This window comes from Phyllopteryx taeniolatus, chromosome 15 (genome assembly GCF_024500385.1).
Source record: "Phyllopteryx taeniolatus isolate TA_2022b chromosome 15, UOR_Ptae_1.2, whole genome shotgun sequence".
Taxonomy (NCBI): Eukaryota; Metazoa; Chordata; class Actinopteri; order Syngnathiformes; family Syngnathidae; genus Phyllopteryx; species Phyllopteryx taeniolatus.
In genome coordinates, this window is record NC_084516.1 from 2972626 (window position 1) to 3222895 (window position 250270).

At 41.4% G+C, this 250270-nt stretch overlaps 13 protein-coding genes and 1 long non-coding RNA gene across 58 annotated transcripts; 6 read left to right on the forward strand and 8 right to left on the reverse strand.

Annotated features, from left to right (window-relative positions):
- Positions 1-6509: 6509 nt before the first annotated feature.
- On the reverse strand, positions 6510-8260 carry foxd1 (forkhead box D1). Its single transcript, XM_061747438.1, has one exon. The coding sequence runs from the start codon at positions 7950-7952 to the stop codon at positions 7005-7007; it is 948 nt and encodes a 315-aa protein (XP_061603422.1). The 5' UTR covers positions 7953-8260; the 3' UTR covers positions 6510-7004.
- A 5115-nt stretch (positions 8261-13375) lies between these two features.
- On the forward strand, positions 13376-20267 carry btf3 (basic transcription factor 3). The gene is made up of 7 exons (XM_061800190.1): positions 13376-13514; positions 16030-16098; positions 16453-16566; positions 16638-16839; positions 17911-17967; positions 18507-18593; positions 19899-20267. Exons 2-6 carry the CDS (start codon positions 16030-16032, stop codon positions 18551-18553), a joined length of 489 nt encoding a protein of 162 aa, XP_061656174.1. The 5' UTR covers positions 13376-13514; the 3' UTR covers positions 18554-18593; positions 19899-20267.
- ankra2 (ankyrin repeat, family A (RFXANK-like), 2) lies at positions 18858-24242 on the reverse strand. The gene is made up of 8 exons (XM_061800189.1): positions 23672-24242; positions 22214-22372; positions 22056-22121; positions 21858-21955; positions 21648-21773; positions 20698-20764; positions 20321-20401; positions 18858-20037 (listed from the first exon to the last, which is right to left on the reverse strand). Exons 1-8 carry the CDS (start codon positions 23985-23987, stop codon positions 19982-19984), a joined length of 969 nt encoding a protein of 322 aa, XP_061656173.1. The 5' UTR covers positions 23988-24242; the 3' UTR covers positions 18858-19981.
- Positions 24243-25017: 775 nt separating this feature from the next.
- Positions 25018-29732, forward strand: tor1 (torsin family 1). 2 transcript variants are annotated; one of them, XM_061747144.1, is made up of 5 exons: positions 25018-25327; positions 26672-26937; positions 27750-27925; positions 28577-28704; positions 29008-29732. In XM_061747144.1, exons 1-5 carry the CDS (start codon positions 25129-25131, stop codon positions 29250-29252), a joined length of 1014 nt encoding a protein of 337 aa, XP_061603128.1. In that variant the 5' UTR covers positions 25018-25128; the 3' UTR covers positions 29253-29732. The 2 variants fall into 2 exon arrangements, with proteins under 2 accessions (XP_061603128.1, XP_061603129.1); XM_061747145.1 differs by lacking the exon at positions 25018-25327 and adding an exon at positions 25454-25764.
- Position 29733: 1 nt separating this feature from the next.
- On the reverse strand, positions 29734-34552 carry nsa2 (NSA2 ribosome biogenesis homolog (S. cerevisiae)). Its single transcript, XM_061747146.1, has 6 exons — positions 34393-34552; positions 32650-32837; positions 31505-31655; positions 31253-31432; positions 30330-30522; positions 29734-29940 (listed from the first exon to the last, which is right to left on the reverse strand). Exons 1-6 carry the CDS (start codon positions 34393-34395, stop codon positions 29873-29875), a joined length of 783 nt encoding a protein of 260 aa, XP_061603130.1. The 5' UTR covers positions 34396-34552; the 3' UTR covers positions 29734-29872.
- Positions 34553-34781: 229 nt separating this feature from the next.
- Positions 34782-42028, forward strand: gfm2 (GTP dependent ribosome recycling factor mitochondrial 2). Of its 4 annotated transcripts, none has more exons than XM_061800154.1 (20): positions 34782-34977; positions 35051-35132; positions 35274-35319; positions 35569-35666; positions 35749-35874; positions 36341-36474; positions 36573-36661; positions 36802-36862; positions 37398-37580; positions 37969-38049; positions 38655-38803; positions 39252-39392; positions 39523-39622; positions 39698-39860; positions 39933-40009; positions 40370-40508; positions 40586-40768; positions 41109-41224; positions 41304-41486; positions 41671-42028. In XM_061800154.1, the coding sequence occupies exons 1-20, from the start codon at positions 34969-34971 to the stop codon at positions 41797-41799; spliced, it is 2289 nt and encodes a 762-aa protein (XP_061656138.1). In that variant the 5' UTR covers positions 34782-34968; the 3' UTR covers positions 41800-42028. The 4 variants fall into 4 exon arrangements, with proteins under 4 accessions (XP_061656138.1, XP_061656140.1, XP_061656139.1 ...); XM_061800156.1 differs by having other exon boundaries at positions 40586-40720; XM_061800155.1 differs by having other exon boundaries at positions 36386-36474.
- A 7-nt stretch (positions 42029-42035) lies between these two features.
- On the reverse strand, positions 42036-49761 carry hexb (hexosaminidase B (beta polypeptide)). Of its 5 annotated transcripts, none has more exons than XM_061800159.1 (14): positions 49398-49760; positions 48253-48392; positions 47917-47982; positions 47610-47656; positions 47368-47478; positions 47187-47288; positions 46803-46935; positions 45872-46052; positions 45704-45790; positions 45561-45633; positions 43157-43337; positions 42578-42668; positions 42318-42422; positions 42036-42244 (listed from the first exon to the last, which is right to left on the reverse strand). In XM_061800159.1, exons 1-14 carry the CDS (start codon positions 49655-49657, stop codon positions 42181-42183), a joined length of 1641 nt encoding a protein of 546 aa, XP_061656143.1. In that variant the 5' UTR covers positions 49658-49760; the 3' UTR covers positions 42036-42180. The 5 variants fall into 5 exon arrangements, 4 of the variants coding, with proteins under 4 accessions (XP_061656143.1, XP_061656144.1, XP_061656145.1 ...); XM_061800160.1 differs by lacking the exon at positions 43157-43337 and adding an exon at positions 44088-44265 and having other exon boundaries at positions 49398-49759; XM_061800161.1 differs by lacking the exon at positions 42036-42244 and having other exon boundaries at positions 42338-42478; positions 49398-49761.
- A 776-nt stretch (positions 49762-50537) lies between these two features.
- On the forward strand, positions 50538-60488 carry enc1 (ectodermal-neural cortex 1). Of its 3 annotated transcripts, none has more exons than XM_061800337.1 (3): positions 50538-50815; positions 54227-56035; positions 58191-60488. In XM_061800337.1, exon 2 carries the CDS (start codon positions 54233-54235, stop codon positions 56006-56008), a length of 1776 nt encoding a protein of 591 aa, XP_061656321.1. In that variant the 5' UTR covers positions 50538-50815; positions 54227-54232; the 3' UTR covers positions 56009-56035; positions 58191-60488. The 3 variants fall into 3 exon arrangements, with proteins under 3 accessions (XP_061656321.1, XP_061656319.1, XP_061656320.1); XM_061800335.1 differs by lacking the exon at positions 50538-50815 and adding an exon at positions 50844-53242; XM_061800336.1 differs by lacking the exon at positions 50538-50815 and adding an exon at positions 50844-53199.
- An 11985-nt stretch (positions 60489-72473) lies between these two features.
- LOC133490360 (uncharacterized) lies at positions 72474-82524 on the reverse strand. The gene is made up of 3 exons (XR_009792177.1): positions 82370-82524; positions 82127-82235; positions 72474-73000 (listed from the first exon to the last, which is right to left on the reverse strand). It is a non-coding gene; the product is annotated as an uncharacterized LOC133490360 (long non-coding RNA).
- Positions 82525-89989: 7465 nt separating this feature from the next.
- On the reverse strand, positions 89990-114257 carry arhgef28a (Rho guanine nucleotide exchange factor (GEF) 28a). Of its 7 annotated transcripts, XM_061747237.1 has the most exons (33): positions 114107-114257; positions 114000-114030; positions 112604-112668; positions 110614-110658; positions 110418-110472; positions 109042-109094; positions 108898-108961; positions 106952-107180; positions 106173-106332; positions 105986-106085; positions 105144-105230; positions 104711-104747; positions 103592-103681; positions 102839-102965; positions 102400-102535; positions 102272-102327; positions 102137-102197; positions 101856-101949; positions 101668-101771; positions 101309-101431; positions 100959-101209; positions 100316-100441; positions 99940-100057; positions 99612-99860; positions 99440-99516; positions 99182-99360; positions 98373-98464; positions 98087-98257; positions 97125-97360; positions 96671-96718; positions 95053-95511; positions 92292-92526; positions 90009-90400 (listed from the first exon to the last, which is right to left on the reverse strand). In XM_061747237.1, exons 3-33 carry the CDS (start codon positions 112634-112636, stop codon positions 90246-90248), a joined length of 4050 nt encoding a protein of 1349 aa, XP_061603221.1. In that variant the 5' UTR covers positions 112637-112668; positions 114000-114030; positions 114107-114257; the 3' UTR covers positions 90009-90245. The 7 variants fall into 7 exon arrangements, with proteins under 7 accessions (XP_061603225.1, XP_061603220.1, XP_061603223.1 ...); XM_061747236.1 differs by lacking the exon at positions 114000-114030 and having other exon boundaries at positions 89991-90400; XM_061747238.1 differs by lacking the exon at positions 114000-114030 and having other exon boundaries at positions 97173-97360.
- Positions 114258-115047: 790 nt separating this feature from the next.
- Positions 115048-126747, reverse strand: LOC133490281 (transcription factor 7-like 1-C). 4 transcript variants are annotated; one of them, XM_061800167.1, is made up of 9 exons: positions 125919-126747; positions 118752-119151; positions 117998-118078; positions 117630-117691; positions 117466-117552; positions 117243-117390; positions 116062-116193; positions 115932-115983; positions 115048-115475 (listed from the first exon to the last, which is right to left on the reverse strand). In XM_061800167.1, exons 2-9 carry the CDS (start codon positions 119109-119111, stop codon positions 115171-115173), a joined length of 1227 nt encoding a protein of 408 aa, XP_061656151.1. In that variant the 5' UTR covers positions 119112-119151; positions 125919-126747; the 3' UTR covers positions 115048-115170. The 4 variants fall into 4 exon arrangements, with proteins under 4 accessions (XP_061656151.1, XP_061656153.1, XP_061656152.1 ...); XM_061800169.1 differs by lacking the exon at positions 125919-126747 and adding an exon at positions 119942-120089 and having other exon boundaries at positions 118752-118964; XM_061800168.1 differs by lacking the exon at positions 125919-126747 and adding an exon at positions 119942-120089 and having other exon boundaries at positions 115048-115466.
- An 8542-nt stretch (positions 126748-135289) lies between these two features.
- On the forward strand, positions 135290-146862 carry egfl7 (EGF-like-domain, multiple 7). The gene is made up of 9 exons (XM_061799602.1): positions 135290-135495; positions 138282-138502; positions 139027-139179; positions 142197-142309; positions 143280-143375; positions 143901-144059; positions 145270-145349; positions 145426-145582; positions 146634-146862. The coding sequence occupies exons 2-9, from the start codon at positions 138405-138407 to the stop codon at positions 146651-146653; spliced, it is 876 nt and encodes a 291-aa protein (XP_061655586.1). The 5' UTR covers positions 135290-135495; positions 138282-138404; the 3' UTR covers positions 146654-146862.
- A 379-nt stretch (positions 146863-147241) lies between these two features.
- Positions 147242-158984, reverse strand: agpat2 (1-acylglycerol-3-phosphate O-acyltransferase 2 (lysophosphatidic acid acyltransferase, beta)). Of its 4 annotated transcripts, XM_061799598.1 has the most exons (6): positions 158521-158984; positions 155411-155544; positions 154728-154903; positions 154540-154635; positions 150520-150592; positions 147242-150444 (listed from the first exon to the last, which is right to left on the reverse strand). In XM_061799598.1, the coding sequence occupies exons 1-6, from the start codon at positions 158709-158711 to the stop codon at positions 150290-150292; spliced, it is 825 nt and encodes a 274-aa protein (XP_061655582.1). In that variant the 5' UTR covers positions 158712-158984; the 3' UTR covers positions 147242-150289. The 4 variants fall into 4 exon arrangements, with proteins under 4 accessions (XP_061655582.1, XP_061655584.1, XP_061655581.1 ...); XM_061799600.1 differs by lacking the exon at positions 154540-154635; XM_061799597.1 differs by having other exon boundaries at positions 147242-150592.
- A 2756-nt stretch (positions 158985-161740) lies between these two features.
- LOC133489997 (formin-binding protein 1) lies at positions 161741-223645 on the forward strand. 23 transcript variants are annotated; one of them, XM_061799410.1, is made up of 19 exons: positions 168242-168298; positions 171291-171488; positions 180124-180239; positions 185008-185064; positions 185143-185290; positions 190221-190283; positions 192471-192575; positions 198269-198397; positions 198673-198819; positions 200676-200870; positions 202074-202262; positions 210938-210952; positions 211199-211234; positions 213962-214071; positions 214274-214406; positions 214752-214872; positions 214950-215129; positions 216540-216698; positions 219177-223645. In XM_061799410.1, exons 1-19 carry the CDS (start codon positions 168257-168259, stop codon positions 219182-219184), a joined length of 2151 nt encoding a protein of 716 aa, XP_061655394.1. In that variant the 5' UTR covers positions 168242-168256; the 3' UTR covers positions 219185-223645. The 23 variants fall into 23 exon arrangements, with proteins under 23 accessions (XP_061655397.1, XP_061655410.1, XP_061655394.1 ...); XM_061799413.1 differs by lacking the exons at positions 168242-168298; positions 219177-223645 and adding an exon at positions 161741-162037 and having other exon boundaries at positions 216540-217131; XM_061799409.1 differs by lacking the exon at positions 219177-223645 and having other exon boundaries at positions 214752-214873; positions 214963-215129; positions 216540-217131.
- Positions 223646-250270: the final 26625 nt, after the last annotated feature.

Here is a 250270-nt window from a genome sequence, read left to right on the forward strand (position 1 = left end):
TTCTACCTAACTCACTATCTCGTTAGCTCGCTGACAAACTGCGATCAAAACCACCTTGTGTATTGAGCTATCTAGCCAACAAACTAAAACCACTCACCTTGTGTGAGTGAGCTCACAAACTAGCTAGCTAACTGTTATTGCGTTAACTAATGATCAAGTTAACTAACTAGCTACCTAGCTGAATTCGATCAACACCTCTCACCTAGTGCTATTGAGCTAACTACCTAGCTAACTTACTAGCTAACCAACTAGCTGCTGCAATTAAAACCTAACCTCTCATATTACGCTAGCTAGGTGTGTCTGTGTGTGTGCGTCGTGTGACGTGTTCAGTCAAAGCAAACACAGTGACATGGGATATGAAAATACTTCAAGTAACTTGTACAGTCATTAAATTGATTAGTATCGCTAAATGTAAATTGTCAAGCGTAAATGCAGGCGAAGCTGTGGTGCGCTAGTCAGCGGGGACTTTCCCAGTGGCCGGTGTCCATTTTGCGTTTATTGTTTTAAGCTAAGTGGGAGTTTGTAATGAAGGTGGCGCTAACAAATGCCTGTTATTTTATCATGGCGTTTGTGCACCAGCCTGATGGATAAGCTACAGTGCAGGCGTGTTTTTACATGAGGAGCGTGCCAAACAAAACACGTGCTGCATGGTGGTGACTAGGAAAAAAAAAGAGAAGAAAAAAAGGGGGGGGAAATGCAGCAACATAATTCTGCGGCCGATCCGGCCAGAAGGATCTGCGAGTTCATGGTGGGGTGAGACGGCCAAGATGGAGGACAAATAACAACACATCTGAAAGGTGCTAAAATAACCATGCGCAACGTGTTGCCGAGAAGTGGCGCTGGTGACCCTTGTCTTCTTCTTTGGTAAACTAATTAACCAATTAATTAACTAACAGTGAACAAAACAAAAAAACTCTCCAATTCCAATATTGAACTGACTAGCTACTGTAACTAGCTAACAGGGATCAGAATGTAACGTATCCCCTCGTATTATTGACCTAACTGGCTAGCAAGCTAACTAAGGAACTGCCTAACCTATTTTACTGACTGATTGACTAACTAACTTACTAACAGTGTACAAACCAACAACTTCGATTGCAATATCAGTGAACAAAACAACTTCTCACTTGTTCTATTGAGCTAACTAACTAACTGTTATCAAAGTATAAGATCTCACATTGCACTACTGAGCTAACTAGCAAGCTATCTAACGCACTAATTAACTGGCCTGATGGCTCCCTAACAAACAAATTAACTGTGAACAGAATAGAAGTTCACCACTTGCCGTATTGTGGTAACAAATGAGCTAATAAACTGACTAGCTCCCATAGCATTTTTGAGCTAACTGCCTAGCAAGCTAACTTAAAATTACCTAACTAGCTTGATGACTGACTGACTATAAGAGCAAACAAAATACACCTTCTCAACTAACTAACTAACTAACTAACTAACTAACTAGCTAACTAGCTAGCTAACAACGATCCAAAAAGAACTTTTCGAATTATGTCAGTGAGCTAACGAGTGAGCTAATTAGCTAACACGGGTATCAAAACAATGTCTCCCATTGCCCTATTGAGCTAACAGGATAGCTAGCTAGCTAACTAAAAACTAACTAACTAATATTGAAAAAGACAATCACTTTGCTGTGACTCAAGTTGATCATGGAAATACAAGCGTGTAGGGAAAAAAAGGACACACAGAAGGAAGGGTGGAATGAAAGAGAAGAAAGGTAGAAAAAGACAAGAAAACAAAGGACAGAAAGTGGAAAAAAAGGAGTGAAGAAAGAAGGGAGGAAATGGGAAGAAATGTATGAAACTACTTGCGGGATCCTTTAATGATAATCACGTTACATTCAAACTTGAGTGTGAAAAACATCTGTTGACAGTATTTATTTTTCTTTCAAAAATCTGCTCTTCACTGTCTTTTTTCTTTTTCTATCGTTTTGTACTTTTTCTTCTTTTTTCTACTTTTGGCAATTTTTTCTTTTTTCTTTCTACTTCTGATTTTTTCTCCTCTTCTTTTCTACTTTTGTGCTCTTTTCTACTTCCTCTTGTCTTAAATGCTTTTCTTTTTCTTATGTATGTTTTGTTATTACTATTACATTTGAATGTATGAATTTTCAAAGTCATGTTTTTTTTAACCTTTTAATTAATGTGTTACATTGAGAAAGTGGCTTATTATTAATCTGAATTTTAACTGACTGTTTCACAGTTTAAAGTTTCGATGTTGTAAAAGAAATACAATTGAATCATTCGGATTCAATACAATTACTACAATATACAACATATACAAAATGTAATTTTTAGCAATAATGCGTTTTTATATTGCTAATATGTTTACAATTGTTAGGATTACAGTAAAAAGCAAATAAGGCAAGTTTTACAAAAGATGAACGAGCAGGCCTTGGGTTGTCTTCAGCTCTTCAAGTGTCGCGCGTTCTCCCCTCACCTCGTGAACTTTGAACCCGGCGGTTTCAAATCCTCACCGAGCGTCAGTCGTGCTCACAGCCACGTGAGCCAGTAACAAAAAAAGCAACCCGGACAATTTTTAAGGACATTTTTTTAAAGGCTCAAAGGCGCTCTTTTTGGGTGTAAAACCTAAAATAAATTATTAGGAGTCATGTGAATTATAATTAATTAATTATTAGTGCTAAATTCCCTGACCACTTCATTAAGTACACTGATTCAATAAGAATATTTCATTGTTTTAGACTCTTTTTTTATATATATTTCAAGCCATACATCACACTTAATATGACTGAATATTACTAATAGTTATAATGCTATACTGTTAAATGTACATTTTTAAATGAATATATGCATTATGATGTAATATATACAAATGCCTAACTTTATTTACTTTCTTTTGATTACATGTCCATGGCTATTATTTTATTTCTATGCAGTACATATTATTTTATATTTTAAAAATGAATTCTTATCATTAATATTTCAAACATTTTTTATTTACGAGTCTGAAAAGGAATGGGAAAGCCTGCATGAGACAGGTGCAGGTGTACCTAATCTTGTGGCCCACCTGTGGTGCGTTTATGAGCATCCATAATGTGGGTCATTACACTTTCATGCACTATCGAGTACTTGTGATTTGCGTGTGTGTGTGTTTTTTGGGGGGGGCGGAGGTTGTTTGATTATGAATGAGTTTGTTCACATGATTTAAAGCCTTCATAATACCGTATTTCCTCAAATAATGCCTGTGACACAAATGGACACCGAAAAGGAAGTAATAAGGCCCCAAAATAAATGTAATCCGATTTTTTGAAATACCTACAACACAACAGGAGGATTTTAAAATAAATCTATCATCTATTGATGGTGTAGGTTATCGGTCACCCCCCTGGTGCGCGGCCAATAATCCGGGAAAAAAAATCTGGTCAAATTTCGATCAGCAACTATGCTGTTAGAATAACGATATACTGAAATAATGACAATTGTGTCTCAATTATCAATCGGTCAATTCACTTCCTGTTTGATTTCAGGCATGCGTCCTTGAGACTTTTTCATGATGGACACGCCCACCCAATTTCGTGCCAATCAGGGAAACTGGTGTCGCGGCTAATTTAATGAATTTGCGTGAATGGCCAAAGTGACCCTAAAATAGCTTCTTCAAAGCAAAATGGCTGACTTCCTGTTTGATTTCAGACATGGGTCCTTGAGACTTTTTCACGATGGACACGCCCACCCAATTTCATGTGGATCGCTGAAACTTGTGTCGGGGTGCTAAACCTTTGAATTCGTGTGAATGGTCAAATTTAGGCCAGACAAAATGGTTGACTTCCTGTTCAATTCCGGGCACCTTTTCCATGCATCACGTTACGATAGATGTGTGCGCCCAATTTTGTGTCGATCAGTGAAACTTGTCTCGGGGGCTAATTTCTGCGAATGTTTGTGAACGGCCAAATTCCAGAGCTCTGGACGAATTCCGACGAGTTCATTTGCCCAATCAGAAGCAGGCGCACACAACAGCCGGGCGACGCTAAATTGCTTTTTTCTAAATGATTAAATGCAACTGCATTGTAGTTATAGTTAAATACAACTAAACTGTACCTGACAAATGCACTGTATTAGTTGATTAGTTGATAGAATCTGATGATTCTGATTCTGATTCTGTATTAGTTGTTCAAAAAAACATTGAAGCCACTGTAACATGGTGTGCAGTTTGAACATTTAATTCAGTGATTCTTTGACGTACAACTAGAGGGAGCCCATGTGCCCTTCGTCTGCGTCCCCAACGTCCAAGATGTTCATGGGAACAATATTAAACCCACAAATTAGTCATTTGTACACACATTGTGGCCACAAATTCAAATTTCGTGTGCAAGTTGTATTGATTTTCTTTTCTTTTTTCTTTTTCTTTTTCATGTCATGTCTTAGGGCTCCAAAAAAAAAGTTCGCCGCGACTTAAAAACAAAATGTTGACGAAGGCCTCATGCAAAGGTGATTTGCATCTGAAGCGTTTCGTTCTTTATCACGTTCTTCACTCTCATAGATGTAAAACGATATGAAGACCCAGACGTTATGTGGGGAAATTTTTCAAAAATCAATAATGGCCACAATTTACAGTACCTCAAAGTGTGTACAAAATGCATATTTATGGCCACGAAAAACTAATTTGTGGCCATGAATTTGGGAAAATGTGCACATGAAATGCAAACTAATAATATGAAAATCATTCCTGCACAGTTGGGTAAGCAAATTCTCCAGAAATTCACCAAAACAGGAATGTGCCACCAGAAATCATTATGTGCTGGGAAAATTATCCAATTTCATTTCTTTGGTCAGAAAATTATTATTTAGTTAGTTAGCCTCATAGCATGATTACCTCAGTCATTTTAAACCTAATATTACCCAATCAATAAAGCATACCAATGTACTTTTTATATAGATTTTGGGTTTTGCCTTGTTTCCTGTAAATGGTCAAATATAAATTTAGCCAACTATGCCATTAGCGTAACACATTTTTTTTTTTAAATTGTCTATCCATGCCAGCGACCGGCAGAGCACTGAAATGAGATGAAATGTGTAACCCACGTTTTGTGAAATTTTTGTTTGGTGGTGTGCCATTCATTTTTATTTTTTTTTTATGTAAAACATGTGCCTTGGCGCGTTTCCATATTGCAGATTCTAGCCAAAGTGCAAATTGTTCAATGGAATAATATTAAACCCGCAAATGAGTATTTTGTGCGCACGTTATACCTCATTCGTGGCAGGAAATTAGCATATTGCGGTCATCAAAATATGAAATTGTTTTCCACAACATACTCATTTGTGGGCATGAAATCAGTGTCACGTGCACAAGAATTAGCACAAAATGCTAATTTGTGTTCCACTGATTTTGTGACCACAAATTAGCAGAAATTTTGAATTTTGGGGCCACAAAATACACATTTTATAATGTGTCGCAACTATTCCATGGCCACAAAATACTGACTTGTGGCTGCAAAGGAGCACTTTGTGTGCACGTTCCACCTATTTTGTGCCCGTGAAGTCAAATAAAGTGCTGCTGCTGTTGTTGTTGTTGTTTGGAGGCGCGGGGGCTTCCTGTTTTGTTTGTCAACACACTGTGACCTCCTTCTCTCCCCACCCCCACGTTGCGTGTTACATCATCACGCAATGGCTGTCCTCTCGTGGCCCAGTGAACTAGCTGCGAGCGATGCACCGATTTAGCTGCTATACACAACTGCTACACACACACGCACGCGCGCACGCGCGCGCGCGCAGTGGATGGCAGTCACGGAAGCAGCAGACAACAAACTAATTATGTTCAAATGCGTGTGGGAGTGGGGGGGGGGGTGTATTATTTTTACAGTGCATATAAGTGTAAACAATATTTATTTTAAACTTGTGTGTGTGTGTGTGTTTAATCGTGCAGATGTTTCTAAAATGAGGGCACGCCGGCAAGTATCGCGTGAGTGTGGGTGCACCTTGTTGTCGTGAGCGTGACAAGGGGTCACGCGCCCCCCGCACACACACACACACACACACACACACACACTTGTGCGCATGCCCTGCAAAGTATGACATTCATGCACAAAATAGAAATCTATTTAAAAAAAACACAAAAAAAAACATCCATCACAGTAAATGGCTGATAATGCTTTTAAGGTTATTAAGGTTGTAAACATTGTGCAGAAGGGTTTGGCCGCCATCGCGTTTGTTTGTTTGCACGCCACGCAAGTGATGTATATTTTAATTACAAAGCTATATAAAATACATTTTTCAAAGACCCAGTATAACTTCCGCTTTTTTAGGGACATGTGTGACATTTGAAATATATTAAATGTGACATACACTTATATTTTTGTTTGTATTCTTTTGAAGTCATTAAAACAACAAAGCACCTGGTGGCTCAATTTTTTTTTGCATATGAGTGTCTATTGATTATTAAATGGAAAAAAATTGATATCTCCATGTATTTTCTTTTTTTTCCCAAAAAAGAATTTATTCTCCTTGTAAAAACAAGCTGTGTAAAAATATCACACTTCATTTACATTTCGTCGTAGCCAAAAATGTACATTTATTATTTTTACTGAAATAAACACACACTGCATGTTATAAACGTATGACTTTTTTTTAAACGCTTTGTGTTTTTATTACAAAGTTTAAAATCAAAAATCTGTTCAAATTGGCCAAACTATTAATAATAAAAACAAATGCGTTTGACACATTAATACATTATTATTATTATTATTATTATTATTTAAGAAAACAACGTGATCATTTATAGCAATTCGTCCTGAGATTGTGGCTGGAGGAGACAAGGTCCAAACATCCTGATTTTCAAACTCTCAAAAAAAAAAGAGAGAGGAAAAAAAAAAGAAATATGAACATTAAATATCGTCTCAACCCGCGTGAAGGCGCACTCCAAACGGTCCACGCGCGCGCTGCAACAAACATTAAAAAAATAATATACTCCTACCTTTGACTGAGGGGCCGTTTATTTGTTCGCGAGTTTTGTGTTTGTTTGTTTGTTTGTTTGAGTGTGCTTTAACAGCCGCCGGCGGTGAAGTTCTCCAGCGGGTGCAGCGCCAGCGAGGCGGCCATCACCGGCACCACCGCCGGGGAAGTCCTGGACGGGCTAGGCGAGCCTCCGCCGATGATGCTCTCGATGGAGAAGGGCGAGCGGTGGGCGGGCGAGCCGGGCTTGTGCTCGCCGGCCGGCGAGCCCTGCGCAGCGGCGCCGAGCTGCGGGTAGAAGCGGCCCCGGGGGCGCTCCGCGGAGGACAGGAGGGAGGCGGCGGGGAGGACGGTGCCTCCGTGCCGGGCGGACTGCTGGTGCTGCTGCTGCTGCTGCTGCTGGAAGGCCAACAGGGCCGAGTGCGTGTGGTACGACTGCAGCTGGAGGCCGTACCCCCCGCAGCCGTAGCCCCCGTAGCCGTAGGCGGCAGCCGGCAGGAAGCCGCCGTGCTCCCGCAGCAAGTCCTGCGTCTGCTGCCGCTTGAAGCGCTTCCTCCGCCGCAGGAAGCTTCCGTTGTCGAACATGTCCGCCGACTCCGGGTCCAGCGTCCAGTAGTTGCCCTTGCCCGGGTTGCCGGGCTCCCGCGGGATCTTGACGAAGCAGTCGTTGAGCGACAAGTTGTGGCGGATGGAGTTCTGCCAGGCCGGGAACTTCTCGCGGTAGTACGGGAAGCGGTTGCTGATGAAGTCGCAGATCTCGCTGAGGGTGAGCCGCTTCTTGGGGCTCTGCAGGATGGCCATGGTGATTAAGGCGATGTACGAGTAAGGCGGCTTCACCAGCGGGTTCTTGCCAGCCGCCGAGCCGGCGACGGCGGCGGCGGCGGCGGCGGAGGCGGCGTCCGACGGATGCAGGGGCTGAGGCTGCGGCGTCGGAGGAGAGCCGCGGCCGTGCTCCCCCTCCTCCCCCTCGCCCACCACGTCGATGTCGGTCTCTTCCGAGAGGACGGAGGCATCCGACATCTCGGAGCTCAGAGTCATGGCTCTCCTCTCACGCCCGGCCGCGTCCACCGAGGCCAGATGAGGACGCGCCGCCGCGCCCCCCTCCCTCGACGACGACGACGAGGAGGAGGAGGAGGAGGAGGAAGGGGGGAGCAAGAGGCGGAGGAGGAGAAGGAGGTCGCAAGTGCGAGACCAGGGCCACTCTTTTCTCCCGCTATGTCCATATGCTTCGTGGCGGGTCGGCGTCCCGTTCCGTGCCGGGCCGGGCCGTTCAGCGAAGCCGCTAAAATGCCACGCGAGGGCCCGAAGTGAATCAGCGAGGGGGGGCACCGACCGGCGCTAGTTATACGGGTGCGCCGGTCACGTGACCTGCACACGTCACACGGGCCCACCAAAAGAAAGTCGACACTTTTTCTTCATTCACTTTTGAGAAATTCACGAGAAAATAGTCCATTTAGTGGTTTAGCAAAAGTGTTTATTTTTCAAAAATGAAAAAAAGAGGCAAACGCATCACAAAAAAAGTTATCATGACTTCATAAAACAAATGTCAAATCAGTTTGACTCGGTTCAAAATACAAAAGCCTCTTTTTTAATTAGATTATTTTTCCAATATTCCACTGACTTTAACATGTCATCGAAAACAATTCAAGATTAAAAAAACACTCAAGTAATTAAGGTCGTGTATTCCTGGTAAAAAATAAAAATAAAAAAAAAACCAACAACAACAAAAAAATTCATTAATAAGAATAAATATACATGAAAACAAAAGCAACAACGAAGTCGTCAATTCAATGGTTACAATGATCAAATCTTTTTTTTTTTTTTAAACTGGAAAATCTTTTTTTTACCAAAAGGCATGTAAATTTAAACGTTACCGTACCTCTGGCAAAAAAAAGTTAAATCACATGAAACCTCAACAATATAAACATTTAAAAAGATTGGTAAAAAATATATAAAAACAAAAGGCAATTTTTTTATTAGGCGTGTGTGTGCGTGTGTGTGTGTGTGTGTCGTGTCCGTCACAAACAACTTAAAACTTTAAAAATATAATTACAAACAACTACAAATCCTAAAAAAAATAAAAGCTAATTCAATGAAAAATAAACAACACAAAACATACAAGTAGCAAGAAATAACATTACATTCATTCATACATAAAAAGAACAAAAAAGTCTTCACTTTTTTTTAAAAAAGAACATTTTAAAAAAGTGAAATTACACGAAAAATACATTAAAAAATACGCTCAACTCAACTTTATTTATAGTGCACTTTCAAAAATAAAATACTGTGCATGAAGATCAAACGTAAAACAATGATAACAAAAGAATAAAAAATAATACAAAAAATATTTTTTAAATAAAAAAAGTACTTCTTTAAAATCATAAAACAACATATAAACACTACTTCAGCGCCGCCACTGTGTCTTGACAACACAAAAATAACCTCCACGAAAAAATACATGTAAAAAAAAATATATATATATATGTATATAAAAAAAATACACAAAAAGTCAAGTGAATCCTCCAAACATTGAAATGATTCCCTCAATTGAAATCAATGCCTGCAACAAATTCAATGCAAATGTGCAAATGTGCGCTCGCCGGCCGTTGCGTGATCCGCTAGTTATCTCCATTATCCGCCAGCCGTTTGTAATGGGAAAGAGTCAGCTGTTAACTCGCATCAGTCACGGGTCACGCAGAGCATGCAAGCCCCCCCCCCCCCCCTCCCACAACCCACCCCCCAACTCCCACCACCGCGCCACACAACGGCAGCGAAGCGCGTGAAACAACAACAACAGCAGCAGCAGCAACATTTCTATGAATAACTTTTAAATGTCAGCAGCAAAAAAAAAAAAACAACAACAACAACAAAAAAACATTACAGTCAGCTTTTTTTTAAATTGTATTTATGTATTTATTGCAGCCCCGGAGATTGTCAAGAGGATCGAAAGAGCAAAGTGGCCTGTTAAAAAATAATACAACAATACATATAATTCGTCTGGTTAAGACATCAATACATTTGGCTTTAGGGAATTTGTTTTTACAAACAAAACTTACATTAAAAAAACAACAACAACAACAACAACTTCGCCTTATGATTGTTTTCATTATTTCATATCAATATTTTCAATGTTTATTCGCTGATTTTTGGCCAGGAAAAAAAAAAAAAGTTAACTCGAAAGTCATTTTGGGTGACTCGTGCAGATGTTGTCTTTAGTCCAGCGCCATCTACAGGTGCTTGTAGAGCACATTTACACTTTTGAAACTCTTGACGAAAAGTCACCAAATTGCATTCGAAAGTCGTTTTCCTTAAGCAAAGCACACTGAATCCAACTCTAAATAGAGAAGAGTTAGATAGATGCAATATATTTTAAGCAGAGAGGAGTAAATATTTGCATTTGGGTTTACCACTAAAGGATGTCATTTATTGACATTGAGCGTTCTTACAAACTATTCAAATGCCAATGAATAACAACAATAATAAATAAATGGATATACAATAAAGGTTTTATCTCTATTGTCGAGAAAAGTTGTTTTTTTTAAGTTGAAAATAGTTTCTTGGGGGGGAGAATATATATTTTTTAGGGTTTTTTGGGTAGGGGAGTATATATTTTGTTTAAAAAAACTTTACACTTTCGAGGGAAAAAAAAGTTGCATCTCATTTTAGGGGGAAAGTCATAGATTTAAGTGTGTGTTTTCATGGAAACAAAAATATCTGAAAAATAATTTACATTTTCTTACATATCCGTTTTATGCAAAAAAAAAAACAAAAAAAAACAATTACCGATTCATTTAAAATACACGCTCAACACGTTTCTTATACAATTACCACAACGAGCGTAACAATGCAAATACACCAAATACTCACAGTGTTCATGTTGCGTTTCTCGTTTTTCATATTTTTGCGCACTTTTGTACGTTTTAATACAGCACAATCATGTCTAAATGAAATGAACCCTGAGCTTTAACACAAATAATTCCGCCACCGTTACAGACAAGAAACACAAGCTGTAAATTGTTGTTGTTTTTTTCTCCAGTTGTTGCATAGTAACATTTTTTTTAGCGTTTAAAGCAGAAAAAAAGGGGGGGGGGGGGGAATACTGCCATAAAGCTTGATGGCCATGTGATCTATAGTGTGTATCGCGTGCGGGCACACACACACGCACGTTGCTGTGCGTGCAGGTGATTGGAAAGCATGAAAAAAAAATACACAGAACAATACATGCACGTTTGTCATACTTTATAGTGATTGTATAGACACTTTAAAAAAAATTGTTTTGTTGTGTCAGGAGGTCACGAGAAGGCACGCTCAGTTAACGCCGTACTTACAGTTCTACATTAGGATTGTTTTATGTTTATGGCCCGCCCCTGTTTTTCATACAAATACGGCTGGGGATAAAACTGCTAAGAAAGGGCACCTTTGTATTGAAATACAGTATGTCACTGCAGGGTAGTATTTGTATATATATATATATATATATATATATTACGACAGATTTCCGTTTTTAACTGTTTTATGAAAAACGCTGTTTTAAGTGAACCAACGTAGCCCGAGACAAGGCCAATCAATTGTTCAACAAAGTAGTAACTGGTGACTATAACTTAACATTCATTACTTTTTTAATCGCAGCATGAATGTCAGAGAGACAAAAAATACTAAATATAAATGTGCAAATTCAGATATTGCCCAGTAATATCACTTGAACTAAAACAGTATTAAATAAATAAAATGGATTCAGGCAAATTCAGCCAGAAGAAATGGTCTCAAATCACTGAGTCACTTTAAAAACGTGTGTGGGCAGGGCTGCTGAACCTTGGTTTGGAGGTCATGTGACTGCCCGGCTCCGTTTGATTGGTCAAATAGAGTCCAACGTCGTCAGTGCTTACGTTGGATTGGTCGAACAGAGTCATGTGGCACAAGTCTCTAACAAATGACAATATATACTAATGTAACAGAGTAAAGGTAGCGTTTCTTAAAAAAATAAAAATAAATAAAATAAACCTCAAGTGAAAGTAAAAAGTATGTTGCATTCAAACTACTCTGGCAAGTACAATTTATCCCAAAAGTTACTTTGCTAAATGTAACAGAATAAATGTAGCACGTTGGTTTCCACCTTTGGAAATACAGGTTTAGCACTGTCTTCAGAGTGGACGTACAGTGTAATCCATGGGGATATGACCTCAGAGTATTGTAATCTCACTTGCGGAGTCCCACAGGGATATGTACTTGGCCCTCTATTGAATAGTATGTATGCTGCCACTTATACGAGAATATGACATTATCTTTAACTGTTATGCCCACGATACCTAACTTCCATCCAACCATTTTCCGAGCCGCTTATCCTCACAAGGTCCGGTGGTAGTGAGTTCCAAGCAAGGCTGAAGGCTGTGTCCCTGATGGAGGACAGTTGGGCAGAAGGGACAGTGGGGTGGATGGAGGATGAAGATCTGAGAGAGCAGGAGGGATATGGCAACGTGAAGGAGGTCAGCAAGATATGGGGGGGGGGGGGGTGAGGTTATTGATGGCAGATCAGTATTTTATATTGGATGCGATATTGCACAGGGAGCTAGTGGAGAGGCGTGTCAGTAAAATAATACAGGCGGAAGAGTGCTGGAAAAGCGGTAGTTTTTGAAGCAGCTGTAGTTTTCTTATGACTTGACAGTTAGGTGATAATGAAGAGGGGGCCCAGAATAGAACCCTGGGGGACACCAGAAGAAATGGGGGACGGATGGGATTTGAATGACTTCACCTCAGGTACGAACTGGACCACTGGAGAGCTGTGTGTGTCTAATGCCAATGTGGTGCAGTGTGTTCAGGAGGATGATGTGGGAAATGCCATCAAAAGCTGCAGTCAGATCAATGAGGATGAGGATGGTGAGTAAGCCAGAGTGCGCTGCCAGGAGCTTTGCTTCTTAACCTTGAGGAAACACAGATGTTGCTTATTGGCCCTGTTGCACTCTGAGTTTTGATAAAAGTATATTTACCCAAAGTGACTCGGGGAAAAAAAAAATAATAATCCTCCCAGCTCGGCTGAATGGTGAGGGACCGTGAAAGCACCTGTAGGAACTTTAAATGTCTACAATGTCTTCTTTTTTTTAACACAAGATGTCGCCACAGAGCCACCAAAGAAGACAATATTCAATGTTTAGGTTTCGTTCGTGTTTACCACATTTGTATAAATAAATGATATGGGTTTAACTTTTGTCCGAAGACACAAGCCGTAATGAAAACAACATTTAAGAAAGTTCAGATTCAAACAATAATGTCATGCTCGTTCGCGTAGCATACACAGGAAGTCCGCTAACCTGTTTTCCGGGGTTGGTCATGTGATGCTCCCTTTCGCGCAAATTTAGCATTAGGTGGCCACAAATTCGAATTTTGTGCGCTTCTTATAACTGTATTGTGACCAGATTTTGTAAATGTTTCCCTTGATGTGATGTCTGTGGCTCCATATGTACCTGCGAAATTAAATTCAGGGTAAAATATAGCAATGTAATCAACGCGCTCATACACTAAACGTCCCCTTTTTACGTACGTCACTTCCGCCTTCCTTTCTGGGGTCCATCTTGCTTCCCGCATGTGTTTGCTGTTAGTTTACAGGTGAGTGCGGGGCTTTTTCACGACTTCTTTCGCCGCGCCGAGTGTTAACACAACGTCTCCTCCTCTGTCCGGATATGTGGAATGCGGCTCGAGAGCGGACGGAGAGTTTGTAGCCGCCTGTTGCGCGTCGCTCGGCGGGGCGGCTGTAAGCTAACATGCTATCTAACGTTAGCCGGCGAGTTTTGGCCTCCAAAACTCAGCCACACCTTTTTATTTAAAATGATCAACCTTAGCATGTCGGACCCTGAAGTTTACCTCCCGACTTTAGTAATTTATCAATTCACACAAACTGTTGTGAATTAGTCTTTTTTTGTTGCTTCTAGTGGTGCCTCGTTAGCTTCCAAGCTAAGGTGAAAGTTGCTGTTCTTAAAGCTAACGTTCTCGTATCAATAAAGTTGTCATTTGAATTTGGCACGAAAGTTGGTGTTGATAAAGTTGTAAATGTTAGACTGACTTGGCTAATCTTAAAATAACTCGTTTGTTTCCTTTATGTCTCGGTTGATATGAATGAAACACGAACTCGCACTCTCAATCAGCTCGGCAGTCATGAAAAATAGTTTTGAGAAAATTTTAATCGGTACTTTTTTAAGGTGTATATTTTTTTGTACAAGGTATGTTTTCTAGAAAATAGTTGATATAAAAGTTTGAGAATTTTTTTTCTAGCAAAAAGGTATTCTACAAAAACAGAAAATTTGTAATTTCATGCATGAGAATAAAGTTGTCTATTTTCAAGAAATGTTTTTTTTTATGAAAAGCGGTTTAAAAAAAGTGGTATATTGAGGTAAAAACAAGTTGTATGTTTTTGAGAAAAACATTTTCTAATTTAAATGTGTATGTATCTAGGAGAGGTGGCTGTGGAGTTTTTGACCAGCTTGTTCAATAGAATTCTAGTGCGTGAGAAGATGCCTGAGGAATGGAGGAAAAGTGTACTGGTGCCCATTTTTAAGAACAAAGGTGATGTGCAGAGCTGTGGCAACTATAGAGGAATAAAGTTGATGAGCCACACAATGAAGTTATGGGAAAGAGTAGTGGAGGCTAGACTCAGGACAGAAGTGAGTATTTGCGAGCAACAGTATGGTTTCATGCCTAGAAAGAGTACCACAGATGCATTATTTGCCTTGAGGATGTTGATGGAAAAGTACAGAGAAGGTCAGAAGGAGCTACATTGTGTCTTTGTAGATCTAGAGAAAGCCTATGACAGAGTACCCAGAGAGGAACTGTGGTACTGCATGCGGAAGTCTGGAGTGGCAGAGAAGTATGTTAGAATAATACAGGACATGTACGAGGGCAGCAGAACAGCGGTGAGGTGTGCTGTCGGTGTGACAGAAGAATTTAAGGTGGACGTGGGACTGCATCAGGGATCAGCCCTGAGCCCCTTCCTTTTTGCAGTGGTGATGGATAGGCTGACAGATGAGGTTAGACTGGAATCCCCGTGGACCATGATGTTTGCAGATGACATTGTGATCTGCAGTGAAAGCAGGGAGCAGCTGGAGGAACAGTTAGAAAGATGGAGGCATGCACTGGAAAGAAGAGGAATGAAGATTAGCCGAAGTAAAACAGAATATATGTGCATGAATGAGAGGGGTGGTGGGGGAAGAATGAGGCTACAGGGAGAAGAGATGGCAAGGGTAGAGGACTTTAAATACTTGGGGTCAACCGTCCAGAGCAATGGTGAGTGTGGTCAGGAAGTGAAGAAACGGGTCCAAGCAGGTTGGAACGGGTGGAGGAAGGTGTCAGGTGTGTTATGTGACAGAAGAGTCTCTGCTAGGATGAAGGGCAAAGTTTATAAAACAGTGGTGAGGCCAGCCATGATGTATGGATTAGAGACAGTGGCACTGAAGAGAAAACAGGAAGCAGAGCTGGAGGTGGCGGAAATGAAGATGTTGAGGTTCGCTCTCGGAGTGACCAGGTTGGATAAAATTAGAAATGAGCTCATCAGAGGGACAGCCAAGGTTCGATGTTTTGGAGACAAAGTTAGAGAGAGCAGACTTCAATGGTTTGGACACGTCCAGAGGAGAGAGAGTGAGTATATTGGTAGAAGGATGATGACGATGGAGCTGCCAGGCAAGAGAGCTAGAGGAAGACCAAAGAGAAGGTTGATGGATGTCGTGAGGGAAGACATGATGGCAGTTGGTGTTCGAGAGGAGGATGCAGGAGATAGGCTCTCATGGAAAGGATGACGCGCTGTGGCGACCCCTAACGGGACAAGCCGAAAGGAAAAGAAGAAGAAATGTGTATGTTTTCAGTGCTAAAAAGTTGTTTTCAAGAAGGTTGTTTGATACAAAAAAATGTTTTCTAAAAAAGGGTGTATTTTCTAGAAGAAGCTGTATCTTTTATAGGAAAAAAGTATTTAAAAAAACAAAACAAAACTGAGCATTATTCATCACCATTTTGACAGTGTAGCACATGTTGGCATTGTCTGTTAATATGACCTAAAGACAAATGTGTGGTTGGGTTATTAAACTCTCCCGCTGCCAACTGCTGTGTTAACTAATTTGTTGTGTTCCCCCCGCAGATGAAAGAAACAATAATGAATCAAGAGAAATTAGCTAAACTGCAGGCGCAGGTCCGCATCGGAGGAAAGGTAAGTGACACAAAAGAAACACAGTTGTTTAAATGCCAGGTTTATGTGATATGATAAAATGCCAGGCAAAGCCTACTGGAACCTCTTAAGCTTATTTGGGGTTAACCAGATGCACTTCACATGATGGTAGGTGTGTGCCGACTCCCATTTCACCAGTTTGAATGTGATTGGTGAATCGTCAACACGGCCAGGTCCTAGTTAGGAGGGTGTGCACAATTTTTTTCCACTTGAGCTGTACAGGTCACATAAATGGCGGAAACTTTTTTGAAATGTTGACAAAAAGCTGGTATTTGAACAGGGGTGTGCAGACTTTTCCTACCCGCTGTACGTGTGCAATGTCTGCGTTGTTTTTAGGGCAGCGCTCGGCGAAAGAAGAAGGTGGTGCACCGGACGGCCACGGCGGACGACAAGAAGCTGCAGTTCTCCTTGAAGAAACTCGGCGTCAACAACATCTCCGGCATCGAGGAGGTACGAGCCCTGCCTGACCCTTGACCCCAGAGCGAGCGACCGACTGACTTATGGTGTTTTGGCTCGGGCAGGTGAACATGTTCACCAACCAGGGCACGGTGATCCACTTCAACAACCCCAAAGTGCAGGCGTCGCTGGCCGCCAACACCTTCACGGTGACGGGCCACGCCGAGACCAAGCAGCTCACAGAGATGCTGCCCGGCATCCTCAACCAGCTCGGCGCCGACAGCCTCACCAGCCTCAGGAGGCTCGCCGAGGCCTTGCCCAGACAAGGTGCACCGGGTCAAGCGGGAGCCTTTTGATCCCGTGACACATTCTGAGCTGTTTTCGGATAAGTTGAGGAAATATTAAGAGACTTTGGAGGAAAAGGTCACATTTTCAAACATGTATATTTTATTTAGGTTAAGGTGTCTTTTTTTTTTTTTTTTCCCAAAAGAAAATATTTTTTTTTCGGGTGAAAAAGCACTGGGCCGGCACGATGGATGACTGGTTACCCCATCTGCCTCACAGTTCTGGGGACCGGGGTTCAAATCCCGGCCCCGCCTGTGTGGAGGTTGCATGTTCTCCCCCTGCCTGCGTGGGTTTTCTCCCACATCCCATAAACATGCATGCTAGGTTGATTGAAGACTCTAAATTGCCCGTAGGTGTGACTGTGAGTGCCAATGGTTGTTTATTTCTATGTGCCCTGCGATTGGCTGGCGACCGGTTTAGGGTGTACCCCGCCTCTCGCCCGAAGATAGCTGGGAGAGGCTCCAGCAGCCCGCGACCCGCGTGCCAACCGGTAAAGACAATGGATGGATGGAAAAAACAGAAAAAGGCGGTGTTTTTAATGTCATTTTCGAGGAAGATGTCTAAGCGTGTATTTATAAGTCAAAGACATTTTTGAGATGTTTTGAGAGGGAAAAGTTCATTTTTGAGAATTCTATATATGAGAAAAAAAGTAGTATATTATCAAGAGAAAAAAATTCCAATTAAAAACGCACATCGAGAAGTCATTTTTGTAGGAAACAGTTAAACATTTCTAAGGGGGGTGGTTTTCAACCACTGAGGCATTTTGTGTGCCCCGCCCCAAGCTGTGAGTATTTAGAGGCTAAAGTATATTTTCGAGGAAAAAAAATCAGATTTTCAACAAAAAAGGGCATATTCCATTGACAGCATGCAACGTTCCTAAGCTGCAAACTGTTTTCTGCGATGATAAAATATTTATCAATACTAAAAATCCATAACATTATTTGCTGTGTTTTTTTAAGTTCAATGGTTTGAAAGACTAACTGATTGAAAGAGGAAAGAGAAACACTAATATTTTGAATAAATACTAAATGGAAACTTGTTCTTTTTCTGCAGCCACAGACGGCAAAGCGCCCATCGCCACCGTAGAAGATGATGACGACGAAGTACCAGGTCAGTTCCAGTGATGATTAATGGCGTTTTTTTTAATATATATATATATATATGATGACTTCAAGTAACCTCTGCCCAAAACATGTCCGGCACTTGTTCAGAACTTCTCACCAGCAGTTCCACTCCAGTCCTTTGGGTGCCACTAATGTGTGTGGGGGAAAATATTGTTGTGTGTTTGACAAATTGCCTCGCTTCTTCACATTAGAAAGTTTGTTTAAAAACAGCCCAGTTTCTTGAGGAAAAATATTTTTCAATTACAAAGGTAATATTAGATTTCTTTAGTTGTTTTTTGGGGAAAAAATATGCATATTTGATTAGTCATTTTGGAGGCAAAAATATGCTTTTTTGTTGTTTTTTTGTTGTTTTTTTCCTTAAAGATTTGTATATATTTGAGAGAAATGTACATTTTTGAGGGAAAGAAAATAGAATAAAAGCTTAGTCTTTTAAAAAATATTTTTGGGGAAAAAATATTATTTTATTTTAGTTCTAGGTGTTTTTCCTGACTTCACCGCTTTTTATTTTTCTTGGTGTGCTTTCAGATCTGGTGGAGAACTTTGACGAGGCTTCCAAGGATGAAGCAAACTAGAGGACCAAGTGGGGACCGATACGTCCGAGTCACAATGATTGTGTGTAAGATATTTTTCCTCCGCGTTATTGTTCATACGTGGCCTCCTTAAAAAAAGTGTCTCTGCAATAATTTAAAAAAAAAAAAAAAGTGTAGCTGCTGTCAATCATGTTCAACTTTTCTTTTTGATTTTTTTAACAACCATGCAGACTTACAGTAAATGAGCTTTTTTACATTTGTTTGTTCTTGCAATGATGTGCAGTACTGTTGTTTAGAGTGGAAGAATAAAAGAAAGATGGAGTGGAAATGAAAACATCACAAAAGCAACCTTGTGGACTTGCACACGTTTATGAACAAACTATTTTGGCTTGGAAACCACATTCAAATCAACACAAATATTAAATAAGATGAGCACAATAAATACAAGGGGAGGGACGTCATCCCTCAAATGTGCACATGCCAGGTAACGAAATAAAAAAATTGAATTTTTATTTTATTACATTTTACATATTTGTAAACAAAATTTTATAAAACAATTATTTTGTAATTAGCTGGAATTGAAAGTATTTTTTAATTCTCAATCGTTTTGAGGAAAACTAAAGTTTTATATTTTAGGCATGTTCGATACCACTACAAGTATTCACTCTTGAGTACTCACTGATACTGAGTACGGATGCCACTACTACATTAAATTTCCATTAACACAATGACAGATTTTTTTTCTTTCTTTCTGATGCGTCAAACTGCCAGTGTAGCGCCAACTACTGTTGAGGAGGAGTTCTTGTCAGATTTTTTTTGGTGCCCACAGTATCGGCAGCCTTCACGACTATGACACTATTTTCAGAAGAAAAAAGTATTTCCTGGGGGAAAAACACTGGATTAAAACATCTTTTCGAGCAAAAAGTTACATTGGCAGAATAAAAATGTGAAAATTTCAAGGCAAAACGATGGATATTTTTGGGAAATAAAGACGAGTCAAATAAGTAGAAAAAGGAGGGACTTCATGCCTACTAAAAAGATCATTGTAATTTTATTTTTAACTACAAATTTACTTGATTTGTATTTTTTTATAAATCAAAATGTAACATTGTTCCAATTTAAATTCACATTTAAATGAGTATAATTTAAAAAAACTAATTGTGACAAACTCAATCATAAATTAAAATGTAAGTTTCTTTTTCAATTAAATAAAAAAAATTACAACTGAATGTACAAGAAATACAATAACATTTAAATTAGAATTAAATAAAACATTTAAAATGAGTAATACATCAAAAGACAAATAAATAACACGGTGACGATTGCTGGTGAGGGGTTTACCTGCACTCACAGGAAATGTTTTTTTCCCTTCCTTTTTCTTTAACAGCAAAAAATACAAATGTGCTAAAATGACATGCAAGCAGCACAAGCGAACCAAATGCAGCATGTTGGTGGACATCCATGATGACATCACTCTCGGATGCCCATCAGCAACCTCAGCAGGTGCGCTTCCATCACCTGTTGAACTGCGCGTACACACACACAGAATATAGCTGCCCTGAAATATTCTATTTTTTTTTTTAAAGAACTTTTTGAACAGATAAAAAAATTCAACAACACCGGTAGTTATAACGAAACAAAAAACAAATAGAAGGCAGCAGTAAATTTTGCCCTTTGATAGCAATGTACGTGTTCAATAGGAGTAGGAAGTACAAAAATAAATAAAATTATTTGTTGGGTCCAACCCCAAACCCGAGTTTTGACTTTTTCTTTGTCTTTTTGCCGACGATGGCCAAACGGCGTACGTACCGTTGCGATGTCCCATGGCCACGGCCATGTCCATGGCGTTGAAACCAGAGTCGGACTCCACGGTGGGATCGGCGCCGCTTTCTGCAAATTCACAATTCAAAACCATAATTACTGTAATTTGTCATGTATAATGCGCATTTTTTACCCTAAAAAATGGTCAATAGTGCGCATTTTATAAATGTATGCCGCCATCTAGAGGTTATGAAAAAGCTGTACACTTTCATTCCACTATGCCACCGCCCCCAATCTTTAATTGACGTCTCCATGAAATGACATCGAGGGGCTCATTTCTGCAAACATTTGTCGCTCAAGGATCGAGGAGGTTGCACATAAAGAAATGAGATTCAGCCAGCCTGTGTGTGTGTGTGTGTGCTCACCTAGCAGGAGCTCCACGCAGCGAATGTGATTGCCGTGGACGGCGTAAAGCAGTGGGGCTCCTCCGTTCTGAAAGCAGTAACATGAGCCTCAGGAACTTCCTCAAATAGCACCTTTGAGTTCTTTGTCTTTGTGTGTTTATTTTATTTTTTTACATTTTGTTTGCGTTTTTTGTGTTAGTGTTTTTGTCTCTCAATTTTGTTGTTAATTTTTTTAACCTAAATTTTAATCTATTTAAATGTTTAATTTGATTTGTTAATTTCATCAGAAAAAGTACATTTTATTTTAATTACATGTGTGATTAAAATTTGAATTTAACACAAATAAAACTCAACACTACCGCAATACAACAACAAAAAAACATTAACAGAGAAAACATGAACTTAAAAACAACCTTTTTTTGGTCAAATGAAATAAATGTACATTTTTGTTTTAAGTACATTTTAATTTTAAATACAAATGTCAATTGAAATTCTATTCAATGATTAGCATTTGAAATTAAAATTGTAATTACATTTTATATTTTGTCTTAAAATAAAATACCTTTTTATTCGTACTGTAAAATGTATTGTAAACTGTAGTTTAAAATTTAATGTAAGCGTAAATAGTGTAAATTAAAGTAATACTTTAATTAAATGAAGTAAAAAAGAATTACAATGAAAATACAACCATTTTTTAATGATTAAATTAACCTATTAATCATAAATATAAACATTTGTTAAATTACAATAATTGATTACAAATGTAATTACAATAACAATAAAAATTTTATTAACATTAAAATGTAAGAAAATTATAAATTAAGTACAAAAAAAACAAAACTAATTTTTCCCTTTTGAAAAAATGGACTGAAGTGAAAAGTGTTTGTCGTCTTTTCTCTGTGTGAATGTTTTTCTGTTGCTGTGTTAGCGTTGTGTTCATTGTGCAGCTGTGTGTGTTGTGCGCGACCGACCCAGTCGTACTCGTTGACGTCGACGCCGCAGTCGATGAGCATCTTGACGATGTCCGTGTAGCCTTTGCTGCACGCCAGCGACAAGGCGCTCTCTCGTCCTTTGGCCAGCAGGTTGGGATCGGCGCCCTGCGCACACACAACCGCGCATCGTCATCATCACCATTATTATTATTGCATCCCTATCTGATCATTGGTATGATATTTTCTTACATTCTGGAGCAGAAACTCCACCACGGCAATCTGCCCGTGGGCCGCCGCCCACATGAGGGGAGTGAAGCCTTCCTCGTCCTGCACGTTGATTACCGTCTCTTTAAGAAAACAAACGCGACACACGTGACAAGAAGACGTTATCAGATATTTTTGGAACAGACGGACGACTTTTCCAGACCGCACGGAGTGCGTGCGCACCTTGTTCTATTCTGCTGGCCAGAAAGACCATTTCCCCTTGAGCTGCCAGCTGATGGATGGATAAAGCTGTCAAGACAAATCCAAAGAAGCACTGCTCGTTACTATTGCAAACCGGAGGTTACGTAGTGCGGCGGCTTTGCGTTTTTGAGCGCTCGTACAGTGCACGAGGAGCGGCGTGGAGGAGACCTCGTTGCCGCGGTGCTTGTTGGTGAGGGTGGTGGACTGCTTGATGGGCGAGAAGTGCTTGGTGGTGGACGGCGTGTACACGTGACGCACCTGGATGCCCGCCGACGGAGACGTCTGGATGTTGCACTCCGCTGAAAACGCAACACGCACGCAATGCACACAGCAACACAACAATTGATGATGATAGCAGCTCAGTGTGTAAAATAAAAAAATGATTAAAAACTATGCATGGTAAATATTTCTTTAAAATGTATTTTATCTAGGACTCCAAGTTACGATTATTTTAATAATTGATTCAGCTGTCCCCCCCCCCCCCCCGATTAATCGATTAATTGGATTTAAAAAAATATATATATATTTCAAGGTCCATCACTTTATTTAAAAATAGGACATTATTTCATGTTGACAGTGCAGAAAATGGACTAATTATGGACCGTGGTCCGTAACATCTGTCAGAAAATCGGCAAAAATGTTCATCGTTCTTTTCCAAAGTGGATTTTTGCCAAAGGTCTTATTTTGATTCAACACAAACGATAATCAGCTTGCTTTCATGGAGGACTACAGAAATCGGGGAATGTTTCCTGATGAGAGGCTGAAATTCTGAGGATTGACAATTTCACATTAAACGTCTCGAAACAAGTCACCGATTCTCAAAATAGTTGTCAATGAATCATTAATTGCACCTACAACTCAATCTATTTCTTTACGTAAATAACAGTTTTTCTTCAATCACATTTCTAGCAGCAGCAATTAATTTTTTAAAAATCTCTTATTTCATACAGCTATGATTGATGGAGAAATAAATTTTATTATTTTATATGTATAATTGCATATATATATACTGTAAATACATATCTGTCAATTATTTTATATCATACACAGAATGTAAGACAATTATTAAAAATACATTTTCAAAAGACTTATGGATTACAATTTGTTCAATATTTTTTTACATTCTGTTTATACAAATTTATGTTAAATACACAAAATGTTGACAAAAACAAAAAAATGATTACATACATTACTGTTACTTTTACAATGTTTAATTTGTGTGTACATTTATTTACATCAACTCCATTGTTTATCTCAAACTCAAGGTTTATAGATGAACTGTTAAAATCAAGGAAATATAATTTAGTTATGCAGTGAAGACAAATGACAATGATAATGTAAAATTACATGACGTAAACATTTTTTATCTTTAAACATTTGTTATTGTATTTTCTTATTTGCTTTGTAGCTTTGCAATTCTAAATCATTTACACAAAATGTCAACAAAATACAATAACGAAAATTGGTTGTACATTTTCCAATTATTTTTCACGTTGTGTATACGATATACACAAATATATTGTTGTTGTTTTTTTTTTACATTTTGTCTACAGTGTACTTAATGTTGTAATGTCTACGCATGTATGTTAAGTGTTAACCTTTGAAAAGCACGGAGGCGACCTCCAGGTCGGAGTTGACCTGGTCTTGGATGTTCTTGCTGTCCTCCTCGTTGAGCGACTTGACGAACCGGGAGCAAACGTTCATGTCGAAGCGGTTGGGCAGGATGAACTTGATGCCCATGGCCACGTTGGGGTTGCCCGCCTCGTCGGCGCCGCTCGCCGGCATCCCCTGCTCTGTTTTGATGGCGCCCAGGTGGGGCAAGACGCCGCCGCCGCCGCCGACGGCCAGGCCCTCCATGTCGTCGGACATGCAACCGGGGGTCCCCGCGGACCCCGAGCCGGACACGATGTCCATTTCTCGGTCACCGACTCCAGATAGCGCCGTTGTCAACACAGACGATAAACACAACAAAAGCTATGTCATATCGTCTCTAAATAAACAACTCGACGGTCCGGTTGGTGACTGAGCTGTAAAATAATGCCAGAAAAATAGGAAACATATAAAACTGATGTTAAAAGCACTTTAAAAAATCAAATATGTCCGACGAGTTTCAAGACGAAATACCGCTATATTATTGACGACCCCATTTTGTTTATTGGACTTCTTCGTTTGCCAACAACGTTCACGCGTGAAAGAGCGCCCTCCACCGACCGAGAGGATGAACTACAGGACAAATGCTCTTTTCAAGGAAAGTTTTTTTTTAAATGAGATTCATTACTGTTTAAACATGTTTGAAAATATTAGAAAATATACATCTTTTTGATTTAATATAAAATGCACTGATAACTTCTCAATGTACATATTACATTTAATACAGTACATTACTGTGGCTTAATTAAACTATTAATTACTTACATATAGTCTGTACCAGGGTGTTTAAACGTTTTACACGATGTATCACCTAAAATATATATATATACTTAGCTCTAAGTACCACCATCATGGACAACAATAAAACACAGTAGAAAGGTATTTTTAATACTACTGTAAGCCACTGCAATGAATAAATGTTTTAAAGTCGCTTTACAGTTTGATATTTATTTCAGTGATACTGTCACGTACCACTAGAGGGAGACTTCATTTAGTGAATATTGCAGTATATTTTGAACTGTAGTTCAATTGTATTGAACTTTTAAGTACAATACATTCGAATTTAATATTGCATTCAAAATTATACACATTACACACATAATTCAAAACATTTTTAAAACGGAAGCCAGACAATCAGTAACATGTTAAACTCTCAAACCAAAAAAAGCAGTTTATTTATGTTCTTCATTTAATGTTTTGGCTCCTCCTGTGTACTATTTTGGTGTCTGTTTTGTGTTTGTTTGTTTGTAAATTGAATATGTTCAATAAAGGTTTGTGTGAGGGAAAAAAGGCCAGACTTCCGGTGCGGGCGAATGTCGTCGATTGTGCGTAACTATTCTAAACCGCGGCAGGGTTTTGGACGAAGAAGAAGCAGCAGAAGAAGAAGTCAGCGGATTCCAGCGTGATGAGGGGCCGCGTCGTGCTGTCGGTGCCGCCGCTGCTGCTGCTGTGCTCGGCCAGCTCGGCGGCCATTGAGCCCATCAGCACCAGCATTGCGGTGGGCATGGCGGCCGCTTTGACGGGATTCTTAGCCAGCTACCAGAATATTTTTTACTACTTCCACGAGTGCTGCCGGCCCGAGTGGATCGCCTTCAACAGAACAGGTGACACCAACACATATATTTATCTCGTTTTAATGTATAAAGTGTGTATAATGTCCTTACACTTGACCAACAAGTTAACTTTGCAAACATTTTTTTTAACGTGGATGAGCCTTGGATTGTTGTTTTGTCGCGAGTTGATGACGTACACGGAAGTGTCTCGCTGGAAAGCGAAAAGCTACTTTCCCTCCCTTCCTGTTTCGTTTTACCTTATGTTCGTTTTTGGAGCACACAAAGTGTTGAAATTCGGCGTTCGACGATGAAAGCCACCCGCGTATGTTTGTGGCTGCACGCTTTCTCCACCGTCGTTGTCCTGGTCGGCGCCTTTGACCCCATTACGACTTCAGTGGTGATCGGCATTGGCGCCGCGTTGAGTCGATCCATTTATAACTATTTACACGAAAGCTGCGACCAAAAATGGGTCGCCTTCAACTCCACAGGTGAGACGCACCTTTGCTATTATTATCGTGATTATCTTTTGCAATCAACATCAGGATACACAAACACAGCAAGTGTCGTCCGGGCGAGATAAGGCAAAAATACAATACACAAAGGGCACACATGACATACAACACAGACAAAAAAAAACAGTAACACGAAAAACGAAAAACAAAAACGCAAAATGAACACAAAAACATTTTAAAAAACCCAAAAACTACAGAAGCATATACAACACTAATACAGAAAAAAGTGTAGCACACAAATACTACGCTAGGAAAATGATAAAAAAGACAACACACACAAAACATGAAACACTCACACACACAAAAAAAGCAACAAAAACGGCGTTAAAAGTCCCATAACCAAACAGGCACGAAAAACGCAATATGCACTAACACCAAAAACACAAACAAACATACACATAACACACGAATCACAAACACAAAACAAAGTCACTAACACTACAACAAAACAAAGCACTGACTCAAAAACAATACTTACAAACGCAATATAAAAAGTGGACCAAATCTAAACTTAAATTACTAACACACACAAATACAATACTGTACTAAAAATAAAACACTAACACAAAAACATAAAGCAAGAACATAAACGTGCACACAAGTGGCGAAAATTGGCATGTGCGACCACACAGGGTGTCACACTAGGGAAGTGGCATGCCAAACACGCCCCTCCCGCCCCGTTGATATTTACCAAGTATTAAAATGTTATTTAAATGTGGCGCCCACTTAGAATTTGGAGCGGCAGTGAACGATAACAATTTTTCGCAAGCACCCCCTGATCTGTTCGAAATGCTTTGACGTCATCTCTGTGCGAGTCTTCTTGGCGGTGGGGTTGTTAATTCTCGTGCATATTGGCGTGGACTAATCAGCGTGGTGCGGGCAGGTCTGGAGGAGGACCTCGGCAACAAGCTGTTCGGGCAGCACTTGGCGTCGCACATCATCGCCAAGGCGGTGAGCGGCTTCATGAACAACGCCAACCCCAAGAAGCCGCTGGTGCTGTCCCTGCACGGCTGGACCGGCACGGGCAAGAACTTTGCCAGCGTGCTCATCGCGGAGAACATCTACAAGAAGGGCATGGACAGCAATTTTGTCCACGTCTTCACCGCCGAGCTCCACTTTCCGCACGCCGGACAGATGGACACCTACAAGGTACGAAGTGACGATGTGGCCGACGTTCTGAGTTGGCTTGCAAAATGTGGGGATTTTCGGAACTTGGAAACCATAGCGTAATTACGGTTTAGCGTAGCATCATTACGATTTAGCATTGTGCAATTGTAGCATTGCATAATTGTAACATTGCATTATTACGATTTAGCATTGTGCTATTGTAGCATTGCATAATTACGATTTAGCATTGTGCAATTGTAGTACTGCATAATTATGGTTTAGCATAACATAATTACAATTTAGCATTCCTTAATTATGACTTAATTTTTAAAATGGACTTTTCCTATTTTTTTTGTAACTTGCGGAAACGCCGCCGAGTGAGTGAAGTGGGGGGAAATAAAGAGCAATGTAGTTCTTGTAATGCTCGCTCACGTGTGGGCAAGGAGCGCTCTCGTTGCATGGACTTGGATGGATGTTTATATTTAGTCCTTTGTGTTAAGTTACACTCAATACTTGAAATATTTCCAAGTTGGAATACAGCGTTCAAGGACAGAGCCCTGCTGAGAATAAAAAAAATCCGCTAGTAATTAACGCCCCAGTAAAAAGGTGTGTAATCGCCATTAGATGGCAGCAAATGAAGCTCCTCAACTCACTTCAACCTAGTTTTTGGGCACACAAGATGCCACAAAACAAATACTTGTATTAGACAGGGCTTTGCCCTTGAGGACAAAAAAAAAAAAGTGAATATCTCGAAAATGTTCATCTTCAATTTCCATCGAAACGTATCAGAAACTTTCTCGATATTCACCTGGAATCTTCCACCCCTGGTTCTGAGGTCGTTGTTGTCGTCGCAGACTCAACTGCAGCAGTGGATCAAAGGCAACGTGAGCGCCTGCGCTCACTCCATGTTCATCTTTGACGAAATGGACAAGATGCACCCGGGCCTGATTGACAGCATCAAGCCCTACCTGGACTACTACGACAAGGTGGACGGCGTCTCCTACCGAAAAGCCATCTTTATCTTTCTCAGGTCAGAAAATTGCTACCACAAAAGCTGTCTTAGGGCCACCCTCAAAAGAAAGGGGGGAACAAATCTGATTCTTTAAGAAAAATCATGCAATATTGTAGGAATTTTGTACCACTGAAGAAATACTTTTTAAAAAAGACAATTTTCTTTCAAGCATTTTGGTAGTATCAAATACATTTTACTGGGTGGAAAAAGAGGTAAAAATAGGGGTAATTTTACAAATGAAATGTAAACCACGGAGAGAGAAAAAAATGAAAGTATTGTGAGAAATAAAAAAAATATTCTATTGGGTAAATAAAATAAAAAAAAAAGTCCTAATTTTACAAGAAAAAAATGTAACGAGTGAAAATTATAAAGAAATCAAAAATTCAATTGAGTAGTTGAGATTATTTCAGAGACAAACATTGCAAATGTGGTTGAAAGTAAAGATTGGAACATTTTAATATATTGTAGTTAAATAAGGTTACTAAAAATTGAGCATTGGGAAAATGTTCCTTGAAAGAATATCATGAGAACTATGTGTAACATTTCGTAAATGCACATTTTCAACTGAAAATTATTGTATTGGTAACATTATTTAGCGATATTTTTCTTGTTTATTTTAAAGCCTCAACTGCGTGACCATTGTCGTAACTCGTCCGTTTGTTGCCACAGCAACGCCGGCGGCGAGAGCATCGTGCAGACGGCCTTAGATTTCTGGAACGCGGGCAGAAGTCGAGAGGAGATCGAGCTCAAGGACGTGGAGACGTCGCTCGCTCTGTCCGTCTTCAACAACAAGAGAAGTGAGTTGACAAAAAAATATTTTTGGACGATTTTCGACAGCGCTATGGTTGAGTTCTTGAAGTTAATAGTTTGGATTTTCTGCATATTTGTTTTACAAACGTGGAAGCCAAACGGAACCTGCAGTCTTTTTTTCCACTCACGTGTCCTTTTTCCTCATTGATAAACCTTTTTGAAACAGTTTCCACGTAATTCACTTAATGTTCAGAAAAGTAAAAACTATTTTGTCTTTTCAAAAGTTTTTTTTTTTTTTTTTTTTACTCTTGTAAAACTTGTGTTCTCTTGACCATGTTCCCGTGTCGCAGGCGGCCTGTGGCACACGAGCCTGATCGACAAGAACCTGGTGGACTTCTTTGTTCCCTTCCTGCCTCTGGAGTACAAGCACGTGGTTCAGTGCGCCAAGGCCGCCATGAGCGCTCAAGGCCTGGAGCCCGACGCCGTCGTGGCCGACAAGGTGGCGCGAGAACTGCTTTACTTCCCCAAATCCGAACGAGTCTTCTCCGTCAAGGGCTGCAAGACCATCGACAGCAAGTGGGAGTACTACGCATAGCGGCGGGACGGACGGCGCGTTTTTTAACATAACTGCAAACACTGAACAAAAACTGAAGTGCTGTCGGCCACACTGAACTTTAAAAATAAGTTTTTTCCTTTCATTTGAAAAGGGAATCTTGTTTTTTTTTCCATTACCATGTGATTTTTTTAAAACATGCTTTCTTTTAGCAACACATGCCTTAATTTGTCATAATTAGCATATTTCCAATTAACAAATGGACACAAGTTAATTATGTACCTACTGCCATCTAGTGGAAGAGCACTTAATTGTTCTGGCTGGCACCCTCAGGACAGTCATGCTAACCACTAGGACTCTGTACCGCCCATGTCATCAACACTAATTGTTGCTCGAGATGTTTCTTAAATCTCAATCCCAGAGTTGGTTTTCTGTACTTTGGTGCTGCTGTTTTGGTTAGCTACGAAGTGCAAATGACATCGTGACCATCATACAATATAAACCACGAGATGTTCCTCTTAACTTGTATTCACGTGTGTGTTTCAACATCAACTTTATTGGTATCAAAATGTTGACAGTTTAGACAAACAGCCCCCCCCCCCCAAGTCCTCACGTGCAGCACGTCCTGACCGGGCAGTCTAGTTTTTTAGGAATAAAGTGTCTTAAACCAGCAGGACCCCGTTGATGCAGCCGTCGTTCTCGGGGTTGTTCGTCACCTGTGCGTATTTACCTGAGAGGGGGAAAACATTTCAATTAGATAATGATTTGACTTGACCTTTTGGAGCAGTTATTAATGTTTGTGGTTCAAATACGGTCGCAATCGGACAAGTTTGTCCTTGAAGGAAATGTGGAAATGGCTGAAATGACCTTAAAAAGGCAGACTTGTCTTTTCACGCAAGATTTCTTGAGACTTTTGATGTGGGACTACTCTGATAGACGTTTTTACCACATTTCATGCTGGTAAGTGGAAAAGGCCTGATCTAGAAGGGGAGTTTAAAAAAAACAGACAAAAACTCTAGGACGAAAGCAGTCTTTGAAGGACCACTGGAAATGAGCCCGAAACGGCAGACCCGCGCTATTGAAGTCGCAAGAAGTGCGTCGATTGCCGTCGGCCCTTACCCCACACGACTTTGCCTCCCTGCGTGACCAGGCCCAGCTCGCTGACGTTGACCTCCAGCACGGTGCCCTTGGTGATGACGCCCAGCGAGGTGTAGAGCGGCGACGACGGGTTCTTCTTCACGCCCAGGATGGGAAGGCAGAAGGTGGCCTTCAGCTCGGGGTGCGTCACGTGCGCCTTCTTGAAGCGCAGGCCCTGGACGAACAAATTGGTAAAGGTCGCAGCCAGGGGTGGGACGAAGGCACATAATATGCAAAGGTCGCGGGTCAAATTTGCAGCACTCTATATGTCTATGTTAGCCACTTGGCACTCATAGTAAGAAGACATGTTTCATTGACCTACCGGTACGTTTCGTTTAATCGGTTACTGATTGCGCAATCCATTTTTTATGATTATTTTGGGGGGGATTATTCATCAGCGAGAGACTTCTGGCTTGGGCACAGTCACATGACGGCACGCAAACGAGAAGAGCTGCCACACGCCGTCGTGCGTCTGCCCAAAAAACATCCTCATTTCAGCCTACAAGAACTCCGCTTCCAAACCGAGGAAACACAGCTCGCGCTTTTCCGTGCTATCTCCGCCCGCTGAGCCGATTTGCTGTTTCACAATGCAGTGAAGACAAAAAAAGCTAATTGAAGATCATTTCTCGGGGCTGAATTAGCACTAATTTCTTATTTTATAAAGACTAGATTGATTATTGTTGGGCAACACCTGTGCTCTCACGTGACAAAACAAATCGTAAGTTACTCAGCACTTGAGTCGTTTTTACACTGAAAGTAACGATTTGGACGACTACTTTTTGGGTAAACGGACTGCACTTCTATAGCGCTCACTTGAGTCATATTATTCAAAAGTAACAGTACGCTTAGTCGAGTCCAATTGTTGGCGGCCGGAGTCGAGTTTTGCGCCGCGAGCGCGGGCTCACCATAGGTCTGATGAAGCGCTCGTATTTGGGGGGTTTCCGCGTGAAGCCGTCGCCCACGAAGCAAACTTTGGTCACCAGCCTCTTCCAGGCCTTCTTCTGCCGCTTGCCGGTCCGGATGACTTTCAGAACCTCCGTCTCGCCCTGGGCTCGCACCTTGGGCAGCGGCACCTCCCATTTGCCCTGAAGGACGAGTTCAAGGTCAAAAGTGTAGAAAACCAGCCGGGGGGGGGGGGCAACGGGAGCGGGACTCACCGCCTTCTCTTTGCGCTTCTGCTTGATCATGTTGGAGAGAACTTTGGCACGGGTCTGACCCTCGCGGTCCAGCAGGTAGGCGGGCACGGCGCCCTTGGGGGTCTTCTCGTCGTCCTTCTGCCTGGTCTTCCTCTGCTCGTGCATTTTGATGCTGCGCACACATTTTACGTATATTACTCAACGTATGACATTTGAACTGAATACACGACAATTACCTAACATCATTATACATACATTACAAATTAATAACAGCTATACCTTTCTGGTATCTTGGGAAAAAATTTGTGTAAAAAAGTCTTGTATGTTTTTGTATATTTTGGAGGGGAAAAAAGCTGTCATTTAATGAGAATATTATCATAAAATCATTTTTTTAAAAGAATATTTTTAAAAAAGTAATCTTTCAAGAGTATTTATAAAAACACATTGGTAATTAATTTTGTTTTTTTTTGGGGGGGGGGGGAATACATTTGCATATTTTTGTGGAAAAAAAATAAAGTTGCAATCTTATGAGAAAATAAGTACTACTGCTACTCACAAATTCACGTCCGCAATTTTTTTCTGAACCGATCCTCTGCTATTCGCAAAAAAAAAACAAATTTTTGCTGTTTTTGTCCTCAGGCCAAAGCCATGTCTAATACAAAAGTATTGTTTGTCTTATCTATAGGCAATTATAAAGCATTTTGGACTAAAAGAAAGTAGAATATTTTCAACCAAAACCTGTATTTGACCAAAAATTTTGTTTTGAATAAAAACATAACAGTATATTTTCAATTAAAAATTAATATACTGTACTTTTGACTAAAAATATTTATATATATATATATTTGATAATAGTTTTATTTTTGACAAAAAAAAGGTACATATGCTATACTTTAAAATGCCTATTTATGCTTGGTAATTTTTAGTCAAAATCTGACCGTGACCAAAACAAAAAAATAATAATGACATTTAACTGATGATCATGTACGGAAGTGATAAAGATAACACTGGGGGCCTTTTTTTTCAACAACAGCTAAAAAGCCGCCCAATGACAGCAGAGCGTAGCGGCGCGCGAGGGGCGGTCTTAAACAGAACCCCTCGTCAGGAGTAATAGGTGCCGACCGCGAAGAGGCCGACGTTGGAATCGCCGGCGGCGCGCCACTCACGTCTTCTTCATCTGGATCTTCTCGGCGTGCCGTTGCTTGTGGTAGAGTTTGGCCTTGAGGCCGATCGTCTTGCGGGCCTTGTGCGAGCGGCTGTGGGCCTCGCGGCTCTCCCGCTTGCGCTTCCTCTCGTGGTAGTCCAGGCGGTAGCCGTGCCGCTTGCGGTGCAGCTCGATGTGCTCGTTCTGGGGCTGCGCCGCATCGGCGACAAACAAACACAAAAAGTCAACAACATGACTGGACGGCAGCAGAAATTGGACACTTATGTAGTATCATACATTGGAGGGAAACGGTTTTGTGTTAAGAGAAATAAAAAGTCACAAGCTGATGAGGATAAACTGGAGTTTGAAGATTCCTCCCCAAAAAATCTTTTTGCCACTACCGCTAATCATAAGAGAAAAAAAAGATGAGAATAAAATTGATTAGTTGAGAGAATTGAAATTATATTTAAAGAAATGGAGTTTTACATTTTCAAGTATATTTTAGAGGGGGGAATTACCTATTTAAGACAAAAGTTTTATATTTGAGATTTTTTAAAGTGATATTTTTAAGAAAAAAAAACAAAAATGATTTGAATATTTTGGATGTTTTGTATTGTGAGAAAAAAATAATTGAGAACATTGTATAACATCCACAAGTAAAGTTGCATATTTTGTTTTGCATTTTTAAAAAAAAACAATCTACGAGCATAAAAACTATTTTAGGAGAATAAAGTCAGGTATATGAAGAAAAAAGACATTCATTTAAAAACATTCTTCAGAAAAAACCCCACCCCCCCGACTCCAGCACCCGCCCCCCCGCAGGAAAACAAGGAACGCTCCCCCTCAACTAAAAATGCGCACTTCCCCTATACACTCAAGCCTTTCCCGTATCACCAACATCCCGCGCCACCCGAAACCAACAAATTAAAAGTGACCCAAACCTCCCCCAGAGATTGAAGCCAAAACACAATGATAGAACGAAACTCCAAAGTTCGCATCAACATTTTACCTCATAACTAACGATCACGGAACAATAAACCGGGCACAAAAATTATGTCCTATTTAATTGTGCGGGGGCAACATTAGCACGATGGTCGGGCGGAGTTAATATGATGCCCCCCGAACCAGTAACGCCCGAAGACAACACATCCGCCCCCCCGAAGATAATACATACAAAACCCCTCCCCTAGAAAAGTTATGACCCCCTGCATAACATCACATAGTACCCCCCTAACCATAAAATTCCCCAAACTCGCACTAGATGCCCCTCCCCGCCACACTAAAATCACGCCCCCACCCAAAACGACCGCCACTGACCCAAACGTAAAACCGCTGCCCAGATACCAATTCCAAGGCGCGTACAACTCCCCCCCCCACCCCCCACCAACCAGACAAAACATTGAATCTTTACAGACTGGAAAATGTAACAACACACAAAAAAAACCAAATGTCTTTCTGTAAATCATCAGCTGACATTAATTAATGAACATTATCGCTTAAAAATTGACAGGCGGTAAATTGAATGTTGCTAGTATGCAAATTTAGCACAGTCAACGCAGTCAGTTTGCATGAACAGCACTTATTCGAATAAACAACTAGTTCTAATGAGCCTTAGACGCTCATATGAGCAGAAAACGTCATTTTCCACGATGTGTACACAACTTCAGCTTGAGGCAGCCACATGGAGGCTAGCTAGCTTTAGCATCGGGTGCCACCTACAATATTAAACGTCGCAATATGGGGCCCAACATATTTATCTACTCACCATGTTGCGTTGCGAGTGTTACGATGTTCAGATGAAGTTGTTGCTGGTGTAATAAAAAATTGCTCAGACGTCGACAATTTGATGTTTGTTTTCTCGAGGCTCGGCTTGTTTAGATGTTGATTAGCTCGAGCCGAGTTGTAGAGGAAATACGTCAGAGTAGCTTTCGGTATTATCCGGCTGTTCAATGTGAGCGTCGTTATAGTTCCGTGTAATGTATACATTCAAATACACGGATAACATTGTTATTAACAAAAATACATTACTATTTGTGACATAATAAATTTAAAATATTTTTGTATGATTTAACAAATAAAAATGAAGACTTTCTGCGTAGTAAATATTTATTAAGGAAGCAAATACAACGTGTCCGTTTCGAGGGGGATGTATTTTGGAGCAGTACCCAATAGAAATTTGACTTTTGATAATCTGGAATGGTCCGTTTAGTGTTAATGTTTTTAATTTTCGACCAGAATACATCATTAAAATATCAGTCCAGGTTTAAATAATCCTTCTTGTGAAGAATGACAAGGCGGTCAAACGGATAATATTACGCGGGCGTCATTGGCAATTTAAAGGATGATTTGGGTAAATTTATGAACCGTGCTCTCAATTCTAAATACGTGTGTTATTGTCGTGAGATGTTCACTGTCCTTTGCAGGAAAAGTATTTCTTGGTACTGCGGTGCTGCAGATGGAGCGCGAGTAGGTTTCTCAAGAGGAATTACAGCTTTCTTCCTGGTGGTAAATTATTTTATAGAGTCTAGGCATTTTCATGTATTCATTAATATTAAGAATACACTTAAACAAGTAAAAAAAATAAAAATAACCTGGCTGTTGATATGTATGAATGGATGACCCCATCTAATGACCACACTTTTATAGATGACGTGAAATCTCTGCGGTCTGTGATCAGCCCGGATGTGTCCAAGTAAGTGGCTGAGTAATTTTACTCCACTGTTGTTGTCTCCCTTCTTTTTAACTTATTTTTACACTTGCATGACCACTGAAAACACAGGCAAAGTAGTTTTATTTTATTTTAGTGGTCTCACACAGTGGTTGGCTTATATACGACCATAAGAAAAAAAATTTGTTGTTGTATTTTAGTTTAGTTATTAGTTAGTTGCATAACTTTTTTTTGCCTTTTTTCTATTTGTATGACTTCCGAAATGTGTCATAGGATCCGCAACATCGGCATCATGGCCCACATCGACGCGGGAAAGACGACGACCACGGAGAGGATGCTTTACTACGCCGGCTACATCAGAGCGCTGGGAGGTGAGTGCGCGGATGGGAGGAAATAAACATGGCGTCAAGTCGCTATTTTTTGTTGTGGTTGTTTTTGGCAATGTCCTCCCAGACGTGGACGACGGCGACACGGTGACGGACTTCATGGCTCAAGAGCGGGAGCGCGGGATCACCATCCAGTCGGCGGCGGTGACCTTTGACTGGAAGGGTCACAGGATCAACCTGATAGACACGCCGGGTACGCAAAAAATATCGCTTTTCAAATGGGACCCACATTTTCCAATTGTCGTAAAAAAGTCTTGACTCGCTTTTTTAGGGCATCAGGAACAATAAAGAAAATATGGTATAAATAATAGCTTTGAAAACATAGTGGTTATAAAAAGTCTACACACCCCTGTTCAAATGCAGGTTTTTTGTGATGTTTAAAAAAAATAAATAAAAAATGAGATGAAATAAATAATTCCAAAACTTTTCCCACCACTATCGTGCAGTACAACTTGGATGACTCCATTGAAAAAAGGGTAAATAAAAAGAAAAAGCTTACAGTAGATAATGAAGTTGCAAAAGTGTGCACACCCTTTTATTACGGGGTGTGGCTGTGTTCAGAATAAACCAGTCACATTTAATCTCATGTTAAATGATTGTCATATTTTGTAATTTTCATCTAATATTGTGTACTTTTCCCCCTAATATTTTTTCCACAGCACTTGTGTATTTTGTTTCACAATATGCATCCACAAATATACCAGGTCACGTGGACTTTACTCTGGAGGTGGAAAGGGCTCTTCGGGTTCTGGACGGGGCCGTCGCCGTGTTCGATGCGTCTGCCGGCGTCGAGGTTTTCATACTTTCGGCTAAGAAACATATTTAAAAAAAAAAAAAAAAAAAAAAAAAAGAAGAAGAACTGTTTTAATCTGCTCAATGTGGCTCCATTAGGCTCAGACTGTGACCGTGTGGAGGCAGGCGGCGAAGCATCACATCCCGTGCGTTTGCTTCCTGAACAAGATGGACAAGCCCGCAGCCGAGTAACGGAACAATCCACTGAAACATTTTTTTTAAAACGGATTGAAATATATATATATATATATATATATATATATATATATATATATATATATATATGAATGGATTTGTAGAAAGAAAAAAAAAATTTTTTTTCTTTCAGCCTCAATTTCTCCTTGGAGAGCATCAGGCAGAAGCTGAAAGCCAATCCGGTCCTCCTTCAGGTAGGTAACATTTATGCAAAAATGTTTAAATTAAAAAATTAACGTTTTTTCAAACGTTACCAACATTTCTATAAAAAAAGTACCAACATTTCTATAAAAAGGGTAACCCCCCATAAAATCTGAATATTTTCCATATGGTTACATCTGCGCCATGCTCCTTGCAAGTGTTTTCATTTTCATTTGCGCGTTTGGCTGCATGTTCCTTCCGTTCAATAAACGACCGAAAGCGCATCAGTGAATGTGGCTCTCGTTACCCCCCCCCACACACACACTTCACTCGAGCAGCAGATTAATCTGAAGCACGCTCATACCCTAAATTTTGGCTAGCAACACAAAGTAAAAATAAATAAATAAATCTAATCTTAATTACACTCACCAAATGGAATCACCACTTTTTAAAATTTTTTTTTTTTAGAAAAAAACAAGGCCTCTACTTGAGGTGTGGATGAAGCAGCTAATATTTCATTGAAGTGTGGAGGTCACAATTTGAGGAAATGCAGTATTGTACAGCTGATTCAGCTCTCCTGCTTTGTAGATTCCTGTCGGCAGAGGCAGGAACTTCTCCGGTGTGATCGACCTGTTGACCAATCAGAGGCTGACGTGGAAGCCGACGGACGACGGGCGCGCTTTTGAAACCAGACGCCTTAGCGAGTCCCAGCAGGAGGAAGCGGCACTCCTGCGGGAAGTCCGGCAGGCCAGAATGGCTTTAATTGAGCAGGTGATGCCAGATAGCGGCAAAGCCCAGGCTAATGGGAAAGTAGTCATTGGTGTCAAGGAAGTATGTTGAGTGGTACATCTAGACTGGATGAAGATGTTTGTATTTCGGAGTTTAGCCTGGGTTGGTAGCAAAAGTTACAGAGAGTCTTCGCCACGTGTGTTTTTGCTGGTGCATTTTTCTTCAATCGAATAACCCGTAAGTCATTTATTTTTAAGGCTAATGTAAATTGAGTTAAAAATTCTATTCAAAGGTTTTGGGATCATAGTTTTTTTATATATTTACTTTCAACTATGAATACAGCCAATTATAAACATTTCGACTGAGTGGATTACAGTCAAGTACTGTATTCATCCTTACTTGAACGTAAATGTTCTATTCCCACTTTCAGGTTGCAGATCTGGATGATGAGTTTGCCGAACTGCTGCTGAGCGACTTCAGTGACAATTTTGACGCTGTCCCTTACATTAAAGTGAGTTGTGCGGCCATAATGTGATTTAGCCTTGTCCATCAGTGTAGTATATATTGGTTTAAATCGTATAACGATTGGACAAAACCTGTGCGACTCGTTCGTCTTTGAAGGATCCCTCGAAATATCCAATGACGCTAAAATGGTCGCATTGAAGCAAAACGGCAGACTTTCTGTGTTTTCGGGCATTGCTCATTGAGACATTTTTGTAGGTCTACTAGTAGAGATGTCGCTCAAATGTCATGTTGTTAAATGAAACTGGTTTAATGGGCTTCTGACTAATTAGTGTCAAAATGGCCAGCATGACCCTTAAATGGCCGCTTTTAACTAAAATGGCAGACCTCCTGTGTCTTTCCAGTAATGTCTCTTTGAGACTTGTTTTGTTTGGAGATGATAGACGTGTCTACCAAATTTCACGCCGCGATGTGGAAATCACTTTGCGGGCTGAAATTTCAAACTGTTAACATTAGGGTTTCGACTTTTATGGCGAGTTGTCAAACTTTTGCCCATGCTCGACGCAAAGTCAAACGTGCTTCAGGGACTCCATTTTCCAAATGTCCCAGAGAGCGCTATCGTCGCAGGCCTACTAAACAAGGTTTTGTCCTCAGCTCCGAGAGGCGGTGCGGCGGCTCACTCTGGCCCGTAAAGGCGTCCCGGTGCTCTGCGGAAGCTCTTTACGCAACAAAGGCGTTCAACCGCTCCTGGACGCCATCACCGCCTTCCTGCCGGCCCCCGACGAAAGGCCCCACGACCTGGTGTGAGTGAAATATGCTCCCTCCTCGACTTGACTTGGACTAACTGCAATACTTTTGCCACAATAACTTGGGACTTGCTTGAAACTTAAAGATTACAACTGGACTTCCTTATGACTTGCTCATATCGCTGATGTCAGGCAGAATCCTCGCATATCCAAAAACATCACGTTTCAGAAAGAAATAACAAAAAACGGCATGTTTGTTGATCCATTAACACATTCACTGCCATTGACGGCTTTAGAAGTCAAATATCCATGTGAACTGGGAAGGCTGGCAGTGATTAACATTGCATCGTTTTCAAGCCATTTTCAATACTTTAGATTGATCAATAATTTGTAAAAATTAACAGACCCACGAGGGGACTGACCAATAGTACCAATTTGTGGAAAAATATAAAATGGACCAAATTTGGAGATATGGGAGTTACTCCCACTTCTGGGCTCCGTACAGGCGCTGGTACAAGGACGACTTGTGCGCTCTGGCCTTCAAGGTTCTCCACGACAAGCAGCGCGGCCCGCTGGTTTTCCTTCGGATCTACTCGGGAACGCTGAGAGCGCAGACGGCGATGCACAACATCAACAGGAACAGCACGTACGTCCCGATTAGCGCTGCTGTAAAAATAATCGCACGCAAAAAAAAAAACACACTCAAGTACAGATACCTGAAAAATCAATGTAAGTACAGTCACAAAGTATTTGTACTTTGTTACATTCCTCTTCAGCGAAAGGTTGAGCAGACTGCTGGTGCCTTTTGCCGACCAACACGTGCAAATCCCCTCGATGACGGCGGGAAACATCGCCCTCACTGTCGGACTCAAGCAGGTGAACTTCGCCTCGTCCTTGTCACGTCCTTCCTTCAATGTGGCGCACACGAACGCATTCTCTCCTCTCTCTAAGACGGTAACTGGCGACACCATCGTCTCCTCCAAAGCGTCGGCCGCCGCCGCCGCCCGCCGAGCGCAGACCGACGGCCGGACCGGCGCGGTCCTCTCCGGGGTGGAGGTCCCCGACCCAGTCTTCTTCTGCACCATCGAGCCCCCCACCATGGCCAAACAGGCCGGTGAGTTTGCCAGTGAGGCTTCTCCCGCCATTACTCGCTATTCGCCGCAATGTGTTTTTGTTTCCCACCTAGATCTTGAGAATGCGCTGAACAATCTCCAGAGAGAAGACCCCAGTCTGAAAGTCCGGATTGACCCGGATTCCGGACAGGTATGACCGCATCAGCCACGATTCCATCGCTTTCGCACTGCCAGTCAAACCTAACCTTTACTCGCATGAAACACTACACACATTTCTTAGACCCAGGACATGGGTCTAAGATTTAATACCTTAATATCTAGAAGTTGATCCACTAATGTTCTGTCTTCCGACAAAGTATCAGAGGTTGGAAGTAGGCTGTGTGAACGTTTATGGTGGAAACTCACTTCTCAGGTCCCGTTTTGTCGAAAGCAACTGTTGCCATCTGTCACATACGCACCTCCGAAGCACCGCTTTTCTAGAGACTCAAGACTAACCCTAACCCTGTGTGAAAGGCACTGCCAACTGAACCTTCCGCTGTGCCATCCTCAGACTATTTTGTGCGGCATGGGAGAGCTGCACATCGAGATCATCCACGATCGAATCCGGAGGGAGTACGGCATCGAGACCCACCTGGGCCCGCTGCAAGTGGCGTACCGGGAGACCGTCCTCCACCGGGCCGCCGCCGTCGGTACGTCGATTTGACCGCCCCTGAAATTCGGACCCGGTTGCTTTGCTGCCACGGCCTCTGTGTTGCTTGTGACGCAGACACACTGGACCGCGCAGTGGGCGAGAGACGACACGTGGTGACGGTGGAGCTGGCCGTCCGACCCGACCGCGACCACGCCGACGGGTCCCGTCGACTGACGTTCGCGGAGGAAGCCGCCGGGACCTTGTCGGAAGGTATGAGGGAGGCGGTGGAGAACGGAGTGCACAGCTCTTACCTCCAAGGTGAGCACAGTCTTTGAAGTAGGGCGAGGAGATTTTATTAATTTGAGTTTGTCAGGACAATTGAGACCAAAGTTGACTTGCAAATATTGTATTAGTGAGAAAGCTGGTACGGTGGGAGGGGGGTATTACCTCGGTAATACGACCTACTATTGGTACTACTACTTACACACAGTTGACACATTGACAGACAGTGTGAAAGTGTTTCTTGTACCTGTACAGATGCCATCTTGCCTCAGATACTACCGCCGATGTTGGGAGATTTCATTCCGTACCTTTACGTGCATTGACTGCCAGCGTGGAACAGTATTAGTGTTCTGCATTCTTGTCTTGACTTCTCCAGGTCCATTGCTGGGCTCCCCTCTGCAGGGCGTGTCCACACTGATCCAACGGGTCAACATGGAAGCGGGAACTTCTCCGGCCATGGTTTCCGCCTGCGCGTCTCGTTGCGTGCTGAAGGTTCGGGTCTTGCCGCGGCGCTTTTCAAAGGGCGTCTTTTCCCGACGCAAATCTACAGCTGTGTGCCCATCCTGTGAAGGCTCTGAGGCTGGCCGGAGGGCAGGTTCTGGAGCCCGTCATGTCCATGGAGGTGACGGTGGAGGAGCAACACCTGGGCGCCGTGCTGGGCGACCTGGCGCAGAGGCGAGGCACGGTCCGGGACATCCGCAGTCGGCAGGACGACAAGGTGCTGCTGGCCAGCGTGCCCTTGGCGGAGACCAGGGTGAGTCCCAAGATCTGCGTGTCGCTCCGTCAACTGGTAGATTACGGCCAGGGACCAAATGTCGTAGACGAGTAATTCTCTTCGTTTTTTCAACCATTCATGTTTTTTTTTTTCTCCCTATCCTCAGCTATTCGTTGAATTACTCACAGATTTTTGGTTTTGTGCTCTTTCTAAACCACGCAAGGACTATTCCACAGTCCTGCGAACATTGACCTCGGGGAAGGCCACCTTCTCCTTGGAGCTCGACACGTACGAGGCCATGAGCGCGCACGAGCAGAACACGCTGCTGAAGCGAATGGCCGGCTTGCTGTGATTGGCTGCTGATTTGGACCGAAGGCGTGGCTACAAGGACCTTCTATGACTCTGGACTTGAGTCAGGGTTTCCATGCGAGAGGAAGCCGAAGCACCCGCAGAAAACCCACGCGAGCATCAACTCCACACAGGAGGCCGGATTTGAACCCACGACCTCCAAACTGTGAGGCAGACGTGCTAACCGCTCACTTGAAGTGCTTTTAATGATCGTAATAAAAAAAAGAACAGTATACCGAGTCAATTTGTCAGCATTTATATTTAGTCTTACAAAAATTACAAAAGAGTGCATTGATCAGAGAGCGCGTGTGCGTATTCAAAAATAAAAAGGTGCGACGCCACACATGATTCCTCAATTTCTCCCTCCGCGTCTTCCTCTTCCTCCTCAGATTCCCTTGTACTCGTGGGGACAGTAGCTGGAGAACAATGGCTCGGCGGGGATCCCGCGCCTGCCGCCGAGGGGGGGAGGGAATCCTTAATTCAGTTTTCTCCAAGTGGAAAAACGGAAGCGTGGGCACTCACTCGACCATGCGGCAGCGGTGCGAGGACAGCCTGTCGTACGCGTCGTTGACGTCCGTCACGTTCTTGGCGCTCCACAGCCGCTCGGCAACGGCGCTGGCGCGAGGCCTGGTCATAATCATACGACAATTCCATTGGTGACAATGCCGCCGTTCAAGCAAAACCTGACAGATGAGTAATTACATCACAGCAGTGGAGGTAATGGTTGGAGTGGTTCATTTCGATACAGACAAAGAGATTTTTTCCAAATGGGAACTTCGTACCAGAGTCGCGGCGTGAGGTTGGTGGCGTCCACGTACTCCCCCCACAGGCAGGCTTCTCCGCCGATCACCAGCTTCTTCTGCTCCTCGGTTCCTATTTAGGAAAAGCAGAGAGGATTTAACTACGCTGACATTTATTAGTACTTTTTTTCCCACCCCCCCGGTTTCTTTCAACAGGCTTACACTTTGCACAGGAGCGGTTTTAACGTTTCGTATGCGAGTCAAGGTTTTGGATAGCTCATAATAAATCTGCTTTTGCTTCAATATGTGACAATCGTTCCAAAAGACGACTTACGTAGACAAAGTATATGAAATCAGTATATAATATACCTTCGGTTGTAGCAGGCACTAAAATGAGCAAGCAACAAGACTGACCTTTTGATGTTTTCCATGACTGCATATAAATTTGACTTCACTTGACTTGTTTGCTGAATTAGTTGTTTTTTCTTGTTTTCCAAAATAACATTCAAATATGACTTTGGCAAATATGCTATTAGGCTAACGAAATGTTAAAGCATCTTGAGGAGGGATGGATTGGGTTTGCGCCTTTTTAGAGGTTTGGCTGTATTTTGGGACACAAACCCTGGAAGTCCTGCGGGTCTGCGGCGTAATGGTCCCGCCAGTCCTGGCCGTAGGCGATACGGTTCAGGTACCAGGGGGTGGACAGCAGGGTCCGGTAACCCGCCGCCGTGACGTTGGCCATCTCATTCTGGTATTGCTGCTGGGTGCCTTTCCACACGTGGATGAGTGTGTCTGCCTTCAGCTACACAACACACACAAGACAAGCGGCCATGTCATCGAGCAGGGTGTCCAAAGTCTGGCCAGTGGGCCATTTGCAGCCAGCCACAAAATTGTTTTACGGCCCTCGGCTCATACGAAAAAGAACATTTTGAAGCGCTTAAATGTGGGTGTCGCAACCTTAGCTACCTGTGGGCAGTATAATACAGACATTCGGGTATACATGGAGAAGGGCACAACTTTTCAGTAAGATAGAATAATATTAGTCATTTCTTGGAGAAGGGAAAGAATATATGCTTGTGAGAAGTTGCATTGTCTGTCTACATGCGCTGCTCCATCGCTTGTGTTCAAATAGCCATAGCTTAAAGGATTATACCACCGCGGCACAGATGCTATTCTTTATTTTTGCATTGTTTGTTAGCATCAAGCTAAGTGGACTTTCCTAAGGCATATCTACCGGTGCATTTCAATCAATTCGAATACTGTAAGAGAGTTCTTTGCATTCCAGCACTCCAATTCTCAAAGTGAAACTCATAAATCATACAGATTCATTCAACACAAGAAAATACTTTTCAGGACGCCAATTCCAATCTCATTTTCATTTTTAAATCTTTTTGACTGCTTCTTATGTAGCATTCCAATTTCCGGCAAAGGTTTGGACACCCCTGCGACAAAGCTTAAACGGCCTCGTCTTCCTTAACATCCCCGTCACGCCTGTGCACTTTTAAGATGAAGCCTGTTGAAGAAGCCTGACGCCGCCAAAGCTCGGACTGACCGTTGAATTTGAGCGGTTCCACCTTGTAGTACTTCAGCCAGTCTTGGGTGTAGCTAATATAATCGAGGTACCAGGGCGACGAAAGGATGGCGGTGAATCCGGCCGCCGTCACGTTGTGCAATTCTTCGCCGTAGTCGGCGCCGCCCATCCACACGTGCACCACCGTCTCCGGCTTGAGCTGCAACGTGTCAAGCTTAGTGGCGCCACTTGTACCTCGCTACACTAACAGGAAGCTTTATTATTAGGTACAGCTCGACTGTATCGCGTGAAACGATACGAACTACTCATAAACTGCTGGAATAATAACCACTGACTGTTTAGTGCTCAAAGTTCCCAAGCCAAAGACTGAACTTGGTAACACGGCTTTCAGTTTTTTTTTTTTTTTTTTTTTTTGCTACATACTCCTGGAATGCTTTACAGTAGTGGTTCTCAAACATTTTACCAAGTACCACCTCAAAAAAGTACATTATACCATCATGACCAACATTTAAAAACAGTGGCGTAGCCTAACTTCATTATAAACATGTCAGTCATTTGATTTCTAAAAAGTATATTTATATTATTGTAATACACTTTAACATTGCACCGTATGACCATTACCACTGTGCTTAAATATAGGCGTACTTAAACTGTACTTAAATAATGATTCAATTAAAATGTATGCGAGTCAAATAAAAATAGTATCTCAATAAATGTTTGAACATAAACAGTTGTAACAGATGAAATGCAAGTGTATAGTACTTTAAAGTGAAATATAACTGAACTGTACTTTAAAAAAAAGAAAAGAAAGTTTGAACATTTAATGCAGTGATTCCTTGCTTACCACTGGAGGGAGCCCTTGTACCATTTTGAGAATCACATCACTACAACTCAAACTCAACACAATTGTTACCAGGTAACATTTCAATGATATGTTCCAAAACAAAAAACAAAATCTGTTTTTAATAATGTTTGTTCTGTAGTTGTTTCCATTTCTGTATTACGTCTTCGAGAATTAATTCAAAATTAAGGGTTGCCCTCAATGATCCCTTTGAGATTTAAATAAAGGTGCGATATTAAATAAAAAAAGGTTTCTTTTGAAGGCTTGATTGATTTTGTATAACAGTCCACCAGATGGTGCTAAGTAAGCCTTTCTCTGTTGCCTGCGAGGGTGCTTCTCTACCGAAACGCTAAGCGAGTGACGCTATTGATGTTGGTTATGGGTGCGTCCAGAAAACAAAGTGTGTGTGTGTGTGTGTGTGTGCAAAGAACTACTTCACCCTGACATAGTAGCAGTAGTGTTAGCCACGATAGACTTTCATGAGACAGGAGCTCTCAAAACGCTGAGTTTCGAGTTTGTGCTCTAATTCTTAATTCTTGGGCTAGTTTGACAAACGTAAGTCGCGGACATGTTATTTAGACCCGTGGGAACCCTTTTAAATTGCGAAAAGCAACGCAAAATATGCCTCGTTTGAGTCTCAATCCTTCATTTACCTTCACACCATTGTCGAAGACCTCCTGCCAGATGACGCAACCCTTCTTGGTGGAGGCCACGATATCCAAAAGTCTACATCAAATAAGAGGCATTGATATTTATTGTCAGCGATTCAGCCTGGTGTCACATTTTCCATCCCCACCTTTGGATATATAAGGACTCCAGCTCGCTGTAGTTTTTCCCGAAGCCTTGCTGCTCCATGAACCTCTGGATGTCAGGGTTGGACTTCCTGAAAAGCCGAGAAGACGGCAAGTCAAGTGTGTCGCAGGAGTCGTTCGCGTATGCGCGGGGGGTGACGGGTTGCTCGCACCAGCAGGTGAAGTCCACCTCGTCGCCCCCCAGGTGAACGTAGTCATCGGGGAAGACGGCGGCGACCTCCTGGAAGAGGCGCCTCATGAAGTCGTAGGTGGTGTTGATAATTGGGTTGACCGGGCCGAAGCTGCCCGACGGTTCGGAGCCGGCGAAGCACGGCGTTAGAAGATCTGCCTGTCCTAGGGAGAGGTGCCATTGTTAACGCTGCCGTACTTGAGTCTATAGACTAGCGTTTCATAACCTTTATTACACTACAGCGTTGCAGAACAGCTACAATAAATCAATTGAGCAACTATTTAATGAGATGCAGTTAACAAATACATTTGAATTAACCAATTTTATGAAGTCAAATTTATTTATATAGTGTCAATTTACAAAAGACGCTATCTTAAGCCATGAGAGAACAATGGGCAGAACAATAGCTGACACTTGCGTAAAAGACGACTGGTAAAAGTACTGATTCAAAATTCAAATCCAGGTCAAGAACCAAACTCCTCATACATTATATATCATCATCACTGTTGGGCAGAAACCTTGTATGTCCAAATTTGGTCAATTTATATTTTTTCACAAATTCATACTACTGGCCTGTGCCTGTCATCTCTCATTTTCACCCATTATTAACCAATTTAAAGTGTTGCAAATAACTCGAGAGGCCAAATGTATTAACGCTCTTGTGTTGTAAAACTCACGCTTCTTGCCTCACTCTGCGCAGAGGGGATTGAAAGTCCGGATGCTTTTTAGACAATAAAAAGGTGAAAAGGATAAGACAAGAACCATTTGAGTAAAACTCTTATTCAAATTTCTATTCAGTCTAGTCATCCTGGTCCCCATGCCCACAAATAGCTGGGGTTCACTATATTTGTGGACCGGAGACTTTTCTAACGACCACTTGACGATGAGGACGGTGGCTGGCGACGGACACAAACCTTTGCCCCAGGACTGCGTGTGGCCCGGCGTGTCAAACTCGGGGATGACGCGGATGCCCCGCAGTCGAGCAAACTCGATAATCATCTTCACGTCGGACGGCGTGTACACATGCGTGTACGGGTGGTACGCCCCCTGTAGGGGAAGTCGTGAAAAGACATCATTCGCGTGTCGCAAAGCCACACACCCTCGAAATGCAGACTTGCCCATCACAGCTTGTTAAACGAAATGACAATTTTGAGGCGTCGTTACCATTTGCGACGCTGACAAGACTTAGCTCATTAACCAAAATGATAAAAAGGTCTACTACGAATGTGAGGCCTCGTTACTATCCGTGGCGCTGAGCTAACGTGGCTAGCTACGGTAAGCCTAATAAGACCGCCGACCTTCTGGCTGAGGTCCGGGAACGTTCGGCTCAGGTACGGGAAGGACGGATCGTCAACGATGTGCCAGTGGAAGACGTTGAACTTGTTCATTGCCATTGTTTCCTGGAGTCAACAAAATATTTTGGAAAAAGTTAACAGATTAGATTGTTACTGTTTTTTTTTTTTTCCGTTTTTTGCATACCAGATTGTCCAGAATGACTTTGACGGGTAGAAAGTGTCGCGAGGTGTCCAGCAAGACGCCTCGGTGTGCAAACCGGGGGAAGTCGCTGATTTCGGTAAAGTTGACACTTTTCTGGGAAGATGAACGCAAAGGTGAAACACACAAAATTAATTGGGAAGAATTAACAAATGAAAGAATGAACGACACACACATTGTGAACGTTCATTCAAGAATTAATTTTCAGCCTAACAAAGTCCACTTACTGCTCCGAATTGATCTTCGTACACCAACTGACTAAATGTTTCCAGACCTTAAAACAGACAAAAGCAATCTTGACTGAAACAAAAATGACAAGTTTGCAAAACATTTTTCATTTTCTTTTTTTTTTTTATTTCAACCGTTTTAACGCAAATCTTTTTTTTTTTGTTACGAAATCTTAGCCTCCTCATTCCTCTTTTTGAATTATGAAATAGAGCTTCAGCAACTTTGAGTGATTCACGAGGCACACACACGTTGCAGAGATTGATAGAGAGAAAACATAATAATAAAATAAAGGAAATAGCAGCGCACCATGCAAGGCGCCCCAGACTTTCGGCGCCTTCAGGATTGCGTAGGGCTGAATCACCAACAGTTCATCTGAAGACACAAACATGATTTATGAGTGGCGTCATCTCGTGATATGATGTGTAAGCAAGCACTTTGAATACGTTTATGGTACACTAAAGCTATTAGAAGAAGAAATGGCGACCAGTGACAGATCACAGAACAGGAAATGGATCCTATTCCGACGTAGACCCGCGGCAAAAACGACTGTCCTGTCCTGGCTGCTCAGTACAATACAGCTTCATATAGCAGCTGCACACCAGCGAAATAAAGCGAGCGCAGGTTAGCGACCGGCGAACTTACATGACTCGTCGGACGTCACGCTGGGATATCGGTCACATTCCGAGTCCGGGTCTGTGATCAACACCGCCAGCCCCAACAGTTCTGGTGAGTATTTCCGTGGCCATTTTGTTTTGACCTCGCCAAAAATGTACTTGTAGTACCTGGAAAGGAAGACACCCCGAAAAAATGATTATGCGTCACCCACAGTGATGCCGGATACTTTGTAACACGTTACGTCAATAAGCAGGACACTTGGTACGCGTACTTAGCAGATGCATTAGTGGGCTGTACTTGTAAGTTTGGACTTTGTCCTTACTTATCATTGACTTGAATCCTCCTTATTGTATTGTGATGCGACTGCCAAGTTTTTTGCTGTGCTTGTATTTTGTGCATTTGTTCAGTATCCAGTTCCCTTAATGGAGAGCCATTAAGGGAGTCTATCGACAGTAGTTGTTAAGTTTGTAATTGTACTGTGTTCTATCCTGCATACTTTGTTGCTTTTTGTAGCCACTGGAATGTTATGAAGTAAATTGTGCTCCGCCTTCTGGCCAGCGAGTATTTTCTGGTTAACTAAAGGTTTTGATTGATTTTTTTTTTTTTAGGTTGTTATATGTCTTTGTTATCTTTGTGTATATTTTGGGGTACCGAGTTTTGTGCCAGGTTGTGTAAATGTGTGGCGCTGGTTGACATTAAAATTGCTTAAATCGTTATGTTTGCCAGTGTTGGGAAGTACCAAAGCAAAAATACTTTGTTGTAAATTGAGTAAATACCTGAAAAATCAACTTTTTAAATGTTTGTATTTCGTTATTGGATTTTTTTCAAGGTATCTTCTCCAAATTGTACTTTGAAGTACAGGAAGATTATTCATAGTTCGATAATGTACTTTTATAGATTTTTTCCCCTGGTATCGTCTCCATTTAAAACAAAGTATTTGTACTTTGTTACTTGCCACGGCTGGCAACATAAAAAAAATAATAATAACAATAAATTTAAAATTTTAAATACAATGAAAAAAAATAATAAAAATACAATAAAATTAAAATTTAAATAATATAAAAATTAAAATAACAAAAATGGATTTAAATTAAAAAAATAAATTCTAATTAAAAATGTAATTAAAATTTAAAAAAATGAAAATAAAATTTCAAGAATTCTACCAATGTCACCTCCTGTAGGCGTTCTGTAACAGGCTGCAGCTCGGCCCCAACGACGACGTTTTGCCGTCGAAGATTTGAAAGCTGGCGGCGGCTAACGTGAACGTCAGGTCCGAAGCGTCCACTCGCTGGGGAAGCGGCCACAAAGAGCCCCATTTGGAGGGCTGTCGGCTCCTGGCGAGCTCCTCGTCGAGCGAGGCGTCGTGCCGGAGCCCCCCGCAGGAGGACGAGACCACCAGTAGGACGAAAACGTTGACGGGAGAAAACATCATCCGCCGAAAGGACCGAAAAAGAGTCACGAGACCCCGACGTCGAGCGGAGGCCCGGCAACGTCCAATGCGGGGAGCCAAGATGACACAGCGGAAGTAAATTTGCCGAGGCGGAAGTCATATTTTAAAGGGATCGCAGTTTCTCTGCCGGCTCGTCAAGAATGACAACATGTCGTGTTGCTTCTCTTTTTTAGTGCTCGCGAAGAAACAAATAAACGTATTTTGGAGTGTCTCGCTTCATTTCAGTGACGTTGTTATGTGTTTCACGCTCTGAAATCAATCACATCGGCCACTGGGTGTCAATGTTGCCACATGTATTTTTTTTCCTTCTTCCAAGAAATGCAACAGTGACAAAAGCCGTCTTCCCAGCCAAATGCACGTTTTACATGACAAAAACCACATGACACACTACCAAACAAAAAGTATATACAGTGGCATCTTGACTTACGAGTTTCATTAAGTCATTCCATGACCAACCTTGTAACTCAATTCACACGTATATCAATTCAATTTTGCCCATTGAAAATAACTGAAATGGCATTAATCCGTCCCAGCTCAGACAATATCTATGCCAGACCAAAAGTCAATGTTCTGGCCCTAATATATATTTAAAAAATAAATAAAAAGTCCATGACAGACCAAAAGAAGCACTGAAGTTTTGAATGTTGGATTTGCTCCCATGGCAAGTGGAACGACATTATTTTCTTTCAGAGGTAAACATTAGTGTGTGTGTGTGTGTATTAAAACGACCGCACGTTTTGTTTTTTTGCATGCCAACACCCCTCCCCCTCCTCCCTCCCACTCCCACCTGATTGGCCCCCACGGGCTATCCAAACCCCGCCCCCCGCCGCAACCACGCCCAATCAGCCCAAAGCATCGAGGCGAAGCAAGAGCGAGCTCAGTCAGTCAAGTCTCCGCCGGAGAACAAGAGACGAAACCACGCGAGCACACCGGCGTCCTCCTCAACATCACCGACATCCCGGACGTCCGAGTCACGTCGCGGGGGTCTGGACCCAGATCTGGATCGGTGGGACCGGGTTAGGAACCGAGGGGAGGCGAGCACGGCGGCTGCATCGTGGCTCTCTCATCGTGGCTCTCTCACCGCGGGAATGTCCGAGGGATTCCACGGGCGAGGTTGAACTCCTGCTTTGCCCCGAAGAGGTAAACGAGACTCTAATTTTTTTGATTCATTTTATTTTATTTTTTTAATTATTACATTTCTACTACTCTCCATATAGTATTATTAGCATCACCTGACAGATAGCGAGCAACGATATTTACACTCTGCATCATCATTATACAGTATGCAAAGCAACAGGAACAAAAGAGCAACCACGAGTAGGAATTCATCAAATATTTAGTCACGTAATAAGACGCAGAAATGATTAATATGGGCATTTGTTTACATTGTTACAAAGTTGGAAAGACAGATATTACTAAAATTATACATTCAACTGAGTAGATATATTCAGACACAAGGCCCTATTAGAAATGATCATGATTGTGATAATATTTTATTTATTCTTTATCTGCGTGTATGTGTGCTAAATTCATAACTTTATAGCTGGCAGGAGCCTTTAAAATGGTGCAAAAGGTTGCATTCCTCCCAAAATATCGAATCATATCAGCGAATAAATAGGAATAGTGTTCAAAGTTTAATATCTAATAGATTTACTGTCTTTAATGGCTAAATAATAGCCATTCAATTCATAACAAGTCACTTCAAATCTGGCCATAGTGTCAATACATATATATATGATATTATATATACAAATATATGTTATGGAATTGAGGGAAAATGTTATCGGTCGTTATTTTTTAGCCCAAACATGTACATGTGTGCATTGTAATGAAGTTAACAAAGTAATCCAGATCTGATCCAGGTTGAGTATTTAGTGACAGTGTAAACACAACACAGTCACATCTCTTTTCAGCCATTGAGGTCTCTGTGAAGTAAATTGAAACCATCATTTCAATATAATCCCTCGATAGCCACAAATTTACCTATTTGTGTTTTTTATTCTGTGGAACATATCTCCAATTGTTTGCCCCAAAAAAAAAAAAACCTCACCCTCTTGTTTTTGTATTCTTTCTGGAACAAAAGCCCTGTCTAAATAGGAAAATAGCACAGTAATTGGCTATAAAGAAGTATGTTGACATGATACATCTTGAATGAGGGACAAGCTCTGGTTGTCGGGGAGGAGCCAGTTTTAGCCTGGGTTGTAAGTGGTAAGTTCCGAAGAGTCTTCACTGGCATTTTCCCTGGCATTTTTTTTAATGTATCAAATTATCTGGAAGCCATTTAATTTGAAGCGTAATGTGAGGTGTCGTCCATGTTTTTTCCCCCAAGAAAATAAAATGGCGACATCAGGTGTCACCGGTGAGTAAATGAAGTTTTCGGCGGGCGCATGTGCAAGGACAGCTGGCGGGAGAAGCTAAATTAGATCCAGAGGAGGTTTGATGCTGATCAATGGTCGCCGCCGCGTCCGCTCTTTTTTCCTTTTTGTCTCTTCCAAGTGGACCCATCCGATCCCCATGTTTACTTGTGAATAAAACGCCACCCTCCCCCGCTCCCCTTTACATTCCCGTCCCTCTTCCTGAGTCCGTGATTGTGGACACCTGGCAATGATTTCAAGTTTGCATTCAGCCGGGCCTCAGACGGCGACCAGAGGCTTCCTCACTGGGGCTCCCCCGATGTTGTTTGTTGGCATTTGTGGATTATTATTAGCGTTCGATAATCATTCCAAACACAAAATGCTCATCTACTCGCATGTATTCGGCCGTATACTTCAAAAAGTCACCGGCTGCGCATTTAAAAAAAAAAAAAAAAAAAAAAGACTTGGGTGGACTGAATGCTTGTGGATTGTTAGGATGAGCTCATGGCACCATTAGTCATGTTTGGCGATGACAAAACAAGCCACGATTGAGCTGATAATTGACAGAAAAACCACCCTGCCTATTACTTGGAACGTTATTTTCACTCCAAAAAAAAAGAAAGATCTGCTAGCTGAGAGCGTGGGAATGACTGTTAGCCGCAGATTGTTTTTTTTTTTCATAAAAAAAACAAAAAAGCAGGAAATGATTTCCACCACTGAAGAGCAATTACAGCTGTTTGAACGTATTCATTAATCCTTAAGAACGCCGCTTATATTAATCAAAAGCACTGAATTCAGATTTGATCCAGATTGAGCAACAGTGTAAATGCAACATATAAACCCGCTTTTCATGTGCTCTGTTCCGGCATCCTTTCAGCTCTTAAGATGTTTATCAAGACAAGACGGCACAGTGGATGAGTAGTTAGCACGTCGACCTTAACAGTTCCGCGGGTTTCGGGGGTGGACTCGCAACTCCGGCCAAAGCTTGTTAGCTTCATTGATTCTAAATTGTCCACAGGTGTGAATGTGAGCGCTCACGCTCGTTTGTCTCGACGTGCCCTGCAAGCAGTCCAATAAAACTAGGACGAGCGCGATAGAAAATGCATGAATGGATGTTGAGCAAGCCTTGGTGGAGGTCTGCGCTCCGCGAGACTGTAACACGATGATGAAGTGTGTATTTACCAGGAAGCGTTTTTCTAATTGAATGAGTTAGGTGAGAAATTGGTGCAGTGTGTGTGTGTGTGTGTGTGTGTGGTTTTCGTCTTAGCAGAACCAGAGGCCACGAGGTGACGCGTCACCACCTTTGTCGTCGCTGGAATGCGACCGGTCCTGTCAGGTTGAGGTTTTTGCACTTTGTGAAATATTTCCTCTTGAGCGTGGATGCTTGCGGTGACATCTTCATCTGGAACATAAACGTCGTCGAGTGTCATGCGTGCGGAACAACAACATTTGTTACGTCCAAATTGTTATTTGCGACTTGACTTGTTGTTCATTTACAGTTTTTTTTTTGGGCCAAGACAAATTCATAGAAATGATTACTGTTAAACGTAACAGCCAACATTGGAGTACATTTCAACGATCGAGGAAAAATAACCATCAGTTATGTCAGTGACGAGGATGTAGTGTTTTAGGACCACAGTTGGTGGTCTATTCACAGTTTAAGTTATTGTTAGAGGTAGTTATAAAAAAAATTTCGGGGGTGTCAATTACTCGTTTTTACACTATTTGCAGCAAGGCTCGGTCTCTAACCGCCGCAAATAGTGGTGGACAATTCTTTGCATCCTGTCTCCACATGCTTGTTGCCATCAAAGCGCTTGTTAGCACCCGGCAAAGCTAAACACTAACCAGCTGCTGTGTGAACTTTTACTACACGCATACCTGGAATGCCAGCAAGTGAGAAAACCACTCAGGGGTCGAGCCTAATAGTTGACTGCCATCTGGAATCCCAGGCATCTCCTTCATGCGCGTCTACCTCGTCGTCACCTCGAATTGTTTTGATGCTTCGAATTCTCGGGAGACGACGCCGTCCTTGCCATTTTCTGAGAAACGTTCACGCGTGACTGTGGCCTTCAGGGTTTTGAGGCCAATGATGCAAGTGAGCCAAGGCGGGCTAACAACCTTTTTGGATAATAATCATCATTTTTAAGTAGACTATCATCAGATTCCCCCCCCCCCCCCCCATTGTTTTTATTTACAGGATTCAATGAAAATGTCCGTGTGCGTCCACGAGAACCGGAAGTCCCGGGCCAGCACCGGCTCCATGAACATCTACCTGTTCCACAAGTCATCGTATGCCGACAGCGTCCTCATGCACCTCAACTCCTTGCGGCAGCAGCGTCTGTTCACCGACGTGCTCCTCCACGCCGGCAGCCGCTCCTTCCCGTGCCACCGCGCCGTGCTGGCCGCCTGCAGCCGCTACTTCGAGGCCATGTTCAGCGGCGGGCTGCGCGAGAGCCAGGCCAGCGAGGTGGACTTCCGCGACTCGGTCCACCCGGAGGTGCTGGAGCTGCTGCTGGACTACGCGTACACATCACGGGTGGTTATCAACGAGGACAACGCAGAGTCGCTGCTGGAGGCCGGCGACATGCTGGAGTTCCAGGACATCCGTGATGCCTGCGCAGAATTCCTGGAGAGGAACCTTCACCCGTCCAACTGCCTGGGCATGCTGCTGCTCTCCGACGCCCACCATTGCACCAAGCTGTCAGAGCTCTCCTGGAGCATGTGCCTCAGCAACTTCCCTGCCATTTGCAAGACTGAAGACTTCCTCCAGCTGCCCAAAGACATGGTGGTGCAGCTTTTGTCCCACGAGGAGCTGGAGACCGAGGATGAGAGGCTGGTGTACGAGGCCGCCCTGAACTGGATCAACTATGACCTGGAGAGGCGCCACCGCGACCTCCCCCAGCTCCTCGGGACGGTCCGCCTGGCCCTACTGCCTGCCATCTTTCTGATGGAGAACGTCTCCACCGAGGAGCTGATCAACGCCCAGGCCGGGAGCAAGGAGCTGGTAGACGAGGCCATCCGGTGTAAGCTGAGGATCCTGCAGAACGACGGGGTGGTCAACAGCCAGTGCGCCAGGCCCCGGAAGACCAGCCACGCCCTCTTCCTCCTCGGGGGCCAGACCTTCATGTGTGACAAGTTGTACCTGGTGGACCAGAAGGCCAAGGAGATCATTCCCAAAGCGGACATTCCCAGCCCGAGGAAGGAATTCAGCGCCTGCGCCATCGGCTGCAAGGTGTACATAACGGGGGGACGGGGATCGGAGAATGGCGTTTCCAAAGACGTGTGGGTCTACGACACGGTCCACGAGGAATGGTCCAAAGCGGCGCCCATGCTCATCGCCAGGTTCGGCCACGGCTCGGCCGAACTCAAGCACTGCCTGTACGTGGTCGGCGGTCACACGGCGGCGACCGGCTGCCTCCCCGCCTCGCCTTCGGTGTCGCTGAAACAAGTGGAGCAGTTTGACCCGGCGGCCAACAAGTGGACCATGGTGGCGCCCCTGAGGGAGGGAGTGAGCAACGCGGCGGTGGTCAGCGTCAAGCTCAAGCTCTTCGCCTTCGGGGGGACCGGCGTCACCCACGACAAGCTGCCCAAGGTGCAGTGCTACGACCCCCAGGAGAACCGCTGGACCGTGCCGGCGTCGTGCCCGCAGCCGTGGCGCTACACAGCTGCCGCCGTCCTGGGCAACCAGATCTTCGTCATGGGCGGCGACACCGAGTTCTCGGCGTGCTCGGCGTACAAGTTCAACAGCGAGAGCTACCAGTGGACTAAAGTGGGCGACGTGACGGCCAAGCGCATGAGCTGCCAGGCGGTGGCCTCTGGGAACAAACTGTACGTGGTGGGCGGCTACTTTGGCACGCAGCGCTGCAAAACCTTAGACTGCTACGACCCCACGCTGGATGCGTGGAACAGCATCACCACAGTGCCGTATTCCCTCATCCCCACCGCCTTCGTCAGCACCTGGAAGCATCTGCCCGCCTGAAGACCTCCACTGGCCTCATTCTGTCAGGTACGTCCGGAGCTGGAAAAGGTTCTCACACTTAAGAATACTAGAAAACCTCTTTAATTAACTTGCATAGTGCTTTTACCAAAAGGGGGGAAAAAAAGACTTGCCATGAATCATTCTTAAAATGTAGCTATCAACGTCAATCAATGAATTCTCTTCAATAAAATCAGTGAAAACTAAGTACCAATGAACACAATATCAGTTCCAGGATTAGGAACGACACTAAAGCATGCAACATCTTTTTATACGCACAAAGAAAACTTCTTTCTTGTGCTTGTCAAGGGAGCTAATCTAAAATGGAAGACATCAGATCCGTTTCTTCTTTCTGTAGCTTTGGTCCATCATAATCTTGGTCTTGAGCTTCAGGTCTGTCTTGGACACGACTCGTCTTTTAGTTTCCCTGCTTTGTGTCCGGAAGCTCCTCTTTCCAAAGTCTACAACTAGATTCTCCTCCTGAGCCCTCGAGCAAAATGTTATGTGACGCAGCCTTAAAAGGTTTGCTAATGAAGCTTTCTGACGCGCAGCTTTACTGATTATTCAGATGAATTTCACCGACGTGACCAAAAGCCACACAGTGGTGTCCAGTGCAAAGTTTGAAAACGTTAGCCCTCGACAGCAGTTCCACCAATGGACAGAAAACTGTGTCCGTGTCTATTATAACAGGACACGCCAAAACGCCTGAAATTGACCAAGAAATCAGCCATTTTGGTTTGAAGCAGCTATTTCGTGTGAATTCCGGGACTCATACATTTTATTCTTGTAGTGCTTTGGATTTGAAGTTGATCGTGTGCGGAACGCAGGCACTTAAGAACTCTTGAACGCTGGCTTCTTCCCCTCTAATTGTGCTTCTGCCCCCTTGTGTACGGGAATGCGGTGGGATACCATGTGGTACCGCCACGCATTACACAAATTCTTTGCGTGGGAATTAGAGCGGAGTATTGTGGGAATATTGAGCATGTCGATCCTCAAGACCTTTGAATTCGGGCCGGCTCTTTTTTTTTTTTTTTTTTTTTATTCTTGGGACTCTTTTTCCAGGTTCTTTGGACGCATAAAGGAATGTCGGAGTGGCTCTTAAGGCAGGCGAGTGGCGGGGGGTCCTGGGAGGAGGGGGTTGACCGAGGCTTTTGCATGCGTTGGTTAAGTGACTGCGGGGACGTGCCAGAGGACAGCGAGAGTAATTGACGTAGAATAGGATACTTTTATTGCTCCTGTGGGGGAGGTTAGTGCTAGCCGGTTGGCCAATTAGACGGGGGGGCTTTGGTGGCCGCACGCTAGCAGGCCGCTACGGATGCGGTGCAAAAGTGTGTGGGAATAGCCGTAATGGGGGGTGCGTGAATTGTAGGGAGTAGAAGTAAAAAGTCATCAGAAAAATAAATACTCAAGCAGATAGAGACTGAACCGTGTCGCTTTAGCCTGCGTTTTCTCGCTGACCCCCTCCTCAACCGCGATGATGACGATGAGCGGGCTCGACGCGGGAGGCGCTCCGGTGGCCGACGGCCGCCCCGGGCCCGTCGCCCACACATGGCTGCCGGCTCTTGACGAGAAGGCGTGGGCGAGCATCCGTCGCGTACGTCCACGTCGGATCAAGCCTGGGAAGCGGCTAATAGCGCGGGATTACTCTCCGGCTCGAAACGGCTTTAATCCTGCCACTTATTTAAACCTCAGCTGGCCTTTTGTGTGCCCGACGGTTCAGGCTGACAGCTCGCCGGGTGAAGGCGAGTTGCGAGGCGCTGGAGAAGGAAGGAAAAGGCTGACTGAGGAAAGATTGTAATGAAAGTCTTTCAACCCCGAGGGAAGCGTAACGTCCGAACATCCGCCAACGATCCCGTTTAGACTTTATGGAGCTTCATCTCGCTGGCCTGACCAAGCCAGATGAAGCTCGTTAAAGGTTCTCCCGGCTGGCATGATGGGATGCTAAAATCGAAACATTTGACTGCAGTCTCGACTGAGTGACTTTCTTGACCGCTGTTTCAAAACAGTCTCACAAAATGAATCTAATACTCAAATGATGATGTGTGGCGCTGGGCACATTCTGGACTAGTATTAGCGGCTTGCTACATCAAAATGGGGGGGGGGGGACAGGACCACCCCTCCAAAACAGGTTGATTTCAGATTTCAACATAACATACTGAAAAAACGTATTTCTTTTCTCTTCCAGATTTGGTTTTTTTTTCTTTTCTTTTTTCATCCATTGGACTCCCGACTGTGACGAGGCGCTCCAAGAGAAGACATCCGAGACGGATGCTCCACTAAAAACAAACAATCAAAAAAAAGAACCAAATGGGCCAGAGTGGCGCTTTCGACTGCATTTTGATGTTTTTTTTGTTTAGTTTTTTTTCCCCCTGGACGACAGCGGAGGCTCGCATGCGTTTGGACTGAATGCGCACAAAGCTCTTCATCCGCTAATAAGCTCCTTCCTTTGACCCCTAACCCCACTTATGATGACGTGTGGAGAGCTGAGGGTGGAACTTTTTTTGTTGGGAGGGGGGGCGGGTGGCCAGCTGCCTTGTTTTGGGAACGCCGCTTTCTGTCGCCGATGCTGCTTTTTAACCCTGCGGGTGCTGACTGGACGCGACTGGCGTGAGTTCCTCATATCTGCTCAGCTCGTCCTTTCGTTTAAGTTAATTTCTACTTGTGTTTTTTTTTTTTTGTTAACCTGTTGTTGCTGTGCACCTGAAGAGTTTAATAGACTCTCTCTGTGGTTATTTGTATTGTAATGGATATTTATTGGAGGTTTGACAAGGGACGCAGCAAAAACAACCAACACAATACGACGGTAATAACGTAATCGGACAGGACGGGACAGGACGGGACAGGACGGGGTCGTCAGCCAGGCAGCGCTAACCGCTGTGGCATCGCAGTGCCAAAAGCGCTGCAAAACATTTGATTGCAAAAGAGAGGACAGTCCACTAAGTGAACATAATCATAAGGGCTGTGCTCAGCAATGAGAGCGGCCCGCACACCGAGCGACTAGATATCTACGGCGATGTTATTTCATGCAATTTATTTCTCCTCTGCGTGCGGGAGGGTGGGCACCTGGTCACGCCGTGGGTTGTGCAGTCTTAACGAGGAGGAAGCTCAGATTTCCCACAGCGTGAGGCCGCGAAGGCCGCTGGGTGGGGTGGGGGTTGTGATGTCGAGCCAAAAGAATTCCGACGCAGCGCCGCGAAACCTGCTTTAAATCAGCCGTCGCGCACGCCTCCGCCAACGCCCCCGCAGCTCCTCCTCAAGGCCCCCGGAAAAGTGCAACAATTAGCCGCAGATGAGGCGAGCGCGTCACGTGATGACCCGCGGTGACTAACGGCGAGCGACGCCAAGAACGCTACGATCCTCGCAGCTGTCTGCGGGACGAATGGGCGGGGGTTTCCTGGTTAACTGTGCGGTCGTGCCCCTGCTCACGTTTCAAAACAAACGCGATACAGTTGTGTTCGGAAAGCTTCAAATCCTTACATTTGTTTTTTTTTTTTTAAATATTCCAGCCTGTGGAAATATGTCTTTACGTGAAAGCAAACAAAAGTTGGGCACCGCTGAAAGAATTTCAATGACATCATCGATTCATCGACTTGGACTGGACTTTCAACATTACAGCAGACTGTCGGACATCGGACATCTGTTTTATACGTCACGCGTCTAATTTGCGGACGTCAGCGGCCATTATGTTGCGGTATTATTCCACCTTGCTAGGTTCCGTGTGCGAAAGGCACAACAAAATATATAGCAGCGTCTACGTCACGTACTGCTTAAACTGAAGAAATTGAAGAACCGCTCCGCAGCTGTGTTGCATTAACACTCGGCACTCACTTCTCCCGCCCTGTTAAGTAAAAAAAAAAAAAAAAACGATCATTCGAATATTTGCCATTTAAAGTGAAAAACAGTAACGGCTTCGCATCTGTGTTGCATGAGCCCCCTTCCAACGCTCCGGCGAAAGAGTTTCGGACGTCGCATCGGATGGCATTGTCGCGCCCGTCAGGTGCCGCTGCGGCGGTAGCAATCGCTTTCAACGCAAAGTTGGTTGCCCTGGCCAGCATTTATTCATTTCGAAAAATATAAAAATGTGATGACAGTAACACCTTCCTTTTTCCTCTGCATTTCATCTCGAGTAGTTTCACTGTGTTTTAGTCAGATTAAGAAGTTTGGCATCTAAGAAAGGGCTTTTTTTTTTTTTTTCTTTTTTCTTGGGATCACGGTGTTGGTTGCTATGATGAACATTTTGAGCTCCAACAACACTGCTTTTATCCTGATAAATATTTATGCGCGTATGTTCCTAAAGACCCAAAAAATAATAATAAATTCAAGAACTGAGTCCACGTGTTGCTAATTGAGATTTGGTTTGTTGTCATTTATGTCATGACTCATTCAATTTCTATGGCATTATTTTGTACATTTTTTTTTTTTTTTCCACAATGTGAAATCCATGGCTGAATAAACACGTTTTTTTCCTCTTGGCTGTAAAGAACTTGTGTGTGTGTGTGTGTGTTTTTTAAGGTGCTATATCACTGCGAAATGTGCCTCGGGTTTTGCTTCTCGCGAGAAGCGCCGCATACTTTCCCTTTCTCTCCCGAGTCACCTTGGCAACCATTATCTGCAAAGTGTGGGGGCTGGAGGAGAACACGAAATGTTAAAAAGCACCCTTCCTTCCTCCTCCTCTCACTTCCCTCCTTTCTCGCACTTTTTTTTGGAAAATATATGTATCTAAGTCACTATCACGCGCACACAAAAAAAATTGTCCATTTCCCCGTGTGTGTTTACATTCCTCGTCGTGACACCGGTCTGAGAAACACCAGTGTGACTGGATCCCGACCCCCCGTGAACCCATAAAAGGTGGGCGGAGGTCCGTTGAGGGTCAGGGAGGGCGCTAAAGAAATAAACAATCTCAGTGCCGAGATGTTGCAACGAGCCACTGAAATGATCTTTTCTCCGGTGTGTGTGTGTGGCCTGCAAACAAAGGCTGACTTTGAGAGTGAAATGTGGGGGCGCTGTGTGTGGGAGGCCCCCCCCACTTTCAGCCCCCCTCCCCGAGAGCCGTCACATTAATCACAGCAGGAAGTTGAATTTCCTGTCCGGCAGGAAGCTGGACCGCTGCCCTCCAACACGTACGCGGGTCCTTTGGGTGCTGTTAGCTGCACACTTGCAGGAATCTTTCAAACGGCCGCTTTAAACCGCGATGGAAGACTTCCTGCGCCTTTTGAGGAATGGCATCTTGAAACTTTTTGGGAGGTTTGTTCACACGTTGCTCAGTGACACTGGCTCTGGGGGCTGAATTTTTCAAAATTTACGGGGACAACTTTTTTTTTTTTTTTTTTTTTTTTAAAGGAAATGGTCAAAATTGACCCGAAAATGGCCGCTTCAAACCAAAATGGCAGACATTTTCAGATATGCCTTCTTGGTCTACTTATGAAACACCAATTCTTAATGAAACTGAATTTTAAAAAAATATTCTGGGGACAAGTTGGCTTTTCAGGGGAAATGTCCAAAATGACGGCCAAATGGCTACTTCAAAGCAAAATGGCTGCGTTCTAGTGTTTTCCGGGCATAGCTTCTAGAAACGATTTTGGCGGTCTACTCGTGTTAGGCACGTCTACCAAATTTTGTGCGCCGAAGGTCAACTGGTCTTTTCCTAGCATAGTTCATCGGCCTTGTATAGCCAGTTCAGATCAGAAATCAAATGATAAATAGGAAAAGAAAATGTCTTCGGAAATGGTCAAAACGAGCCTAAAATGTCCGTTTCAAACGACAATTTTCTATTGATGATCACGTGTGCTGTCCGAGCGTTGTCATCTTTGTGAAGGCAGACTTTTTTTTCGTCGTCGCGGCGCCTGCCGAACGATACGCAGATGTTATCTTTAAAACAAACAAGCTGCTCAACTGAAAAAAAAAAAACAATACACACATTTGCCTCAAATATTTGTCAGGCAAAGATGACAATGACATGGAATTATCTCCCTATTCTTCTAACATTATGACTTTGTTGTGACTTCCTTGTCACAATATTTTTCTGAAAAACATGAAAATTGTCATAATGTTGCAAATTTTCCCTGTAATGTTTTGATAACATACTTTTTTTTGTATGTATTTTTTTCTTTTGAAAATTAAAAACATCTTGAAAATATCCAATGTTTTCTCTCCCGATAATGTAAAATAAAATTCTTAAACTTTTTTTCTCTGGAATAACCTTTCTTCAAAAAATTTTTGGGGATGACATTTTTTTATAAAATAAACAATATACATAATATATATAAATATATATTTTTCAGTAGAATATAGACTTTTTAAATATACCATACAACTTTTTTTTGAAAATACACTTTTTTTCTCTTTTTCTTCTAATAAATATAGGCTTTTCCCCTCTACAACAGGAATTTCTTTCTTGAAAATAGCCAATCTTTTCCTAAGAAAACATCTGACTTTCCTTCTTAAAAAAACCAAAATAAATATGTTAGCACATCCGCCTCGCAGTTCTGAGGACTTGGGTTCAAATCCCGGCCCCGCCTGTGTGGGGTTTGCATGTTCTATGCTTTATATATATATATAAATAAAATATGAAACAGAAATATGGAACTTTTTTTCCTATAAAGTTTATGAATTTTTTTCCTGACATGTAACTTTTTCGCAAAAATATTACAATGAAAAATGAGTACTTTTATTATTATTATTTTTTTTAATCTGAAAATATATATAAAATTATTTTCTCAAAAATTCTAAATTTTCTTTTTCTAAAACATGCAACTTAAAAAAACAAAGAAAAATAAAACGTTTTTTTTCTCGATGTATTTATTTCCTTGAAAATAGATGCTTTTTCAGAAAAAAAGTTTGAAAAATTCTGAAAATATATGACTTTGTTTCATTGTGGCCCGACCACAGCTTTGTATTCTTAAGCTTGTGAGCGCAGTGGGAGAAGAAATAAATGTGTTCCCGTTTTTGAAAATGCCTTCAGGTGACGCGGGAGCGCCGCATAATAAGCCCCACAGTAAGAATATTAGCGGGGTTGCTTTCCCGAGGTCAAAAAGATTACAGAGGAGGAGGGGAGGAGGGAGGTTAAGATAATGACACGGGCCGCAGCCAACAAGAAGAAATTCAAGCTATTGTACTCGAAGGCCTCCGCAATGAGCTGGCATCCATTTTTTGTCAGCTAATGAACATGTGCTCCTCGTGACCGCATAAAAATGCCCCCCAAAAATGTTCTCTAAAGATATACAACTCCCCCCCCCCCCCCCCCCACACACAAAAAAATCTTAAAAAATTCCCCCAAAGACTTTTGAACACGTGCGACTTTCTTGAAATTAGGCCGGTATCCGATACCTGGTATCGGTACTCGCTCATCCCTAGTGTTGTCCCATGAAAAGATATAAAATATTGGGCAACCAGTCAAAGTGTACAAACTTGTTGGAGACGCTACATGCAATTTCATCGCTTATCTTCGAAGCATACTTTGCTCTATGAAAGTGGAAAACATCTGCGGGAACGACAGCAGAGTCGAAGCAAAATTTGACATGTTGGTGTGGGTGGGTTGCTAATGAAGCTAGCGTGTGATTAAGTCCCACTGGCTTCTCATCGCGCTCTGGGTGGTTCCAAACGTTTGCGCAGCGCGTCGGCGAGCCAGCGTTTAAGTGCTTGCGGCGAACTGAGAGTGCGACTGTGGCCGTTCGCATGTGTGTTTATATAAATGTGTGCGTGTGTGTGTGTGGTCCACGCGAACGCGGACACTCATCACAACGTTTCATCTGGTTTCACGCTCGCCGGCACGCCGATGTGGAGCACATGTGCCAGTCCACACTTCCTTTTGTTTGATTAATCGGAGAACGTTTAAGAGGAACCCCCCCAGGGGGTGTAACGCAAAAAAATGTTCATGAAAATGTCTAACTTTTTCTTTGAAACGAAACTTTTTTTTTCTGAAAAAATAGTTTTTTGTTTTTAAATATGATTTTTTTTCGAAAACTATTGTACTTCTTTTCTGAAAAATGTAAGCTTGTTACATGACTTGTTCTCATAAATGTATAAGATTTTTTTTCCCTCTAAAATTTGCATTTTTTTTTCTCCACTCCAAAAACTTCATACCTTTATTCTAAAAAATGTCACGTATTTCTTAAAAAAATGCAACATTTATGTCTGGATTTTTCTCTAAAAAATACATAACTTTAAAAATAGACAACTTTTTATAAAAGGTAATGTGGCATTTTTTTCATAAATATGCAATTTCGTTTGGCCCAAAAGAGAAAAAAAAAATTGTTCTAAACATGCATCCTTTTTTCCCCCCGATTTTTGTTTCTTCTCATAACTGTACTATATTTTCAATATACAACTTTTCTTTCATGAAAATATGCAGTTTATTTCCTTGAAAATCTACTTTATTTATTCTAAAAAAAAAATCTTTTTTTTCTTTTTTCCCCTTGAGATTACACAACTTTCTCCCTGGAAATTATATAACTTTTTTCAAAATGTAACTTTTTTCGGGAAAAGCAAAAATTTTTGGGGTCAAAAATGTAAGACCTTTATTGTTTACAAAACCTTTTTGCGTGTGTGAGATGAATACAAAAGAGGTTTAGGGGGACCCCCGCTCCCTCCCTGTCCGGGGGGTGCTAATGTAATTCAAGCTCCCATCAGGTGGTCTGGGGGGGGGGGGGGGGAGCCAATGAGGGGTGCAGATAACAACCTGGCATCGGGGGGCTACTGAGGGGGTGCGCTGAAATCCCATCCAGCTGTTAGACATCCTGCATTTCTCTGCTAATTACAAACCCAAAGCCTTCCCGGTTGTCCGCAAGACCCCCCCGAGTCCATCGCCCCACCTCCACTTGCCCGCTACCCGCCACCGCAGGCGGCGGTCGGGCTCCGAGCGGTCACGGTTCGCGCTCCTTCATGGAGTCAGCTGCCTGACGTCAGCGCGCAAGTATCCATCACTTGCTTTTTTTCGCCTCTCGAAAATGTATAACTTTTCTTTGGAATTGCGTGACTTTTTTTCTTTAAAAAAAAAATAAAAATAATAATAATAATAAAAAAAATGTAAATCTCAAAATATATATTTTTTTGTTCTAAAATAATAATAATAATTATAAGAAATGCTTGAAAATTTACTATCTCCAGTCGCCCCGAAAATACTTCTTCCCTAAAAAGTATCCACCTTATTCCCCCTGAAATATACTTTTTGGGGGGTAAAAATATGAACATTTATTTCCTGTAAAATTTACAACCTTTCCTTTAAAAAAAAAAAAAAAAAAAAAAAAAAGCTTCCTCAAGGTGCCACTTGTTGTGTAATCCAACTTCTTCTTTCTTGAACTGTGCAACTTATTTCTTGAAAACATACAACTTTTATTGTATACATACTGCTTTTTGACATCATGGCCAGGGGACTACAGATGAAAACTAGCCTTCTGGCTAATTCTGGCTTTTTTAACCATGTGTACTTCATGTGTTTTATGAAATTGCATTGTCCCCTTTCAAAAATAAACTGATAAACTAAAATTATTCAGCAAAAAAATATGACTTTTTTTTCCCCCCATCAAAAATGTCTGACTTTTTGGGGGGAAATATGCAATTTTTGTTTTCAAAAAATATGACTCTCTTTCCTCCATACAACACAAATACATATACAATAAAATAAAAAATTTCCTTCAAAATTTCCTAAGATAATTCTAAAAAAAAAAAGTTAGTTACCCTCAAAATATACAATTGTTAATTTTTTCCCCCATGAAATAAACATTTTTCCTCTAAGATCTATGACTTTTGTTGAAAATTTAATGAAAAAAATATCTTTTTTTTGGCCGAAATTCAGACATTTGGAATTTTTTTATTTTTTTTTACTTTTCCTTGGAAAATGTAAAATTTCTTTTCCTAAAAAATATGCTATTTTCTACCTTGGAATTGTACCACTTCTTCAAAGTATTTTCATTTCCTCTAAAATATGACATTTACAAAATGTATATTTTTTCCAATTCAAAATAGATGAATGAAAAATAACTTTTTTTCTTAAAACAATTACAACTTTTTCATGATTTTTTTTAAAAACACTTCTCAAAAATATATATTTTTTTATTAATTAAAATGTTTTTTTTCCACTCTAAAACTCAATACCTTTATTCTCAAAATTCTTGAACTATACAACATTCATGAAAATATGCAACTTTTTTTCTGAAGTCAGTTTTTCTAAAAAAAAAAATGAGATGCTTGAAAATAAGCACCTTTTTTTCCCCCTTAAAAATGAACGACAAGCCCCCCCCCCCCCCCCCCCCCCCTCTTCCCCATTCCCACCTCCGCGCACCCCCGTCTCATCACGGCAGGCGGCGGTCGGGCTTGAAGCGGTCGCGGCTCACGCCTTACGTCAGCCCAGAAACATCCGTTACAGATGTGTTTCCATTTCAGCATTTCTGTTTGGACGCGCCGTCGCCCCGACTTGTTTACACACGCGACCTTTTATCTGACAGCTGAGGTCGGTCTGCAGCTGAGTCACAAGAACATCCGTCCGGGGGGGGGGAACACTTCTGGAGGAGGAGAAGAGGCTAGCTATGGACAAGACAAACCTGTCTTGGGAGTCGGGGGTCGTAATGGCAACCTTAATACCTTTCAAGGTGGGCTAGACCTTCAAATAGTCAGGAATTACTGCAAATATACTATTAAATAAATATACTGGTTTTTTTTTTTTAAGTCAAAATGTATGACTTTTTTTCTTTAAAAATGTAGCATTTTTTTCCCTGAAAATTACGTGACCACTAAAAGGTTCAATCTATGAAAAAGGCATCTGGTCAAGGCAGTCTCGAGTTCAACTGGAACCTTATCAGCCAGACTTTTAGTGCATCCAGTGGAAGGCCAAAATCCTCCTGAAATGACCGCCTCAAAGCAAAATGGCCGACTTCCTGTTTCTTTTCGCATCAGGCTTCTTGAGACTTTTTTGTGAGTCTACTCATGATAGACGCGTCTACCAAATATTATGTCACGAAATGAAACAGGCTTGGGGGGCTGATTTTTCAAAGACGACTGATTAGAATGGCGACGTATCAAACTTTACCGCCACGCTCTGCCCACACACCATGAAGAAAACTCCAATCGTTCCCAAATTGGTGTGGTCCATCCGTCGCGTATATGTGGTTCAAATTTCATGCCAAATATCGTGTTGCGCATTGAAACTGGCTTTGGGGGTTGGGTTTTTAAAGAATATAAGAATTTCGTATCGTAAGGCGACTCATCAAACTACTCAAAATGGCGATTCATTTGGCCTTAGAATAACCAGTAGGAAACAAAGGAAGCAATTTGAAGAGGAGGATGACTGAAGGTCATAAAATGATGTTTGGACGGTAAAGGTCACGGTTGACGTGCAATGGTCGTCATCTCATCTTTGAAAAGTTCAACTCAAGAATGAAAGAAGACAAAGCGAGCATTCATGCTGCTTCTGTTCATCACAAGGCAGAATTTGAGGGTTTGGGCTTTGGTTGCTTACATGAAAGGAGGATTATTAAAAATATTTCTCAGAAATAAATAAATAAATTCTCCATTCTATATTAGACTAGCGATGGAAAAGGAAACCTGTCAAGGCAGTTCGGAGTTGAAATGGCAACCATACAGCTTTTCAGGGTGGATTAAGCCTTCAAGAATGACTGCTAATAAAATGTGTAAATAACATTTGCAATTTGACATTTGTCTTGTAAATATACAACTATTTAAAAACCTAAATATACTGCTTTTTTCTGAAAAAAATCTTTTAAAAAGTCTTATTATACACAGAATATTCCCAAAATGATGCAAAAATAACATTAAATTACCCAACTTACCATCGAAAGTCAAATGTTTTTATTTTTTAGGAAAGGTTGCTGAAAATCGTTTTCTAAATTATACAAAAACCTTCTCGAATTGGTTTAGCAAAATAGAGTTTTTCATCAAAACGATAAGCCTTTTTTCTCAAAAACACATTTTTTCTTATTATTTCCTCAATGATATCAGGTATCATTTGTATTATTTCATCCCCTCACCCAATGACAATCGATGACGGAATCGGAATTGTTAAATTCTTCTCAGTTCCCATCCCTACTCGTAAGTCGGTGTGACTAAATTACATACACATTCGCGACTTTCCTTCCAATAATTACAAGGCGCAATTTAATGGATTGTGTTGTCTTTGGTCGTCACATGAAAAGAGGATTGTGTGTTTCGAGACCTGACACACCTGAGCCATCTTTAAACGACGCACCCCGCTGAAAAGCCATTAAAAGGGCAGAAATTGCGGGGCGAGTACATTCACGCGGCGCTGATTAAAAGAGCCTCGCTAGGCCGTTTCAAAGGGAACATAAACAAAGTTACGAGGCAGCCAAACCCTGTAAACGTTTATTACACGCACCTCGCCGAGCTGCGTTTCATCCCGCCGCCTGGGGGATAAGCACGCCGTCGCGCGCTGGCCTTAAAAGTCCCCCCGAGCGCTGCCTAAGTGAGCGCTAATGGCCCCCGAACATCCACATAAAAATGCCGGAGCGCTTCCAAAATGGGGCTGAGGCCGCGTCGGGAGTTGTGCCGTCGACAACCAGATCAGCGATGGCAAATTGCAAGGAGAAAATACGACGAGAGATGGGAAAATAAGACAAATAGTGTGGAAAAAAAAAAAACATTTACATTTTTTTTTAAGTCCAAATATATTAGACAAAAATATTACCGAAAATGTTTTTTTTTTTCAATTAAATCATAAAACAAAATATGCTGTCCAGTTGATCTAAAGCCTACACACCCCGATTCAAATGTCAGGTTTTTGTGGATAAAAAAAAGAGACCAAGATCATTTATTTCATAACTTTTTCCACTGTTAACGTGATGTCTAACCTATAAAACTCAATTGAAAAAAAGTATTTCAGTCAAAATAAGTGAGATAATGTGGTTGCACAAGTGTGCACACCCTCTTGTAACTGGGGACGTGTCTTGTGTTCAGAATTAACCACATTTCAAAACACACCTGCCACCTTTTAAAGGGCCTCTGATTGACCCCAAATAAAGTTCAGATGTTCTAGTATGCTTTTCCTGAAATTGGTTTTGCAAATAATCTGCCATAAGACTTATTTCCCTTTTCTTCGCTTGTTCCATTGTTCCCTTTGCTCTGGTTGCAGCAGGGAAATCTCAACACCAAACTTCTACTGACCGGATTAGCCACAGCCCACTGTTGTTATTACAATTATTCTATATTTATATATCTTTGCTAAATGTTTGGACAGTAATTATAATAGGCCTTATTGGCCTACTCTTCAATCGATGTCATTTTTAATCTCTGCTAATCCTTCTTTGTGTCTGCAGAAATGACTCGCTGGCTCAATCTAGGTCAATCCATGCAGCGCACACACACACACACACAAATGTGTGTGCGTGTGTGACATTGGAATAGCGAGTTAAAAGCGTCGGAGGAGGATGGAGCAGAGGTGGCGGCTGTATTGGACAAACACTTCATGGGGACTTTAATTGGAGATTAGCAGGCAGATTAACGTGCGTCTGCTGGGAGGTGATCTAAGATCCTAAAATACACCCAGAAATCTGTTTACACTTTGGGGGAAGAGAGAGAGAGAAAAAAAAAAAAAAAAAAAGATCAATTTGAGAGAAGGCTGAGGAGAGCTTATTTGCATTTAGTGTCTGTTTATTCCCGAAGGGTTAAAATAAAGAACAAAGAACGGAATCAGCCAGGGAGAGTTTTAAATGAGGATTTGAGTGCACTTTTAAAGTCCTGAGTAGTGATATTTATTTGAGTTCACACAGGGCGGGTGGGGAAAGGAAAATTAAGAGAATAGTCAACGCTGCAAGAAAAAAACATGGAACATCTGTTACAAGCTTCGGTCTTAAGTAGAAAAAAATGCAGTTAATCGTGATTGATTTGGAACTAAATGAATCTCAATTAATTGCGATTTACAGAAAATGTTGCGATTCATCTGGTTTTTTTCTAATCTATTGACTAAATATTACAAATATATAATGAGAAAAAGTCAACATGTTTAAAAAAGTATGTAATATTACATACTGTGTATACATTTTTAAAAAATTTCAGTCAAAATTACGAGGGGAAAAAAGTACGTTACAGGAAAAAAGTTGTTTTACATACAGTATGTGTAAACAAAGTTTAACGGGAAAAACATGAGGAAAAAAAGTCATTTTCTGCACCAAGACTGTCTACAGAAAAAGTCTACACACCCCTGTTCAAAAAATGAAGCCATGATAAATCATTTCAAAACATTTTCCACCATTAACGTGACTTACAACCTGTACAAACGCAATCAAAATTTAAATTGAAATAAATAATTCATGAGTGGAATTAATAATAACTGAGATAATGTGGTTGCACAAGTGTGCACACCCTCTTATAAATGGGGATGCGGCTGTGTTCAGAATGAACTAATCACATTTAAACCTCTTTTAAATGGGAATCAGCACACACCTACCACCTTGAAAATCCCTCTGATTAACCCCAAATAAAATTCTGCTGTTCTAGTAGGCTTTCTATCAAAAGCCCGAAGATGGTTAGGGGAAATGTATCAGAATAAAAGTGCACATTGTATCAGCAACAAAGTATGTGTACTCCATGACATTACGGGAGCACTCGTTTGCTTGTCTGGCTGTCAACGCCTTTCCACGGCGAGCGGTCCAGCTCGTACGCGGCCTGGACAACACGCTAACCGCTGAAACGGAACGACGGGAACGGGCGGACCACCCGCTTCGACCCAATTTTCAACTTTCAACTCTGCGTGACTCTTGCTTCCATCTATCAGATCACATGCAGGGAGGACAACTAAGACCCCCCCCCTCCCGCCCAGCACTCCCCTCGTCTTCCTCCCTCGTGAGTGATCATCATCTCGGGTCCATTCCCCGCCTTTGGAAGTGACTCATCTAATGACCCGAGAACATGGAAATTGATCTAAGGACCCGGCAGAGGCCAAGGAAGCTGACAAGCTAATGAGCTTAGCGAGAAGCTAATGTCGCCAGTCTACGTCATCGCTCAAAAAATAAAAAATAAAAAAGTAAATTCAAGTCCCGTGTTGATATAAAGCTGCTGGATGCCAGCTCCTCCCAGGAAGGGAAAACAGGAAGTCATGTAGTATGCACACGCGTTACTAGTGAATACGGATCATTTTCATATAATTCCATTCATAACGCTGAAGACACTAATTGACATTTTTTGAATGCCGCCTTAGTTCTAGATGTGTAAATGCCTCCCATGCTGAAACAGTCATGCTTGAAGAACTACTCTATTTTCAAAAAGGCCATCAAAGACAATCAAGCGATAATTACACTCATTTCATGTCAGTCCAGAGCAAATGTAATCTGAACAATAGCATTTCTTCAACTTATGTAAAAGATGTGCAATTGTTCTGACACGGTCACAAATTCATACAAACAACACCATCTATGATTGATCCAATTACATCCAAACGACACAAACGCTTCTTAATCGCCACGACGCCAACGTATATTCTTCTCACGCTCCGAGAATTAGACCGAGCTTAATGTTGCCGCAAGCGTTGAAGCGGCTCGACCGTTTGTGCGCAAACGCGCGCGCACGTTCAACGCACGGCTTTTAATGCGCTTCAGGCCGCCTGCAAGTGCAGCAGATGCCAACGGAAGTGCACAGGTTAAGGTTTAACCTCTTGGCTCGTTAAATCAGTGGCGTCGTGACGGCCTGACCCCGCGCTCAAAACCGGCAGCGCCACATTCCCACGCTGGAAACGAGCCCGCTTGCCATGCAGGGGGGCGCCTCGTGTGCCCCCGAGCCAACATTTTGCCAGTAATGAGATTTCCGCCGCATTCCCCCGAGCTGCACGCGTTCGCACGCTCACAATTGGAAAGAAGAAAAACTTTTAGTAAGAAGATGAAGTAGTTTGCTTTCTGAAGAACTCTCTCAGAGGTGACAAGGAATTGAAAGTAAAAATTACAAAAATCATTTTGTACTTTTTAACTCGTACTTAAAGAGTCAAATTAGTGCTTATTTTTCTAGGGATACACTGATTTTTTTTCGGACAGAGTATGACAACAAGTACCGGTGCTTCTATTTGAGTACTGGCCCACACCGTGAACCGATTATTGATAATGCCGTTATGTCTTGCAACTGTGATGAAAATGTGGGTTTTTTAATAAAAAGTTCTGCAATAACAAAAGTTTTATGAACATGGTCAAATGTAACACTTTTTTAGTGTAACAACTTGTCATTACTGACATTTTTACATCCAACTGCATTTACGTCGCACAGTCTTAAATAAGAGATAAAGAAGATATACAAACAAGTAGCAGTGCAGATGTCATGTTACCTCAACTACAAAATAAAGCCAAAGAAACAAAAGATTACTTCTTGAGAGTAACAAAAGTCTAAAAAAAAAAAATCTACATGGAAATGTAAGGTTGGTGAAGTGGTATCAGTGTAGTAGTATCGGAGCATTTTTACGAATACAGAGGTACCGCATCGGCACCAATACCGGACATTTTGTCCTCTACAGTAAGTCCAGAGTGTGAATACTTTTGCAACCTCTGAGCATCAATAATCAGAAGAAGTTGATTATTCCGAGAACTTTCTTCCTCTTTCTCTCTCCAAGGCCTTCGGGATGAGTCATCCCGGGCCGTCTGTTGCGGAGAAGTGCATTATGGGACGGCGTGACTCACGCGGGCTCCGTGGGCAGCGTCATTGTCATTCGCGACAGGTTGAATAAATAAATGCAGATTTAAAACAAACCCCCCAAAAGAAACAAACAAAAAAAAAAAAGTCGAGCTCATCAGTTGAGCGCAGGCTCGGAGAGACAAATTATCGGCTGGAACGCTGAATCCCGAGACGCGTTCGTGCGTGAAAGGCTCGTCCGTCACAAAGACGACGACAGGCAAGAAATAAATAAATAAATAAATAAATAAGAGAAATCAATAATGCCACAAAATGGGTCCAGGTATTTATGAAGAGATGAATGGGGATATTATTCATCCTAAATCAAGATAACTTGGCTTTCACTTCTCATGCCCGCCTCGTCCGAGTTGGAAATTTGCACTGGGAAAAAAAAATTATATAAATGAGAATACAATGATACAGATTTCCAAACTCAATTTTACAAGCCATAACACAAGATATACTCTTTTCACATAATGTATACCACAGATGTCAAACTGGCGGCGGGGGGGCTAGATCCGGCCCTCCACATCATTTTACGTGGCCCGTGAAAGAAAATCAAAATCGCTAATTGCTTTCTGATGCAATACTATTGAGATATTTGCAAGCAATTTTTTTTTGTTACCAATCCCCCTTTGAAAAGAAATGTAATAGTTGAAAAACATGTTTTAATAGGCTTCTGATTTCAAAACTGGTTATTCATGCAGTATCGCTGCAGTCAGCGTGCAGTAACAATGAATATTTAAACCCCGAACTGAAGGTCCAGTATACGCCTCTCACAATTCATAGTGCAGTGTACTTCTCTTAAACTCCATAACACAACGTATACTGTTACCACGCGCCCTAACGATGTATACGTTTCTAAACCCATAACTAAATTCCTACTCTTCTTACACTCCATAACAATGTTTACTCTTCTCATTTTATGTATGTATTTTTTTTTAACCTTTCTGTATCCTCTCGTTGAATTCCAAAACACAATGTTTACGCTTCTCACACGGCGTATGCTTTTCTGGCACTCAATATCACACTTAATTTTTTTTGAGCAACAAAACTGAATTGCAGTGCGGACCAATGGCGCCGTCGCCATCCCGCATTTCCTTCAGCATTCCTTGCTTTTTGCTTTTTTTTGTCCGCGTCAACAAAAGGGATGGAATGTGGCGAGGGTCGCACTCACGCACCAGCGCGGGCCTTTTGTTCCTTCATTAGGTTACGTTCGCCCCTTTGTCTAGCCCATCCACCACGCGGGCTAAAAGTGTTTCTGGCGTTCGCCGGAAAATTTGAATTATTCACCGTTACCGGAGGAGTCCCGACGTTAATATTTCATCGGTTGACATCTGACGTTTGTCCGACGTCGCTCGTCTGTCTAATGCTGACCTTTATTGAGCCGAGGCACATATTTAAAATATTTCACGTCAGAAAAATCTAACGGCGCGTAACATAAATGCCACAAAAAGTATACATGCTGGAAATAATGTCGCTCTTGTTTCAATTTACTCGCAGATTGACTTAGTGTGGAATGGGGGCCTATTTAGTGGAAGACAAAACTTGATGGCAAAAGGTTAGTTGTACCTTCTGCCATCTAGTGGCAGAGTATTTAATTGTTCTGTCAGTCACTATACGTCGCTGGCTTAGATAGATGAACAAAGATACACCATTGGTAGTCAATACATAATCATTTTTCAACCAATTAAGTGTTCTAATGCAGGGGGGGGACAAACTTTTGTGCCACATTTGATTTTTTTTTAAATGGACAGCTGGGCCAGGTCATTTGGAGATGAGATTTGAAAAAAATAAATAAATAAAAATTAAAAAATGCTAAACTGTCTATGTAAAATATTTAATAAACATGTAATTTTAATATTAAAATAATAGTCCGTCTCAGTTTTAAGTATATTATTTACAAGTAATTTAATTAGAATTCACAAAACATTTAACAAATACATTGAAATATTAGTTAAATAAATTGTACTTTTACATTTAACACGCTCAGTTTGATTTACAGTAAATCAGTCTGTTTTTAATTGGAAGAATTATTTAAAAATTAGAGAATACATTCTAATGTATTGAATTTAAATATAATTTATCATCAAATTAAATTAAACTATAAAATAATAGTAGTTATATAAATTGAAATATGAGTATAAGCAACAATTTTAATTTACATTTTATTATTTGCAATAAATCAATTAACTTTTTTTTTACATTAAATAAATTTAAAATAATATATTTGAACTAATCAATTTTAAGACAAAAATATCAGTGTCCTGTAACTCTTGAAATTGCAAATATTTGCGCCCACTTTTGCCCATCCATGGGCTAATGGGTGACAGGGTGACAGAGAAATGCACTTTAGCATCAGCGTGGCTACTTTTTCAATGTAAACAAAGCTGCAGGATGTTAAATAATTCGCGGCGTTTGTGGGTGCATCTGTGTTTGGACGGCGAAGAGCAAAGACAAAATATTAATAATACAAAGTAAACACGGCCCGTGGAGTATCAGGTGACGCGCGCATCCCGTTTCACCCTAGCGTGTGCGCTCCATGCTTAACGCGTTTTCATTCTCCACGAGCGGGAGGAATTGTCAACAAACGTCCCTTTTCATAAACCTGCTACCTCGCTGGATAAAATAATGTTCAAACATCTTTGAACAGGCCCTTCCCTCCATTCCAACGTTTATTATAATTGAGCGCATTATCCTCAAGGGGCACGTGTGAGCACAAGTTGGCGTCATTTTTATTGAATGTCCTACTTTGAGCCTGCACGTACACGAAAGAGCGTTGAAGAACAACGTCAGGTGCTAATCAGCTAAGGAATGAGGTCAAATTCTTCCCGACGCGATGTACGTTAAGATGTTTTGAATGCACCACTGTATAGCACAAGAAAATGGGGAAAAACAGAAGCGCTGTGAATACTTTTAAGAAGTCTTGAATGCATAGTACAGGCTATTAAAAACGAAGTACATTATTCCTGCAATATATATATTTTTTGCACCGGTGTACCTGAGCGTACTACGCATTAGGAAGCGCTCTCGGCACGCTGCGCACGTCAGCTGCGTGGACTTAAAAAGTATTAGCGCTTGGAGTTTCCCGAGGGCACAGATGGGAGGATTCCAAGCAGCGCTAACTACAGGTGTGATAGCAGCACGGAATGTGAGCAGCGTGTGAGAAGATGAACAAGGAGATGAAGAAGAACGTTTGACAGACTTCTCAATGGAGCGAAAAGAAGCCGACATGTCACGTCAGAAGATCCCTACTGATTATTAATAATGGCCGAGATCTGTTCATCACATCTTCAACTGATCCCTTCTTAACGTCCACGTATTTATTATTTTTGGCCCATGGACAACGGAGGAATTACAGATTAAAAACTCATTCACTGCTAGCCTTCCCAGTTAACATTGATATTTGACTTCTAAAGCCGTCAATGGCAGTGAATGTGTTAACATTTTGGTTCCATTTCAATGTACTTTGAAATTGTTTTATGCTGTATTCTATCAAAAAAACAAAATTAAATCATGACTAAGTCTCTGAACATTTAGCTTTTCATCTTCATTTCTTAGTTGTATATCTATTTTAATTTCTATATATATTTAGCAATATTTTTAAATAAATTAAATATTGATTTATTTAACATTTATATTTATGTGCAGAGAGTCCGCTAACTGAATAATAAAACTTCTTTACAAAAGACATTTACTGAATTTATTTTAATTATTTTATAATTTAATTTAGTATTTTTATTGTATTGTATTTTTGGGGAAATGTTTTAAATCATTTTCGGTTTTATTTTAAATGACTGTATTTTAGTAGGTGTTTGCTATTTTTATTTTTGTCTGGAATTGTATTTTTAAATATATATTTGTATTTTTTATTCTAAACGTTTTTGTATTTTTAGATTGTATTCATATTTTATTTTGTAATGTAATTGTAATTTAGTAGGTATTTATTCCAATGTTTTATTTTTAATTAGTTTGTATTTTTTTCCCCACATTTTATTTTTATATCTTGAAATGAACTTGTATTTTAAATTCTTCATTTTTTGGTGTCTTTGATTTAACAGGGAAATGTTTGTACGAATTAACAGCAACTTTTGTTTAATTCAACGATGTTTGAAGTCACCTGAACGCTCATATACTTTAACATCCATTGTGTGTGTAATTCTTATGCGCAGTTCTTGCTCTTTTTATTTATTTTTTTTCCTCCCGCCCCCATTCTTGCACTTGATCACGCTCCCCACGGTGCCTTCACTGCGCAGGAATTTCCGCCTTCCAAACTTTAAAGGCAGCTCAGGCGCAGCGGTGACTGCTGTGCTGGGAATTCTGCTTTCACTTGTCTTTCACACCTCTCAGCCAACATTCATTGATTGAGTGACAAAGACGAGGAGGAAGAAGCGCGGCAGCTATTTTCCCAGCACGTCTGCCAAAAATAATCTCTCGCACCGATGCGTGACCGCCGTTATTAGCATTCCATTGCCAAAAAGAAGCTTGACTTTTAACTCCCACGGGACGAGTTGCCGGCAGAAAAAAACAAAAAAAAAAAACAAAAAAAAACAATCATTCTCAAAACACAAAGAAGAGGAAAATGTCAAATCAAAATCAAAACCTACTACTTACACTACAATAACGCAATGTGGAACGCGAGGGCGGGCGAACTGCTGAACCCAAATGGCTAAACCCCGAAACCCTAACCCTCAAACCTAACAACCACCCTTAACTGCTAAACCCCTAACTCTAACCCTATACCCAAACCTAAACCTAGCAACTAACTCCTAACACCTCAGTGCATCGGAGACAATTTAGTGTTTAGAAAACTCGGAGATGATTTTGAGCCTCTGGTGAACCTAATGGGGCGAGTTTTTTCAAATAGTGAAGACGATTTAGAGCCTTCAAGCTTTTCAGTTTTTGTAAAATTCTGAGCCGATGTTGAGTCTTTTGTTAACTCAACCAACGTTTTTATTCATAATGAAGACCATTAAGAACCTTCAAAATTAAGATTAGTCGGAATGTCGAGCCTTCCACGGTACCCAACGTACGATTCAGAGACAATTTTGTAACGAGTTTTTTGTAAAGATTTTGAGCCTTCAAAATTGAATGCATGACTTGGTAAATACTGAAGACGATTAAAGGCCAAATGTATTTTTGTAGACATCGCAGCCGATTTTGGTCCTTTGTTGAACCTAACGTACGAGTTTTCGTTAACACAAATTGTTTCATTTTGGAGCCATTGTATTTTTGATGACAAAAAAAAAAAAACATGAAATCTTTGTGGCTTTAAGCAAATTGTACAACTGTAAACACAACTAATAATAACAAATCTGTATCATGTTGTATTGTAAGGGGCTCCAGAAAGCCGCTTTGAGACGAGCGCTTCCCGGGTTAATGAAGACTCCCCGGGTTGCTGCGCTGGGCCAGCCATTAATCAACTTTAATTGAACGACACCTCGGCCGAATAACGCCGCCATTGTGCACGGCGGGATTGCTGCCCTTGGCAGGTTAGCACCTGAAACACGGGCGAGGTCAGAGGTGACGTGGAACGTGGGGGCGGGGGGGGAAAGATTACACACTGGGCCTTGACCCACACGTAAATCAACGTGTATGTGTATGTGACGTGTATGTGGTGATGCTGTCAGTGGGACGTAACTCAGCAACGGGGGGGCCGAAAGCGAGCAGCAATAAAATGCATTTGTTTAATAGCGACATGCCCACATCAGCGTATCCCATAAATGTCCACACATGCAATTAAAGCAGCCACTGTCGTTATTTAGTCATGTGAGGAAAGGGGTGGGGGGTTTGTGTGTGTGTGGGGGGGGGGTCCCATGGACCCACCCGTGGGGTGACTCAAAATGTGCCGCTTCTTCCGTGTGGACTTCTTATTTGTGACAGCAGAGCGGGAAAAAAACAAACAAACATAGCAACAATTACTTGGGTTGAACGGGAAATCATCTCTCCACGGCTGAGACTGTTATTATTTGGATTTTTTAATTTTTATTCAGAATGAATTTGTATTTTCTGTAGATATCAGAATTTGGTATTCTAAATTACTTTGTATTTCTAGTAGATATTGCTTTTTTTTTTTTTTTTTTTTAATTTGAACTTAATATGCATTTTTATGACGTGTATTTGTATTTTTGTATTGTGAATTAATTTGGGTTTTTGGTAGATATTTATTCATTTATATTATACATTTATATTTTTATGTATTATTTAGTTTTTGACATGTATTTTTTGTAAGCATTTGTATTTCCTTCTATTAAATGAAATTAGATTTTTCTTAGATATAATTTGTAATATATATATATATATATATATATACACACACACACACACACACACAATTAAGAATCGATCTTGAGCCTTTTGTGAATCTAATGTATGTTTTTATAAATAGTGAAGACAGTTTAGAGCCTTCAAAGTTGACAATTTTTTCACGAACAGTGAAGACAATTTTGAGTCTTCGACAAACACGTTTTCGTAGACATCAGTCGATTTTGGGGCTTTAGTGAACCCAACGTACACGTTTTTATTGACACCAAAGAGTATAGAGTGGTAACATGTGATTACAATTCCTTGTTGATCCCTTGCAAAGCGCGAGTGGAGGCCGTTTCGCCAGCCGAGTGAACCGTTTCTCAAGTAACAAGCAAGCCGGTAGGACGAACGGCTGCATCACTGCCGCAAGTCGGTCCGTTCAGAAAGGCCAGCAGACATGTCCAATCGATGGCAGATTATAACCGTCCGGGAGACTGACTCCCTGGTTGCCACGGTAACAAAGGAGGAAGCAGTCACAAGGTGTTGAAGGGTAAACAAATCAGAGGGTCGGGGTGGGTAAAAACGCCCGGGGGATCTTGTGGTTCATTTCCCGTTTGGACCCCGATCATGTTAGCCCACTGTTGCCACGGCAACACAGGTCCCCCCCACTACCCGCGTGCGTCACGCTCTTTGACGTCGTACAGACTTTTTGATTCGATTGTTTGGAACTTGCACGACTATTCGCTTCTCCGTTAGGTGTTGACGGTGCGTTCGGTGCCTGTGATAGCGCAGGAGAAATGTTTGGGTGCTGCAGAGCTCCCACACGCGCTTCCCCTGACCGCACTTCTTCCGGTGAGTCACGGTGAGTCACCGGCGCGGCTGGATGAAGATGACGACGAGCGCACAGCCATTCCGCCGTACTGGCCGACAAACGAGTCGTCGTTTTGACGTTGAGGCGAGGATGAGACAAAGATGAGGATGCGTTGCACTTTCAATATATGCTAACAAATACGGTGACGTCTAAACCATCATACACAAACTCCTTGTGTTCATCTGTGAACAGCTAATTTCAAGCTCTGGTGAGACTTCAATAATCAATCAATATCAATAAGTAATTAGTAATTAGTTAACCAAACTAACTAAATACCTAACTAACTAACCACATCAACAGACTGACAGACAGATTAACCGAACGACTCATCAAGTCACTAGCTAACCAAACTGAATGGCAGTCAACTGAAAAGCCATTCAACCAACCGACAAAATCAACCATGCCATTTAACTAACTAAATCAACAGACTAACCCACTAACTAACCACCCAATTCACTATCCCTAACTTACAAATCAAAATCAACCACCTAACTAACCAACCAGATGACAAGGCAAACCAGTCAAATAAGTAATCAAATAAGATGACTAAACAACTGATGGGCCATTTAACTCAAAAACTAATTAACCAATCAATAAAGTAAACTAACAACCCAAACCAACTGACTGACCAATCAACTTATTAAACAACCAATCGAGTCACTAGCTAACTAAATGACTGACCCGCTATTTGCAACCAAATCACTAACATACCAACTAACCAACCAGTCAACCAACCAACAAAAACCAACCACGCCAACCAGCTACACAAATCAACCACCGATTAACCAATTTACTAACCAACTGAAAAACTGAACACTAGTCAAACAACTAGCCAACCCACAAGGCAAACAATTGAGTTAATTAACCAAACCAACTGACTGTCCATTTAAATTATAAGCTAACCAACTAACCAATTAACTACCAACTAACCAACCATTTTCCCAACCAATAAAGTCAACAAAACAACCAAACAAATGACTAACATAGATCTAACCAAGTCATTAACCAACTAGTGGAATAACCAAATGACAAGCCAAACATCCACCAACCAACCAACCGCCCCCCCACCCCAAAAAAAAAAAAAAAAAAAAAAAAAAAAAAAATCAGCCAAAATCAACCAACCAATTGACTAACTAACCAGCTGACAAACCAACCAACGGACCAACCAATTTAATAACCAAATGGCTGACAAAACAACTAACTGAATGACCAGACAACCAACAATTATGTAACTAACCAAACCAATTAACTAAATGCCAACATAACCATTTGACAAACGAGCCACCAAACCACCACTAATTAACCCAGTAACTAGTGTAAGTACAAGCTCTGTCCTGGGGGAACTAATAATGTACTCGCAGTTGCTGCGTTGCAATCCAAAGCAAATATTTCATAAGTCTTCTTCCTCTTGGTTGGTGTCAAATCGCTTGCGGGCCTTTTTTCTTTCTTGCCTCCCGCGGTGCTTCTTTGCCTCCCTCCCTCCCTCTTTCTTCTTCTTCTTCTTCTTCTTCTTCTTCTTCTCCTCCTCTCCCTGCCTGCGTCCCTGCTTTAATTCCAACAAGTTGATGTCGAGCGTGTCAAACATCTCCCGGAGGTGTCAAATTATGAGCAAGGCGGCGAGGAGGGAGCCTCCGCCAAGGAACGGGAGCACGCCGCGTGCTCCAAACACCTTTCCAAGCAAAATGTCAATACAATCAAACGTCTAGTCACACGCCCTCCGCTTTGATGTCCGCCAACTGCGCGTGCCTGGGAGGCAAGTCTCTTCACATCGAGACGCTCCAGTCTTCTTCTTACTTACAGTTTTGTTGTTTTAGCCAAATTGGATTGAGCTGTAGAAAGGTGAGGATGCCTAACACCTGCACTGTGCCAGCGGTTTTGAAACTTTTTACACACAAGTACCAAAAAAACAAAAATAATTTCCCCAACTCCAAATTTAACTTCTGATTATGAGGAGTTTCATGAGTCGTCATAACAACGATTCGATTCGTATCGCGATTCGTGTGTTTTTCTGATTCGATTCGATATTGGTTGAATCTAGAACGATACGATCCGAAACGATTCAGTGGCTTGCAATCGATTCGGTAACTTTTAAGCCAAAAATCCAACCGGTGTGACAGTGAAATAAATACCCAGCACACTGGACAGCGGAGGTGAAATCTCCTACGTTCCTTTTGTTTCTTGTCAAATTAATGACGGATACAATACAATAAACTACAATTAATGGCAAATGCATTCACACTTTGAATAAAGTGCAAGTAACATTTTTTTTCGGGTTGGATTAACAGTCGGCTTACCTGCTACCTCTGTTGTTGTTTTTCAAAATAGAAAGAATACAAATGACTGACTGTGATGGAACACAAAATACGAGTTTTAAACATATTTCTTACTACCCAGTGGTGGTTACGTTGTTTGTGACGTCCAACTCTCAGTTGTGTTATGCTGCAAAATGTCCGTGATGGAATTTCGTAGCTTGTGTTCACCAACCTTTTAGCTGTCGTGCTGTCATGAGGGACAAAAAAAATAATAATAATAAATGCTTGAAATGAAATGTCTCAGCAATTCATGTTCGGCCTCGCTTACTTCTTGGAATTGTACGTCAACAATTTAGCGGCTTCTCATATTACTTGTATTACCTGACTTGTAGCAAATACATTTTTTTGGGGTGTTCGTCACGTTTCCTCCTCGATCGTTTTTGGATTACTGAAAAACCAAAACACGTCCCTATTTCTCATTTTAAGCGTCGCAGGAATGTTCCACGAGTTGACTTTGGCGCTCTGCTCCATGCTGATTATTTCTAGTACTGCGCATGCGCAACTCCCAGGCGCCCCTGCGCACTTTGCAGGGGATGATGGGAGATGTGGTTTACTTCTCCGAGCGGCCCACTCAATAGTGCCAGAAGAAAACTACAGTTGATACTCCCATGATCCCCTGCGACGTCAAAGGAAGGAAAACCTAATCGAGTTTATAGTCTTGGTCATTAAAAGTGCTAAAACATGTCAAGTCTGCCGTGCTTAAATCCAGTGCGTTATTTCTTAGTAGAGATACAATAGTTTACTTTTTAAAACGATTTAACTACCCGCGGACAGATTGATCCAATTGGATCGTCGGAATGTAAACGATACATTGATATAATTAAAAAATCGGTACACCCCTATTTAGTTTAGAAACCTTTTTTTTATGCAATTGAAAAAACTTTTTTTATTAACATTTCTGAAAGAATTAAAAAATATATTTGTATTAACTTCTTTTTTAACATTTGAATATGATGATTTTTATAAATGTTTTTCAACAATAAAATTAAAAAAAAACATTAAATTATGTATTTTAAAGGATATTTGAGCAATATTTGTATCTATTAAAAAACATTTTATGAACACTTTAAAAACAGCAACAGCATACATGAACAATTACAACAACAACAACAAAAAGCTATTGAAAAAAAATTTGAAAAACAATTTTAAAAAGACTTTTAAAACAGTTTAACAAGAGGTGTTGCATTAGGAGCTGTGCCAGTGCGTTCTCGTCTTGTTGATGCAAAACGCGTTTGGGTGGAAAAAGTCGGGATGAGGTGTCAAGGCCGTCAACGTCTGGAACATTCCTGCAGGGTGTGTGTGTGTGTGTTCCATGTTCTTCTTGTGTTGTTGTGTGATGTGTTCCATGTTCTTCTTGTGTGACGAGTCGACAGCGAAGGTGCGAAGAACCCAAAGAAATTCCCAAGGTCATGTTCCTGACCCTTGTTGTGTTTTGGTAAAAAAAAAAATAAACAAACGATAAATTAACAGATTGGCGTAATGTTTGCGCAGCGTCGGCGGGGACGGTAAGCGCCAGCTCCCGAGCTCCGGGAATTCGAAACCCCGGTGTGATATTTGTGAAGGCGGTGAGGGAAGAAGCAATTTCCCGTAAACAAGAGTTGACACTTGCCCCCCCGCGTCCAAGCTGACCTTGGTTCGCACCGGCACACGACAACCATATTTCACTGCCGGGTCACGCTCGCCATGTCCTTTGTGTTTTCTTCTTCGGTTATAAACATTGGAACAAATATTTGTAGATATTTGTGACTTTTTTTTAAATATATATTAAAAATATATAAATCTATTTATTTTCTAAAAATGATACATATTTATCTTATATTATTATAAATATTTTCAGCAATGGTCTTGATGAACAGCTTTATAACGGTTTTTAAAAACATTAAAACATTTAAGAAAATACCATTTTAAAAACACTTATTAAAATGTTTTTCAAGTTTTAAGAAACATTTTCAAAGCCCTGGCAAAGATAAAAGTAGTGCCTTGGCTTCATCTTGTGGCATCAATAGACAATTATAAACCTTTCCGGGATGGTTGGGGGTTCATTTAATATAAGCGCTAAGCCCCGATGATGATAAAAGTAGTGCTTTGGTGTCATCTTGTTCCATCTATAAGCAATTATGACCCTTTTGGGAGTTGGGTCAATTTATATAAAAGTAGTGCTTTGGTGAATTGTTTCAGATTGCTTTTTTTATTTTTCAGTTTTCAATTTTTTTCTTTCCCAATCACTTGATTGATTGATTGATTGATTAGAGAGTAACCATGACTGGTTGTGTTTATTCTCTAATGGAAGTCATTTATTGGCGAGAGGCGTTTGGATTCGTGATGGATGATACTGTTCGCAGGCCCCTTTTATGTCGCCTTGGTGGGGGAATTTATCATTATTGGTGACACCCCCCCCCCCCCCCCCCCCCCCCCCCCCCTTTCGTACGCCAAGGTGGTTTCACCTACTGTGTGTGTGTATAATGAAGTACTTAGTGAAGCAGACTACAAGGTCACACGATAAGCTGCAAGAGCAACAACAGTAGTGGTTAACAAAAAAAAAACCACACACACACACACACAAACAGTAGGAAATCCCACAAAATAAATCAGGCGCTAGAGAATTACATTTCAGAACAAACAAACAATACCCACAAAAAGTTAAAATCGTTCCAAAGATATAAAGTAAAATTCTGAACATGCAAGAGGAAATTTTGGTTGTAATACGTCTCCAGCATAACTCTTTTGCATGAAATCCTAACATATTTTGCATTTGACGTGGGAAAACTTCACACAATTTAGTAGGAAGTCCTACAAAAAAGTGAAGTGAAATACATGGCAATCAATGTTGACGCAGCGTCATGCAGTGATTCAATCGTAAAAAAAAAAAAAATGACATGCACTGAAAATGGACTATTGGAATGAAATCCGACATAAATTCACTTCAAAGACAAAAAAGGTCAACATCCCACACTAGCAAAATTTTGCAGGAAATCCAACAAAAAATGTATTTTGAAGACTTGGAAAGGGTCAACATCTTGCAAAAACATTTTGTAGTAAATCACCTTAGTGCAGGGCATTTTTGTGTGTGTGCAGATCACGCAAAAAATTGTGCCGTGGGGCTAAAATGAGTCACTCACAACTACAGCGGGCTGTCAAGTTTAGTGCAATAGTGGTCTAAAAGTACAAACATCCAGAAAATCTTATCAATAGTTCATGAAAGATAGTTAACATTCACATACACAAACATGGGCGGGACTGAGGGCAACTGGTTAGCACATCTGCCTCACAGTTCTCTGAGGACTCTGGTTCAAATCCGGCCTCGTCTGCATGGGTTTCCTCTCACTTAATAACAACAACAACAACAACAACGGGGTTAGCCCACTCTAGTTCTCAGCGACTAACAACAAAAATGGAGTTGGCCCATTTTAGCTCTCAGCGACTACATTACGGATTGTGCAGTAGGGTTGAAGTTAGGCTATCAAAAGCACTGACCTTTGCCACCCGTTTCATGTCTGGCGTGCAGGCGGCCGTGACCATTAATGCACGCTGCAGCGTCTCATCCGGGAAACGACTGGCTCGTCATCCCGCGTGAGGTAAGCCTAGCGTGGCTTTCCTGCTCCCGCCGGAACAATCGTGAGTGTGTGTGTGTCGATAATGGAAAGGAAACGATGTCATCACTCCGAGCGGGAACACACACACGAGCTTACTTCACCTGATAATACGCCTCAGCTTCTCAGCTTCATGTTTAGTTTTTTTTTCTTGAAGGAATAAAGGGAGGGATTCATCTATATGGTATATAATTTTTTTAAAATCTTCTTTAAAAATAATTTTGGGAGATAATGCATTTGGTCTTACATTGTTTTTTGATATTTTAATAATATCTTTGATCATCTTTTAAAAATGTTTTGTTTTTCATTATATTTTTTAAAGATTGTTTGAAATTAAATGTTTTTGACATAGGATGTAGTCAAGTTTTTTGTTATTTTAAAAATATTTTTGAAGGAAATAATCGATATGGTTTTGTTTTTTAAAACTTTAAAAAAAGATGTTTTATGTTTTTAAAATGTTTTTGATGTTTTTTTCCATTGTATGTTTTTTTGTGATTTTTGAATTGTTTATATTTGTATTGCTCTTTTTAAAAAAATAATTTTGGGGGTTTAGGTTTTATGTCTTCTGATGAGTCTCATATTTTTTCCGTGTTTTTTTTTTACATATATTTTTTTATTCTTTTTGAGGATTGTTCATGTTTTTAATTATGTTTTTGATTAATATTTTTTGCATGACATTTTTGATGAGTCTGTGGATTAATATTTATCATGTTTTTTGACAATTTTGGGGATATGCATTTATATTTTTTCTGGATTACTTATTTGGTGATTTTTATATCATGTTTTTTTGACGATTTAAAAAAAAAACTAGGATTTATGGATTACTTGTTTTATTTAAAAAAGTTTGTATTTTTTAAATTATTTTTCAGATTTTTTTTATTTGGATGATTTGACTTTATATTTGAATTATGTTTTATAATTATTTTTTTCATTATGTCTAATGATTTAAAAAAAATGATTTGTTAGCTATTACAAGTGTTTAATTATGTATTTTTTTATGCTTCCTGAATTATATTTTTGTTGATTTCTGAAATATCTTTTATTTAGTTTTAGATTGCTGTATACTGAATACTGCATACTGAATACTGTTTACTTTTAGGATGATTACATAAGCTACCAATCCAAAAGTGTAGTATTTGAAAATAGCATTTGCGAATAGTGTTGCCGCGGTTGTGAGTTCACAACTAAATTGGCCGTCAAAGCTGCCAATGAGCGGTCGCCGCTGTCCAAAGGTCGCCCGTCTTCCCGCTGTAATACAAAATCAGGACGAGGAGGGGGAGCAGTCACGTGTTCGTGTGACCTTTTCCGCGACCTCCCGAGGGAAGGCCGAATCCCGTCCGCGTTTGGCGAGGAGCGTTCGAGTCACGCCTGCAAAATTCTAAATGTGGCACGTGAAAACTTGACACCGAGACACATCCTCATTAAAGTCGTGCTGATGGAGAGTTTAACGAGATAATAGTTAGCCTCGTCAACGCATAGTCACTACGCTTCACGTTACTCGGGCAATATTAGCATTTTGGATTTTACAGTGGGAAGATGAGTGAACAACAAGATTCAACTGTCAAGTCACAACAACACAAATGCTATTCTTAAATGATATTTGTGTACCCAACCGCGATCATCATTAAAAATAAATAAATAAACGTATCTGAAAACAAAGCATCCAAAAATTAAAAAAAGTCAAAAACAAGAAAATAATCACAAAAGCAAAATAAATAAAAATAACCTATAAAAAAAGATCAAAATCTATTTAAAAAATGTTGAAATATGAAATACAAAACTAATTTAATTTTAAAAAAATCAAAGAAAACATCACACAAGCAAATTTAAAAAGATAATAAAAAAATTCCCCCAAATCATGAAAAACTATTAAAGATTTATCAAAATCTTATTTTAAAAAAACATATCCAAAATAACCATCACCAAGACAAAATGTAAAAAGATTTTTAAAAATCATTAAATAAAATATAACCAAAACAGAAATGATCAAAAAACAATTCTCCCAAAACAATGAAGCTATTAAAAATGTATTTAATAAAAAAATAAATACAAATCCAATTAAAAAAAAACATCACCCCAAAAACATAATAGACATAGCTAGGCTTGACGCTGTTGATGTTGCGCAACTTCAGTAACTTTCTGTAACTAGCAGAAGAAAGTCTCACAAAGCCGCAACGTCATCGAAAATCCTCCAAAATATAAAAACATCATCGAAGTTGTCGCCCTGCGGTTGTAAGCGTCACCACTGAGTATACTGCGAGTCTTCGGAATTCCACCCCGGAGAAATATACAGCAGACAGTATGTGCCGTATATTGTCGTGGCTCGCCATAAAAGCCTTATTACGGCCGTTATTCACATTTATTCGGCCACAGAAGTCACACACTCAGCAAAATAACACACTTTCCTCTCCACGGTTTCACACTTACAAGCTATCGGCCATCTTGGACAGAAACACACAAGACGCAAAATTATCAACTTTTTATCGGCCGATGTGTAACTAGCTTTATTCTCGGAATATCACGCTGTTTATTCATATATATATATTATTACATTAATACATATTCTTAAAAAAGGCTTTCCGTTCTATAAAACATGACTATTCATGCAGGGACGGTAGATTAACAGTGTGTAGTAAAGGTCTACACACCCCTGTTCAAATGCCAGATTTTTGATATAAAAAAATGAGACAAAAATGATTCATTTCTAAACTTTTTCCACTATTAATGTGACCTATAAACTCCACAAGTTAATTGAATAAATAAATAAATAATAAAATCATGAGGGGTAGTCAAAATAAGCAAGGGAGGTAATGTGGTTGCACAAGTGTGCACACCCTCTTATAACTGGGGATGTGCCTGTGTTCAGAATGAACCAATCACATTCCATTTTATGTTAAATGGGAATCTGCAGACTCTTGCCGTCATTCAGAGCGGCTCTAATTTACCCTAAATGATCTTCTGCTGTTCTAGTAGGCTTTTCCTTACATTTGAACAGGGGTGTGTGGCTGTGCTCGGAACCAACCAACAAAAGTTCTGATATTCTAGGATTTTTAAATTTATTGCGGGTAATTGAGTTGAACGGGTTATGATTCACATTAATGGTCGAAAAAGCTTTGAAATTCTTTCTCTCATTTGAATTTGAACAGAGGTGTGTGGACTTTTTACATCCACTATATTGACCTTTTTTAAAATGATACGTCCTATGTCAACTTATTTTGTGAACCCCCAAGGGATGGCTAGTGGACCCCGAACCACAACAATAGAACCACTGGTCTACTGTATATAATATGTGAGTAAATCCAAGCATAGTCGGAAACAAATCAGAGGTCAAAGATGGTAAAAGTGGGCCAGAGTGGGGACATTGGCGACTGAAACTCGCCGTAAAACGGCCGCTCGCCGGAGTCTTCAAAATTGATGAGGTGATGAAATGAGATTCCGTGTGGGCCTTCGGAAGAAGAAGAAGCGGTTCGGTTAATCTGATTTTTAACGGCGGCAGAGGCGATAAATGTGATGGATGGAGAGCGCGGTGAGGGCGGGACTATTTTAGTTTGATTACAGTAATCCCCGAAGAGTCAAAGGTTCCCCAGCTATTCGTTGAAAATGAGTCCTGGTGCCGAGTAACAATGTTGAAGTGAGTTGAGGAGTTCCATGTGGTGCTTTGCCACCATCTTGTGGCCTCTTGGTTCCAAGGAACTATGGTGAAGTGAGATGAGGTGCTCCACGTCGAGCTTTGGCCAAAGATTGTGGTATCTTGATTGTGGTATCTTGATGCCAGGGAACTGAGGAGCTTCGTGTAGTGGTTTTGCACCTTCTTGGTGATAAGGAACTATGCTGAAGACAGTTGAGGAGCTCCATGTAGTGCTTTGGTGCGTTGTGGCATCTTGTTGCCAAGGCACTATGTTAAAGTGAGTTGAAGAGCTTCATGGTGTTTTCCCACCATTTTGTAGCATGTAGGCAACTATAAACCTTTTTTAGTTGCTTCACAATAATAAAAAAAAACTATGAACCTTTTTAGCATTATTTTGACACCTGTAATTGTCACGTCGAGTTGGGAGGCGTTGATTGTTCCGCCGCGGATGCGCTTATTTGCCGGACAGGAAGTCATTGGTATGCGCGCACCTGCTGCTCCTCTACCTGTCACCGTTGGCAACGGCACGTCCGCCGTGCATGGCACCGGACTGAAAATGTCTCTGTCGTCCCACAGGAGTCATGCGTCGTTGTTGGGAGGCCATTTTAGCAGCAGCGTGGACAACGGCCACATTTGAGTTTTGTTGAGTTAATTAAGTCAATTAAGCAATTATTTGAAACTATTTGTAAAAGTGAATGTGTTTATTTAAATGTTTTTGTTTTATTTTATTGTTTGCAATAACAACTAAAAGGCATTTACTATTTTTATTATTTATTATAATTATTTTTTTTTTAGTATTTTATTTACAATAAATTAACCAATTATTTCATGAGCTATTTGAAAATGAATAAATACATTGAAATTAAACAATTTTTTTTGGGGGGGGGGGATGATGAAAATAATGTAACAAATTTTACAGGACTCATGATAATGTAAATGATGCCACACATAAGTAAGCACATTTAAACACGATCTCTGTTCAGAGGTACACAACCGTTTCCTCTCGGACCTCCTCGTCGCCGCCCGTCTCCATGGAAACCGGCCACCCAAGGTCAGGGGTTAGCAATGGCGGCGGGTACGACTTGCCGCCATCACTCGCCGATGACGGCCAGGCCTCGCCCGTGTGGCGCTGATCTGAGGTGCAAACGACAAAAGGCATTCTGAATAACTGTACAGTATAATCATAAGAATAACCAGGATGCAGCACAATAATAACAACAGGGATGCATTATGATAATACAACTAAATAATAACAACAACCAGGATGCAGCACAATCAAGGTAATTTGGGTCCCAGAGTGTGCAAACGTGCTTTGGTTGATTTCCAGCAGCTCTCCAAATTCCTCCTGGGGATCAATAACACTCTTTTAAGGACTTTTGGAGGTGGCTGTGTGTGTACGTTGAGTGTGTGTGTGTGTGTGTGTGTATGTATAGGGCCAGGTGCGCTGTCATTGTAACAGATGGCGTGAACTATAAATTGCCTGATTGTGTCCCTGAAGGGGAATGAGAGTGTGTGCGCGCGCGCGTTTACCGAATGACATTAAGTGTACATTAGAGAAGTGGCGTGAGAGTGAAAGATGAGACGTCAGCGTCGAGCCACCGTGCCTTTAAGACTCGCTCGTCTGGAGCAACTTCCTACGTTGTTGCTATGGCGACCCCTCCCTCCCAAATTGAACCGTTTACAAAACTGGCAGACCAGCCAGGACCAATGTCATTTTAGCACTAGCATCAGCGCAACTCCGAAAGCCACGGCGACCCTTGTCAAATGGGACGGTTGCCGTGTCATACCACATGTCGTCACGCCACATCACGTAACGTCATGTTGCGGCGTATTACATCGCGTCACATCAAATTATATCGTGGCAAGTCACCCTCCATTACATCACGAAACATCAAATCACGTTCCATTACGTCCTGTCACATCAAATTATATCACGGCAAATTACGCCGAGTCATGTTACATTACGTCATGCTACGTCGCGCCACGCTACATTGTTAACATTATGTCACAATTGTTATTATATCACATTACATCAAATTACGTTTCGCCACACCACATGACTTAGTAGTGTCGTTCGCCATTGCGTCACGCTGCGCAACTTTACACTGTCACACATCACATTAAGTCACGTTACGACAAATTACATCATGTCACATCAAATAACCTCATATTACACTACATTACGTCACGTCAAATTACGCTACGCTGCGTCACAACACAGGATCTTAGCTCAAATGACTTCGCAGCGAATTGCATTATGTCACGGCAAATTACGTGACATCGCATCACGCTACATCATGTTACACGTCACATGAAATCACAAAACGTCATTATGCGCCGAATCATGCTCGGTCACATTCTGTTCATGACTTCATCCATCCATCCATTCTCTTAACCGCTTAGCCTCATGTCGCATCAAATTACGGCACGCCGAATCACAATAGGTCACATTCCGTTACTTCCTGTTGCATCAAACTACGTCATATCATGTCACATATGGAGATTCATTTTCCAGTAACGTCGTCTCTACTCTCTCGACAATGTTGTTGTTGTCGTGTGCATCCATGTTTCTTTTCATGTCAATCTCTTCATAATTGTCCTTATCACTGTTTTAAACTCCCCTTTCACTTGACATGCATTTTGATAGATGCCAAACATTGTTTAATACCATTCGGGAAAAAATGCATTCGAAGGCACGATGTAACGACTTGTGCATAGATCAATGTCGCGCAATCAATCCAAGCTGCTCCGACCCTCACCGGTCCATAGAGAAGCCATTGATTGTCACGTCCTATTTGTGGAGGGGGTGGGCTGCCGCGGGGGCGTTTGTCTTTGTCAGGCGACACTGATTAACTGGAAGGACAGATCAGACGTCAGCCTTGAGAACATTACGTGTGTATACCGCTTTGTTGACCTTCTCACAGTTTGTCATTTGTGCCCGATGGCAAAGACGAGAGAACACTTCTGATGATTCCCCACGTAGCCGTGGTCAGCTTGACTCGAACACGAAAACACGCCCACTTACCAAACAAAGCGCCCGCCGTCGTCCAGCGCCGTCCGTACGCGTCGGGACTGAGGGTGGAGGTGTCGGGGGCGACTGATGTTCTGCTGTTGGACATGGCCAGCAGCGTGTTGAGGCAACTGTGCGCGCTGCCGTCGCTTCCTTTGCGCTTGTTGTTGTTGCAGATTGTGACGAGGCCTCCGCCGGGCGACGACGACGACCCGGTCGCAAACACGTCGTCGTTTCCCACACTTGAGTTCTGGGACGGGATCGAGGAAAGGTCAAAGGACAAAAGCCAGAGGGCAGAAAATCACAGCTAAAATCCGCATCACATCAAATGCTAATTACACTACTAAGTTTTTGTTAATGTGCTTTTGTCTTCTGACTGGCTAAGAAAAGGACATTGCGGCTGCAATTTCTACAGAAAGGCGGCAGCCGGTGTTTTGGCTCCCTGCGCCCGTACAACTTGTCACACTGACATGACTCGCAGCCAATTAGAGCAGGCCTGAGAGTTCACCCCGTGACCTGTGGCCTCAGGCTCCGCAAGCTGCTTGTCAACTCCAGTGTTGCCTCGCCACTCAAAAGACCTCAATAAGTAAATGGGAAAAACAGAAACAAAGCAGGTGAGCCTTCATCCAGTCTGTGTGGGCCCGAGGTGGCGACGAAATTAGTTCAATTGTTTTGACACGTTAAAAATGCAGCTGGCGCTAGTAGCTTAGCTCACGGGTGCGCAAAGTATGGGCCCTGCGGGTCCTCTAATGTTTGTTGCTTTAATTTAACAGTTTTTTCCCCCCCTACAATTGGTTGATTAAAATGCTTTTAATAATGTTTTAATTAGTTCATCCAATTAAATCATTGGTTAATCAAATATACATAACATGAACATACGAATGAAGTGAAAATCGCACACATACATGAGACATTTTCTTTTATATTTACATTATTAGTAACTGTAGGCTACCTATAATTAGACTAACCGTTAGAAAGTTTGGAGTCACTCAGACAATTTCACGTTTTCCATAAAAACACATTGTATTTTTTATTTTATTTTTTTTAAGAGAAGCAATTAATGTCTAGACTGCATTTCTGATTAAAGTGCTTTTCTTTAAAAAATAAAGAAATTTCTAAGTGACCCCCAAACTTTTGAATGGTAGTATATATGCAGTAAATGTATAGAAGAAGTCTACATACCACTTCAAAGTTAAAAGAATTATGAACAGTTCCAAGTAACATTCAGTGCGAGCACAAAACCTTTCGCCTTCTGCTAGAAAGCTTAAAAATAAAAAATAAAAGTTAGAAAGAAAGCCTACTAGAACAACTGAACATAGCCACAACCCAGTTATAAGAGGGTGTGCACATTTATGCAACCACATTATCTCAGTTGTTGAGTTTTACGTCCCCTCTCGAAAATATCTAAAAACAAATGAAATCAGTTAGACAGGACATAGATTACTTTAATGATGGAAAAAGTTTTGAAATTATTTATCCTGGTCTCATTTTTTATATTACAAAAAAACAAGCATTTGAACAGGGGTGTGTAGACTTTTTATAGCTTTATAGATTTTCAAAAAACATAGAAATTTCTTAGTGACCTGAAAGTTAATGGTTGTGTATACTATAATTTAAAATGAATGAAAATGTTATAAACTATTCGGCACGTTTTTGTTTTTTTTTACCTCATCTATGAATAAGCTGGCCCATGTGCCCGTGTTAAAAATCTAACGTGGCCCTTGACCACAAACCTTTGCCCACCGCCAGCCTAGCTTAAAGCCCCACAGGGAAACAGTGCACCCTTTTATCGCAAATTTTTTTTTTCCCTCCGACACAGAGGCAATCATCGAGGAACCGGCCATTTTAATTATTGCAGCGGGGCTTTTTATTTGCTGCACTTTAATTACCATCCATCACCGAGATGTTTATTGGCGCGCGGCGCTGGGGAGAAATGGCGCTGAAATGGCGCTCATTATCGCAGCTCGTACATCACGAGCGGCGTGCGGAAGGCGCCGCCGCCGCGTGTGTGCCGGACCATTCCGGAGCAGCTCCATTAAACCTCAGTGCTTCTCAAACTGGGCTAAGTGGTTGCCTTTCGTCGGGCTTCGTTCTTCCCGTACAATGTGAAAATTATTCCTCTCATGGTGTCTGTTCCTTAGCAGGTATTAAAGTTGCTAGTCACGTAAAAAAAAAAGAAAAACGATTAGTCGTTATGTTGGGAACACAAAACTAAAATCTAAGAGGAAATACCTCAACTCAAGGCAAAATATGCTTGATTATGAAATGTATTTTAAAGCGTTAGGCTCCAGCACGCCTGCGACCCTAGTGAGGAGAAGCGGCTCAGAAAATGGATGGATGGATGGATTTTAAAGCGTGCAGATGGCTAAAGGCGTGTTTTGCGCGTCGAACTTGGCTTGCTGTGACGAACCAATCGGAGGACGTCGTCGGCCAGCTTGCCGTGAGTTTGAAATCCGATTGGTTAAACAGTCCCATTGCTATTAATAAATGTAGTTGAAGTTGCATTGGCCAACATTCTTGATTCTGAAGGCTGTGGGGCAGAGTAGATTGACAGAGCAACACAGGGAGGCTGAAATCTGATTGGACAAAAAATACAAAATAAATCTCGCATTCATATAAAGGAAGCAGTGCATCCAAGAGAATCGCTACGAAACGAAGAGAATAGACCTTTGGGAGTAAATGATGACAATTTCGTGGAACAAATCAAGTAACGCAACCAACCACGCCCTAACGCAACTAGCGAAAACCGCACGTGATTGACGTTAGCCGCGCCCACCTTCTGCCCGTCCAGCGGGATGATGCCGTCGGGCAGGCTCCTCTGCCGGCCGTGCCTCCACGTGTGGAGAACCTTCCGGTGCTTCTCCAGACGCTCTCGCTCCCTCTCCATGCTCCTCTGGCCCTGCCGGAGCCTCTCCAGATTGTTCCGGTACTCCTCCTGCTGCCGCTCCAGCTCCTCGCGCTCGCGCCGCAGCTCCTCGGCCAGCAGAAGGCACCGGCGCTCCCGCTCGTCCACGCCGCTCTCCTTCTCGCCCAGCCGGATCTCCCGAGCCTGGCGCTCCCTCTCCCAGCACTCCCGGTTCCTCCCCGCGTCGTCCTTGCACTTCTCCAGGTGGCGCCGCGCGACTCGTCGGTCGCCGGCGCCGCGGGCGCTCGGCGGGCGCTGGGGCGGGAGCCCGGCTTCGCGGAGGAGGAACCTCTGCAGCTCGTAGCAGCTGTCCTGGATGGTCACCGCGGCCTGAAGCGCGGACAGACGAGCGCATTTGGAATGTGACGGCTCACCTGAGGTGCGCGGGTGAACGCGGGCAGGATGCGGAAGCTTTGAATACGCAAATGAGCTCAAAGAGGGCCTGTGCGCAGGTGTGCTCAAACCGGGGGTGTCCAAACTTTTTCCTCCGACGACAGATAATAGAAAAATGGAAGGATAATAGGGCCACTTTGAAATTCTAGTAGTAGTAAAGAAAACATCCAGTGTAATGTTGTTGAATGTTCAAAATAAAACCGTTTGCGCATCATGATTTCATGCTTTAATTCAATGGATTTTGTGGCTCCTCCGTGTGAACACGCGTTGGCCACCAGGGGGCAGTATAAGACAGACAAACACACGAAGTCACAACTAAGTGACTCAGTAAACTGCTGTAATATTAACCAATTTTTTTTGCAAACAATAAAGAATATATGCATACGAGTACTGTTATATTGTCTCTTTACATGTGTTTCTGCGTTGTTTTTGTTTAAATAGTCGCTGCTTTAAGGGTTATAACTACTCCAACATCAATGCTGGTTTTCATGATCCTTGGCGTTTTGCATAGCGTCTGAGCTTTTTCAAGCTCGTGGACTTCCATAAGGTAAAGTTATGTGGTTTGGTTAATTCAGCAACTGTGTAATTATCTTTGTTTCACGTTAACTTTTACCTTTTTGCTCGCTAATCAAGACAAAGACGGAAAAAAAAAAAAAAAAAATCATATGAGCAATACTTGGTATCTCAAAAAATGTGTAGGTCAGATAGCTCATAAGTTGAGGAGTGTATGTAGCACTTTAATGCATGAAAAGTGCTGCATAAATGAAATTTGAATTTTAAAATTGATTGATCAGGCGTCCTCAGTTTGTAACACTACCACCGACTTCCGACATTTTCAAGCTACACATGGTCATTATGGCTTTAAAACGGGGTTAGCATACATAAGATAGACAGACTACGGCACATTCTGGCCAACGTACAAATTTGGATTACGCCATTATTCATATAAGGATTGTATTGATTTATACGGGATGAAAATGTCATTTTCAGTTGTTTTCAAAAGGGAACTTTTTTTTTTTTGACGCTAGGAACAATATGTATTTTTGTGTGTGTAGCTTTTGAGGTGAATGAAATGACGAGACCTGACAAAACTCACCTGCAGACTGTAGAGCAGCTGCGTGAGGCTCTGCACACTGCGAGCAATCTGCCAAAAGATAAAACAACACAACTTTAGGTTGAACAAAGAAGTGAAGTTCCATCCGTGAGACATGTGCGCCCCCTGGAGGCTCCATAGTGTTCTACTGCCATGTTGTGTCCCAGTGAGGGCCACGCTCCAAGCCCACTTTCTGAATCTGCCCCAACTACATTTTTACAGCAATTTAAACAATACAAATTTCTTGAACGTTTTTCCAAGCTGCCGTAGAACGCGTCATGAAGAGATGAATATAAATGTCCGAGGGGTTCACGGGCTTCTATGTGTCATAAAGTAAAAAGTCATCTGTGCGGCTGCTGTGACTCACTTTCTTGTCGCTTGTGAGAAACCGTCAATCAGAGCGCCGCTAAGACGAATACAGTATTGTTACGTACAGTATGTTGCGCAAGAAACAAACCCATCTTCTCCTCTGTATTTGTATCTTTATGGGTGCTTTGCTGCGTACGTTGAAGTCATCACTTTGCAGGTGAGTCGGTGATGGAAACTGAACGGTCTCGTGGTCCGCGGGTGAAGCCGCCTCTCTGTCGGGCGGCTGTTCCGGAGGGGTGACGGGACTTCCGGCGAACGCAGAGTCTCCGCCCGAGTCCGGGCTGCGTCCGGATCTGGACTCCAGCGTGTGCTTCAGGTTCTCGGCTGGCGGTGGCACAATAAAACACGGAGCAAGAAAAATCAAGAAAACAAACAAAAAACGGGGCTTACAAAAGTACTTACGTCATGTTTTGTGGTTACGAATGGCACGCGACAAACTGGTTTGTGAAGCGGCATCAGAATACGTGGCACACTCAAGTTACCGCTGTACTTCCATTGTATTGTTACATATTTACGTACCTTATTATGTTGTAGGTAATATAATGAAAAACAATAAGATGGAAAAAACAACATTGGGTCCACAAAAACAAAATGTACATCCATCCATCCATTTTGTGAGCGAATTTTTTTTTTTTTTTAAATAAGACAAAAATATTAGGACATTTTTTCAGATGCGATTCCTTCCTCAGTTTATGTTGGTAGCCACAGGAAAAACAAAAAACAATAAACAAAAGAAAAACCATAAAAAAAAAAAAAAAAGAAAGAATGAAAACGTAAATACAGAAAAATACCAGGAAACAAAATACAAATATTAGACCAAAAATATAAAATATGAGCAAAGTAAAATGTATGAAAATAAAATATTTAGTCCCAAAAAACAAATACAGGAGGTCTTCGCTTAATAAGGTACTAACAAACATTGTTTTGGGTTTCCGAACAGCGCGCAAAGAACTAGCTTTAGCAGTGGCGTCGGAATATGTCAAAAGCACGACTGATAAAACGAAACTGGAGGGAAAGAAAGTGTAATGATTCATTTGCACAACAGCGAACCTTCTCGCAGCGCGGCGGCCAGCAGCACGCTGGCCCGCGGCAGCTCGTCCGTGCGCGGCAGCACGAGCAGCCGCGGCTCGCCGGGCGCCGCGCCCGCCGAGAGCGCCGCGTACGTCCGCAGCTTGTCCTCCAGGCCGGAGCAGATCTGCTGGTCCCGGCTTGTCAGACTCTCTGGCGGAATACGGAAATACATCGATTCATTCATCAAGACTTGACTGTTGATTGTCCATGTCATTTTGTTGCCCGGGAAACATTTTATTCAAACGTTCAGCACCCAAAGTCATACCTTGCAATTTCTGGACCTTTTGAAAGCGAGCCTCGGCGACACGCTTCTCCTCTTCTGACTCGCTCGAGTATTCCTCCTCTTCTTTGGGACAGCTGAGGGGGAAAAAACACACACACACACAATGAGTACACATTCCCCCCCCCCAAAAAAGCACGAGCGCTGGTCGATAGTTCAATAGTACCATAATATTTAATAGCTCCATAGTCCAAACAACTACATGAGAAAAAGAGCGTGAGGGAGGTGGAGGGGGTGCACCGTTACTCTTTTATCACAGATACTATCGATAAAAGGTTTGGGATCACTCAAATGAAATGTCCTTATCTTTTTTAAGAATAGCACTGTGTTTTTTTTTTCTCAATGAAAATACCTCAAATGAATTGAAATACAATCTAGCGGTAAAAAAAACAACAAGGACATTTCTAAGTGAACAGTCATGTGTTTTTGCGAAAATTAAATTGTCAGTTATGTTGTTAAATTGCTGACCATTTAAAATTCATTAGAGGATTTAACAAAAGAGTCCCTTTTTCCAAGAGGAAGCACTTCTTTTCACAGTATTTCTATTACTTCTGTGGAAGTCGAGGCTGGGGAAAAAAAGGTTTCTGGGGGGGGGGGGGGGGGAAAAACAAAACAAAAAAAAAACTTGTAAAAGCTTTGTTGGGTATTAGGAAAAATATAGCAAATCCCAGAAGAGAGAAAAAAAAAATCTGTCAGTGAAGGGGAAAAATAACGGATTAAAATAGGAAATGAGATTTTTGGGAGGAAAATTGGAGATTTTATTTTAAGGCGCCCAATCCGCATTTCGAGCAAACCTCTCCACGGCCTGGTGAACAATCCTCATCCAGGCGTCGCGTTCCTCTTTGGACGCGGCGCGGACCTCGTACATCTCGGGCCCGCTGGCCGAGGCGCTGATCAGGAACATGCCGCGCTCCTCGTTGGCCACCTCGCGTACGATCAGCTTCTGCAGCGCGATGACGGGAGGCTTGTGGTCCTGCGGGCATATCCCCGGGTCAAGCGTCAGCAGGAAGCCGACGCTTGACAACATTCGGGCAGCTACGGCGTGGACGTACCACAGCGGCGAAGGTGTACTTCTGGTCCTTCTCTTGCAGGAAGACCAGGGAGTCGGTGAGCAGGAGAGCCAGGACGTCTGTCCGGGGTTCAATAACGTCATCAACAGAAGTTCCCAAAACAAACCAGGTGAGAGTAAAAGGGTTGGGAATTTTTTTCCCCCCCCGGCCAAACCTTTGAGTCTCCCGGTGGCCGTCTTCCACAGGAGGGCGCCCTGGTGCTTGAGCGTCTGGCCCATCATGTCCTGCTTGCGTAGGGTGCGCCCGTTCTTGAGCTTGGCCGTGCTGCGGCTCTCCGTGCGGCTCCACACGTCCCGCAGCTGCCGCCGCCGCTCGTACTCGCTCACCCGCAGCTCCACGGCGGCGATCAGCTGGCGCATGCGCGCCAGCGTCGCCGACAGGTCGGCGTGTTCCGCTGTGCCCTCTGCGACGCGACAGAAACTCCTAGTTCGTCAGCTGGCGCTACAGCGGTGACACCCGGCGGAGGCAGACGGAGGACGGACCTTGCGTGTACTGCAGGATCCGCTCCAACAGGACGGGATACTTGGTGATCCTTTGGGTGACCAGCAGGATGCATTCTGGGATCTCCCGTCGTCGCACCAGAGAGTTACCTCCTTGTTGCTTTCATGCAAAATTTCACAACCGAATTAATTACACTCATTGGTGGTTTTTGTGCTTTTTCTCTAATTCAGCAGCCAATGGTATCGAGGGAGTACAGCACGAGTGCTCGATGGTAGTAGGAAACTTCACCGCAAGCAGGCGCTCGGCAGATAGTGATCAATTACTAAAACCGCACAACTAACTATAAGTAAGATGGAGAGTGCCAACTGGATGCTGATCATTGCGTGTAGAGTTCACAAAGTGCGAACGAGGACGTACCTTGACAAAGTTGTGAAACCGCTTGTTGTTCTGCAGGAGCTCCTTGAACAAGCCGACCGCTTCGCTGTGCCGGCTGCAGAATTCCCCATAGACGCGCCGCATCTTCTCGCCGCTCTCGTCTGAAAACTGACACGGGAGGGACACCCGGCGGTCACGTTTCTTCGGTGCATTTCAACGCAATCGATCGTTTACAGTCACCATTTCATCAATTCCACCGAAATGTATAACTGACTTCTTTTGAGAAGCCAAATGTGAAGGTGGTCTGTTTGTGTTGAGTAATCTCCCTCCAGGCTGTTATGAACACTCATTTATGTAACATGGGTTGATGATTGCGTACATGTGACTTTGGTGTTATTCCAATCTCGACGAGTGACGATCCAGTGCTTGAAGCAGCGCCTCTGGCGGTCATCCGGGATTCGTAGTTAATTCCGCAACTTTCCTTTTATGCTCAGCCATCAAACGCGCAATGACGAAATTCAGTTATTTGACCACTTAGCACCGTTCATCTGTCTAGTATATGTGGCGCAAATTTGAGAGCAAGAACATTTGTATGGGTCTACTCATAATAAACCAGCCTAGCAAATATCATTTATCATTCATTTAAAGTGACTCTGGAGGCTGAATTACAAAAGTTCCAGCTCGCCTGGTGCAGCAGCACATCTCCGACGCGCTGCATGAGGTAGTTCTTGTGTTCACGCGGCTGCGCCGAGTTGTGCCGTCGATCCTTCAAGGCGGCGAAGAAAGCGCGGTGGAGCGTTAGCAGCTGGTCCAGACAGGGGAAGAGGCGCTCCAGTGCCTTGCCGTCCAGCTGCACTTCTTCCCGCAAGCCTCGGCGGAACACCGCCGCCATGATGTGCAGCGTCTGGAGGTGGTGAAGCTCCGTCTGCATCAGCTCTGCGTTTTAACCAGAGGTGGGGGGGGAATTAGTCACATGACTTGACTCGAGTAAGACTTGAGTCGCTATGTTCGGGACTTGGAACTCCCTGGGCTGACCGTAGATGACGTCCTGCCTCTTGACAGCGCGCTTGTCCTGCTTCTTGCAGAAGTTGTGCTCCACCGTCAAACTCCACGACTCCGCCTCGTAATCGGCGGCGTCGGCAGCGAGGTCGCTGTAGTCTGTCGAGAGAGGATTCAAAGTATGCCATTTTAACGTAAATTCAACCATTTATGTAAAATAGTTCACTTTAGAACGGCTAATTTAATGCAACAAATACAGAAGGATAATAATGTAACTACTACGTAGGTGAGCCGGATTAAAGAACCGCTCATGCTTTGCCCACCCCTGTGCTGGATGCTAACAAGCTAGTCGCTAATTTGCTATCACTCCCACATGAGTGGTGACTGGGCCGTACCTTCCCCTGGGGTCCAATCATTGCAGGACGTGGTCTGGAGCTCCTCAGATCGACAGCTCGGCTTCGCGGTGTCCATCTCCGACTCTGAGCTCTCGCTGAGACCACTATAACGAATGTCACACCATCGCTCTCAAATTTGACACGGTATGGATTCATACTTCAGGGACTCGGAGAGGGGGTCTCGTTACCCGTCGTTTCCAGCAAGAGAACCGGAGGGCGCCGGATCTTTGGAGCCCAACGGTGGCATCGCGCATTGAGGAGGACTCTCTCTTATGGTGAAATCTGAATGGAAATAGCGTTAACCCGTTACAGCAACCCCCCAAAAAACAAGTTAAAGTCGAGTCTTTGGTAAGTTTTAGGCAAGCCAGTCCCAAGTCCAGGAATTGGCAATTTAACTCTGGCTTGAGTCAAGTGATGTGACTCGAGTCCCCCCACCTCTGCTAATTGCACGTCAAAGTCTCTGACTCACTCTGCGGGAGAGATGCCGTCCTGCTCTTCACCGTAATAACCGCATTCTTCTCCTGGAGCTCCTGCAGCCACACAAAACAAGGACACTGCTAAGAGTTCGCGGCGCTCACTACCTGAGGAGTAGCGCGGCGCTCACCTTAAAACACGGTGGGATCGACTCCTTGCAGGCTTTATGGACTGTGGCAGTGCAGGCTGAGAGGCAGAAGATATCGTTAAATAAAGTAGGGATACCGATGAGAGGAATGTCCTGGGAGGGAGGCCTACCAGCGCAATGCAGAAGGTCTTTTCCGAACACTGGCTTGTCGCACACCACGCACGTGGTGGGAGATACACAGGTGTTGGCGAAAAAGTGCCGCGCCGTGGTTCGTCTGTCCTTGCTCTCTTGGTCCTTCCCTTTGGTCTAAAAATAACACAAGATAGCGAAAGATAAAAGATGAAGTCTGAATAGAATTCTTACTCTCGTAACCAGCAGGACTCTTTTCCTTATCTTGTCTTTATTTGTAGACAAAACGACACTAACTGAGAATGGAAAGTAGAGGTGCTGCGTGGTGGTTTTAGATTGCTAAAGTTAATGCTAACTGCGAATGTAAAAGAGATGCGCTGTGGTCTTGTTTGCTGGCTAATCTGGTTTTTAATGTAAAATAGAGGAGCTCTGTGATCGTGCTAGCTGGCAAAGGTAATGCTAAAGGCGCACGGGGGCTACCTTGGTCTTGTTGCGCGTATTGGACATCTTGCTCTTGAGGAAACTGAAGGTGCGAATGACTTTGTACTTGTCCGAATCGGCCTTGGTCGGGATGTTGGACACGTTCCTGTCCTGTTCCTCTTCAATCCTGTCCACCGACAAACGTCGGCGCTTAGCTTCATTTTAGCACGAACAAACAAATCCACAGACAAAACCCTACGCTCGTGTTAGTTGTGATGGTCTTCCTGAAATGAAGGTCAGTCTTCAAACCAAAGCATTAGTCCAGTGTTTCCCTACCTTTACTGAGCCAAGGCACATATTTAGAAAAATATCCCAAAAGAAAAAAATGCCACAAAAAGCATAGTCGTACCCCCACACGTTTGCGGTTCACTAACTGCAAATTCACTTATTTTGATGATTTCGGGGGGGGGGGGACACTTGTCCTCTTTTATTCGTTGCAAGAGCATTTCATTGTTCTGCTTGGCACTATATGTCACTGACAGAGAGAGACGAACAGAGATGTATTGTTTGAAGTAAATGAATAGTCATTTTTGGACCAATTACGTGAAAACGGATAATTTCTCACAGCACACCTGGTGCTCTCTTATGTGCCGTGGCACAGTGGTCAGGCATCACTGGGCTAAATAAATGAACGACACTTTAATAAAGCTTTATGCTGTGAAAGTGAATGGAGATTAGTGTTAGGAACACACAGACACACACAAAAAAAAGTTAGTTTCTTCTTTTTGTGCTGCGTTTCAGGCTCGGACATACTCTTTGAGGAACTCAGATAGGGTGAGATGTCGCAGGGATTCCACTGGCGCCGCACCGCCCTCGTTACCGTCGTGACGGGAGCGAAACTCCCTGCGAACAACACCACACGTACACACTTCACATATGATTCTCAGCGTCAAAACCGCCCGTTGGGGGGGGGGGGGGAATCGAGATCTGCTGACGTGCAATGTGAGAGACAAAAGGAGGAAGGAGCAAAGAAAATTTGCTCCAAAAACCGCATCCACCTCTGCAGTTTAACCATGTTAACCAATAAGAAGCCAGAAGAGAGGCATTTGTAGAAAAGGGAGTTTTCCAGCTGAAATAAGAAGAACAAGACATGCAGATGAGTAGTTTGACTTTAGTTTTATTATGCAGTGGTTTTTTTACTCTAAAAAAAACCTCCCCCTTCCAAAAAACATAAACAATTACAGTTTTCCTGGAGAAGAACAAATCATGTCTGGCATCTTTTGATGGCGAGTAGTTTTACTTTATTTTATTTTAAATCTTCACCCCACAAATGAACTGGCTATTAGCTTACAAGCTTAGTTTAAAAAATAGATTTGCTTGCCTCGAAATTATGTGACTGTGTCAGGCATCTCCATAGGGTGAGTGGTTTTACTTTATATTAGTAAAAAAAAAAAAAAAAAAAAAAAAAAAAAAAAAAAGTCAATTTTAAAGTCGTTTTCTTGTGTAAAAAAATAAATAAATAAATAATAAAAAATTGTTTATATATATATATATATATATATATATATATTTTGTCCAAATTGGGTGTCTGTGTCAGCTGTCTTCCAACAGTGTGTGATTTTTTGTTTTGTTTTAAATCGTTACTTAGCATGGAATTTTACCCAAATAAAGTCAGTTTTCAGCAACCTCAAAGGCAGTTATCGAGTATAAAAATGATCATGTTTGTCACTCCATTATGTGTCTGTGTCAGGTGAGTACTTTTAAGTGCTCTCAGTTTTATTTAGTTCAATTATACAATAGCTATATTCTTTCAACACTTGAAAATGAAAATCTTCACCCTGCTGGTGAGTGTCATTGTTTTGGAGGTCAGTGCGAGTGACGTGTTGTGACACCGGTGTGACATTAATATCATAATCATAAATAAAATATTACCTCTTCTCATGGGACTGTGACTCTGAGGCTCTTTGCTCTGTGGATACACAACCCCCCCCCCAAAAAAAATGATTTCTCACTAATAAATGAAGAAGTAATGCAAGTTTGGCAAAGACGGCGGCCAGCTCATAAGCAGGCCCTCAAAGCTGTGATTTATAATCACGTGACATTTGTTATTGCTTATTGCCATGACAACAAACATACTGTGGCACAAAGAGGAAAAGTGCGATGTTATCTGTAGAACAGGAAAATGGAGCTTATAATGCGGCATAGCAAAGCATCTGGCCACTTGATACAATACAACTAAGCAAAACAAACAAAAAACAATTTATTCCATTTAACATGCACACTTAATTTGACCAAGCAGATGCTAACGTGCTAACATCATGTAGCGGTTTTCTACAGGCTGGGCCTGGTGTAGTCCTCTACTTACTAGCCGGGTGTAGCAGGGAGAGAGATATAGACAGAGAGAGCGCCTGAAGGAGAGATCGGCTATGGCTGCCGCCGTGGGGCGGGGCATCTACAGGACACAAGCAAACGGGTCGCACACTCTCATAAACTTCTATACAGCTCGACTATACTACATTTCATGTTCTATACATCTCAAATCTTCCATATTTACATCATATTCAATGTATATACACCTTTGATGTACCTTTTTACATTATATTTAAAACTCATTCACTGCCAGCCCTCCCAGTTAACACAGATATTTGACTTCTAAAGCCGTCAATGGCAGTGAATGTGTTTTAATGAATGGACCAATAATTTTTATATTACAAATTGTATTATAAATTACAATATTTACATCATACTTGATGTATACACCTCTAATGTACCAGATTTACAAAATAATGTTTTATACACCGCAAATGTACCATATCTACAACACACTTGTGGTAATGTTCTCCACACCTGTACAGTAATGTATCATATTTAATTTATGCACCTCCAATGTACCATATTTACATTGTATGTGTACACACCTCTGATGTATCATATTTACGTCATATTTAATGCATGTAACGCTAATGTTTGATATTTACATATTAAACGTAGTCACCTCTAATGTGTCATATTTACGTCACATTTAATGTATCCACCTCTAATGTAACATATTTACATCATATTTAATGTTCTACACACCTCTCATGCACTAGTTACACCTCTAATGTACCATATATATTTACATCCTATTTTATGACTGTACCCCAATTGTAGTATATTTTTATATTTAATGGTCTATGCACTTCAAATTTAACAAATTTAACTGACCTGGGCTGCTGGCATCCCGGCCGAAGCGAGGAGGACGTGATGGGATTTTGGCGGACGAGTAGGAATAGGAGCGCAATCGCATTGCCGACTCACTCAGCTTCTACATAGTGACAGCAACAAAATCAGACTCTGAAATTGTCACTTAGTGACTAAAAATACTTTTTTTTTTTTTTCTCTTAATTTATACATTGGGGACAGGTTCACACGCCGAGGAGGTGGAGAGGCTGCGAGCGCAAGGCGGGCCGGTGTCACTGTTTCTCTCGACGGTGGACGAGGGCGGCGACGACAGGATCCTCGACTCCACCTCGTCATCCTCGCTGTCCACCTCCAGAGACACGTGGCTGGGACTGTGTTTTCCAAATAACCCAGATAAAGCTGATTCCATTGAACACAGGTATGGCTTTTTCCACTTAATCATACTACATTCTAGTGAGTATAGGAAATGGTTAACTTGTGCACACAAATTTATTATTATTTTTCAAGTAAGGTTTAAAAAAAAAGGGGTTTTATACAACATTGTATAAAGTCCAACTAAATATGTTTTTATTAAAAAACAGTGCTTTCCTTTTCGTAACAGCAAAAAATAAATAAAATCTAAATTCTAGTGAGTTCAAGAAATTAATTAAACTTGTAACGCTCCATTCACACCTGACACGGATTGAACCATTCACGTGACGTGATTACATAAAGTCAAATAAAAGAGCAGTGAGCTACATTCAAATCTTGCTAGCAGTTTGAAAACTGCATGCGTTACCTTTAAGTTAAAAAAAACAACCAACTTTTTAAAGTGACCTATGCGCCTCGAATGTACCACATTTACATCATATTTAATATATGCAATGCTAATCGCATCATATCGAATGTCCATACACCTTCATGTATATCATCATATTTAATGTTCTATACACCTCTACAAACATGACACATTAGCACAGGGACACACAGCCAGAGTACACACGAACATACCTGAGGCTGCAGGTGTACAAGGGAGGGTCCGTGGCGTGGGCGTCGGGCACCAACATGGCCGCAGGGGGCCCTTCCAAAGGCGGCGGCGGCGGTGCGTCCGCGGCGGCCAGTAGATGGTCCGAAAAGGTTCCGTCAGTATCAGTGCTGACACTCGTCACGCCACTGATGATGTGCCCAATCTGCACTGCTGTGTGCTGCGTAAAGTGCTCACCTCTGGACTGCATGTGTACTGTAAAAAAAAAAAAAAAAACTAGTAGAATCTGTAGATTAGTATGTGATTAACTTCAGAAAGAGGAAGGTTTTGACCCAAGGGAACACAAACACCCCAAATATGAAGCCTCAGCTAGCAGCTAATCAGCTTAGCATGCGATATACAATGGAAGCAAGGTTTTGACTCAAGGTAGCCCGGCACTCATTCATATAATTATTCAACTAGCATCTACTTAGCTTAGCATGCGATGAACAATGGAAAAAATTATGGGTTTCGACACAAGGGAACACATCCGCCTGCAATATGAAGCCTGTTAGCCTGTTAGCTTAGCGCGTCATAAAGAAATAAAATACGTGACCAAATGGATGTCGTTCTGACAGAAGGAAGAAAAGGAGCACAGTAGACTCTGAGCTTTCTTGATGAGATTTTCCATGCACATTCATCCAGGATTTCAATATCTAGGAAGGCCGAGGCTGCTTTTTATTGAGAGGAAATCCTGGGCATCGTCGAGGCATTTCCTCTTTCTCGTGCTTGCATTTGGTGAAATTCTGTCCCTGAATGCGGAGTCACATGTTTCGGGTTGACAGGTGGTGGGGGGCGGCGGAGACAAAAACAACACACTTAACGTTGCACTGAGACACTCCGAGGAACAGACGAGAAAGGCTTTGACCAAAGGTAACTCGGCCACACGCCTCAACAAGCAGCCATTTAGCTTAGCATGTCACACGCACTGGAAACGGTGAGATTTTGGCCCAAGGTAACAGCAAACATGAAGCCTCAACATGCAGCCAGTTCGTTTAGGCTATAATAAACACAGAAAACTGCTGGGTTACGTCCCAGGGTAACGCAACCACACTAAATATGGCACCTCAACTCGCAGCCTGCTACATAATTAGCACGTCAAGAGGGGCAGAGTTGACACTGACCAAGGCAACGGCTTAAACATCCCTCCATCCTCCCTCCAAATGTGGACAAGTGCCTTTGAAAAGGACTTCACGTCAACTAAAATGTCCAATTTTTGTGAGCCAGCAATATGACAGCTTGTAAAACGTATGCCCCCGCGCCCCCCCTCGTCTTTTTCAGGTGGGTAAGAGAGTAGAACGGGCCATTCCCACCGTGGGGAACAAGTTGGACGCCATTCCTATACAGATTCCAGCCAAAGAGAGATGCGCACAGCTACCTCGGGGTAGATTTTCAAAAATATTTGATTTCAAATATGATGTCTACCCTACTATTGTATCTACTATCTACCGCTTTCCGATTTGCAAAGCAACAAGAGAGAGCGACGGGCCTTGATTCAAGGGAACACAAACTACATTTTCATTCAAGATTTTGAACCATAGTTACAACAAGGTCTCTAATTATCAATTGTCAGCTAGCTTAGCTGTTGGCTTAGCAAGCCATAAACACAAAAAAAATTGCTTGATCCATCCATGCTAAATAAAAACAATACAGTAAATAGCTATGCTGCGTCTCAAGGTAGGACAACCGCGCTAAATATGAAGCCACAGCCAGCAACCAATTAGCAAGACATGCTAAACAATTTTACTACAACAAACATGAATCAAAAACATCTGACTGAGCTTAAGTGACGATCAGTTAATAAAGAATTACTAAAATAGCATTTTGCCAACCCAAAAAAGATGGACTTATTTTGGAGCCCTGCCCCTCAGTTTGGGAACCCTATTCATTGTGCAGTCATCCTTTAAAGTCGTGAAGAAGAACATAAAGTTACCGCATGAAGAAGATGGAATGCCTTCTTCATCATCCACAGAGAGGAAAAGCTGTTCTTTAAAAATCTTACAGAAACAAACAAAAAAAAATCACTTCAGGAAGTTTTGTTAAATTGTGGATTTAAAACAACAAGAAGAAATTCAACCTTTGAAGCTTCCGCCAGCCTGTTGTCTTCTACTCGCAGCTCCTCGCTAACGCCTATGCAAAATAAATAAATAAATAAATAGTTTACCTGAGAGCAGACACACCCTCTTTCTCCTCCCACTGTCTTCCGCAGAGGATGCAGTGCAATGGCCGCGGGAAAAGAAACAAGACCCCCCCCCAACACCACCACCAGTCAGAGAGCAATGGATGTTTACAGGGCTCCAGACGGGCTGAATGTCAATACCGAGGCACACTTCCTGCTCGGGCTTTACTGGTCAATACCACCATCCGCCATCACCACGGTAACGATTAATAAAAGAACAAAAAAAGCAACAAAAAAAAAAAAGGTACAGGTTGTGGGAGACATGCCACACTCGTTGTTTGGACGTAGAGTTGACTTTATTGCCATTTATTGGCTTTACTGTCATTTACGATGACCCAGATTTAAAGTTGTATGACATCACACAAGGAATTTTTTTTTCCCCCTCAGTGTTATATTTATATTTATAAGTAGCAATTTTCAACAAGGGAGTTTGTATTTTTCAGGAATTTTTTTTTTTTTTTAGAAAAAAAGTGGTATATTTAGAGGGAAATTTTCATTTATATAATAAAAAGTCCTAATATTTCAAGTTTAAACTACAGTCATATTTTTTTTCTATCTTCTGGATTGATTTGAGAAAAAACGTTTTGTTCATTTTTTTTTTTAAAGAAAAAAAAGGAGTCACATTTTTCAGGTTTAACTGTATTCCTGGGGCAAAAACATCCTAATATTACAAAAACAAAGTCTTTAAGAAAAAACGTGTTGTGGGGCATTTCTTTTTGAAAAAGGTTGCATTATTTGAAATCTGATTTGTTTAGAAAAAAAAATGTACATGTAATATCTGAGAAATCTGTTTTTCATTTTTGGAGAAAAGGGTAGTATCATCTGGAGTTATACTTTTTTTTAAAGATTTTTTTCACACACACGCCAAAAGTATTTTTTACACTTGTGTTACCACTACAAATTTTAAAGAATCAGATACCGCAGACACATTACAGCTTTATTGTGAGAGTTTAGATTAAGGTTTTCTGTTTTATTCTATTATACAGTTTCCATTTGGATCACAGTTAAGAATGTCTAAAGGTTTTATGATCGCCTCTTTTGACCATTATTCCCATTATTTCCTGTGGGAACAAATTGTTTCCATATCCACACTAATCCTGGAGTGGATGTACTGTTCTGCGGCTTTGTGCGTGTGTTTGTTGCTGTGTGATGCCTTGTTTTGTTGAGGATGTGTTGCAAATGAGGGAACAAACACGAGAGAGCACGTAACCAAGAACGTTAAGTAAACACACTTTCGAGAGCAACTTGACGACGAGCCCCAATTAACTCCTCACCTTTTTCAGGAGGAACGTGTTCAGCGTTGACTCCCTCGGCTCTCAACAACTGGATCTGGAACATAATGTCGATATAAAAGGACCACTCGAATCAATAAAAATTTTTATATTTATATATATATATATATATATATATATATATAGATATATATATATATATATATTATATATAGAAAACATTATCGCCTCTTTTGACCATGTTGAGGACATCCCGGTCTCCCAGTGCGTCCCGCAGGGGTCCCTGGAACACAAACAACGGTGTTTAGAGACACGCAGAACATGACACCAACCTTAAAATCCACAACGTAAGACTGGATCTAGCGTCTACTGAGCGCTGTTGGCCGGAGCTGATAGGATCGGAGTCATGCGGCACTGTTATTTGTGGTCAGCACTAGTGTCACGGTTATCAATGTTGTTTTGACGCTGAACAGAAAGATAAGATCCAGGCCTTTCTTAGTCCTGAGCACTGCATTCACTCTTTAGGTTTTGCTTGATAAAATTCACTTCATTTGATTCAAAACGTGCCTGGAACTTCTGTCTTGTGCCAGGTCTCTCTTGAAAAAGTGGTTTTTAATTTCAATGAAACCAACCTGGTTGAATAAAGGTTACAAAAAAAAAATAAATACAGGGAGATATTGTCGCTGTATAACGAAAAGGATGTATTTTTGCTGGTCTTACTGTATAATCTTATTATCCTTCTTGCTTCTAGTCTTACTATGGTTTTACTAGAGTCCTACAACTGATCTTACAATACAGTCTTACAACCGGTCGTACCGTGGTCTTGCTACCACTCTTAGTACCAGTCTTGCCATGGTGTTATTACCAGCAGGTCTTAAGAGTTATTTTTATAGTTTTTCTTTAAAACAAAAATGTGTTGTTTTTATGTTTGGATAAAAAAGAAACACCTGCAAAATTTTGAGTTAAATGCTTTTGAATTTTTTCCACCGGAACCTAAATGGAAACAATAAACCTCGACAATGAAAAAAAATGTCTGCCCATTTGTAATATACATCCATCTCCATCAAGCACACATGACAAACAAACAAACGCAATCTTTAACCCTAACTGGATCATCGCTGCCCTGGGGAAGGTCAGTCTGGCAATCTCTGGCTTTATGGCACTACAAAACCTGATCCTGTAACAATGAAATATTCAGCAGCTTATGCTTGGATCGCATGCGTCCCATATGGTCAGTGTCACGTTGGACAGCCTGTGTGAATAATAAAGGTTTGACACTTGTAGCCTCGCTCAGATAGGACACAATGCCCGTCGTCTGACAGCACGGTGACTCTAGCACCTTCGCGTGTGTTTGTCTGTTCAGCAGGCGAACAAAACAAGCGCGCACGTGCTGCCTACGGTCGCCGGGGAAACGGCAAATCGGCGGCTCTCGGGCCGCCCGTCATCCCCCGGGAGCTACGCATGCGGTGATGTCAGCGTAGGGGGGGGTGGGGGGGGGCAGCAAAGAAACAAAAACATCTCAGATAACAGACGCTTCTCTTTGACAGGTCTCTCTCAGATTTTACCATCAGTCTTATTTTGGTCTTCTTACGGGTCTTACTTTGATCGTACGATGGTGTCCTTCCAAGGTGCTCTTACAACCAGTCTTAGGTCTTGTTCCAGGGTTTACAATGGGGTTTTACTGCGATTCATACAATTACAACCCGTCTTACTATAGTCTTTTTCCGGTTGTACTTCCAGTCTTCCTATGGTCTTTTTACAGTGGTCTTACTGCCCATCTATACTCATATTTCGTGCGTGCGTGTCAGCCGGTAACGCAAATTGCAAATTGCCTCCCTCGGGACGAGAACTTTCTGGTTTGGGTTTCGCTAGCAACGAGTGGCATCAAGTGTGAACGCATTTGACATTTTTCAGTATTTGCCATAACGGTTGGTTACTGTTTGCTTATTTTTTTCCCCCCATACTTAATTTTACCGGACACCTTTACAAGATACAAAAGGAATTTAGGGAATTTCACCTCCACTGTCCAGTATCCAGGAATTTATTTCACTGTCACACTGGTTGAAATTTTGGCTAAAAAGTTACCGAATCCATTTCCAAACACTGAATCGTTTGAGATCGTATCGTTCTACATGAACCAATCTCATCCTTGAATCGAATCGGCAATCACAAATCATGATATGAATCGAACCTTACTAATATGCTTAGGAAAGGAGTGCGGTACTTACATGTAAAGGCACCTTGTTTCTGGTCGCCTCCATTTTAACCCGGAAGGAGGGAGAGAGGATTATGACTAAAATGAAAACAAAAGATCACTTCAAATGTGTTCCATTGAAGAGGAAGTTGATAGTGTCATGACACATTACATACACTGAAGCCCCATGACACTTTTCTTCTAAAGATACACCAGCGTGTCATCGAGGGATCATCGTCACAGCTGGGACTTTTTTTTTTTTCTTCCTGTAATTAGACTTCCCTCTATAATGACACCATGCTTCTCGTGTGTTGTACGTGGGCTTGGATTACAGGAAGTGAGACCTCACAGTGCAGTTCCAATGCATGCATGTTCCACCATGTTATGGCTCCAAGGATCACGCAAACTGGTTCTTGTGACTGAATGTTCAACATCAGGGTTCTTTATGTGTTGATTTGTGAGTTTTCTTGACATTTTCTTTATTTTTAGGTGATTGCTTCAATATTAATAAAATATTTACGGATACGCAAAACCCTCACCAAGGCCTTAAATACGAGGTGCGAGTCGTTGTGGTTTGCTGAATGTTGGTTTTCTCTCAACAACGACGATTATTTGCTAGGTGAGCGGCGGAGATGCTAACACTCTCCGATTTTTCCCAGATGGAAAGTAGCACAAATTTCGACAATATTAACATCTAATTGATCTTTCGGGTTTCACAATAACATTGTGCCATTTTTTCCCCTATACTGTATCATCATGAATTTCGTTACCATGAGAGTTCCTAAAAAATAATATTGCTATTTAATCCTGAAGTCACCTCGCATTTTGGGGAAATTGTCACTAACTCGTGTCACAAGGACTAATTTAACTAGCTAGCTAACAAACAAACAATGAGCTAAAACTATTAGCAAACTACAACTAGATAACTTACATAGCTAAATAACTTTTGGCATGATATCTGTGTTAAAGAGGCTACTCAATTACACTCGTGTTGAAAAATGCAAACAAAAAATTAACTAGTGAGCTTTAAAAAATAAAAAGATTTCTTTTTTTTTTTTAAAGTAACTCCTAGCTCACTAAGCTCCATAATGAACAAGACAGCAAAATGACTTTTTTTTGCAGGTTATCTGTGTGAAAAAGGTTACGCCATTACAACTGCGTTAGCAAACAAAAAAATGGAAAATGTATCTTCATATTCATATATTGGCAGCTGTCTTATTGTTGGTTTAACTAACTAACTAGTTTAACTAGCATGAGTTTAACTAACAAAATTGTAAATTCATTTCAACGTAAATGCAAATATCAGGCGACACCACTTCAAACACAACTATAAATTACACGTATGATACAAATGAACATGTGAAGTAACAAAAGCTGCTGTGATAGTAGACAAACAGTAAGTGGACGCTTTCAAAACAAAACCACTTTACCTTTTTACAACGATGTACATGAAGGCACCGGCTGTCCAAGCAGCGAACACAACCAAAGTAAAAAACGAGTACTTAAACGCACCACGACCATCTTTGTGAATCATTACCTGCTGTCGCTGGCGCTCGCGTGGTTGGCCACTTGTATCCCACTTTCTTGGAAGGTTTTTTTTTTTTTTGGTCTGTTTTAAACGACGAGTCTCTCTCGGCTGTATCCGCGTCGTCAGCTCGTTTTTGCAGGTGAGAGGAGAGCGGCTCCTCCTCTTCCTCCACTCCGTTATGTAAACAGAATTTGGCCGCTAGATGGCGCCTTCTAATCATAATAATCATCATCATCATCATGTGATGTCAAAAATACAACACAGCACCTGTACCTAATGAAAATGCTAAAAAAATGTATGCATTTAAAAATGCATGACAACCAATGGCAATAGGCCCAAATAAGTTAATATTAAGTCAACATTAACATTAGGGGGGGGGGGGGGGGAGAATACATTGTGGCCACAATATAGATATTACATGCACACAAAATGCAAATTGAAAAAAAAAGTATTTTGTGGCCATAATACACTAATTTTGGCTGCAAAATTGGTGGATTGAGATTTAAAGTTTCTAATATTGCACTTTCACGATGGAAATGGTGAAAATCGACAAATAATTGCAACCGGCCCCTAAAAGGGTTATTATAATTGCCGATAGAGGATTACGGCAAAGCAAGTTTTGCCGAATGAAACTCATCAACTCACTTCAACAGAGTTCCTTGCTTGGTGCCAAGGAACTCTGCCACTAAATGGCAGCAAAACCACTACTTTTATCCAAATGAAGCACCGTAATTCCCTTCAACATGGTTTCTTGGAACCGAGACGCCACAAGATAGCAGTACTCTTGTCAAAATGAAGCTCTACCATTAACTTCAACGTACTTCCTTGGTACCAAGATTAACCAAATTAATACTTTTATTGCCTTGGCAACAGCAAATAAGGGAGGATAGGTTTCCCCAAAAAAATGCCCCCCCCCCCAAAAGAAGTTAATAAATCCAAATGAACCAAAATAAGTGCAAATTGTCTTTTAATGAAATGAGTGAGAAAGAGTAAAAAAAATCATTAACATTTTTATACACTATTTACATACAATACATTACACAAAAGTAAAAGCGCTGACTGTGTGTTTGTGCCTAACAGCATCCGAGCAGGTGTAGCAGCCGAGCATCCATGCCCTCGATGTCGGACTCTTCGCCCGAGTCGGGACACTTGTTGGCATCGGACGCGGCGGAACACGGCGCGGCGGCGCAAGACGCGCCAGCGCACAATGCGGAGGTACACGGCTCGTCGGGGGAGTCGACGCCCTCGGCGGTGATGACGGCTTCCAGCCACGAGGAGAGAGACGAGGACGAGGAGGCAAAGGAGGACGAGTAGGTGGAGGCGGGCGCATCGTCGGCGGTGTTCCAGCCGTCGGCGTTGTGACGCGGCGCTGCGGAAACTGCATGTCAGGAAGTACAGAAATTGCATGTCAATGCTGAAGACCTCATGCTGTGGAATTAATTGAATTGTTGAAATGTAAACTTCGACTTGACTTTCATCACATTATAGTCCGCTGGGAAAAAAAATCTAAAATTCTAAGACGCCCTGAATGAGCTGCACGATTCGAAGTTGGACTGGTTTGAATCGGTCGAGAAATGGGAAAGTTGGCAGGGGTTGATCTGATTAGTCGACTTGACTACACCGCATCGAAGTTTAACGCTTTAAGTTGACTAATAACTCGTCTCGTGTTTTTCGCATCTAGTTCTCCAATTGGCCAATTTACAGTTGCCCGTCTGCTGCCGTCACCAGACGATAGCGCTCTGTAGTGCAGCGTAATATCCGGTGGATGAGATTAGCTGTTAGCTGTTATTCATAGAATAAGACATCATTTACATCCGGCTACAAACTATCTTACTTGCATGTCTGGCGGCTGAGGCGTTGCTTCGCCGCCTCTTCTTCTTGGGGCCCTGCACACACAAAAAACATCTAAGACATTGGAGACACCGGGCCGGTCGTCGCGTTGATTGACGCGAACATGGACGCACGGTGTTGTTGTTGCTGGCGTTGTTGCCGTTGCTGCTGCTGGAGCCGTCGGAGGACATTTGCTCGTGCACCATCTTCTCCATGTAGGCCTGCTCGTAGTATTTAGCCTGCTGCTCCTTGCTCATTGACGTCCACTGCAAACCCAACACTGAAATTAATTTCACCCTGCTGAGTGCAATCACAGTTGCATGTCAAGTAGGCCTGTCACGATAATTACTATATCGCCTTATCGTTGAATAAATAAAATCGACACGAGTTTTTCTGGGCTCGATACCTTGTGATTGTTTTGGTGAGCCTGGGCGCGGCTCACTCGGTGAGCCGACGGCGGGTTGGGGGGGGGGGGCTGTGTCAGTAGCCGCTAGTGTGCTGGTGGAACGCCGGCGGAGCGGTCTTGGCTCCGTCCAACACACCACAGCTTTGCTCCATGTGCAGCGCGTAGCACACAACAAAGACACTTAAGGGAAAGTTAACTGTTTATTGTGTTCGCTAGCCCGCGATCTAACGAGCTAGCGAGCTAAGGAGACCAGCAGCTCGCAACACCGTAGCGACATCGTTTAAAACGTCAGCGCCGCGCTCCGATTTGTTGTGTATGTTACTGGAAAGTTAACTGTTTATTAGGCATAACCTCAGCGGCGCTCGTTATGCTGCCAGTAGTTGACTAAAGCGAACGTATTTGATTGACAGGTGAAGGGCTCGTCTCCAGCCTTCAGCGGACCAATCACACAGTCCTGCAGCTCGAGGGCATAAAAACAACAACAATATTTTCATTTGTCATGATGGTTTTTGGGAAAATATATCGTCCTAAAAAATTTTTTATCGTGACAGGCCTATCAGAAATGTGGCAATATTAGTTGTTTTTTGCAGAGGATAAAGAATATACGCCTGTGAGTATTATATTGCGAGCATGTTGAAGCCTCTTTTTTTGAGGAATTGTTCATTGTGAAGTGAGATGCGTTCACTGGCACCATGCAGTGCTCGTATCGCCAATGTTTGCTCACAAGTCAAAGCAAAAAAAATCGACTGAATGAGAGCTCGTATCTTGAAAAACGTCTTATGTTGGGAACCCGTCTGTATCTCAAGGCACCACTGAATATGGCCAACTACAGGAGCCGCAAAAAAAGTATGACAAATAAACCCGAATTAATCGATGAAATCGGTTAATCGCCCGGCCCTACAGACTCACCAGCTGAGCTAGCAGCTTGTTGACAGCCACGCTGTCCTTGTGCTGGCTCTTAAACTCCGGGCGCCGTTCCCTCAGGAAGCACATAAAGGCGTTCGGCGGCTTCTTGACGCCAGCTGACTTGCGTCGCCGCTTGCACTTTCTTTTACGGCTAAGGGACCAAAAAGCATGCGTCAAATGTACACAAAGTGTCTTATTGGGATGGGGGGTGGGGGTGGGGTCTTACCCAGAGGAGCAGGTGGATGTGGCGGGAGGAAGAGGAGGAGGCGTGGCCTGAGAGGTGTCCACTGCCGCGTACAACACTTCCCCGTTCCTATGATGCAAATAGGAAGTGAACATCTCGTAGCGGTGGTGTAAGTGTGTGTGTGCGTTTGTGTGCGTGCAACTCACAACATCCCGACAGCGTGCAGCGTGGTGCCTTCGGGCAGCGGCACCACCGGCAGACTTTTTTTCTGGAGACACAAAAAAGTTGCAGCGGTGTCACAAGTCCACTAGATGTCAGCAGCATGAGCCATTTTAAAGCACTCGTGTAGACTTATTCATGCTGCTACTCTTTTTTTCCCCTAAATTTCAAACAGTTCTTCCGTCTGTCTCTTCATAACATGGGCTGTTGTCAAAATACCCCAAGGATCAATAATTATAACTGTTGTTAATAGTCATATTTTGATTAAGGTTAGATAAGATTGACTTTTAACTTGTCATTTTTCTGATGGTTGGAGATGTACATCGTGTTTGCGTGTACGCGTGCGCGTGTGTACCGGCTGCTGTGGAGCAGTTGGGAAGCTAAAAGACGGCTGGCTGTGGACGACCTGTTGCTGTGGCATCTGGCACGGCAAGTACTGCGGGGAGAGAGAAAGTGTGCATTAATTCGTAATACCAAACGCTAACACGCAATTCGCTCTCAGACCAAATACAAAATACAGTGGATGCGTGGAGATCCAAATTCCATTTTTGGGACCATTAAAGTCATGCAAAAACATCCAAGGCCAAACACATCTTAATGCGTGGTGACACTTGAGCGCAACTTTAAATGTGTTTTACTTTTACTTTGGCTTTTTCTGTATGGGATGTCACCAAAATAGGAGGGAAATGGGACGACGATGATAGAAATGGTTGCAATAAGGAGCACATCTGCTGTCCTGGCAGTTCAGTACTATATAATTCAGCAGGATATCCACAATAATAAGACAAATGCCCATTTTGGACAAGTCGGTTTTTGCAAAATAGCCACACGTCTCTGTCTAGGCTAGTGTTTCCCCACCTTTAATGAGCCAAGGCACATATTTTAAATTTGAAAAATCTCACGGTACATATAGGATGAAAATGTGATGATGATGTAAAACCTTGGAATAGATTACTTCTGAACCCTGTAACAGATTATGAAAAATGAGCCTAAATTCAAACAGCGTGTCTAAGACCTGGATGGTTTGGATCATTTCTGCAGCAGGTGGTCACAAGTGATAAATCCTATTTCTTGGTGTTTTTGTTCACGAGACCTTTGCATCAACTTACCTGGAGACGGAAAGGAGCCCCCGCCTGGCGGCTGAGGTGAATGGGGTGCACGAGGTACGGGTTGAACTGCGGCCCGTACCTCATACTGGGAAGCGGCACTAACTGGGCGTGCGGGACGAACGGCAACCGCTGCGGCAAGCGGGCCAGCTGCGGGTGGCCGTCGAACGAAATCCCGGCGTAGGCGTGAGACGCAGGGGCGTTCGAGGGCGGGTGCTGGTTGGGAGGATGAGTAGAAGGAGTAGGAAGAGAGTTGGTGGGGTCACACATGATGTTGGAGCACAACTCCTGCAGCGTGTCGGCAACATCCTGCCACTCGAGCTCGCCTACGATCTGCTCAAACTCTTCCCTGAGCTTCTCCATCAACGCCCTGGTTTTAGCTGTCCCTAATTCTGTCTTCTTGCTGTTACATACATACAAATTCGAGATAGATAGATAGGTAGATAGATAGATAGATAGATAGATAGATAGATAGATAGATAGATAGATAGATAGAAAGACAGACTTTATTAATCCACAAGGGAAATTCACTAATAACTAATAATAACATGAACATAAATAAGTAAAGCGAAGCAAAGCACATTTATTTATATAGCGAATTTCCTATACAAGGTAACTCAATGTGCTTCATCCCTGTTGTGGATGCAACTACTCGTGTGCGTAATGACAATAGAGAGAGAGAGAGAGGGGGAAAAACTTTCTACAGATTACCTTCGTGGCTGTGTTCTTTCATTTTACAGGGACTTTATGGCGGAGTATCGACTCCATTGAAATTGTTGGAAAACGAAAGCTTGACGTCACATAGGCGAGACACCGGGCGGTAGGTTAAACATGCAAATGCGTCGACTTTGTTTAACAATCACCGCCAGGGAAATGAAGGGGTGAAAATGCTCCAAACGGGAGGCATCGGACATTTTGACATTCACCGCCATTTTGCGAACGGAATAAAAAAAAGAGCCGTTAACCGTCTCCCAGATGAAGATTTTAACTCTTAACTATTAACCGTTTCTCTCCTAGAGTACATACACGCTTTTGTAATATATTTTTTAAAAAAATGAATTGTTAAAACTTCTGGGGAAAGAAGTGACATATTTAGACGAAGTGTTCAGCTAGCAGTTAGCTAAAACACGTTATACTTGCGGTATATACGGTTGTTTTATTTTTGAAATTTTGTTTTATAGATAGCAGCTTACCAGTTGGTCCGCTAACGTTTGGGTGTTTATTAGTCGGTTTGACGTGTTGTCAGTGCTTCAAAACTTGGCCACTCGCCGCAGATATTTGGAGAGTTTGGAGCAAACTGGTTGGAGTTGTCGCTCGATGGACGATCGGGGCCCCTCTTCACCCCCGAAGCCGGTTGCCATGGTAACCGAGGCTGCGTCACCACCTCACGTGAGCCATCACAAGTACACTAAGTAATAATGTGCTTGCTGATATGTATATTTTTCAAGTACATTAAAATTGTAATGTTAAGATTTTTTTTTTTAGAAAGTCTGTTTCTTTTTCACCAGAAATTTTCGGAACCGTTAAACAAAAATGAATGGAAGGCACATAATTTTGCGGAAAATCTTCTATTACCGCTCAATCTCATGATTAAACGAAAGGTATCATTGAAAAATTTTAAAGGTACAATAAAACGCTGTTTGTCATATATGTTAAAATTATCTATAGGAACTGGCAGTAGAATACTATCAAAATGATATTTTGTAAAATCAGCTCTCTCTGGTCCCAGCTAATTAAATTTTAATTATTATATCAAAACTTGGCACGGTGGGACAAGAAAAGCCAATCAGAGAGTGTGGTGACTGAAAAGTCTGTCAATCATTTGCACACGCCCACGTCGCACGCAGTCCTTCCTTTGCTGAAAACGGCTTTTCTGCCTTCCTTCCCTCACTACACTGTTTCAGAATCCACTTTCTTTGTTTTTGACTCAAATTATTTGCCATTAATCACGGTACCTGTGAAAAAAGCAACAAGTTAATTGAAAAAGTGTATACATTCTTTTGTCTCACCCTGTGTATTAAATAAACACTGTAATCCGGTATATATATATATATTTTTTTTTTTAATTCTAAAAGGCATTAAATGCAAAGCTGTTTTTCATATGGAGCAAGTTTAAGACCACACTCCCTTTTTTCAAGAACGCTGCATGACATAATGATCTACAATGGTAATAAAACTATACTGCTATTAGTAATGATAATCATAGTGATAAATGCACATCTGGGAAAATGTACTTTCAATTCACGAGGACAGGGTTTAGTAGTTTTTACACATTGTGAGTTTTTGATTTATTCTTCATAAAGTGTCCTGGGCGTGATTTATTTAGTCAACATCAGAGAGGAGAGGCATCTATTACATGTAACACATGTTAGGTGGGAGGTTGTCATATGTACGAGCTCATTTTTATCCTAATCAATGGCTTATGTTATTTACTATTTTTACCTTTAAAAGAAAATCCAAACAGTATTTCCTCATGGTAGAGGACATTATTTGAAAAAAAAAAAAAAAATTGGAAATGCGGTAAAATAAATAATACATATGACAGTACAATAAAGCCAGCTGTTTTTATTTGCTGAGGGGGAACGGAAGCCTCTATTTGGAGTGAGGACATTATTTGTCCCAATTGAAAAATTGAGGCATGGCATCTATTATAGCGGAGATCACTATTTGAGGAAATGCAGCAAGAAATATACAGTGTATATATGTATATGAAGATACTAGTGTATTACAACGGAAAGTAATCACAGCTGGTAGTACGACCTGGTAATTTATTCCGGTGGAGAAAAAAAAAAAAAATGAGATGTTGATTTGGGGTGCGGTGCTGAATTTTCCCAAGCAGGCAATGCATACAGGATAGCATCATTTGTAATGTACTTTGAAGTTATTGATGTACGATACGGACCATATGCGTGACCTTCACCAAGTTTTGGATGTATGTTCGAGAGGAGGCCATTATTTGAGGAAATATGGCGACTAAACGGCGGCATGGTGGCCGACTGGTTAGAGCGTCAGCCTCACAGTTCTGAGGTGCGGGGTTCAATCCCCGTCCCCGCCTGTGTGGAGTTTGCATGTTCTCCCCGTGCCTGCGTGGGTTTTCTCCGGGCACTCCGGTTTCCTCCCACATCCCAAAAACATGCATTAATTGGAGACTCTAAATTGCCCGTAGGCATGACTGTGAGTGCGAATGGTTGTTAGTTTCTATGTGCCCTGCGATTGGCTGGCAACCAGTTCAGGGTGTACCCCGCCTCCTGCCCGATGACAGCTGGGATAGGCTCCAGCACGCCCGCGACCCTAGTGAGGAGAAGCGGCTCAGAAAATGGATGGATGGATGGCGACTAAACTGACCTGCGCCACATGCGGGGTTGACTCACGTGACTTTGTTGTTGTTGTTTTAAAATGAGCTTAGCCGAAAAGAAAAAATGAACTTCGCTTTGACATCTAAGTCAGGATTGTTGGGAGCCATGGGGGCTTGCCTCCATTTTTATGTTCCCCCCCATACACAAAGCAGGCTGAGCACAAAAGCACACTTGATGCTTTCCAAATGTTTCCTACGACTCAGCGGGAGTTTTGGCGGCCTTTAAGGACGTCAAACCCAAAACAGGCGGAAGATTGATCATGACATTTCCAAAGCTAATTCTGCAGATTTTTTTTTAATCCTCGTTTGGCGACTCCGAATTGTTTAGTTGAGCGCAGTTCTACTTCAACTCATATTTATTTATTTATTGCATTTTTATTTTTTTTATTTTAGTTTTTATTTACAATATGCATTGTGCCAGGTTGTGGAGTGCTCAGAAAGAAAGTGCCTATAAAATGACAACAACAACAAAAAATAAATTTTTATTTAATATTGTGTACATGCAGAAATGAAATAAAAACATTCACATGATAAAAATAGTAGCTGATAGATAAAAGTAGATACAATATATAAATAAAAATGTAGTTATTGTTATTATATGCACGTGCAGATGAATAAAAAAAGGTACAAGGTACAAATAAAAATATAGTAGTTATTATTTGTACAGACTACGGGCACACAATTTCATTAAAAAATAATAAAACAATAAATGAAACTAAAAATAGTCATTGTTATCTGTACATGCAAACAGATAATAACACTTGTATTTAAAAAATAAAATGCTAAATCAATAAAAATACAAAAATATACAGTATTTACACAATCCATGCAGACAGCTAGAATAAAATAAAATAAATGAAACATATAACAATATACAAAACAGAACGTCATTATTATCATTATTATTATTTTATGTAAATGCAGGGAGATAAAACTACTAAAAATAAAAAGCTACAAAGTACATAAAAGTAGTTATATGTATGTGCACTACGGAAATAATTAAAAAAAATAAAATAAAAAAATAATGACAATAAAAATAGTCATTGTTATCGGTACATGCAGACGATAATAATAATTACATAAAAAAATAAAATGCAAAATTGATGAAATTGCAAATAAAAAAATGTTACTTATATCTGCACGCAGACAGATAAGATAAAATGAATGAAATACACATTAAAAGGTAAGAACTACACAATCCCAAAGTAAGACATTAGAGAGAGAGAAAAAATAAATAAATAATAATAATTAAAAAAAAAATATATATATATATATATATATATATATATATATATATATATATATATGTGTAATATAGATACAAAATATCAGCATTATATTATTCTTATTATTTTAAGTGTGGACGAATCCAAGTTAAAATAATTTTTGAAAAAATATCATTGGCACACTACCGACATTTTTTTCAATTCTGAGATAAACTATCCCAAGCATGCGCTCCAAGCCAACTAGTTGCTAGTCAGCTGCTAGCTGGTTAGCAGGATTTTTTCCCCCTGAGACTTCGGAGAACATTTTCTCGTAGGGCTTTTGTTCTTTCTTCCCACAGAAAGCGAGCGAAAGCTTACGCAAGCTTTGCTGCCGCCGCCGCTCCTCAAGAGTCTCCACACACTCCGTGCTCGTCGAGTGCGAGAAGAAACAAGAAAAAAAAAAAAATAATAATCATCCAATAAAATGACAGCTGTAGATGTTGGATAGTTGATTGAGCACAAATATTTTCCTGGTTACGGTTGACTTTCATTCTGCCGTCCGCGTCTGCTTGGGAAGGTTTTTTTTTTTCTTCTCATTTTCCCTTTCAGCGGTGACAGAGCGGGAGAGGCCACTCGGGGAAAAAAAAAAAAAGGGGTCAAGGAGGTCAGACAGAGCCGATCCGTGTGAAAGGCAACCCGCGAGAAAATGCGACGGCGGGAGCACGAAGCCCACGGCATCGGAGGAAGTGTCAGATGGCGGCTGTGTTGCGTCTGCTCATCGAAATGCGGACTTCCGCATCAGATCATGGTGGCAGTATTATCCCGCTTTACTGGTTTCTCTGTGAAAGCCACTGGACTCTTCTTATATGGCTCTGATGCAACAATTTTTCAGGAATGTCTTTGTAAATGACGATCAAAGTGCGTGATGTGGTGTCACTGTCTGAGCATACCACTTTGCTGGGTCCTGCGTGAAAGCCACTGGCCTTCACTTAAATATGAAATTTTGTGGGACGTCCGCGTGAACAAGGCTAAAAGTGATCAAGGGATTCCACTTGGTCTGTGTGAAACTGCACATGGCTGTGGTATTATTCAGTTTTTCTGGGTTATGTGTGAAAGGCATTGGACTCTACTGAGGTATGTGGCTCTGATGGTAAAATCTTGTGGGACGTCTTGGTGAACAAGGCTAAAAGTCATTGTGTGATGCCGTGTTGCTGTATAAAACCTCAAACGGTTGCTGTAATATTACATTTTGCTGGGTTTTGTGTGAAAGGCACTGATGGAAATTCTTTTATGGCTCTGACGCGACAATTCAACATCAGTGCGAATGAGGCTAGAGGTGAATGTAGGATTCCGTGTGAAATGGCATGGTAAAATCCTACTTTTCCGGGTTCTGTGTGAAAGGCACTGGACGACTTGTATGGCTCTCAATTTTGCGTGAAAGAGGCTAAAAATGAATGGGGGCTGTCGTGTTGCTTCACACAGTTGCAGTAATATTGCACTTTGCTGAGTTCAGTGTGAAGGTTTTGTAAGTTCTAAAGATGCATTATCACTGAATGGTGATATTAAGTCGTCTAAGCCTGCTCCAAACAAACACAATTGGGCTTCTTTTGCAGGTTTGTCATACCACTGTTCATCAATAGGGGGCGCTGACACCTTTGCTGTCGTATCGGGATGAATGTGACCTGCAGGGATAAAACCTAACAATTTTTGGTTGTTTACTTTTACAATCCCCATTCACTTTTTTTTCTCTTCTTTTTCATGTTAGGCTAATTTAGATAGATAGATAGATAGATAGATAGATCTAATATAAAATTATTTAAGATAATACCACATAAATAAAAAGAAATAAAAGTTTTGAAATTAAATAGTTGTCAAAAATAAAAAATAAATAACTGATAGCACAAATGGCCTGTTAAAAATATATAAAATAAAATTAAAATTAAATAAAATCCAAGTTGAAAGAGTCGAAAAAAAGCAGACTTGAGAAGCAAAGCAAAGCAAGTTTGTTTATATAGTGCATTTCATACACAATGTAAGTCAATGTGCATTTAAAAACAAAGGGGGAAAAAATCATACAGTAAAAGAAAGATCATGAGAAGAGAGAAGACAAATTTCTCTTTTTAAAAAATAAATAAAATACAAATAGAAAATTCAACAGTTCTAAAAACTGATTAAAAAGAAGAAAGTTTAAAGAAGAAAAACTAAATTACAGCACTTAACTTCAACAAATATAAGGTTCTAGGACCGTACTGTAGCTTGTTTTTAGAGTAATACAATATTTTAAGAAAATCCATCCATTTTCTGTACCGCTTATCGTCACTTGGGTTGTGGACTTTTAAGAAAATATTTTTATTAATAAAAAAATAAATAATCATTTTGATCATAAAAAATCCCACAAGGAACCAATCTACATCAAGACGCACTATTATAAGTGTTGTGAAATGGCTGCTGGAGGATTAAGGATGGAACAAAGCCTCACGTTTGATCACACTGCATTAACACAACTTAATAACAACCAGCAGACAGAACGTTATGATACATAATAGCAACTAATAAACACAAGTCACGGATATAGATATTTATGAGAAAACGTTTGAAAGTCGAGCTTACAGTGAAAACCACAAAGGTTCTGGAGGGGGGCTTCGTTGATTCACTCATTCGTCACCACGGTGAAGGCCTCACTCGGTCACTCCCCGGCCGGCCCAGGCGCCCGCTCGGTGGGAGCCGATCGGTCACGCGGAGCGACGACCGAGCTCCGGCTGACCGCGGCCGGCCAAAGAAACGTTATTAATAGCTCGCATTATTGCTACGTGCCCCGCGAATATTTGCTTTTATGACTTACAGTTGGCGGTCACGTGAGCCTCGACTGTAACGCTATTGTTTACTTTTAGTAGGAGCAGAAAAAGAGTTTATGCGTTGCTGTTCTCTGTGCGCTAAGTAGCAGTTAGTTACATCAACATTGATGCTAATTCCCATTCGCCTGTCTATGTTGTTTCACATTATATGCTAGCATTTTCCTAATGACATGGTCTGGTCAAACATTTTGGTGTTTCAAAAGTTCCGTGGTGAATTTCCCGGCATTGTAAGTTCACGGAACTTGGAACCAAAATTGGTTCCCGGTATCTTTGCCCCAGAGAGATAAAAGGAAAGCGAGAGGTGTCTGAAGCCATCTTGCCAGTGTGGGAATGCTTTTCATTCAGCCTCATTCAGCCTCCCCCTCTCGTGCACTTTCACCCCTGATCCCCCACCATCTACACACACACACACGCACACACACGCATGCACACAGATAACAGACAAGGGCTCGCAAACATCGCAGACGTCTGACAGAGCAAAATGCTGATAAGGGGTCGTGTTCAAACATGTTCACACACACATATACCAGCCCCCCATCAGTGTGCAGGTGCTTTGATGTGTCCTGCCGGGTCATATGACCCAATCTGATTTGGGAAGAGGAGTAGTGGGGTCATTTTTAAACCCGATAACTTGGTGAGCATGGACTGACAGGCTCGCCGGGAAGATGAATTGAAAGGGGGTGGGGGGGTATCCTCACCTTTGCAAAGTTCTAACGGTTGGGGAAGGAGGGAGTGGAGGGGGGTCCTCGCTACAGATGACACAAATGACAAAGAATTGTGTATTTCAAAAAAAAAAAAGGTATATCAACTCGATGCAGTCAAATTTTGGGTTCTACTACTAATACTATTACTGCTACTACTGCTACTAGCGGTACCAATACTACTATGAATAATAATCATAATAATATAATCATCTGTTGTGGTGCCTTGAGTTTCAGTTGTTCCGTAACCACACTTATATTTTAAAACACTTAAATCTCAGATCATATTTCGCCATTTAAATGAATGCAGATGCCATTAATTTGTTCTAGCGCCCCCCCCAAAAAAAAAAATGTAAATAAGAAAAATAGCCCTCCACAATATCAGAATGAGAATGAGAATGAGAATGAGAATGAGAATGAGAATCAGAATCAGAATCAGAACTAGAATTAGAATTGGAATTAGAATTAGAATTAGAAATAGAATCTGAATCTGAATCTGAATCTGAATTATAATTAGAATTAGAATTAGAATTAGAATCAGAAATAGAATCTGAATCTGAATCTGAATCTGAATCTGAATCTGAATCTGAATCTGAATTAGAATTAGAATCAGAATTAGAATTAGAATTGGAATTAGAATGAGAATAGTTAAAACTTTAAGCAACGGACATCCGAACACATGTGGTGCAGCAACACACATAGACAGACAATATAACAACACTCACAGGCATATATTCTTTATCCTCCTCGAAAAACGACTAATATTACTACTGCAGCTTACTGAGTCACTTAGTTGTGAAAGTCTTTTTCACAATATCCTGCCCCCTGTTGGCCAGAAGAAGCCCAATGTCAATGGGAGCAGGAAATCATCACGCAAAAACTGTTAAAAGTTTGCATTTAATTTAATGATGTTATAACTGTAATGATAAAAAAAAATGCCCCCCCCAAATCACATCATCTGTACGCCGTGTATTTTTATGAGTAATGAATGTGAAATAAGATCGAAGCGGTTTGTAGTACATTTCCAATCTTAACGATTAATACAGGCATTTAATGAACGTTATTAAGAGGGGGAGGCATCAGTCGCTTGCATGGCAGCAGAGCTCGGTCGCTATCCCCCCCCCCCCCCCCCGCCGAAATCTTTGCCCGGCCAATCCGAGCCCTCGTGGAGGCCCCGTCGTCTCTCCTGACACCGAGCGACCGCTTGTGTTATTGTTGCAGGGAAACAGCCGGCCAGCGGAAGTTCTGCTCTCGGAGATTGAAGTCGGTAGCTAAATGACCTTTCCTGTCCCCCGCCAACCCCATTCCTCTTCCCGCACCTCCTTAACTTAATTAGCATTAATGTTTTCATTATTATTATTATTATTAGATTGAACTAGCTACACTTTTGCTCTTAGTTCCGTGAAACAATCACGTGACTTGTTGTACTTTACAGTCCATAAGGAGTAAACAATAACCTATACTGTTTCTGAATTAATTCCATAAATAAATGCAAAAAATAAGTTTGAGTCTCTTTTTATCCTATATTATTTATAGATTTTGATTAATTAATATTACTTTATTTTATCATCCTTTTATTGTAGTATATTGTTTTCTGTTGTTGGGTGTGAATAAGATAAAACGATGAATTAAAATATATCATATAACGATTAAAACTTACAATGTATTCACATCCAACTACAAACACATAACAAACATTAATGTGAAAGGAATAATAATAATCATCATCATAATAATGAAATTTATAAAAAAAATTAGATCTACTCATACACACACATAAGAATAATACAAATGAAATGAATAAATGCAAATACAAGTTGATTTAATTCTTTGTCATTTACATTTCACATATATTGTTCTTTTATAATTGATATTGTCTTTCGTGTTAGTTATAAAGATTTATATCATACATTAATATATATTATATGCTTTTTATTCTTATCTTATTTTGAGTTTTAAATGTGTTTGTTTACACCCAACAGTAAAAAAAAAACAACAACATTTACACACTAATAATATGATTGCATAAAAATAAGATCAATGATAAAATAAAAATATTGAATCAAACATTTTGTAATATATATATAGTATGTATATACAGATATTTATATATAAAATATATACATAAATAAACAAATTAAATAAATAAACAACATGACACACCTCATTAGGTGGAGTCATTAGATGGTCTGAAATTTGACCTTATTTAGGCACATGAGAATCAAAAATATTACAAACAAATCTTAGTATGACGCAATGACTGACAGGTGTCAGTCAAGATTCTATTATCTTTGGGAAGGTCCACAATTTTTGTGTGTACCTAATAAGGTGGCCGGCAAGTGAGATTTTCCTTCAGGTCGTCCACCATCTTGGCCTGTTTAATGGTCACCAGGCAAAGTGGTCTGTTTCCATTTAAAGTCGCAAATCTCAGCGAGGGAGGGGCCGAGGGGTGTGAGGGGGTCGCGGAGGGTCCGGTCTGCAGGATCCAGATAAATCCAGAGGGGAGTGGGCAGGAAGTGCTCTCACATCACTTCCTGTCTTTGTTTCTGCCGCTATTTTCAAGGCTCGGAATGTCGCTCCTGTGGCGCGGGAGGGGTGAAGGAATTCAAAACAAGTTCATTAAGTTGCAGGAGAACCATGAGACGTAGACAAAAAAAAAATCTCCTTCGCTTTCCATTTGAGTGCCCGAGCGTCGCCCAGCTCGGGCCGCGCCCTGTTCGCATCCTGTGGCGGACCGCCGCGCTCCCACCCGCCACCTCCGGTATCATCGTTAACATACATCAGAGGTGGGAAGAAGTCACATATGTGCGAGTGGCAAGTCTCAAGATGTGGCCGAACGCAACTGAACTGTGGCGCACTGTGCATGGTCGTGTGTTAAAAAGCCAATCCTGTTGGCATCGTAACAGGTCACCCGGGAGGTGTGTCACCCTCCGGTCCACTAGGGGGCAATGTGTTATCAAGCAGAGCGTCCAATGGAGAGGCTTCGTTTAATAATGCTATCACTTACTTTACTGATCTAAAAACAAAACCGTACGGTGTTAGAAATGCTAACAGTTAGCCACCTACGGTAACACCAGGTTGAGATTTCTTTGTAGACGGAATCCATCGAAAAATGGAACCTGCAGGAATTTCTGGCAAGTGCTGGATGTGTCCGACGCATGACAACAATATCCTATATTCTTCATATGTCTGGGCTATGGCATGTTTGGTTTTTCGAACCTCAGGGGTCTTGTAGTTCCCTGGTAAGTATTGGTTGTTTCAAATACGTGACAACAATCTCCCATTGATGAATGACCCGGCCCATGTGTCTGTTTTAAAAAATCAAATGTGGCCCTGGAGCACAAAAGCTTTCCCAACCCTAATTTTGTGCTTTACATTATGTCGGAAGCTCGAGTTTCACTGAAATATTTCTTCCAAAATTGAAAAAACTCAGCATAATGATCTCTGACGTCCCCGCCGAGTTGCTTCCCGTATTTGATCAGAATCAGAATGACATGCTAACAGAGCTATTCAAAACATTTAGCGTTTAGCCGTCCGGAAAAGCTGTCGAGCTGTCAGCAAACGTTGGCGAGGCTCCAACCGAGTTCTACAAAGATTGAATCCCTTAGGACACTGCAGCGAGAGAGAGAGAGAGAGAGAGAGAGAGAGAGAGAGAGAAAGAAAACATACATGAAGTCTCTCAAAATCATATTGGAAATGTTTTAAAATCAATGTTTTGAGACTTTAATACTGCAAAGATTTCTGGCAAGTGCTGCCTCCTACATGTGACAACAATCTCCATGTATTCTTTATTTGTTTAGGCTGTGACGTAAAGCTAAATTATGCAAAATTTACAATGTGGAGTCCAGAGACCGCTTAGCTACAGGAATTTTGTGTAAGTACAGGCTATGTCCTGAACGTGTCTAACATATGACAACAATCTTCACATATTCTTCATTAGTCTTGAGTTATGATGTATTTACGTTTTTGGACTTCAGGGGCATTGTAGCTGCAGGAATTTCTAGCAAGTACTGGCCGTGTTCTACATGTGACGACAACCTCCTGTACTCTTTATTCTGTACATCGGGCTATTTCATAATTACATTTTCAGTCCTCAAATACCCAAAAGTTGCAGGTATTTCTGGTTATTGTATTGGTTATTTCCTACACATCACAACAATCTGCTATATTGTTTCTATGTCTAGGTTGTGAGCGTGGGCGAAATCTGTCAAAGAAACACAGTACACTACATTCCAAACATCTAGCGTTTGGCCGCCGTTTGGCCGTCTACAAAAGCTGCCAAGCTGTCAGCAAACATTGGCGAGGCTCCAGCCGAGTTGAAGAAACATCGAACTCCCCCGCGACGCGACGGGGTCTGGTTAATATTTATGAATTTGTGCCAGGAGAGAATATGAAGTCACTCTGGGACGACGCTTTCGGAGAAACATTCGGACAAATCCAAGAGGGCACGCGGGGGTTTATAAACACGGGGGGAGGCCGTTGAAGGGACATAACAACATGTACTGGCCAGCAAAATATGCGCAATATTAGTCAAGGGTCTACTGCACACAAGTTTTGAATTATCCTGTCTTTACACTAGGAAGCGCCGGGACCGCTGGGGGAAACGGGGGGAAAGGGGGTAGGGAGGGAGATTCAGGCAAGCACGCTTCGGCTGGGTCTAAATGCTGGGGAGGAGGGTGGTGGAGGGACGGGTCTCAGGCCTTGGATGGCAGGATGTCCTGTTTGGATGGAAATCCCACCAAGCAAAAAAAAAAAAAAAAACTAAACATGTGACATTGCTCGTGAGTCCAAAGATTTGATCAAACCCAGCGAGGGAAATGTGTTGCCGTAGGACCTCAAATGTGGTGAACGTGACACCTTGTTGTTACATCTTATTTAGCACGGCTCTCATTAACTGTAAAAATGCTTTCGGGCCACCATAATTCCCTTGTGTCTGCATGTAACACGCGTAATGTAAACATCAGTCTTTAGAAGCGGGGACTGGCAGTTTTTGGACCTCGGCGTGTCGGGTGCGGCATAAGACAACAATCTCCCATAAAACATCCCTACTATATTTGACAAAAACATTCCTCAAAAGGATGTGGGAAAATATTTTACAATGAGCATTCCTGGACCTCGGAGACCACCTGAGTGGAAGAGATTTTTGGCAAAAGCTGGCCTGCACGTGACAACAATCTCCCATTTCCTTTCTATGTGTTTGGGCTAAATCTGTCAAAAACAGATACAAAGTCTCCCAAAGGTATGTCGCTAAATGTTTTATGATGCCAGTTTTCTGACCTCAGAAGCATTGCACCTGCAGGAATTTCTGGTAAGACCTGGTTGGAGCCTACATTTGACAACAATCTCCCATATTTTTTTATATGTCTGGCTATGAGATATAGTCATTGTCAGACATCTGAGACCTTGCGTCTGTAGGAATTTCTAACGTGTGCTGGTTGTATCCTACATGTGACAACAATCTATATTCGTCAAATGTTTGGGATATGCAGTTTTTCAATTATATATTTTTGGACCACTGAGACCTCATAGTTTTAGGGATTGCTGTGAAGTAGTAGTTGGGTCCTACATGTGTCAACAACCTCTTATATTCTTCATACGCTGTGGCATATTTACATTTTTAGACCTCATAGCAGCAGGACTTTCTTGCAAATTCTGACCATCCATTTTCTTCAACGCTTATCCTCACGCGGGTCGCGGGCTGCTGGAGCCCATCCCAGCTATCTTCGGGCGGGAGGCGGGGTACACCCTGAACCGGTCGCCAGCCAATCGCAGGGTACATAGAAACAAACAACCATTCGCACTCACATTCACACCTACGGGCAAGTTAGAGTCTTCAATGAATGCTTGTTTTGGGGATGTGGGAGGAAACCCACCAAGTGGGAGAAAACCCACCAAGTCACAGGGAGAACATGCAAACTCCACACAGGCGGGGCCGGGATTTGAACCCCGGTCCCCAGAACTGTGAGGCAGATGTGCTAACCAGTCTTTTACTTTTACTTACTTTTTGTTGTATGAAACCGCCAATTTCTTCTGCTACCGAAGAATTTTTTTTTTATGGTTCCCAAACTATTAAGTAGTCACTGACGTAAAATTGTCGGAGACCTCATTACAGAAATTTCTGGCAAGTACTGGCTATGTTCGACATGTGACACCAATCTCCCATTTTGTTTTAAATATGACCACTGGAACTTCTACTACTGAAGATAAGTTGCTGATGTTTATGGTCCCCCGGTTTTAAGCAGTCATTGACGGCAAATTGATGGCGACCTAACTACAGGAATTTCTGGCAAGTACTGGCTATGTCTTCCACATGACAAAAATCTCCTTTTTTTCTCCTTTTAATTGTGACACCTACAAGTTTTACGACTACTAAAGAAACAATGTTTATGGTCCCCAGAACATGAGCACTTACTGAATTTAATTGGTAATTTTCTGTCACTTTGAAAGCCTGCGAAAGTGAAACATTCTCCACAAAATGGCAAATTTGTTTCTTTCCTGAACTGACCAACTCTCTCCACGCTATGAACTCTAAAGTTGTGTTTGAGAGGCGCAACGATTTGCCAGGCAGCCGCCCCGGTCCGAGGTCAGCGTCGCTCGCCCTTTACCCAAATCTGTCTGACGCAGATCCGCTTCCCGTCCGAGCGAGATTGGTATTGTTCGCACGGAGCCGGCGCACCGATCTCGCTCGCGCAGACGTTTCCTGTTTCCTGTGGAAGGGGAAGCGGCGCTGACGCTGGCCCCGCCTCCTCCGCTGATGAGCGTTTGGATTTCAAAGAATGAACGCTGCCAGAAGAGACGCCCTCTTCCCCGCACTGATTTTACATCCTACTCTGTGGTTTGCATATGCCACCTTCTACCAAGCGACTTCTCAAAATTTCTGGCTTCAGGTTAGAACATTTTCCAAGGACCCCCACCCCTCATCATCATACCGCCAATTAAGCATAACTAGCACGTGTACCCCTGGATGGCATAAGAATTAAAAGAGGAAAAAGTCCAAATGTTACGATAAGAAATTCATATTTTTTAGAGACAAAATGCACCATCAACACCGTGTGTGTGTGTGTGTGTGTGTGTGTGTGTGTGTGTGTGTGTGGTCACCTGCAAGTTTGCTGCATTCTCAAGAAGTCTCAGGACGTAGACATGGTCATCATCGTTGTCCAATGAGAACGCGGCACGCTCGCTGAAATGGAACAAAGACACTTGAGCCTCATTGCGGGCTAATGTACCCGAGGAAAGGCGGTCGCCACGGTAACAAGCGTATTAAACGGCATAATTCGAATAAATAATAATAGTTTGTACGTTTTGAGCTGTCGTGTTCAAAATTCGAAATCAGTTTCGTTTTCAGTCTCTAAAATGTTGGCAAGAAATCTTCAAAATTTACACGGGAATTTGTCAAAACAATCGTGAAAATATTGCAAAACAGTCGTACAACAATCGGCCAACATTTGCAAAATAATCAAATGACAAAAAAATGGAGTTCACTCCCTCTAGAAATGTCAACATTGCATCCTATACGGCACAGGTGTCAACCTCAAGGCACGGGGGCCAGATCTGCCCTGCCACATCATTTTATGTGGCCCGCGAAAGCAAACCTTGTGCGTCAAATTCATTTTTCTCGTAACAATAAAAAAAAAAAACTACAAATTGTCTTCACTGTTATTAATGTTTTTTTTTAAAGCAGTTCCCCTTTTAAAATGTATTGAATAATATTTGAAATTTTTTTACTGGCCTCTGATTTCCAAAGATATGCATATTGTGTACGTATAATATGAGACGTTCATACATTTCATACATTTATGTGTTCACAGCCATACTAGCCCTCCTAGGGAAAATATAACTCCAATGTAGCCTTCGACAAAAAAATGAGTTTGACACCCCTATACATTTAAGGCAAGTTCTTGTAACATGATTTTCATAGTTTAAATCTGCCTTTGAAACAAAAAAAATAATCTCACACTGATGCTATAGAGGCATCAAAAAAACAAAGTATCAAATCCTCCAATTTTATTACAGCCATAAAACTTGTAAACACTCTCCTGCAAAATGGAGTTAGCCCACTCTTGTTCTCAGTAGCTCAAATGATGGAACAGATTATTTCTAGTTCCTTGATTTCCTATGGGGATTCCCATCCAAACTGTGTGGGCCAAGGATGAGGTAAAACCCTGGTTTGTACGGCCCTGCGCAATAAAACCACAATAAGGTAGCACGTCAGTCCGACCAATAAGAGAAATAGAACCAAAAAAGTGCTTCCAAATCATTTTTAGTCGCAGGATGAGTGTGTTTGTGCACCAGTCGACTTTTCTTTTTTTTTCCTTTTTTTTATCAGGGCCCAACAGTGACAGGAAGTCCGCTTTGGGGATTGTCCGAGCAATTCCTGCCTAAGTTGCAACAGGAAGCGCGGCATTAAAAAGCAAGTGGAAAAACGCCCAGAGATCATTTTGGAGCACAGAGGAGGACCGCCGCCACCGCCGCCGGTACCACCGAGGCCACCGAGACCACCGAGACCGGCGCCGCAGAACGCACGGACGGCTCCAGGATGGAGGACGCGGCCGGCGGGCCACAGGGCCGTAGCTGGAGGGGGACGACGAGGGCATACACCCGCGCACCTGATGAGGGCCTGCAGATGCAAGGGTAAACAATAGAAGATGTATTTGGGAAACATATTCTGCTTCAAAAGATTGCAGTTAGTAGTTGGTAGCATTAGAGGAGGCCAAAATATGACTTGAGCTGATTTGGTCTACTTTAATTTTAAAAAACAGAAAATATTTTGACAGTTCATGGCATTTTATTTATGTATTTATTTATTTATTTTTTTTTTTTTACTTTTAATAGTTTGCCAATAAAAAAATCTAATGTAAATAATAATAATGAAACAAAAAGTATACAAGAAAAATATTTACTTATTTTTTCATTTTAATTCAATATTTTTAAACAATTAGTAATGTGTATTTAAATATAAATGTAAAAATATCAAACAAAACAGAATACATAGCTTTTTTTTCTCAAAAAAGAAATAATTTGTTTCTGTTTAAAAAGTGAACAAATACAAATGTGATTTACATAAACTTTGTTATATTATACCAACAATTATACCAAAATACTGTTAAAATATTATAATATATATATATATATATATATATATATATATATATATATATATATATATATATATATATATATATATATAATATCAAACAAAATACATTTTAAACTTGATAAAAAAATATTTATTTTAAATATTAAACAGAAAATACACAAATGACTCTTTAAAAAATGTGATAAAAATAAATCTTGATTTAAATACTTGACAGAAAATGTAAAAAGGAAACAATTTTTAAAAGTTATTCAATTTACATTCCAAACTACCACAGAAAACACCCACTTTATCTTTAAAAAAGTCATAAAATGTAATGATTTCTCAGTCAACCCCAGCAAATACAAAAAGTACGCATTTAAAACTAGAAAAAAATAAAATCAATAATTGAACTTAAATGTACATTTTAAAAACTTATCAGAGAAAATAAATATTACATACACACACACACACACACACACACACACGTATATATACATATTGTCTAAAAAGAATCATTTTAAAAAGTCATAAAAAATATTCCTGGAACAGCAAATACACAACTCTTTAAATTTGTTTTTATATTAAAAAAAGTAAATGTACATAACGCAACTATATAAAAAAATACCACACTAAACAGATCATCAAAATAAAACAACAGTAATACACAAATTTCTCCTTCTAAACACAGTACATACAAAAAAAATCCTCAACAAAATACAAAAATGTTTTTTATTGTAGTGCAGTATTATTTATTTATTTATTTATTTTGTGTGGATAGACTTCCAATTGTGTCGTCATCAAAAAGAGACAAAGGAGTGTAGACGGGATGACGTAAGTGAGGCGCTGGGGGTCCATCGAGGGGACGGGGAGGGGGGGGGAATCGTAAATGGGGGGAAGGGGGGGAGGTGCTCCCATCACCCCCCATGCGAACCGTGTGTGTGGCAGTCTGAGTTGACCGGCCGCGCACACACACGCGCACGCACGCACGCACACGTCACTGGAATTTTTATGACTATTAATCGGATTATCACGAGTGGATTTGAATTGGGACTATTAACTGGAACCGAGCCTGTTGGACATTTTTTTGTTGTTGTTCTACTTTGTGGACTTTTCCCATAGCAAAGGTGATTTTTTTGTGGACGCTTCTTTCTATTATGTGTGTGTGCGTGTGCGAGTGTGCCCGTGCGCGTGCTCGCTTCGTTGCTTCGTATGTGCACGCGACCGTTGCACGTGATCGCGCGCGTCGTGAGTGCAGGAAGTCGCGGTTTGTTAGGGAGGTCGTTGAGGGAAACGGCGTCCCCGTGTGGCCACTCGCGGTCACGACAAGGTGTCGGTCACTCATAAAGTGTAACGTGGGTACCAATATGTACGCAAGTCGGAACATACGAAAATTAACATAATGCGAAAATCTGGCAAGTTCAAGAGCATTTGGATTTATTTGTTGATAAAGTACATTTTGAATATAAATGGGGTGAACTAAGGAGGTTAAAAATGAAAAATGTATCGTCGATATTTATGCGTTTAGAGCACCGCGTTTATCAGTTTAGGCCGAAGACAGAAAATACACAAAATACGCCTTTATAAATGTAATCAAAAGATAATCATTCAGTGTTGCTTTTTAAAATATCATGCAGAAAATACAATGATGAGAGGGGTTATTGGTCAGAGAAAATGCAAAAATGAAAATTTTTTTAATTAAATTAAGAAAATTAACAAATGGTGCGCTAAAGATATTAATTACAAACATAAAATGTAACTTAAAAATATTATTCGGTAAATGCACAAATTGTTGAACATGTTACCATGTTACCTGTTGTTAAAAATGTTAGCTCCGAAAATTCATAAATTACTCAATACCCCTTCTTTAAGAAACCAACATTTACACAGACTACTGTGTTTAAAAAAGTAATTCATTATTAGCAATTACTGGTGATACAAGCAAATAAATGCAAAAAATACAGAAGATTGTAATATTACAAATGACTCATAAAAAGTAATAAAATGTAGGTTTTTTTTGTAACTTCCATGGTTATAGCACTTTTCTTCCCTTCTGTGGTGATGTCACGCACCATAAAAAGCCAAAGAAAAAGCAAATCGCCTGCAGCGTTAATGGTGTTGACGAACACGGAGGCTTTTGGAGGGCATTCTCCAAGTGTGGTATGCGGGCTCCCTCTAGTGGTAATCAGAAGAATTGCTGCCCAAGTACAACTCAGTGGTATTTAACATTTTAGTACAATACATATTTCATCTGTTATTTTTTTTTGTAACTTTTATTGTAGGTAAAAAAAAAAATGTTTTGTGCAAGTGTTTTTAGAATGCTCCTCTGTTTCTGTCTCTCAAGTGGTCCTCCTGTCGGCGGCGCGCATTCCGAGCCACGTTGGCCCTCAGGTCCTCATCTTGGCGGCGACTGGCACGACTCGGAAGAGCGTGACAGAGCGAAGAGAGAGAGAAAGAGAGAGTGGGAATGTCGTGGGAAGGGAAAATGATCCAAACGGCGCTCCTCGCCGCCCTCCTCTTCCTCCACGCCGCGCCCTCGTCCTACGCTCACCACTACCACCACGGGTAAATCAAAAGCATCGTTTCCACATTATAGTTGATAGCACCTTGACTTACAAGTAGGGCTGTCACACACACATCCAACACACGAATACTACAGTACAAGGAGATACAAATACAAAGTCGGAAGGAAAGGTACGAACTTACTGCAATGTGGGGAAGGAGAGCCAAAGTCCTCGATGCACTTTTCAGCTTTAAATTGTCCTAGAGGAAATAAAAATATGGTACAGGAACATAACTCAAATTGTTAACAATGAAATAAAACTAAAAGTAATTTTTGGGTAAGTTACCACAGAAAATTCACAAATGACCCTTTAGAAAACGTAACTTGAAAAAGTAGATATGATACAGAAAATATAGAAATTGTCAAAAAGAAAGAAATGTAACTGCAAAAAACACATAATGTGATGTAATTAAAAATGTATGTGTATAAATTTCAATTAATGTAACTTTGAATACAAATAAAAGTAAGAATATATTAAAAAAATAAACAAATGAATTAAAAAGACTGTTTGTTTCTGTCTTGTTAGGAGGAGGGTGTGTGGCAGCTGGGATACGCACCCCCAGCGCCACCAGCAGCACCAGCATCATCACGTCGTCACGGCAACAGAGTCGTACGTCCTCCCGCTGCACAAGCCCTACATGGCTGTGTGTCAGGGCCACCGCCTCTGCAGCACCTACAAGTAAGTCCACAAAATCTTCCATGATGCCATGCGCAAAACATCGCCGCAGAAATTAGAGGCGACTTTCGGCTGTTCCGTGTTTGCTGCCACAGCGAGTCACTCGCATGATTTGTTTGGAACACAGTTTTTGTTATCCGGGCTTGGGTCTAGCAGTGGCTGCATATTGGGGAACTAACTGGGAATTGAACCTGCGCCATGTGCATGCACCTACCACGACACTTTCGGAGTGAGACACTTACAAATAATATTCTTAATAATTAATTTCAATTGTAAACACGTAGTAGAAAATACACAGTTTAAAAATGTCTTTAATAACTGTAATCAAGTGTAAATTTTGAAAATGTTGCCAAATCCTAGCTGAGACTCTTCTGTCACGTAACACACCCGACACCTTCCTCCACCCGTTCCAACCTGCTTGGACCCGTTTCTTCACTTCCTGACCACACTCACCATTGCTCTGGACGGTTGACCCCAAGTATTTGAAGTTCTCCACCCTTGCTATCTCTTCTCCCTGTAGCCTCACTCTTCCCCCATCACCCCTCTCATTCATGCACATATATTCTGCCTTACTTCGGCTAATCTTCATTCCTCTGCTTTCCAGTGCATGCCTCCATCTTTCTAACTGTTCCTCCACCTCCTCCCTGCTTTCACTGCAGATCACAATGTCATCTGCAAACATCACGGTCCACGGGGATTCCAGTCTAACCTCATCTGTCAGCCTATCCAACACCACTGCAAACAGGAAGGGGCAAAGGGGTGATCCCTGGTGCAGTCCCACCTCCACCTTAAATTCGTCTGTCACACCTACAGCACACCTCACCGCTGTTCTGCTGCCCTCGTACATGTCCTGTATTATTCTAACATACTTCTCTGCCACTCCAGACTTCCGCATGCAGTACCACAGTTCCTCTCTGGGTACTCTGTCATAGGCTTTCTCTAGATCTACAAAGACACAATGTAGCTCCTTCTGACCTTCTCTGTACTTTTCCATCAACATCCTCAAGGCAAATAATGCATCTGTGGTACTCTTTCTAGGCATGAAACCATACTGTTGCTCGCAAATACTCACTTCTGTCCTGAGTCTAGCCTCCACTACTCTTTCCCATAACTTCATTGTGTGGCTCATCAACTTTATTCCTCTATAGTTGCCACAGCTCTGCACATCACCCTTGTTCTTAAAAATGGGCACCAACACACTTTTCCTCCATTCCTCAGGCATCTTCTCACACGCTAGAATTCTATTGAACAAGCTGGTGAAAAACTCCACAACCACCTCTCCTAGATGCTTCCATACCTCCACAGGAATGTCATCAGGACCCACTACCTTTCCATTTGTCATCCTCTTTAATGCCTTTCTAACTCCACCCTTACTAATCATTGCCACTTCCTGGTCCTCCACAGTTGCATCTTCTACTCTCCCTTCTCTCTCATTTTCCTCATTCATCAACTCCCCGGAGTATTCTTTCCATCTATCTAGCGCACCTCTGGCACCAGTCAACATATTTCCATCTCTATCCTTAATCACTCTAACCTGCTGCACATCCATCCCATCTCTATCCCTCTGTCTGGTCAACCTGTATCAATCCTTTTCTCCTTCTTTAGTGTCCAACCTGGCATACAAGTCATCAAATGCCTCGTTTGGCCTTTGCCACCTCTACCTTTGCCCTGTGTCGCATCTCAATGTATTCCTTTTGCCTCTCCTCGGTCCTCTCGGTGTCCCACTTCTTCTTAGCTAACCTTTTTCCTTGTATGATTTCCTGTACTGTGAGGTTCCACCACCAAGTCTCCTTCTCTCCTTTCCTGCCAGAAGATACACAAGTACTCTCCTGCCTGCCTCACTGATCACCTTGGCTGCAGTGGTCCAGTCTTCTTCTTCAATTCAATGTCACATTTTACAACATTACGGATAATAGACAAATTTATAAAAATGTAACAAATAATTTCCACATTCACTGCCAGTCCTCCCACTTAACATGGATGATTGACTTCAAACGCCGTCATTGGCAGTGAATGTGTTTTTATGGGGGTTACCATAAAAGAAATTACTCTTTAAAATTTGAATAAAATCATGATAATAGATACAATGTCACTTTTTAAAAAGTACGACAGTAAGCATACAGAGTTCATGACAATGAAAGGTGATTCTTCTTCTTCTTCTTCTTCTAATGTTTAAAAATGTACACTAAGTCAGATGTTTACTTGTTAGGACACACACACGCGCGTGCGCACACACACACACGTGGGTCAAAGTGGAATCTAGTGTAGTTATCAAGTATTTTGTATAACTACGGGAAATGTGCACCCACTGAGAACCACTCTGCTTGTTTATTTTGGTCATCCTCCTCTTGGCTCGCTCGTTCCCACCACGGCCAACCCAATTTTTTTTTTAACTCTCACCGCACCACCCTAGTGAAATCAAAGTACTTACTTTGGTGTTCATGAAGGCTGTTTGGATTCCCAGTCATTCAGGTTAAAGGGCGGCTGGAAGGCAGCTGGATGTCTTCTTCTTTCTCTTCCTCTTTTTATTCTTCCTCCGTATTCAAACTTTTCCGACAGCGACAGACAGATAAGCATTTTTCCACAAATGAATATACCTCTTCAAAGAAACAATTCTGCTATCAACAAGATGGAAAGGCCAGATATATGAAAGCAGTGACAAACTGGTACATGTAAGTATTCAAATCTGCCCACGTGCATTGAAAACAATTCAAATTCTTCACAATTTTGCGTCATCCATCTGTATGGTATTCATCATTTCAATTTTGCAGCCAACGGACAAAATCTCTGCGACGAGTTGGTCTTGAATGGCCAAATGACACCAAAATGGCAGCTTCAAACCAAAATGGCTGACTTCCTGTGTGTTTTCAGGCACGGCTTCTTGAGACTTTTTTTCACGGGTCTCCTCACGATAGATATTGCTATCAAGTTTCATGTTACGAAGCAAAAGTGGTTTTGATCACGTGGAGATGGCTTATTGAGGAATTTTCTGTTTAATGTTTGTGTTTTTGTCTCGGCAGAACGGTGTACACGGTGGCTTACCGTCTGGTGAGCAGAGTAGCGTATTCCTCCAACTTCTACCCGGAATGTTGTCCGGGATGGAGACGCTTTCACTCGCTTAACTGTAACCAAGGTAAACCTTTAGCATGCATTTATCGCTATGCTAAGCTAAATGCTAACTGCCTGGGTGAGGGTCTAAATCCTACAAGCCATTTTATTGATACAATTGTTGCAAAAGCAGGTGCAATATTAAATTTATCATTTTTTTTGTGCTAAGCTAAGTCAATTTAAACTATAACGTTTAAGGATTAATGTTTTGTGAAAATCTGTTTGCTACTATGCTATGCTAAGATAGGCTATGCTAGGCTGGAGCAGTGGCTACAGTTAAAAATGTTCAAGAGACTCATGTTGCTTTAAGAGGTTTAAAACTTGGGGGACAAAGAAGTCTTGGTGCTAAGCTATACTAAAAATGTCAAAAATGTAATAATGAACACGTTAGCTAGCATACTACACACACATAAAGACAACAACAAAGATGAGAAATCCTCCCAAGAAGTTGTATGACTTGGAATTGGACCAAGCATTTCGGGGGGGGGGGGAAAGAAAACCAGCATTAAAAGGGCTACTTTATAAAAACAAGTTTTGTGCTAAACTATGCTAAGCTAGGCTTGGCTGCTACAGTATTTTGAGCTGAAAACATTTGGAAAACTCTTGCTTTAAGAGGTTTAACATTTGGGTTGAAACATTTTGGGCGCTAAAATATGCAAAGCTAGGCTAGGCTAGATCAGCGAGCCTAGCCAAGAGTGCTGCTTTGAGCTAAAAAAAAGTCGGAAGATTCTTTATCTTTAAAAGCTCTAACGTTTTGGGGAAAGCAGTTTTTGTGCTAAGCTATGCTAAAATGAGCTAGTCTGCTGTGGCACGTGACACTCTTTTTTTAATCTTTAATATTTTGGGGAGAAACCGTTTTGTTCTAAACTATGCTAAAATAAGCTAGTCTAGTCTTTTATCTTCAATATTTTGAGTAGAAACCGTTTTGTGCTAAACTATGCAAAGCTAAGCTATGACACGTGATGCCCTAACGATGATGTCATTGTGCCTTCCAGCCGTGTGCGATGACGACTGCCTGAACGGCGGCTCGTGTCTGAGACCCGAAAGGTGCGCTTGTCCGCCGGGATGGACGGGACGCCACTGTGGGACAGGTACTACAACACGAGCCGTTTGAGCAGTACTCCATATCCTTGTGTCCTATTGCACTTTTGTCCTCGATAGTAAGACAACTTTGGCCTACTAGTGTGGCAGCTAAATGTTTCTGGTGAGGCAAAACTTTTAGTGCCACTATTAATGTCCAGGAGGCTACTAGTGCGTAACACGTCGTTTAATTGTGTAATAGTAAGCCCAAATATGCATTAGTAGGAGAAAAAAAAAACATCACTAGTAAGACACAGTTGTTCTACTGGTGCCCCCTCGTCATTATAGTAGTTCGCTGAATTGTCTTAATAGTGAGGACATAGATCGTACTAGTACATGGATCTTAGGCTAGATGTAAAAAATATCAATAAATGCTCAAACGGCTTTCAAGCATTGAATGATTTATTCCATATCCTTGATATCCAGCTTGAAGTTGGACTAGTAGGCCAAATTGTGGCACTAGTAGCAGAAAAAAGACACAGTGGTTGTTTTAGTGTGCCTTAGTCATTCTTGAAGTTTTTTTTTTTGCGTTTCAGATGTGGACGAGTGCATGGCGCAGCATCCGTGTTCTCAGCAGTGCGTCAACACGCTCGGTAGTTTCCGATGCTCCTGTCGCGACGGTTTCGGGCTAGCCGGGGACGCCCGCACCTGCCGCCGTCTCGGACCCTCCGCCTCCACTGCGGCGCCACCATCAGGTGGGCGAAGGAAAACAAACGAGCAAGCGTGTGCGTCTGTGTTGCGTATTTGCGTGAAGACAAAGAAGACGAAGATGAGATGATAGCCAGCCTCGCGGCTCATTATTACTTTTGGTACGCGCTATGCCGCTCTCAACTCGTACCGTGAGTAATAATGCACTGCGACTGGCGCCCCCTACAGCTCGCAAGCATGAATGATGTGTGTTTTTCTACATTATGCTCCTTTATGAATGTGGAATGTGCTTTAATTCTCCACTGGGAACCCTTTTTTAGCCTTAAAACAAGGCGTTCACGCTTTCTGGAATATAGTAATCCCTCGTTTATCGCGGGGGTTAGGTGCACCCCGCAATAGGTGAAATCCACAAAGTAGCAACTACATTTTTGTGATTTTTTTTTTTAGTCTCTAGATATTATAGCTTCCCACACTCTTTATTACCTACCCTAACATACTCTATAAACACTTTCTATACTCTTTAACACCTTTTAAACTCTTACATACAGTAATGCAAGTAGTACTGTACACTATGTACATCTTATTCCTTCTGTTTTTTTGTTTTTTTTTGACAGTTTTAGGGTAGGAAGTGTTTATTTTACCACAAATTTTTTTTCACAGCATACACTCAAAATTCCATGATATGGCAAATTATGTGCGATATGAATATGGAAAAAAAATCCATAATAGGTGAACCGCGATATAGGGAGGGAACACTTTAGTCCGGATTGGTTTGTTTACGAGTAATGTCTTAGCTCGGACAATGCCACAGTTTTTGTGCTAAGAGAAGCGATGCTAAGCTGAGCTATGCTAAAATAGGCTAGGCTGCAGCAGTGCCTTCATCTGAAAACATTTGCGCAGGAGACTTCCATATCTGGCTGTGAAAATGTAAAAAATGTCAGGTCAGCAGAGAGCAACATTCCGCTGTCGGAGGAGTTTTTTTGTTGGCCCGGTTGGCCGACACGTGTGGTTTTGCTTCCAGCTGGTCCCGGTTCCAACTCCGTCACGTCTGAGTTCACGGCGTTCCCACTCCGCCAATAACGGAGCACATCTGGGAGAGATTGAATAGGTCTATTTTTAGTCACCTCCACTTGCCCGCCGTTCCCATATCCTAACCCCCCGTGTTCTACATTCCCTCGGAATCCCTGCAGCTCCTCCGACTGTAGCGGCTTTACAGATGCCACCCGTTAACCTTGCGCTTCCCCCCCGACACTGCAGGCGGAACGTCGGGTATCATTCCTGGGAATGTGACGGTGGAAGTGCAGAGTCTGAGGAGCAGAGTGGACCTTCTGGAGAAGGTATGTACCCACACACAGATTTCCATCTTTTCTTCTTCTTTGCTTCATTATTTTGATTTTTCGGATTTCCCCACAGAAGCTGCAGGTGGCGCTGGCGCCCTACAGCAGCATTTTCCCAGAGGAGGGCGCGTCGCAGAACAGCGTCACTTTGCTGTCGCACTCCTTCCGTCAGCTGGACCGCATCGACTCCCTCAGCGAGCAGATCGGATTCCTGGAGGAGCGTCTGGGAACCTGTGAGTGATTCCAGGAAATGCGGGAACATTTTGACGGAAAAGTGAATAATTTAACACGTTAGCTCGTAAATGTAGCATGCTAAAAAGAAAAGAGGAAAAAAATGACAGAAAATTTGACAAAATTCCAGTTGTACAATTCAGAATAGGACAAAAAAGTTCAGGAAAAAAAAAAAAACTTGTTTGGGATAAAAGGTTTAATGTTAAATGTGCTAAGCTATGCTAGCTTCAGCAGGGGCTTGAGCTTGGAAATCAAAGACAAATCGGAAAAAATTCCAGTGGAACCTTCCCCAAACGTTGTACAATTCTGTTTTAAACCAAAAATTTCATGGAAAATGAAAGCAAGGTTTAATGTTTGAGGTAAAAAGTTTCCATGCTAAGCTAGGCTATGTTCTAGCAGTGCCTTGATCTTTGGAAAAAACCAAAATATTCGAAAATTCTGGTGGAACCTTCCGGAAAAGTCATACAACTCAGATTTGGACCATGTTTTCCAAATGTTTGGGTTAAAATCTGTTTTTTGTGCTAAGCTGTGCTAAACTAGGCTAGGCCGCAGCAGTGCTTTGAGTTTGAAATATTTGGGAAGTCTTGCTTTAACAGGTTTTTTGCTCAACTATGCTAGGCTAGGCCTTGAGCTGAAAAACAATTCATACATCTTTCAGGAAAAATATAGAGAGAATGGGAACCTCTTGCTTCAAAAGGTTTGTTTGGTAAAAATCAGTTTTGGTGCTAAACTATGCTAGGCTAAGCTAATAATTTAAATGCTTTAGCTCTTACATGCAGCATGCTCAAAGTCGAAGAAAACCAGCACCTAGAAGACTACGTAATAAAAACAGGTTTTCTGCTAAGCTAAACTAGCCTGCTACAATGTTTTGAGCTGAGAAACAGGAAAGAAGAAGAGTTTTAATTTTTACACGTTTGTTTTTGTGCTCAGCTATGCTAGGCTAAAGTAGGCTGCCGCAGTGCCTTGAAACTTTTGAAATTAGGAGACTCTTCAGCTCAGTGAGCACCAAAAGGATTACCCTGTAAAAACGTTTTTTTTTCCTCCCCCATGTAGGTTCCTGCCAGGAAAACTAGCCGAGACAAAAACTAAAACAACATGGCCGACACACCAAGATTGTACTCGCCGGGTTGTCGAACGCAGTCATCGCACAAATCAACACGGGGATGTTTCCTCACAGGTCCGCTTCCAAAGTCTTCAAACTGTAACATTGTCTCTTTGATGCTTCAAACGACGACTGTAACGTCTTTGAAATTTTAAACTAATTACAACCACTTTTAACATGTCTTTGATTTTTCAATTTATTCAAAGCGTTGGTGTTTCAATTGTTTTTGATGTTTCAAACAACTGTCACTTTGTGTCTTTGATATTTCAAATAACTAACGTGAACCCAAATAGTCATCAGAGCAGCTGTGTCCTCACAAGAGGACGTCTGTATTCATCTCGTATTTGTTCTTTTACATTTTATTTAAAATTACAACCAGTTATTTCTCAGTACACATTTTTTTGTAACATTTTGTAATAAAACAACATCAGTGAACAAAAAATGCGATGTGTATGCTCAATGACAACGTGAACAGTGGACAAACCTCCTTTCTTCAATCAAACCACTCCAGGAGGAACTTGAGAGAACAATCCAAAATAATCATCATAAAAAACTGAAGTAAGAAGAAATAAATTTATTGAAATCTTTTGCAAGGCAAATTCACATTTACCCCATTTGTTTTAGTAAGTCAACTAAAAAAACACGACATCGTCAATATTAGCCAGAATACTGCGAATGGGGCGGCGGGGTTTAGGATCCCACACACACACGAACACATGCACACACACACTGCGGGGTATTACGTCCCGTTTTTAATAGCTTTGGTGAAAATGATTTTTATAAAAAAAAAATAGAAAAAGAAAAAAACATAAGGAAATTGTTCATAATTTTCCTTGACATTCTGGGAGAGGGGAAAAATATATAATTGCAGCACACCACAACATTAGCATAAATGCAGTCACCCATATAATAAGCCTGACTGCTTGACCAATTGGATGGTTGGATGGTCAGAAAGGGAGCGGGGCATATGTCCCAAAACGCTCCCTTTAGACAATTATTATTTTTTTTGGTTCTATTTGACATTCAAAATGCAAGAAGTTGACAAAAATATAAATATATTGAAGCAGAGTGTTGCAAGTTATCTTTAAAGAAAAAGTTTGGGGGGGTGGATGGGTATATTTTTTCAGATCGTCTGCTTGTCTTACCAGAATAAAGTAATACTTTTTTCCTAAATGTATTTTTTTTTTTTTTTAGATTAGATTAGATTTAGTCACAATTTATCAAGAAAAGGTCAACACAAAGGGTTTAACACTATGAGAAAAAGTCGTAATGTTATGAAAATAGTAGCATTTTTTTTCGAGGATGAAGTCACTTTTTTTTTTTTTTTAATGAAAAAGCCGTATTTGATTGGGGAAAAAAAAGGCCGTAACATGAAAAAAGTCCTAATCTTATGGGAATAAAAAAAAAAGTCAACACCCCGCGTCCCGAGTGTGAGGATGAGCGGCTCAGAAAATGGATGGATGGATGGAAAAAGTCAACACAAAGGATGGAATATTACGAGAATGAACCCCAATGTGATGAGAATAAAATCGCATATTGATGACGAGGGGGGGGGGGGGGTAATTAACTGGATTAATAACAAGTTAATATTCCTATTGCCTGAATGCAACATTAACTGTGACGTGTGCGTGTAGAGCGGACGTGAATTAAGCGAATACAGGCGAGCGTCACTCGTCAAACCAGCTATATATTGAACATTGAATCAATAGACGCGTGCTAGCTCGGACGCTAGCTCAGCGCGCAATGACGTCAGCCCACTTTAAATAGCACAAAACAATAACCAAAAAAACGAGACATTAAAATGCAGTTAGTAGCTCGCACACTCATCCCGAAGGCCGAGACAGGTACATTAGCAGAATATGAATGAAGGCCGAAATTTGTTAAAAAGTAAAATATAATAACGCTACGGGGCAAAGTCACTAAGCTAAAACATGTTACGCTACATTTATGATGCCAGTCAAATGAAAAACATTTCAGTGGGCCACTTTTTGTCCATGTGACAGTAAAGAAACGTGACTTCACCAGCCACGTGTTTTTAAAAATTGTCGCAAGTTGTAAAATGTCAAGAAAATACAAACGGCGTGACAATAGTAAAAAATAATAATAATCCGGGGGGGTGGGTGCTATATTGAACAAGTACTTTTTTAAACAATACAGCAGTATTTTTTTTAAAGAAAAAAGAGAACTTTTTTTTGAGGAACAGACAAAGCGTGTTAGAATAAAGTCACATTTTATTGGTAAAAAAGTCAATATGAGAATATTCCTTCTTATATACTATTCACAGTTAGTTCACCATTTACGAATTCACTTGTTTTTTTTATATGGAACTGTTCCTCAGTAATTCACTTAAAACTCACCAATCTGTACTATTTGCTCTCTTTCTGTAATGGTATAATCTGATATAACATATTTGAGGGACTTTAATTACTCACTTTTATTTGCTATTCCCAGCAAGGCTAGGTGGCTTTTAAAAAATAAAAAAATTGTAGCTAACAAGAAACATTCTTATTTTAATGAAAAAAAATAAAAAAAAGTCGACCGAGGACGAAACATGAGAATATTTTTCAAGAAAAATACTCTAAGGAGATATTTGTTTTTTTAGAAAAGAAGTCAGGACAAGTCAACATTTTTTTTTTTTTTTTTTTTTTAAGAATAAAGTCATAATTTTTTAGAATTAAGACTATGGGTGCAATATTAAGAGAATCAAGTCATTTCTTTCAGAAAAAAAGTCAGAAATGGGCATAATATGACAAGAATAAAGCAGTAGTTTTATAATAGTCACATTTTGAGCAAAAAGTTGGAATAATACAGTGACATTTTTGTCTGAGGATGGTCATATTTTTATATATAAGAAAAAAATAAAAATTAAATCAAGTCATAATAGTGAAAGTGAATAAAGTTGCATTTTAGCTAGAAAAAAAAGTCAACAAAGGGCATAATATTTTGAGAAACACTCCTAATCTTACAAAAATATTTTTTTCAAGTCATAATGACAATAAAGTCATATTTTTACTTCAATTTGCCTGTTAAATTTAAATTTGACTGCCATTTTCTCAAAATTCTTTATTCTTGTCGTAGTAGCAATAATAAAAAAAGTTCCATTACAAGTATTTTTTCATAGTGGCTCTGATGCATCTTGGTAGTGAACAATTAGCTTGAATAATGGCGAGAGCACCGCGACAAGTGCAGTCTCGTTTCTTTATTGTCACCCCACCAGATCAGAGAGCGCCTGCTAAACAAACGCTGTCACCGCCACTTGTTGGCGCACCAGATGAACTTCGAGTGGTGTGTGGACGTCCACCTCGTCCCAAAATAACCACAACAAAATGGCAACATGAGAGGATTTAAAATTAAAAAACAAAACAAATGCATCCAAAGCGAAGAACGCGCAAAGGGCATGCACGAAAAAACTACGCACATCCGTACAGCTGGGCTCGCCGTCCGTCACTCCGCTCGCAGACACCGCGAGGGTCAGGACTGCGCGGACCAGAACCGGGTCCCGGACCGGGACCGGCTGCCTGGCCAGAGAGTAATGGGGGATAAACGTGGCGGTGGGCGTGGAGAGGCCGAGGTTGACAAAAAGGCGGGCGGGCAGACTGGCGGGCGCTCAGTGCCTCACGGGCCCGTTGCCGCACGCCAAGCCAGAGATGTCCAGGAAGGCTGATCGCATCACGTCAAAGGATTTGTCGGCGAGGGACGCCACGTCCTCGGACGTCATGCCCTTGGTCTCGATCTTCGGAAGGATCTTCAACCGGATGGTCCCTACGGTACAGGTGGCAAAAGTACTCGCACTCTGTGCTCGAGTACAAGCACAGATACTTGTGCGGAAACGCTTACCCGATTTGAACTGCTTCTCTTTCCGTAGGTAGAAGTTACTGTACGAGGAGAAGACCACCGGTATGATTGGCGCCTACAGACAGACAGGAAGTCAAATTAGACACAAGTACACTGTTGAGAATGTTGTCACATGTAGGATACAGCCAGTACTTGCCAGAAACCCCCAGCTAAATTTCTCTAATAGTAACTGTCCTGTTCCACCGTAGCCCAGACATGCGAAGCATACTGGGGTGACTGTTGTCATGAGTACGACGCAGCCAGTTCTTGCCAGAAATCACCCTTCTAAATTTTACCCTTCTTGACCCTTTTTCAAAATGGCGGTTCACCGTTCGGGGCTGTCCTGCTGTCCATGCCAAAACCCAGGCATTCGAAGAAGAACGGGCAGATTGTTGTCACGTGTAGGGCAATGCAAGTCGTTGCCAAAAATCACTGCTAAATTTTGCTCCTCAAAACTGCGAGCTCCCCAGTCGGAGCTGTCCTGCTGTCCACACGATAGCCCAGACAGCCAAGAATATTGGGGGAGATTGTTGTCACACAGATAGTACTTGCCAGAAATACCCCTGCTAAATTCTGCCGCTCAAAATGGCAGAGTCAAGTTTGGTTCCCACGCAGGGGCTGTCCACGCCATATCCTAGACATACATATAATACTGGGAAGATTGCTGTCCCTTGTAGAATAGTCACTATTTGCCAGAAATCCCTCTGCTGAATTACCCCCCCCCCCCCCCCCCCCCCCCCCCCCCCCCTCTCCCCATGGACTCTCATAATGACATCTCCCCCTACCATTGGACAAGCATATAAAGACTACTGGGGAGATTTTACCAGAAATCTCGCTAAATTTTGCCCCTTGAAATGACGGCTCCTCACTTGGGCCTTTAGGTTCTGAGAGCAGGAAAATTCCTAGGTCAACATGAACCCCCCCCATTCCATGTTGGCACCTTGACACAGCCAAAAAGGTGCTGGCTTAATAGGCAAAGTGAAAGGGCCATTTGACTCAATCCCTAACCCCAACGAGATTTCCGGAATGAGCCGGTCTAATGGCCTTTTACTGATTGTTACCATGGTAGCAAGGGCCCACAGATGGGCATCTCTCCAGTGCAGTGTGGTTTGTTTGAAAAGTCCATTTCCTGGACGATAAACAGGCAGTGGATGCCGGACTCTACAAACAGCCAGCCATCCTTTTCCAATGCTGCTTGTCCTTATTAGGGTCAAAGGTGAGCTGGGGCCTCTCCCAGGCAGGGTACACCTTGGACTGGTCTCCAGGGCACATTTTGACAAACAAGCACTCACGGTCCCATCTAAGGACAATTCAGAATCTCAATCAACCTAACGTGAATGTTTTTGGAATGTGGAAGGAAGTTGGCGTGCCCGGAGGGGGAGACACGCAAGCATGGGTAGAAAATACTATTTTGAGATTCAAACCCTGAACCTGGCGGCACGGTGGTTAGCGCGTCTGCCTCACAGTTCTGAGGACCGGGGTTCAATGCCCGGCCCCGCCTGTGTGGAGTTTGCATGTTCTCCCCGTGCCTGCGTGACTTTTGTCCGAGCACTCCGGTTTCCTCCCACATCCCAAAAACATGCGTGGTAGGTTGATTGAAGACTCTGAATTGCCCGTAGGTGTGAATGTGAGTGCGAACGGTTGTTTGTTTGTACGTGCCCTGCGATTGGCTGGCAACCAGTTCAGGGTGTACCCCGCCTCCTGCCCGATGACAGCCGGGGTAGGCTCCAGCACGCCCGCGACCCTAGTGAGGAGAAGCGGCTCAGAAAATGGATGGAACCCTGAACCTCAGAACTGCGAGGCAGACGTGCAAACCACTACATCTATGTGCTGACTGACTCTACAAACATCACATCCTATTTCAGTCTTGGCTCACTGACACACCAAACATCCCCTGGGGCCTGTCCCGCTTCACTCGATCTGGCTGGCTGTTAATGGAAGAGAGAGAGAGAAAAGAGGCACCCAATGCTATAGAAGCAAACAGAAACTGATAGAACCAGTCCATGATCACGCCACGAGCCTCCTCACTAGACCTCGTGTCAGCCAGCATCAAACGATCCACTGTGTGTTTAAAGAAAGCCAAATCATTTGAAGCAGAAAGACTCCGGCGGTGTGCAAGTACTTTTGTCCAGACCGTGTCAGGCTGCTTGTTCTAAGGCAAACTTTGGTGCTCCAGGGACATATTTCATTTTTAAAATGAGCATATATACAAAACTGTTATATGTATATTTAGATTATTTTACTATATTTTGTTTTATATATTTTTTTATAATAAATTAACCAATTGTTAAATGGAAAAATGTTACAAGTCTAGGTATGTATCATTTACATTAAGCAAATATTCAAATGTTTTTGTTAAATGTTAAATGGTATACGTAGAAATATTTTATTATTATTATTAAATGAGATAACTGAATACAAAATACATTTTAAATAGAAAGATAACATTTGAATTCATCAAATCTAGGAGAAAAAAAATAGCTAAATTACCACAACAAATATTACAGGACTCCTAAAAATGTAACCGTCTGGTGGGCCAGATTCAAGAACAGAGCAGACAGTGCGTGCGGCCCGCGGGTCATACTTTGACCACCACCTGGGTTAACTTACGTTTAAACGTGTGGGACGATGAACAATGTTTGAATAAAAACTAGGTTTTTTTTTTTTTGGTGCCTTTCCAGACCCTGATTGATCAAATTCCTCGCAGCCGTCCTGGCCTGGAGCGTGCGCTCTGAGCGGACGCCGTGCGAGAACGCTCACGGCTGTCGGTTACACCGTGGCTGACTGACGGCGTCTTCTCCAGAAAAAAGGGCAAAATAATTCTAATCATAAACTATTACTACAAACAACCTTTTTTTTTTTTTTTTTACTAAACAACGCAAGGCCACTAGCTCCCCCTAGTTTCTGGAATTGGAACAGCCTTCACTCTTTGAGAGTGATGGAAGTAGTATGGAAAGTTCTCAGGATTCCTTCGATGTCCTTGATACCCAGGCTTGAGGTCTATAAACTAGAACACTCTTTATCCTCACTCAAGTTCATGCACTAGCACTCTCTTTGACTTCATGACTCGGACAATTGCGCACACTAGTAGAACGCCTGTGGCCCAGCAGTAAAGTTTTTTCCAATACTGTGCAACTACTGCCCCGCTAGATGTTAACTAAGACGACTTCATCAAATTGTCAATAGTCGTCCTTCGAGCACACAGTTGTTAACTAGTCCACAGTTTTGCCTCACTAGTAACATGTAGTTGTTGTACGAGTACAGGCCAATACATTTAGAATACAATTTATTTCAGTACTCTTCTATATTATATTCAGTAAGGATAGAAGAAAACACTTTTCAGAAGGCCAACTCCTGCCGAAATTCTATATTCAAAATTATTTTGCTTGTTTGCGATGTCATATTCAAATTTCTTGGTGAATTTGGGGTTTTTGTTTGCTCTAAACTATAATCCTAAATCAAATCATGAAATATTTCACTGTGTATAGGGGATTTATGTCATGTATGACTTAGTACCGAAATAGATTAAGCTTTCGACACTGTTGGAATTGATTGAGACGTGTGTGCCAAAGTTGCCCTATTAGTGAGGACAGAGAGTGTTTGAGATCTTTGACATCCAGCATAATGTCGTACTAGTAGTGAACTTTTTTTATTTGCGCCAGTAAGATAGTCGTTCTACAGTGCACTGAGCTAACAAGTGAGGACAAAGAGCATATTAGCACATAGACCTTAAAGTGGATGTCAGTAGATATCGGATAAATATTCAAGCTGCTTTCCATAAAGTAGGCCCGCGTTTCCCAACCTTGGCTGAGCCAAGCAAGGCACACATATTTTACATTCAAAAATCTCATGGCACACCACCAAACAAAAATGTTGTAAAAAACGTGGGCACACGTGAATTATGACACTACTGCCATCTAGTGGAAAAGCATTTCACTGTTCTGCCGGTCAGCATACTTTGCTCGTGTTGAATATAGATGAACAAAGTTACAATTATGTGGGACATTTTCCAAGGGTACTGACTTGCGCTTGCACGGCCAGATGGAATGCGCCTTTTTTGAAAGGCAAAAGGTCTCCTCTCTGGTTCCGCGTTCCCTCTGGAAACACCCACAGACGGATCTACGGAAGGTCAAAGACGATTTTATTGAGGGCCATATCGCCCTGGCCTACTTCCCAACAACGGGACGGTGTTAGGAGGACGTGTCGCTTACCTGCTCGTTCAACATGGTTTTGGCGGCGTCGGCCATGACGCTCTTGGCGTCGCTGGTCTTCTTGCGGTTGATGAAGACGATGCCGCCCAGCCAGCAGATGAGGCCCACCGTGCCGGCGTAGATCAGCTCCTTCTTGGCGATCATGGTGCAACGGTCGGGGAGGATCTCCATCAGGCCTGCGGAAGGAAGGAAGTGAGCACATCAGTCGCCACAAATAACGAAACATATCAAGCTGGTCAAAGAGGCGCTGTGAGTTGGCTATTCGAGTATTTTAGCCGTGAGATTTACGACACATTTCCCTAGGCAAGGCATTTTCATATTTAAAATGGTTTTTTTGATCAGTCTAACAGGTTTCAATGATGTCCCCAATTCTTAGGAAAACAGCTACTTGATTTCAGCCAGCCTGAGAATTCAATGAATCATATCTCTCTGCCGATTGCGTAAGCACTAACAGCTAAAGCGCGGTAAGTGTGTCAAAAGTCTGGACAAATGGGAGAATACAGCCTGTCAGCCGTATGCTTTCATATCGGCAAGTGCATTGATCGGAGCAACAAATCAAAATATGCTTTTAAACTCATTGACGGTTGTCCCACTTTTACACGTAAATGGTCAGCGGGCCGCACGAAACAACGGCGTGGGCTAAACTATGAGTAAAATCAGCACCAATATGGGACGCGACTCACCCAAAACGTCGAGCGAGCTCTGGTGGTTGGAGATGACGACGTAGGGGCCCGGGGTCTGCAGGTGCTCCCAGCCGCTGACTTCGAATCGCAGGCCGAGGAAATACTTGACGTGTCGAACCAGGGAGCGGATAATTCTGATGGGAGGAAAAATACTTTCTAAACCAAACTCAAAAATTGCCATCCCAAAAAAGCCCATTATACACTGCATAAACATGACTTGTAGTACATAAATAATTTTCTGACCAATTAAATGAAATTGGCTGGGAATCCCTCACCGCTCTATATATACACTAATCTTATCATCATATAACTGATAGGTTATCTTAACCCTCCTGTTATGTTGCGGGTCAAATTGACACATTATGAAAAGTTAATATGTAAACTGTAAATCTATTTATTTTTAAATCTAGCAGAAACTTCCTAAACTGGCCTCATTTGTATTACGCATGCTTGTATTCTAAATTTGCAAACACACCCCATTGATGGTACATTAAAAAAAACAAGTAGCTAAAAGGGGCAGGTTAAAAATTGTGATTTTCCAAAAAAGACAAAAAAAAAAATCTTGAAAACACTCCTTGCCCTAAATATTGACTGATAAGTTAGTGATTTTCAATTAAAAACTATTCAGTCAAAACGTGATTTTCTTACCATTCTTTCAACGTTTAATAAAAGTATTTTTGTTTCTGCAAAGGTTTTGCGTGACTATTGGAAAAATCCCTGCATTATCCTTCACAATTACTAATTGTGCCGCGATGTATGCATTTCTAGTTCCTTTAATGCAGTGGTTTCATTCCTCCTTTATAATCCACTAATAAGACAATTTTGAAAATGTGACTAGTGTCTATTAGCCAGCATGTGACGCACAGCCAAGTGAAACCAAGTTTCTACTTCCACTACATATTTTGACTGTAGCACAACTAAACTTAAAATGTAACCTTTACCCAAGATGTCAGAATTCTTTTGAGTTATATCTCATCAGGGCAGCGATAAGTCAGCTGAGTTCAAAAGCCGGCGGTTACGCAATTGCTCGATCCGTGGTTCAACATTTATTTATTTATTTATTTTATGAACAGCCATAACAAGAAGCGACTGGGCTGTTAGTAGGGCTCATGTTCAAGGCTGCCACTTGATGTTTTAAACTCACTAAGTAAACATCTTAAAGATGTAAAACAAAGCAACATTGTTGCTACCCTGCGGCTACAAAACCAACTTTCATATCTCCAAGCCTTATGCAGTACAAATAGGGCAAACATAATTTTGTGCCTGAGTCAACTGGGTCAAGTAATTACTGGACAGCAAGAAGTGATGTTTAGAACACAATGGTGGTCCTAGAAGGGAGCTTTGTGGCACCCCCAAAAACACAAGAACAGCGAATATGTTGGATCTTTAACCAACGTGTAACAAGAAACTAAGACACATTGCGGTATGCCCATATTGATCACAAAAATGTTAACAGGGGGAAGATCAGCGTATGAAACAACAGAGTAGTATGCACATGCAGGACCTCGGAGTATTATTAGCTACAAAATCAGCAAATTCTATTTGCAAAATGATCTCATAAGGGCAAATTATATTCAAACATCGTAATCCTGTTAAATTTGGGTTTACAGTTGCGACATGCTTAAGCAGCAAATTAATGTGGCATATGCATAGTGCGGTCAGCTGACTAACTCCGGTATACGCTAGCTCCCTCAAATCAGTGGGAACAAGCCATCTGGCATCTGTTTCTTGTAGGTAATTAAAGCAATCCACCAATCAACCCTCGCAGCCACCAATGCCTGGGTTGCAAACATGACGGGTGTCGTTTGCTCCGCTCTGTTCGAAGTGAGTCATATACAGTGCATGTGAGTCTTGTTTCCTGAGGTAGACAAGTAAGGTGGAGAGGTCATCGTCCAGAAAGAGTGTTCACACACTAATGATGCTCAAAATAATAATATTATTATTATGAATATTGGCATACATATGAAAATATTATAAATAATATACATATTAATAGACTAATAGCATAACCGCCCAAGGCGTTTTTTAACTTACTGTCACAGTATCAATAAAAAATACTAATATATATATATATTAGATGAAAAAAATACTACAAATAGAAACATATCAGAAAACTATATAAAACAATCTAGAAAACAATAGAACTGTATTACCATTCAATGACAATTATTAGAAAATTCAAAAGTCTTAGATGACTGGAACTACACAAAGATTAGAAAAATTAGTGAAACAGATTTTATAATACAAAATATTAGAGAGAAAAAAATAACATCATTTTGTAGAAACATGGCTTTGCTGGATTCTGTGTGAAAGGAAACCGCAAAAAGCCAGTACCCTGGGTGTGAGGTTTCATGCCAGCCATTTGCGCTGTTGTGTTGAAAGCAATTTGTGTCAATGTGCAATGTTCGCTGCCTTCTGCACGAAAGGCTGATAAATCTCAGCTCTACTGTTGCAACAATTTGGCAAATACTACAAAAAGGTGATTTATACAAAAGCCGCCCTTTTGTGTTGAGAGCAACTGCGTGAACACGTCTGGAGTTCCTAAGTTCTGCGAAAAAAGGGAACAACGGAAAGCCTGGACAGGGTAGTGAAATTGAATGGTCCACACTCGTCCTGTTGTGTTAAATGCAATTGTGTGAACACGCAGAGAGGTTGTGCTGAAACCAGGATTCGCTGCGTTCTGTGTGAAAAGCTTATAAGTCCAAGTATGAGAAGTTTGCAGCATCTGTGTGAAAGGGGCTTTAAATATACTCACCGAATGAATGACATCGTGTTAGAGTACACAACAAACATCCATTTGAAAACTTAAAAAGGACCCCCAAAAAATTGTAATGAAGACGGTTTGCAGTTTTGCAGCTGTAGCGTTATTTCCCCTCGCACAAACACCCAGGAGAAGATTCCGGAATTGTACCTTGTTGTTGTTGTTGTTGTTAGCGGCTAACATTATGGCAGCAGGTTAATGTCAGTCGGCTTCGTTTGGAATTAAAGGTTCAAGAGGTGTTGAATATTTCGTTGGCATTACAGGTCGAGGTTTGTTTGGAGCCGTGTAATCACAGCTAGCCTGTTAGCCTCGCGAGCTAACGGCGAGCGGAGCTGTCAAAAGTCCTCACCTCATGTTCTCCACGTCCCTGCCGCCGCTTTTGAGCACGCACAGCGGGATAGCCAACAGCGCCAGCGCCATCATCCAGGCCACGTAGAAGCACTTTTTGAAATAAAACACCAGCGTGTGACCGCTGCTCCACAGCAGCACCACCACCACGAGCGGCACCATCAGCGGCGCCATCCACAGTAGAACATCCATAGCGGGGAAGGAGGGAGGGTCGGTCGGGTCGGTCGGGCTAACGGCCGGGGCTCCGCTCACGCTGCTCGGCGAAAGAGAGGCGCCGCGAGCCGGTCAAACATAACACGGTAGTTGTTAGTTTCTCTTCCGCTCGATTCTGGTGACCACCATGTATCGTTATTCATCTGTTGCGAGGTGGAGTCCGTGACACGGTCGTCGTCATCCGCGGTTTTTTTTATTTTTCCTTTTTTTTCTTCCCTTCATTTCCGGGACGGTCCCTGCTCTTCTGGACCGCTGTATGTGACGTCATCAGCACCGTTAGCTTTGGATGCTAATGACTTTAGCATAAAGCCTATATGATTATAAAAATATTTTGGGCTTCCAAACCAACCTTTCCCCATACGTTACACCTTTTACATAAAAAATATTTGGTTTACCGAATTTATCTTATTTTGCAAATTCCTACCTTTGTTTAAATCGGTGCTTTTGAAACTTTTTGTAATCACCTAAAAAACGAAAAGAAAAGAAAAGTGAAAGAATGTTACCCATCATTAAAATACAGAAGTGTAGTAGCAATAAATAATTACTCAATTAAACTGGTTAAACATTGTACCCAAATGTTTAAAAACAAACAGTTCTCAAAGATTAAACATCAGGAAAAATGTTTAAAAAAAATATTACAACACTGCAAACTTAAAAAAAAAAATAATACAAAATATTCGAATAGAAACAAAATCATAATTACAGTTAGCTTCGGGTGCTAAGGAAAATTAGCACCTATAGAACATGTCAAATTACATTATTTTGCCTATGGAAATACTTTATACATAAACAATAATAATAATAATATATATAATAATAATAATAATAATATATATAATAATAATAATAATAAAAAGTTAGTTTGCTTTAATTGGTCCATGTGCATTCACTTGTCTATCCCCAGAAATGAGACTAACATGTACATAATGGGATTAACCGTGCTAATCCAATCCGTGGCCATATAATCTGAGGCTGTCTGGAGTTTTTCGGCTCTACTTGACACGATTTGAGAGATTAGGAGAGATTGATGGATCCTCCGTCCTGATCGGATCCCGATCCGTAAGTAACTGTGAGCAATGACACCACCGTCTAGGGTGCATGGATGGCCATTGGCCCCAAATTTGCTTGTTTGTTTGTTTTGTTGTAAAAATGTAAGGTAATGTAGTCACGAGCAAATTTAATGTACATGTTTTTGTAAACACCAAAACCAAAGACAAGTAGTCAACAAATTAAACATGCATGTTTTTGTAACGTCTTGACCAACAAAGTTAACATACAGTGGATATCGTCATAAATCTATGCACACCTGTTCAAATGGCAGATTTTAAATTTTTTTTTTTTTTTGCCAGTAATGGGTCCAAAAAAACTGTACTACTCAATTGAACATTCATCTTTTCAAGAGAAGTAAAAATAACCAACTGAGATAATATGGTTGCACAAGTGTGCACACCCACCCATTACTTAGCAATTCAGCAATCACATTCAAACTCCAAAGAGTTCAATAGGACAAAACCTTCCAGTTTATGATAGAAAGCAAAAAAAAAAAAAAAAAAAAAATCAAGGAAAATCCTACTGGATGAAATGAAATGATTGATCTTGGTCTCATTTTTTTTAAATATCCCAGCATTTGAACATGGCTGTGTAGACTTTTTTATATCCACTGTAAGTGTGTTTTTGTAAACAACAAAGACTATTTAGTCGACTTTAGCATATGTGTTTCTGTAAAAATCAAAGATAATTTAGCCCCCAACAGACTTAACCTGTTGGAGACATGTAACTAGTCCCTTAAAACATGTTCACTTCCAGCAGGCCTTATAAATAACATGGTCCTTGAATGTAAACACAAATTAAATATGCATGCCAATGCTTCCTTCTCAATACCAAATTAAACGATTCAAGATTTGATTTTTAAAAAAATATAATAAACATATCGGTCGTGCCACTAGTGCTGTATGCTCATTTTCTACCACTGGGTGGTGCTGTTGTTTTAATTAACAATACTCTTCTGACTTGATGAGCTGAATCAGAACGATGTCTTACCACAATGTGACTTTGTTGTTGTTAAACATCAAAAAGCAGTTTGGAGTCTCGAGTGAAATTGAGTGTACCAGTTTGAAAAAAATAAGTAAATAAAAAGTCAAGTTTATTTGTATAGCCTTTTATCACCAAAGAGTCTCAAAAGGCGGAAACAACACCAACGTCAATGACAGTTAAGAATCTTGAATGTGTCCTTTATTTACCCTGTACAACTCAACTGGGGAAAAAAAATAATTTTTTAGACAGGGCACGTAAAAGTCAACAGGTGCGATCACGCGGTTGCACAAGTGTGCACACCCTCGTATAACTGGGGCAATTAAGCAATTACGTTCAAACTCCTTACGTTCAAATCCATTTTCAGATGTTCTATGAGGCTGTTCCTGAAAGCGTCCACAGCATCGGCTAAATCTCATTGTATTAAGTCAGGTGAAGGCAACAAAAGAATCTCCAAGGCAAATATACCATCATCATCACATGACCAAGAACTGGACGTCCTTCCAAAATTGATCCAGAAAACCGATTAGGGAAGAGGCCAAGAGTCTGACAACAACATCTTTATTCTGTCTGGTCTCCGGCTTAAGGTGGTCAGACGGCAGCCAGGGGTGTGCAGACTTTTGTATCTACTCCACGTACGCAATTCAGTGCATATATGTTTTATTGAAGAGAATGAGGCCATAAGAAGAAGTGATAAGGGCAAAGTAGTTGTTAAACCCACTGGGGGGTGTCAGTCAATGAAACATCTGCCTTGGTGGGTGTGCCCTTTATCGGGGGGTGGTGGTGGTGGGGTGGGGGCTCCTCCTCCCACTGCACGCCCACCCTCCCGCTTTCCCTTTTCAAGCCTCACTTCACGTGAAAACATCTGCGAGGAGGCTTTACGCTCGTATTATTTGCTCCAAAAAGGACAACCGAAGCCCACTCTGCGGGACCCCCCCCCCCCCAACCCAACCCCCCACCCCGCCGCATCCCCACCCCCCCTCCGCCCCACGCCTCCCCCTCTCCGCCGTGCACGCGCACCACCGGAGCAGCTGTCATTGAGTCCAGGCGGGAGCGCGCGCGCGCGGGCGCTGCAGTGATCGAGGATCCATCCACAAGCTCAAGATGAGACGCTGACCAAAAACGGCAACCAAATTGGATTTTGGGCTGCGTTTCATTTGAAATCATCATCATCATCATCATCATCATCAAAGACAATCACAACTAGCAGCCGCGTCGTGGATTAATTCCGAGGACGTCGTCCCGAAACCATGAGCTGGGGCTTAGAACTGTGGGTAAGTGTCGCTATCATTATTTGCTCATGATTAACAATGTCGCCGAATGTGCATTTCGAATCTAATGCGACACGTCCATAACGACGTCCAAGCAGCAGCATTAGCCTGGCTAGCCCCCCCCCCGCCAATAAAACGCATCCAAGCTAATTTGGTGTAGCATAGCTAGCTGCCTTTGAACGTCTTTTACAGTCTTCCTTTATCTTTGATGTCATCATCATCATCATCAGATCATCCTTCGTTAAATCGTCGCCGTTGTCGTTGGGCGTCCATTTTTTATTTTTTAAGTCGAACACGTTAGTTAGGGCATACACACCCCCTTCACCGTGGAACAATAACAACAACCATCATGTCGTCACCTTGCAAACTAATCCACCTATCTATCTATCTATCTATCTATCTATCTATCTATCTATGCAAACAGGTGCATGGTGTTGCATGTAGTGGTTAACACAGTACGTTGTATCAGTTTGAATCACTGCACTTTCAGTCATTAAAAAAAAAAAAAAAAAAAAAAAACCCCAAAAAAACAAGAGGTGGCAGTAAGGCATGTATGTATGAGTCATGAGTCTGCTGGCAGGTTGTGACCTTCAATTTGACTTTGGCAAAAGTCAAGTGGAGTCCCGGCTCAATGTCGAGCGAGTCGAGTCAAGTCATACAATTCTTGCCTAGTCTTAACATACAGGGTGTTGCGACAAAAAGTCATTGTACAATTCCTTTTTTTTTGCGTTCAATTTCATTTCAGGTGTCGTGAGGCCTTTAGCATGTGACGTCTTGGGCTTTGCGGTTTTTGTAAGCAGATCCTTTACTTGCCCACGGCTCGCCAATTGACATTGGAGCAGTGTTGCCAAATTAGTAAGAAGCTTTTCTGTGCCAGATTGCTGTTCAGCGCCTGTTTGGGAAGTAGTACATTTTACGCTATTCATGAAAACGGGATCTGTTCTTGACAAAGCACGCAGCGGAAGGCCTGCGACTGCCACCACTTCTGAAAACACTGAACTCCTAGAGCAGGCGTTTGCGCAAAGCCACAGATAGTTTGTCTGAGGCCGGCACTGGAACTCTGCATCAACAGAAGCTCCATTCGGTGGGGAATGATAAAGCTTTACTCCTCGTAATCTTCCGCTTGAAACCTTTGAACTACCTAAAGATCCTGTTTTTCGAGAAAATGGAAATAAATCGTAGTCCGCGTTGGAGCAGTGTGACAGCGATAAAGCTTCTCCAACTGGTGCTGAGCCCGCAGTCAGGGACAGAAAAACGTCTTGCACTGAAAAGAAAAAACTGTAAAACCCTAAGCTATGAAATGCGGACGGGCTCCTTTCTGTCCCAATAATACCTGAAATGAAAAAAGGAAATGTAATGTGACTTTTTGAGACATCTTGCATATTCACACATTAGCGTTTTTGCACTCCGAATCTGTACTTGTGTTAGTTAGTCGTGATAACACATTCACAGTCGCATAGTCCCGTAATGGTTCCAAAACCAGTCTCCATATTGTCGATGACTTTATTGCCTTGTCAATGTAACTTCATTCAGACTCAAGTAGTGCTTTGCCGCCATCTTTTGTTATCTTGGTGCCAAGGGACTATGTTAAAGTGAGTTAAGGAGGATCAGTGGAACTAAAGTAGGGCTTTGCCACTATCTTTTCGCATCTTGGTTCCAGGGAACTATGTCAAAGTGAGTTGAGGAATTTCCTTTAGAGGAAAGTATTGTATTGCCGCCATCTTTTGGCATCTGTAGGCATTTATAAAGCTTTCTGGGTGTTTGGGTTACTTGCTTGCAATATTGTACTTATTCGCAACAGGGCTTAGTCCGTAATGTCTTTGTCATGTGCATTTTCTATCAGCAAATGGATTGAAAGCAGAAATCGGATTTAAACACAGACAATTTTATTTTATGGCCATATCGCCCATCCTGAACGGATGTCAACAATTTCACCCTGCAGTGTTAACAGCGATGTTTTCCCCAACAACAACATGGCTGCTACACGTTCAGTCACAAAAGCTCCTTCCTGTTCCACTGCTGTTTGTCACTATCACACACTGTCGTCAATCATCTGCTTACGATGAATTGTCAAGCGTTGACAGGCCACCGTAGCACTCCAGGTGCTGTCAGGGTTTCTACAGGTGCGCATTAAATGCAGAGAATGCATAGAAACTGACTCCCAATACATTCCCGTCTTGTTGTGTCACACTCCAAGCCATTCATTAACTTCTGTTTGTCCCGTCTTCAGACACTTAGTCAGACATCCGGGTCTCAAGCGTGGCAACAATGAAGATGATAAGGCTTGTGTGTCAAAGCTATTTTAAAGATCATAAAAGGCGGTGAGGATTGCGGGATTCCCGTCGTGGAGTTACCGGCTTGGGTTGTTATGAGAAAAAGGTTGGCAGCTCGTCGTCGCAGGATTCATTACGCATGGTCACAAGCGGTGTGGTATGTGTGAGCGCACATGCTTGCAAGTCGCTACACGGAGATGTCTTGTGAGCCAGCGGGAAGGCTCTTTTGTATTTGTCGAGCCCCGTTAAAAGCAACAGCATAATAAAAAGGTCTTTCTTCTGGTTTTATATGGAAAAGAAAACCCATCAATTAGAATGGCTTGATCAAAGCGCAACTACATTGAGCGTACACTGACGTGACAAAGGCCTTGAAGGAACTGGTAGACTTTTTTAATTTGTTTATTTTTTTAAATGAAGCGGTTTAGTCATAACCCGTGATGGAATTTCAAACGGTTAGTATTTCATCCATCCGTTTTCTATAGTGCTTGTCCTCATTTGGCTCGCGGGTGAGGTAACCCTATCCTAGTCGAATGTATACACCATGGACTGGTTGTCCGCCAATCACTGGGCACTTATAGACTAATAAACATTCGCACTAACATTCACACCTACGGACAGTTTAGAGCAGAGGCATCCAAAGTACGGCCTGCCCTCCATTTTTCAGAATTTATGCTAAAAACCGTTAACCAAATAGCATAATTGCCATAGTCATCTTTGAATGTTTTTGGAAAACAAACAACAACCAACAAATTCAACAAACAAGAAAAGTCCATGTGCCTCGATTTAAGCTTTGTGGGTGGATTAACATCACCTGGATGACAGACAATCTACACAGACATAAAGAAAAAAACCGCAACTTTTAGCAAGCACATTAGTATTTGTTATTGATATTGTGACTGTTAAGTTACAAATGACTTAGGAAATGATGCTTTTAGGCTAACAAAATAGTCCCAGTAAAATGGCCCGCAACACTATAAAAAAAAATTAAATAAAGGGCTGCTGAAACGACTTTCCATAGTTTGGACTTTTATTTGTCTCAGGCAATTAACGCGTACAATAAGTGTTGAAATCTCAAAACAACACTGCTTAAAACATTACAGTGTCTGTCCATCTTAAGTCAAATACAAAGGCCCATTTTTTGCTCCCTCCCAAGGAGCAGAAAAAGGCCTGGACGTAGTTAAGTCAGGGATGTGTTTTTCCTTTCTGGGAGGGGGGAAGCGGTAAGGGGAGACTCTTTCATTCGCTGGTAATTTACCTGGTGCAAAGTTCACAGAGAAAACATTCTTTGCCTTTTCCCTGTGATGTCAGTGTATTTTTCTTTACAATCGCGCAACATAGCCTTGAGGCTACTTGACAAGCTTCCATGCAGGCCCTAAATCTGGAAAACATTTCTTCCAAGAATCAAGTCCTGTACTGGGCTTCTTTTGCACACCGAATTGTATTCCAGCCAGATGCTTTCCCGTCTATAAACACGTAATCCACAACACTTGTCGCGGTGATCCTAAACAGGGCAGATCAATACTCTACAGGTGGTTGTCACTGGAGACAGTGTTTATTTATTATCTTGTCTGCTTAAACTAGCACAAGCAGAAATACGGAATCGTAATGATGGCGACCGCAATTTCTTGCAGCGTGTGGGCAGGATGTTGCGGTGTGCAACTGGGATTCACCCATGCGAGTAATGATATGTAACATGATGTGCAACCATACAGTTTTCAACCATTTCTTATTTATCGCACTTAAATGTGTTGGATCAGCAAGCCAATTTTAATGTCACACAAAGTCAGTATTGCAAATGAGAATCTTTTGTTTTTAATTGCCCTACCTGGATAAATCAAGGTTAAATAAATACATTAAAAAGAGACAACAAACCCAATTAAATGGTGATTTTATTTACGACACTGCAAGTAGTGTTTGTATGTTTTGCACTGTTTGATTTTATATATCTTTTGACAAGATGGCAATATAACTCCGTAGATGACGAATAAACTACCGCCATGTGATCAGGAAACGGCACCAATCATTCAGGAAGTGATGTCGCTGCCGAGCAAGATTTCTCAACTTCCCGCTAGCGCGCTTATGAAGCAATGCAAAAGAGGCTTTGCGGTCATGTGCTGTCGTGTCATCAGGAAACTGCAGAATCTAAGAGATTTGTTTTAATATTCGTGCTACTAAAACTAATCCATCCATTTTCTGAGCCGCTTCTCCTCACTAGGGTCGCGGGCGTGCTGGAGCCTATCCCAGCTGTCATCGGGCAGGAGGCGGGGTACACCCTGAACTGGTTGCCAGCCAATCGCAGGGCACAGAGAAACAAACAACCATTCGCACTCACATTCACACCTACGGGCAATTTAGAGTCTCCAATTAATGCATGTTTTTGGGATGTGGGAGGAAACCGGAGTGCCCGGAGAAAACCCACGCAGGCACGGGGAGAACATGCAAACTCCACACAGGCGGGGCCGGGGATTGAACCCGGGTCCTCAGAACTGTGAGGCTGACGCTCTAACCAGTCGGCCACCGTGCCGCCGCTACTAAAACTAAAAAGGTAAAAAGTATGCTTTTCTAATGAAAATGCCAGAAAATCTTGACTGTACCAAACAGTACTGCTTAGTGTAAAGGGGCCTACAGAGGATAATAGTTGTCTTGAAACAATAACAAATACTGGGATTATACTATCTCGAACATGACAGAGACGAGTGGTTTGACATGCGTACAAATGCACCCGATTTTCCAAATAAAGCTTCTTTCAGACTGTGATGAGCAATAAAATGTTTTTTTTGTTTTTTTTGTTCAGTCTCTCTGTTGTGACCAGTATGAAATGGCCCATAGACTGGTACCGGCGGTTGGGGACCACTAGCCTCGATGACTAAGAACCTAAACGGACACCACAGTTACTCGATGGAACTCAAATTGTTGAATGCCTTTGGTGCAGCGACACAGCACTGATGACAGCATTCACTGTGCTCATAAAGCCAGACAAAGAGAATGAATGGCTGCCATGAAATTATGACCATTGCAGCCTGCCCGGCCGGTATAAAAAAAATAAAAGGAATGTTTCCATTCAAGTCCAGCTGCAAAATCATAATTCCAAATCCAGAGCTACTTGAAACTTTTGTCTACTGTGATGTCAACCACTTAAGCCTTCACCAAGTCAGACGGTTCACTCCGGTAGGGAAAGGGATTTTATTGGCTTTCTATTGTGCAGTGGGCACACTTGTTTAGGGTGTAAAGCTGTAAATCCTCCCAAAATTGCACAGATTAAAAGGGCTACCAAAAATCACCCCAAAATTGCACAGGTTCAAGTATGACTACTCCAAATCCTCCAAAAGTTGTACAGGTTCAAATAAGACAACCATAAAGCCCTCAAATAAGACTACTGTAAATCCTCCACTTTTCCATCCATTTTCCGTATCGCTTCTGCTCAAAAGGGTCGCGGGCGTGCCGTAGCCTATCCCAGCTATCCTCGGGCGAGAGGCGGAGTACACCCTGAACTGGTTGCCAGCCAATCACAGGTAAATCCTCTACTAGTTGCCCAGATTCAAATACTACTGTAAAAAATCCTCCAAAGTTTCCCAGATAACAAAATATCACTACCATAAATCCTTCAAAAGTTGTGCAGGTTCAAATATGACTACCATAAATTCTGTACCGTGGCGAACTGACCTCTGCGGCTCGGCATAAACGTAACTCAACGGCGTTACAGGTCAGGTTGATAATGATAATCGCTTAAACTTCCCCTTTCCCATCGCTGTCCCCTTGAGCAAGTTAAAAAAACAAGAAGTTGAACTTTATCCCTGATTTAACGTTGACAGTACACCTTTCTACTTTGACTCACCTTGAAAATTTCACTTCTCCAGAGAACAGGGAGTAAGTGAGGAACTCGTTATGGTAGCACACTGACGCTTTGAATAGTCTGCGCCTAGTCCGGTGTCGTCGTTGATCAGGCACGATGGATAAGGCGGAAAGTCTCCTCAAAGCGCAGCATCTTAAGGTAAGTTGATGTTGTAAAAGGGTTTATTTCAATATGTGAGTGGGGAGAAAGAGTTTTGCATGGAACATTTTTATCATCATTAGCTGCAATCAGAGGCGCACAGATGGATGTCTTTCATGGCAGTGGTCTCCTGATAGTCATGTTCTCATTCTGAGCTCTAAACTGCATAGTTTTGGATTCACGTCCTGAGTGTTCTCCCAGTTTGGAACCACCAAGAGTCCCAGCGTTATCTCCCCTGCCGCTCATTTGACATTTAAGAGATTTCCAAGTCCCGGAAACCCAAGCTAGTTTGTTTCCTTCTGTGAGTCAGTCCTTTCTTGCACAGTGACAGCCAACCCCCATCCATTCTCAACCCTTGTGAACGGCTATGATCACCCACCTGCTGACTGTGTGACACTGCCCCAAGACCACTTCTTCTTTGAACCCCCTGTGACTGTAAATTGGCAAAGAATGGACACACATCTCATCTAAAAGGCCTTGCACTGCTCCCTGGGGGTGCGAGGGGGGGTCAGTTAATGGAGTATTCAACTAAAGTAGGACTGTGTTGACAAAGATGCCTCACAGTCTATTGTGGGGCTTTGAGCTGGTTCTTATCTGGCTGGTCACTGGCTTCTTTTAAAGATCATTGAAGCTTGGTGAAGCTTAAAGTGGAAGTAAAGTCTGAATATTTTTTGGCATCCATCAGGGGGGGTCCTCAATGGAAGGTTTGGTCCAGTTCAGGAAAATGCCAGTTGCTCCACTCACAAAGCTGCCCTTTGATTGGATGAGTCATGTCACGTGAGCGGGGTTACAATGCACACAAAATAAAACTAATGTATATTCGCCAAAGGTTGCACAGGTTAAAATATGACTAAAGTTCAAACATCACTACTGCAAATCCCCCCCAAGTTGCTCGGGTTCAATAAGTCTACCCATAGACCCCCCCCCCCCCCCCCCCCCAAGTTGCACAGGGTCAAATGAGACTACAATTAGGGTGTGTCTCGTTCTGGATTTATTGAGGATCTCTGCAATTCTGACTCTATTGAGGACCCTTTTAGAGGAATGTGTATGTCAGTCCTTGTTTTTGCCCTCCTCATCACTCAGGAGAAAGAAGCTGTTTTGTAATTTTGCCCATGACTCAAGATCTTCCCGTTACAGACTGTTACAGCCTCTAATCTTTAACCATTGCACTCTTGCGTTGTTGCAGCAGCTAGCCTCTAATCACCTCAAATTATACTGCCAGCGCAACTCAGTCACCTGAGCGTGTTGCCTTATTTATTTATAGTCAGATAAGATTTGCTTGTTCCTCATGGCAGTGGGTTGGCATACTTCTGTACATCTGCAAAAACAGCAACTAAAAAGCCAAACGAAGACCAAATCCTGCTTCTATAATTTGCTCATGTCTGGCAAGATTTGCTTGCTTTAGAGTTTTTGCTTACTTTTCCTAGGAAACGTTTGTCGAATTCAGAATTTTTCGAAACAAGCGACATTTGGCTTCAAGACGTTACAGTGTATAAACAATCGTTAATCTCGCTAGGATCGGGATTTGCTGAAGTCTGAATTTCCTCAAGTCTCGTAAACTATACGGAGGTCTTACGTCACATCAGGAAAACGGATTGACCTTTGGAATTGTTGAACAATTTTGTTTTAAAGAATTACGGCAAATTATGAATTGAAGACTTCAGGGACATTTGACTTTAGAGGTTTCACAGATATAAAAATGTGTTAATTTCGCCAGAGTTGGTGAAGGATTGTGAGCTAAATGGAGCTCTCGCCTCACATCATGAAGAAAGATGTGATGTTTTTTTTTTTTATTTTTTTTTTTAAACAAATGCCAAATTACACACTGTACTACTTTAGAAACAGAATCTAGAGGTTCAACTGCCCCAAAGATTTGTAAATATTGTGATATTTGGTGAGGTTTTGTGAGCTAATTGAAAGCCTAGCTTCACATCATGAAGCTGTATTGATCGATGGATCTTTTTAAAGCACATTATTCAAGAGTTTTGCAAAATTAGGAATTGTTCAACTTTAGAGCCATATAGACAGATCGGACACTGAATTTTTTGTAACAATTTATTTTTAAATTGGCGGCACGGTGGCCGACTGGTTAGAGCGTCAGCCTCACAGTTCTGAGGTACGGGGTTCAATCCCCGTCCCCGCCTGTGTGGAGTTTGCATGTTCTCCCCGTGCCTGCGTGGGTTTTCTCCGGGCACTCCGGTTTCCTCCCACATCCCCAAAACATGCATTAATTGGAGACTCTAAATTGCCCGTAGGCATGACTGTGAGTGCGAATGGTTGTTTGTTTCTATGTGCCCTGCGATTGGCTGGCGACCAGTTCAGGGTGTACCCCGCCTCCTGCCCGATGACAGCTGGGATAGGCTCCAGCACGCCCGCGACCCTAGTGAGGAGAAGCGGCTCAGAAAATGAATGGATGGATATTTTTAAATTACAATATGCTGTGTCACGAATTGTATGACTTTGGGGACATTTGACCTTAGAGGTTTGACTTTATAAAGATTTGTTCATCTTTAAATATATTTTAGTCTTGTATGACATCAGGCATGAAGATGGATCGACATCTGGATACTTTAAAACCTTTTTTTTTTCTTTTTTTTTTTAATGAATTGAATTATGCCAAATTCTAAATTGTATTAGAATTATTTGTATTTAAAATTTAAAGTGTGTTAGAATAACATTTACCCTACTTATTACTGTGCCTTATGTTGCAGCAAGTTTGGTATTTTCTTATCCCTAGTCCAGGCAATTGTATTTGTTGTATAAGAATTAAAGAGCTTTGTCCTGCGCACAGAAAAGAAAAACAGCTCAGCTGGAACAATGACTAACGTGTGCTTGAAGGCCAGGCAGCATTAATCCACAGAGCAGCAGCCTCTCATTGGATAAGTGAGGCCAGTTACCAGAGAGTTGCCGTAATCAGATTAATAACCGCGTCATTTCATCAATTTTCCTACTGCTCGTTCCCCCTCGCATTTTACTTTTTCTTCCTGACCAGAGATGGACTGACTTCCTTGGAGGTTTTTTTTTTTCAACTTTTTACGGTACTGTAAAGACTGCTGTCATGTTGCGCCGAAGAAGTGAATTTTTCATCTTCTTGGACAACCCCCCTGTGAAACCCGAGAAGGATGGCCACAAGCTGAGTCCTTATCAAGAGTACTTACAAGTGCTTCTCCAGATGAAGATGACCAGCACTGTGAGTGAGCACACATGATATTGAAATTGAACCACATTCAATTGAATTCACTTGTATATTTATCCATCGTCGCTAGCTGACGAGCACTGCTTCCACTAACAACAGGGCTGCGAACAGAGAGCGGTTAGTGTTGCCAACTTAGCGCCATTTGGTCACTATATACTTCTGATTTTCCGACTGCTCTTGCGACTGTTTTTCAAAAAAATCAACTAGCTTGTTTCATCGCTTCTCAGAATCAGACAACAAGAGAGGAAGAATTTTCACATTGTTTTGCATACGACACAAAAACAGAACAGCGGAAGGTAATCATGGAGTCTGTGGAACTGAACATTGCCAAAAGACATGGTGCCCTTTTATATGTTGCAAAAGCAGTGATTTATCAACATGTTGGAAGATTTTGACCTGAGGTACAGTATGTGCTTCCAATTTTGCTGAGGTCGCCATGCTTCACCTGTACAACCCGACATGAGAAAAGAGTGTGAGCGTGCTAGGAATGTCAGATTTATGTGATATGTCACAATCATATCAGAACTTCTAATTGGCCCAAAGCTAAGGTAGGGAGGAGTAAATAGTTTTGGATGTTTGTTTTATCTGCACGCCAGTTCCCAAATGTAGGTATGCCCTCTTCAAAAACTGATACAACATAATAATTTATGAATAATTATTTTTCGGATACCCTGAAACAAACAATCTCACGGAGCCGTCTGCACTAGGACTGGACCAAAGGCCGCGGCCGCAGGCCACCAGAATGGAGTCCCCCGGTGCAGCTGTGACGCGAGAGCCTGCCACTTTGGCGACTGGGGACCCCTAGAGGCCGGACCACGACCACGGCCCATCACAGCTCCCAGTGCAGAGGGCTTCCTCTGAGGAAACAGTAAAAAGATATTAATTAAAAATAAAATGATGCAAATATAATTTGCAAATCTAAAAATATAAAAGCAGGATAAGTTAAGATACAATAAATAATGATGAAAGAATGGAGAGAAAATAACAGTAAACGTTGGGGCTCGCGAACCCCCGCGGTGTCCCCGGATCCCAGTTTGAGAACCACCGTTCTCGATTGATTGATTGAAGTGCGTAGTAAGAAAGGAAGCGGTGGTAAAACAAGGATGAGTGGACGAGGCTTCCAGTTAGTCATGTTGGTGTTACAGCGGCGAGCTCGCTTCGTTTGCAGGAGTACACCATACGATAGAGGTCTTACATTTCAGCTGGGCTGATGCGTTGTCGCTTTAAATAACCGCGCGGCATGTAAACGGCAACTCTCATGGTTAAGGTCAGCAAACAGCTGCTCTGATTTTGCACGAGGTTCCTGCGAGTGGCCGTCTGCAGTCTGTTGTTACTTTGGTAATTGATAACCGATCGCTATTTGAGATGGCGACTTTTTGAGTAGACACGCTAGAGTCAAATAAGTAAGTCACATATGTGGAAGTCATAACTCATAAGTCAGTCTCGAGATTTAACCAAGTTTCAAGCTGGTCCCAAGATATTAGCCATGCTTGTTAGCCTCGGTAGCAAGGCTATCGTATTTATTTCACCATTTATGGACAGGCTAGGTCTCATAGCTGGTTGCAAACTTTCATATCTAGACAGTATTATGGTAATATATTAACGTTACCTTAAATTTGTTATTAACGTTACCTTAATGGGTGGTGGCTCGTTAACGTGACATCTTATTGGAAGTATCGTCTTCGTGAGCCCGTTTTGCATAGCCTTTCTCTACCAAGGTGTAGTGCCTGAAAAATAATAAGAGCTACTAACAAGTTTATTTTGTTTTATGTGACATGTACCAACATTCCGTGTTTTCGTTTTTTCACGTTTTTGTACATTTTCCCCGTAACTGGTCAGTGAAGGTCTTCGGTCTGGCACGTGGCTGTTTCTCTTCGGCCCCTGTTCCCTGTGATGAGGTTACTCGGGGCTACAGGAACATTATTCCACCCCGCTTCCTTGGACAAAGCGCCATGTGTGTCAGAAGAGATGGCTCGGCATGTCCGCCAAATATTTGTCCACCCTTGTCGTACGCCCACGGCCCGTGAAACAGCGAAGCGCTGCACCGAAGCAGCATAGTGCCTCGCTGTGTGCTAGTTGAAGAAGCAGTATGTGAGGCCGTTAAACGTAGTTTTATCTGCTTTGTTGGACAACAGGGCTATTAGTCAATTATCCCATTTGGGAGTAAGGGGTTTCCTCTCAACTCGTCTTATGACCTCTGCCAAGCGTGTCAAGTGTGAGACAACTGTGCGAGTTCACTGTTGCTGCGAATTTTCAACCAAGCCAGTAGTTCAACCGGTCGTCATGACTGGTCGGGGCCGCTCAATCGCTCTTCATACACAGCTGAGATTTTTTTAAGCTGGCCAAAATGCGGACCAAAATTCTTTGGGGATCCAATACACTGTTCCTATTTGTTTTCAGGTAAAAGCTAGAATCTAGCCGAAATGTCCTCACATACCTCGGTTGCACACTTTGTGATCAAGCATGTTTTACGTTTTCACAGATGACTTATGTCAGTGAAATCGTTACAACAAATTAACGTCTTCCTCAAATTGGTGCTTCCCTTATCGTAAGTGGACGACAAAACACATTAACAGCCAGCCCGGTTTGTCGGCCTCCTGTGACAAATAAACACCTTCCTTTAAAGTAGATGCTTCCCTAAAAAGTTATTACCTTTACTGATCCTCATCGGTGGCACGTCTGTATCTTTACAACGTCTTGGATTGCGCATAAAAGTTGTCGCAAGATCCATTGTAGCTGTCAGTGGGCCGTGTTATGAATACAGGTTATCAGGAGTTCTACTGTACTTTGTCTTCAAAACAATAGGCCTCAGGGTGCCGCTCCCCACCAGAACGTCTGCGCAGGCCCAAAGACTCTGGCGGAACATCTGTTTTGCATTGACTCAACAGGTTTCCTGTCTGCCTCTGATGCAATGTAAAAGAAGCATTAAGCAGACGAGACTGTAAATCTTCGGGTTATAAATAAATAACTGGGTAGCGCCCCCTGGAAAGTAGAAAAGAAAATGACCCCCTGGTACCAGTTTCACCGATCGACATGAAATTGGATGAAAAGGGCTATCGTAACAGACCGCATTAAAAAAGTCGCAACGATGACGTCACGAACCTGAACAGCAAATCGGCCATTTTGTTTGAAGCAGCTGTGTAGGGAGAATCCCATAATTCACTGAGTGGCGCTCCCTGGAAAGTTAGAAAAAGGTTACCCCAGCACCAGTTTCATTGGTCAACATCGTTTCATTTAAATTTCGTTCGTGGGTCAACGCTATCCCTTTATTATTGCAATTGTGTTTCTTTTCTGGTAAGAGTAATTATTTTGGGTATCTGCAGATACTGAATTTTTTTTTAATGATCCTTAAAAATGACATGTAATCCCTAAATCCACCGTGCAGAGGTCATTAAAATACCGGAAACACAATAAGCAATATTTCTGCAATTTATAACCCTAACCCTTAACCATTTAGCATGTTCGGATAAAAGCAGATGGACTAGAACCCCACCAAAAGTCATTGAACCCAGATTGCTCATTCTGAATGATTTAGTGAAAAAATTTAATTTGAAGTAGCTTTACAAAGGTCTTTAAAATACAATTAGATTGACTTCCATCTGAAGATATGCTGGTATGAGTTGCTTGTGATCCAATAATGTGACCTTTGTACACCTTTTTCAGTTTGTTACCCTATCTTTTGTGGTCATTAGCAAGGGTTCCCTTTTAAAATCCTTGAGTTAATATTTTCTCTCACTCTCTCGTGTTTTTAATCACGTATTGATTTTTCTTCTTCTACTTCGTCTGTGTCCATCGGAGTGGCAAACTGACGGTGGTATCAACACAACGGGTACCTGGGAGCGTTTGTCCCAAGTTCTGAATATGCTACGCAGCAATTGCCTTATGGCAAACCTTGTAGTCGAGTGATTGCATCTCATCTTGGCCATCAAAAATTCTCACTGCTCCATTGGTTTTCAACAATCTTGTACTTTTAAGAGAGACGATGATCACAACGACAGTCATTCTCATTTGATGCATGAACCCAGATGCTTATTTGAAAAATGTGTCCAAATATGCGATCTTTCATGTGCACTCTAGTGCTAAATCTGTATTATCAGTCATTTGCGGTACGTTTTTATGAAATATGTTTGAGTTAAACTAGTTGATTGTGCGCCGTTCGTAACATAAACCGAGGACCCCCTCGTGTACATGGTTGCCATCGGATAGCAACGTTGCGGTAATACCCTCAACTCCCGAAAGCACCTGGAGGCACCGCAGTCGAGCCTGATTGCATCATATGTGATTGACTCACTTGCTCCGATAGAGTCCATTCATTCGAGAAACTAGGAGCTCTCCCGTTATCTGGCTAGATCAGATCAATATTCCCTGGGTAGGCTGTAATCAGCAGCTCTAATCAGGAGTGGTGGCTAAATAACGTGCATTCGCTGCGATTAGGTGGCGGTATGGTGCATTTCGATGATCCCTAATCCCTGTCACCGTTTGGGAAGGGCTGTGGGTCAGCAGGCTGATCCTTGAACAACCGTTTATTTGTTTGCTTTATGTCACATGGGCCTCGTGTACTTATATTTAGCCCCCCCCCAGCCCCCCACCCCCCCGCTTGAACTCTCTTTCCATTTCCCGAATAATAAAAAAATGTTTAGCCGGGCACTTTTATTTGTTTTCCCTCATGTGCTACCACAATAGAGCACACATCATGGGGAGTGGTGGCTGAGTCCTGAAATAACAAGCAGAGAACGAAGAGTTTTCGGGTGTTTTTGAAAGGTTTCACATGCAGTTAACTGTTGTCAAAACTATCTTCATTCACGCGGACTGAAAAGGCTGTAATATTCATGCCGGGCCACTAGTTGGCGATGTCACTTTGTAAAGAAACACTGCAGTGAATCCCCAATTGTTCGCCATTCGCTGTTCATCGCTAATATGCTCTCTGCAGAATAGGAAAGTAGTAATTGGTATCAGGCAAATATGTTGAAATATGCTGAGGAGGAGCTAGGTTTAACCCGGGTTGTTAGCGGAAGTTATGGAGCGTCTTTGCTGGATGTACATGTTTTTGCTCTGGCTCAGGGTAACAAACGATGGCAGTCTCGTTAGTGCTTGACAGTTGCTATTTTTAGGGGTTGCAACGGCCTTCCACTGAATTTTTTCGTAATCAGATCCTGATATGTTTGGATTTTTAGGGTACAAAATGTGGTTACTGTTTGTTTTGTCTAAATGGCCCCACAAAACTCGGTTGAAGATTTTCGGATTGGCATGTCTCACGTTTTTGCAGACTACCGAGTCCAGTGAAATCCCGACACTTCATTTGAATTAATTAGTCTTGTGTCTATATCAATAAGCACCTAAAAGGTATATAAAAAGTCTACACACCCATGTTCAAATGCCAGGTTTTGAAATCTAAAAATTAGACCAAAGTAAAGTGTGCACCTTTTAAATAATTTGTTTCCTTGCCTGTCATTGATAATTCATAAAGTTTCCAGTGGATAGTTTGCCTCCTCTTGCCCTGATGTCATGAGCCCAAAATGATTCAAATTGGAGATTAGGATGTTATTCTTATGGTTTTAACGTCATAAAAAAATGTGGTCCACTGAAGGCCTGTGGGGGTGGGAGGTTCAAGGCCAACGCTCCCCCCTCAATTGTAATCCCTTTCCTGTGTAATCCCGCCCCATCCCTCCTCCCTCCCTTCCTTCTCTTCCTACCTCTCTACCTCCCTTCTTCTGTTCCATTCCCTCACTGTCCTCCTCCGCCGTCACGTCCATTGCACCTTACGCCTGATGGGAGCATTAACACTGCGGGCCGCTTCACATTTCACATTGACTCGGAGAGTGGAGTCTCTCCCTGATTTCTGTGCCTAACAATCAGGAATTGTCGCGTGGGAGTCGGCGGGCACGGTTCCCAACCGCTACTCGGAAATGGTCTTGTGGATGGACTCCGTATCGGACTAACCTGGGTTTTGGATCTGAGTTTTGGAACGGGATACGATGGTACCGCTGCAAAAAAGGGTAACGCCAGTTATGCGTAGAGGAGTGTGTTTTTGATTGCAGCTCTGATGATTGTAAAGCTATGGACCTCTTAGAGAGGAGGACCCCCCCCCCGCGCCTCATAATCATAATGGCCATTAAACATAACTACTATGTGTACAATGGACCACCGCACATTCACAAATTCATCTATTTTCCTTTTTGGAACCTATCTCCAGTTATTTGTGGGAACCCTCGATTATTCATGTCTTTTTTTTTTTTTTTTTTAAAACAATCCCCTGCTTTTTAAACATTTATTATTATTTTTTTTATACCCTTGTGCATGTTGTCGTTTTGTCCCTGGTCAAGACACTTAACTCACATTGCCTATGAGTGACTGGCCCCTCTGACCACCACCAAACATCCAGCATGTTTGGTGGTGGTTTAGTGTGTTTTACTTTATTGGCGTGCCAGACCCCATATTTAGGTATGCACTTTGCAAGAATCGTTAGCATAGTTGCCTAAGTCATCTTTGAACGCTGTCGAAAACACGAAAAAAACCATAAAAAAATATCAACAAACAAGAAGAGTCCAGTTGCCTCAATTTAACTTTGACTACCATCACCTGGATGACTCAGAATCTCCATAAAGAAAAAAAAAACATTTTAACCAAGCACACTGGTATATTTGATCAATATTGCGAAAGTAGGTTAAAAATGAGTTTGGCAATCACGATGGATCCTCAGGCTGCAGTTCACGAACCCCAATTTGAGTACCACTGTTCTAATGAAAGGTCTTTTTAAAGAAGTATTCCTGCGTTATCTGGTCTGCCGAGTGGCTCGTCGATGAGTGATAGCGCATTGAAACAAGCAAACAATACGGGCCGGAAGCTCCCCTCTCACTCAAGACACTATTATTGTCTCCCCCACCCTGTGAGGGATTCACGGTGAAGGCCATTTTATCCTTTTGCATGCAACATTGTGGCCTTTTACAGAGCTACAGCTGTACCGTGGAGGACTTTCAAAGCAAAAATCTCTTTTCCAGAGTCGTCATAAAACCTTATTCTGACATTATTCATTGTCGCACGAGTCACCTGATATTAATACCTTAAAAAGAATAAAACACTCCTGTGGATGTCGCAATATCTATGGGCCTGACTGTGAGTGAGTTTCTGCCGCTTTAAGGCAACTGGTGTTTTTAATACACAAGATGTGGGGAACCGCTTGAGCATTGTCCCCCACCACAGCTACTTCCTGTGTCACAAACACACTTTCCTGCAGAGGCGCGTTAGTCAGTCATGTCGCCTGCAGGTTCTGGTCATGAACGTATCGAGTGGACACTCGAGACATGGTAGATGACAGGATGGGGAGTTGCCAGAGTGACGCCATTCTAGCGTGTTTGTATCTGCAAAAATATAGCGACAATGTTGTGAGTACGCCAGTGGATTTTGTCTCTTACAAGGCACATTTTGACATTTGCACTCTATGCTTTCATTATTTTGTATTAGCAGGGGTATTCCACGAGTGACTTGGGAAACTGCGCAGCAAAATAGTGTAATACAATTCATGTGTCCAGAGCTTAGGCAAAGCGACAAGCCAAGCTAATATTAGCCTGCCTGTTTGTTATTGAAAATCTATAAGCGTAGCACATATCTCCTCCACCAATAAGCAACCACAAGTGGTTTTCTGCGAGGACCGTGTGAAACTGTGCAGCAAAGTGGAGACTGTAGTCTACTAATACTGCAGTACCCCAAGCTAATGTACAGCAACAAGCTAAGATAACATTACCATACAGGTTTGATTTGAACATATCTAGCCCCAATCTGCTCAACCAATGAACAACCAGCAATGTTTTAGTATTAGTGTACTCCACGTTCTCCGCTTTGCTGAACAGTTTCCCAGGTTCGAGTTGCTCACTGGTCGATCAGACTTGTGATTCGCGGCAGGAAATGACCAAACCAAACACACTGGCTAATGTAAGCTTCACCTTTTGCTGTTCCTTTGCTCCGGATGCTGCAGTGTTGTTATACTCCAGTCTCCACTTTTCTGAAAAGTTTCCCCAGTGTTGGTTGCTCATTTGTGATGAAGTGACAAAAATAAGCACGCACGCTAACGTTTGCTTACCATGTTGCTATTTCCCAAGGCTACAGTACAGTATGAGTGTACTGTACTCCGCATTCTCCATTTCGCTGCCCAGTTTTCCACAACATGAATGAAAAACAAGTGCTGATTGCTCATTGGTTAAACAGATTTGTGACACGTGGCAAGAAATGACAAAAATAAACATGCATGCTAACATTAACTTAGCATGTTGCTATGCCTTAGCTCCCAAGGCTACAGCAAGTGTATACTGTACTCCACAGTCTCCACTTCTCTGCACTACGGTATGAGTGGGAAACCACTGCTGGTTGCTCAATGGTTGTGCAAGTTTGTGATACGAGGCTAGAAATGATAATAACTAATACATGCATGCTAATGTTAGCTTAGTATGTTGCTCCACCTTCGGTCCGGATGCGGCACAATGAATGCGCTCCACCGTCTCCGCTTTGCTGCAGCGGTCCACAGGAACTTCGTTCTCCTCTTAATTGTTTTTGCAGTTTCCAACCTCAGCATTCATTTCTAAATGGGCACTTTTGATGCAGCTGCCATTAACGGAGCACTCTGTCTTTCCCGCAGGATCAATTTGACAACTTGGAGAAGCATACGCAGTGGGGGATCGAGTTTCTGGATAGGTACACCAAATTTGTCAAGGAGAGGTCTGAGATCGAAACCAACTATGCAAAACAAATCAGGTGAGTGCTTGAACAGGAGTGATTCAAAATCCTTTAAACTGGGACATACATACTATTATATATATTTTTTTATGTCTTGTGTACACATAGTTATGTGACTGGAGTGTAATTATACGAAAATAAAATTAACCACTGTGTTCTTCTAAAATGAAAACTTTACTCTCATAAAATCGCTCAATTCTTCTCGTAAAAGTACAACTTTATTCTCGTAAAATTACGATTTGTTTCTTGTAAAAAGAAAACTTTATTCTTGTAAGGTTAGAACTTTATTCACGTAGAATTACAATTATACTCTGGTAAAATTCCATCTCTATTCTGGAAAGGTTGACCACTTATTCTCTGAAAATTCCGATTTGATTTAGATAAAATGACATCGTGTTTGCTGTAAAATAAGAACTTTATTCACGTTGAATTACGACTTTGTACTGGTAAAATTACAATTATACTCTTGGAAAGTTGCAACACTATTCTGGCAAAGATTACGACTTTATTCTGGGAAAATCACAATCATTTTATTCACATTGCAATTTAATTACAATTTTATTTTTGCAAAATAACAAATTGCAACTTGATTCTCAGAAGAATGCCCACTTTACGCTCTGAAAATTTGGATTTTTTATTCTGGTAAAATTAGGACTTTACTCTGGTACAGTTACGATTATATCTACCTGAACCGTCCGACTTTATTCTGGTAAAAGTAACATTTTTATTCTTGTACAGTCAGCCAAAAGGCAAGCAGAGCTGGCGTGTTACCGGCATTAGATTCTGAAAATAATGGCTAAATTGTGGATGCGTGAGTCGGTGTATTTGTGTTATTTTATTAATTGACAAGTGTATTTCGTTGGCTTGGCGACAAAATGCTGCACGTGACTATGCAATGGGATTTCTTTGGTTTCTTCCTCTTTGTTTGTGGATGGGGTTGATATATATTAGTATTTTAATGAAAGCATGCCACATGTTAGTGTCTCCTTTAAAGGGGAAAATGCTGACTTGAAAAGAGGAAATCAAATTCACGACTGTTATCTGTTGAGTTCTGCTTCGAGCAAGAGGAAGTCAAGTCACTCTGTGTGTGTGTGGTGGTATGCTGCGGGGTGGTGGTGGGGGTGGGGGGGCGCTTGTGCGTTTCCATAGCAACATGTAGGTATCAGCCTTATGTACGCCCCCCCCAGTAGGTCTGACCCAGATTTGCGTTCCTCCAACCACAAGTGTCACCCCCCCCACTAGATGATGAGCATATAAACAGCCCGGCATAGTGGGGGATTACACCCCCCACCACACACACACACACACACACACACACACAACATTAGTCATCTTTAAAGAGGACTGGCAATATGGTATTGACTCCCCCCTCACCCTCAGTTTTATAGCGACTAGCCAATACCATTGCAGTATTTCCTTAGCAACAAATCCTGACAGACTTCTTCTTTTTTTTGTAAGAATTAAGTCATCTTGCGATAATAGGACTATTCGTCTTGTGTTTATGTGCGTTCCCCACCAGAATCTGCGGGGGCAAAAAAAGGTCTAACGTGCAAACAAAGAGCATAAGAAACAAATAATAAAAAACACTGGGTTTTACAGGTTTGCAATAATAGGATTTTATTTTGGTAAAATGATGACTTTATTTTTGTAAAATTTGTGACTTTATTCTGGTAAAATGACAACCTTGTTTGAAATTACTGATTTGCATACATTTACTACTGGGTTCAGGTAAAATGATAACTTTATTCTCATAGAATTAAGATTTTATTCTCGTAAATGTACAAATGTATTCTGGTAAAATTACATCTTTATCCATTTAAAAATTTTTTTTTTTATTACTGTCTTGTTCTCGTTGTATACTGACTTTATTCTTGTAAAAACATGGTTTTAGTCGGGTAAATAAAGTTTGTTTTTTTCTGATAAAATTACACGTAATCATTTTTTTTTCTTTAAACATTGGCCCCAATATTCTTACGTAAATATATTTTTCCAGCAATAGATTTGCAATTACACAATTATACAAAACAATAGTAACCCGTCATTATTTACAGCACCTTACAGTATGTGAGTTCTTTTCCATAGCAACCACACACGCTGTACTAATCCACATCTAATCCGCTTCCGATTGCATTGGTGTAAACATGCACAATGCGCCGGTTGTGCCAATACATTAAATGCCTTTTTCCCCACCCAAATTCCAGTCCAACATAATCCACGGTGACGTGGTGAGGACGACTACCTTTATTTCCTTCAGTATATCAAATAGGTGAGTGGACGCAAGTCATCTTGGCACGTGACACCTGGCTTGGAGTGACTGAATGGCGACCTGGATGCTATAATTAGACAAGGACAAGAGGAGAGGGGGGAGTTGGATGGTTAAATCTGCCTAGCAACACTCCAAAAGGGATGAGGGTCAGATTAAGAAGGATGGAGTGCAGACACATGGAGGGTTGGTTTTTTTGTCTGTTATTTATTATGAATACATATTTTCCCTTTAATTGCAGCGTAGTGGTAAAATGACTACTTTAATCTTCAAAATTTACAACTGTATTCTCGTAAAAATTGTGATTTTATTCTGGTAAATTCTGATTGTGAATTTGTTACTTTTTTATGACTTTCATGTGGTAAAAGTGTAACATTATCTTAGCAATAATTCTAATGTTATTCTGGTAAAATTACGATTTCAATCTGGAATATATATTATTTTAGTCTGGTAAAATAAAGACGTTAATCCGGTAAAATTATGATTTCATGCTGGTAAAATTCCAATATTATTCTGGTAAAATTACGAATTCATTCATTTCAACTAAAATTGTATTCTCATAAATTTACCACTAAGTTCTGGTAAAATGACAACTTCATTTTCGTAAAATTATGATTTTAGCCTTGTAAATTTTCTACTATTTTTGTAAAATTGTTATTTTAGTTTAGTAAAAAAATAAAAATTCTGGTAAATTTGCACCTGTATTCTGGTAAAATGAATGTACAAACGCCACTTTTGCAAATGCTGTTTTTTTGACAACGAGTCAATTTAATGCCATGCTTGTGACTCTATCACAAGGCTTATGATGATGTTTCGGTGACAGAGTAGCCACCTAGCATCCGTCCTCCCGTCTCGTGCCGCTCAGCCCGAGTCACAACAAGGGCGCGATAGAAAAGCATGTTTGTCCATGTTTGTTTCTGGCGACTGGCTCTGCATTTGACCTCCCCCCGGGGCTTGGAGGGTGGGGGGTTGAGCGGATGATTTATGACCCGACGAGAAGGATGGAGATGTCGTAGCTAGGGCGGAAAGCGCTCTTTGGAATTGACTGGATAGGCGCTCTGGCAGGTCCACAAGGACTGCGTCAGACACACATAATAATGGCAGTCACTTACACTCCCCAGTATCTAAAATAGACGGGTGGGTTCGAGATGGGCGATGAATCTGTTGTATCGATCAACTTGAGTTCTTTGCTCACGATGATTTATTATGATTATTTTTTTAAAGAAGCGATTCTTTTGAACGCCTTCCCCAGTTCAAAGCGCGTCCCCGCTGACGTGCGCTGCTTCCACGAAGGCTGTGTTTATACTATGTTCTCGGCGACCATGGCAGCCACCGCAGCCGTCTGCCTGAAACGTAAAGCGCTGTGGGACTTTGACCATTTTTTTCTCCAGTTTTCACACGGTCTATAATGGTATCTGTACCAGACTGCCGCTTAATAAATGTAATAATATTAGTTTTCTGTCAACAACTAATTCACCAATCCATCTCTTGTACCAAAACATGCATAAGAGCCCGTTATTTACATACACACTGAACACTGCTCTTTCTCTCTCACACACACGCACATTCAACATTAAGCGTCACAAACGGGTATAACACGGCGAGCATTGTAAGGAAATGAACATGGATTAGCGAAGAGTTGTAGGCCACGAGTGTGAGATGCTGGGTCATAAATTTGCTCCCCATCACACAATGGACCACCTTGAAGTGATGCAAACTAAAACAAGCAGACATTCCAACAGCTTCTTCCATCTTGCCATTAAATTGCACAACTTTAATTGTATCAGCATTACCACATTACCGGTAACCTTTTATTGCTAAGTGACTCTGCGTAGTGTGTTTTTATGTCTCAAAAGTATTATTATTTTTTTTGTCAAAATGGCTGCCTATTGTCGTACTAGAGCGTCTCCAACTTCCGGCGACAAATTCCTTGCCTATTTTTGACATACTTGGCAAATAAAGAGGATTCTGATTCTGATTCTGATCTGCACCGTGACTGGCTGTGGAAAAACTTGGTCAATTTCAAAATGTCGCCGGGCAATCAGGGCCTGCCACATTTCTCCATCCTGCCCCCGTGCATTATCTCACGACTGTCCCGTTTTGTCCACGGAGGCCTGATACGGGGTTGCCGTAGTGTAGCGGTGGCCTTACAATATGGCTGCGGTAAAATCACCAATTACGAAAAATACGGTTGCCCTTACTCTTCGATTCCTGCAGTTTGTCGGATTATTTTACGATGTTAAATTATTGAACATTTAAAATATGAATATATTGAGGATCGCGTTTACATACGTGTTTTGACAAACGGGACAAAATTTGCTTCTTGTTTTCAGTTTGTCAGTTCTAAAACGTATTCAACATTATACAATGAAAATCGCGGCCATCCATCATTTTTTGGGCAATTGTTTGCTTGGAATTGTAACACTGGTGGTACTGTAGCATCTGTATCCAGAAGCATCCGGAGATATTGATAATTATTCGAATGGTTAATGCACATGACTTAAATGACTCTTGCTCTCACAGGAATTTATCAAAGAAATACCAACCCAAGAAGAACTCACGGGAAGAGGAGGAGAGCAAGTAAGCTTTAAGACTTAAATGGTAAACGCAGACGTTTTCTCTCGGGAATGAAATGTCAACGGTCCGACGATTGCTCAGGTACACGTTCTGCCGGGCCTTTCTGACCACGCTCAACGAGTTGAACGACTACGCCGGGCAACACGAGGTGATTGCAGAGAACCTGACGTCGCAGATCATCACCGAGCTTTCGCGCTACCTGCAGGATCTCAAAACCGAGAGGAAATCGGTGAGTTGTCTTTTTGACAAAAACCTGTGTGAGCCTTGACGTTTCCATTGTAGGTGGGCAGTTTGATACAAGAAAACCGCTAAAAACGAGGTCTCGGACGCACTTTTCCGGACCATCTATTGCCTGATAACAGGACATTGCTTTGAAAAGGGAAAGCAGAACCTCTCCTCCAATATGGAGTGAAGCAGCCCATTTCGTGAGCACGCTCCACTCACCCGGCGCTGAGGTCACGCTTGAGTAAATATAGCTTCACCCAGAGGCTCGCCCACAAGTGCGGAACGTCAACCTACTTGACTCCCGTGCGTCTCAAAGCCTTTGTCGACTTTTAAGTCATATTAAGGAAAACAATTAATACAGTGCTAAGGAATAGCAGCCCTGCAGCTCGTGAGTCATAACTAACGTTGCTGAACTTATTAAGTGAAACGTGACCAGCTGGAAAATGAACTTTGTGGGGGGGGGGAATGTCACGGAGGAGGTGTCACGGAAGCCCCTAGCTGAGGGAACTGGAGTGGAATAAAAGCCAAAGCAGAGGCTTGTTTTTCAAAGGCACACTGACCCTTTTTTTTTTAGTGTATGTTCACTGTTGACATGTTGCCCGGGGGTCACAGCTAGCGATCAGTTTATATTTGACACTTTGTTCATGTTTGTAGTGGTCCCATACCAGGGGGAGGAGGTATCTAACCTTTTGTGAAGCACCCCCCCCCCCACCCTCAACCACTCAAGTCCTGCTCTTTTGGCTGGTTCTGAACTGGAACATTCTCTGTCCAGTGTCCAGATTTTGGAGCCTATAGACTGCAGAGTGACACACGCTGGGATTTTCCCACAGTACTTTTAACTGCTCTGGTTCATTTAAATATACTTCAATCCCCCCAAAAAGACATTGAGAGGCACAGCTTAACCCTCCTGTTATTGTGTGGGTCAAATTGACACTTTAAATTTCTTTGTATACACTACAATGTCCCCAAAAAAAAGGCAAATTCACTCTTTAATTCCTTACAGTACACTAAAAAGCACCAAATAAGGTACTAAAATGTGCACAGAAACACACGTTAAGCCTCTTGTTAGGTTGCAGGACAGGTTGACAAATTAAATACACAAAATGCGCTGACGATGCACTAAAATGTACAAAAAAGGCACTGAAACACATACTGTGAGCCTCTTAGGTTTCAGTTCATATTGACCCATTAAATACATTTCAATGCACAAAAAAGGTACTGAAACGCACGTCTTAAGCATGCTGTTATGTTCCGGGTCAAATTGACCCTTTGAATACACAAAAATACGCCCAAAAAGCAGCTGAAATGTATTTTAACCGTCATGTAGCAGGTCAAATTGAGCCTTTAAATTTCGTAAAATACACTGCAATGCACATTAGGCACAAAGACACATCTTTATCGTCCTGTTATGTTGCGGGTCAAAATGACCCGTCCTAAAGGGGGACCAGTATCTAAACGATGTAAAAAAAAATTTGGATGGCCTTCTTTTTGTTAAATATTTGTAATTATTGTCTAAAATAACGGTCACTTGAATAAAGGGCATTTGAATATTGATTTCCCCACATCACAGCCTGGCTTGGAGAATTCAGGCTAGTTACACAAGCACATTTGAATTGCGAACTCCCCTAGAGAAATAAGATGACACAATCTCCGAAGATTTTGGCTTGCCGAAACAAAGTGTTTCCCCGCTTTCCCTGCGGGATGAGGAGACTGGATTGGGATTGTGTTGAGGAATGATTATAAGGTGTTCTGTCAGCAAACAGGCTGCTGGTCTCAGGCTTAGGTGTCATCTTTATATACGACAAAAGCACCGGCTTATGCTACTTTAACGCTACTCGACATTTATGTGCACTTGTAGCCGCAGTCCAGCATGCGCTCAAACAGTTTGAACAAATTAAAAAAATATTCGGCCAACATTCAGGGAGTAAACATTTAGCCAAAAGTCAGCTGGTAACCACAGTGTGTTTAAAGTTTTAAGTTTGTGCTGTGGTTGTTGGCCTTGTGTACGCGTGCTGAAGGAAAAAGAGGCTGACCTCAACCACAGGCTAAGGATAGCGTTGTAGTCAAGAACATGTAAAGCAAGTCAAGACCAAGACCAATGAAATGTGAGACAGAGTCAACACCAAGGAAATGTATGACTTAGTCAAGAACAAGACCGGGGAAATGTGAGACCAAGTCAAGAACAAGACCAAAGCAAAGTGAGGCCGGGTCATGACCAAGACCGAGGAAATGTAAGACCCAGAACAAGAACATTTGAGACAGTGTAAAGAACATGACAGAAGAAATCAACAGCAGTAAAGTCAAGAGCAAGACCAAAGAAATGTGAAGCAAAGTCAAGACCAAGACTAAGGCAGTGCCTTACTCTGACATCGAGTCAAGAAAAAGACCCAGGAAATATGAGACAGAGTCAAGAACGAGACCATGGAAATGTGAGACTGTTTCAAGCACAAGACCAAAGCAATAAGAGACGGTCACAAACCAATGGAGGTCAAAACAATTCAAGCCCAATGCAACTGGCAAGACGTAGCCAATGAGAGGCGGAGTCATGAACAAGACCAAACAAATGTTACACCTTGTCAAGAACATGACCAAGGCAGATCAAGACCAAAACCAAGACCAAGAAAATCTGAGACTCAGTCAAGGATAAGACCAAACAAATGTGAATCCAATTCAAGACCAAGGAAATACGAGTCAGAGTCAAGACCAAAGACCAAGGAGAGGAGAGCCCTGAAAGACAACTGATTGTCGTTATGGAGTTGCAGTTGTAGTTGAAGTTGGTACTGTAGTAGGCAGAAAGATGACTTGCGCTGCTGGCCTTCCATCAGCAGCGCGCCCTTGTTTGAGTCTCAGTGTAAATTCTTTGCGCTCACTGCCCTTATCTCCTTTATCTCTTCTATGATTTGTGGCTATTTACAGGGATTATTGTGTGTGGTGACAACCGTGCAGGAGTGAGTGTAGGGGGTGCATTCCTGCGAAGCACGTCATTCCAATGAATGACCGAACAGTCTTGTTAGAACTTCAGTGCGCATGGAAAAAAAAAAAAACATTGAATTACACAAACGTGGTTTTGCTTTTTCTTTGGCTTAATGCAGCACTTATTCTGAGAGATTTCCAGCATGTCCAAATGCCTCGTCACTTATTCAATTCAAGTTCAAAGGTTTTGGTTATTTGTGTACGTCTTACAATAGCTAACTTCACAAACACTAAAATCCCTTCACATTACGTCAATAAAACACATTTCAAGTTGGGAAAAATGTTTGCACATTGTTTGGTTGACCATCGTCCTGGAATGGATCGTGTTGGCGAAACCTTTCAGCACAGCTTGCTTGGACGGCACTGCAAAGAAAAGAGGCGCTGCATAGTTGGCACTGGTGCATTCCCGCATGCCTTTGCTCCAGCCTGATAACCTGGAAGGAGCCACAGGGTCCGCTAGAATTCCTTTGTCTGTGGAAAATGGACTCCATTTGTTTTCAGGACCTTGTGACTCCAGCGAAAGGTCTTTGTTCGCATTTATGGGTGTTTTGGAAGCGCACCGGATGTCCAATACTTTCCACAATTGTCGTAACGGGGAAACATTTGCTCGTAGGAATTAAGTCACGTAGTCTGCTGCTGCTTTGTTGTCTCTTGGTATCAGTCGATTAGTACTGGCAAGACAAAAACGTGAAGGCCGAGCTGCGGGGGAAAAAATGCACAATTTTGTCCACGTGAGGACTCCAGAGGCTCCGCGATACATTGGAGTACTTCCTCTGAAACAATCAAGCACTTCCTTATTTTTAACCAGCTTCCCTAGAAACTTAGGGAATGGGAAGTGTGACTATTGTTGTGGTAAACTCGCCAAGTAAATACGGAGTATTCACGATATTCTAAGTATGTATAACGGTACATGTATCACAAAATACTAATTGCAAAGATTTGCATGATGTCGAGGCATCTGCCTAACAATCGCAAAACATTTTGTGAAACAATGGCACAGCAATCGCAAAACATTCTCAAAACAATCACAAAATATTTACTAAAATACCGTAGAACAATAGCATGACTATCGCAAAAGATTTACAAAATACAGAAAAAAAAGAAATTGGACAAAATATTTGCAAAAACAAACAAAAAAACATTAGCCAAAGTATTGCAAGATAAAAGTAAAAGTTCCATAACAATTTGTAAGGCAATTCGCAAACAAACAAAAAAAGAAAATACACAAGATTTAAAACGATTGGATAATAATCACAAAATATTCCCAGAATTTTCAAAAAGAAATTCTGCAAAACAATTGCAACACATTTGCAGAACACAAAAGAGCCAAAAAACATTCGTCAAAGAATCAAAACATTTGCCCTAATATTGCAAAACCGTCTCAAAACATTGGCAAAACCATCGCATAACAATTTCCAGCACAATTGCATAAAACTGAAAACAACCATCAAATATTTGCAACACTATTATTGCAAAGCAATTGCATAGCAATTTCAAAATATTTACAACATTTTTGCCAAGTTGCAAAATTTTGTAAAAGCATATAACAATCTCATAACACTCTCATAACATTCAAAACGATTCTAAAACATTTGCTAAAATTCTGCGTAACAATCCCAAAACATTTGCAAACATTTTGCAAAACGATAGTAAAACATTTGCAAAACTCTGGCGGAACAATCCGTGGCTCTTCTTGCATCAAATCGACCTGTAGACATCTGCTGGAGCTGGTACAAATCGGTCTTTAAGCTTATCGGAAAATGAGGTCATATACAGCACGTTTATGGATCTAAAGTACGGACACTTACATCTACAGTATTTACCCAACTTCCCCCCCCTTGCCATTATCACAATTAATATTGATCGCATTCAAGGGTCACTTCAGAACCCATTACACTCATTATTTCAAGATGGTGGCGTATGCTTGTGATTGATATTTGTGTTCACGTGTCTTCCGACAGCACTTCCAAGATGGCCGCAAAGCACAGCAGCACATCGAGAGCTCGTGGAAACAGCTGGAGTCGGTGAGTGATCTCAGAACGGCTTCAAAAGTGCAATGGTTCTGCGGTATGTTTGTATTTTTGGCTTTTTGAGTTTTCTTTGCCGTTTCTTTTAATAAACTCTCAGCAAGGGTATCGAGCTAAAAAGCAACATTCTGATGACGAGTAAAGCTAAATATGACTGCAAAAAAAATTTTTCGACGACAACAGCAAAAACATTTCACAGTTCTTGAAAGTTTTTATTTTGTCATCGCAGTTGAGTTGAGTATACTTACTTAAAATGATCCAATATGTTTTGGGGATAAAGTGGTTTAAAAAAATATGAGATATTTTTTTTCTAAATATTATTTTTCTATTAATTAAAGTATTGAATTCTTGATTTTAAATTATCATACATGACAAAAATACATAAATTACATTTAAATTTGAACATTTTATTGTAATTATACAATAAATGTAAGTTTATTTAAGTTTATATTCTGTGTGATAAGTAATAATTTATGTATACAGTATAAAATAATTTTAGACTTTAATGTAATTTATGTTAAAATGTGACATGATTATTATGTTTTATTTTTATTTAGTTATTTTTTAAATCAATTTATCAAATTCGCGAATCACACAAATAAATGCATTTAATTTAAAAATGTTGTCTTATTTTATTTAAAATGTTTACATTGTTTAAATAAAATATAATTACTCATATCATTAAAAACATAAGTCATTTTAAAGTATATTTTATCATAATAAATAAATACAAATATTTTATTCAAATTGTTTTATGATTTTACACTATTTTTAAAAATCCACATTTTCTGTCATTTATTTACATACATATTTTTTGCCACATATTTGATCTTTATCTTATTTGTTTGCTAAAGCCTTTCTAATCTGTCAGGCAATCTTATGCCGTCCGTGTGGCGAAATAATGATGTAATTTTAAAACTTAAGTATTTATATTTGAATTTGATGAAAATACATCATTAAGTAACAAATGTGTTCACGTTATGCATTTGTAATGAATAAGTTAAATGCCAAATGGTGTCAAAAGTTGTAAGAGATCTGACAATTCAATACTTCAATTAGTTGGAAATGTGCTCCACTTGACTGTACTTAAAGAGTTTTTGTCCATGTAGTCAGTCCAGTGCAGTCACGGTTGAGTGTGACAAACTACATTAAAGCAGATGCGGCCGTGTCACATCTATTTGTTTTGGTGCAGAGCTTGCACAGAACAGCGGGCCTTATCTGTGCCTCCTCACCGCCCTCTCCCCAGAATGAGCATGACTGCGTTCAATGATCTCTTTGTGAGGCTGATAGGCAGAGTTCACAGTGCACGCCGGCCCCCGACAAACTCACGATTGTTGCTCCGGAGTCGACACAGGCTTGGATGAATGCTTGTTTTCGCGCACACAAGCCGCTACTATGGACGTATGTTTATTCCGCAGCCGACCGACGTTGTCGTTGTGTCATAACGTGACCCACGTTGCGTATTAGAATTTTTATATGACGCATTGCGTACACAGTCTAGTACACACTACCATGCTTATTATAAAGGTCGCCGTGGCGCCATATTTGACTAATCCTGAGACTGGACTTGACAGAAGAGATAAAGTGCTCGCTAAGGGTTAGACAAAATGACATTGCAACATAATACAATATGTTCGTGTTAATTTTTACAGGAGCCCTGCATACTCACAGTCTGGCATTCGTAATATTTTTTTTCCCCCTTAAATCAAAAATAAAAAAATAATTGACTTTTTTTTTTTTTTTAAACTTTATTGTCATAATAGTTTCGGCATTCTTGAATTCACACAGATTTAGTTTTTTTTCTTACATTAAAAGTTTATTTTCATTCCTATTTTAAAATTTTATTCCTGTAATATTCTCCCTTTTTCTAAAAAAAAAAAAAATTAAATCAATGCTTTATGCTCATATCACAGCAAGCCCTCACATATTCGTGTTTTGGTATTTGCAAATTCACATAATAATTTTTTTCTCACATTAAGATTACTCCCCTATTCTTAACACTTTATTCACACACTATTTCGACATTTTTCTAAAAACGTAAATCAAAGCTCTATTCTTATTATGTTGTACAGGTTTAACATTTTTAGCATCACTAGTCTTCATTGTTCACGGGAGGTATCGTTATCTACAATTGCTGCGATACTTAATGTGGGCTTCCTTCGCTCTGCTTTTTTTTTTTTGCAGTGTAAAAGGAAGTTTGAGCGGGATTGCAAAGAGGCCGACAAAGCACAGCAGTACTTCGACAAGATGGACGCCGACATCAACGTGACAAAGGCTGACGTGGAAAAGGTACGTTGACCGCCAACACCCCCATAGCACCCCCCCCCTCCCCCCAGTTTTGACTTGGCACTTCCTGTTTAGACATCCAATCCAAAGAGTCCTCAAACTACCCTCTGTAGCAGGGGTGTCAGCCTCAAGAGTTGACACAGTTCGGACCCGATTAGTATGCAAATACAGGCCGGGGAATAAAGAGCCTTTCTGCTTGCTGGACACAAACAGCTTCGACGGGAAAAAGAACCCTGGAGCAAGCATGCCAGGCCAAACAATAGCCGCGTTGTGCCGTATACACAGTGGAGGCATTTATGGAAGCGCACTGTACGAGCCTCGTGCATCACTCGTAATGTATCAGCGCACAGCAGAGTCACACCGTGACCACTGTCAGATAGTCACAATAACATCATATGATTTGTGCAGAAGATGCATCAATACGTTGGATCTGTGGTTCATATCGGTGACGTATCATCACATCAATCTGACAATTTTAGATTGCTCATAGTCTTATGTAGAGTTGTGCAGGTGAGGCAAGGCCACCTCAGCCAAATATTTGCAGCTTGGAAGTACGTACCCCGGGTCATAATTTTCCAACGTGTGGGTAAATCACTGCTTTTGCAACGTATAATGTTCTACACTGTCATTGCCTTCCACCGGACTCTTTTCTCGTCATGCACAAAAAAAAAAAATTGGAAATTATTTTGCTCCTGTTGTGTATTTCTTAGTGGGAATTAAAGTTGCTTTTCTATCTTTAAAATAGTCACTGGAGAAGTTGAAAAATTCGCCAACATTTATAGACTAGTTCTGTCTGTTCGCAGCCATGTTGTTACAATACATTTGTACATTTACGAAACTAGAGTCACACTTTTACGAGAATTAAGTCGTAATTTTACATGACTAATGCTGTAATTTTAAGTCATAATTTTACAAGAATAAAGTCGTAATTTACGGTAATCGTCATCATCCTTATAGAATAAAATCATAATTTTATGAAGAATTAATGTAATTTGACAATAAAATAGTAAATGTTCAAGAATAAAATGTTACTTTTATGAGAATAAAGTCATCATTTTACAAGATGTTACTGTGCTTTTGTAAACCACCTCCTTTCTTTTTGCAGCCATGTCGTTAGTGCAAGCAGTGCACAGCAGTTAGCGCTCATGGAGAAATATTTGAATTTAATTCAATTGAGTTTGGTTAAGTTGCGTTATATTAAACAGGTCATAAATATTTTGGTTGAATTGTTTAAAAAAACTAATAATAATTCCGATGGCATTTAGAGGTGCACTTGGTAGTTTTTTTTTTTTTATTGGCCTCAGGACTACTATCTATGCCTGCGATGTGTAGTGACAAGCAGAACAAATGACTGCTGCTCCATGACCACCCCTCAACCACACTTCAACATTATTTCAGTATACAGTATCTATTTTGGCTCAATAAAGTTTGGTAAGCACCGCGCTGGATGTGTATAAAGAACACAAGTGATGGCGTTACTTCAAAGTGACGCACCCGTGACCGTTCCTGTCATTAACGTGTCATGTTATCCATTAACTTGAAGTCTTTGCGGATTTTTCCCTCTGACGCGGATGCCAAAACCTCAAATGGTTCCCTGGGCTACAATTTGGGGTTTGGAAAGATCACCTTTTCTTGCCGTGGAGCTCCGCAGTCATAAAACATCGCAACGATGTTGTAGCCCCTACTTATACAGTGGAACCTGTAAAGTTTAACAGTTATGATCACTGTAGTGTCAATAGTACAACACATAAAACAGCCAACCTTAACTTTGATAGCGAGTGACCACTTGTATGCTATAACTCCTAACAATAGTAAAATGTTTTAACCCATGTTAATACAGTGGTGTCTTGACTTTAGAACTTTCCTAAACTTTTTTTTTTTTTTTAAATAAGAAAAATAGCAGGCTCTAGTATTATAGTATCAAAACATGGTAAGAATTCAATGGGCATTATGGTGCTGTGCAGCATAATACATACAGACATACTACACATAGATTTGATAAGAATGGTAAATCAAGAACAAAATGGCAAAACATTTATAGGACTCAAAATAATCTACACGAATCAAAAATGTTTGCATAAAACTAACAAAACAACAAAACTATACAAATGCAGGAATTGCAAAATAAACACAAAATATTGCATAACAATCACAAAATATTTATACATGTATTGACGATTACAACACTACGTAACAATTGGAAAACATTTGCAAAAATATTGTAAAACAATATCAAAACATTTATTGTCCATAAACACCACATAAAAATCGCAAAACTTTGACAAAATTCTTAATATTGCATAACAATGTGACCATATTTGCATAATAATGTTACAAAATTCATAATATTGCATAACAATGTGACCATATTCGCAAAATAATCTCACAAAATTCATAATATTGCACAACAATCTGACAATATTCGCATCATCACAAATAAATCTCAATCACAGTTAGTTCTTTGTTCACAAACGTTCACAACAATCACGAAAAAATTACATAACAATCGCAAAACAATTGCAAAATAAAACAATTAACAACAATAGCAAAACATTTGCGTGACAATTGAAAGACATGTGCAAAAATATTAAATGTCATAAAACAATCACAAAATATTTTTTAAAATGCCACCTAACAATTGCAAAACATTCATAAAATGCTACATATTGTACACAAATCTCAAAATACTTCCATAAAAATTTGTCAAAAATAACACAAAACATTCATAAAAACACCACATAACAATCGCAAAGCATTCACCGGAATATTCTTCATCAATCACAAAGCATTTTTCTCACAATCACAAAAAAGTTACACTAAAACCACAAAACATTCACACAAATACCATAATCGCACAGCATTCACAATTCACACAATTCAATCGTAAAACATTTGCCAAAATATTGCATAATGATCACAGAGCATAACAATTACAAAATATTCTGCTCAAATATCACAAACCATTAAAAAATATACCACAGTCACACAATATTCAACAAAAGTAACGCAAAGCAATCGGAAAACAGCCACCAAAACATTGCATAACAATCACAATACATTGGTATAACAATCAGAAAACATTTGCAAAAACATCACATTTGCAAAACAGCGACAAAATACATTTGCGAAATATTCAGAAAGATATTGCAAAAGAATCGCAAAACAATGAGGTACACTGACGTCTCACGTGAAGTTTTGCGCGACCTTGAATGCATTTTTTTTCCACTTGCGCTGTGTACTGATTGTTTACCCAGCTTCCCCATTTGAGCGATGACAACGGATCTATAGCAACGTTTTGCTTAGCTGTAAAGGGCCTAACCATCCTTTTTTATGTTTATGTGTTTGTATACCATTTTTTTTAATGCCTCGCCTTGAAGCGAAGTTTCCTCAAGGTAGGTGCGGCGGACACCAGGCGTTTCCCCCCGTGTGTGTCTGGACGTCAGTGGCTTGCCTCACTTTGTCGTTTTTTTACGTGTGCAAAAAGTGAAGGATCGGTTTTAACCGCAATCTGTCATACAGCGTATAACGTATTCGCTGACGGAAAACCGAGACAGGATGTGATTTGGTGTCCATGGTGACACACGCTGGTGTTGTACGAGCGCACTTTGCATAGCACCGCATGCTCACACGTGCACTCACACTTTGACGTGCTTTATATTTTTTTTATTTTATTTTTATTTTTTTTAAATAAGCTCCATCCCATATATCACCTTCCTTTTGTCCAGGTTGTGACTTCCACACTCGCGTATTAGTATGGCATTTAGTGGAATATATGATGTCAGCTATTGCTTGCCCATGTATGTGTGCGTGTGTGTGTGTGTGCGTGTGTAATTTAAAAGCAATTTTCCCGATTAGAAATACAGCGGTGACATAACTTCTGAGTTTAATTCGTTCATGACCACATATGTAACTCAAAACACGCTTATCTCAAATCATATTTGCCTATGGACGTGCCATTAAGTTGTTATATCCCACCCCAAAAAACACCAGCAAACACCAGTTTTTAATGAGCAAAACTCATTACTGTAAAAATGTACAGTAATAACATAATTAATTGGAATGTAAAGAATTAAACAGTTTATCCATCATGATTTTTCAATGGGCGTTGTGCTGCTCCTTCTGCTGTGTGCGCCTTGGCCACCAGCAGCAGTATAATACATACATATACTACAAGACAGATTTGATGACGATAGACAGAAGAACACTGTTGCAAATAAGAAATATTAGTTGTTTTTCGCCGAGGATAAAGACCATAATAAGCCTGAGAATATGTTCCATGCTTTGTCTACATGTGTTGCTGCACTGTTTGTGTTCAAATGTATTGATGCTACTTTCGTTAGCCCGTCGATGGTGGTGATGTTTTCGCATTAAGATAGATGACTTTAGTAAGGCAAATATTTATGTTCACTTCATATTTATATGTTGAAGTGAGTTGAGGAGTTTTGTGGAGACAAAAGTAGTGTTTTGGCACCGTCTTGTGGCATCCATAGGCAATTTCAAACCATTTTGGTGGGGTATCATGTTTCTCTCTGTGCAACAGACATCATAAAGCCTTTTATTATCATTTAATTGATTCCCCCGACTCGATAAATCACCAACCCTACTCTTGAGAAATATTTTTCCAGAATTTGTATGACTTTTGGTGATGTTGGGACTTTAGGGGGCTGCGCTCTATCAGGAGGCTTCTGGGAAGGCAACCATTCTTCAGAAGGACTTTTTTGTTATCGGCGACAAGTGATAATAGTGTTTGTGTTGGACAGTCCTCAGTTGTGATGGAACGAGGAAACAGATATGCTTAGCTAACTGCGCACATACACGCGGGCACATGAAGGCAGCGCACGTGTTGTCCCGCTGAGATAATCTCATCTCCATCTGCTGAGATCTGTAATAGTGGCACTCCTGCTGCACTTGATCAACATGAATGTCAAATTAGCCAAACTAGCTAAAAATCCCGCTTTACAAAATGCCCGCCCCCCTCCTTTTTGACTGTCAAGCCACTTACGCCTTGTTTAAATGTCTTAAAGCAGGGCTTTTCCTGGCTCAAATTAAGGCAGAGGTGCTACTAGTGGTAGCATGTGTCAACCACTTGATCAAATAAATCGATCAATAGTTGCCCTTCTAGTTTGAATATAACGTTACTCCTTCTCAACCGCTCACTTTTCCTCCATGTCCTGAAAAGATGCCTACCTGTTTGAAAATCGCCAAACTTGTGCACGACACGTTTGCAGTCGAAAAAAGAAATTGGCATTTGCGGCTCTTAGAGTGTAGTGTGTGTTCTTATGAATGTTTTTAGCCTCTTCAGTGTCATTTTTTGACGTGGCATCATGAGGGGATTTTATGCCGTGTCCCAACGAAATGAGCTGATGTTCGGTGCCATTCTTGACTGAGTTTGGTTGTCTTTTTCTTCATTTTCTATTGTAAATAAAGTCATTTTCTAAACATCTGAAAAAAATCTTCAGATAATAACACTTTCCTTCAAGTCAGAGAGGTTTCAGAGCCGGAGGCGGCCGAAATTAGACGCAGGTGGCCATCTCCAAATTTTCTATGCAGAAAAAAAACCTGCTTAAGCGTGCATGTGCTCATATGTACGCACCAATAAGCTGTGTTTGTTTGTGGTTATTTGTATGTTAACAAACCACTTGCCCCACTGTTCTAACAGCGTGTCTTTTTTGTTTTTCTTCTTTGTTTCTGTTCAGGCACGGCAGCAGGCTCAGGCCAGGCACCAGATGGCGGCCGACAGCAAGAACGATTACTCGTCCTACCTGCACAAGTTCAACCAGGAGCAGAATGAGCACTATTACACCATAATACCCAACATCTTCCAGGTGCGTAAGGTTTATTTACTCTTCTTCGTGTATTATGTATGTCTGTATTATACTACCTCCTGGTGGCCAAGGTGCACACACCACAAGGAGCACAACGTCAATGAAGCATGAAATCACGATGCACAAACTGTTTAATTCATTTAATCATGTTATTATTGTATTGTTATTACTGTAATGTTTTCATAAAGTTCAATACTGTAGAGTCATTTTTCTTATCCAAAACACTACACAAATTTTGCTAGGTCATTTTTTTGTGTTGTTGATGTGCCTCACAGAGACTCCAAGACATGGAGGAGAAGCGTATCGAGAGGGTAGGAGCGTGCATGAAGACGTTCGCCGACGTGGACCGCCAGGTGATCCCCATTGTGGGAAAGTGTCTGGACGGCATGACCAAGGCGGCCGAGTCCATCGAGGCCAAGACGGTGAGTCGACAAAACGCTAAAGCCTTTCTAATCTGTCGGGCAATCTTATGCCGTCCGTGTGGCGAAAAAGCATCCGTGGGCGGGGGGCGGGGGGAAATTTCATACTTGTACTGCGTGGGAGTTTCCGCCATTCCGCCATGAATGCATACCATGGCTCCAGCCTGTTGCGCTACAGAAGTAACAATGTGTCACATGCTCTCAAGGCGAGACAAGTGAGTGCATATGGAAAGCAAAGGGGTGTGGACACGTTTGTGCACAAAGGCCAGATTCGATTTTTCAAATCTAAAGATGGGCTGTAGCATTTATATATATATATATATATAAATAGATAGTCATTCTTATTTCTTAGTTTTGATTGATGAAATTATAATTAATTTACTGTTATTTAACAAAATCAATGTTAAACGGATACAGTATGTAAATAATGTTTTTTTACATATCAATAAATTACCAATTATTTAACAAAACAAATTTTAAAACGTTAAATGTATATTTTTTTAATTTTACTAATATCTCTTTTTATTATTTACAAAAAACTTATTTTACTATTAATGACAATAACTATTCATTTATCATTTACAATACATTGTTTTGACAATTATTTAACTAATGAGTAATTTTTTTTTTTAAAAATGTGCATTTTTTTAATTTGACTAATATTTGTATCATAATTTAGAATAAATTAATTAACCCTTTATTCAACAAAAAACATTCAAAGAATGTTTAATGTACATGTGTGTTTTCATTTTACTAATAGTTTTTATTTGCTTATTTGCTTCCGGTGTCTGTGGGGGCTCCCGTGTTTTCATCAAGCCTGACACATTTAGCTCTTTCTCCCCCATTCTCCTCTCGCGCTTATCACCTCGGCTGTAAACACGCCAGACGGCAGGACGGTGTTGTGCGCCGCCTTATCTGCAGACGCGCCGCTGAGTCGGAGAATCACAGGAAGCAGACGGCGGCGCGTTAAGATTCAGTTTGACAGACGACCGAGGAAAAACGGGAGTTTTTGTACTGCGTGCAATTTTTATCCACCACAAAAGCGGGTTTTTAATACTTGAAAAATTCACTTTGTCATTAAACGTGTTATTATAGTTGTTTGTTTGAAGGTCCAAAATCAAGTTCCAGCAAAACATTCCAAGTAATATATCAAAGCCACTAATGAGCACTTTACAGAAATGTAGTTATTACATTAATATGTCCTCATATGATGGCGCAAGGACCACAAAACCACTCATTTCTATTTTGACTAGCAACAACGTCCAAAATAAAGTTGGAACAAAACAGGCCAAGTATTATATTAAAGCTGCTGATGAGGGCTTTTCAGATATATGATACATTTATTGGTATGTCCTCATATGATAACGCAATGACCATAAAAACATTTTTATGGCTATAATTTGAAAGTTCACTCGTAATGAGGTCCACAATGAAGTTCCAACAAAACAAAACTGCTGATGAGCACATGCCAAATATATGATTAATTTGTCGATATTCAATAATGATGATGATAATAATGTCATGACCACAAAACCCGTTTTTTTTTAATGCCACTAATTTTACTGTTGACTAGTAACCAGGTCAAAAATCAAGTTGTAACAAAACACTCCAAGTGATGATAAGTACTTTTCATATATATGATTAGTTTGTCAATATGTTGTCATATGGTGACGCAATGAGCGCCAAAATCCACCCGACAGGATATCCGATTGTGTTTTTATTTTATTTTATTTTTTTATGCATTTCAAAACTGGCAAACTGAACTGTAAATGGGTCAAATCTGCTTGAAAAAAAGAAGCACTGATTCACGTGTGTGTGTGTGTGTGTGTGTGTGTGTGTGTGCGCGCGTGCGTGCGCAGGACTCCAAGCAGGTCGTGGAGTCGTACAAGTCCGGCTTCGAGCCGCCGGGGGACGTGGAGTTCGAGGACTACGGGCAGGCCATGAAGAGGGCGGTGTCGGAAACCAGCTTGAGCAACTCGCGGGTGGAGGTCCGCGAGAGGCCCGCCGGCAAAAGCAAGGGCAAACTGTGGCCCTTCATCAAGAACAAAAACAAGGTAACACACACACAGCAGCACCGCGCCCGCGCTCAGAAAATGTACCGCGCGTTCTCGTGTTAGTATTTTGATGGTGGTTTATTCCCCCCCCTCCCTCCCTCACCGACGTGGAGCGTCCGTCGCGTCTGTAACACACACTAATGCAATTCCCGCCTGTCCGGCTTCATATTAATTCACCCGCAGTCTCACTCTGTGTTTTCCACTGACCGGCCGTCCACTGTGAGCAGTGATAACCTGATTTCTGACTTGCGGGCTGGTGGTACACTCATTATTTTTTTTTAAGAGGCTTTTACGTCACTTTTGGGTGCTTGTTGTAGTTAGGATGAATGTCTTTAATATGAGGTGTATGACATGTATTTAGACTAAAGTGGAAATAAGACAGTAATCCCACGCATATTTCACGGTTCATTATTCACAACTTGTATTTTTTTCTCTGAAACCTATCCCCTATTTGCTAAAAAAATAGTTACTGATAACTTTCTGTGCATACTGTACTCCCTTGACACCAAATTACTGCACTACTTTCTTATTTAGCGACTGAGAGCCCCAAGATGTTTTTGTTCGTCGGGCAGGAGTTGAGTTTCGCCCCCGGGGGTCGCTCGTGGCTGCATGTGCATGTACATGGGCACGTCCGATGGATGCATTAGGGTAAATTTGAACTTGAAATGATATTAAAGTGTTTTCCAATCATTGTTTGTGGTGTATTTAGGGTTTAAACTATTAATATAGGCAATTATAAACATTTGTAGGAGGGTGTCAATTCTCACAAATATCGGGGGATTACTGTAGTAGTGGAATAGCATCAGAATTAGTATTTTATTTATTTTCTTTGTTTTTTTTCAATCCTGCATCACTTGATAGTCTTCCGCTTTGGCTTTTGGGAATGACATCATCACAGCGCATGGCATCACTGTATTATCTATTTAGCCAAGATTTGCTCAGAATGGACGCTCGCATGCACTCGGGCTGCAACGGCTGCTTGCTTTCAACGCGCTTCGGCTCTGTCTTTGTTTTACTCACATTCCACTGATGATATCGACGTTCCTCTCATGTTGTGTTAGAATTTTTTTGTTCTTTTCATTTGCGTGTTGGAGAGGTTTATTGATTTTGTGTTCCCTCCTCCTTTTCCTCCATTGGGATTCTGGCCCCCCATTCTTCTTCTTCTTCTTCTTCTTCTTCTTCTATGGTTTTCCTTACCGGTAGTTTATGTCCCTGTTAACGTCCCCCCGCCAGCCCCCGCCCGCCCCCCCGGCCTCATCCCCGCCCTCACCCTCTGCTGTTCCCAACGACTCCCAGTCTCCCAAGCAGCCCAAGGAGCCTCTTTCACATCGCCTCAACGACTTCATGGCCTCCAAGCCCAAAATGCACTGCCTGCGGAGCCTGAGGCGAGGGGTAAGTGTGTGTGTGTGCGCGGGCGCGCGTGTGTGTGTGGGTGTGTGCGCGCGCCAAGCTTTTGTGCATGCTTTTTGTGTGTCTCCGCACCTGAGCACTTCACCTTCCGCACTGTATGGGACCCCAAGGCATTATTATCCACAACATAAATATGATCGTGATCTGGTCATGTAGCAGATGGAGAGGGTAGCAGCCATTTTACATATAACTACAGTTTTATAATAATACTTTATATTATATATTTCTCCCAGGAAAAAAAAAAAAAAAGATTTTTCTTATTTTTCCCCTAAAAAAAAAAAAAAAAAAAAAAAATCATATTTACACAAATAGTGCCCAAAGAATGTATTTGATTCAACTGAGGAAAGCATCCGGCATTTATTTGTAGAAAAGCTGTTTTAAAAATAATTCTTTCTTTTATAAAAAAAATTTCACCAATAAATAATGATATTTAACATAAATCCACATTTCCTCAAATGTTGGCACAGGCAGGGTAACAAATAATTACAATATTAAGAATTTTCACCACTAGACGCTGGTGTGAGGGGGTTATTTACTCAACTCCAGCTATACGAGGCATTTATTATTTGTACAAATTCTGTTTTATAGAATACTATTTTATATGATGTATATTTTCTCTTTTTCTTCACCAGAATTAAATGATGATGATTTAAAAAATATATGCACAAAAAGTGACTCGATGATATATTTACTCAACTGCAGAGTATCAGGCTTTTGAGTTCTACCACATTATTATTATAATTGTTTTCAATACAAATAAAAGATTAAAGTAACATTTACCCCAAATACTGGCCTGGACATTTTTTTACTCAACTGCAGGCTCCGTAAAAATAATGTCAGCCATAAATTACAATCCAGGACGTTTAAAACAAAAGAAATGGAAGCATTCGGAGCAAGTTTGAACAGTTACTCCACGGGAAAAGGAATCACCAATGAAAGGTTGGCGTTTGATTGCTGTGGATGGCACCTTGCAACTAATTGCAACTTTATTATCATTAAAAAAAAATTTTTTTTGGGTAGGTATGGCATGTATTTTTTCACTGTTAAACTGAGCCTTTTTTCCCCAAACCTCACACATGTATGTAATGCCTTGACTCATACAGTGCAATACTTTTTTTCTGACTTGCTTTCCCGTTCCTATGAATCGGTGATGGCTGTCTGACTCACCAGCTGTGTTTTCATCTTGTGTCCTCATTCTAACTCACTACGACACACCACCAACACCCCAAACGCTCACCCCCCCCCCCCCCCCCCCCCCGACCCCCCCTCCTCATCCTCGTCCTAGCAATACGCCTTGACAGCAACATAGAGACACATCGTACTTCTCGCTGGAGGCAGATTGTTCATTTCAAAAGGACTGTGGTAATTCCCAGCAGAGTCACAGTTAACTATTTGCAAATTCAACTTTTTCGCCTTTTTTTTTTCTGCAGAACCTAACCTCAGCTATTTGAAGATAAACACGCTGGTGGTTTTTGTGCTTGTTGTGGAACTAAGATCCCACAAGATGGCGCCAGAGCCCTGTCTAAATAAGAAAGTAGTACAATTGGTCCAAGGACGTACTATATGTTTGAAGTTATGACTCGCAAATGGGAGGCTAGCTGTTGATGAGAGGGAGGAGCTAAGTTCAGCCTGGATTGCTTCAGAGAGTGCATGTACAGTATACAAGTAAACGCAATTATTAGCAAGCACATTGCTATTTTGGTGGATATTGCGACAGTAATTTAAAAGTGACTTGGGCACTTATATTGTCAGTCCAACGATTTCTAACTGACCCCTCAATTTTTTGAAACGTGGTGTATTTAGTTGAGCACTTACTGTAGCTGATGTTGAGCAGCTAGCCGATCAGTAGTGATCCGGACCTTTTCTCTGAATTTTCTTTGAGGGGTTTACATTGCGTCACGCCGCTGGTTGCTGTCAAGCCATCTTAGGACATTACAGGAAGAGCACAAAAATACATGAACAGACAGAAATGTGTGAGTTTTTCGGAGAATGTCTGAGATCAAACGGGTGAATTAGCAAACGGTGAACTGCGAATAGGCTGGCTCTCAAAATTCAGGTATTGCAGGAGTGACTTCCTGGAGGTTATCGGCAGCAGCACAAACAGGGTGTCATCGTCAGAGAGGTCGAAACGCACCTTCCCGTTCCCCTTCCGGTCGTCCCTGACCTCAGGAATGGGTGTTCGCTCACGTTTTCCTTCCGCACGCCAAAAATGTATTTAGGGCACCTCTTGAAATTGCTTTGTTTGGTCCTGGTGATTGTTCTCGGGCCAAGTAAGTCACCGTTTTTTTTCCCATTTATTTAAGGCTTGTTTATCCTGGTCAAATTCTATGGTCATTTTTCCCCCAAAATTCAGCCCCCGAAGATATTATCACTTGGGAGCATGAAATTTGGTTTGCATGTCTGTCATGGGTTGACCCACAAAAACGTCTCGAGAAGCCGTGTTGGAAAAGAAACAGGAACTCCACCATTTTGGATTGAAAAGGCCATTTTAGGGTCATTTTGGCCATTTACAAGAGTCCTTCAAAGACAAACTTGCCCGAGAGATTTTTGTCCAATTGCTACCATGTACACTAGATGCATGATGCCCGTCGTCATCGTTGCTGTTACTACCAAATTTGAACCAAGTATGCTCAACTGATGGGTGACGGTAAATTGCGGAAAGGTTTTTGAGTTTTTGCCATTTGCTATGAAATTTGAACCGCGTATACAAGATGGATGGGTGATGCTAAATTAAAGAAAGTTTGAATTTTCATCACTAGTTTGGCTATCAAATTCAGTGATGGTAAAATGGCGGAATATTTTGAGTTTGTGTCATTGCTACCAAATTTGCTACCATAAACTCTTTAACAAGTCAGCTTCACAAGGTCAGCTTTTGACCAAACGTTGACCCGTTTATCGCCTTTCCCAGCTTAAATGCCGTGTACAGTACATTTGAACAGGGGCAGCCGTTATTCAAAGTACTATAAATTAGTGTGAACATGACACGTGAAAAGCGCAGAGGAAACCATTGAAGGTCGGCAGGGAAAATGAGAAGAAGAAAGGAAGTGATGTTTTTTTTTCTCACATTCTCAGTGTAGCAGGAAGTGCAGGTTTGTGCAAAGCGGAAGCTCGGCGACGTTATTTGAAAGCGCGATAACCGCTGTTCAATCCGATGCGTTATCAGCCTCCACGCAGATTTTTCGCATTCCGAGGGAGATGATTGAAATGAAAGCCACTCTTTTTCCCCAATGTGTCCTTTCATCAGATGGAGTCAGCTTCTTCCACTTCATGCCTGAAAGCAACTTATCTATGTTTCGTATATATAGATGTTTGTCCATGTTCCAAACTTTAGTGATGATAGTTTGTTAATTCAACCCCCACTGGCACACAACGTTAATAACCATGTATTCTCTAGTGGTGTGCGATACTACAAGACTTGCCGGTAACGCCCAAATTTGTTAATAATTCAATTAGATGTACCACCAAATTGACAAAACTGAATCACTTTTCACTGTGTTAAAAATGTTAAAAAGGTTTCCATTCGGATTATTATTTCGCTAAAACTGAGGTAGCGATCAAATTCCAATGCAGGGTCAGTATCACTGATACCAATATTAATGAATGAAATCATGATTTCGGTTTCTGCGTCATCAAATTGCTGATTGGATTTGAATGACGTTAAGTGTACTTGTGATTTTTCCTTTGAATTACGAGTTAAAACCCAGATATAGTGCCGAGACAATGTATTATTCGCTAGGGATCTGGCGCCCTCTTGTGGCATCTCGGAGTGTTTCAGAAAGCGCACAAAAAACAGAGAGATAAGGTGGGGAATGGAAATAGGTCAATTTGCGAGTGGTGAACCATGACTAGGCGAGGATTTGCTGTAGGTGATGGAAGCGTCGTAGTGCTTGCATAAGAGAAACTAAACATCGATATTTTGGATATATGGTTTGATCATCACTAGTAATGGGGCAGTTGTGCCAGTGGAGGTGTTGTGTACATTGTATGTCCAGTATAAGGAGAAGTTTTATGGCTAGCCGTTTGAGCATTTCGTCAATATCGTTGATATCCAACTTAACGTCCTTGTACTAGTCTGCTCTTTGTTCTTACTTGTCGCACAATTGAGCGCACAAGTAGAATGACTTCCACTACGGTATGATGTTTGTGCACACGAGTAGAACCACTTTGGAATACTAGTAGGACAAACGATGTAAACTGACATGTTACTAGTACTGGTTGAACTGGTTAGTCGGCGAGTCAACTACTACTATTACTCACTACTACTCCGCATCTCCATGAAACGCTTGAAGTCGACCTATTGCTAATTGTGTTTTTGGCATCTCATCTTCCAGTCTGCCGCCATCGCCGGACGATGATGTCCGGCCAATGAGGCGACACAGTTGTCGTACATCTGCCGTTAGCCTCGCTAGCTTCGGCTAATCCAATCGCCGCTAGTCTTAACAGATTCATACCAGTGATAACCTCAGACTGGCGGCGAGGAATGAAGGCAGCGGTGCGAACCTTTAAGCGAAACGGTCCGAGGCGCATAAAAGGTTGGGGGATCCCTGTACTGTCCTGAAAAATATCAGTGACGTCATTTGACGTTCATCACATCATACTGGATTTGGATTACAAATAAACGTAAGACACAGTCGTCCTATTAGTGCACTGAACTGTCTTAACTAGTGAGGACAAAGAGAGTACTAGTACATGATGGACCTGAAGATCGATATCGAATAAATGCTCAAATTACTTTCCATCAAGTTGAATTTTAGTGTGTCAATTGACGTGTGTTCTCTCCGACAACACCATGACCGCCGCAGCCGCAGCAACAATCGCCGCGCTCGCTCATTTGTCACAAAGAACTCATGAAGAGGACTCTGGGCCGGCCCACGTACGCTTTTGAAGCTCGGCAGTACGTCGTAAGTTGGTGCGCCGCGCTCAGAGAGGATCGCCGCTGTCTTTGGGTCCGATGATCCGAGACGATGACTTCATCCCACGCATCACATGCGCCGGCTTCGACGTTCCCGTGTGTGTGCCGCGGCTGTTTTCCCAGGCTTGGCGTCAAGTTGTAAAGCGTCACAAGCACCCTGAGGATGAGCTGATGATCATGATGATGTTGATCATGAGGATGATGTCATTGCCAGAGGTGGGGGGGTGGGGGGGGGGGCTCAAGTCACATGACTTGATTCAAGTCAATTAGGAGTCGTGCTTGGCTAAAACCTCTGAAGGACTCAACTTCAAACTTCAACTTGACTTTGACCTAGGTATTTATGAGACATGTCTCTGTTTGATCTTGAACTACATGACTGGACGAGTTTTTCTATTTTTTTTTTTTACGAATCAGCTTTGTAGTGTAGTCGGGAGTAAGAGAACGGCAACATGCAAGCTTTGCAACTCAGAGACACAACACCTGTGGACATCTAACCTCATCCGTCTCTATAAAACTCACATAAACATGTGAGCTACATTAACCTCACAGGGAACCAGTTTGTTTTGCAGCCGTCTTCCTAAATCAAGTCTGCACTTTCGCAGTGAGAAGATGGAGTAGTCCATTGCGTGAAAAGGGAAAGGGGAGCATCTGAAATGATCATGATAAATTGTGAATTTCAGATTAAGGCTGTAATTATTTTTTAAAATCAAAGAATCAGAATTTTCTTTTACCATTTGGGCACTCTGGGCAACTGCCTACTTTTGACCAATGGCAAGTACACACCTGAATACAGCTAACTAACGCCAGTACAGATACTGATTGTAAAGTGGCTAATGTGTAAATATATTTTCTGACTTGACTTATTTTTCTTTTATCCAAATAATGACTTCACTCGTTTGAAATTGAGTGGGGACTCGACTTGACTGGCTTGATTTTTGTTACAGTAATTTGGGACTTGCTGTATATTTGAAGATTAAGACTTAAGACTTTCACCTCTGGACTCATCAGCTATCCAGGTGTTGGTCACACTTTTGGGGGCCCGTAATCCACCCCTGCAGCCTCCCGCAATGTACGTGTTATATATCTGTGTCTGTCTGATGGCTTAGAAGCACTGTTAACAGTGGCTAGGATGGTAGTACACCTGAAGGATTCATCATGTGACGTGAAGTGGGGAAAGCCCCGCTATTTGCAGAGAACAGTGAAAATCGTCGCGTAATTGACGCCCACTTAAAAAGGTTTTATAATTAGACTATAGATACTGGCACGACTTCCGTCTAAATAAACCTCCTCAGCTCATTTCATCATAGTTCCTTGGCACCAAAAGGCCACAAGGTAGCGGCACAAATTCCCAATACAGAAGTGGGAATGGAGTATTTTTAAGGGCTTGACTTTACAATCCATTTGTTGGATTTTCAAACAACTTGAAACTGCAAGCATATTGTACTTTTGGTAGCCTGAATACACCTTGGCACGTTACTAAGCTTAGGTTATATTGTCTATATAAAATGAGTACAGTTATTCATTGTAATTTTAATTAAATATTGTTAAATAATACAAATCTTTAGACTGTATTTTTATATAGGGGAATAATAAATGATTTTAAAAAGTGCAATAATTCATTCTCATCATTCAGTTTTATTATTCATAAAAATGTAATTATAATGAAATAACCAATAATTTAACAAAATAAATAAAACTAATGTTGACATCAAATTGCTCATTCAAAATAGTTGACTATTTACGATAAATAAATCTAATATTTGAGAAATAAATTAAAATGAATGAAAAAGGAATACCTTGTTAAATAAATTAAATGCCTCAAACATTTTCATTTTCTGGATAATTTCATTGGGCCAGAAGTAAATATTTAAATGCAATATTTAATTTTCATTAGTTTGTGGTATTATTTGGTTAATTGTACTATAATTAGTTAACCAATTATCTAAAAAAATGAAATCTAAATGTATCCATACAATTGTTTACTCTTTACAATGAATAAATTAAGCAAATATTTAATTAGATAAATGAATAAAAAAAACACATTTTAACTAACCTATTTTCGGGAAATAAATAGCTGAATTAACGCAACAAATATTTTTAGGCTTTTGATAATGTAAATGTTTGGCGGGCCAGATTTCAGAACAGAGCCCCGAAGCCATACTTTGGCCACCCCTGCGTTAGACGTCACCGGACTGAAGTTTCATATGACATGATGTGCAAAAAAGTGCTACTTTTGATGCATATTTTTTTCCCGAAAACCCTCCACTTTTTGGACTTGAGCACTCCCACCGCATTCTGACTATCAGGACAGCTAGCTTGTACGCTTGAGGTATGACAGTACAGTTTGATCTACAAAAAGGCGTTTGTGGGATTGGATCTTAACCGAATGACCACGAATACAAAACAAAACAGCTTCTTCAGTATCGTCTCCTTGTGACTGGGGGACATCAAGTGAGTGTCGGTCTGTCATCTGCCTCCTCGTTTGGGATCTGCTCGCCTGCTTGTAGCGCCCCCTGCTGTCCAGTGTGTGCCAAAGCAGCAGGATGTAAAGGGGTGGGGGTCCACATCTTCATGCACTCCCCACCTGCCTTCCCCTTTAACGCCTCATCCTTCATCCTTTTAGCACAGGGGTTCTCAAACGTTTTGGGTCCAGGGGAGACATTTTTCAGGACCCACGCTAATAATCTTAACCCTAAATAAAATATAAACGTCACATAAGGAATTCAAAACCTGCCATTTTTGAGATTTTTTTTTTTTTAATTTTACAATAACATGTCTTAAGAGAAAAAGGCACATGAACAATTTAATTAGTACAAAAAGTTTGAGAATAAAGTCACATTTTTCCTTGATAAAGTCTCAGCATTGTAGTATTAAGTCAAAGTGAATTTCAAACATAGAACTGTAACGTTATGCCTTTAATTCTAGAAAATAGGCCTTTATTTTAAAAAAGAATTAGGACCATCTTCTGGAAAAAAAAGTGGGCCTTTTCGTCTAAAAAAAACCCCCACTATTAATAAATAGAAATAAATGCAACACTTTTTGTTTTAGCTACTAATTTTAATGAGCTAAACCTTTTTTCTATGTACACAGAAGGCCTATTTCTTTTCAAAAATCATTCTCTCTCACACAAATCTCCAAAATCTATATTAATGAACACCTCTCCTTTGTCGAGATAATCCATCCATTTCACAGCTGTGCCTTAGGCTGCCCACAATAAAAAGCCACTCTTAAATTTGCCCTTTTACTCTATCCAGTCAGTATTTGGTGTGACCACCATTTGCCTCACGCAGTGCGACACATCTCTCTCTCGCATCGAGTTGATACGGTACAATACGGTAAAATTGCAGATTTGAAAATGGCCTTTTATTGTGGGCAGCCCCAGGCCCACGTGTGCAATTATCACGCAATCTAATCAACGTTGACATGCCGCCTCTGCAAAGTGGTTGGATTATCCCTAACACCGATTTAGATGGAATTGTGAACAATATTTGTTTTATTGGCGTCACCATATTTAGGCAAGCATCAGTTTATTGCAATTGGCGGACCCCAAAGATAGGACGTGTGGACCCCCCGCGGAGCCCAGTTTGAGAACCACTGCAATTTAGCAGACTTGAAACTGCTGACGAGCAAATGTTTTTTTTCTTGAAAAGCCGCAATGTCCCTCACGTTCCCCTCTTGACGTTGACCGTGTTGTTTCTCTCTCTCCCGCCTTCGCTCTCCCCTTCCGTCCTCCCCCACCATGAAGCTTTCTCTCAAGCTGGTAAGCATGACCGTTTAACCGCACCACCACCACCATCATCATCATCATCAACGCCGCATGACGCATGTCCACCCATTAACACATTTGCCAATAACACAAGTTGTTGTTTTGGATTTGCTGTGACATAACGAGACGGGTGTTGTCTCAATTCTATGTTTTATTTGTGTGTGTGCTTTTTTTATATGTTTTATGCCATGGCTGTGTTATTCCCCTCATCCCTCTCCCATTCCCTGCTCTGTGGTGCAGATCACACTCAATTCCCACGTCCGGAATCTCATTGAGGTGATCAAGTTTTACAGTTTTGTTTTAAATACTAACTTTTCAGTTGTAGTCCGCACTGCATGATTTTTGGCCATAGTGGATCGCTCGCTCGATTGATTATGTGGTAACCACAACAGGTGCTGGAGTTTGATTGATTTCATTGATTGATTGTTTGCTTTATTTGATCATAGAAACAGACAAAAATAAAGATATATACAATGGAAAAATATTTTAAAAAGCTGCAATAAATTCTATCATTCGGCACAGTTTACATGTTGAAAAGGAGTTGGAAGAAATAAGGAAATCATTTCGTACTTCCTCCGCATCGTATCTGATTTACCGCTGTGCAATAACGATTATAGCTTGAAGTTGATTAATCATCAATCACGTGTTTCGGCCGTAACAACACGCACACCTCGCTGAAATCAACAGTTGGTCAGTCGGCGCAGCAAACGGGCATCAGTGCCTCAAGCCGACGAAAAATGACAAGTTCCAAGTGTTGCGAGGCCGTGGAGGTATCCGAATGTGATTGGATGATCGAGTTGGTGCAGCAGAGGAAGGCGGGGAAAGTTGAGCGAGCGAGCGAGCGAGCTTTAAAACCCGCACAGCGAGTTGACGCCAGGAAAAAATATCAATGGCGTCATGAATTGATCAGCGGCTGCTCGACTATTATCACCTCAACGTCGACTACAAATACACAGTACAGTCGTATTATTTAATTGCGATAGAATTAATAAGGCTCCACTTCCCTCAGTTAACTCGTGAATAGCGAACAATTACCAGTAATAGGCACCGCCCCTCTAAAGATGTTTAGAATTGCCTGTATTGAATGTCATGAGTATAAAATATCCATTTGTTTTTATTTCTGCAATCCTTCAAATTCCAGTTGGCACAATTTGCAGGTTGTGTGTAAAACTCATTTGAACCAAACTGTATGATTCATTGCAATAAAGAACAAGGAATTAAAAAAAGTTCTGCTTTAAAGAAATGTCCTCAACTGGATAATAGTTTGTCGTACGATCAATAACTGATTAATCGGGATCGCCGTGCTCGACAAATGCTTAACCTGCTAGCTCCTGCCTACACTTAGCATTTATGCTAAGCTAACACTCTGTAGCTGGTTAGCAGAGGAACAAAACTATGAATGCGAATCACTTGTTCACGTTTTTTGATTGAGTTTAACCTCGTAGATTTGTTCGGCAACACTAACAAGTTAGCATGTTACGCGTAACTGACAATGATGACATTTGCGTGAGAGTGTGTATGTGTGAGAGCGAGTGTGTGTTGCATGCCCGGGAAGTGTCGCACGCGGCCACTGAGAACTCGAGTGGGCTAACTTCATTTTTGTCATTTTCAGAGTTCGGTTTAGCTTAGGTGCCAGTGCATCTGCATCTTCATACAAATGAATGTTACGGTACTTCCCATCTTTTGTGAAATATTGATAGATTTGGCAGATGTTTGGACTGAGACCGCTTTTGCGCTAAACTCTTAGTAGCAGCCATAAAGTTGAAATCCATCCATTGATCCATTTTCTGAACCGATCCCTCTCCTGCAAAATGAAAAATGGAGTTAGCCCACTCAGGTTCTCAGTGGTTCATGGGCCGACAGGGTAATGTTGCCATGGTGACGAAGCATGTGTAGACCACCAGTCTTGTACCTGCAGCAGTCACACCCTGTGCCGACCAAAACTCAATGAGATCCAAACCCACCAATCCGCCTTTCCAGTCCACCGTTAAAAGTCTTTAAATGCCACTTTTCCCCCAAGCAATTAGCCTTAATTAGCCTTAATAAATGATATAAAAGGTCGGGGCACCTTGAAAAGAGTCTTAAAAAAAGACAAACATAAATTTGGTCATATCTTTTCCTATAGTACGTAAGGGATTCAATTAAAAGTAGTAGGAGAGCCCTTATCACCCAGTAGTCCTAAATTTAACCAAAGTGACTTAAAAAGAGTCTTGCAATATGCATGTATATATCATTAAAATGTGTACAATAAATAAACAAGAACAAGGTCTGAACCCACCCAAAAATGCTTAAAAAAACAAAAACAACAAAAAAAGCATTTTTGTGCTACTCACAATAGTTGTGATGGCAGTACAGTGTAGCAAAAAGAATATTGAAGATTTTTTTCAATTGCTGGAATTTAAGAAATGTGATTACTAAAATCAAATGACATGAAACTCTTGAATGAGCGATGGAGCCCATATTGGTCATATTTAGTTAATTAAATTTGATCAAAGTGGCCTTTAAAAAAAAAAAAATTTAAGAGATTTGACTTTATTTTTCATAAAACAGTTTTAAATCAGGGGGTAAAAACTCATTCAAATGATTGCAACAAATGACAATTTAATTGTAAATAAAAAAAAAATCAAATTGAGCCCAAATCGGCAATCCCTTGCGGTCATATATAGTCATATACCTGCAGATATTTGTACGTATGTTTTAATACTGTATGTTGTCAAAACGATTGGCTGTCCTTACTTCATCCCTCCACAAAGTTTGAGATTATGCCTCTTAATGAATCAATAGGTTGATACACAAAACATCTCAAACTCTCTTTATGAGTCTTATTCATTTTTGATCATTTATTCCAGTGGCCACCGTATTTCCTTCAGGTCAACGATACTTTCTAAGCCTCATCCTCCATGAAGTGACTGCATCGACTGGATTCACTTTATCCCTATTAACAAACTACGCAGCACATTTTGTATATTTATATCTTTTTCCTGCTCTTTTCCCGTCTTTTAGGGTTCTGGACCCGAGGACTTCAGCCACCTACCGCCGGAACAGCGGAGGAAGAAGCTGCAGGGCAAGCTGGACGAGCTCAACAAAGACATTCAAAAAGAGATGGACCAGAGGTGCGCTGCAAAAATTCGAATCGAACTAATTGAAGGCAAACGATGGATGGTGCGACACCGCCCCCTAGTGGCCCCGGGTCACCATTAATGTCGGACCCTGATGCTTGTTCTTTGCTACGATATTTCTTCTTCGGAGACAGTTTCTGTGTAAGAGCATTTCACTTGCAACTCTGGTGACAGCGTGCTTCTGCCTCTCCTTAAGGGACGCACTCACCAAGATGAAAGACGTTTACGTGAAGAACCCGCAAATGGGTGACCCCGCCAGCGTGGACCCCCGGCTAGCGGAGCTCGGGCAGAACATCGAGAAGCTGCAGTTTGAAGTGCAAAAATTTGAGGCGAGTTGAAACACCGAACAAGTAACTCTGCTCTTGCCGTTTGGTTTATCGAGAGCCAGCCAACGATTCAAACACTTTCCAGCTGGGTTCCTTCCAAACGAGCGCGCCTTCTCCACATCCATATTAGGTGAATGTGTGCTGCTTCAACTGTAACCTTCCTTTTCCTAGCTTGCAGACACTTCATTTATTAAAACAAAGTAACGGCGGTCAGCTCCATTGTCAACACTCGGGTTATTCTAGCAAAGTACCGTGGGTCGGTTCCATTCCCGGAGCTGGTCAGCACTTGGGTCATGAAGAAAAGTGAACCATGGTCTGTCCTTACTTTGTTTTAATGAACCCATTCAGGGCTGGCTGGCTGAGGTGGAGGAGAGGATGCCGTGCAAGAGCGACACACAGCGGAGAAGCGGACTCTACGAGAGCCACAGCAGCACCACGGTCAACAACAACTGCGCCCAGGACCGAGAGAGGTAAGGTATAGTCATTGGGACTCGTTGGAAGTCTTGATAAAAGACGTTCATACCTTTTACTGCGTTGGTGCGCGTTGGCCCTCGAGCAGCCCGGACGGCAGCTACACGGAGGAGCAGAATTCCGAGATTCACGTCAAAGCCAACAACGCCAACGCCAAGCCCCCCGCGGCCAGCACACCCGAGTTCGACGACGAGTTCGACGACGAGGAGGCGCTGCCCACCATCGGAAACTGCAAAGCCCTCTACCCTTTTGACGGTAAGCAACCGTGGAAGAGCCTTCAAAAAAAAGAAACAATTCAGCCCCTGAAGTCAATTGGACTCGGGAACATGAAATTTGGTAGACGTGTCTATCGTGTGTAGACCCACAAAAAAGTCTCCAGAAGCTATAGCTGAAAACACACAGGACAGGAGGTCTGCCAGTCTGGTTCCAAGCGACCATTTTAGGCTCTTTTCCGGGGGTCCTTCAACGACCAACTGTTCGAATTGGCAGCACGTACATTAGACAGATGAACGAAATTGCAGTTTTTGCCATTGCCCGTCAATATGCATAGCGGAGTTTGATGACTCGCCACTTTTGTTAGACGATTGAATAAAAGGAGAACTCATCCTTGAGTTTTGTGGGCGTACCCATGATAAACATGTGCACCAAATTTCGTGTGCCTAAGTTAAACTGGCTTTGGCTTTGTTCGTTTTATGGCGAGTTACCAAACTTCACCGGCATGTTTCGCCCACACGCTGCAAATTAATGTCACCGCGCCACCTAGTGGTGACAGAAAATGGCCCAAAGTCATAGTTGCCCATAAATGTGCGTGGAGATGCTTGGAAGCAAACACGAGGCCCGCTGGCTGCGCCCACGAGACTGCCGGAATGTGAGGAGGAGGAGTTTGACGTTCCTGGCCAGTGTGTGGAGGAGGAAGCGTGTTGGAGATGAAACGCTCGTTTCTACAGATGCAACCTTTACAAAGTCGCATTCAGCAGAGAAGCAGCAAATGCCAGAGACGTTGACAACGTGCCTTGTCGGATTGTGCGCACATGAGAATATTGATCGTTGCAAACGTTAAGAAAATAAAAGACATTCGAAAAAAGTCATCTAAGTTTCTTTTGATAATGAAGTTGTATAATTCCAATTAAAAAAGTTTTTTTTCTGTTGAAAAATCATTGAGAGTAAGTAGAGTTGGTCGCCTTTTTTTTTTTTTTTTTAGACTCAAGCCATATAATTACAACAGTTGTAGGTCATAATATTATGAAAATTTATTTCATTTATTATTAGATCAAAATCTTAATGTTAAGAGGATGAAGATGTATTAATCTAAGAAAAAATATGAGTAAAATATTAGCAATATATTACAAAAAGAAATGTAGTTTCACTGATAATGTTATAAAATATACATGAAAATTAGTCATATGAATTATGTATTATGTAATATTGTTAGTGTCGAGGTTAATAAATAGTAATATAAATACACATACATACATTAGATAATAATATATAACATGATATATTGTATGCAATTTTAAAAAAGTAAAAAAAAAAAAAGTGAATTAAGCTTTTTTTTTTCATTTTGATTTTGAGTTGCGTAATTGTGCTACCAAAGCGAGCATCCAGACGTCACCGCCGCGTTCTCGTCCCGGTTTTTATTTGGCGTTTTGTCCCCCACGCGGTCAGGCCACAACGAGGGCACCATCTCGGTGGCCGAGGGCGAGCTGCTGTATGTCATCGAGGAGGACAAAGGCGACGGCTGGACGCGGGTGCGCCGCAACCAGGACGAGGAGGGCTACGTGCCCACGTCCTACGTGGAGGTCTTTCTGGGGACCAACGCCAAAGGTGCCATGACCTACATTTGACTGCCATTACAATCCCCACCACTACAATCCCACTGTATTCCTCCGTCGTGCCTCCGAGCCTCACACCGCACGCCAAATGAATGTAAACATGTAGCTGTATCCAATTGGAATGCATGCGAAATATGATCTGCTGTACAAGTGTTTAATTCAACGATGACTAGTATATATCAGAAAAGTTATTTTTCTAGCCTCCTATGACATACAATATATCCTCACGCATGCTGTGCGCGTTTCATTTGAGAGCTGCCATTAATATATTAGCCCTTTCGATCATGATAGCGTTGAATGAGTCCAAAGTTAGTTCAGAAGCAAATGGCAACTTCCGTAGCGCGGCCAAGGCACATATTCGACATGAGAAAAATCTCACCGCACACCACCAAACTATAAATGCCAAATAAAGGTTTTTAAAGTGGTACCTTGACTCAAGAGTTTAATTTGTTGCATGATCATGTTCGCATGTCAAATGGGCTTTCCGCATGTCCAGCGCCCCAAAGAACGCCAACAAAACAAACATTTTGGTAGCACGTTTTTTTAATAAGAAAGCTGTAGGGCGTCTTGGCCATTAGGGGGCAGCATAATACACGAAGAAGTGTCTCTGTAAGTCGTTTCTGCAGAGGATAAATAATATATGCCTGTGAATATTGTATGCGCCATCTGCATGTTTTGCTCCCGCTTGTGTTCGGAGTTTAGAACTGCCGTAACATAGAGATGCTAGTATCATTAGCCCGTCTATGACGCTTTGCATTGTGTGTTCACATGAAGCTAGCAGACTTTGATAATGTGGATTGGTTAAATCCACAACGTGTAATTCTGTTGGTTTTATGGTAATGTTTTGTAACAGGTGGCTTAAACAGCTTGTAGCCTCATTTTTGAAAAAATTATTAACGATCAACCAAACTGTTGATTGTTGTGAATTTCACAGCAATCCTAACTCGCGCTCTGAACTCAAAATTTTTGTTCGCAGCTCTCGAAATACTTGGAAGTCGAGGTACCACTGTGTTGGACATGGCGCACCACTGAACAAAAAAAAAAAAAAGCCACGAAAAGTATATATCCTGCAATAATGACAATTTCTTCTCACTCTACTCCCAAATTCAAATATTGTTGAGTTTTGTTGAACACTTTGCTGGTATTCTGTTGGATGAATGTCAAGTTGATTGTAGCGTCTGCCCTCTAGTGGAAAACCATTTAATTGTTCTGCATGTCACGCTACGTCACCGGCGTAGATTGATGAACAAAAATAACTTTATTTGTTGTCAATAAAAAACCATATTTGGACCAACGAAGTGAAATTAGATAATTTCCCGCGGCACACCTGATGATCTCACAAAATCATGAGCGACGTTAGCGCCCCCAGGCTAATGATTTTTCCCTCTTGCGTAGTTCACCTTCAACCTCTTTTTTTGATGGGTCGCTTTCTTTTTTCACATTTTCTCCTTTATTTCCCCCACAGCCATCAAACATTTCTTTTGGTTCACTTATGTTATGTTTGTTATTGCTAAAAAGGATCAAACCTCTGGACGCCGCAGTACACAACAAACCAATTGCGTGAAATTACGAGGGGGGGGGGAACCCTTATTGCACAAGAAAGAAGTATTTTTTTTGTTGATTAAAAAATAAGTAATATTAAGAGTCATAAGCATTATGATAATGTTTTTTTAAATCCAGACGTTACAGAAATATATACAAATAAAGTTGAAAGTATTTGAAATTAATTACAATGGGAAGAGTATTTTTTTGAAAGCCAGAATATGACAAGAATAAAGTTATAATAATAGAAGAGTAAAATGTTAATGATGCCCCTCAAAAAATGATAGCAAATCTAATTTCATTTTTTTTGCGTTAAATTCATTATTATGAGAATAAAATATATTTTTTAAAAGTCAAGAGTTTTACATTTTTTAAAAATAATTTTCTCGTGTTATCGTCTTTTTGTAAGACTAAAAGAAAAAAAGTCATGCAAGATTAAAGTCATATTTGGAGAATGTCTTTTTTTATGGATAACATTGCAAGTCGTAGTACAAGAAACATATTGAGAAAATAGTCCTGATAACAGGAGAAATTCAGGAAAAAAATTATATTTTTCCGCCCACATAATATTACTCCTAATGTTTTTTTTGTTTGTTGTTTTTAAGTCACAGTACACATAGCTTCTTTAAAATGATGCACGGCAGTCCTTCTATGCCATCTGAGTATGCATTGTGATTTCTACATTTAAATTGGAATATTTGCCACAGATTAAAAAAAAAAAAAAATGTAACTTTAGTTTCATACTGAATTTTTTGGGATGCTAAAGAGTGCAGCGTTCGAAATTCAAATTCCAACCCCGACGGCACAGCTCTACTTCCATATAAATGCATTTCTCGTTTTCCCCCCTTCCACCGCCATCTAACATTTCTTCTTTTTTTTTTTCTTCTGTCACTTGTTGTGTTTGTTTATTTCCTGTCCTGCATTGCAGATTCCTAAACAAGATGCTGGCTGAGGAAGCGGCAGGGCAAGCGGCCTGGGGGAGAAATCGCCGTGTTCCTCCTCTTTAAAAACAAAACAAAACAAAACAAAAAAAAAACAAAGCGAGACACGGACACTTTAGAAAACTCTTCTTATCCTCCGCGGCAAAATTGTTTCGCGCTTTTTGACCCCTAACAGCTGGGCTCGGTTATTTGCGCTACTAACCTTCTTGGGCGTAGTCAGAGAGAGGACGCACCAGCACCAGCACCAGCACCAGCACCAGCACCCCACCCCAGCCTGCCGACCGCTGGACCCACTTTCACCTCATTCGCTTCACCACCCATCCATCCTGAATCCCATAATATGAGCAAAAACATACGAAACATCCAGAAAACACTCCCAATATTACCGCCGCTTGATCCTCCTAATATGAGGACGTTACGTAAAGTGTTATTACAGATAAATATGTTGTAATATTGCGAGATTTATGTGGTACTAGTTCTTTATTTTTGACATATTAGAAAAACTTGTAATTTTTACGAAATCAGTTGTACGGAAAATAAGTTGAAATATTATAAGAACAAAGTTTTGTCTTTATTCTCAAAATATTTGTACAAAAAAAAAAATTGTGGGAAAAAAAATCACAACGTTATAAGAAGTCGTCATTATGACTCTATACTCATAAAATTTGTACGCTACATAAAGTGTTACTGCGGATAAATAAGTTGTAATTTTATAAGAAAAGTAAAAAAAAAAAAACAGTCATTATCTGTCTTTATTCTTGAAATATTAGAAGGGGGGAAAAAAAGCCTTTTGTATTCTCGGAAAGTTAAAAAAAATCAAAAATTGTAATGGTACAAAATAGTGTTCTGAAATGAACTGTTATGAAAAAAATGTAATGTTACAATATTTCAGTCGAATAACAAAACTTCATGTAAGATTGAAACCTTTTTTTCATATATAAAATGACGAGAATAAAGAGAAAAATGTATGACTTTATTCATGTAATATTAGTATGTTACATAAAGTTTCATGATGGATAAATAAGTCATAATAATGTATTTGTGAAAGGTTGCAATATTTATGTGGTAATATTCCGATTTGATTCTCTAAATATTCCAAACCTTTATATATATGTTACAAAATAAAGTTGTGCTTTGGCACAAAAAAAAAATTGTCCTAATATTACGAGAGCGAAAATGTAATTTACGACTTTATTTTCATTATATTAGAATTTTATTTTGAAATGGTACTAAAAATGCCATATGAAATGAAGTTTAAAATATTCCCCAAAACATTAATGTTACAAAGTCATTTTCATAATATGACGTGAAAAAGTCATTATTATGACAGAGAAGTTGCAACATTATGACTTTATTCCACTCGTAATAAATATCATAAAACTGCAAAGCAAAGAAGTATTATTACAGAAAAAAAAATCGTGATTTATGATTGCAAAAAATCTACAAGGTTAATGTGGTATTTTTTTGTGTTCGTGTGTGTGTGATTGGAGAGGCCTTCTCGGCTCCTCCCACTTCAGGAAGTGAATTGCCCTTTTAGTTGGTCATGCCATGATGTCATCGTGACATCATCATGTCACCCGTGCGGCTGCTGTCTGCTCCTCTCTCTGACGTGAATGCTCGCCGCCCACTCGCCCCTCCCCCTTCCTCACCTGCACCGAGCTGCCGCCTGCCACTCCTAACCTCGCCCCCTTGCAGGACGGCACCATCTTTTGCAACCAATCGGTTCTTGGCTTTGTTGTGTATCGTTTGCTTGCCCCTGTCTGCCTCCCCACCGCCCCCAAGCCTGCGGCCCCATGGGGGTGGGCGGTGGTGGCAGTGGGGTGCCGCCCCTCATTGCCTGCTAACTTGAATGACTTTTTTGGTGGGGTTCACCTTTATAGTCGTTTTTTATCGTTTACTGAGAGTGCCCCCCCCCCCCCCCCCAATTGGCGCCCCCACGGGGTGGGTAGCGGCGTTGAGGTGCCGCCACTTATTGCCTGATTAGGTGAAAGACACTTTAGGGGCGTGGGAGGGGTCATATTTTTATTTCGTATTTTATTACATCGGTGCCTCCCCACCCCCAGCGACCCCACAGGGGTAGGTGTCGGTGGTGGGGTGCTGCCCCTCATTGCCTGATGAACCCCAAATAAGGTCATCCTTTCATAAGATTTCTTTGGGTCAGTCCCTTTAGTTCCGCCCCGCATTGCCTGATAACCTAAATGAGTTTTTGGGGTATTTATATTGTTTATTTTTTTGTTGGTGCCCGCTGCCGCCCACCCCCCGTGGGTCCGTCACTTAATGCCTGACAAACTTTTGAGTTTTTTTTCTTTTCATCTAGATGAGGATTTTTTTGGGGGGGGGGGGCAGTGCCCACCGCTGCCGCCTTCTCCCCTGTGTTGGGGTGCCGGGGTGTCCCCCAGGGTGCCGCCCCTCATTGTTTGATAACCTTTTTGGGAGGTGGTTTACCTTTTAATTTATTTTCTGTTGTTGTTGGGTGGGTCGCCACCCTTCATTGCCTGACAAACCCCATAAACAATCAATCAGGTTACCTTTTTTAAAAAAAATTTTTTTGTCGGTGCCCCCAGCCACCCCCACCCGACGGCGGGCCCCACATGGGTGGGCCAACAGGGATGTTCATTGCCTAATGAACCCCCCCAAAATTCATTCAGGTCATCTATTTATTCTTTATTTTTCTCAAGGCTGAGAAGCGCATGTCCCCCAGGGGTCCATCCAGGCCCCCTCACCCCCTTTTTGTGTTGCCCCGCCTGCCGTCAGACCCCAAAAGTCCCGTTCAGACCTCCTGAAGCTTGTAGTGTTTCTGACAACATACTGTGACCTGCTTTATCTGTTCAACTGACACTTGTTGTTCCCACACTGTCAGACTAAAACCAACCAAGATGTTCACCCACCGCAATGGCACATGTCTTTTATTTGACTTTTTTTTTTTCCAGTGATTTATTATTATTATTATTATTATTATTTGAAGCAGAAAATGTGTGTTAATAGCGCGTTCTGCCATGGAATGGCACTGAAACCCACTTTACTGCAAGAGTGTTTGTTTGTCTAATTGGAACATTTGGGATGGCCAGCTAGTAAACAGCAGCCAGGGAGTGACATGCTGAAAAGAAGGAAAAAAAACAAGTAGTGCGATTTCGAGTGGAACAAGGTGCAATGTTAACACGAGAAATACATTTTTAATATTTTGAGAAATAGAAATTGGGTAATCATTTGGAAAAAAAAAAAAAAAGGGAGAAAGTTTCAAAGGTACCATGAGTCTTTTTTTTTTTTTTTTTTTTTTTTTGAAGCCGCCTGAAAATTCAGAATAAAGTTGTAATATTATGAGAAATAAATGTTGGAAAATAATGGGAGTAAAGTCATTTTAATTTGACTTTGAATTGTATTGTAAAGTCGGTCTTTTAAGGATGAAATGGGAAAAGTATGGAAATAGTTGTAATACTACTAGAAATTGAAGTGGGGAAATTACAAGAATAAAATTCCAACGGTATAAGAAAAATAGTTTTTTAGTTGTTTTCATTTTGGGAGGTGTCAAAATAACATGAGAATAAAATCTTTAAAAACATCAGGAAAGCTTATGGGATAAATTTATGTTTTGAGAAATAATTGATTTTTTTTAAGGAAGTATGAAAATGACAGCAATGTTGTTATATTGAGAGAAATAACATAACAAAAATAACAATATTTTTATAAAGGAAAACGTTGAGGAAATTAAGAGAGATTTTGAATGAAGACATTTAAATTTATAAAAATTCGGACAAATTTACAACCAAAAGTTTGAAAAAAAGTGAAAATTACAAGTTGTTTTATTACGAAAATATCGTCACGTTATAGTTACATTGTATTTTACAATTATGTTGAAATATTTCTTGTGGAAAAATAATGAAAATATATCGTAATTGAATTTGTTTAAAATAAATTGTAACAAGAGAATAAAATTATATATATATTTTTAGAAAAGTCATAAAAATAGTATGTTTGGAGAGGTAGACAAAAGTCCGATAAATATCCAGTTTATTTACATTACAGTACAACTATATTCTCATCCAAAATATAATATATATCTGTTATCACAACTTTTTTTTTTTTTTTTTTTTTTTTTTTTAATGATTACAAGATTTATTTGAGTTCTTTTCAGTGTCCACTCCTTGGTCAAAACAAACCACTTTTTGCTCCTGGCGTTGTTTTCCCGGTGGAGATCCAAGTTTCGTGTACATTGGAGAGCCAGAGAGTATAAAATGTATAAATATGAATATATGGATAAAGATGAAAAAAAAGAAAAAACAAAACTATTTGAACTATCGGGAGCGTGTTGCTTTGCAAACGTGCGTACAGGACAGACTGTGTGTGTGTGTGTGTGTGTGTTTGCGTCTCGTTGCCTATCGGTCAATTTGCTTGTGTTTTGGAGCACTGAATACTTTGTATTGTGTTTACTGTGCCAATTAAATATGCCTGAAAGTCATCTTTTGTCAGCCTCGTTGCTATGGCGACCACCACAACATCGGAAACCACGCGGATATTTTTTTTCTTCCTTTTTAGTCATGATAAAGTCGTTAGGATAATAAATCACAAGCTGTAGAATTATGAGTAAAAATAAATTAATTTTGGGGATTAACGTTAATGTTACACAGTCCTATTATCACGTAAAAAAATAGTAAAGTTATATTGGGAGAAAAAGTTGTAAGATTGTGATTTAAAAAAAAATGTGCAAAGTAATTTTGCATTACAATTTCTTGTTATGGCAACACATTGGAGTGGAGTGGAGAACTGCAGTTCTCCTTATCGCCACCAGACGGCACTCACGATGCACAAGAAAAAAAAAGAACAAGCCTTCTTGCTCAAGGCTTCAAGTGATTTTTTTGATCAGCTAAAAAAAAAAAAAGGAACATTTGTTGTCAAAAGGGCTTTTTAAAATGTGTTTTAGCAGAACTGTGACGTTTCTGTGACGCTTCCCACCCTTCAACTCCTTTATTGCACATCTGGTTTGACCATTGAGCGGACACACCTGCCACACGCGCGCACACACATTTGCAGACACATGCTGTGCTGCCCTACTTTCACTTTGTTTCCACGTGTGCCGTGTGCCTAATAAACTGGGCCAAGAATTCTATATTTGTTTTAAATCTTTCAGCGTACCAGATTATTCCCCCAAATGAAGGCCTCAATTATCCCTCGTTTTAATTGACGGCAAAAAAACAGTGGGGAATGTTGCTCCATGCTTTGAATGGGGAAATGTAGTGCCATCTGGTGGACGAATATTAGTCTGCACACGCACATCCAGTCTGCCATACACAGCAGCCTTGCACTTTGGCATTTTGTCTCGGTTAGCAAAAAAAAGTTAAAACTTGAGGGAGGCTAGCATGCTATAAGGTGAATGCAAAATGTCAATGCTTTTCAATGGGACTGCTATAGTGGTAAACTTTAAAGAAGCCCCCCCCTCCCCTCCACACACACACACAGACACACCCCTGCCATAAAACAACATGGCCGTCCAACAATGACATTCCAGCGGGGACCTTTCACCTGGACTTGTAATTTGCTTTCAGCAGGGACTCAGAAGCCCCCCCCCCCCCGACTGCCCAGTGGAGCTACTCAAAAGAGGGACACATCAAATGTGGAGACCTCCCCCAAGTATCATCACACACAGGAATCATTTTTAAACCTCTAACACCCCAAAAAAAAAAAAAAAAAAAAAGACCGCCAGTGACCCAGTAGACTTCTGATTGTGTACAAAATCCTCCTAAATTGCCATCAGAAGATACTATTTGTAACTTTTTTTTTTTTTTTTTTCTGTCATTGTAATTAATTTGGGGAATGCCGGGGGGGTCCGCACAAGAACGTTAACGTTCACATGCTCGTTTCTTTTCCCCATCGTCATTTATTTACACTGTGGTTGCCTGGCAACCAGCACAACACACACATCTGACGCACACGTGTTGGTGTGGAGGCGATCCACTTCCACTAATGCGCAGAAATGAACCAATCAATGAAGGAATCTTCTTCTTTTGGTCTGCGCTCGGCAAAAGAAGGAGAAAAGGAGAAAAAAAGCCCCTCCGGTCTGCCATGACATCATCCCCGCAACACATCTGGAACTGCTACAGTGTGTGTGTGTGTGTGTGTGTGTGTGTGTGTGTGGCCATAGAAAAGGAATAGCTGTTGACACATCAGCAGAATGGGAAGAAAATAGGTGGCGAGTGGGGAAAAGGAGGCGCAAAAAGGAAGAAAGAGTGTTTGCTCAAGAGCAAAATGAAAAGTGGCTCCTGGAAAAAAGGTTCTTTTTGAATGATTTTTTTCCTTTTCTTTTCAAGCACCAGTGCTTGTGTAGCGCTGATGTTGGACAAGCCCCGTCAGTACAGTGGAAGCATTTTGTGTGTGTACATATGAAGTGCCACTAGGTGACAGTATTACTCCGCACTCCCCATGACGATGGTTGACACGTTTGCTCCAATGAGCTTAGCTCCGAGAATGAAGTATGAATATGATTCATGTGAAAAATACTCCTCATGTTAATTTTCTCACAGTCGTCAATTCAACGATTCAATAAAGGTAGGAAAGAGATAAAAATCAAAATGCGAAACCTGATCTCTAGAAAGCTCTGCAAGCAAGTGTTCACATTTTCAAAGGATTTCATCCGCAACATTCCTAGGAAATCACAATGTCCAATCACTTGGAGCTTTTTTTACAGCCCGCAGGCATCATGTTGGTGACTGCTGGTTTAGAGTTAGGTTTGGGTTAAATTTAGGGTTAGGGGTCGGGGGCTAGGGTTTAAACTTAAAGATGGGGGTTCATTGAGGTTGAGGTGTAGAAGGGTTTCGATTTGGGAAATCGGGTTAAGGGTCGGGTTAGGGTTATTTGATGGTTGAGTAACAATTGGATTCAATTGATTTTCTTTACTGGGCCTCTACGAGCCCGTTTCCGCACTGTGGGGTCAATAAAATTGCCGTATTTCGTCTTTATTTATTGTCATTTTTGATTTATTATACTTATTCATGTCCCTCACGGTAAAATTCAACTCACACATCTTCGAAATCATAATTCTTTATATTCCATGTTCTTGTATTTTATTGTATTTTTGAATTCCGATTGATTAATGACCGGTTTGGATAGAAATGTGATATTTTTTTTTTGGGGGGGGCGGGGGGCTGAGGGAGGTTGTTTCTCCTCCTTACCACCAGGGTGCAACACCTCACTTATGGCACAAGAACAAGCCCCTCAAATCCTGACATCATCAGCCATTTGCTTTATTTAAAAAAAAAACGATAGTAACAATGAGACTTTTTGTTCAACGTCCTTCCCATGCGAACGCACTCCACAGAAATAGAGAGAAAAAGGAAAAGAGTTCAGCAGCTCCAATTTCGAAGCGAGGGGGGGCCGAGGAGGGGGCTTGATGACGGAATGCGTTTGCCAGATGTTTGTCATCTATGTTGAAACAAACAAACATTCCGGGCAGCCGCTCACTTTCTTTTGCCTGTCTGGTTTCCATTTTCACCTTCAACAATTTAAAATAAATAAATAAATAAAAGCTTGTTGAAAGTTGATAAGATGGAGGTCAAAGCCACATGGGACACGTGTGCCGGAGATGTTCTCGGTGTGAGCTTCTGGCCGGGCTCTCCGTCGGGCCCCGCGGACTGTCGCAGACCTCCATCATCTTTCTGCTGACTCATCGTCGTCGTCCTCTTCCAATCAACAATCGGGCTGCATTTTTTTTTTTCCTGTGCCCTCTCTCCATGAATCATCTGAAAAGACCCCCCTTCCCCCCACCCCGTAGGGTTTCCCTCCCCACATCGGAAAAAAAACGTCAATTCTTTGACGATGTGGAAGGATTCCTCCAAGGCCGGTGAGGCTTGGAGCTGCTGTCAGTAGATGAGATATGAGAAAAGTACAAGAGATTTCATCATCATAAATATCAATGCACACTGCGCAAAATTGGGGGTTTGGGGGGGGGGGTGTTACGATTCACATACATGGAAATGAGTTTGAGCTGAAAGGGGAAGTTTGCCATTTTCAAAAGTATCACTTTTTTTCTTTCTGCTAACAATGAGAGTGGTTCCACGAAGAAAATGCCTTTTGATCAAATAATCCCGCTCTGCTCTGGCCTCATCTTGCACCTCTAATTTGATTGGGAAAAAACACCGCACCCATGGAAAAACAACCAATCACAACAATGGCTGAATGGCCATCTCCGATTCGCAACAAAAGTTTCCCCAAAAAGGAAGAAGGAATTGGACAGAGCCCAAGATAAAACAAACATTGGCGCTCCCTTTTAGAGGCAGCTGAGAGAATTCAGAATTGACACGGAATTGGCTCCATTTCTGCTTGACTGGTACAGTAAGTGGATCACCTCCTTTCGTTAATTGTACAATCCCAAAAATACAATTTCCAACCGATAACATTTTGTGTTATACTGAGTATAGAGAGTTTTGCTACCGATGTAGCAACCGTGGCTAACGTCAGCTTGTTTCCAGCGCACGTGACTTACAGTGTACACGTCGTGTACGTCAGTGAGGGGCGTGGCTTTGGTCAGAGACCCGAGCGGGAGGAGGGATTATTGAAGCGAGGCGACATTCAAATCTTGCTCTCCCACTTTAACTGTTTTTCGCAACGGTTAGCGTTGGGGTGTTAGGATCGGGGTTATGGGATTGAGCCAAAAATAAATAACGTGCTTTAGCGAAACTGTTTCTCCCATCTTTTAGGATCAGGGTGTCAGGATTACGGACAGCGTTAAGGTTGCAGAGGTTGGGTTTGGTTATAGTAAGAATTGGGGTGAGGGTTTTGGGTTGAGGACTTTAGGAAATGAGTGAGGTGCTTTGACGATGCGATTGTTTTCTTAGGGTTAGAGCCCGGTTTCAGCTCATGGTTAGGTTAGGGTTCGGAGGGTTTTGGTTTTCCTGACCAACCTTTCCCTCCCATCTGCTGTTCTGCGCTGTACAGTAGTGTAAGAGGCGAATCCCGTGTTTAAAAAGAGTCGAAGAGTTTCAGGCCGTAAATGAGCGCCGAGCGGAGTCCGCTTTCGAAGCCGGTCGGCTTTCATCTCGTGTGCTTTTCACTGTGCTGGAATGCAGATGGCGCTCATTATCAGTCAGTTCATACGTGGCTGGTCCAAACGTGTAAAAACAAAGAAAGAAAGAAATGGACGCGTCTTGTTTTGGTTTCGAGCAGCGTCGAAGAGACTGTAACTTCTTCCCTCAAGAACTGCTTTTGTTGGGACGTTTGTGTTGCCTGCCAAGCGTGCAAGCGCAAAAGGATCCTTGCGCTAAAGTGAAAACTGCTGTCAAAGATTTATAATGTCGCATCAAGTGTGTCATCTTGTTTTGGGATTAAGGGCCCCGCCAAGAACTCCGCAAGTTGTCATTACCTGCTGATTTAGCTCGTCACTGGCCCCCCCCCATTCAACCTCTTGCCATCGTCCCCATTTTCACTTCAATGCACGACCTCGCATGAGCTCATGAGGCTTCCTCTCAACTGGAGCCTTCCCGTTTCTTCCTTTCTTGTCAGCTGAGCCATCAAAACAGATCCACATCTCCGAACTTTTCACCTTCTGACCTGCCAGAAATGCTCGTCCGCAAACACAAGCAGGAAGAATCCACTGTGCGGCCTTTCTGGAAAACCCTTGAGTTTGATTTCAACTTCGTTTCATTTCGCAGCAACTTCTTCCCACTTCTTGGCACCCCTAAACCTAACCCCAACCCTAACCTATAACCCCTCCCTCACCCCAATCCTAATCCCCAACCCTAACCTCTAATCGTGGAGTAGATTTATTCTCAGGAAACTGTAAGCTTTTCTTGAAAACCTAACCCTCCAATTCTCCTTTCAGGAACATGCCAACTGTACAATAAATCATCTCCAGTTCGTAAAGCTTTAGGAGCAAATTGAAATCAGATGACATCCCATCAAAAATAAGGTAGAGATGACGACATATACTCTCACGGCTCATTTTATACTTCATCTCCAAGTCATAGATTCCAGTCACAAACCTCCTCTTAAGAAGAACATAGAACATAGATGACGATAGCATAGAGCGTTACATAGACTCATGTGAGCTCCTTTCTGAGACTTTGGAGACAGGAGACCGGAGATAAAGCAGGGGAACTCAAGTCCTGAATCTCAGCACAATAAACACGACAGATCAAAGGTAAACATTTGGATTTGGGTTCATCAGTCCGTTATTCACCTTTCAATTTCAAACTTTGAATGTTAGCTACACAAGGAGGCAACACAATTAAGATCTTGAATCTTAGATTATCACCCAGGAAAACATTCTTGGCCGTCACCGATGTAATTGTATTTTTGTTCATCGTTCGGTTCTTCACGTTTCAATCTTTGAACGTTAGCCACGGAAAGAAGTAACAAAGCTAAGATCTTGAATCTTCATTAGATTCGAATTTCTTTGTGCTTATCGAAATGACGTATGCTTCACTGTAATTGGTCTTGATCTTGGAAGCAATATTGGGCTCATTTGTACTTGTGCTGCAGTTTCCACGGTGTAAAATGTAAAACCTGTTGTGAATAAATTCTCAAGTAAACCCGAACCCATAGCCCCCAACCCAAACCCTAACCCTACCCCCTAACAAACCCCTTGTGCCCCGGGTGGGTATGAATTCTCAGGAAATCCCTAAACCTTCGAAGAAATATTTCTTATTTTATCGTATTTCTTATTCTATTCATAGTTCGTAAGTGTGCTAATCTGGGACCATGGGCATCAAATCTGGTGCCATATGATGTGTCAAGGTGTGTTGGTATGACAAAACCTCCCCCCCTCCAATCAATCCCAAGACCAAATACCCTAAAACTGATCTTGAGAGCAGTCTTCAGACCAACACTGCAACAAACCATTGCATGGACAAAAACCCTACACAAATTGTCCATTTTCCAAATGTTCTTAAAGTGTTGCGCAAGCTGCGGTGTGTTGGAGTTCTCTCTTTCGCTCTCTCTCTCTCTCTCTCTCTCTCTCCATTTTGGCTCACAGAGGACCCAACATTTTGGAAGAATGCCTTTTTTATGCCGTGATCAGCTGTTAACGATTAACATGTTGCGATGAGGAACGCTCTGAAACTCTGACCGCAACATGTCCAAATGCATCCCGTCAGACTTGAGAGCGCTTGTTCTTGTTCTCTGCCCTCACACTTTTCCCCCCACAAAGCAGCTGTGGGATGAGTCAGCGTCTGGGTCCGTATCAGCGATAAGCTTGGGCGACTATGTTAGGTCCCACTGAGGAAAATGTGTGTAATCAATGTGACTCTCGCAGCGCACTTATTCGCTTCTTCCGTGGCAATGGCGAGACGGTCCGACATCACCGAACAGATGTTTGCGGAGGTTGACAGAAAACATTCTCAAGCCACGCCAACACGGGAGCCTTCCAAAACGTTGAAGGGACTGAGTTTAGCGTAAGATTTAGGGTTTGGGTTACGTTCGCGTTACGGGTTATAGTTAGGCTATGTTGGTTTGATAGGTTAGCTCGGTTAAAGTTAGCTTTTCGGGTGAGTTTTTAGCCAGAGATGGGGGCTCGAGTCACTATTTTGCTGACGTACTGTGTGATGTGGCAAAAACTAAAAGACTTGAGATTTGAGCCCAAGACTTGACTTGAAAGACTCGATTTTGTTCATTCCATAAAGATCTAAAATCGGTTTGGCGTATTGCTGGGTATGGCCGTGTCACGACTGGAGGATTCGTCTGACAATCGGTCAAAGCCCCTCGCTACCGAACAGCACGTCCTCTCAAAATAACATCAGAGCGCAAGGTCATGTCAGCCAGAGTGGGAGTGCTGCAGACTGTCAGCTATAAAAACCACCAGTGTGATGTGAAACGGACGATCAGACTACAACACTGAACGTAAATATCTGTGAATTGAACTCAGTACAGTGCAGCGGTCAGCTTGATTTGATATTAAAATCACGCTTGCTGACGTTCAGGCGAGCCGCATTCTTTGAAATGATCCCTCAACAGTTGAGTGAACAATGTAGTAAAGGTTTTAAACGGGGTACATTTCATTTCAAAACAGTACATGGGATACATGATTTAAGAACTTGACTTTCTCAAGACAAAATGATTATTGGGACTTGCTTAAGACTTGAAATCTGACTAAGGACTTACACCGGCACATGTGTGACCCCATGTCTGGGTTTAAGTTAAGTAAGGGGTTCGGGTTGGTGAGGTTTAGGCTTGGGTTGGCTAAGGTGTTACGTGATAGGGTCGGTTCGGTTCGGGGTTAGTCAGGCTCTGGGCTGGGGGCAAAGGTCAGATTAGAGTTGATTAAAACTGCTGGCAAGATTTGAATGTCGCTGCACTTCCCCAATCCCTCCCCCACTCAAGTCTCTGAGTTTCAGAAAAGGTAACAGGTCAGCATGAATGGGTCTAAACCTTCTTTCCAGGTATTGCAAAATGAGTTTTCACATGGACTTATGCTATTGGTATTAAAAAAAAAAAAAAACGCGTGAGGCAAGCGAGCATCCTCCATCTTCGCTCTCTGCGACCGCATCACCCGACCTTCTCTACCTCCTCTTCATCATCATCGGGAGTGTTTAGCCTGGCAGACACAAACGGAGCGTCTGGAATGGAAAGACTCACATTACCGGTAGCGGCTGCCGCATGTGTTTACGTTCAAGGCATTTGAAAGACAAACGGGAGGGAAGGAGGAAGTGGCTGGAAAGTGTGATTCAAACCCCAAATAGCCACCGCATCATCATCGTCGTCGTCATCGTCGCCTTCGTTGGGGGGCGAAGAGGAGGACGAGGGTGGCGGAGGTCTGGTTCTGCTTGACCCGGGAGGCCGACAGAGGTGGAAAGAATTCGCAATCCAGACGGTGAACACGTTAACGTAGAGGAGGGAGGGGGTACTTCCTTACAAGAGCTTTTTTCCCACCGTCCCAAACCACCGAAAAGGCCTCGACCCTTTTCCCTCCGACGAGTCAGTCAGCTTGCAGGATGAAGTGATGAAGGCGAGAGGAGGAGCACGATGGAAAAGGCTGTGAACGGCTGGATCGAGATGGAGCAAAATGTGCAGAACAGCAGAAAATATGGGCCACCTCTTAGACTCGCAATTGGTTCGCTCCAGCGGCAGATCACGATGATGATTCGTGTAAAACAGCAGCAGGCGATGCCAAGCTAGCTTCTGTTAGCATTTTGACTGATACGGCACACATTTCCTTTGGCTCTTTGTCATACGGTATATTAATACATCAAATCATATAATATCATATCATATATGGGCATTGAAAGGGCGTTAACAAACATTTTAGGAAATTAAATCTGGGTTCTTGCCACCCTTCCAAAAAGTGCTTTGGAAACAGGTTGAACAGCTAAATCCTCTTCGCAAACCAAGAAACATAAAAATAACTGGGCTATGTGCATTTATAATTCAATTACAAGTGTTTCCTCTGAGGGTTACTATCGCTCGATCTTTTTTTTCACATTCCATACATACTTCCAAAGGCATTCTTTCAGACAAACGATCGTATTCATTGCGCGTGATTTATCACCACGGCGAGGAGGAAATGCAGGCTGGAAGTAAGCCGTCTGCGCGGAGGTGGGGAACATCTGCTCGCCGACAGTGTCGAGGATGCACTCGGCGCCAGTTCCGATCTAAGTAACGTTGTCGCTGGGAAGGATTTTTAGGGCAATCGATAACTGAGGCAGCTAAAGTCGAGAAGAAAAGGATCCGTTTTATGGGGACAAAAGAGGCGGACGCACGAGCCCAGAAACAAGGCCCGATGCAGGATTGTTGACGTTTCCTGTTGTTTCAGTAAACAGCGGGCCCACCCAGCCAGCTGGAGGCGTGTGCATGTGTGTGTGTGTGTGTGTGTGTGTGTGTGTGTGTGTGGAGGTGTCAGGCCTCCTCAGTGGACGGGGTGGTGGAAAAAATGGAAGGGAGGCTGGGGAATCTGTGGCTCTGATTGTAACACTTTATACTAAGAGTTTTCCATTTTTTTGAAGGAAAGAGGAATTTTCCCCTGATAATCCTAACGCCAAACAAACATAATTACTATCTTTGTTTGCCACAAGAATGAAAAATACGGCTTGGGACCTAGCGGAGGGATAAATATTTATACCAGCGTTTTTCAAACTTTTTGAATCCAGGGAATCCAATCATATCCCTTCCAGCAGAGAATTCTTTCCAAGGACCCCCTCATAAAACGAATGACAATTAAACATTACTAACGTGTACCCTTAAATGCCACAAGAATTAAAAAGTTTTCCCTAATGCGCTGTTAGGTAATTGGTATTTTGGAAGCTACAGTGAGCTAACTGCTAACTATGAGCAGGAGATTCGAACCTTCTCAAGGTACTAAACTTAATCTAAATATGTTGTTCACTAAATTAAACTGTTGTTTTGGCATTTTGAAGGCTAGGTAGCTAATTACTAATATTGAATTGAACTTTTCACTAACTCCGCCATTAGCTAATTAGCATTTTTTAAGACTAGCAAGCCCGCTGCTAACTAGGCGCAGGAGAATTATCGCTATCAATTAACTTTTGACTGCATTAAACTTCAATTTCGCTGGTTGTGAAATGAAATGATTGTTTTACCATTTCAAAGGCTAACTAGCTACCTCTAAAGTTGAATTGAACTTTTCGCTATATCTGCCATTAGCGGTTAGCTTACTGACAAGAATGAAAAAGTTGCCCATTTTTGAGAAAAAAATATTAATGATAACAAACTTGGAGAAAAAAAAAAGCTTTTTGTTCTTGAAAGAAATATGATTTTTTTTTCTCCCCTGAAATAATATGCTCTTTGTTTCCCCCTTTAAACAAAATGCATGCAAGGATGTGAGATTTATGTGATGATACGTCACAATCATATCAGATCTGTAAATTGGCCCAAAGATGACTTGGTTTATTGTTTTTGTTTTATTGACACACCGGTCGGTCCCCATTATGTAGGCATGCACTTTTCAAAAGTTATATGCCAAGTTATTAACATTTATTTTGGGGAGCCCCAAGTTACAGTTCGAGAAAAACAGTTTGAGAATCACTGTTCAAAAGGCGTTAGACCCACGCCCGTTTGCCAACCTGTCTGCAGCCAATGACCATCTTCCAGGCAGGGGGTGGGGGTCCACTCTCGGGTTCCATACGAAGCCAAACGCCTCTTCAGGAGTGAACGTATGTTGTTCGAGAGGATCTCCTCTCGGGAGGGGTGGCGTTGTCCGACAAAGTGTAAATCAGGAGGGCTACCACAGAGGAGGTCAAGGAGAGGGGATGGGGGGGTCCCCAGGAGCTGGTCCCCTTTCGCTGTAATGACTCAACCTCAAAGCATCGCCTGGAAAACATCCACACCAGCTAATCAGCTGAGTTTCACCTCAGGATCCATTTGGAGTCATTTTCTGGCCCTGATCCCCGAGGAAAATCTGATTATGGTGCGCCGTGATGTCCTCGCTATTAAACACTATGCAAACATTCCTGGAAGTGGGCTCTAATGTCTTTCGCTAACATTTTGCAAACAAGACTCCCCCCCCCTCTCCAAACCCCTTCACCCACCTACTCTGACACTCTGGTTGACCTGCAGGGGAAGTACCCAAAGGATTTCTCGAAGGATCCGCAACCAATCAGCAGTCAAACAAGGGCTAACTATAAAGTCGGTGGCCATGTGGCGTAGGTGCCGGTGTAGTCACGACCCTATGGAACACCTGGATGTGAAAAATTGGTGGGTGGCGGCACTGACTGAGTGGTCACCGGGGCCGCTGCACTGGCACATGGTCTACGCTCCTTGACGATGTCTATTTGAATTCGAACCACCATCCATCCATTTTCAAGAGTGTTTTTCCTTATTAGCGTTGTGGGTGAGCTGCAGCCTTTCCCAGCTGACTTTGGGCTGGCCAGGGTTCACCCTGGACTGGTTTCAAGTCAATCACAGAGCACAAAGAGAAAAACAAGGATTCACACTCCATTTCAAGTCTTAAATTAACCTAGGCTGACTTTTTGGCTAGGGGGTAAAAAATAAACCTTGTATTCCCAGTTGGTTTGCCATCCAAGTATTAACCAGGCCTGGCCCTGCTTAGCTTCTCAGAGCAGTTTGAATGCTAAACTGGACAATGCGAAAATGAAAATCAATGAGCACCATCGTTAGCCTCCACCCGCAAGTTAATCGCTTCACACGATCCGTGTCCAGTCGTCTCTCCTGACATGGAAAATAACGTTTCGGCAATTATCCGACCAATTTTCAAGTGCACCGAGGCGAGCGGATGTCACGAGAAAAAGTACTTTTATGAAAACGCTGCTGTTTACATTGCGACCCCCGTTGGCCGTGGTCCGGGGGAGCGGCGGGGGCTACGTCTGTTTCTCGTCCGCGGACGCCAGACTCTGAAGTCAAAGCCGGCTGAAGCGAACTCAAACGCGGCTCAACAGTGAAAAAGATCAGATCAGTGGATGGAGGTCAAAATAATAATACATTTACATATCAAAAAGAACACTGTAGCATTCATGCCACGACGTGTACAAGACTAGAGCAGTGTCAGCCTCTATTGAGCCGAAGCACATATATAACATTAGAAAAACAATTAAAAAAAAAAAGATATGCCAAGGATGGGAAGAGTGAACCAATAAAATGGTTGTTCCGCCATTTTGAAGGCTAACCTTACATTGAAGTTTTCACTCACGCTGCCATTAGCAGTTAGCGCACTATCTTTAAAATGCTAATTAGCTAACCATTAGCAGGCAATTAGAGCCTTTTAACTGCAACCCCAATTCCAATGAAGTTGGGACGTTGTGTTAAACATAAATAAAAACAGAATACAATGATTTGCAAATCATGTTCGACCTATATTTAATTGAATACACTACAGATTAGTGTATTCAACTCTAATCTGACCTTTGCCCCTAATGTTCAAACTGATAAACTATATTGTTTTTCGCAAATAACCATGAACTTAGAATTTTATGGCTGCGACACGTTGCAAAAAAGACGGGACAGGGTCATGTTTACCATTGTGTTACATCACCTTTTCTTTGAACAACCGGATGGTTCTTTTCCTCTTTGGCCCAGAGGACACGACGTCCGCTATTTCCAAAAACAATTTGAAATGTGGACCACAGAAGACTTTTCCACTTTGCGTCAGTCCATCTTAGATGAGCTCGGGCCCAGAGAAGCCGGCGGCATTTCTGGGTGTTGTTGCTAAATGGCTTTTTCTTTGCATAGTAGAGTTTTGAGTTGCACTTACGGATGTAGCGCCGAACTGTATTTACTGACATTGGTTTTCTGAAGTGTTCCTGAGCCCATGCGGTGATATCCTTTACACATCGATGTCGGTTTTTGATGCAGTGCCGCCTGAGGGATCGAAGGTCACGGGCATTCAATGTTGGTTTTCGGCCTTGCCGCTTACGTGCAGTGATTTCTCCAGATTCTCTGAACCTTGTGATGATATTATGGACCGTAGGTGATGAAATCCCTCAATTCCTTGCAATTGTACGTTGAGGAACATTGCCCTTAAACTGTTGGACTATTTTCTCATGCACTTGTTCACAAAGAGGTGAACCTCGCCCCATCTTTGCTGGTGAATGACTGAGTAATTCAGGGAAGCTCCTTTTCTAGTCAATCATGGCACCCACCTGTTCCCAATGAGCCTGTTCACCTGCGGGATGTTCCAAACACGTGTTTGATGAGCATTCGTCAACTTTCTCAGTCTTTTTCTCCACCTGTCGCAGCTTTTTTGGAACATGTTATAGCCATAAAATTATAAGTTAGCAATTATTTGCTAAATAACGTTTATCAGTTTGAACATTCAATATCTTGTCTTTCTGGTGCATTCAATTAAATATAGGTCGAGCATGATTCACAAATACAAATCATTGTATTCTGTTTTATTTCTGTTTATGTTTAACACAACGTCCCAACTTCATTGGAATTGGGGTTGTATATTAAAATTAAACAAAATCCACTGCTCGTTCAATGAAATGGTTTCTCTGCCAGGCTAGCTGCTAACCACTCAGCTACGAGCAGAAAGATGAACCACAAGTTGCTCATCTCAGTGTCATTCGGGCTGCTACTACAGAAATGTTCCATTTTTTTTTTCCTTCTTCATTTGTTCCTTGTTGTTACGGCTCGATTTGAGAGATCCCGAGCTCCATTGAGTAACATGTTGACATTTTCCCCCACGGGCGAGGAGGTGCAAGCAGGGAAAGGAGAAAAGGAAAAAAGAAAAAAAAGAAAGAAAGAGAGAAAACGTGCAAGCTGAGCTGCGAGAACACGAGGCAGGCGGAGAAGGGGAAGGGGAGCCTCGCCAACGGAATTTGCTGGAAAGTCACGACGCCAAGCAAATGTGCAGCAGTTATCGAGGACTTATGCTCAAAAACAACATAAAAAAAGCACCCGTTTTTTTTTTGTTTTGTTGTTTTTTTTTTTTGCTCGCCTGGTTTTGAGCAAAAGCGAGAGAGGCGTTGAGAAACGGTTTGACAATAACGCTTACAATGGGTATGACAGAGAGGCGAAAGGAGGATTGGGTTGCTGCACCGCGCAGCCCTCAGCCTCCCTGCGGACCCCCACGCGAACATATGTTGCTGCTATGACATGACTATAGCAAATGTGCAGAATGGGAGGAGCGGCCATTAAGGAGGGAGGGCGGGACAGACGCCCCCTCATCCCAGCCTTTGTTCCGGCTTTGTTCAAAGAAGCTTTATTGACAACATCACACACTTTTTGGGGGGGACTGATGTCAAAATGGTTCAGCTTAGGGCTTGGGCTAGTGTTCGGGTTGTTAGCGAGTTTAAGTTAGGGTATGTCAGGGTTAGGGTTGGGCGTAGGTTTTTGTTACAGTTAGGGCTAAGGTGTTAGATCTCATGACGAGAGAAGAACGTCCTCAGCATGAAGAGGACAGGATTGTTGCTTTGATGGAGCGCCACATATCTGGGATCAGTAAACCTGGGGAAAGCTGCCCGCAAATCCCGAGTATTAATAGCAGCAATAACTAGTATACCAGGTTGACATTTTTGTAGCGACTGGTATGTCATTCTGCTAGACATCCCGCCCCTGCTAAAACAATCACCGTCGTCTCGTCTTGAGGAACGAGGTGGAATGTACCAGAACTTTTCTTTCAGGCCTCCAGTGAGAAGTCAGTGTGATTGGCTTCAGGTTTAAGATTAGGATCAGGTTTTAGGGTTAATATGGTTAGGGCGTCATTAGATTATGATTGAGGGTTCGGGAAGGGTTTATATAGGGCAAGTGTTAGGGTTAGTTGGGGTAAGGGTTCGGCCCCCCCTTCCCCCGGCTTCATCTATGAGGACCCAAAACCAAAACATGAAAAACATGTCTCCTCATTCGTGTAAGCCTCATGCTGCTATGCAGGGAAAGGCGGCAAGTGGTCCTAGAAGAGGGTTAAGTTCTACCTTTGGTGTCCTCTTCTTTGTGTGTTGTACTGTTGTGCAAAGTTAATTTATCGATTGTTGCCTAATAAATGAAATATTTTGGCTTCGCCCAGTTGCATGCATGTGTAAGGGGGATATGGTTAGATTTAGGTTGCATGTTTAGCTCAGGTTAGGGTTGGCGGTTTGAGATTGGTGCTGGGGGTTTAGGGTTAGAGCTAGGGTTAGCATGGGGCTCACCGCACACCGACTGTGACTGAACTGTGGTGTAGCGTGCGGGGTTGGGCAACTAGTTTTCATGAGTGGCCTTTGCTGGAGATATGGTGTTGGGTGTAGAAGTTCTCGATGGTTCTGTGAGACAGGACAGGGCTGAATCCTCGGACGCTTCACACAGTCAAACTCAATGGAACCAAACTGAACCCGGTTTGACCAGACACAATTTTTCATGACTTACCTTTGCTCTTGACAAGTTCCAGAACCACCCATCGCGCAGTGCGGTGCCAGGCACCCGCAGAACCACTTTTTTGGACCAGAACGTGTTGGAATGCAACCAGAAGAAGCAGCCATGGTCCGGCCTCCCTCACTCAGGATCCAACAGTCGCTGATTTTATTATCCGAGCGCACTCAGTGAACTGAACCTCAGAAGGGTTTCTGTTCAGAAGAAGCCAGCAGAAGTTGGCCTGGCAGCTGAGAACAGCAGGAGTTAACACAGAGCTGGACTATTTCATCTTCTCCTGGACACCAAACTTTTACTTTGGAGAGAGGCAATGCCTATGTATGGAGTCTCAAGTCCCCTTCTACGCTGGCTGGAAAAGATTTCCCCCCCCCCCCGGTGTTGCAGTTCTGATACGAATGGCCATTTTATTCCTCCATTGCTGTAACACAACATCAATAAAGGCCGGTCTGGATAGTTGCTTCTTCTGCGACTCTTATACTACTTACAAGAAGTTAAGTGTGTTGGGCCTTTAAGTGAAATCTTCGGACGAAGGTCAAATGCACCCGAAGTTTTCAAGGTGAACCCAATTTGACATTCTTGAAACTTTTCAACATCAACTTTGCAGTGATTCAGAACTTTTTACACAACTTGCTGTTGTGTAACCAGGAGCTGAATGGAAACCCTAACCCAAATCAAACAGCAACTTCCAAGGACAGCCATTTCCATGCCTTTCTGTGACTCTTCCAGTCTAGCGATCTCAATTGCAACCTGTTGATGACACTCAATTGTTAGACGATGTCTTGGTCTCACGATGTGAAAATGTGAACAACAATGACGTGAACAACTGTTTAAATACCAATTTTAATCAAACCCGGAAATGTCGAGGTCAATTCATGGATCAATCACCTATTGTGATTTCCGCCCTTGCTGGAGAACAGCAGGTCGTTCAAAAAGTAGTCAAACATTGAACAGTTGGACGTTTACAGTCAAGCGTCGAGAGAATGTCAAATTAAGGGCACCTGTGTATGTTATGGGTCCTTTTAGGTTCTTTCTGAAATGTCACCCAAACGTTTTGCATTGGAAGGACGAAGCAATTTTATGCCTCAAGTGCCGTAACAGAGGCAGGAATTTTAACACCCACCATTTTTAAAAACATTTTTTATTGGACAGGCAATTCTTATATTTGAATTTTTGAATCTCCTTTCAAAGTGCCTGTAAAAGATGCAAATTTCCCCCACAGGGCTGAAGTAATTTGATACCTTAAAGGCCGTAACAGACTCAGCGCCTGATGACGCCAGGCAGCAGAACGGCGAGCGTCGTCGGTGCGTAGCTTAGTGCGCATCTTCTGTTTTTAGAGCGTCGTCTCCAGATTTATGGCCTCCTTTAGGGCTCTGGCGTCTTTTCCGTTCATATTCCATTCACCGGAGATCCCGCACGCTATTTCCCCCCCACCCGAGTTGCAGCAACACATTCTGAGCAGATGTTGAATTGGAGCGTAGACTAAAAGTGTAATCAATGAAGCGTCTTATCAAACTGGACAGTTTTTTTGTTTTTTTTTTGGTGTCTAAATATTAACAACATACTGTAGATGTAGGGTTTTTTTTTTTTTTTTTAACTCAGAAAAACTAAACACTCAAAAGTCAAAAGGCTATGAGAATATCTGTTTATAACAATGTATGAGAAAAACGCTCAAATATTTAGAGGAAAATGTTAATATCAAAATGTTACGAGAAAAGTCCAAACCTTTTCAGCATAAAATTAGGACGTCACAATTGTAGGAGAAAAGGTGCAATATTACAAGAATAATCTGAATGCTACCAAAAAAAATTGATACCTAATCCTAAAAATCTGTATGAAAAAAAAAAAAAAGTTACACGATACGTAGTTTTCCTTTTGTTACGAGAAATACAACATGAGATAACTTAATTTATGAAGAAAAACAAAATTTATAAGGGAAAAGTCCCAATACGAGAAGTCGTCATGTTATGAAAAAGACATTATAGGAATAAAAAAAGTTGTTACAGTACGTTTATAGGCATTTATTTAATGTAGTTCAAAAAAATTATTTCTTGATTAATTTGAGTTTACTCCCATGATTATTGTTTTACAACGCTTAGTAAAATTCCAAAAGTCTGCACTTGATGAGTTTTTTTTTTTTAATTGAAATTTTTTCCCTGACGGATGCTCGATTCCATTTTTTTTAAGCGCCGAACATCTCCGACAAGTCCAAAGCCACACGCTAAATGCCAGTCATGTTTCCGTCTGCCGTCATTTGTTAAATTTGCAATCGTGCAGAAAAATTGTTGAAGTCATTTTGGCATTTTATTGGCTGAGCTCACCATTTGAGGCTGTTTCTCTGCCACTGTGCTCACGTCCATGACTTTCTTTCTTCCTCTGACCTTGTGGAAAGCGCTCGTTGACCTCCCACGCAGCCTCGCTTCACCTTTTCCACTGTACAATAGTGCCGATTGTTAGCTAGCTTTTGATTTTCCCTTAAGGTGAAATCATTACTGTGTATGTTTTATTTGAAGTCCAAAATGTTTGACAGAGTTTACGGGATCACAGAGAATACAACTTTTTTTTTTTTTCAAAACATTTCGTTGCTCTTGAAAAATGAAAGTCTATTTGCATAATTTTGCAACTTGTTTTACTAGCACTATGAATTTGTCCCTAAAAACAAGTCTATTCTGATCACATTGTGACTTTTTCTGGTAAAGTTACGACTCGTAACATGACTTCCCCCCCCCCCCCCCCCAAAAAAAAAATGCTTGTTACAACTTTTTCTTGTAACATTACGATATCTCGTAAAATCAAGTTTTTCTAAAAAAAAAAAAAAAAAAAGGTAGCATGACTTTTTCCTATTTTTTGACTTGTACGCAAAGTTTCTCTAAGAAACAAAAGGCTATTCTCATGCTTTGCGACTTCTACTAACTTTGTTTAAAAAAAACGAGGTTATTCTTGTAACATTGTGGCTTTTTCTCGTAGTATTACGTCTTGTAAAAATGATTTTGAAAATTCTCATAACATTAGCACATACACTTTATCTTGTAACACCGTGACAGTTTTTTTCCTTGTGATGGTGCGACATTTTCTCACAAATGGCATTTTATTAAAAAACACGTCTTGTCACGTGAGATTTATTTCCCCATAAATTACAACTTTTCCTCACGTGATTTTATTGACTATTTTCATAACGTCACAATTCCTTGTAACATGACTTGTTTCTCAAAACATACGACATACGTTCCGTTTTCTATTGTGACGTGATATATTCTCATAACATCCCGATCTTTTCTAGTAATATTACCGTTCTTGTAATTGGAATCTTTTTCTATGTAACATTACGGCCTTTTCTGCTACGTTATGACTTTTTACTCGTAAATGACACCATTTTTCTAAACACTATTAACATAAGCTGCTTGTTTTTCCTTTTTTGGGGGGGAATCTGCCAACTTTTTTCATTAATGACATTTTTCTAAAACACAAGCAACTCTCCTCATGAGGACTTGAACGAGGTAACATTCCTAACGGTGGCGCGTGACCGACGATGAAAATCCAATCGAGAAGTGTGCGGTTTTCCAGACGTGGTGTTTATCGAAGGTGTCTGGCGCGGTGCGCACCGCTCACATTTTCCACGGGAGCGCCGCCAGGCCTCGACGAGACGCTCGCGCCGCGTACGAAAGCGCAGGACGGATTGCAGTCAAAGGGTGGAAGCAAATGGCGAATCCATTTTCACCCCCTTTTTTTTGTTTCACTTCACTCGAGCGGTGGGCAATCGAAAAGTCGCCCTAACCTACATTTGAAACCTTAACCCAGGCCTAAAGCATTTATTTGAAACCCCATCCCGTATTTGAAACTTTAACCCTTAAGTGGAAGTCGAACCGTTCTTTGAGTTCCTATTATTGGAGACCCAAATTTGAAACCCTAACCCAGGCTTGAAACCCTAATTTTACACCCAGCTAATTTCATACCCTAAACCTAACTTGAAATTCCAATTTGAAACCTTAACCCTTGTTTGAAATGCTGACTTGAAAGATTTATTTCATACCTTAATTTGAAGCCCTAACTCTTATTTAAGACCCCAATTTGAAACCCTAACCCAGGCATGAAACCACAATTTCAAACCCTAACCCAGACTCGAAACTCAAATTTGAAGCCCTAACCTTTATTTGAAACCCTAATTTGAAACCTTAACCTTTGTTTGAAACCCTAACCCTACCTTCCAACGCTAGTTTGAAGCCCTGATCCTTATAGGAACTTGACTTTGAAGCCCTAATCCTTGCCGGGTGGCGTACTTTGAAGCCGTATCCCGGCTGGAGGCCGTGCCCGCACTTGCTGACCTTCCCATCTGGTCGGGTTCGGCCCATGTGGCACGCAGCTCTTGTCCTCGGCTCCGATGGAATCTGCAAACTCACAACGAGACAAAATGATGACAAATGACAACGTGTCCAATACTGCTACGTACGTACGTACAATCGATGAAACGGAAATGCAGACAATAAATATACAACATGAAATATAATGTAGAAATGGTACATTATGCATACAATGAAAAATGACAAAAATAGTATAGTGCATACAGTGAATATGATGCAAATATGGAATATGTACATATGCTACATTAGAAGTGTATACAACACTAAATGCAATGCAAATATGGTACAATAGAAGTGCATACATTAAATATGATGCAAATATGGTACGTTAGAGGTGTACGTGCATTACACTGGTTCATTGGAGGTGCCAAATGTGTTGTAAGTATGATATATTGCAATATAATGACACGTTTGGCCTTGGGGACATTCCCACAAGACTCTCGAACACGCGCTAACCGTAGCGCGCGTTAGCATCGGACGCTAACACTTCCCAGATATGCGGTCCGCCTCAAACCGCGTGCGTTATTAACCGAGCGCCGTTTCCAAAACCAGCCCGCAGACGTCATCCGGGGCGCAGATTGCGGAGTCGTCTTAGATTTCATCTTCTCGTCAGACCTTCTTTCGGCGGATGACACGCCGCGGCCTGCGCAGGAAACTCTGGAAAGAGTGAACAACGTGCGCTGAGTCGGCCAGGCCGCCGTGCCAGAACCCAACTGGGACAGACGGGGAATGACTCACAGACGCGGCCGCCCCTTCCTCGTACCGCTCACGTGCTGAGACATTTCATGAAAATGTGACGCGGGAATTTTCTACGACTATTTCTAATATCCTCATCGTGGTCGCGGGTGAGCTGGAGCCTATTCAGGCTAACTTGAGGCGAGAGGCACGTACACCCGGAATTGGTCGCCATCCCAAATCAACTTTCCCCATTGAAATGAAAGGAAATGCCATTAATCTGTTCCAGCCTCCCCCCAAAAAACTCGACGTTTTTTTTTTTTTTTTAGCTTTTTCGTTATTGCGTTTCCAGTATAATAGTCATACACACAAACGAAGAGTTTCACAACTACTGTAAGCGACTCAGTAAGCTTCAGTAATATTAGTCGTTTTTATAAATAAAGACTACATGCCTGTGAGCATTGTAACACCACATAGATGCTAAATGCTAGCTTGTCTTTGACATTTTGCATTGTTTGTTAGCTAATTGGTCTTTTCTCATTTCTTTTTAATGCGCAATGTGTAATTAGTTTGACGTTTACTCAACTGGGAGTGGCACCAAACATCTCGAAGCATCCCTTTTTGAAAGAATTGTTCACTATCTGCCAATCCGCTGCCCGTTGCGAGGCGAGTCGAGTTCGGCGGCACCATCGAGCGCTCGGAACGCCAATTTTTGCGCTCGAGTCAAAGCCAAAACTCGTCTGAACGGCGACGCCTACGCTGTAAAACGCAAAGTCACGGCTCAGTACGTACTTTGTTTGGAAGTCACGTTTCAGTTCGCGTTGTGTACAGTATGGGAAGAAAATTAAAAAACAAACAAAAAACAAGCCGCTCATCTCCTGCGTAAACAGGATTTAACGATTTAATGACAATTCAAATGAAACATCAACAACTTGAAATCTTTCCTTTTTAGGAAAGTGCAACATCAATCGTTTGTCTTCTTTTTTAGGAAACGATCAGTTTTACTCTTGATGATAAAACGCTGAATTTCTTTTCAAACTCGAAGGGCTCTTGTCTCAAAATGTCAGATAAATGTCACATTTAAAAAAAACAAAAAACATACTATGCTATACTAATATGTCATAAGAGCCAATAAATTGTTTTAATGGGCTAAAATGTGCCGGACATTTTCCTCTGCATAATCAAAATTGATAAATGGCGTTTTTTTCGGATCCCAAAAACTTTCTTTGCTTGTAGGACAGTTGACATTTGACGGATAATACTCGCTGTACATTTAATAAAGATTTCATGATGGCAATATGAGGAAGTCGCGGTCGGAACTTTGAAATCTATTTCAGGTAATAAGCATCTTAGAGTAGGAAGAAAAGTGCTATTACGTCTTGGAGGCATTTTCATATTTTGACATTTTTCGCACTGGAGGCGTCGCTTCATGTCGCTTCTAGTCCGACACGCCGTGCTTTAATTCCTGATCTCTGGCAGGCTCCGTCAAAAAAATGCAAATCCCGATGAAACATGCCCAGGACCGATGATAGATTTGTTGCTTCTTGTGCCACATAAAGCTGACAACAACACGCCCTCTCACATTCTGTTGCGAGTTGAACGCAACGGCGAGCAAAATGTGCGCAAAACTGATCACCAATCCTTTTCATACTTTGCTGTTAAATAAAACAATTGGTTCATTCAAATGTATTCATTCATTTTCTGTTATTTTCTTTTTTCATTCATTGATTTCCTTGTTTTTTTTCAATGATTTATTGTAAATAATACAAAAATATTAGATACGATTGAATATTCCTTTCATGAAATCATTGTTTAATTCATTACATTTAAATTAATTGCAACTCATATGATTTTATTGTATTAAGAAAATATGTTTATATAAAACAAAGATTGTAAAATGTGTTTTTACGTACAATACATATTTGGTCATTGCAATAATATAGCAATAATAAAATGAAATGCTTTTTAATCTTTGTAATTTGTAATAATTAGGTGTTTTCCCCTAAAAACGGCAGTGGAGCTCTTTTTATTCATTTAGCTCATTAACCGGTTTATAATTGATTTAATTGAAAATAATGAAATTTAAAAATGAGCATGAATTATCTTTTATCAGTAAAATAAATAAATGCTGTGTAGTATAAAAAACAGTAAAAATACAGATTTAAGATTTTCATTTTAACTATATATATATATATAGTTGATAATTTTACTTAAAATACAAAACCACTAGTAAAATAAACCATTTAATTTATATATTTGATCACAATTACAATTACATTGATTAATTCTAATAATTTTTGGACCTCATCAACAAATCAGCTGGCCCATCTGTCAGTTGTAAAAACGACATGTGGCCCTTCAGCGCAAACATTCGCCCGATTCTAGTTAAGACGCTCAGTGATCAAATCAAGCTCGGAACAGAGAACATAAAATCCAGAAATAACGTTTGGCAAAGCCAGCGTTCTTCTTGACAGCGCAGAGTAATTAGTTGCAGCTATTGGCAAAGGACCACCGCAGTTATTTGCAACAGCTTGTTCACAGTTGACAATCTGACATAGTGTAGTCTTTGTACGATATATAATAGCAACAAAGTCAAAATGACGGCAGCTATTTGACCTGGAGACATCCGATAATTGCGGCCCATAAATCGTACTTTACAGTGGAAGATATCACTTTTCATTTTCTTCACGTAAGTCCCACATGAGCAGTTCATAAAGTTGTCGGCTTAAAATTAGCATTTTGCTTCGTGGGTCAACAACCTTTGCAGAAAATCAAAAAATTTTTTTTGCAAATAAATGCTTGAAATGACAATTTTTGTATTTGAAATTTAGGGTTTATGTGTCTCTTAATTTTTTTTTGCAGAGCTTTATATAAATATATATATCAAAAAATCTGTTGACTTTTTTTTGCTGGTTGTCAGCCAATGAGGTATTGAAAAAAAAAAAAAAAAGTATTGTAAAGCAATGAGGCTACGCTCCCTTTCAAAATGTTGCTGGTCGTAAGGAAACAAGGCTATGCTACGTTCTAAAATAAAGGCAACGAGGCTTTTTTAAGAAGGGCCTATCGCTGGTCGTGGAGCAAAAAAACGCTATGATACATTTAAAAAAGTAGCTTTTGCTAGTTACAATGCGACAAGGCTAAGTTACGTTTTAAAAAGGGGGATTCCACTAGTTGTTGGGCAATGGGGCGTGGCCACATTTTTAAAAAGTGGATTTCGCAAGTTCTAAGGCAACAGGACGATGCTACAGTATGTTCTAAAAAAAAATAAAAATAAAAAATGAAGATTTTGCAATTACATTGGAAAATTTCGCTGATTGTAAGGAAACGAGGATATGCTACATTCCGAAAAAAAAAAAAAAAAAAAAAAACGGATCTTGCTGGCAACCGTGCTATGCTCCATTTTTCAAAAGTGGATATGAGCGGTCACAAGGCAACAAGGCGATGTCCTTTCTTACAAATTTCGCTCGTCATAAGCTATGCTACGTGTTAAAAATCAAACTTTCGCTGACCACATGGCGATGAGGCTATGCTACGTCTTAACACATCGCTGACCATAAGGCAACAAGGCTATGCTACTACATTTTTTTTTTTTTTTTTTTAAAGAGTAAAATGTATCGTTGAATTCAAGGCAACAACTGTTGTACAGATGCTCTGTGCTGCGCTATGATTGGCCAGTCTGCGTTTAGCGAAAGCATCTTTAAATGATAGATCCCAGCTTGTGTTTTTGCGGTGTTTTACTATATAATTGCCCGTAGGTTTACATGCTGTTCTGAGGGTAGACTGGAGCCCCGAGCGCTTATTTTGGTTCACGTCCGGATGTCACCGACTCTAGTACGCTCGCCTCCGTTGTTCCTCGGAATTCTCGACGGTGCCGCAAGAACGCCCACAGAAACGGGAACGGCGCACGCAAACACACAAGAGCAATCAAACTTTTTACATCAAGTACCACCTGAAAAAATTGTTTGCTCTCCAAGCAGCAGCACCAGCAAAAATAATGATTTAATTAAAAGGTATTGCATGTAAACATTCAATACAAATTGTACCTAAATGTTTTAAAAACAGTTCTTCAAGATTATATGCAAATATATTGCACTTAAAATTAAATACAACTGAACTGTACTTAAAAATATATACTGTAATATTAAAAGTAAAAAAGATAAATACTGTACTGAATTAAAAAAAAAAAAAAAACACTGTAACATTAGCCACAGTTTGAATATTTATGCTGTGCTTAAATACAGGGGGAAAACAAACAAATCAATGATTCAATTAAAATAAATTGCACATAAAAGTTGAATTATCTAACATTTTTACCTAAATAACTGCTTTAAAAAAAAAGGATTTTAAGGATTAAATGCTCATGTTCGTAAAATGTAAATACAATTAGACTGTACTTTTTAAAAAAAAAACATATTGCACTAAAACATGTTCTGTACTTGAAAGGTTAAAAAAAAATACTGCATTAAAAAAAGATTTTCAAAGCTCTGTAACTATGCAGTGTGAACATTAACACTACACTTAAATATAGAAAAATCATTTTAAAAATACTTGAATAATGATTCAATTTAAATTGCATATAAAGGTTAAATAAAGAATCTAAACAAAATCAATGTTCCACAAAAAACAAACAAACAAACAGCTCAAGTTTAAATGCAAATGTACTGTATTGTAAAGTTAAATAAAACTGAACTGTACATGAAAAATAAAAAATGTTCTACACATAAAAATGAAAGGTTTAACATTACGCTTAATTTGAACATTAATACCATGTTCAAATATAGGATGTTATTTATTGATTGACTTCATTTGTGCATTTTTTTTTTTTACTGTATCTTCTGGCTATCTGAAATTCCCCTTCTGGCTCCACAGGACCGTGTGATGAAAATCTCCATAACGCTTCATAACTCATGTTTTACCGTGCTGGGCCTTGAAAATGATTGTGTGTGGGTGGAAATGAGAGGCGAAAAGAAGCGGAACAAAGACGTGTAAATGGACGTGTTCAACATTTATTACTTGAATGATCAATTTACAATGTGAGGCTATGCTATATTTAAAATAATAATAAAAAAAAGGGGTTGTAAGGCAACTACGTTTCGCGAAAGGGATTTTGCTCTTCTTTGGCAACAAGGCTACGCTACATATCGCGGGACATAAGTCGATTAGCTATGGTTTTTTTTTTTTTAAAGTGTGATTCTTGTTGTCATAAGGCAAGGAGGCCTTTTAAAATGCTCCCGGTTGTAAGGCAACACGCGTATGTCAAACAAATGGTCAGGTTTTGGGAAAGTAAGTAGAGGGTTGGAGCCCGCTTCACCACGTTTTGGCTTTGGCGGTGCTTGCGGAGGTAAAGGCTACGAATTAGAGGCGCGGCGTTTCGGCCGGCGTTTACGGTTGCGGCACGCCTGACCCAAGTGCCCGGCGCAACCTCAGGACACGCACGTGTGCCGCCTCGGAGAGGAGAGGCCAGGTGTTAGTCGCCCGCTATAAGGAAGCCCCCCCGACTGAGACTTGCAAGGTAAAACAAATACATTTTACATTATTTTAAAAAAATTATCATGTTATAAAACTATTACATTTTGTTCAGTTTGTCATCTTCATGTCTACATATTAAGTGATCACATTGATTGTATTTTAAGGCACACATAATTACAGTACAATTTCAGTTTGTTTCGAGGCAGCACCTGGACACACATGAGGGGGCTGGCTGCTTATTGGCTGTCGTATGTGGGCCACATTCAAACCACCCAATAACACTTTTGTGCCCAAAGCGTAAAACCAGTTGACTGTTGTGACTTATTTTACCTTGTGTCTCGGTTGCTATGGTGACGACCTTGTCCATAAAGTGAAGACTTGAGTGTTTTTTTTTTTTTTTTTTTGCCGACAGTGAGTCCAGTTACGTGCACAGTGGCCTCACACTGCCGTGGCCACTTTAGAGTGCCTCGTTGTCGCCCAGCGATGACCTGGTGGGATACTTTCCAGCAAGCGGAGGCTTTAAGTGGCTAATATTTTTGTGGTTCAAACATGTAATGTGTAGACAAAAGAAAGACGCTAGAAGCATCAAGGTATATGATTGACAGGTGGGCGTGGCGTAGGGTCAGCGCATTCCGCGGCAACATTTGAGAGCTGAGAGAATGGGTTGATTTTTCACAATTTTGAAGCCTCATTTTATATACTTGGATTTTTTTTTTTTTTTTTTTTTAATCATTCAAATTTGGCAGGTTTGTTAATAATACTTCTCTGTTAAAAGGAATTCTAAAGCTTGTATGATGGCCACAGTTTCACTTTACATGAGTTCCTACAGAAGGAAAAAAGTTTTG

Excerpts from the sequence above, each read along its gene's own strand:
- foxd1 (XM_061747438.1), bottom strand. The coding sequence starts at position 7,952 with ATGACTCTGAGCTCCGAGATGTCGGATGCCTCCGTCCTCTCGGAAGAG.
- btf3 (XM_061800190.1), top strand. The coding sequence starts at position 16,030 with ATGAAAGAAACAATAATGAATCAAGAGAAATTAGCTAAACTGCAGGCG. Across the intron at positions 16,099-16,452 it reads AGGTCCGCATCGGAGGAAAG|GGCAGCGCTCGGCGAAAGAA; the intron begins GTAAGTGACACA and ends CGTTGTTTTTAG. Across the intron at positions 17,968-18,506 it reads TGATGACGACGAAGTACCAG|ATCTGGTGGAGAACTTTGAC; the intron begins GTCAGTTCCAGT and ends GTGTGCTTTCAG.
- ankra2 (XM_061800189.1), bottom strand. The coding sequence starts at position 23,987 with ATGGACATCGTGTCCGGCTCGGGGTCCGCGGGGACCCCCGGTTGCATG. Across the intron at positions 22,373-23,671 it reads CGCCTCCGTGCTTTTCAAAG|CGGAGTGCAACATCCAGACG; the intron begins GTTAACACTTAA and ends TTGCGTTTTCAG. Across the intron at positions 21,956-22,055 it reads GGCCAGCAGAATAGAACAAG|AGACGGTAATCAACGTGCAG; the intron begins GTGCGCACGCAC and ends GTTTTCTTAAAG.
- tor1 (XM_061747144.1), top strand. The coding sequence starts at position 25,129 with ATGAGGGGCCGCGTCGTGCTGTCGGTGCCGCCGCTGCTGCTGCTGTGC. Across the intron at positions 25,328-26,671 it reads GATCGCCTTCAACAGAACAG|GTCTGGAGGAGGACCTCGGC; the intron begins GTGACACCAACA and ends TGGTGCGGGCAG. Across the intron at positions 28,705-29,007 it reads CGTCTTCAACAACAAGAGAA|GCGGCCTGTGGCACACGAGC; the intron begins GTGAGTTGACAA and ends CCCGTGTCGCAG.
- nsa2 (XM_061747146.1), bottom strand. Across the intron at positions 31,656-32,649 it reads AAGATCCAGATGAAGAAGAC|CATCAAAATGCACGAGCAGA; the intron begins GTGAGTGGCGCG and ends ATGTGTGCGCAG. Across the intron at positions 30,523-31,252 it reads AGCGCTTCATCAGACCTATG|GGCCTGCGCTTCAAGAAGGC; the intron begins GTGAGCCCGCGC and ends TTGTTCGTCCAG.
- gfm2 (XM_061800154.1), top strand. Across the intron at positions 39,623-39,697 it reads TCACTGTCGGACTCAAGCAG|ACGGTAACTGGCGACACCAT; the intron begins GTGAACTTCGCC and ends CCTCTCTCTAAG. Across the intron at positions 41,487-41,670 it reads TGCCCTTGGCGGAGACCAGG|GACTATTCCACAGTCCTGCG; the intron begins GTGAGTCCCAAG and ends AAACCACGCAAG.
- hexb (XM_061800159.1), bottom strand. The coding sequence starts at position 49,657 with ATGATGTTTTCTCCCGTCAACGTTTTCGTCCTACTGGTGGTCTCGTCC. Across the intron at positions 47,289-47,367 it reads AAGTCATTCTGGACAATCTG|GAAACAATGGCAATGAACAA; the intron begins GTATGCAAAAAA and ends TGTTGACTCCAG. Across the intron at positions 45,791-45,871 it reads GAGGTGGACTTCACCTGCTG|GAAGTCCAACCCTGACATCC; the intron begins GTGCGAGCAACC and ends TCGGCTTTTCAG.
- enc1 (XM_061800337.1), top strand. The coding sequence starts at position 54,233 with ATGAAAATGTCCGTGTGCGTCCACGAGAACCGGAAGTCCCGGGCCAGC.
- arhgef28a (XM_061747236.1), bottom strand. The coding sequence starts at position 112,636 with ATGGAGGCGACCAGAAACAAGGTGCCTTTACAT. Across the intron at positions 107,181-108,897 it reads CATTCCATCTTCTTCATGCG|TACACATGCAGTCCAGAGGT; the intron begins GTAACTTTATGT and ends TTTTTTTTACAG. Across the intron at positions 101,772-101,855 it reads TCTCTTGCTGGAAACGACGG|TGGTCTCAGCGAGAGCTCAG; the intron begins GTAACGAGACCC and ends CATTCGTTATAG.
- LOC133490281 (XM_061800167.1), bottom strand. The coding sequence starts at position 119,111 with ATGGAGAAGCTCAGGGAAGAGTTTGAGCAGATCGTAGGCGAGCTCGAG. Across the intron at positions 117,553-117,629 it reads CTGCACGCTGTCGGGATGTT|GAACGGGGAAGTGTTGTACG; the intron begins GTGAGTTGCACG and ends TTTGCATCATAG. Across the intron at positions 117,391-117,465 it reads ACATCCACCTGCTCCTCTGG|CCGTAAAAGAAAGTGCAAGC; the intron begins GTAAGACCCCAC and ends TTGGTCCCTTAG.
- egfl7 (XM_061799602.1), top strand. The coding sequence starts at position 138,405 with ATGTCGTGGGAAGGGAAAATGATCCAAACGGCGCTCCTCGCCGCCCTC. Across the intron at positions 144,060-145,269 it reads CACTGCGGCGCCACCATCAG|GCGGAACGTCGGGTATCATT; the intron begins GTGGGCGAAGGA and ends CCGACACTGCAG. Across the intron at positions 145,583-146,633 it reads GGAGGAGCGTCTGGGAACCT|GTTCCTGCCAGGAAAACTAG; the intron begins GTGAGTGATTCC and ends TCCCCCATGTAG.
- agpat2 (XM_061799597.1), bottom strand. The coding sequence starts at position 158,711 with ATGGATGTTCTACTGTGGATGGCGCCGCTGATGGTGCCGCTCGTGGTG. Across the intron at positions 155,545-158,520 it reads AGGGACGTGGAGAACATGAG|AATTATCCGCTCCCTGGTTC; the intron begins GTGAGGACTTTT and ends TCCTCCCATCAG. Across the intron at positions 150,593-154,539 it reads ATCTGGCCGTGCAAGCGCAA|GCGCCAATCATACCGGTGGT; the intron begins GTCAGTACCCTT and ends GTCTGTCTGTAG.
- LOC133489997 (XM_061799408.1), top strand. The coding sequence starts at position 168,257 with ATGGATAAGGCGGAAAGTCTCCTCAAAGCGCAGCATCTTAAG. Across the intron at positions 180,240-185,007 it reads AACTATGCAAAACAAATCAG|GAATTTATCAAAGAAATACC; the intron begins GTGAGTGCTTGA and ends TTGCTCTCACAG. Across the intron at positions 215,130-216,539 it reads AGCCCTCTACCCTTTTGACG|GCCACAACGAGGGCACCATC; the intron begins GTAAGCAACCGT and ends CCACGCGGTCAG.